Below are 288,358 nucleotides of genomic sequence, written 5' to 3'. Positions count from 1 at the left end.
GTTTCTCAAGTCCTCAGACAGTTCTTTGGTCTTCTTTCTTTTCTCCATGCTCAATGTGGTACACACAAGGACACAGGACAGAGGTTGAGTCAACTTTAATCCATGTCAGCTGGCTGCAAGTGTGATTTAGTTATTGCCAACACCTGTTAGGTGCCACAGGTAAGTTACAGGGGCTGTTAATTACACAAATTAGAGAAGCATCACATGATTTTTCCAACAGTGCCAATACTTTTGTCCACCCTCTTTTTTATGTTTGGTGTGGAATTATATCCAATTTGGCTTTAGGACAATTCTTTTTGTGTTTTTTCATTTAAGACAAATTAAATGAAGATAATAACAAAGAATTTGTGTTTGCACTCATTATCAGGAAGAAACTGAGTATTATCTGACAGAATTGCAGGGGTGTCAATACTTTTGGCCACAACTGTACATCCCATGAGTTGGAATCCGTTGTGTATATACCATACACTCACTGTTAGTTCCCCAATAAGTGGCCTAGTAGTGGGAGCAGCCGCTGTGGCGTCCATCCTTAATCAGTGAATTGCGTAATTGCCCTGACAGTTGGAGGCAGCTGAGTTGCGTCCCGTGACAAACTGGTGACAGCGGCGGGATCTGCTGATCTCTCTGGTGTCATCAGTGAAAAGTGGTAACAGTTGTGGGAGCTCCTCTCTAATAACGTCTATACCGCTCCTGGTGCAATGGTGAATGTCACCTGTCACTTTTATACTGCTCTCTGTGCTCCCCACTGCTGAGTGCCACCGATCACTTCTGCACCGCTCTTGGCGCCAGTTATGAGGGCGTGGTCACATGGGAGGGATGTGGAGCCCTGTGGAGTTATGTTGTTTTACTGTCAAGTTTTTCTTTCCGCAGTTTCCCAGACTCTCCTTGGTTCTTCAGAACACCCAGGGAATGAGGTGAGATGACGGATCATGAGAAGTTTATTAACTTTGACTTTGTCCAATTATTCATTGTTTTTAAGATCAAATCAAAGTGTCGAACTTAAGTGATAATCACCTATCATATTAGTTTCCACTGGGGAGATGCAATGAATCTAACTGCATAGACTAGTATGTGTATGTGTGTGTGTGTGTATATATATATATATACCCACTGCTCAAAAAAATAAAGGGAACACTTAAACAGCAGAATGTAACTCCAAGTAAATCAAACTTCTGTGAAATCAAACTGTCCACTTAGGAAGCAGCACTGATTGTCAATCAATGTCACATGCCAAAACACTGGCCAGAAAGCATTGGTACTGAGATGTGGTCTGTGGTCCCCACCTGCAGAACCACTGCGTTATTGAGGGTGTCTTGATAATTGCCAATAACAGTTGTCTATTCCATTTGCACAACAACATGTGACATTGATTGACAATCAGTGCGGCTTCCTAAGTGGACAGTTTGATTTCACAGAAGTTTGATTGACTTGGAGTTACATTCTGTTGTTTGTGTTCCCTTTATTATTTTGAGCAGTGTATGGATAAGCAGATGAAGTGAAAAGCCCAAATTAACAGAATACCATAGTTAACTGCCATCTATGTAATTGTAAAATCTATAAAGCCATATCATAGTTTTCATTATGGATAAAATGAAGCAAAATCAAGCAGAATATTAACCCCTTCACCTCGAAACCTGTTTTCACCTTGATAACCAGGCCAATTTTTACAATTCTGACCAGTGTCAATTTATGAGGTCATAACTCTGGAACGCTTCAACGGATCCCGGTGATTCTGAGTGTGTTTCATGATAGTGGTAAAATTCGTTCAATATGACCTGCATTTATTTGTGAAAATATCAGAAATTTGATGACAATGTAGGGAAAATTTTGCAAGTTTCAAATTTTGATGCCCTTTAACCATACAGTTATGTCACACACCATAGTTTATAAATAATATTTCTCTCATGTCTACTTTACATCAGGAACATTTTTGTAACATTCTTTTTAGGAAGTTATATGAGATAAAATATAAAAGTTGACTGGCAATTTCTCAATATTCCAAAAAAATTTACAAAAGTGACTTTGAGGGGGCTGTGTGACAGAAAATACCCAACAATGACACCATTATAAAAACTGCACCCTCAAGGTGTTCAAAATCATATTCAAGACGTTTATTAACCCTTCAGGTGCTTCACAGGAATTAATGGAATGTGGAAGGAAAAATTGAACATTTAAGTTTTTTTCACAAAAATTGTACTTTTGACCCCAATTTTTTAAGTTTCACAAGGATACCAGGAAAAATGGACACCACATTTCTTGTGCAATTTCTCCTGAGTATTCCGATACTCCATATGTGGGGGAAAACTACTGTTTTGGTGCATGGCAGGGCTCAGAAGGGAAAGACCACCATTTGACTTTCTGAATGCAAAATTAGCTGGAATCATTAGCAGAGGCCATGATGTGTTTAGTGAGCCCCTGATGTGCCTAAAGTGACCCCATTTTGGAAACTAGACCCATCAGCGAACTTATCTAGATGTGTGGTGAGCACCTTAACCCCCAGGTGCTTCACAGAAGTTTATTATGCTGAGCCATAAAAATTAAAAGATTAAATTTTTGCCACAAAAATGTCTTTTTAGCCCTATTTTTGTATTTTCACAAGGGTAACAGGTGAAAATGCATCATACAATTTGTCCTGATGTGGAGGAAATCTACTGTTTGGGCAAATGGCAGGGTTGGAAGGGAAGGAGTGCCATTTGACTTTTTGAATGCAAAATTTACTGGAATCATTAGCAGAAGCCAGGTCGCGTTTGGAGAGCCCCTGATTTACCTAAAGAATGGAAATCCTCCACCTGAAGTGACCCCATTTTATAAATAGACCCCTCAAGGAACTTATCTAGATGTGTGGTGAGTACCTTGAATGCCAGGTGCTTCATAGAAGTTTATAATGTTGAGCGATGAAAATAAAAAAAAAATAAATCACATTTTCCCCACAAAAATTTTTTAGTCACAAATTTTTTATTTTCACAATGGTAACAGGAAAAAATAGACCCCAAAATTTGTTGCGCAATTTCTCCTGAGTGTACAGATACCCCATATGTGGGAGAAAACTACTGTGTGGGCATACAGCAGGGCTCAGAATGGATGGAGTATCGTTTTGGAAGGCACATTTTGATGGAATGTTCTGTGGGTGTCATGTTGCATTTGGAGAGCTCTTGATGTGTCTAAACTGTGGAAAGTTGAGCTGCAGTCAATACCGCTTGCCCGATGACCAATGGGTTCTATCTATACGTAACCCCAGGCCTACAAGGCAAAGTTCTGGAGGTGTTTCCCGCACCTCCTCGAGAACAAGATGGAGACAATGATGCCATCAAGCAGGCCCTGATAAGGAATATCAGATGATCCCTGAAGAGCACCACAAAAAGTTCCAGACATTCCAATGTGAAATTTTGGTGATATAGTGGACGGGCTCAGAACCAGCTTTGACAAGTGGGCCCGTCTATAGATTACCTGTCACGATCCCACCGCTGACACCAATATGTCACGATCCCACCGCTGATACGGGTATGTCATGGACGGAGGGACGTGACACACTGCCAGCACACGGCGATCACAGGCTCAGTGGGGGCTTATCTTAGTTATCCCACCACTGGCACCATGTGACAAAAATACATCAAGCTAGTCTTGTCCTAACAATTTATCGCATGGGGGTTATTTTGGATGCCCCACCACTGATAACAACCTTCCAAGAACTGCGGAGATTTATGTATATCCCACTTTCTCAGTTCCACTTTGGAACTCGCAGCTCTACGGCGCCCCCTTATCCTCAGGTCAGTCAGGGAACTACACCTAGGATAATTATTCGCCAGACGGGCTGCTTGTTGTGCACAGGCGATTAGACCACTGCAGTAAGGGAATTATCAATGCTCTGGCCTCAGCCACCCAATTAGGATATAAGACCCTTGCTTACTGCCAGCTAGCGCAACCAACCAAACACACCACGCCGCCACCAGCTCCTGGTTTCTCTGCTTAAGTTATAGACTTAATAGAGGGGTTCGAAGCCAACCCAATTCAGTAGCATAATTATCTACAGGCACGTGTTCATTTCTTAGAGCATGAAGACAGACTGATAATTTTATGATTTATTCCCCAAAGGCGGGCAGTGATTACATAGATAAAAAGTTGTTACAAAGTTGAGACATTAGATATGTACATTGCAAATATAAAATAACAGGGATGAAAAGCAGAAATTAAACTTACAGTTGCTCAATTGTCTTTAGGAAAACCATGTGGCCGGGGGATGGGCAGGCCGCCAGCCAGACATCTCCTGACATTTGGTGGGTCCTTTCAGCAGGAAAACTCCAGCTTAACTGCCTGGTTTGTTCACCGGCATGCCTTATGGCCTCTGCTGTGTGACATCACAGAAGGGGTTGGCTGGAGAGGTTCATCCCCCCTTTTCTCTAAGTTGCACTCCAACTAAAAACTTACACTAACTATATCTCGACGAGGAAAGCTCGTATAAACACGCAATGGTATCATTTTTCCCAGTTTATCGAATACAGTAATTAAAAACCAAACATGCAGTAGCTCCGTTATACCATTTGGGAGTAATCCATATCTCCATTTCTGGGGGTGTTAGAACTTCACAAGAGCCACCGTAGAGAAGCCGGGTCCGTGCAGATCACAGAAATGTCCGTTTCATTTTTCTGTCGCGACCGGAGCCCGCGCTAGGCTTATTTTAATATCTTTCATTCATATGCTTGCCCCGCATGGTTCAAACAAAGACAGACATTCTTTCACTTAAGCTGGAGTCACACATAGCGACTTACCAGCGATCCCGACAACGATATCAACGTGTCAGGAACGCTGGTAAGTCGCTATGTGATCGCTGGTGAGCTGTCAAACAGACAGCTTCACCAGCGATTAGCACAGCGACGCCGCGCGCACGGCATCGCTGTGTTCGTTAGCGCTGATGCCATATTCATGTCAAAAATAGAATTAAAATAAAAAATATTGTTATTCTCACCTTCCGACATCCCGCGCAGCATTCCCGCCTCTCTCCACGCTCCGGTCCCAGTAATCCTTTGCGAGAATTACCACGATGACGTCCGTTCTCGCGGGATCACGAAGTCTCGCGGTCATTCTTGCAAAGGATTTCTGGGACCGGAGCGTGGAGAGAGGCGGGAATGCTGCGCGGGACGTCGGAAGGTGAGAATAACTATATTTTCTATTTTTTTTATTATTTTACAGCTGATCGCTGGTCTCCCGCCTGTCACACGCAGCAATGCGTGCTGGCCAGCGGGAGGTCAGCGACGCAAAAAAATGTCCAGAGGTTTCTTGCAGCGATCAGCGATACCGACAGGGGGGGGCGGTCGCTGATCGCTGTCACACACAGCGATCTCGCTGGTGTGATCGCTGTTGTGTCACAAAACTTGTCACTCAGCAGCGATCTTGCTAGCGAGATCGCTATGTGTGACGGGGCCCTTAGCTAATCAACATTCCTTAGCTACACAGGAAATGGCCGGTGTCCTATTACCAATTCAGACACAGAGCTGTAGGCAGAGAGGACACACACACAGCTGCTAAGGAGGGGGGGATGCTGCAGCTATGACAGGCTGATTTTCTCATCAGTAGAGTAGCAATGGGAGATTCTAGAATGTTCCAAAAAATCATATCTACTTAGCATTACATTACTACTTTCGAGGAGTTGAAGGACATGATAGTAAAGGACCAATTTCTGCAATTTTGCCCTTTGGAGGTGTGACAGTTCGTGATAGACCAGGAGCCAAAGGAGACTGCTAAAGTAGCACAGATTGTCGGTACCTATGAGGCCAGTCATATATGTGAGGTGCATAAGTCAGTTGTCACTAGCTGGAAATGGAGGTAAGCAGCACCCAATGCCCCTGTGATGTGCTCCCAGGGCTGCCACTAGGAATTTCAGGGCCCCATACTGGCAAAATTTTCGGGGCCCACTTGAGACTCCGCCCAGGCTCCACCCCAGCCCCGCCTCCACCCCTCAAACTGTCCACAGTCCCACCGCTTTCTCTTGGAAAAACTCCATTTCTCACCAATCACACATCAACAGTTCCCATCACCAGATCACACAGATAACCGGCTGCTTTTGTTTTGGCCAAAAGATTTTTTTAAGCCGCCACCATAACATGGTAGACACTTTTGGCCGAGCTCTACTCTACTGTAACCTATTAAATATTGTTAAAATATGCAATACAATTTAGATATATTTTTATTTTTCAATTTTTAAAATGACCAATAATATCACATACAAGGAACAAATACCGTCACACCATGTCCAGACCACATATTACCACCACATGGTGACCAATAATACCACATACAAGCAACAAATACCACAACGCTATGACCAGACCACATATTACTAGCACAGTGACCGAATAATATCACATACAAGGAACAAATACCACTGCGCCATGACCAGACCACAAATTACCACCACAGTGACCGAATAATATCAAATACAAGGAACAAATACCACCGCACCATGACCAGACCACATATTGCTACCAAAGTGACCAAATAATCACATACAAGGAACAAATACCACCACACCATGACCAGACCACATATAACCACCACAAAGTGACCAAATAATAGCACATACAAGGGACAAATACCGCAACACCATGTCCAGACCACATATTACCACATAGTGAATGAATACTATACTGATCAGTAATAAAAAAACACAATACTATCACCATAAGTGTCATTATACACAGGAGATCGGTACTTAGTATGCAGTGTCTGTGTACAGGTAATATAGTGATCAATGACATTATACACAGGAGGTCTGTATATAATGTACAGGTAATACAGTGATCACTGGTGACATTATACACAGGACCTCTGTATATAGTATGCAGTGTATAGTGTCAGTGTATAGGTAACACACTGACTAACCAGTGATGTCTCTAGGTGAAGTCCTTCATCTTTGCTTTTCATCTTTCATCCAGCACAGACCGCCATCACTTCTTCCAGCCAGAACGCGTCTCTGCAGGAAATAACACAGTTATCTAGAGCTCCACTTCTAGAACACATTACTTATTTTTTTCTCAACTTCTACATCACACCACATGAAGAAAAAAAGGCAACATAGTGTCGCTCTGCACAGTAACAGGACCACCCCCCATTTAAAACAGTATACTCATAAAATAAATACATCACTGCATTAATAATATCCCTTAATTAGCCCTTAAGGTAATAATATCCCCCATCCTGGCCCCCGTGTTTTGCACTCCTGGCTTCAGCCATATGTTCTCTCATCCTACCCTCATGAGTATCCATTCTGCCCCATATGATCTCCCCATCAGTCTCCATTGTATCCATCCTGCCCCATGATCCTACATGATCTGTCTCCAACCCTGCCCCATCTGTCTGCAACCCTGCCCCATCTGTCTCCGATCCTGCCCCCAGTGTCTCCAATCCTGCCCCATGTCTTTCATCCTGCCCCCTGTGTCTCCAATCATGCCCCGTATCTCCATTTTGCCCCGTGTCTCCAATCATGCCCCCATGTCTTTCATCCTGCCCCGTGTCTTCAATCCTGCCCCGTGTCTCCATTCTGCCCCGTGTCTACAATCCTGCCCCGTGTGTCTCCAATCATGCCCCATATCTCCATTCTGCCCCCTGTGTCTCCAATCATGCCCCATATCTCCATTCTGCCCCGTGTCTCCAATCATGACCCATATCGTTCATCCTGCCCCCTGTATCTCCAATCATGCCCCGTATCTCCATTCTGCCCCGTGTCTCCAATAATGCCCGGTATCTCCATTCTGCCCCAGGTCTCCAATCATGCCCCCAGTGTCTCCAATCATGCCCCCATGTCTTTCATCCTGCCCCGTGTCTCCATTCTGCCCCCTGTGTCTCCAGTCATGCCCAGTATCTCCATTCTGCCCCATGTCTCCAATCATGCCCCATATCTCCATTCTGCCCCCTGTGTCTCCAATCATGCCCCATATCTCCATTCTGCCCCGTGTCTCCAATCATGACCCATATCATTCATCCTGCCCCCTGTATCTCCAATCATGCCCCTTATCTCCGTTCTGCCCCTTGTGTCTCCAATCATGCTGCCATGTCTTTCATCCTGCCCGTGTCTCCAATCCTGCCCCTGTGCCTCCAATCCTGCCCCCATGTCTTTCATCCTGCCCCATCTCCAATCCTGCCCCGTGTCTTCATTCTGCCCCGTGTCTCCAGTCCTGCCCCCTGTGCCTCCAATCATGCCCCATGTCTCCATTTTGCCCCCGTGTCTCCAATTATGCCCCCAGTGTCTCCAGTCATGCCCCTGTATCTCCAATCATGCCCCCTGTATCTCCAATCATGCCCCCAGAGTGTCTGCAATCATGCCCCCTGTATCTCCAATCCTGCCCGTGTGTCTCCAATCATGCCCCATCTCCATACTGCCCCCAGTGTCTCCAATCCTGCCCATCTCCGTCCTGTCCCCCATGTCTCCAAAGTCCAATCTGCCCTTGTGCCTCCATCTGCCCTGGCAGGATGGAGACACATGGTCCATGTTCCGGCAAAGATGCCGCTGCTGTGTGAGCTGCTGAAGGACCTGTGGTGATGTCGTCGTCATGTGATCAGGGGGCGGAGCTGATTAATGGTGAAGGCCTGTGGTAATGATGACGTCACTACAGGTTCTTCAGTGCTTCGGCCGCAGCGCACAGCACTTGGGGCCCGATGACTAGAAGCTCAGGAGCGGGGCCCCTGACCTGCGGGCCCCCTTCTGTACTGTTGTTCACCGGGCCCCATACAGCAGTAAGGGCGGTAATGCCCTGATGGTGACCCTATGTGCTCCTCCGGGGGTATCGCCCCATCTGGCTCCCGGCCGACATTTGATTCTTGCTGGTGCTTTACCTGCAACCAACCTGTACATATTAGTACCACCTGCCCAGAGAGGCAGAAGAAGAACTCCATATCCAAGGTCAAGGGACCCAATGCAGCTGTTATTTTTGTGGGTGGGGCAGTTGAGAGAAGGCCTGTGACAACTTGTAGTCAGTTACTGTGGGCGACACAGTCATTGGGGGGCTCAAGAACACTGGTGCAGAATAAACTTTCATCCGCCCTGTATTGGTGTTCCCTGAAGAACTTATCTTTGGGAAGACCCTGGCTATCAATGAAATTTGGGGTTTCCGATTGCCGCTGGTCAGCGCTTTCCTGGACTGGGGTGCTAGTGTGGCGCCACTGAGGGTTCAGTTGCCACAGAGGTACTGCACCTCCTCCTGAGGTGTGGTGCCCCACCATCCAGGTAGGTTGGAGGCTCCTGACCATGCTCCAACACTTGCATCCCACACAACACAGTAGTTCAGCAAAGCCACATTGCGGCTCCCTACTTGGAGTGTAGCAGAGCACCTTTGGTGGCTCCCTGCTTGGAACACGAAACGTGCTGGGAGGCGGGTGGAGTTAGAATACATAAAAGAGCGGAAGGTTTAGAATTTCAGGTCAGTCGGTCAGTCAGTCAGTGAGGAGAGAAGATCCCTGGGAGAGGGATGGAGGAAGGAGGTGCTGCAGCAGATCTCAGTGACCTGGGTCTGCTGGTACAGGAAAGGAAAGAAGGAGAAAGACATTGAACAGAAACCTGATCTTCCATAAGAAGGAAAGACTAGTACGGAACGTAGGAGTAAAAAGGGAACAGAGGACGTGGGTTAGGAGAGAACCCTGCCTAGAAGTTCTAAGCGCAAGGCCGGGGCCCGGTCCCCGAGGTTGTATGGATACTAATGGTCCTGCAGCAGACAACGGAGGAGTAGTGGGCTGTAAATGCACCATTCCCATCTCAGACTTGGGGGCACAACAGCAACTTTGATGGTGAGCCGGGACTCAGGAGCAAGGAGCCCCCGAAGCAGGCTACAGCTGTCTGCCGTACAAGGAAAGTTCTTGGGAACATCTGTCAGGAGGAACTCCAGTGTAACTCAGTACTAGGAGTACTTCACTTAAAGGCGCTATAAGAGGAGACGTTCAGAAAGGCACATGTTGGTGGAGTGTTGGAAGGGAGCATTCCATCTGACCTGGAGGTTGACTGAGTCCCTGACCCGGAGGACACAGCATGGAGGCAGGCACCTGTGTGTACTACAGACTGTGAGTAAAGCTTTGGAACTACAAGCCTTGGTGTCCTCCATTCACTCCTGCGACAACACCCCTGGTGCCGCTGCATCTGGGTGCCAGCTTCTGCACTGCCTGCGCCTCTCCTCTACCCCTACATCTACACTGCCCTGGGACTACAGCTCCACCTGTGGGGAGCTTCATCATCTTGGCTGCAACACCCCACCAGTCCCAGAGGATCTGCATGCAGCGTCGGCTCAACATCTCACTTGCCGAACACCACAGGTGGCGTCACAAACTATTCATTCAGTTTACCACATTCCACCATTTCAATTCCCCCATTGCTTGGGCGCCCAGGGCCACGGAGCGGGTCACTGCTGCTGTGACACACCCCGCTGATACCGGCCCGGTACCGAGTTCCCCACAGCCCTGGGAGGGCGACCCACTAGGAGAGGGTTGAGGGAAGTAGGGGGAATCTTCCAACAAATGTTTTATTGGGGACCAATCTGGGACGGTTGGTCGCTCAATACATCTCTGACAACCCTCCCAGATCTGGTACTTCAGTTAATTCAGATGTTGATAATGTGGATGACAATGTTTTGCATGATGATAATTTGTTTCATTGTACAGGAGAACTTAGCCATATCACGCTGCAGGGTGATGTTGCTGAGGATCCCCTAAAAGGAGCCAGCATTAGTGCTAAGGGCGATGGGGACAGGAATGAGGATCATGAAGAAGGTGGTCACGTGCAGCTTCACGATGGACTGTGACATGGCTGCTGGTACTGTAGCTGCCCGATGATTAGCACTGCTCCTAAGGTATTGGGGGAGGTTGGGAAAGTGTTACCCTCAGCCTGTCAGTATGTTGTGAAAGTGGCATCCCAGCCTGTCAGAAGGGTAGGAAAGCGTTAACCACAGTATTTCAGGATGGACGCAAAGTGGTGTGAAAGTGGCACCCACAGTCTCTCAGGGTGGTGGGAAAGTCTTATCTAGAACCTGCCAGGATGGTGGGAAAGTATTGTTCCCCTGGGAGACAGCCTACATCGCTGCTGTAACTCTAAATCGCAGTGCCCAGAACGCAAGAGCTATTGAGGATTGGAATTCAACTGGCAGTTGTCCCTGGACACAGCTGAGGGAGGTATTCCAGGCCTACACGACCACCTTCACTGGTACCAGGGAAGACGCAGCTAGCCATCCACCACATAGACACCAGGAATCACCCACCACACTGGCAATCTGTTTACTGTGTCTCCCTGGAGTTGACAAAGAACATCAAAAGGGAGATAGACATAATGCTATGGCGGGGGGTGATCCAAAAGTGTGTGGGCCTTGCCTGTAGTCCTGGTCTCACAAAATGAACGGACAACCCGGTTCTGCAAGGACTACAGTAGGCTAAATGTCATCACAACTCCTGATGTGCTCCCACTGTCATGCATCGATGAGCTGCTGGATCACTTAGCCAGTGCCTGTTATTTGACAATCATAGACTTGAGTCAGGGGTTTGTATTATTGACCGTGTCAGGGGTACAGCAGGTGAAGTAAGTATTGAACACCATCAATTTTCAAAGCAAATCTATTTCTAAAGGCTCTGACATGAAATGCTCACCAGACGTTGGTAACAACCCATCCAATCCACACCGGAATCACCATAGATGGCCATAAATTATGTGTAATAATGAGAAGTTACACAGGGAAAAAGTATCGAATACCTGAAGAAAGAAAGGAGCAAAAAGCTCGGAAAAATCCTGACACCGGCTGAAATCTATCAGTAATTGGAAAGCAATCCTGCGACTTAGTGAAAAAAAATATTCGCTGGTTCAACTGACGGCCGATAAAAAGGTGTCTCATTACCAAGAATTAAATTGTCACTTCACCTATCAGCAATAAATACTCACCTGAAGCATTCGTTTTCTTGTACGTGTGCAGTGATTTTCTCTGAACTCATTACCAAGATGTATATAAACTGTAGGAACAGAAAGAGCGCAATAGGCTCTTATCTGATATTGACAGAAGTAGGAGATTCACTCACCCTTTTTCCGGAGAGGTTGAGCATATAAGATCCGTGGTCAGCTTGCTGCACGTCTGAAGGTCCACTCCGTGACCGCCAAAATATCAATCTTTTTATGGAACTAATTCATGGACTTGTGTGCGCTGCTTGAAAAAATACCATTTCCAAATTATATTGAAAGATTAACCATTTATTTCCCAAGGCGTCTCAAAGTAAATATTACTTCTTCCTCAGGGGATGACATCCTCACCGCTGCTGCCCGCTCCACAGGTATCTTGTGCACTGTTTTTGTACTCAAGACACCCTGAGCAAGTGCAGTGCGGTGTTCCTGACACCAACCAGAGTGCACCTCATTCTACTTACTGTGCTTCTGATTAGGTGATCACCTGAACCAAATCTAATTTAACGAAGGAAAGTATAAAATCCCTGCTGTGGTGTTCACAATCCTCCTGCAATAGGACAAGCTGGACGGCAAAACAAGTGCTAGTAATATCCCAAAAGTAATAGGAATTAAAAAATAACTTTTAACCATGCCACAGGAGATGAAAAGAAAAGTCTTGAGTAAGGAAAAGAAGGGCTCAATTCCGGCTTTACTAGCAGAGGGATACAGTGAGCGCCATGTTGTCTCCATCCTTACTGAAGCTTGTGCTGTTCGCACAGATGTGTGGCCCCTGAGTGCCGGTCTTGGCCCACAGAGGAACGCCTGGACTGACGCCTGGCAAGGGCTTATTTACAAGTCAGTATTTTGTATCGCTATTTGTAAGCCAAAGCTCGGAGAGGAACAATCAGAGGAAAGTAGAATGCAAAGATTGACAACTGTTCTGCGGTTTGGGGACACTCCTGGTTTTAGCATAGAAATAATGATGTGTGAATTATGCCCAGCAAGGACTCGGCTGTGTGACCGAGACTCAGGCAGGACGAGATAGCGGTAGAGATGAGCCCATCAAGCAGAATTCAGATTTGCCTGTTTTTTTCCAGAAATGTAATTCATAAAAAGTTATTGTTGCAAATTTACTGTAACTTTATTATGATCTGGGGTCGGGGGTCTCTGCAGACTCCAGCGCATAATAAACATAAGGTGTTAAAAAAAAATCCTTCTACTCCCTCACCGCCCCTCAACATCACCACGCTGGACCTCGCCACATCCTCTGCTCCTCACGCTGAAATCCTCATGCCTTTCACGCTGAGCATCAACTTCATGTTCTGATATGGATGGGAGGATTCTGTGCAAGGTCATGACATCACTGCGCGCTCTGTGACTGTGCGCTCTGACTGCGCGCTCTGAGACTGCACGCGCATCAACAGAACTGTCCCAACCTTATCAGACCATGAAGATGTGGCGAGGACCCTACACGTGACAGTGAGGAGCAAAGAGGTGGGTGGTGAGGTGAGTGTAAGGATTGATAACCCTTCATGGCCACTGGACATCATTTTCCTGAATCTGTGAGGAAGTGAATTACAAAAATTCACACTGCTGAATGCAGATTTTTGGAAAATTCAGGTACATTTCAATTCCACTCAAATGTATTTGTTCATCTGTAGCTACTGGCGTTTGCACGTAAACAATTAAATATTTCTATTCATTGACAACAAGCAGAATTTGCAGTGGCGCACGCTCTTCCCAGCTGTGGCACACCCTCTTTTCGGCAGTGGCGCACGCTCTTCCCGGCTGTGGCACACCCTCTTTTCGGCAGTGGCGCACACTCTTCCCGGCAGTGGCGGACGCTCTTTTCGTCAGTGGCACACGCTCTTCCCGGCAGTGGCAAATGCTCTTTTCGGCAGTGGTGCATGCTCTTCCCGGCTGTGGCACACCCTCTTTTCGGCAGTGGCGCACACTCTTCCCGGCAGTGGCGGACGCTCTTTTCGTCAGTGGCACACGCTCTTCCCGGCAGTGGCAAATGCTCTTTTCGGCAGTGGTGCATGCTCTTCCCGGCTGTGGCACACCCTCTTTTCGGCAGTGGCGGACGCTCTTTTCGGCAGTGGCGCACGCTCTTCCCGGCTCTTTTCAGCAGTGGCGCACGCTCTTCCCGGCAGTGGTGGACGCTCTTTTCAGTAGTGGTGCACGCTCTTCCCGGCAGTGGCGGACGCTCTTTTCGGCAGTGGCACACGCTCTTCCCGGCAGTGGCACACCCTCTTTTCGGCAGTGGCGCACGCTCTTCCCAGCAGTGGCGGACCCTCTTTTTGGCAGTGGTGCACGCTCTTCCCGGCTGTGGCACACCCTCTTTTCGGCAGTGGCGCACGCTCTTCCCAGCTGTGGCACACCCTCTTTTCGGCAGTGGCGCACGCTCTTCCTGGCTGTGGCACACCCTCTTTTCGGCAGTGGCGCACACTCTTCCCGGCAGTGGCGGACGCTCTTTTCGTCAGTGGCACACGCTCTTCCCGGCAGTGGCAAATGCTCTTTTCGGCAGTGGTGCATGCTCTTCCCGGCTGTGGCACACCCTCTTTTCGGCAGTGGCGGACGCTCTTTTCGGCAGTGGCGCACGCTCTTCCCGGCTCTTTTCAGCAGTGGCGCACGCTCTTCCCGGCAGTGGTGGACGCTCTTTTCAGTAGTGGTGCACGCTCTTCCCGGCAGTGGCGGACGCTCTTTTCGGCAGTGGCACACGCTCTTCCCGGCAGTGGCACACCCTCTTTTCGGCAGTGGCGCACGCTCTTCCCAGCAGTGGCGGACCCTCTTTTCAGCAGTGGTGCACGCTCTTCCCGGCTGTGGCACACCCTCTTTTCGGCAGTGGCGCACGCTCTTCCCAGCTGTGGCACACCCTCTTTTCGGCAGTGGCGCACGCTCTTCCCGGCTGTGGCACACCCTATTTTCGGCAGTGGCGCACACTCTTCCCGGCAGTGGCGGACGCTCTTTTCGTCAGTGGCACACGCTCTTCCCGGCAGTGGCAAATGCTCTTTTCGGCAGTGGTGCATGCTCTTCCCGGCTGTGGCACACCCTCTTTTCGGCAGTGGCGGACGCTCTTTTCGGCAGTGGCGCACGCTCTTCCCGGCTCTTTTCAGCAGTGGCGCACGCTCTTCCCGGCAGTGGTGGACGCTCTTTTCAGTAGTGGTGCACGCTCTTCCCGGCAGTGGCGAACGCTCTTTTCGGCAGTGGCGCACGCTCTTCCCGGCAGTGGCACACACTCTTTTCGGCAGTGACGCACTCTCTTACCGGCTGTGGCACACCCTCTTTTTGGCAGTGGCGCACACTCTTCCCGGCTGTGGCACACCCTCTTTTCGGCAGTGGCGCATGCTCTTCCTGGCAGTGGCGAACGCTCTTTTCGGTAGTGGCGCACGCTCTTCCCGGCAGTTGCACACACTCTTTTCGGCAGTGGCGCACGCTCTTATCGACTGTGGCACACCCTCTTTTCAGCAGTGGCGCACGCTCTTTTCGGCAGTGGCACACACTCTTTTCGGCAGTGGCACACACTCTTTTCGGCAGTGGCGCACCCTCTTTTTGGCAGTGGCGCACGCTCTTCCCGGCAGTGGCAAACGCTCTTTTCCGCAGTGGCAAACGCTCTTCCCGGCAGTGGCACACCCTCTTTTCGGCAGTGGCGCACACTCTTCCCGGCTGTGGCACACCCTCTTTTCGGCAGTGGCGCACGCTCTTCCCGGCAGTGGCGAACGCTCTTTTCGGCAGTGGCGCACACTCTTTTCGGCAGTGGCGCACACTCTTTTCGGCAGTGGCGCACGCTCTTATCGGCTGTGGCACACCCTCTTTTCGGCAGTGGCGCACGCTCTTCCCGGCAGTGGCGAACGCTCTTTTCGGCAGTGGTGCACGCTCTTTTCTTCTTGTAGAAGCATTACTTTCATTTAAACTTAATCCACACCCCTACCCCATGAAGCTGCACCCCAGGGAGGTGTGGAATGGGGCACTAGTCCTGCACCTCAGCAAGGTGCACAATTTGTCATTTAATAATATTTGCAGGCATAGAGAGGGGATTTAATTAACCCTTTAATCTCTTTCTTCAGTTCAGTGAAGGAGCTGTGGAGACATCATGTGGAGGTGGAGGTAATGAGCACAAGCAGCTGGAACCGCACTGGAACTGGCTAGGAGTCCCTCAAGGTCAGGACACGGCCCTGATGGTGTGAGGGGACCCTCAGGGTCAGAACGCGGTCCTGATAATGTGTAAAGGGTCTCCTGAGGTCAGGACTTGACCCTTTATGTATATGAAAGGTCCCCCTGGCTTAGGCCACAGCCCTGATGGTGTGTGATGGGTCCCCCAAGGTTAAGACATAGCCCTGATTGATGGTGTGTAAGGGGTCCCTCAAAGTCAGCACATGGCCCTCATAATGTGTAGGGGGGTCCTCTGAAGTAAGAACTCGGCTCTGATGGTGTGAGGGGTCCCTCGAGGTCAATATATGGCCCTGATGATGTGTAAGGGGGTCCTCTGAAGTAAGGATATTGCACTTATGGTGTGTTAGTTGTCCCTCTAGCTCAGGTCACGGCCCTGATGGTGTGTGAGGGGTCCTCTGAGGTCAAGACATAGCCCCGATTGATGGTGTGAAAGGTCTATCAAGGTCAGGACACGGACCTGATGATGTTAAGGGGTGTCTTCTGAAGTAAGGACACGGACCTGATGGTGCGTGAGGGATCCCCCTAGCTCAGTTTATGGAGTGTGCAAGGGGTCTCCCGAGGTCAGGACACAACCCTGATGATGTGTAGGGGAGTCCTCTGAAGTAAGGACAAGGCACTGATGGTGTGTGAGGGGTCCCCGAGGACAGTACAAGGCCCTGATGGTGTGTGAGGGGTCCCCTGAGGTTAGGAGATGGACCTGATTGTGTGTGGTGTGAGAGGTCCCCTGAGGTCACGACATTGTCCTTACACCTTTCTCTGTGATTACAGGTGTATCGTCAGGAGTTCATCACCCAATGGAGGGCGCATGGCCTGGACGTCCTCATATGCCCTATCCTGGGCCCAGCTCTGACCATTGGATACCCTGGAAAGCTGTCAAGTATGTGACATTCTCAGATGTAGGGCAGTGTAAGCCACTTCCAGATCATCAGCTGTCGCCGTACTGTCCACGTCCCAGGGAGACCTCAGCTTACAAGAGCCATACATACGGCCTCTGGAGAAACAAGCGACGGATGGTTTTCTTATGGATGATGAGGGTTATAGCTGGGTGTTGTATTTCCCGCTGATGTGATGTCAGAATTTAACTGCTCGTCAGTTTTGTTTCTCGTCATGTGTATTTGGGAAGGGGTAGATGTGGGGTGAATGGAGTTTTGCTACTTTCTGCTCCTCTCATTCGTAGCAATCTTTGTAGAAGCCAGTGTGGCTTCTTACTGTGTAACAATTTTCCTGTGACGACCCCAGGTGCCGTATCTTACACAATCCTTTACAATCTGGTGGATTTCCCAGCCGGCGTCCTACCTGTTACCACAGTGACACATGAGGATGAGGAGGCTCTGAAGATGTATGAAGGTCATCACAAGGATTTCTGGGATAAGCTCCTTAAAGAGGTGCGTCCTGCTAAACCTCAGTGTCCCACCGGCCAGATGCAGAGGATCTTCACTTGTAGGGGTTACATTGTCAATCCCTTGTTCTGCAGGCTATGACAGACAGCGTGGGGCTCCCCGTGGCCATCCAGTGTGTGGCTCTTCCCTGGCAGGAAGAACAATGTCTTCGTCTAATGAAGGAGGTGGAGAAAGTGACCAAAGTGGAGACACAACCATGAGCGAGAAAAGGAGCGGATGTACATGATATCAATGTGACCTCATAATCAGTGCCAATAAAATTCCTCTAACATTGACCCTGTGTACAAGACTCAAACTGCTATAATACTGCTCCTATGTACAAGAATATAACTACTATAATACTGCCCCTATGTACAAGAATATAACTACTATAATACTGCCCCTATGTACAAGAATATAACTACTATAATACTGCCCCTATGTACAAGAATATAACTACTATAATACTGCCCCTATGTACAAGAATATAACTACTATAATACTGCCCCTATGTACAATAATATAACTACTATAATACTGCCCCTATATACAAGAATATAACTACTATAATACTGCCCCTATGTACAAGAATATAACTACTATAATACTGCCCCTATATACAAGAATATAACTACTATAATACTGCTCCTATGTACAAGAATATAACTACTATAATACTGCTCCTATGTACAAGAATATAACTACTATAATACTGTCCCCTATGTGCAAGAATATAACTACTATAATACTGCTCCTATGTACAAGAATATAACTACTATAATACTGTCCCCTATGTACAAGAATATAACTACTATAATACTGCCCCTATGTACAAGAATATAACTACTATAATACTGCCCCTATGTACAAGAATATAACTACTATAATACTGCTCCTATGTACAAGAATATAACTACTATAATACTGTCCCCTATGTGCAAGAATATAACTACTATAATACTGCTCCTATGTACAAGAATATAACTACTATAATACTGTCCCCTATGTACAAGAATATAACTACTATAATACTGCCCCTATGTACAAGAATATAACTACTATAATACTGCCCCTATGTACAAGAATATAACTACTATAATACTGCCCCTATGTACAAGAATATAACTACTATAATACTGCCCCTATGTACAAGAATATAACTACTATAATACTGCCCCCTATGTACAAGAATATAACTACTATAATACTGCCCCTATGTACAAGAATATAACTACTATAATACTGTCCCTATGTACAAGAATATAACTACTATAATACTGCCCCTATGTACAAGAATATAACTACTATAATACTGCTCCTATGTACAAGAATATAACTACTATAATACTGCCCCTATGTACAAGAATATAACTACTATAATACTGCTCCTATGTACAAGAATATAACTACTATAATACTGTCCCCTATGTACAAGAATATAACTACTATAATACTGCCCCTATGTACAAGAATATAACTACTATAATACTGCCCCTATGTACAAGAATATAACTACTATAATACTGCCCCTATGTACAAGAATATAACTACTATAATACTGCCCCTATGTACAAGAATATAACTACTATAATACTGCCCCCTATGTACAAGAATATAACTACTATAATACTGCCCCTATGTACAAGAATATAACTACTATAATACTGTCCCTATGTACAAGAATATAACTACTATAATACTGCCCCCTATGTACAAGAATATAACTACTATAATACTGCCCCTATGTACAAGAATATAACTACTATAATACTGCCCCTATGTACAAGAATATAACTACTATAATACTGCCCCTATGTACAAGAATATAACTAATATAATACTGCCCCTATGTACAAGATTATAACTACTATAATACTGCCCCTATGTACAAGAATATAACTACTATAATACTGCCCCTATGTACAAGATTATAACTACTATAATACTGCCCCTATGTACAAGAATATAACTACTATAATACTGCCCCTATGTACAAGAATGTAACTACTATAATACTGCCCCTATGTACAAGAATATAACTACTATAATACTGCCCCTATGTACAAGAATATAACTACTATAATACTGCCCCTATGTACAAGAATATAACTACTATAATACTGCCCCTATGTACAAGAATATAACTACTATAATACTGCCCCTATGTACAAGAATATAGCTACTATAATACTGCCCCCTATATACAAGAATATAACTACTATAATACTGCCCCTATGTACAAGAATATAACTACTATAATACTGCCCCTATGTACAAGAATATAACTACTATAATACTGTCCCATATGTACAAGAATATAACTACTATAATACTGCCCCCTATATACAAGAATATAACTACTATAATACTGCCCCTATGTACAAGAATATAACTACTATAATACTGCCCCTATGTACAAGAATATAGCTACTATAATACTGCCCCTATGTACAAGAATATAGCTACTATAATACTGCCCCTATATACAAGAATATAACTACTATAATACTGCCCCTATGTACAAGAATATAACTACTATAATACTGCCCCTATGTACAAGAATATAACTACTATAATACTGCTCCTATGTACAAGAATATAACTAATATAATACTGCCCCCTGTGTACAAGATTATAACTGCTATAATACTGCCCCTATGTACAAGAATCTAACTACTATAATACTGCCCCCTATGTACAAGAATATAACTGCTATAATACTGCCTGCCCATGTACACGACTATAACTGCTATAATACTGCCCCTATGTACAAGAATATAACTACTATAATACTGCCCCTATGTACAAGAATATAACTACTATAATACTGCCCCTATGTACAAGAATATAACTACTATAATACTGCCCCTATGTACAAGAATATAACTACTATAATACTGCTCCTATGTACAAGAATATAACTACTATAATACTGCCCCTATGTACAAGAATATAACTACTATAATACTGCCCCTATGTACAAGAATATAACTACTATAATACTGCCCCTATGTACAAGAATATAACTACTATAATACTGCCCCTATGTACAAGAATATAACTACTATAATACTGCCCCTATGTACAAGATTATAACTACTATAATACTGCCCCTATGTACAAGAATATAACTACTATAATACTGCCCCTATGTACAAGATTATAACTACTATAATACTGCCCCTATGTACAAGAATATAACTACTATAATACTGCCCCTATGTACAAGAATGTAACTACTATAATACTGCCCCTATGTACAAGAATATAACTACTATAATACTGCCCCTATGTACAAGAATATAACTACTATAATACTGCCCCTATGTACAAGAATATCAATACTATAATACTGCCCCTATGTACAAGAATATAACTACTATAATACTGCCCCTATGTACAAGAATATAGCTACTATAATACTGCCCCCTATATACAAGAATATAACTACTATAATACTGCCCCTGTGTACAAGAATATAACTACTATAATACTGCCCCTATGTACAAGAATATAACTACTATAATACTGTCCCATAAGTACAAGAATATAACTACTATAATACTGCCCCCTATATACAAGAATATAACTACTATAATACTGCCCCTATGTAGAAGAATATAACTACTATAATACTGCCCCCTATGTACAAGAATATAACTACTATAATACTGCCCCTATGTGCAAGAATATAACTACTATAATACTGCCCCTATGTACAAGAATATAACTACTATAATACTGCCCCTATGTACAAGAATATAGCTACTATAATACTGCCCCCTATATACAAGAATATAACTACTATAATACTGCCCCTATGTGCAAGAATATAACTACTATAATACTGCCCCTATGTACAAGAATATAACTACTATAATACTGCCCCTATGTACAAGAATATAGCTACTATAATACTGCCCCTATATACAAGAATATAACTACTATAATACTGCCCCTATGTACAAGAATATAACTACTATAATACTGCCCCTATGTACAAGAATATAAATACTATAATACTGCCCCTATGTACAAGAATATAGCTACTATAATACTGCCCCCTATATACAAGAATATAACTACTATAATACTGCCCCTATGTACAAGAATATAACTACTATAATACTGCCCCTATGTACAAGAATATAACTACTATAATACTGTCCCATATGTACAAGAATATAACTACTATAATACTGCCCCCTATATACAAGAATATAACTACTATAATACTGCCCCTATGTACAAGAATATAACTACTATAATACTGCCCCTATGTACAAGAATATAGCTACTATAATACTGCCCCTATGTACAAGAATATAGCTACTATAATACTGCCCCTATATACAAGAATATAACTACTATAATACTGCCCCTATGTACAAGAATATAACTACTATAATACTGCCCCTATGTACAAGAATATAACTACTATAATACTGCTCCTATGTACAAAAATATAACTAATATAATACTGCCCCCTGTGTACAAGATTATAACTGCTATAATACTGCCCCTATGTACAAGAATCTAACTACTATAATACTGCCCCCTATGTACAAGAATATAACTGCTATAATACTGCCTGCCCATGTACACGACTATAACTGCTATAATACTGCCCCTATGTACAAGAATATAACTACTATAATACTGCCCCTATGTACAAGAATATAACTACTATAATACTGCCCCTATGTACAAGAATATAACTACTATAATACTGCCCCTATGTACAAGAATATAACTACTATAATACTGCTCCTATGTACAAGAATATAACTACTATAATACTGCCCCTATGTACAAGAATATAACTACTATAATACTGCCCCTATGTACAAGAATATAACTACTATAATACTGCCCCTATGTACAAGAATATAACTACTATAATACTGCCCCTATGTACAAGAATATAACTACTATAATACTGCCCCTATGTACAAGATTATAACTACTATAATACTGCCCCTATGTACAAGAATATAACTACTATAATACTGCCCCTATGTACAAGATTATAACTACTATAATACTGCCCCTATGTACAAGAATATAACTACTATAATACTGCCCCTATGTACAAGAATGTAACTACTATAATACTGCCCCTATGTACAAGAATATAACTACTATAATACTGCCCCTATGTACAAGAATATAACTACTATAATACTGCCCCTATGTACAAGAATATCAATACTATAATACTGCCCCTATGTACAAGAATATAACTACTATAATACTGCCCCTATGTACAAGAATATAGCTACTATAATACTGCCCCCTATATACAAGAATATAACTACTATAATACTGCCCCTGTGTACAAGAATATAACTACTATAATACTGCCCCTATGTACAAGAATATAACTACTATAATACTGTCCCATAAGTACAAGAATATAACTACTATAATACTGCCCCCTATATACAAGAATATAACTACTATAATACTGCCCCTATGTAGAAGAATATAACTACTATAATACTGCCCCCTATGTACAAGAATATAACTACTATAATACTGCCCCTATGTGCAAGAATATAACTACTATAATACTGCCCCTATGTACAAGAATATAACTACTATAATACTGCCCCTATGTACAAGAATATAGCTACTATAATACTGCCCCCTATATACAAGAATATAACTACTATAATACTGCCCCTATGTGCAAGAATATAACTACTATAATACTGCCCCTATGTACAAGAATATAACTACTATAATACTGCCCCTATGTACAAGAATATAGCTACTATAATACTGCCCCTATATACAAGAATATAACTACTATAATACTGCCCCTATGTACAAGAATATAACTACTATAATACTGCCCCTATGTACAAGAATATAAATACTATAATACTGCCCCTATGTACAAGAATATAACTACTATAATACTGCCCCTATGTACAAGAATATAGCTACTATAATACTGCCCCCTATATACAAGAATATAACTACTATAATACTGCCCCTGTGTACAAGAATATAACTACTATAATACTGCCCCTATGTACAAGAATATAACTACTATAATACTGTCCCATAAGTACAAGAATATAACTACTATAATACTGCCCCCTATATACAAGAATATAACTACTATAATACTGCCCCTATGTAGAAGAATATAACTACTATGATACTGCCCCCTATGTACAAGAATATAACTACTATAATACTGCCCCTATGTGCAAGAATATAACTACTATAATACTGCCCCTATGTACAAGAATATAACTACTATAATACTGCCCCTATGTACAAGAATATAGCTACTATAATACTGCCCCCTATATACAAGAATATAACTACTATAATACTGCCCCTATGTGCAAGAATATAACTACTATAATACTGCCCCTATGTACAAGAATATAACTACTATAATACTGCCCCTATGTACAAGAATATAGCTACTATAATACTGCCCCTATATACAAGAATATAACTACTATAATACTGCCCCTATGTACAAGAATATAACTACTATAATACTGCCCCTATGTACAAGAATATAACTACTATAATACTGCCCCTATGTGCAAGAATATAACTACTATAATACTGCCCCTATGTACAAGAATATAACTACTATAATACTGCCCCTATGTACAAGAATATAGCTACTATAATACTGCCCCTATATACAAGAATATAACTACTATAATACTGCCCCTATGTACAAGAATATAACTACTATAATACTGCCCCTATGTACAAGAATATAACTACTATAATACTGTCCCATATGTACAAGAATATAACTACTATAATACTGCCCCCTATATACAAGAATATAACTACTATAATACTGCCCCTATGTACAAGAATATAACTACTATAATACTGCCCCTATGTACAAGAATATAACTACTATAATACTGTCCCATATGTACAAGAATATAACTACTATAATACTGCCCCCTATATACAAGAATATAACTACTATAATACTGCCCCTATGTACAAGAATATAACTACTATAATACTGCCCCTATGTACAAGATTATAACTACTATAATACTGCCCCTATGTACAAGAATATAACTACTATAATACTGCCCCTATGTACAAGATTATAACTACTATAATACTGCCCCTATGTACAAGAATATAACTACTATAATACTGCCCCTATGTACAAGAATGTAACTACTATAATACTGCCCCTATGTACAAGAATATAACTACTATAATACTGCCCCTATGTACAAGAATATAACTACTATAATACTGCCCCTATGTAGAAGAATATAACTACTATAATACTGCCCCCTATGTACAAGAATATAACTACTATAATACTGCCCCTATGTGCAAGAATATAACTACTATAATACTGCTCCTATGTACAAGAATATAACTACTATAATACTGCCCCTATGTACAAGAATATAGCTACTATAATACTGCCCCTATGTACAAGAATATAACTACTATAATACTGCCCCTATGTACAAGAATATAACTACTATAATACTGCCCCTATGTACAAAAATATAACTACTATAATACTGTCCCATATGTACAAGAATATAACTACTATAATACTGCCCCCTATATACAAGAATATAACTACTATAATACTGCCCCTATGTACAAGACTATAACTACTATAATACTGCTCCTATGTACAAGAATATAACTACTATAATACTGCCCCTATGTACAAGAATATAACTACTATAATACTGCCCCTATGTACAAGAATATAACTACTATAATACTGCCCCTATGTACAAGAATATAACTACTATAATACTGCCCCTATGTACAAGAATATAACTACTATAATACTGCCCCTATGTAAAAGAATATAACTACTATAATACTGCCCCTATGTACAAGAATATAACTACTATAATACTTCCCCTATGTATAAGAATATAACTACAATAATACTGCCTCCTAGCTGTGAGGTTGTGTTTCAGTGGTTCTCCTGATGTCTGGAGCAAGCCTGGGGAGGGGCCACCCTGGGCGGGGAAGCTCCCCTGGCAAGGCCCAGGCTTCCCAGCCTACACTGGGACTAGCCTCCCAGGCTTCTACTAATGGGAATGTTAATCCCAAAGCCACTGTGAGTCCAGTGAATGCAGCGAGTCAAAGCTGCAGCAGTTCGGTGAAGGAGGAGAAAGCTGTGACTAAAGTTTTGGGAGGAAATCCTTCTCCAGTTCCAGCAAAGAAGCAAGAAGGAAAAGTGGTGAGTGATGGAACCCAGCAGAATGTGAAGTCTTGTCGCTCCCCAGTCAGTAAGCAGCTCCTGCCAGGTGCACAGGTGAGATCGGCCCCAGCTGTGCAGATCACCTCTCCTGCTTCCAGACAGAGACGGACGTCTTTGGAAAGGCAGACAATGCAGGAGAACCTACAGCAGCATGGCAGTATGGCACGGTCAGGACGCACACGGTCACAGTCAGGTGGCAGCGATAAACCTGCTGCGGAGCCTGCATCCAGCCAAGGGGCCACAAAACCATCCGTGGTGGACCCGCACAAGACTGTCTTCAAAACCCCTGTACCCGTGGTCAAGACTAAGCCTGTGGAGCCGGCGCGTGCACCCGAGCTGCAGCTAGCGGATGAGATACCGGGACTTGTCCGAAAACTGGGTGAGTTACAGCAGCAAAAAAAAGCGCTGCAAATGGAGGTAGACGTCATCTATAGCCTAAAGACCACTAATCCTGCCAGTAATGACGCCTATGACCTGAGACTGAACACACTGGGTGTACAGCTGGCGAGTGTTGTGCAGGACACTGAGTCTGTGCTGGAGAGCATGGGGCCCCTGGCAGAGACCTACAGGAACCGCGAGCGGTTCACCTCCTACAAGCAGGACTGTGCTGTAGAGGCCAGGACCCCTGATGTTCAGGACGGGACCCCCCAGCAGCGGACACGGCCAGTGTTACAGGCTGCCCGCTTCTGCTTCCAGGAGGGGAAACAACTGCAGCAGCAGGCAGCTCAGTGTGAACAGCAGCATGCACTGCAGACTGCAGCAGAGGCACCACAGGTCCCAGAATGCCCCACACAGGAGCAGGACAGTGTATGTGAGACTGTTTGTGCTGATGAGGCAGCCGAGTGTGAACAGGAGCACACACTGCAGACTCCAGCAGAGGCACCACAGGTCCCAGAATGCCCCACACAGGAGCAGGGCAGTATGTTTGAGACTGTTTGTGCTGATGAGGCAGCCGAGTGTGAACAGGAGCACACACTGCTGACTCCAGCAGAGGCACCACAGGTCCCAGAATGCCCCACACAGGAGCAGGACAGTATATGTGAGACTGTTTGTGCTGATGAGGCTGAGGCAGCCGAGTGTGAACAGGAGCACACACTGCAGACTGCAGCAGAGGCACCACAGGTCCCAGAATGCCCCACACAGGAGCAGGACAGTGTATGTGAGACTGTTTGTGCTGATGAGGCTGAGGCTGAAGCACAGACTGTGGCTGGTGATGCTGTGCCCATGGGGTCGGGGGTTGGAGGGGTTTCACATGCTGTAATGGACGTCGCACTGTCTGATGATAATGATGCTGCTCATGATAATGTGCATGATATGTGTGACTATCCCCCTTTGCCATCTAGTCCACAAGGTGTGACAGCCCCCCCTGCTGCAGGCCCTCTCCCTGTCAATCAGCCTAGTGTGACCCGGCAGGTGCCCCCCAGGAATGCCTGGAGCCGCGGCGCCCCATCCTTCACTTCCAGCGCCAGGTACACCGGCCAGACATTCAAACGCATTAATGTGGTGCGGTTTAAATACATAGGTGCCAAGGAGGATCTGCCACAACGCAGGTATGTGGTGAGAGAGCTGCTCTGCGGCCAGATGGGGTTTGTGGCAATTGAGATACTGGCAGTGTCTAATCTTCAGGACAGGCAGGGCTACGAGGTCAGCTTCAAGCTCATGTCTGACCTGGACAGATTCTGGGCCAATTACCCCAAGTTCAGAGATGCTGAGGGCTAGAATAAGTTTGTGTTGGTTCCTATCTCCAGGCCAGACACTGTCACAGTGAATATCACCTTCTGGAATGAGGCCGTTCCTCCACAGGACATCGAGGTGTGGCTCCGGAGACACTGTGACCTCGTCTCTGGACTCACCAAGGTCAGAGATGAGGATGGTATCTGGACAATGGGGTGGCGGGTCTTGGTAAAATTGCGGGAATGTGATAACATCACTGCCCACTTACCCAACTCCTTCTTCATTGGGAGGGAGAAGGGAAGGTGTTATTATCCCGGGCAACCCAGAAAGTGCTTCAAATGTGGTGGGAAAGGTCATCTGGCTAACGCCTGTACTGTGGTGAAGTGCAGTCTGTGTGGGGCAATCGGCCATGTCGCTGCAGACTGCCGGGACGTCAGGTGCAACCTCTGGTAGGATGGGCCACCCTCACAGGGACTGTCCAGACGCCTGGCACAACATCTGCAGAGTCTTCCCTGATGAGTTAGTGATGGCAGGGGCAGAGGCTCAGGAGGATGAGGATGTGGTGGCAGGGACACATGGGGAGGAGAAGTTAATGTCAGGAGAGATGTTGACCAGCTCAGATGCCCACCAGGAGTCCACTCAGGCAGCACCAGAGAAGCAGGGTGCAGAGGGGAACATGGAGGTCGTCCATCAGGTCCAGCAGCCTCAGATAGCCCCCCCTTCAGCATCGCTGTCTGTATCTGATGACTGGAGCATTAATAATAATAAAAGGAAGAAAAAGAACACATCCTCCCGTAAACCTGAGGCAGAATATGACACTGGTCAGATTGCTAGTAAGAACGTTCAGAATTCTGCAGGAGTTATGGTCGTGTCCAACAAGTATGGAGTTTTATCTGACTCCAATGGTGACGATTATGAGGAAGAGTTGAGAAAAGTTGATGCTGAGTGTGACAGGGACATAGAGGACCATCCCCCGCCAAAGCGGAAGCCCTTATCTGTGGACCCTCAGGTAGAGTCTGACATGGACACCAGTGGTGGACAGAACATCTCTGACTCATGATGATGGCTGTTACTTTGCTCCTTCTATATTGTGTTGTGATGGCGGGGTTCTCATTGACAGTGACCTCGAGTAATGTGAATAGCATTAAGCTGAGGAGAACTAGACACGCGGTGTATGAACATCTCAAATATCTGGACACAGATGTCATCTTCCTGCAGGAGACACGACTGACATCTCTGGGGCTTATGAGAGAGGCTGAGCGGGAATGGCAGTCCGGTCCTTCTTTCTGGTCACTGGCTGTGGAGCCTTACGCCGGGGTCGCTGCCTGTTTAACACCAATGATGTGACTGTGCATAGGATGACGGAGGTGGTCATGGGAAGATGTCTGGTCCTGGAAGTCACTGTCCATGGGAGGCGACTCCGGCTTATTAACATCTATGGGCCACAGACAGTGACTGACAGGATCCAGCTGTTTAATGACGTCAAGCCTTACCTCTTCACTTCTCTTCCAGTGGTGATGGCAGGGGACTTTAATGCCATAATGACATCAGGTGACAGCTCCTCAGGCAGGGCAGTGACCAGGGACGGTAAGGTCCTGCATAACGTCATAATGCAGGCAGGACTGATTGACGTTTTCACACAGGGTGGGCGACAGCCAAAATTCACATATTCATGTTCCAACAGGAGCAGTAGAATAGATTTTGCTTTTGTCGGTCCTACTGAGGCTGTCGGCGCCCTGAGTGAGAAGGTCGTCCCTTACTCTGATCACCTTGCCTTGTGCTTCTCTTTGGGTTCCTCTAACCGTCCGGACATTGGTAGAGGGTTGTGGAAGCTTAATTCCAGTCTCCTGGATGATGCCTATGTTCAGAGTCGTGTTCACTCCCTTATCCAGCTTCATCTAGACAGGGTTGACTTCTATGACAACATGACCGACTGGTGGGAGGACGTCAAGGAGGATATCAGATCCCTCTTAAAGAGACTGTCAGTTAATAAAGGGAGGAATAAGTACAGCCAGTACCTAAAGCTGCGCAAAGAATTGGAGTCACTGTATTCGGCGGGCGGGGATGACAAAGTGAAGATCGACCGGCTGAAATCTGAGATAAAGCAGTATCAGTATAGCAGGTATACCTCCCTGGTTCTTGAACGGGATTACGGGTCCTTAGGGGCCCCTGATCCCTTTGAGAATTGCAGGGAGAGGGTGGCCAAAAAAATGGTCGCGGGTCTCACCGACTCCCAGGGTGTTTTGCAGGATTCACGGGAGGGTATCCTAGAGGTGGTGAGATCTTACTATGCTGACTTGTTTCAGAGGAAAGTTTTGGATAAAGATAAGATGACTCAATTCTTGGAGGCAACTCCAGTGCCTGATACTAATGATCTGGACTTTTCTCCTTTGACGGCAGAATTAACGGTGGAGGAAGTTAAGGAGGCCATTGATAAGTTATATCTGAAGAAGGCACCAGGTCCAGATGGTATAACAGCAGAATTTTATAAGAAATTCAGAGACCTCCTGGCTCCAATTCTCGTGGATGTGTATAGAAATTGTCTAGAAAATCACCTGATGCCTCCATCCATGAGAGTGTCCTCGTTAATTCTGCTGTCTAAAGGTAAAGAGCCGAGCGACATCAAGAACTGGAGGCCGATTGCCCTCTTGAATGTGGACAGGAAGATTCTAGCAAAGATCCTATTTTCTAGATTAGTCTGTTTGTCCCCGGCACTGTTGGCAGGCTGTCAGTTTGGCACAGTAAAAGGGCGGAACATCTCTGGAGCAGTCATCTCGATATGAGAGATGTTTGAGAGATGTAAAGCTCTGTGGTGTGGGAGATATGTTGTTAGTCTGGACCAGGCTAAAGCCTTTGACAGGGTTGATCATGACTATCTGTGGGCCACTTTGTCAAAGTACGGTATTCCGGGACAATTTGTGGATTGGCTGAAGACGTTGTACAGAGAGGCGGTGAGCTTTCCTGATTAATGGTTGGCAGGGTGACACTTTTGGAGTTGGGGCGGGGGTGAGACAGGGCTGCCCAATGAGTCCGCTCCTGTATGTTTTTGCCCTAGACCTGTTTCTGAAGTCACTGCAGGAGTGCGATTTTCAGGGGCTGCCGGTCCCCCACTGCCCGCCTCTGAATGTTGTTGCCTATGCGGACAATGTGACGCTGGTGATCTCCAATCCTCGTGAGGTGCAGATGTTGTCTGCGTCCATCAGAAGCTACTCAGAGGCCTCCGGGTCTCTTGTCAACCTTGAAAAGAGCCAAGCTCTGTGGACATTAGATACTGAGCCCAGCTTTGATCTGCCGCAGTTTTCCAAAGCCTCCACCCATATTAAGATCCTAGGGGTTAAATTTGGGAGGGATGATAATGCCATGCTAAATTGGAAACCGGAAATGCAAAGGTTCAGCGATGGAAGAACTGGAGGCTGACCTACAGAGAAAGGGTCACAATGTTGAAGACCTACCTGGGCCTCGTCTTCTTGTATGTCTCTGTCATTTTCCCTTTGTCAGAATCTTTCTCAGCGAGGCTCTTCAGCCTGTTCTTCCAGCTCTTGTGGGGGAATAGGTTGAACCTAATAAAGAGGGGAATAACGTACCTACGGCGGAGAGAGGGTGGGCTGGATATGTTGAATCCAAGGGTTTTCTTTGACTCCTTGTTTCTAAAGGTGAATATTGGGAACATGGACTCAAACAGTAGCTCCCTGTGGGTAAATAGTTTCAGGTACTGGATATTGCCTTTTGCAGAATCTTGGGTGCGAGGCGGCAGTCTCAAGAGGAGGAGATGGACAGGTGACCACCTCCCCCAGTATCTGGACTACGGTCTGAAGTGTGTTAGGAGGTGGGGACTGGAGAAGTCTTACATTGAGAGCAGTACCAGAAGAGACCTGTATGCTCATGTATGTGGGACTTTCTTCTACTCTCCACTGGCCCTGAGAGATTGTGTCACCACCACCCTGCAGGAAAGCCTTAGGTTCCTAAACGGGAAACGACTTCCTCCTAAACTGTTTGATGTCACTTGGCTTTCACTGCATAGTCGGCTCTTTGTCAGAGGGAACCTGAAACATCTTTGTGTCTCTGATCGGAAGTGTCCCCTTGGTTGTCAGCAGGAGGAGACTATGGAGCACTTTATATGTGATTGCTGGGGAGGGAGGAAGATCTGGGAGGATGTGTCAGATAATCTAAAAATCCCCAGACTGCGGACCCTAAAGTATCCCGACATAATCTATGGTGTCCCCTCCACTGTTAGTAACATCGACAGAGAGACGCTGTACATTATAATCAGTGTCATCAAATATTATCACTGGCACATGAGAACCCGGGTGTCACTGCACAATGAGCTGTTCGATCACACCGCTGCCGCCAATCAGGTTATGTCAGAACTCCGGTGGATAAAATCACTGGAAGTTGGAAGGAGTCCGAGAAACACAACGTTATGGAGAAACGTAAAATTCAGTTAGAAAATATGATCTCTTTCTTTTTCCATCCCCAGATGTGGACACTTTATATATGAATATGACTTGATTATTTAGTGCTTGTGTATATATTACCTAAGTGATTTGTGTTTTGTAATGCTGGATGATTTTTGTTTTATTATAATTGTATTTATGTTTGGTTTTATAATAAAAATTGCCCCCTATGTACAAGAATATAACTACTATAATACTGCCCCTATGTACTAGAATATAACTACTATAATACTGCCCCTATGTACAAGAATATAACTACTATAATACTGCCCCTATGTACAAGAATATAACTACTATAATACTGCTCCTATGTACAAGAATATAACTACTATAATACTGCCCCTATGTACAAGAATATAACTACTATAATACTGCCCCTATATACAAGAATATAACTACTATAATACTGCCCCTATGTACAAGAATATAACTACTATAATACTGCCCCTATGTACAAGAATATAACTACTATAATACTGCCCCTATGTACAAGAATATAACTACTATAATACTGCCCCTATGTACAAGAATATAACTACTATAAAACTGCCCCCTATGTACAAGAATATAACTACTATAATACTGCCCCTATGTACAAGAATATAACTACTATAAAACTGCCCCCTATGTACAAGAATATAACTACTATAATACTGCCCCCTATGTACAAGAATATAACTACTATAATACTGCCCCTATGTACAAGAACATAACTACTATAATACTGCCCCCTTTGTACAAGAATATAACTACTATAATACTGCCCCCTTTGTACAAGAATATAACTACTATAATACTGCTCCCTATGTACAAGAATATATCTACTACAATACAGCTCCTATGTATAAGAATATAACTACTATAATACTGCTCCTATGTACAAGAATATAACTACTATAATACTGCTCCTATGTACAAGAATATAACTGATATAATACTGCCCCTATGTAGAAGAATATAACTACTATAATACTCCTCCTATGGACAAGAATATAACTACTATAATACTGCCCCTATGTACAAGAATATAACTACTATAATACTGCTCCTATGTACAAGAATATAACTACTATAATACTGCCCCCTATGTACAAGAATATATCTACTACAATACTGCTCCTATGTACAAGAATATAACTGATATAATACTGCTCCTTATGTACAAGAATATAACTACTATAATACTTCCCCTATGTATAAAAATATAACTACTATAATACTGCCCCCTATATACAAGAATATAACTACTATAATACTGCCCCCTATATACAAGAATATAACTACTATAATACTGCTCCTATGTACAAGAATATAACTACTATAATACTGCCCCTATGTACAAGAATATAACCACTATAATACTGCTCCTATGTACAAGAATATAACTACTATAATACTGCCCCATGTACAAGAATATAACTACTATAATACTGCCCCCTATGTACAAGAATATAACTACTATAATACTGCTCCTATGTACAAGAATATAACCACTATAATACTGCCCCTATGTACAAGAATATAACTACTATAATACTGCCCCCTATGTACAAGAATATAACTACTATAATACTGCCCCTATGTACAAGAATATAACCACTATAATACTGCCCCTATGTACAAGAATATAACTACTATAATACTGCCCCTATGTACAAGAATATAACTACTATAATACAGCCCCGATGTACAAGAATATAACTGCTATAATACTGCCCCTATGTACAAGAATATAACTACTATAATACTGCCCCTATGTACAAGAATATAACTACTATAATACTGCCCCTATGTACAAGAATATAACTACTATAATACTGCCCCTATGTACAAGAATATAACTACTATAATACTGCCCCTATGTACAAGAATATAACTGCTATAATACTGCCCCTATGTACAAGAATATAACTACTATAATACTGCCCCTATGTACAAGAATATAACTACTATAATACTGCCCCTATGTACAAGAATATAACTACTATAATACTGCCCCTATGTACAAGAATATAACTACTATAATACTGCCCCCTATGTACAAGAATATAACCACTATAATACTGCCCCTATGTACAAGAATATAACTACTATAATACTGCTCCTATGTACAAGAATATAACTACTATAATACTACTATGAACAAGAATATAACTACTATAATACTGCCCCTATGTACAGGAATATAACTACTATAATACTGCCTCCTAGCTGTGAAGTTGTGTGTTTGTAGCTCTCCTGATGTCTGGAGCAAGCCCCGGGGGAGGCCACCCTGGGCGGGGTAACTCCCCAAGCAAGGCCCAGGCTTCCAGGCCTACACTGGGAAGTAACACTCAAGTTGTGTCTAAGGTGGATGCAAGTCCCAAAGTTGTTTCTGAGGGAAAGAAAGCTCAGAATGGAAGTAGCAGCAGCAACAAGTAAAGTAATGGAACAAGGAAAAGCCATGACTGTGGGTAAGAAAGTTCCAGTTAAGCAGTCGGCCAGCCAAGGCAAGCAGAGTGAGGTGCAACTAGGAGAAATCCAAAAGAAATCTACTGGTGAGAAGCTGAATGGAGGAAAGCAGCCTGCAGCTCAGGAGGTGCCATCACCATCTTCAGGTGTGCAGCTGACTCCCAGCAGACAGAGGAGAACCTCACTGGAGAGACAGACGCTCCAGGAGAACCTGCAGCAGAAGCATGTGGTGGCCAGCATGGTGAGCTCTGGGCGCACAAGGTCGCAGTCAGGTGGCAGCAGTAAAAGTGCTGTGGAGCCTGGAACCACGAAACCAGCGGTGGTGAAAGTTAAGGAGACGTCTGGTTTCAAGCATCCAGGGACATTGCTGAAAGCAGGATCCCAGGAGGAGACGCCATGTGCACCTGAGCTTCAGGTCGCAGAGGAGATCCCAGGACTGGTCAAGAGGCTCGGTGAGTTACAGCAGCACAAAGACTTGCTGCAGAAACAAATAGAAATGGGCTATAATGTAAAGGCTGCTAATCCTGGTGGAGATCACACCTTTTGTGATCAGACTCTGAACACACTTGGCATACAGCTGGCAAAAGTGGTGACGGACATGGACTGTGTCCTAGAGAAGATGGGGCCCCTGGCAGAGACTTATAGGAACCAGGAACTGTTTATGGCACACAAGCAGGACTCTGCAGGTTCCAGCTCAGACATTGTCCCAGGTGGGCCCCAGAAGCCGGTGCGGCCAGTGCTGCAGCCTGCAAGTTTCTGCTTCCAAAAGGGTCAAATACTGCAGCCGCAGCAGCCTGAGGCAGACCCCAAGCAGCAGCATATTATGCAGATTCCAGCAGGTGTACCACAAGTCTCAGAATGCCAAGCACAGCAGCCTGCAGCAGATTCCAAGCAGCAGCATGGACTGCACTTTCCAGCAGAGGGACTACAAGTCTCAGAATGCCAAGCACAACAGTTGGGCAGTGGACATGTGCCGGTCATTACTGATGGTGCCCAGCAGGGCTCTGATGCTGGGGATAATCGCACTATATCTGGGGGGTCGGGGGCTTGGGGGAGCACAGTATCTTTGGTGGACGCTGCACAGTCTGATAATGACTTTGATGCTGATGATAACAATGTGCATGATAATGTCTGTGATTTCCCCCCTTTAATTTCGAGCACACAAGGTGTGGCTGTCCCTCCTGCTGCAGACCCCCACCCCATCAGTCAACCCAATGTGACCCCGGTTGTTCCCCCCAGTAATGCCTGGAGGCGTGGTACTCCGTCGTTTACCTCTGGTACCAAATTATACAGGCCAGGCGTTTAAAAGGCGAAATGGGTCGGTACCGGGCCGGTGTCAGGGGAATGTGTCACAGCAGCAGTGACCCGGTCCGTGGCCCTGGGCGCCCAAGTAATGGGGAGATGTAGTTAATGGTGGAATAGTTTGTGACACCACCCGTGGTGTTTGGCAAGTATGGCGTTAGGCCAACGCTGCATACAGATCCGCTGGGACTGATGGTAGGTGCAGCTTAGATGGTAAAGCTCCCCACAGGTGGAGCTGTAGTCCCAGGGCAGTGTAGATGTAACCGGCACGGGGATGTAGCAGTGCTGAAAGCGTAGGGAACAGACAAGACACAGCGGTTGTAGTTTCTGTACCTTTACTGAGTATATGCAGTCCAGAGTCCTGATTACAGATGGCATTGGAGCAGGTTAGCCTGGAAGCAGATCAGGATTCTCTCTCAGCAGAAGGGCTGTGCAGTCTCCTTCCTAGCGCCTTGTGGTGTGAAGCACTCCAGTACTTAGTTACTCTGAAATGCCTCTCTTCAGATGTTCCTAGAACTATACTTGTATGACAGACAGCTGTAGCCTCTCTCGGGATGCTTCTCTTGAGTCCTGGCTCTCTATTCAATTGCTGTTGTGTCCCAAGTCTTTGCTGGGAGCAGGGCATTTACAGCCTCCTACTCCTCTGGAATCTGTGGCAGTACCGTTAGTATCCGTACCACCATGGAGACCAGGCTCCAGTTCGTGCGCTCTCAAGCTGGGGAGCTCGCCTTCTGCAGCTCAACCTCCAGCTTCTCTCCACACGTCTGCACACTTCACTGTTGTGAGTTCATTTTTCCCTTCACATTTGAGGTCTGATGAACTCCCTCCTCTGGTGAAGGAAGGTAGTGAGACTGATTACCAAACACCTGGGCAGCTAGATGATAACTGGGTGGCTGGAATTGAGGACTGGATATAAGGCTGCCGACGCCCTTCTTCCTGGCTGGTGATTTTTCTGCTGGATTCTTGGAGACCAGTCTGATTCCTGCATCTCAAAGCTAAGTTTTTCTGCTCTGCTTTGTACTCTTCAGTTTTGTGTTTGTTTTGCCTTGTTTTTTGGGAGTTCTGCCATCCCCGGCCGGGGGTGAGCTGAATTCCATTTTTGTCTCTGATCTGTTGATCTTTTGCTCTGTCTTCAGAATATACCTGAGTGCTGATATAGTCTTTTGAAGCCTAGCGACTTCAGGGCCTGTTTTTCCTATCAGTCGGTTGGCTCATTTTGATAGGGTTTTTGCGGATGGCAGACAGCAGCTTTCCTATCCTGTCCTATGTAGTTAGCTTGGGCCCCATCATTTGCTCCACCTATCTTTCTATCTGTGTTAGTGTTAGTGTTTTCATCTTGCTTCACCGTCATATGTTGGGAGCTGCCTATTGCTTTGGGGTCTGCTCTGGGACAGTTTAGTTTTTCCCCTTTCTGTCTTTAGGCTATGTAGCTCTCCGGCTGTGATCAAGGGGTCTAGGGCACCGTAGGAACCCCCCACGGCTACTGCTAGTTGTTGTGGATAGGTTCAGGGGTCTGCAATCCGATAGCTGCCAACCTCTCTGGTTTTTCTGGACTTAGCTGGTATTTTGTTTTTTCCTCCTTCGGTGACTCATCATAACACTGAACCCTCCGCAGACTCTCTGACTCCTACTTCCTCCTGGCCCTCAGAGAGCACTCCTCACCTTAATCTTGGTTCAGAGCTCCCCCTGCTGGCCAGGAGTGGAACTGTGTTGCATGCATTAGGTTGCTGGAGAGACCCGTCACTGCTTCCAAGCCTGGCATTACCCTCCCCTGGAGGAAGGCAAAGCCAGTGTGGCGACCGTACTCCTGGGGGCGCCACATTCCCCCCTAGTGCAAGTCAGCACTCCTGGGCTGAACAAGAAACATGAAAAACAACATATATAACATGTAAACAACAATAATTGTACAACATTTGAAAAAGGTAAAAATTTACAAAAACCAAGAGCTCAAAAATGGTCCTATGATGATAAGTCCAGCATCAATGTCCATGGTCCATTCCTGGCAAATGGTAACTTTATAATGAAAGTTTTTGACCACACACAAGTACTGTGGTTCAGTGTCCATAAATAAAACTGGTAACTTCAAAAGGGAAACTCTTACAGGTTACCTGTAGGCATAAAACTTTGAGAAACAGTTACATATTTACATTCAATTTCAATATTCACGTTACTTTAGATGCGGAACCTAACTGGCAGTACACCCTGTGTTGTACGAGTGGATCGGCATAACACTGGTACTGTAGTGGGCCTTACTGTTTGTCTGGTTCTAACTACCGGTGTTGTGTGCACTGCTCTAGATACACTCCTAGTAATTCTACATGGCACAGGGATACGTGATGGTCTAGGAACTCTTGGACTCACCATAGGTACTACAGGTTCACCACTGGCAGGGCGAGGGTTCTCTGACTCCACTGCTGGTGTGGCAACTGCTACTTGATTTTCCTGATCTTCAGGGTTTTCTTGAGTCCCGTCTTCCTGTGCTACCACTTGGTGAAATAACAACACTGGTACCACTATAGCATTGTTCACTTTGGTCCAATTCGCAGGGAATTCTCCAAGCACTGTGCTGACCTTCTCTTCTTTCTCTACTGGCTGGATGTTATCTGGTTCCTCTATTCTTTCTTTTAACAAGTCAGGACACAGCTTCAGGTGATCTCTGGAAATGGCTGCTGAAGTTTTTCCTCCATCTTTGCTAATAAGGCAGACTTTGGTATTATCAAAGTTCGAGGGCAGAATGGTATAAGGTTCAGCCTCCCATTGATCATCCAGCTTATGTAATCTCCTCTTCCTTTTCAAGACTTGTTCTCCTGGCGAAAAGGGAACGGCAGGTGCATTTTGATTGTAAAGCCTTTCCTGCTTCTGTCTTGCCTGGGTCAGACTCTTCTCCACACACTCCTGTACTCTTCTGCACTGTTGCTGCCTCTCCTTGTCCCAGTCAGCATCTGGCGACGTTACTTCAGGTGTCAGGACTCCCATGTCCAAATCCACAGGCAGCCTACCTGGTCTTGCTCTCATCAGGTATGCTGGAGTACAGTTGGTAGAGTTCACTGGAATATGGTTGGAGATCCACCAGATCGGGCAACTTCTCTCGCCACAGATTCCTCTCCTCCAAGGGCAAAGTCTTCAGGAGGTCAATCACTACCTGGTTCATCTTCTCGCACATGCCATTGGTCTGTGGGTGATACGGTGTTGTCCGGATCTTCTTACAACCATACAGGTTACAGAATTCATGAAACACTTCTGCCTCGAAAGCTGGACCTTGATCAGTAAGCACTCTCTCAGGGTACCCATGTGGTCTACAGAAGTGCAGTTGGAACGCTCTGGCCACTGTTCTGGCAGTTTGATCTTTGACAGGCACAACCACCAGGAATCTCGAATAGTGGTCCACAATAGTAAGGGCATAGAGGTAACCTGACCGGCTAGGAACCAGCTTCACATGGTCCAGGGCCACCAACTCAAGCGGCTGTTTGGAGACGTTGGACTGCAGAGGAGCTCTCTGGCTGTCTCTATCATTTCTGCGCAGGTTACCTGTCCACACTCCCAGCACCACCTCTCAATGGCTTTCCTCATGCCAGTCCAGTAGAACCTCTCTCGGAGCAATGTTTCCAACTTCTTCCATCCGAAGTGTCCAGCTCCATTGTGGTATGCTTCCAGGACTAGTGTTGAGCGACTTTTGTTTTTTTAGGGTCGAGTTTCGATTTATGAAACCCGACTTTTCCAAAAGTCGGGTCGAGCAAAATCAGCCGACTATAGGGAAAAGTCGGGGTCGTCCCGAAACACGAAACCCAATGTAAGTCAATGGAGAATTAAAGTCGCCAGTGAGAGGAGGACAGGAAACACACCAACAGTGCCCATTTGAATGCCAAAAGCATAAATTCTTGTTACTGAAGCTTGTCAACCTTAATTAACTTCATAATACTAGTTACGCAGTGAAAAATGGGGGTTATTTGGCTACAGTTGTGGGGGGGAGGGCTGGCTCCAGGTTTTCGTGGGTCCAGGGCCAAAGAGCGCCCCTTTAACACATACCACAACTCATGATGCTCCGATACGGCAGAGAAATAGCAGTATAGTACAATGAAAAATACTTCACTTCTTACATCTCATGACTGATATCCATTTTAAATTCTCCAATACCTCCAAAAACGGACAGTATATTACTCCATACAGTATTATGGACAGCGCTTAGTGCGCTATACAGAGTAATGAGGCCCATATATTTCTCCATACGGAATCATTGATCCCATATAATGTTTCAAACTGTATATGATGAGCTCCACATAATGCTACAGTATATGTTGGTCCCAATGGATGAAGCTCCACTGTCTTATGGGCCCAAATAATGCTCCATATATAATGGGCCCCATTTCTACTGCTCTAGTGTATAATGGGCCCTGTAAATGCTGCTCCAGTGTCTGATGTCCACCTTTGGAATGCGCCAGTGTATGGTGGGCCCCATATATCATTCACCAGAGTATAGTGCTCCCCAAAAATTGCTGTCCCAACATTGAAAACAATTACATAAGTCTCCTTGCTAGGGAATCCCTGCACTACTCTGAACTCCTTGTCGTCTCCATCTTCCATCTCACTGCACTTGGCTGTTTAGGCCCTCCCACCGGCAGAGACACTTTTGCGTACTATGCGGTGCCCTGTGCCAGTGCCATTGCCCATGAGTATGCCCCCCCACCTGCTCAAGGAACCTGCACTTTCATCTGCACCTTCCTCTTTGTCACCGTGTAAGGTGGTATAGTATGCGGGAAGGGGAACCTGAGTTTCCTCTGGGTCATATTCTGGCTGTGTAGAGTGCGAGGGGAATGTAGTGGTCTGGGTCAATGTACCAGCAGCATCATCCAGCAGTGGCTGGGCCTCAGTGCACTTGTGGCGTCCCCAAGAGTACGGTCGCCACTGTGGCATTGCCTTCCTCCTAGGGAGTGTGTTGTCATGCTTGGGAGCAATGAAGGATCTCTCTAGCAGTGAAACCAACACACAACACATTTCCCACTCCAGGCCAGCAGGGAGACCTCTGAACCTGACTGCTGAGGAGCTGCTCTCTGTGGTCGGGAGGAGGTAAGTTAGGGCACTCTGTACAGGGAAGGGGAAGTGTGTGGATGTGAGAAGGGGAGCTGGAGGATGAGCAGAGTTAAGGCTCACTCCTAGCTGGAGCGCATGGTCCAGATTCCGGTCTCCGAGTTTGTAGGGACACTGACGTTCCTGCAGCAGAAACCGGGGGAAGTAGCAGCTATAAATGCTCTGTACCCAACTAAGGCTCGGAGGCCCCAGCATCGACGTGTGCGAGGCAGAAGGAAAAGGCTACAGCTGTCTGCCATACAAGTAAAGTCTGAGGAACATCTGTTAGACAGGAGGCGTTTCAGTGAACCACGGTCCTGTGAGTGCTTCCCCCACAAGCACTAGAAAGGAGACGTTCAGGAAGGTACATGTTGGCAGAGTGTTGGAAGGGAGCTTTCCATTCTGGTCCCGGAGGCTGGCAGAGGTCCTGACCCGGAGGACACAGCACGGAGGCAGGCATCTGTGTAACCTGCAGACTGTGAGTAAAGCTTTGGAACTGCACGCTCTGGTGTCCTACAGTTATTCCAGCACCGCTACATCTGGGTACCAGCACCTACACCGCCTGTGCCTTTCCCCCATCACTACATCTACACTTCCCTGAGACTCCAGCTCCACCTGTGGGGAGCTTCACCATCTTTGCTGCACAACACCATCAGTCCAAGAGGATCTGCATGCAGCGTCGGCCTAACATCTATGTTGCCGAACACCACAGGTGGCGTCAAACTATCTATATAAACTCTTTACCATTATACCACGCCATTTACATGGGCGCCCAGGGCCACCATCCGGGACACCGCTGCTGTGACACATCCCACTGACACCGGCCCGGTACCGAGTACCCCACAGCCCTGGGAGGTCGACCCATATGCCGACTGCTGATCGGGCGGCGTTATTACCACGAACCTCCAAACAGCGTCCCTGAAGGCAAAGGTTTTGGTGTCCGGGGGCAGTATGATTGCAAAGCTGAACCTTAAAGGAATGTCCAAAAGGGCACCACCAGGAGTGGAGCCTGTGGCTTAATTGGACTGCACCCGGGAAACCACTACCATAAAAGCTACAGAAAAGATGGACAGATTGCAAGCTTTGTCGATTCTGTGTGTGGTGTGGTATGTCCGTTTGTAGTTGTGCTAGCGATTTCTCAGCTTTATTCCGTTAACGACCGAGACTCCGGCATGGCCCCGCGGTACGCGTCAAGCTTATTAGAGGGATACGCGAGGCTGTGGCACGTGAGATCAAGCAATAACAGGTCTAGCATTCCAGTACATGTCCGGGGCTGCATGCACGCTACACTGAAAGGACCAGCTTTTGTCGCTTACAGGTGCAGATAACCTGCTGAACTCCGTTAGTGATGGGGATCTGGGATTCAGATTATTCCCCGCGAACCATGATTTCCCAGTAAGTTCAGGTCAACCGCAAATCCGGAGTTAGGCCTAACCGTCATTCCTGAAAAAATTACGTGTCCAAACCACAGGTGCTGTAGCTTGCTTAACAGCTCGGCAGCCGTTCTCAGGCCCAGTATGGATTCAACAACATTGTAGAAAGTTGATAAAGGGTACAGTTTCACCGGATAACACGTATATATGTAGCCTAGTTTACACATTAAAAATATATGTCTATAGATCAGGAGGCAGACTCAGATGTTCTCAGGCCCAGCATGGATTTGACCAGATTGTATAAAGTTGAGAAAGGGTACTTTATCACTGGATAGCAGGTATATATAGCATAGTTTAAACATGTAAAATCTCCGTGTTCTCAGTATGGATTACACAGCAATCTAAAAAGAGGAAAAAAGGAAATGCATTTCAGGCGTACACAACTATATACTTTTGGTGTTATTTTTAAATCTTCATATATATTTCTGTCTCAGTAATACAGTCCAGCCTCTCCGCAATAGGAAATGAGATGCATACAATTACTGACATGAAGGCTATTGATTGCAGAAATCTAGGAATTATTATTCACGGGAAAAACTTCCGGCACAATTCTCATAGGCGACGCTGACCCTCAATTAATTTGTGTGTTGAGACAGTGAAAACATTTTTTGTGAAGAAAGTCTTGCTGTATCGCACTTCCGTTGATTCCATCACTGTTACTCATATGCATATAATTTTTATCACAGGGAGCGATGTAAACATGGTGCTCACTGGCTATCATGATCTGTCACGAAACTTTGGACTGCAAAAGACAGAAGCCACAGGCCGTAGGCGATTCTATTTGATTGGCATGAGAGGGCACATTTTGAAATGTGCGCCGGAATGTCACACGTTTATGAGTAGGAAAACTGTGAAAGCTGATGATAAACCACCACTGCATGTCATTGTGAGTCGGCGTCCATAAGAAATGGAAGCCACTGATCACCTGGAGCTAGAGCCCGGCCAGCAGGACAGGGCATAGCTACATCTTAACCATCATCTTTCAGTTCAATCAATTTGTAGTGGCAGTCCCAGTGAAGGATTTGACAGCCCAGACTACACAGCGGAGGAGCAGGGAGAGGTAAACATTGCAAATGCTGGGGCCCTGCCCAAGCAAGGGGGGCACACTCGTGGGCGTCGGTACTGGCACTGGGCCCCTCATAGTACGGCGGTGTGTCTGACGGCGGGTGTGCACCACCACTGTCAGAGACACTTGATTGCACTATGAGGGACCCTATGCCAGTGCCCACGCCCAAGAGTCGGCCTACCCACCTGTCCAGGGCAACGGCACTCGGACGGTTTTGTGCGCTAGGTGGTGACCCCGGCCATGGGGGGGGGGCGCCCACTTAGGGAGGTTTACAAAGTGGCATATGTAGATGTGGGTCATTCAGCTGCTGCAAAAGGCGAAATAGGTCAAGTTCGTGGAATAGGAGGAGGACCAAAGCAAGCCATTTTTCTGGCAACCTATGTGTCATCAAGGGAAGGTGGGACAAAATCCTTGGAAACCCATGCGTGGTTCATTTTAATGAAGGTTAGATCATCCACATTTTGGGTTGTCAGACGGGTCCTTTTTTCTGTTAGGATTGATCCAGCTGCACTGAAGACTCTTTCCGATAGCACACTTGCAGCTGGGCAAGCGAGCTCCTGTAAGGCATATTGTGCCAATTCAGGCCAGGTGTCCAGTTTAGCGGCCCAATAGTCAAAGCAGAATGACCTGTGCGGGAGAACATCGATATGGGAGGAAAAGTAGTTGTTAACCATAGTTGACAACTGCTGTCTCCTGTCACTTTCCATCGATGCAGTATTACCAGTTGTGTGAGCGGTCCATGAAAAATCAGTCCACAACATTGTCATGAAACCCCTGTCTCCAACGCCACTTCTGCTGTGTGCACCATGAACACCTCTGCCAAGCTGCCCCCGGCCCGTACGGCTCGTGTGAGAACCATCACCGCTGCTGTGTGCTGGGAATGCCTCAACCAACCGGTTAACCAGAGTTGCTTGTTTAGTAGCCAATATTAGGTCAAGGTTCTCCTGTGGCATGATGTTTTGTAATTTGCCTTTATAGCGTGGATCCAGGATGCTGGCCAACCAGTAGTCGTCATCGTTCATCATTTTGGCAATGCATGGGTCCTTTTTAGGATCTGCAAGGCATACTCTGACATGTGGGCCAATGTTCCCGGTGTCAATGATGCACTGCGAGTGCTGGTTGGAGGAGCACTTTCTGGCAAATCCACATCCCTCCAGTCACGCACAAACCCTGTACCAGACCTTGCCACGCCAACATTTTCACTTGCCCCACGAGATGTATCCTCCTCCCCTAAGTAATCATCCCCATCATCATCCTCCTCCTCCTCTTCTTCCTCCACCTCGTCCAGGAGAGGTCCCTGAGCAGACAATGGTTGAATGTCATCAAGGATTCCCTCCACCTCTTCCTCCTCGTCAACATTGGCTGCAGACGCCTGCTCCTTAAGGTGCGTCAAAGTTTGCATGAGCAGACGCATAAGTGGGATGCTCATGCTTAGGATGGCGTCGTCTGCGCTTACCAGCCGTGTGCATTCCTCAAAACACTTAAGGACTTTACAGAGGTCTTTCAGCTTCGACCACTGCACACCTGTCAACTCCATGTCTGCTCTCAAAGTGCCTGGCCGTGTATCCTCCCACAAATGTATTATGGCCTGCCTCTGCTTGCACAGCCGCTCAACCATGTGCAGGGTGGAGTTCCACCTTGTTGCAATGTCGATAATGAGGCGGTGGTTGGGAAGGTGGAGCAATCGCTGCAGCTTCTGCATACGAATGGAGTGTACAGGTGACCGGCGGATGTGCGCGCACAGTCTTCGCACCTTCTGGAGCAGGGCTGTTAACTCCGGATAATTATTGAGGAAGCACTGCACTACCAGGTTCAAGGTGTGAGCCAAGCAAGGTATGTGGCTGAGTTTTGAAAGGGCTATGGCTGCCACAAAATTACGGCCGTTATCACTAACTACCTTGCCTGCCTCAAGATGTACACTGCCCAGCCATGACTCAGTTTGTCGCTGAAAGTACTCGGCCAGCACCTCGGCGGTGTGTCTGTTGCCCAAACACATCATCTGCAACACAGCCTGCTGACACTTTCCACTAGCTGCTCGATAGGGGGCACATCGTGTGCAACAGTGGCAGCTGCAGATGGAGTGCTCGTACGACTGCGATCTGTGGACGAGCTTTCGCTTCTGGAGGAGGAGGAGGAGGGTCGAACGCCTACAGCCAACTGTTTCCTATACCGTGGGCTAGGCAGCACTGTCCCACCACCGCTGTCCCCTGTGGACCCTGCATCCACCACATTAACCCAGTGCGCAGTGATGGACACGTAACGGCCCTGGCCATGCCGACTGGACCATGCATCAGTTGTGAGGTGCACCTTTCCACTCACTGACTACTTGAGTGCATGGACAATGCGGTCTTTCACATGATGGTGGAGGGCTGGGATGGCTTTGCGAGAGAAGTGGCAACTGGGTAGGTCATAGCGTGGTACTGCATAGGCCATGAGTTTGTGGAAAGCTGTGCTCTCCACCAACCGATAGGGCATCATCTCTAACGAGATTAGTTTGGCAATGTGGGCGTTCAAACCCAGTGTACGCAGATGAGAGACTGAGTACTTTATTGACCTACTCCTAGTGTCTGGGAGGGTGAGATGGACTTGAGAGCTGCATATGGTGGAAGTAGCGGGGGACAGGGCGGACTGAGAGAGGGTTGATGATGGTGATGGAGTTGGTGTTCTTTCTGATGGCCTAGATTCAGTCTTTCGTTGATATAACATTGGGATTCCCTGACTGCTGTGGCCTTGCAACGACACCTCAACATTTGCTGCTGTGCTAACCGGTGGGCTCACAGTGGGGGAAACAATGTAGCGTTGCTGACTACCTTCTTTGTGATCAGTTGCACATGTGGTACTTGAGGTTTGGTGTTGTGTCCACGCTTGCAAGTGCATGCTGGTTAAATGTCTAAGCATGCAACTGGTATTCAAATTTCTCAGATTTTTCCCTCGGCTAAAGTTCTTTGCGCACTGCTTACAGAAAACCTTGGCCTGATCATGAGGATTTTGTTCAAAAAAGTGCCACACTGCACTCTTCCTACTTTGGCAGACATTTTGCGGCCTAGCACGCTGTGATATTTTCACCCTCTGGACAAGCTGTCCAGCAACTCTTTTGATTTTTGGAACCTGTCTTTGGAGTGCTCCGGGCCTGCCAGATAACAGTTGTTGCGATGTCGATGTCTGCTGTGGATGCTCCTCCTCCTCATCTGAGCTATTGGAAGCAGCACCCTCTTCCCCCAATGGATGCCAATCTGGGTCAACAACTGGGTCAATCATCACCTCCTCTTCAATGTCATGTGCACCTTCCTCTGTGTCACCGTGTATGGTGGTATAGTGTGCGGGAAGGGGCACCTGAGTCTCATCAGGGTCAGAATCTGGCTCATTACACTGCGAGGACAATGTAGTGCTCTGAGTGAATGTACCAGCAGAATCATCTATCAGTGGCTGTGCATCAGTGCACTCCATGTCAGATTCATCTTGGCCTGGGTAATTCACCATTTCACTTGATAATCCAGGCATGGTATGTGAAAACAGCTCCATGGAGTAATCATTAGTATGGCCTGCGTTATCCTTCAATCTTGGTTGGGGTGAAGGACACAAGGAAAGGTGTGGTTCATGAACATGAGCCTCCAATGACGACTCAGTGCTTTTATTTTTTACAACTTCAGAAGAGGAGGCGATAGAGCTGGAGGCTGAGTCAGCAATGTAAGACAAAACTTTTTCCTGAAGCTCTGGCTTTAAAAGCGGTTTGCCAACTCCTAGAAAACTAAGTCTTCGAGGCCTTGTGGAGCCAGACGATGACGCAGGCTCAACACCTCCTGCATTCGGTCCTATTTTGCTTTTGCCACTACCATCAGATCCACCACCAACACCATCATTACCAGCTGCCAACCCCCGCCCAATTCCACGGCCTCTTCCACCAGCCTTCCTCATTTTTGGTAGAAATGTAGACAAAATCCAACAAACTATATAGTAATGTAAAACAAGGTACAAGGTGTCTATAGGACAGGGGAGATTTTGAATTTCTGCACACACTTGTGGACACTGGACACTTTTGGATTGTGTGAGGCCCACTGAATATCACAGCGCTATGTCACAGGCTCGATGTCGCAGGTGTGAAAAATGTCACTAGAGGATAACGGAGATTTTGAATTTCTGCACACACTTGTGGACACTGGACACTTTTGGATTGTGTGAGGCCCACTGAATATCACAGCGCTATGTCACAGGCTCGATGTCGCAGATGTGAAAAATGTCACTAGAGGATAACGGAGATTTTGAATTTCTGCACACACTAGTGGACACTGGACACTTTTGGATTGTGTGAGGCCCACTGAATATCACAGCGCTATGTCACAGGCTCGATGTCGCAGGTGTGAAAAATGTCACTAGAGGATAACGGAGATTTTGAATTTCTGCACACACTTGTGGACACTGGACACTTTTGGATTGTGTGAGACCCACTGAATATCACAGCGCTGTGTCACAGGCTCGATGTCGCAGGTGTGAAAAATGTGACTAGAGGATAACGGAGATTTTGAATTTCAGCACAAACTTGTGGACACTGGACACTTTTGGATTGTGTGAGGCCCAGTGAATATCACAGCGCTATGTCACAGGCAGAAATTGGCTAGTGTATGACAAACTACAAGGTGTATATAGAATTGGGCAGAATAGGAATCGCCCTAGAGTGTAGGTCTGTAAGAACGGAACAAGTCCTCGACTTATCCTTACAGAGCGACACACAGATAGCTTCACTGTGGCCGTGATAACAGCCGTTACACGGTACTGAGAGAGGAGCGTGCACGTACACGGCTGTCCGGTGTACGTAAAATTGTCAAGCTCAGTGTTTTTTAAGTATACGGACTGACACACGCTGTCTCTCTATAGTTTTGAATGTGATCAAACAGCAAATATATTTAACTGTTTGAAAACTAGACAAAACTAGAAGGTGCAGGTCTGTAAGAACGGAACATGTCCTCGACTTATCCTTACAGAGCAACACACAGCTTCACTGTGGCCGTGATAACAGCCGTTACACGGTACTGAGAGAGGAGCGTGCACGTACACGGCTGTCCTGTGTACGTAAAATTGTCAAGTTCCGTGTTTTTTAAGTATACGGACTGACACACGCTGTCTCTCTATAGTTTTGAATGTGATCAAACAGCAAATATATTTAACTGTTTGAAAGGCTAGACAAAACTAGAAGGTGCAGGTCTGTAAGAACGGAACATGTCCTCGACTTATCCTTACAGAGTGACACACAGATAGCTTCACTGTGGCTGTGATAACAGCAGCTACACGGTACTGTGTGAGGAGTGTGCACCGCTGTATGGTGTGAAAAAATGCACGCTCAGTACCTCACCAGGACAAAAAAAAAAAAATTGTGATTGCTTTTAAAAAAGCAGTTTGCAGAGCAGTGGGTAAAAAGTAATGCAGCCGTCAGGAAGCCTTAGAAGGCAGCCTAACAACCAACACCGCTGATCCAGCAAAATATAGCCTCCACTTGCACTGCACACACAGTGACTGATGTGTTTTGCACCTGCAAAATCGCTAGCAGCAGAAGCAGTTTTTGGTGTCTTCTTCCTTGCCTAACGCTTTCCCTACAAAATCAGCAGCAGCAGCTCTCCCTATTCTGAGATCAGCATGAGTAACATGGCGGTCGGCGTGCATGCCCTTTTATACCCCCTGTGACGCCCACCAAAGCAAGCCAATCACTTGCATGCCCTTCTGAAAGATGGTGGTGACCCCTGCCTATGTCATCACGTTGCCCACAGTGTCCGTGGATCCTGATTGGCTGAAAAAGAGCGCAAAACAAACTTTTGAAGCGCGACTTTGGCGCTTAAGTCGCCGACCTCGTGGCCGACCTCATCCTAGGGTTGGGTTTCATTTCATGAAACCCGACTTTGCCAAAAGTCGGGGACTTTTGAAATTTTTTGACCCGTTTCGCTCAACTCTATCCAGGACCATTGATGCATCTCTCTTTGGGACCACCACCTGCCAGACTAGCTCATGAGTGCGGGCATTGATACTCCTCCAGCACAGCTTCCCTTCATAGATGAACAGCCGACCTTTCTCCTTCCACAACTGTTGGGTTTCTTCAGGAGCATTCAAACCTGGGCGTGAGTCAGCTAGTAGCAGTAGCTCCTTCACCAGGCGGACTGCAGGGTCATTATCTTGCGCTTCAGCCCAGTCATGATGGGGCAATGGATTCAGGGTGACTTCCTTCAAGCCAGACCGCCGGTCTCTCACTCCCTGAGCACGTTGGGCCACAAGTGGCCGATGGAAGGGAGGTAGCTCTATCTCTTCAAGAGCCTCAGGGTCTTCTCCTGCATCTGGCAGATTAGGCATCCTGGATAGCGCATCCGCATTGGCATTCTTGTGCCCTGCTCGGTACTTGATAGTAAACTCGTAGTTAGACAGCCGAGCCATCCACCGCTGCTCCAGGGCACCCAGTTTTGTAGTGTCCAAGTGGGTCAACGGATTGTTGTCCGTGAAGATTGTAAACTTGGCAGAAGCTAGGTAATGCTTGAACCTTTCAGTGACAGCCCAGACTATGGCAAGGAACTCCAGCTTGAAAGAACTGTAATTATCCGGGTTCCTCTCAGTGGGACGCAGCTTCCTGCTGGCGTAGGAGATCACTGTCTCTTTTCCATTCTGTACCTGTGACAGTACTGCTCCTAATCCCACGTTGCTGGCATCCGTGTACAGCACAAAGGGTTTGTCATAATCTGGGTAAGCCAGAACTTCGTCACCGGTGAGGGCCATCTTCAATCTGGTGAAGGACTTCTCCAATTCTTCAGTCCATTCAAACGTGGAATTCTTCTGCTTGCCTTTCTTGGACTGCCCCACCAGAAGGTTTTGTATCGGGGTAGCTATTTCAGTAAAGCCTTTGATGAATCTCCGGTAGTAGCCTACCTGTCCAAGGAATTGGCGTACCTCATGGAGGTTGCTGGGCTTCTTCCAGTCCCGGATGACTGTGACCTTGTCAGGATCTGGTGCCACACCTTCTGCACTGACCATGTGACCAAGGTACTGTACCTTAGGCTTCAGGAGGTGGCATTTGGAACACTTCACCTTCAGGCCAAAATTGGACAAAGCTTCAAATACTTCAGCCAGGTGTTCAAATGCTGTTCATAGGTCTTGGAGAAAACAATGTGAAAAATGAGGATGATTCACCTCATGGAGATCAACATCCAACACTGCGGAGACACCATCACGTGTTTCTCAACGCAGTGATTCTAGAGCACTGCCCCCATCCCTTATGGGAAATATGTAAAACATGCAAAACAGAAGCTGCGGAGACACCATCACATGTTTCTCAACGCAAGCAATGACTAGCCAGGTCTTTCACCGGGAAGGAACAACCACGGGAAGGGCAGTCTCCAATGAAGGAAACCACCTATGCCAAAACATGGTATCCATCCACAGACAGCTGTTTCGGGGTATTTGCCCCTCATCAGTGTGGTAGGAAACTGGCTAGTAGGAGCAATGCAATGTTTTGCATGTTTTACATATTTCCCATAAGGGATGGGGGCAGTGCTCTAGAATCACTGCGTTGAGAAACACGTGATGGTGTCTCCGCAGTGTTGGATGTTGATCTCCATGAGGTCAATCATCCTCATTTTTCAGTGTTCTACTAGGCATTGCTCCTACTAGCCAGTTTCCTACTCCACACTGATGAGGGGCAAATACCTCCCACATACTTGGCTCTCCAGTTCCTCGGGCCTGCTGAACCTACTCCTGGGGGTTGCTCATTTAAAGGACAGTACCTTGCAAGATGACCTGCCTTGTAGCTGCGACGACAGATGGGACGTCCGTCCTGGTCATAGCGATCGTTGTTCCTTCCTCGAAGTGGCGGGGTTCTCCTCCTCCAGAGCCATGGGACATCCTCTGGACTGGAAGCAAGCTGGATCTTTTCTTTGGAGGACTCCTGCAGGGACTGCACGGTTTTGGTAAGTGCAGCCATTCCCTTGGTCAGCTCCTGGACCTGAAGACGCAGCTCCTCCGTGGGGTCTTTATCCAGGGTCTGGGCATCAGCCTCCACAGGGATGGAAGGAAAAGGCGTTGTTTCCTGAAGGTAGGTGATCGCTAGGCGTCTCTGGGGCACTGGACGGCTGACCGTAGGTTCCTGCAGTACCTGTATAGCTTTATCCTTAAAATCAGCAAAGTTCAGATGAGGGGTTTGCATGGTGAGGATGCGTAGCTGCCCCCTGTGGGTACTAGACAGGAGTCCTTCAATAAACTGCTCCTTCAACAGTTTATCTTCTTTTACACTGTCAGGATCAACTTGCTTAACTGCTCGCAGCACCTCCTGCAGGTTGAGGGCATAGTCTCTGATACTGTCTTGTGCCCTCTGTTTACAGCCAAAGAACCGCATCTTAATTTCAGCTGCAGTACGGGTGTCAAAGGTGCTCCTCAGCTTGGCCAGAACCTTTGCAACAGTCTCTTTATCGGTGTCCTGCCAGGCTTTCAGTGCTGCACCTGTTAGCTGTCCAATCAGGATATTCACTTTCTGGTCTTCAGACAGAGGGTAAACTTTAAACAAGCTGCACAGTCTCTCTTTAAATTTACTCAGGGTGTGTGACTCACCCGAGTACTGCGGTAGCCAGGCCGCTCCCGGTATGTAGGGCATAGACAGCGGCATGATGGGGACCACTGCGGCGGGTGCTCCTCCTGGCGGTACCGTGGAATTGGCAACGGCGCCGGCCGCTGCATTGCCGTCTGGCGCGGACATCCTCTCCCCCCCAGTGGACGTTGGCCAGGGCCGGGGGTTGTATGAGCTCACCGGCGGCTGCTTCGCAGGCTCGGAGCTCCGGGCTGTAGGCCTCAGCTCCTTCTCTTCTCGCGCGCTGTCCTCTCTTCCCGCAAGGCACTTCACTTCTTCGTGCTCTGCGACAGGCTCCGCCCACGAAGGCCTGCCCCTTCTTCCTGCGCGCGCCAAGCAGCGCAGCAATTGGCGCCAAATTCACACACAGTTCACAAACACAGTCTATGGCACACAGGACCCGGGGATACCGGGCTCCGTCATCCTGTTCGTGACGCCAAATTGGGTCGCCCTCCCAGGGCTGTGGGGTACTCGGTACCGGGCCGGTGTCAGGGGAATGTGTCACAGCAGCAGTGACCCGGTCCATGGCCCTGGGCGCCTAAGTAATGGGGAGATGTAGTTAATGGAATGGAATAGTTTGTGATGCCACCCGTGGTGTTTGGCAAGTATGGTGTTAGGCCAACGCTGCAAACAGATCTGCTGGGACTGATGGTAGAGTGCAGCAAAGATGTAAAAGCTCCCCACAGGTGGAGCTGTAGTCCCAAGGCAGTGTAGATGTAACCAGCACAGGGATGTAGCAGTGCTGGAAGCGTAGGGAACAGACAAGACACAGAGGTCGCAGTTTCTGTACCTTTACTTAGTATATGCAGTCCAGGGTCCTGATTACAGATGGTGTTGGAGCAGATTAGCCTGGAAGCAGATCAGGATTCTCTCTCAGCAGAAGGGCTGTGCAGTCTCCTTCCTAGCGCCTTGTGGTGTGAAACACTCCAGTAGTTAGTTACTCTGAAATGCCTCTCTTCAGATGTTCCTAGAACTATACTTGTATGACAGACAGCTGTAGCCTCTCTCGGGGACTCCTCTCTTGAGTCCTGGCTCTCTATTCAATTGCTGTTGTGTCCCAAGTCTTTGATGGGAGCAGGGCATTTACAGCCTCCTACTCCTCTGGTATCTGTGGCAGGACCGTTAGTATCCGTACCACCATGGAGACCAGGCTCCAGTTCGTGCGCTCTCAAGCTGGGGAGCTCGCCTACTGCAGCTCAACCTCCAGCTTCTCTCCACACATCTGCACACTTCACCCTCCGCAGACTCTCTGACTCCTACTTCCTCCTGGCCCTCAGAGAGCACTCCTCACCTTAATCTTGGTTCAGAGCTCCCCCTGCTGGCCAGGAGTGGAACTGTGTTGCATGCATTAGGTTAACTGCTGGAGAGACCCGTCACTGCTTCCAAGCCTGGCATTACCCTCCCCTGGAGGAAGGCAAAGCCAGTGTGGCGACCGTACTCCTGGGGGCGCCACATTAACGTTGTGCGGTTCCGGCACAGAGGTGCCAAGGAAGATCTGCCAGACAGGAGGTTTGTCGTCAGGGAGCTCTTGTGCCACCAGATGGGGTTTGCGCCAGTCAGCATCTTGGCAGTGATTAATCTTCCAGACAGGCAGGACTATGATGTCAGGTTTAAGCTCATGTCTGACCTGGACAGATTCTGGTCTAGTTTCCCCAAGTTTAGAGACACGAAGGGCTGGAGTAAGTTCAGCTTTATTCCTATTGTAACGGGGTCTTCTGTGCTGTAATACCTCTTACATTACCACCCCGTGTCTCAGGAGGTCCACTCTGCTTTTCCTCACTTCTGGATGAAGGACGCTGGCTCGAAAGGCTTTGTAACATGGGAACATATAAAAGATCACTGCTTCTCCACATATTTCCAGTGTGACAACATTTTACTCACCGGTCTCAGAATATATATACATACAGAGGGCAGGACAATCAATATGTGGCGGGCCAGTAGATAACAGGCTCCAATTAAGACGCCAGACGTACATTACAATAGCCGCAGGTGGTCGGCGACCTCCGATCATTTACCGTGGGATCTTCAAAGGTGGGGGGAGGTCAGAAGTGGGATATCTCGTTTACCTCTGCCAGGGGTCGCAGCCGGTCAGTTGCTGCATTAGGGGTATGCATCTCACTTTGCACCTATCATACATGCATCTCCTATTCGGGGTGCTGGGGGGTCCGGTAAAGCTGGAGTCACACATAGCGACTCACCAGCGATCCCGACAATGATATCAACGTGTCAGGATCGCTGGTAAGTCGCTATGTGATCGCTGGTGAGCTGTCAAACAGACAGCTTCACCAGCGATCAGCACAGCGACGCTGAGCGCACACCGTCGCTGTGTTCGTTAGTTACCAGCGCGCTGATGCAGGGAGCTGGTAACTAACGTACACATCGAGTATCCAAGGGACGCGCGTCCCTTGGATACCCGATGTGTACGTTAGTTACCAGCTGATCACTGGTCTCCCGCCTGTCACACGCAGCGATGCGTGCTGGCCAGAGGGAGACCAGCGATGGAAGAAATGTCCAGCGGTTTCCAAGAGCGATCAGCGATACCGGCAGGTGGTCCGGTCGCTGATCACTGTCACACACAGTGATCTCGCTGGTGAGCTCGCTATGTGTGACTGGGCCCTAACACGGCTCCCCCTTTTCAGCTACGCGATCGGCATACACAGTCTGATCCTTAACGGATTGGCTTGGGGATGACCGAAGTCTATGGGGTTGGTACAAGTTCCGTTTGTCGACTTAGTCCATCGGCGCTACCATTTTGTTTGCCGGGTCTGTAGTGGATGGTGAAGTCTAGAGGTTGTAGGGCTAAACTCCACCACAGTAATCTGGTGTTGTCTCCAGAGACCCGACTAAGCCACACTAGGGGATTATGGTCCGTTAGGAGGGTAAACTGTCGTCCATACAAATATGGTTGTAACTTCTTGAGTGCCCATGCTACTGCCAGGCATTCCTTCTCGATGGCCGCATAGCTTACTTCGCAGGGCAGTAGTTTCTGACTCGGGTAAGCTACCGGGTGGTCTTGACTGTCTGGACCGACTTGGCTCAGCACTGCCCCAATCCAAACATAGAAGCGTCTGTGTGAACCAGGAAACGTTTAGTTGGATCGGGTGCGGCCAATACCGGTGTATTTGTGCTGGTGTCCTTTAGCTGGCGGAAGGCTTCCTCACACTCGGGGGTCCAGGTAACCTGGTGGGGGAGGTTCTTATGGGTCAGATCAGTGAGGGGCTTGGCTACACTGCTGTAATTGGGGACAAATTTCCTATAATACCTGGCTGTCCCTAGAAACGCCATGACCTGGGTTTTAGTGCATAGGGTGGGCCATGTGGCTATGGCCTCAATCTTGGCTGGTTCTGGTTGCTGTTTCCCACTTCCCAACCAATGTCCTAAATACTGAACCTCTGCTTTGCCCACGTGACACTTGTTGGGGTTCAAGGTGATTCCGGCCTTGTGGATCCTGTCCAATACTGTCTGTAAGTGATTTAGATGCTCATCCCATGTCGCGCTGTAGATGGCGATGTCTTCTAGGTAGGCACAAGCATAGTCCTGGAGACCATCCAGAAGCTGGTCAACCAGCCTCTGGAAGATCGCAGGGGCATTCTTCATCCCGAATGGCATAGCTCGAAACTGGAATAAGCCGAACGGGGTGACAAATGCAGACTTGGAAATAGTGTCAGGACTTAGGGGGATCTGCCAATAGCCTTTGCATAGATCGATGGTGGTCAAATACTTTGCCCCCGCCAGCCGGTCTAACAACTCATCCACATGCGGCATGGACATGGACGCATTCGACACCGTTTTCTCATTTAGCTTGTGATAGTCTACACAAAATCGGGTAGTCCCATCCTTCTTGGGTACTAACACTACGGGGGATGCCCAGGGACTATCTGACTCTTCAATGACCCCTAAATGCAACATCTCTTGTCGCATCCCTTCTCGGACATACTCAGGGACGCGGAAGGGGGGGGTTGTCTCAGGGGGGTCTGATCCTGGGTCTCAACCTTGTGTTGTGCCAGGCAGGTGTACCCCGGTCTCTCTGAAAACATCCTCTGTCGCTACCTCAACAATGCCTCCGCCTGCTGTCTCTCCCGGGGCCCTAGGTTTTCTCCCAAGTGTACCTGGTCCCATGATTTAGACTGAGTCCTCTCCCCTAAGACATCAGGCAAGGGAAGTCCTGCTAAATCCTCTGCTTCGGGTGCACAGATGGCCACTACCTCTTCAGAGCGCTCCCGGTAGGGCTTCATTCAGCATATTCATGTGGAACACGCGAATAACCCTGGGGTCGTCACAATCGGCGACATTGTAGGTGGTGTCGGCTATTTTCTCAACTACCTAGTAGGGCCCCTGCCATGCAGCTTTGAACTTGTTCTGCCTAGTTGGTTCTAACACCAGGACCTTCTGTCCTATCTCAAAGACGCGTTCTCTGGCCCTCCGATCGTACCACACGCGCTGGCGCCTGTCAGCTACTGTAGGCGGTCCCGGAATTCCAGCACATAGAGCACAATAGGTATCCCTTCTATGGTTCCCTCCCCTTCCCAGTGTTCTCACACTAAGTCTAGGGGTCCCCTTACCCGCTGTGACGAGCAGCCCACCGCTGTTCGTCCAAATACGGGTGACTGACGGGGGTCCCGCTGTCACCAAAAGGCGACGGACAGCGGACCCTGTGTCACCACTATGTCACAATCCCACCACTGACACCGGTGTATCAGCCGACGGAGGGACGTGACACAATGCCGGCACACGGCTATCACAGGCGCAGTGGGGCTTATCTTAGTTATCCCACCACTGGCACCATGTGACCAAAAATATCCAGCAAGCTAATCTCGCTCTGACAATTTGCGGCAGGGGGAGTTTAATTTGGATGCCCCACCACTGCTATCAATCTTCCAAGTACTGCAGGGATTTATGTATATCCCACTTTCTCAGTTCCACTTTGGAACTCGCAGCTCTCCGGCGCCCCCCTTACCCTCAGGTCAGTCAGGGAACTGCACCTAGGATAATTAGTCGCCGGACGGGCTGCCTGTTGTGAACCGGCAATTAGGCTTCTGCAGTAAGGGAATTATCAATGCTGTGGCCGCAGCCCCTCATTCAGCAATATAAGACCCTTCTGTACTGCCAGCAAGCCGCAATAGCCGTACACAACGTGCTGCCACCAGTCACGGTTACTTAATTCACAGTGTTAAATTAAGAGGGTCCGTGGCAAACCCCTTGAATTAGTAGCGATTATCTATCAAAGGCGTATAGTTCGATTCTTAGAGCACGGAGACAGGCTAAATATTAAATCATTTATTCCATGAAAAAAATAGGGCAGTGATTACAGATAAACGTTGCTATAAAGTTGAGACATTAATTATGTACAGTTACAAATATAAAATAAAAGATGGATGAACATAGAAAGTACACTCACAGTTGTTCATGGCTCTTTAGGCAAAACCATGCGGCGGAGAAAGAAGGCGGAGCCACACATCTCCACTCATCTGGAGTTCTTGTCAGCACGAGGATTGGAGCTCTTCTGCTGGTTTTGCCAAGGGAATGCCTTATAGACTCTGCGATGTGACATCACGGAGAGGTGCATTCTGGGTTAATCCCACCTCTCTCATCCAAGTTATAATTTGGCTACAAAACTTAGATTAGCTATAACTTTATGGGAGAAGCTGGTATGGACTCATCAGTGGTATCATGTTTCCCAGCGTAATGAGCACATCAAGAAAACATCAAACATCTATGCGATATGACCGTCCATTTGGGAGCAAATCATATCTCAGGTTCTCGACATGTTAGGACTTCGGAAGTGACACTGTAGCGGAGCTGGGACCGCTCGGATCACAGAGATATGGTTATTATATCTCTATGTTATAGGGCTTTCGCAGGGCAGGCTCTTAAAGGTTTACTTCTAACCTTTATTTCAGACAAAGACCTTTTCCCGCACTTTTTTTTCTTTTAGCTGAGAGAAGAGGAGCCAAATGGTTGTAACAGCATTGGGGGTCTCCTATTACTAGTGTGAACACAGGCTGTACAGGAGAGAGGTGACACTGCTCTGTGTGTGAAGGGAGGAGAGGTGAAGCTGCAGAGCTAGCAGCCTGCATTGTCATATAGTGCCGGATCTTTCTGGAAAGTTACAACGGAAAACATCATATTTTTGTAGACAAAACCCCGTACCTCACAGACATTGTATATCACACCCGCCTCCCATATAACAGTTCGAACGGGAGAACCCCGTGGATTCTTGGGGCACCTCTCGATAGGCAAACAGGAGGTGTGGCAAGAATTTCTCCCACTCCCTGTAGGTCCTGGTAAAAGTCCCAATGAGTTGTTTTAATGTTCCGTTAAAATCTTCAAACAACCCATTGGTTTGCGGGTGGTACGGGGCGCTTCTAATGGACTTTACGCCACACAGCTTCCACAGTTGGCTGGTCACCTCTGCTGTAAACTGGGTACCCTGGTACAAGATAACCTCCCGGGGAAATCCAACCCGTGAGAACACCTGGAGCAAGGCGGGCGCCACCGTCTCTGCTAGTATGTTAGGTAACGCAACCGCCTCTGGATTCCGTGTGGCATAATCTACCACTGTCAATATATACTTTTTCCCGGACGGACTAGGTTTGGCTAACGGCCCTATCAGATCGACCGCTACTCAGCTAGATGGTTCCTCCACAATGGGGAGGGGGTGTAATTTGGCCTTGCAGCGATCTCCCCTCTTGCCAATGCGCTGGCAACTGTCACAGGTCTGGCAGTACTGACGAACATCATAGGTTACCCCCGGCCAAAAGAAGTTTTGTGTCAGACGATGCCTGGTGCGACTGACGCCGAGGTGCCCGGCCAAGGGTATATCATGAGAGATTCGCAGTAGCTCCTGCCTATACTTCTTGGGCACTACCAGCTGTCGTTTTATAGTGGGGCTTGTACCTGTGTGGAGCTGCTCTGTAACCCGGTAGAGGAGTCCCTGATGCCATACAAACTGTTCCCCTTGTAGTACTCCTCTCCCCTCCTGTGCCTTCCCACGATATCCCTCTAATGAAGGATCCTCAAGTAACTCCCTTTTAAACTCAGCTGGGGTGGCCCAAGAAATGTGTCTGGCTATGGGAATACGTGCAGGGCTGGGGTGTCTTACCTGGGCCTCCTCGGAGTGCGATTCCACCTCCGCAGCTCGAGCTTGTCTCTGGGTGGTCACAGGATAGGTCTCAGCCAGAGGGGCGACCGAGAATGCAGACAACATGGGCCCCAAGTAATTTCCCAGCAAGACGTCTGCAGGCAAATCCTCCATCAGGCCGACCTCAACAAGGCCATCCCCGATTCCCGAGTTCAGGTGAATCCTGGCAGTGGGCAGTCGATGTATAGCTCCCCCGGTTACACGGACGGCCACTGTCCGGTCCGTCTTCTCTTGGTCCCGGACGAGATGATGCTTCACAAAGGTCAAAGTTGCTCCGGAATCTCTTAGTCCCTGCATACGTTTCCCATTAACCCACACCGCCTGTCGATGCTGTTGTCGATTTTCTGCCTGGGCTGCCTGCACGGGGTCTACTTCATGCAGCACTTGCTCCATCTCTTGCATCCCTGGATTAGTCCTAGCCCCCAATGCCGGGTCAGCTTCACCTTGGTAGTAGTGTACAGCAGCCCAGTTGATGGTAGCCATTCCCGCCTTTGGCCACTGGGTACACTGAGTTGGGACATTGTCTTTGCAGGTGGCCCAGCTGATGGCAGGTGTGGCATCGCACCCCAGGGGGACTCTGGTAAGCCTGACAATCTTCTTTGGTTTAAGGACCTCCAGACCCATGGGAGGGCCCCTAGTGACAGTCTTTGACCTCCTGGCATCATGATGTTCATTGGACAGAGGAGTGGCCTCCTCAAGAGTTATTTGCCGTCTGTCCCGAAGCCATTCTTGTGTCTCGGGGTTTAGTCCAGTAAAGAATTGCTCTAACAAGAAGAGCTGGAGGACGTCCTCCTTAGTGGTTGCTTGGCTCCCTTGTACCCACTGTAGCAGTGACCGCTGTAGTTTACAGGCCCATTCAGCGTGGGTATCTGTTACCTGTTTTATAAGTCCGTGGAACTTTTGGCAGTATGCCTCTGGTGTCAGCGCATACCGGGCCAAGATTACTTCTTTGACCTGCTCATAGTCCATACAGTCCTCATCGGGTACCGTGCGATAGGCGTCCGCTGCCCAGCACTGCACAGTGCCACTCCTCCTGTCCTGTATATATACACTGCACAGCACCACTCCTCCTGTATATACACTGCATAGTACCCCTTCTCCTGTATATACACACTGCACAGTACCACTCCTCCTGTATATATACACTGCACAGTACCACTCCTCCTGTATATATACACTGCAAAGTACCGCTCCTCCTGTATATATACACTGGAAAGTACCGCTCCTCCTATATATATATACACTGCACAGTACCACTCCTGTATATATACTGCACAGTACCACTCCTCCTGTATATATACACTGCACAATACCACTCCTGTATATATACACAGCACAGTACCGCTCCTCCTGTATACACCGCACAGTACCACTCCTCCTGTATATATACAATACACAGTACCACTCCTCCTGTATATATACCCTGCACAGTACTGTGACGAACGGCCCACCGCCGTTCATCCACTTACGGGGCGACTAACGGGGGACCCGCTGCCACCAAAACGCGACAGACAGCGGACCCTGTGTCACCACTATGTCACAGTCCCACCACTGACACGGGTGTATCAGCGGACGGAGGGACGAGACACAATGCCGGCACACGGCTATCACAGGCACAGTTGGGGCTTATCTTAGTTATCCCACCACTGGCACCATGTGACAAAAATATCCAGCAAGCTAATCTCGCTCTACAATTTGCCGCAGGGGGAGTTTAATTTGGATGCCCCACCACTGCTATCAATCTTCCAAGTACTGCGGGGATTTATGTATATCCCACTTTCTCAGTTCCACTTTGGAACTCGCAGCTCTCTGGCGCCCCCCTTACCCTCAGGTCAGTCAGGGAACTGCACCTAGGATAATTAGTCGCCGGACGGGCTGCCTGTTGTGAACCGGCAATTAGGCTTCTGCAGTAAGGGAATTATCAATGCTGTGGCCGCAGCCCCTCATTTAGCAATATAAGACCCTTCTAGACTGCCAGCAAGCCGCAATAGCCTTACACAACGCGCTGCCACCAGTCACGGTTACTTAATTCACAGTGTTAAATTAAGAGGGTCCGTGGCAAACCCCTTAAATTAGTAGCGATTATCTATCAAAGGCGTATAGGTCGATTCTTAGAGCATAGAGACAGAACTAAATAATTTTAGCATTTATTCCCCGAAAAAGTAGGGCAGTGGTTACAGATAAAAGTTGCTATAAAATTGAGACATAAAATATGTACAGTACAGATATAAAATAAAGGGATTAAAAACACAGGTACACTCACGGTTGATCATGACTCTCTAGGCAAACCCATGCGGCTGAGAAAGAAGGCGGAGCCACACATCTCCACTCATCTGGAGTTCTGGTCAGCACGAGGATTGGAGCTCTTCAGAGCTGGTTTTGCCAAGGGAATGCCTTATAGGCTTTGCTTTGTGACATCACGGAGAGATGCATTCTGGGTTGATCCCACCTCTCTCATCCAAGTTATGTTTTGGCTACAAAACTTACATTAGCTATAACTTTATGGGAGAAGCTGGTATGGACTCATCAGTGGTATCAAGTTTCCCAGCGTAATGAGCCCATCAAGAAAACATCAAACATCTATGCGATATGACCGTCCATTTGGGCGCAAATCATATCTCAGGTTCTCGACATGTTAGGACTTCGGAAGTGACACTGTAGTGGAGCTGGGACCGCTCGGATCACAGAGATATGGTTATTATATCTCTATGTTATAGGGCTTTCGCAGGGCAGGCTCTTAAAGGTTTACTTCTAACTCCTGATTTCAAACAAAGAGTTTTTTTTTTCCCGTACTTTTTTTCTCTTTCAGCTGAGGCTGAGAGAAGCCAAATGGTGTGACAGGAAGTGTCCTAGCTAATTAACATTCCTGCTCTGCCAGAGGAAGTGGCAGGGTTGATAAAACCTGGGGGGAAGGAATTCCTACTACTGACAGTTTACAATGTCCTAGGATGGAGGATTTCTAGCACAGTCCAACAGAAAACATTTTGCAGACATTGTATATCACACCTCCCCCTTAAGAGGGCGCTAAGGAGGCATTAACTCTCGGTAATCGGCCATGCGCACCTCAGCGGGTTCGCCCCGGCGGGACAACCCATCGGCATTGCCGTTTTCACTGCCCTTCCTGTGTTTTACAGTAAAGTCATACTGCTGAAGGGCAATCTTCCATTGGTTCCCGACACTGTGTGCAACCAGCTCAGAGGGTTGTGGTCGGTTACCACCGTGAAGGCGCGCCCGTACAGGTAGGGCTGCAAACGTTGCAGTGCTCACACCATGGCCAGACACTCCTTCTCGATGGTCGAGTATGCCACTTCCCTCGGCAAAAGTTTCCGGCTCAGGTACAACACGGGGTGCTCTTGGTCCCCTGAGTCGACCTGGCTAAGCACAGCACCGAGGTCAAAGCAGATCCTCGATGTGCGGCATCGGGTGGGCATCAGAGGTTGTGATGGCGTTGAGCCCCCTGTAGTCCACGCAGAACCGGGTGGTTCGATCCTTTTTAGGCACAAGGACTACAGGTGAAGCCCACGTGCTTTTTGACCGTCGAATCACCCCCAGCCTTAACATCTCATCGATCTCTTGGTGCATGACTTGTTGCACCGTTTCAGAGATCCGATAAGGTGTTCGCCGTAATGGGGCGTGATTCCCGGTGTCCACCCCATGAACCGCTAACTCCGTCCTCCCCGGTTGGTTGGTGAACACGGGCCGGAAGAGTTCCAGGGTGGCCATCAACTGCAACCGCTGGGACACGGTGAGCGAACCACTTATCTCCATGTCCTCAATGGACCCATTGCCTTGGCCTGGGCCAGCATGTCCAGAAGGGGATCTTCCTCCCCATCCTCTGGCAGATTGCAGACCGGTAGGACGCAAGCTTCACGTTCGTAGTGCGCCTTCAGCATGTTGACGTGAAAGGCCTTGCGCCTACCCCGAGCATGGTCAAGCGTGACCACGTAGGTGACCGGGTTGAGCTGTTGGTGGACGACGTACGGGCCTTCCCAGGCTGCCTGAAGCTTATCCGTTGGCATGGGGACCAGCACGCACACCTTTTGACCCACCTGGTAGGTCCGCTCCCGGGCGTTCTGGTCGTACCAGCGCTTCTGGTCAGCCTGAACCTGCGTCATGTTGTCATGCACCAACTGCGTCAAGGTCTGCATCTTGTCACGGAAGCGCATGACATAATCCACGATGGACACTTCTGTGGGGTTTGGCTCATCTTCCCAGGATTCTCTTATCAACCCAAGGGGTCCCTGGACTCGCCTGCCGTACAGGAGCTCGAAGGGGGAGAACCCGGTCGAGGCCTGCGGAACTTCTCTGTAAGCGAACAGCAGGTGTGGGAGGTACCGCTCCCAGTCGCGCCCTTGGGTCTCAACCAGTATGCGGAGCATCTGTTTGAGGGTACCGTTGAAGCGTTCACACAAACCATTAGTCTGTGGGTGATACGGACTCGATACCAGGTGCGTCACCTGCATTTTCTCACAGAGAGCCTCCATTAGGCGAGACATGAATTGGGGCCCTTGATCGGTAAGCATCTCCCTGGGAAATCCTACTCTTGAAAAGATGGTCACCAGTGCATCAGCCACCTTATCTGCCCTGGTTGAAGACAGAGCTACTGCCTCTGGGTACCGAGTAGCGTAGTCTACCACGGTGAGAATGTATCGCTTTCCGGAGCTGCTGGGGACGGACAGCGGTCCTACAATGTCCACCGCGATTCTCTGGAAAGGCTCCTCTATCACCGGCAAAGGAATAAGGGGAGCCTTAAGAGCAGGCCCCGCCTTACCCACTTTTTGACAGGTGGCGCAGGAGCGGCAGTAGTGTGTTACATCTGTCCCTATCTTGGGCCAATAGAAGTGTTGAGACAGCCGTGCCTTTGTTTTGCTGATCCCCAAGTGTCCAGCGAGTGGAATCTCATGGGCAATCCGCAACAACTCAGTTCTGAACTGTAGGGGAACGACTAGCTGTCTTTCCCTCAACCACTCCTTTTTAGGATCTCCGGGTACAACCTTCCTCGTTGCCAGAACACCTTCTCCTTATCAGACTCGGAGGTGGGCGTCTTGGCGAGACCTCTCAATTTCTCCAGGCTGGCATCTGAGTTCAGAGCAGCCTGGAACTCCATGCTGGAGGCTGCCAGAAGTGACGTCAGGGTCCCCTCTTTACTGGGACCCTCTGGAACCGGCTCTGGGTTCACCTCTGGTTCAGTCTCTCCTGTAGCAGCAGAGGGTCCAGAAGACAGTGCGTTACCTGCGATCTGGGCACTCTGACTGCGTGTGACAGCTGCTATGTATGCTGCCTCCCTGGGGATTTCTACAGACCCACCAGCCGGTGCTGCCCTGGGCTCTACCTCCCCATCCACCCCCAACACTTCAGGAGCAGTGCTACTTATGGGCCAGTTACCTTCCTCGGCGGCACTGGTCATCTGCATGGCATTACCTTCCCATTTCCTTGAGCACCGTTGCTTGCTCCTGCCAGGGGTTCCTCAGCCGTCTCACTCCGCAGAGTGACGGGGCTGAGCACCTCGGTACCTGTGGACACATCTACCGTTTCAAAGAAAGGGTTAACTGGTTCAGTCGGCACAGATACATCAACATCATCATCCTTCCTAGGAAAAGAATGGTTATCAGTTTGCTTTGGTACATTCACATCAGCATCAGCATCATACCTGGGGAAAGAATGGTTGTTAGTTGCATCATTACTCATCAAGGCATTACCAGGTAACACATTCAGTTTCCCCTCATCAACATCATCAGGGGTAACGTTACCCTTATTATCAGTTTGGGGAAGGGTGTCAGGGACATAGTATGCAACCATCCGCCCCAAGTCAGTCCCCAATAAAACATCAGTGGGCAAATTTTCAGACACTCCCACCTCCCTCAACCCGCTCCCAGCACCCCAATCAAGAAAAACCCGGGCCACTGGCAAGGGACAACGGGTGCCTCCAATCCCGGTGACAGTCAGGGTTTTCCCCTCAACAAGCTCTTCAGGGGCCGCCAGTCCAGGACGGATGAGGGTTCGTTCAGCCCCGGTGTCCTTGAGGCCTGTAGCAAGACGGGCCCCCACCTGAACAGGTTGAACGTTGTCGTCAGCCCTCCCAACCACACCTCCCACCAAAAGAACAGAGGCGTTGGGCCCGGGGGCCTTGGCTGGGGGGTTCTTCGGCCTATTCGGACAGGCGTAAAAGAAGTGACCAGGCCGCTGGCAGTGGTGACACAGGCGACTGTCAGTAGCCGGCCTGTTGTTGGCAACAGGGACAGGGCCTCCGGAGGGACGGCTAGCTGGGGCACTGGGGTTGGTTTCAGGCTTACCCCCTTTCCAGCTGGTGGCGACTGGCCTCCACGTATCGGGCGTCCGGTTGGCCTCGTAGTTGTCGGCGATCTGCGCCGCTTTGTCCGCGTTCGTTGGTTCGCGGTCCAGGATGAACTGTCGGACCTCAGCTGGGCAGAGATGCAGGAACTGGTCTTTGATCATCAGGTCCCGTAGCTGCTCAAAGGATTCAACGGACAGTCCATGGATCCACTGGTCAAAGTGGGTCCTGAGTCCTTGCACCACTTCACTGTAGCTATCATGTGGGCCACGTTGGAGGTGTCGGAACTTCTTTCGGTATACCTCAGGTGTCAGCCGATATTTGGCGATCAGCGCCTCCTTTATGGCGCGATAGTCATCATCATGCGCTTGCGGAAGAGAAGCAAACGCCTCCAGAGCTTTGCCTTTTAGCCCTGGGGTCAAGTACCTGGCCCATTGGTCTTCGGGCAGTCGGTACTGTCTGCAGGCTTTCTCAAAGGCTCACAGAAACGTGTCCAAGTCCCCGTCCTTTTCCATCACGGGAAAATGCTCTGTCCGGGGTTTAGGAGTCTGGACGCTGCTGGGCTCACTGGTTCGGGCTGTGGGGGCATTCCACCCCCGCTGGAGCATCTCCAGCTCATGGGCCCTCTGAGCTTCTGCATGGCGCTCAGCTCTCTCAGCCTGGGCTTGACGCTCACGTTCGGCTCTCTCAGCCTGGGCTTGACGCTCGGCCTGGGCCTCCTGCCGATATTGCCGGATCAGTGTCAGATGACCCTCACTGTCTTCGGCAGGGATTTCGTCCAAGGCCATTTGCAGATAGGGGTCCACCCCGTTATGGTTGAATGTGGGGCCAGCGCTCATGAGTGGAGCCTCTGCTGCAGCCCCATTGTTTTCGGTGATAGATAATCGCTACTAATTCAAGGGGTTTGCCACGGACCCTCTTAATTTAACACTGTGAATTAAGTAACCGTGACTGGTGGCAGCGCGTTGTGTACGGCTATTACGGCTTGCTGGCAGTCTAGAAGGGTCTTATATTGCTGAGTAAGGGGTTTCAGCCACAGCATTGATAATTCCCTTACTGCAGAAGCCTAATTGCCGGTTCACAACAGGCAGCCCGTCCGGCGACTAATTATCCTAGGTGCAGTTCCCTGACTGACCTGAGGGTAAGGGGGGCGCCGGAGAGCTGCGAGTTCCAAAGTGGAACTGAGAAAGTGGGATATACATAAATCCCCGCAGTACTTGGAAGATTGATAGCAGTGGTGGGGCATCCAAATTAAACTCCCCCTGCGGCAAATTGTAGAGCGAGATTAGCTTGCTGGATATTTTTGGTCACATGGTGCCAGTGTTGGGATAACTAAGATAAGCCCCACTGCGCCTGTGATAGCCGTGTGCCGGCATTGTGTCACGCCCCTCCGTCCGCTGATACACCCGTGTCAGTGGTGGGACTGTGACATAGTGGTGACACAGGGTCCGCTGTCCGTCGCGTTTTGGTGGCAGCGGGACTCCCGTTAGTGTCGCCTGTAAGTGGACGAACGGCGGTGGGCTGTTCGTCACATATTGGTGGCAGCGCGGTGGGATAATCCTAGAGCATTAGTGATTTGGTTTGAGCAATCATTCCTCTCACTAAAAACCTGCACGGTTCCTGCGGGAATCCTGCATCATAGGTTTTGGAGAACAGACTCAGTGGTTACTAGTCCTGAGACATTAGTGTGTACTTGCAAGTATCCCCCTCCCGTTTCTTCGTTTTTCTTTTTCTATCTTTTATTTGGCAACCATGGCGGCAAAAGGAGAACCTTGGTACACCCGGCAGACAAAGGAAGTTCTTGCTGCGTTATGCACGTACCAAGGCCTTGACGCCACGAACAAAAACAGAGCTCAAATGATCGCGGCTCTAGTGCAGCTGGACAACGACCAGAATCCAGCGAGCGCAGAAGTTGGCCCAAGTTGCAATGGGGCTGCAGCAGAGGCTCCACTCCTGAGCGCTGGCCCCACATTCAACCAGAACGGGGTGGACCCCTATCTGCAAATGGCCTTGGACGAACTCCCCGCCGAAGACAGTGATGGGCGGGTGAGGCTGATCCAGCAAGCTCGAGAGAGAGCAGAGCAGCGAGCCGAGAGCCAGGCGGAGAGAGCTGAGCGCCAAGCTGAGGCTGAGAGAGCCGAGCGCCAGGCGCAGAGGGCCCATGAACTGGAGGTACTCCAGCGGGGTGGGAATGCCCTCACAGCCCGAAGCCGTGAGCCCAGCAGCGTCCAGACTCCTAAACCCCGGCCAGAGCATTTTCCCGTGATGGAAAAGGACGGGGACTTGGACACATTTCTGCGAGCCTTTGAGAAAGCCTGCAGACAGTACCAGCTGCCTAGAGACCAATGGGCAAGGTACTTGACCCCAGGGCTAAAAGGCAAAGCCCTGGAGGCATTTGCTTCTCTTCCGCCAGAAGCCGATGATGACTATGACGCCATAAAGCAGGCGCTGATCGCCAAATACCGGCTGACACCTGAGGTATACCGAAAGAAGTTCCGACACCTCCAACGTGGCCCACACGATAGCTACAGTGATGTGGTGCAAGGACTCAGGACCCACTTTGACCAGTGGATCCATGGACTGTCCGTTGAAACCTTTGAGCAGCTACGGGACCTGATGATCAAAGACCAGTTCCTGCATCTCTGCCCAGCTGAGGTCCGACAGTTCATCCTGGACCGCGAACCAACGAACGCGGACAAAGCGGCGCAGATCGCCGACAACCACGAGGCCAACCGGAAGCCCGAGACGCGGAGGCCAGTCGCCACCAGCTGGAAAGGGGGTAAGCCAGCAACCAACCCCAATGCCCCAGCTAGCCGTCCCTCCGGAGGCCCTGTCCCTGTTGCCAACAACAGGCCGGCTACTGACAGTCGCCTGTGTCACCACTGCCAGCGGCCTGGTCACTTCTTTTACACCTGTCCGAACAGGCCGAAGAACCCCCCAGCCAAGGCCCCCGGGCCCAATGCCTCTGTTCTTTTGGTGGGAGGTGTGGTTGGGAGGGCTGACGACAACGTTCAACCTGTTCAGGTGGGGGCCCGTCTTGCTACAGGCCTCAAGGACACCGGGGCTGAACGAACCCTCATCCGTCCTGGACTGGCGGCCCCTGAAGAGTTTGTTGAGGGGAAAACCCTGACTGTCACCGGGATTGGAGGCACCCGTTGTCCCTTGCCAGTGGCACGAGTTTTTCTTGACTGGGGTGCCGGGAGCGGGTTGAGGGAGGTGGGAGTGTCTGAAAATTTGCCCACTGATGTTTTATTGGGGACTGACTTGGGAAGGATGGTTGCATACTATGTCCCTGACACCCTTCCCCAAACTGATAATAAGGGTAACGTTAACCCTGATGATGTTGATGATGGGAAACTGAATGTGTTACGTGCTAATGCCTTGATGAGTAATGATGCAACTAACAACCATTCTTTCCCCAGGTACGATGCTGATGCTGATGTGAATGTACCAAAGCAAACTGATAACCATTCTTCTCCTAGGAAGGATGATGATGATGTTGATGTATCTGTGCCGACTGAACCCGTTAACCCTTTCTTTGAAGCGGTAGATGTGTCCACAGGTACCGAAGTGCTCAGCCCCGTCACTCTGCGGAGTGAGACGGCTGAGGAACCCCTGGCAGGAGTAAGCAACGGTGCTCAAGGAAATGGGGAGGTGCATGGGGACCATGAGGAAGGTAATGCCATGCAGCTGACCAGTGCCACCGAGGAAGGTAACTGGCCCATAAGTAGCACTGCTCCTGAAGTGTTGGGGGTGGATGGGGAGGTAGAGCCCAGGGCAGCACCAGCTGGTGGGTCTGCAGAAATCCCCAGGGAGACAGCATACATAGCAGCTGTCACACGCAGTCAGAGTGCCCAGATCGCAGGTAACGCACTGTCTTCTGGACCCTCTGCTGCTACAGGAGAGACTGAACCAGAGGTGAACCCAGAGCCGGTTCCAGAGGGTCCCAGTAAAGAGGGGACCCTGACGTCACTTCTGGCAGCCTCCAGCATGGAGTTCCAGGCTGCTCTGCACTCAGATGCCAGCCTGGAGAAATTGAGAGGTCTCGCCGAGACGCCCACCTCCAAGTCTGATAAGGAGAGGGTGTTCTGGGAACGAGGAAGGTTGTACCGGGAGACAGTACCCGGAGATCCTAAAAAGGAGTGGTTGAGGGAAAGACAGCTGGTCGTCCCCTATCAGTTCAGAACTGAGTTGTTGCGGATTGCCCATGAGATTCCACTCGCTGGACACTTGGGGATCAGCAAAACAAAGGCACGGCTGTCTCAACACTTCTATTGGCCCAAGATGGGGACAGATGTAACACACTACTGCCGCTCCTGTGCCACCTGTCAAAAAGTGGGTAAGGCGGGGCCTGCTCTTAAGGCTCCCCTTATTCCTTTGCCGGTGATAGAGGAGCCTTTCCAGAGAATCGCGGTGGACATTGTAGGACCGCTGTCCGTCCCCAGCAGCTCCGGAAAGCGATACATTCTCACCGTGGTAGACTACGCTACACGGTACCCAGAGGCAGTAGCTCTGTCTTCAACCAGGGCAGATAAGGTGGCTGACGCACTGGTGACCATCTTTTCGAGAGTAGGATTTCCCAGGGAGATGCTTACCGATCAAGGGCCCCAATTCATGTCTCGCCTAATGGAGGCTCTCTGTGAGAAAATGCAGGTGACGCAGCTGGTATCGAGTCCGTATCACCCACAGACTAACGGTTTGTGTGAACGTTTCAACGGTACCCTCAAACAGATGCTCCGCATACTGGTTGAGACCCAAGGGCGCGACTGGGAGCGGTACCTCCCACACCTGCTGTTCGCTTACAGAGAAGTTCCGCAGGCTTCGACCGGGTTCTCCCCCTTCGAGCTCCTGTATGGCAGGCGAGTCCGGGGACCCCTTGGGTTGATAAGAGAATCCTGGGAAGATGAGCCAAACCCCACAGAAGTGTCCATCGTGGATTATGTCATGCGCTTCCGTGACAAGATGCAGACCTTGACGCAGTTGGTGCATGACAACATGACGCAGGCTCAGGCTGACCAGCAGCACTGGTACGACCAGAACGCCCGGGAGCGGACCTACCAGGTGGGTCAAAAGGTGTGGGCGCTGGTCCCTGTACCAACGGATAAGCTTCAGGCAGCCTGGGAAGGCCCGTACGTCGTCCACCAACAGCTCAACCCGGTCACCTACGTGGTCACGCTTGACCATGCTCGGGGTAGGCGCAAGGCCTTTCACGTCAACATGCTGAAGGCGCACTACGAACGTGAAGCTTGCATCCTACCGGTCTGCAATCTGCCAGAGGATGGGGAGGAAGATTCCCTCCTGGACATGCTGGCCCAGGCCAAGGCCAATGGGTCCATTGAGGACATGGAGATAAGTGGTTCGCTCACCATGTCCCAGCGGTTGCAGTTGATGGCCACCCTGGAACTCTTCCGGCCCGTGTTCACCAACCGTCCTGGGAGGACGGAGTTAGCGGTTCATGAGGTGGACACCGGGAATCATGCCCCTTTACGGCGAACACCTTATCGGATCTCTGAAACGGTGCAACAAGTCATGCGCCAAGAGGTCGATGAGATGTTAAGGCTGGGAGTGATTCGACGGTCAAAAGGTGCGTGGGCTTCACCTGTAGTCCTCGTGCCTAAAAAGGATCGAACCACCCGGTTCTGCGTGGACTACAGGGGGCTCAACGCCATCACAACCTCTGATGCCCACCCGATGCCGCGCATCGAGGATCTGCTCGAGCGGTTGACAAACGCCAACTACATATCCATCATGGATTTGAGTCGGGGATACTGGCAGATTCCCCTGAGCCCTGAGGCGCAGGAGAAATCCGCCTTTATCACCCCCTTTGGACTGTACGAGTCCACGGTCATGCCCTTCGGCATGAAGAATGCCCCTGCCACTTTCCAGCGGATGGTCAACCACCTGCTTCGGGGACTGGAGGAGTACGCAGTGGCGTACTTAGACGATATTGCCGTCTTCAGTTCCACCTGGGAGGAACACCTTCAGCACCTCCAGGAGGTGCTCAAGCGTCTTCACCAGGCAGGCCTGACCATCAAGCCGGGGAAGTGCCAGATAGGCATGCGCGAGGTCCACTACCTGGGGCACCGGGTAGGCGGGGGTTCCATGAGTCCGGAGCCAGAAAAAGTGGACGCAATCGTGTCCTGGCCCACCCCCAGGACCAAGAAACAGGTGAAGTCCTTCTTGGGCACTGCAGGGTACTATAGGCGGTTCGTACAGGACTATAGCGCCCTTGCCAAACCCTTGACTGACCTCACCAAGCAGAGGCTACCCCAAACAGTCAACTGGACAGATGACTGTGAGGCGGCTTTCCAAGCTTTGAAAGCAGCCCTGTGCAACTCTCCAGTGTTGAGAGCAGTCGACAGCAGTCGCCCGTTTCTGGTACAGACCGACGCCAGCGAGTTTGGCCTCGGTGCTGTGCTTAGCCAGGTCGACTCGGGGGACCAAGAGCACCCCGTGTTGTACCTGAGCCGGAAACTTTTGCCGAGGGAAGTGGCATACTCGACCATCGAGAAGGAGTGTCTGGCCATGGTGTGGGCACTGCAGCGTTTGCAGCCCTACCTGTATGGGCGCGCCTTCACGGTGGTAACCGACCACAACCCACTGAGCTGGTTGCACACCGTGTCGGGAACCAATGGAAGATTGCTCCGCTGGAGCCTTGCCCTTCAACAGTACGATTTTACTGTAAAACACAGGAAGGGCAGTGAAAACGGCAATGCCGATGGGTTGTCCCGCCGGGGCGAACCCGCTGAGGTGCGCATGGCCGATTACCGAGAGGTAATGCCTCCTTAGCGCCCTCTTAAGGGGGGAGGTGTGATGTACCATGTCTGCAAGATATGTTTTCTGTTGCAATGTGCTAACAAATCCTCCATCCTAGGACATTGTAAACTCTCAGTAGTAGGAATTCCTTCCCCCCAGGTTTTATCAACCCTGCCACTTCCTCTGGAAGAGCAGGAATGTTAATTAGCTAGACCATCTTCCTCACACCATTTGCCTTCTCTCCTCTTCAGAGCGGGAAAAACTTCTTTGTTTGAAACGAATAAAACTATGAGAGACTATACCATAAGAACCAAATACCCTAGAGATATGAAAATCATATTTTTGTAACCTGAGCGGTCCCAGCTTCGAGACCGCGTATGTTTCGAAGTTCTACCCTGTCCAGAACATGAGATAGGATTTGCGCCCAAATGGACGGTCATATCGCATAGATGTTTGATGTTTTCTTGATGGGCTCATTACGCTGGGAAACATGATACCACTGATGAGTCCATACCAGCTTCTCCCATAAAGTTATAGCTAATCTAAGTTTTGTAGCCAAAACATAACTTGGATAAGAGAGGTGGGATCAACCCAGAATGCACCTCTCTGTGATGTCACATAGGAAAGTCTATAAGGCATTTCCTGGGCAAACCAGCTCAGAACAGCTCAAGTCGTCGTGCTAGAAGGACCCCAATGAGCGGAGAAGTGCAGCTCCGCCTCCACCCACCTTAGCCGCATGGTCTGCCTAAGGAACAATATGGAACTGTGAGTGTAATCTCTTTGTTTTCTCCACTTTTATTTTATACCTGTACTGTACATATTTTATGTCTCAATTTTATAGCAACTTTTATCTGTAATCACTGTCCTCTTTCGGAAAATAAATGAAATTATTTAGATCTGTCTCCATGCTCTAAGAATCGAACTATACGCCTTTGATAGATAATCGCTACTAATTCAAGGGGTTTGCCACGGACCCTCTTAATTTAACACTGTGAATTAAGTAACCGTGACTGGTGGCAGCGCGTTGTGTACGGCTATTACGGCTTGCTGGCAGTCTAGAAGGGTCTTATATTGCTGAGTAAGGGGCTTCAGCCACAGCATTGATAATTCCCTTACTGCAGAAGCCTAATTGCCGGTTCACAACAGGCAGCCCGTCCGGCGACTAATTATCCTAGGTGCAGTTCCCTGACTGACCTGAGGGTAAGGGGGGCGCCGGAGAGCTGCGAGTTCCAAAGTGGAACTGAGAAAGTGGGATATACATAAATCCCCGCAGTACTTGGAAGATTGATAGCAGTGGTGGGGCATCCAAATTAAACTCCCCCTGCGGCAAATTGTAGAGCGAGATTAGCTTGCTGGATATTTTTGGTCACATGGTGCCAGTGTTGGGATAACTAAGATAAGCCCCACTGCGCCTGTGATAGCCGTGTGCCGGCATTGTGTCACGCCCCTCCGTCCGCTGATACACCCGTGTCAGTGGTGGGACTGTGACATAGTGGTGACACAGGGTCCGCTGTCCGTCGCGTTTTGGTGGCAGCGGGACTCCCGTTAGTGTCGCCCGTAAGTGGACGAACGGCGGTGGGCTGTTCGTCACAGGAAGGAATTCCTACTACTGACAGTTTACAATGTCCTAGGATGGAGGATTTCTAGCACAGTCCAACAGGAAACATATTTCGCAGACATTGTATATCACACACAGTACCACTCCTCCTGTATATATACTCTGCACAGTACCACTCATCCTGTATATATACACTGCACAGTACCACTCCTCCTGTATATACACTGCACAGTACTGCTCCTCCTGTATATATGCACTGCACAGTACCGCTCCTCCTGTATATATACACTGCACAGTACCACTCCTCCTGTATATATACACTGCACAGTACCACTCCTCCTGTATATATACACTGCACAGTACCGCTCCTCCTGTATATATACACTGCACAGTACCGCTCCTCCTGTATATATACACTGCACAGTACCGCTCCTCCTGTATATATACACTGCACAGTACCACTCCTCCTGTATATATACACTGCACAGCACCACTCCTCCTGTATATATACACTGCACAGCACCACTCATCCTGTATATATACATTGCACAGCACCACTCCTCCTGTATATATACATTGCACAGCACCACTCCTCCTGTATATATACACTGCACAGTACCACTCCTCCTGTATATATGCACTGCACAGTACCACTCCTCCTGTATATATATGCACTGCACAGTACCACTCCTCCTGTATATATATGCACTGCACAGTACCACTCCTCCTGTATATATATGCACTGCACAGTACCACTCCTCCTGTATATATACACTGCACAGTACCACTCCTCCTGTATTTATACACTGCACAGTACAACTTCCCCTGTATATACACTGCACAGTACCACTTCCCCTGTATATACACTGCACAGTACCACTTCCCCTGTATATACACTGCACAGTACCACTTCCCCTGTATATACACTGCACAGTACCACTTCCCCTGTATATACACTGCACAGTACCACTTCCCCTGTATATACACTGCACAGTACCACTCCTCCTGTATATACACTGCACAGTACCACTCCTCCTGTATATACACACTGCACAGCACCACTCCTCCTGTATATATACTCTGCACAGCACCACTCCTCCTGTATATACACACTGCACAGTACCACTCCTCCTGTATATATATACACTGCACAGTACCACTCCTCCTGTATATATATATACACTGCACAGTACCACTCCTCCTGTATATATATACACTGCACAGTACCACTCCTCCTGTATATATACACTGCACAGTACCGCTCCTCCTGCATATATACACTGCACAGTACCGCTCCTCCTGCATATATACTCTGCACAGTACCACTCCTCCTGTATATATATACACTGCACAGTACCACTCCTCCTGTATGTATTTATACACTGCACAGTACCGCTCCTCCTGTATATATATACACTGCACAGTACCACTCCTCCTGTATATATACACTGCACAGTACTGCTCCTCCTGTATATATACACTGCACAGTACCACTCCTCCTGTATATATACACACTGCACACTACCGCTCCTCCTGTATATATACACTGCACAGCACCACTCCTGTATATATACACTGCACAGTACCGCTCCTCCTGTATATATACACTGCACAGTACCACTCCTCCTGTATATATATACACTGCACAGTACCACTCCTCCTGTATATATACACTGCACAGTACCGCTCCTCCTGCATATATACACTGCACAGTACCGCTCCTCCTGCATATATACACTGCACAGTACCACTCCTCCTGCATATATACTCTGCACAGTACCACTCCTCCTGTATATATATACACTGCACAGTACCACTCCTCCTGTATATATTTATACACTGCACAGTACCGCTCCTCCTGCATATATACACTGCACAGTACCACTCCTCCTGTATATATATACACTGCACAGTACCACTCCTCCTGTATATATACACTGCACAGTACCGCTCCTCCTGTATATATACACTGCACAGTACCGCTCCTCCTGCATATATACACTGCACAGTACCGCTTCTCCTGTATATATACTCTGCACAGTACCACTCCTCCTGTATATATACACACACTGCACAGTACCACTCCTCCTGTATATATACACTGCACAGCACCACTCCTGTATATATACACTGCACAGTACCGCTCCTCCTGTATATATACACAGCACAGTACCGCTCCTCCTGCATACAGTATATACACTGCACAGCTCCACCTCTATATATATATATATATATATACTGCACAGCTCCACCTCTATATATATATATATATATATACTGCACAGCTCCACCTCTATATATATATATATATATATATATATATATATATATATATACTGCACAGCTCCACCTCTATATATATATATATATATACTGCACAGCACCACCTCTATATATATATATATACACTGCACAGTACCGCTCCTCCTGTATATATACTCTGCACAGTACCACTCCTCCTGTATATATACACACACTGCACAGTACCGCTCCTCCTGTATATATACACTGCACAGCACCACTCCTGTATATATACACTGCACAGTACCGCTCCTCCTGTATATATACACTGCACAGTACCACTCCTCCTGTATATATACACTGCACAGTACCACTCCTCCTGTATATATACACTGCACAGTACTGCTCCTCCTGTATATATACACTGCACAGTACCACTCCTCCTGTATATATACACACTGCACAGTACCGCTCCTCCTGTATATATACACTGCACAGTACCGCTCCTCCTGTATATATACACTGCACAGTACCGCTCCTCCTGTATATATACTCTGCACAGTACCACTCCTCCTGTATATATACACACACTGCACAGTACCGCTCCTCCTGTATATATACACTGCACAGCACCACTCCTGTATATATACACTGCACAGTACCGCTCCTCCTGTATATATACACTGCACAGTACCACTCCTCCTGTATATATACACTGCACAGTACCACTCCTCCTGTATATATACACTGCACAGTACTGCTCCTCCTGTATATATACACTGCACAGTACCACTCCTCCTGTATATATACACTGCACAGTACCACTCCTCCTGTATATATACACTGCACAGCACCACTCCTCCTGTATATATACACTGCACAGTACCACTCCTCCTGTATATATACACTGCACAGTACCGCTCCTCCTGTATATATACACTGCACAGTACCGCTCCTCCTGTATATATACACTGCACAGTACCGCTCCTCCTGCATATATACACTGCACAGTACCACTCCTCCTGTATATATATACACTGCACAGTACCGCTCCTCCTGTATATATACACTGCACAGTACCGCTCCTCCTGTATATATACACTGCACAGTACCGCTCCTCCTGCATATATACACTGCACAGTACCACTCCTCCTGTATATATATACACTGCACAGTACCACTCCTCCTGTATATATACACTGCACAGTACCGCTCCTCCTGTATATATACACTGCACAGTACCGCTCCTCCTGCATATATACACTGCACAGTACCGCTCCTCCTGTATATATACACTGCACAGCACCACTCCTGTATATATACACTGCACAGTACCGCTCCTCCTGCATATATACACTGCACAGTACCACTCCTCCTGTATATATATACACTGCACAGTACCACTCCTCCTGTATATATACACTGCACAGTACCGCTCCTCCTGTATATATACACTGCACAGTACCGCTCCTCCTGCATATATACACTGCACAGTACCGCTCCTCCTGTATATATACTCTGCACAGTACCACTCCTCCTGTATGTATACACACACTGCACAGTACCACTCCTCCTGTATATATACACTGCACAGCACCACTCCTGTATATATACACTGCACAGTACCGCTCCTCCTGTATATATACACTGCACAGTACCGCTCCTCCTGCATATATACACTGCACAGTACCGCTCCTCCTGTATATATACTCTGCACAGTACCACTCCTCCTGTATATATACACACACTGCACAGTACTGCTCCTCCTGTATATATACACTGCACAGCACCACTCCTGTATATATACACTGCACAGTACCGCTCCTCCTGTATATATACACTGCACAGTACCACTCCTCCTGTATATATACACACTGCACAGTACCGCTCCTCCTGTATATATACACTGCACAGTACCGCTCCACCTGCATATATACACTGCACAGTACCGCTCCTCCTGCATATATACACTGCACAGTACCGCTCCACCTGCATATATACACTGCACAGTACCACTCCTCCTGTATATATATACACTGCACAGTACCACTCCTCCTGTATATATTTATACACTGCACAGTACCGCTCCTCCTGCATATATACACTGCACAGTACCACTCCTCCTGTATATATATACACTGCACAGTACCACTCCTCCTGTATATATTTATACACTACACAGTACCGCTCCTCCTGCATATATACACTGCACAGTACCACTCCTCCTGTATATATATACACTGCACAGTACCACTCCTCCTGTATATATATACACTGCACAGTACCGCTCCTCCTGCATATATACACTGCACAGTACCGCTCCACCTGCATATATACTCTGCACAGTACCACTCCTCCTGTATATATATACACTGCACAGTACCACTCCTCCTGTATATATTTATATACTGCACAGTACCGCTCCTCCTGCATATATACACTGCACAGTACCACTCCTCCTGTATATATATACACTGCACAGTACCACTCCTCCTGTATATATATACACTGCACAGTACCACTCCTCCTGTATATATACACTGCACAGTACCGCTCCTCCTGCATATATACACTGCACAGTACCACTACTCCTGTATATATACACTGCACAGCACCACTACTCCTGTATATATACACTGCACAGCACCACTCCTGTATATATACACTGCACAGTACCGCTCCTCCTGTATATATACACTGCACAGTACCACTCCTCCTGTATATATACACACTGCACAGTACCGCTCCTCCTGTATATATACACTGCACAGCACCACTCCTGTATATATACACTGCACAGTACCGCTCCTCCTGTATATATACACTGCACAGTACCACTCCTCCTGTATATATATACACTGCACAGTACCACTCCTCCTGTATATATACACTGCACAGTACCGCTCCTCCTGCATATATACACTGCACAATACCGCTCCTCCTGCATATATACACTGCACAGTACCACTCCTCCTGCATATATACTCTGCACAGTACCACTCCTCCTGTATATATATACACTGCACAGTACCACTCCTGTATATATTTATACACTGCACAGTACCGCTCCTCCTGCATATATACACTGCACAGTACCACTCCTCCTGTATATATATACACTGCACAGTACCACTCCTCCTGTATATATACACTGCACAGTACCGCTCCTCCTGTATATATACACTGCACAGTACCGCTCCTCCTGCATATATACACTGCACAGTACCACTCCTCCTGCATATATACACTGCACAGTACCACTCCTCCTGTATATATATACACTGCACAGTACCACTCCTCCTGTATATACACACTGCACAGTACCGCTTCTCCTGTATATATATGTGACGAACAGCCCACCGCCGTTCGTCCACTTACGGGCGACACTAACGGGAGTCCCGCTGCCACCAAAACGCGACGGACAGTGGACCCTGTGTCACCACTATGTCACAGTCCCACCACTGACACGGGTGTATCAGCGGACGGATGGGCGTGACACAATGCCGGCACACGGCTATCACAGGCGCAGTGGGGCTTATCTTAGTTATCCCAACACTGGCACCATGTGACCAAAAATATCCAGCAAGCTAATCTCGCTCTACAATTTGCCGCAGGGGGAGTTTAATTTGGATGCCCCACCACTGCTATCAATCTTCCAAGTACTGCGGGGATTTATGTATATCCCACTTTCTCAGTTCCACTTTGGAACTCGCAGCTCTCCGGCGCCCCCCTTACCCTCAGGTCAGTCAGGGAACTGCACCTAGGATAATTAGTCGCCGGACGGGCTGCCTGTTGTGAACCGGCAATTAGGCTTCTGCAGTAAGGGAATTATCAATGCTGTGGCTGAAGCCCCTTACTCAGCAATATAAGACCCTTCTAGACTGCCAGCAAGCCGTAATAGCCGTACACAACGCGCTGCCACCAGTCACGGTTACTTAATTCACAGTGTTAAATTAAGAGGGTCCGTGGCAAACCCCTTGAATTAGTAGCGATTATCTATCAAAGGCGTATAGTTCGATTCTTAGAGCATGGAGACAGATCTAAATAATTTCATTTATTTTCCGAAAGAGGACAGTGATTACAGATAAAAGTTGCTATAAAATTGAGACATAAAATATGTACAGTACAGGTATAAAATAAAAGTGGAGAAAACAAAGAGATTACACTCACAGTTCCATATTGTTCCTTAGGCAGACCATGCGGCTAAGGTGGGTGGAGGCGGAGCTGCACTTCTCCGCTCATTGGGGTCCTTCTAGCACGACGACTTGAGCTGTTCTGAGCTGGTTTGCCCAGGAAATGCCTTATAGACTTTCCTATGTGACATCACAGAGAGGTACATTCTGGGTTGATCCCACCTCTCTTATCCAAGTTATGTTTTGGCTACAAAACTTAGATTAGCTATAACTTTATGGGAGAAGCTGGTATGGACTCATCAGTGGTATCATGTTTCCCAGCGTAATGAGCCCATCAAGAAAACATCAAACATCTATGCGATATGACCGTCCATTTGGGCGCAAATCCTATCTCATGTTCTGGACAGGGTAGAACTTCGAAACATACGCGGTCTCGAAGCTGGGACCGCTCAGGTTACAAAAATATGATTTTCATATCTCTAGGGTATTTGGTTCTTATGGTATAGTCTCTCATAGTTTTATTCGTTTCAAACAAAGAAGTTTTTCCCGCTCTGAAGAGGAGAGAAGGCAAATGGTGTGAGGAAGATGGTCTAGCTAATTAACATTCCTGCTCTTCCAGAGGAAGTGGCAGGGTTGATAAAACCTGGGGGGAAGGAATTCCTATTACTGACAGTTTACAATGTCCTAGGATGGAGGATTTGTTAGCACATTGCAACAGAAAACATATCTTGCCGACATTGTACATCACACCTCCCCCCTTAAGAGGGCGCTAAGGAGGCATTACCTCTCGGTAATCTGCCATGCGCACCTCAGCGGGTTCGCCCCGGCGGGACAACCCATCGGCATTGCCGTTTTCACTGCCCTTCCTGTGTTTTACAGTAAAATCGTACTGTTGAAGGGCAAGGCTCCAGCGGAGCAATCTTCCATTGGTTCCCGACACGGTGTGCAACCAGCTCAGTGGGTTGTGGTCGGTTACCACCGTGAAGGCGCGCCCATACAGGTAGGGCTGCAAACGCTGCAGTGCCCACACCATGGCCAGACACTCCTTCTCGATGGTCGAGTATGCCACTTCCCTCGGCAAAAGTTTCCGGCTCAGGTACAACACGGGGTGCTCTTGGTCCCCCGAGTCGACCTGGCTAAGCACAGCACCGAGGCCAAACTCGCTGGCGTCGGTCTGTACCAGAAACGGGCGACTGCTGTCGACTGCTCTCAACACTGGAGAGTTGCACAGGGCTGCTTTCAAAGCTTGGAAAGCCGCCTCACAGTCATCTGTCCAGTTGACTGTTTGGGGTAGCCTCTGCTTGATGAGGTCAGTCAAGGGTTTGGCAAGGGCGCTATAGTCCTGTACGAACCGCCTATAGTACCCTGCAGTGCCCAAGAAGGACTTCACCTGTTTCTTGGTCCTGGGGGTGGGCCAGGACACGATTGCGTCCACTTTTTCTGGCTCCGGACTCATGGAACCCCCGCCTACCCGGTGCCCCAGGTAGTGGACCTTGCGCATGCCTATCTGGCACTTCCCCGGCTTGATGGTCAGGCCTGCCTGGTGAAGACGCTTGAGCACCTCCTGGAGGTGCTGAAGGTGTTCCTCCCAGGTGGAACTGAAGACGGCAATATCGTCTAAGTACGCCACTGCGTACTCCTCCAGTCCCCGAAGCAGGTGGTTGACCATCCGCTGGAAAGTGGCAGGGGCATTCTTCATGCCGAAGGGCATGACCGTGGACTCGTACAGTCCAAAGGGGGTGATAAAGGCGGATTTCTCCTGCGCCTCAGGGCTCAGGGGAATCTGCCAGTATCCCCGACTCAAATCCATGATGGATATGTAGTTGGCGTTTGTCAACCGCTCGAGCAGATCCTCGATGCGCGGCATTGGGTGGGCATCAGAGGTTGTGATGGTGTTGAGCCCCCTGTAGTCCACGCAGAACCGGGTGGTTCGATCCTTTTTAGGCACGAGGACTACAGGTGAAGCCCACGCACCCTTTGACCGTCGAATCACTCCCAGCCTTAACATCTCATCGACCTCTTGGCGCATGACTTGTTGCACCGTTTCAGAGATCCGATAAGGTGTTCGCCGTAATGGGGCATGATTCCCGGTGTCCACCTCATGAACCGCTAACTCCGTCCTCCCAGGACGGTTGGTGAACACGGGCCGGAAGAGTTCCAGGGTGGCCATCAACTGCAACCGCTGGGACACGGTGAGCGAACCACTTATCTCCATGTCCTCAATGGACCCATTGGCCTTGGCCTGGGCCAGCATGTCCAGGAGGGAATCTTCCTCCCCATCCTCTGGCAGATTGCAGACCGGTAGGATGCAAGCTTCACGTTCGTAGTGCGCCTTCAGCATGTTGACGTGAAAGGCCTTGCGCCTACCCCGAGCATGGTCAAGCGTGACCACGTAGGTGACCGGGTTGAGCTGTTGGTGGACGACGTACGGGCCTTCCCAGGCTGCCTGAAGCTTATCCGTTGGTACCGGGACCAACACCCACACCTTTTGACCCACCTGGTAGGTCCGCTCCCGGGCGTTCTGGTCGTACCAGTGCTGCTGGTCAGCCTGAGCCTGCGTCATGTTGTCATGCACCAACTGCGTCAAGGTCTGCATCTTGTCACGGAAGCGCATGACATAATCCACGATGGACACTTCTGTGGGGTTTGGCTCATCTTCCCAGGATTCTCTTATCAACCCAAGGGGTCCCCGGACTCGCCTGCCATACAGGAGCTCGAAGGGGGAGAACCCGGTCGAAGCCTGCGGAACTTCTCTGTAAGCGAACAGCAGGTGTGGGAGGTACCGCTCCCAGTCGCGCCCTTGGGTCTCAACCAGTATGCGGAGCATCTGTTTGAGGGTACCGTTGAAACGTTCACACAAACCGTTAGTCTGTGGGTGATACGGACTCGATACCAGCTGCGTCACCTGCATTTTCTCACAGAGAGCCTCCATTAGGCGAGACATGAATTGGGGCCCTTGATCGGTAAGCATCTCCCTGGGAAATCCTACTCTCGAAAAGATGGTCACCAGTGCGTCAGCCACCTTATCTGCCCTGGTTGAAGACAGAGCTACTGCCTCTGGGTACCGGGTAGCGTAGTCTACCACGGTGAGAATGTATCGCTTTCCGGAGCTGCTGGGGACGGACAGCGGTCCTACAATGTCCACCGCGATTCTCTGGAAAGGCTCCTCTATCACCGGCAAAGGAATAAGGGGAGCCTTAAGAGCAGGCCCCGCCTTACCCACTTTTTGACAGGTGGCACAGGAGCGGCAGTAGTGTGTTACATCTGTCCCCATCTTGGGCCAATAGAAGTGTTGAGACAGCCGTGCCTTTGTTTTGCTGATCCCCAAGTGTCCAGCGAGTGGAATCTCATGGGCAATCCGCAACAACTCAGTTCTGAACTGATAGGGGACGACCAGCTGTCTTTCCCTCAACCACTCCTTTTTAGGATCTCCGGGTACTGTCTCCCGGTACAACCTTCCTCGTTCCCAGAACACCCTCTCCTTATCAGACTTGGAGGTGGGCGTCTCGGCGAGACCTCTCAATTTCTCCAGGCTGGCATCTGAGTGCAGAGCAGCCTGGAACTCCATGCTGGAGGCTGCCAGAAGTGACGTCAGGGTCCCCTCTTTACTGGGACCCTCTGGAACCGGCTCTGGGTTCACCTCTGGTTCAGTCTCTCCTGTAGCAGCAGAGGGTCCAGAAGACAGTGCGTTACCTGCGATCTGGGCACTCTGACTGCGTGTGACAGCTGCTATGTATGCTGTCTCCCTGGGGATTTCTGCAGACCCACCAGCTGGTGCTGCCCTGGGCTCTACCTCCCCATCCACCCCCAACACTTCAGGAGCAGTGCTACTTATGGGCCAGTTACCTTCCTCGGTGGCACTGGTCAGCTGCATGGCATTACCTTCCTCATGGTCCCCATGCACCTCCCCATTTCCTTGAGCACCGTTGCTTACTCCTGCCAGGGGTTCCTCAGCCGTCTCACTCCGCAGAGTGACGGGGCTGAGCACTTCGGTACCTGTGGACACATCTACCGCTTCAAAGAAAGGGTTAACGGGTTCAGTCGGCACAGATACATCAACATCATCATCATCCTTCCTAGGAGAAGAATGGTTATCAGTTTGCTTTGGTACATTCACATCAGCATCAGCATCGTACCTGGGGAAAGAATGGTTGTTAGTTGCATCATTACTCATCAAGGCATTAGCAGGTAACACATTCAGTTTCCCATCATCAACATCATCAGGGTTAACGTTACCCTTATTATCAGTTTGGGGAAGGGTGTCAGGGACATAGTATGCAACCATCCTCCCCAAGTCAGTCCCCAATAAAACATCAGTGGGCAAATTTTCAGACACTCCCACCTCCCTCAACCCGCTCCCGGCACCCCAATCAAGAAAAACTCGTGCCACTGGCAAGGGACAACGGGTGCCTCCAATCCCGGTGACAGTCAAGGTTTTCCCCTCAACAAACTCTTCAGGGGCCGCCAGTCCAGGACGGATGAGGGTTCGTTCAGCCCCGGTGTCCTTGAGGCCTGTAGCAAGACGGGCCCCCACCTGAACAGGTTGAACGTTGTCGTCAGCCCTCCCAACCACACCTCCCACCAAAAGAACAGAGGCATTGGGCCCGGGGGCCTTGGCTGGGGGGTTCTTCGGCCTGTTCGGACAGGTGTAAAAGAAGTGACCAGGCCGCTGGCAGTGGTGACACAGGCGACTGTCAGTAGCCGGCCTGTTGTTGGCAACAGGGACAGGGCCTCCGGAGGGACGGCTAGCTGGGGCATTGGGGTTGGTTGCTGGCTTACCCCCTTTCCAGCTGGTGGCGACTGGCCTCCGCGTCTCGGGCTTCCGGTTGGCCTCGTGGTTGTCGGCGATCTGCGCCGCTTTGTCCGCGTTCGTTGGTTCGCGGTCCAGGATGAACTGTCGGACCTCAGCTGGGCAGAGATGCAGGAACTGGTCTTTGATCATCAGGTCCCGTAGCTGCTCAAAGGTTTCAACGGACAGTCCATGGATCCACTGGTCAAAGTGGGTCCTGAGTCCTTGCACCACATCACTGTAGCTATCGTGTGGGCCACGTTGGAGGTGTCGGAACTTCTTTCGGTATACCTCAGGTGTCAGCCGGTATTTGGCGATCAGCGCCTGCTTTATGGCGTCATAGTCATCATCGGCTTCTGGCGGAAGAGAAGCAAATGCCTCCAGGGCTTTGCCTTTTAGCCCTGGGGTCAAGTACCTTGCCCATTGGTCTCTAGGCAGCTGGTACTGTCTGCAGGCTTTCTCAAAGGCTCGCAGAAATGTGTCCAAGTCCCCGTCCTTTTCCATCACGGGAAAATGCTCTGGCCGGGGTTTAGGAGTCTGGACGCTGCTGGGCTCACGGCTTTGGGCTGTGAGGGCATTCCCACCCCGCTGGAGTACCTCCAGTTCATGGGCCCTCTGCGCCTGGCGCTCGGCTCTCTCAGCCTCAGCTTGGCGCTCAGCTCTCTCCGCCTGGCGCTCGGCTCGCTGCTCTGCTCTCTCTCGAGCTTGCTGGATCAGCCTCACCCGCCCATCACTGTCTTCGGCGGGGAGTTCGTCCAAGGCCATTTGCAGATAGGGGTCCACCCCGTTCTGGTTGAATGTGGGGCCAGCGCTCAGGAGTGGAGCCTCTGCTGCAGCCCCATTGCAACTTGGGCCAACTTCTGCGCTCGCTGGATTCTGGTCGTTGTCCAGCTGCACTAGAGCCGCGATCATTTGAGCTCTGTTTTTGTTCGTGGCGTCAAGGCCTTGGTACGTGCATAACGCAGCAAGAACTTCCTTTGTCTGCCGGGTGTACCAAGGTTCTCCTTTTGCCGCCATGGTTGCCAAATAAAAGATAGAAAAAGAAAAACGAAGAAACGGGAGGGGGATACTTGCAAGTACACACTAATGTCTCAGGACTAGTAACCACTGAGTCTGTTCTCCAAAACCTATGATGCAGGATTCCCGCAGGAACCGTGCAGGTTTTTAGTGAGAGGAATGATTGCTCAAACCAAATCACTAATGCTCTAGGATTATCCCACCGCGCTGCCACCAATATGTGACGAACAGCCCACCGCCGTTCGTCCACTTACGGGCGACACTAACGGGAGTCCCGCTGCCACCAAAACGCGACGGACAGCGGACCCTGTGTCACCACTATGTCACAGTCCCACCACTGACACGGGTGTATCAGCGGACGGAGGGGCGTGACACAATGCCGGCACACGGCTATCACAGGCGCAGTGGGGCTTATCTTAGTTATCCCAACACTGGCACCATGTGACCAAAAATATCCAGCAAGCTAATCTCGCTCTACAATTTGCCGCAGGGGGAGTTTAATTTGGATGCCCCACCACTGCTATCAATCTTCCAAGTACTGCGGGGATTTATGTATATCCCACTTTCTCAGTTCCACTTTGGAACTCGCAGCTCTCCGGCGCCCCCCTTACCCTCAGGTCAGTCAGGGAACTGCACCTAGGATAATTAGTCGCCGGACGGGCTGCCTGTTGTGAACCGGCAATTAGGCTTCTGCAGTAAGGGAATTATCAATGCTGTGGCTGAAGCCCCTTACTCAGCAATATAAGACCCTTCTAGACTGCCAGCAAGCCGTAATAGCCGTACACAACGCGCTGCCACCAGTCACGGTTACTTAATTCACAGTGTTAAATTAAGAGGGTCCGTGGCAAACCCCTTGAATTAGTAGCGATTATCTATCAAAGGCGTATAGTTCGATTCTTAGAGCATGGAGACAGATCTAAATAATTTCATTTATTTTCCGAAAGAGGACAGTGATTACAGATAAAAGTTGCTATAAAATTGAGACATAAAATATGTACAGTACAGGTATAAAATAAAAGTGGAGAAAACAAAGAGATTACACTCACAGTTCCATATTGTTCCTTAGGCAGACCATGCGGCTAAGGTGGGTGGAGGCGGAGCTGCACTTCTCCGCTCATTGGGGTCCTTCTAGCACGACGACTTGAGCTGTTCTGAGCTGGTTTGCCCAGGAAATGCCTTATAGACTTTCCTATGTGACATCACAGAGAGGTGCATTCTGGGTTGATCCCACCTCTCTTATCCAAGTTATGTTTTGGCTACAAAACTTAGATTAGCTATAACTTTATGGGAGAAGCTGGTATGGACTCATCAGTGGTATCATGTTTCCCAGCGTAATGAGCCCATCAAGAAAACATCAAACATCTATGCGATATGACCGTCCATTTGGGCGCAAATCCTATCTCATGTTCTGGACAGGGTAGAACTTCGAAACATACGCGGTCTCGAAGCTGGGACCGCTCAGGTTACAAAAATATGATTTTCATATCTCTAGGGTATTTGGTTCTTATGGTATAGTGTCTCATAGTTTTATTCATTTCAAACAAAGAAGTTTTTCCCGCTCTGAAGAGGAGAGAAGGCAAATGGTGTGAGGAAGATGGTCTAGCTAATTAACATTCCTGCTCTTCCAGAGGAAGTGGCAGGGTTGATAAAACCTGGGGGGAAGGAATTCCTATTACTGACAGTTTACAATGTCCTAGGATGGAGGATTTGTTAGCACATTGCAACAGAAAACATATCTTGCCGACATTGTACATCACAATATACACTGCACAGCACCACTCCTGTATATATACACTGCACAGTACCGCTCCTGTATATATACACTGCACAGTACCACTCCTCCTGTATATATACACACTGCACAGTACCGCTCCTCCTGTATATATACACTGCACAGTACCGCTCCACCTGCATATATACCCTGCACAGTACCACTCCTCCTGTATATATACACTGCACAGTACCACTCCTCCTGTATATATCCTCTGCACAGTACCGCTCCTCCTGTATATATACTCTGCACAGTACCACTCCTCCTGTATATATACACTGCACAGTACCACTCCTCCTGTATATATGCACTGCACAGTACCACTCCTCCTGCATATATACACTGCACAGTACCACTCCTCCTGTATATATACACTGCACAGTACCACTCCTCCTGCATATATACACTGCACAGTACCACTCCTCCTGTATATATGCACTGCACAGTACCACTCCTGTATATATACACTGCACAGTACCACTCCTCCTGTATATATACACTGCACAGCACCACTCCTGTATATATACACTGCACAGTACCGCTCCTCCTGTATATATACACTGCACAGTACCACTCCTCCTGTATATATACACTGCACAGTACCGCTCCTCCTGTCCTGTATATACACACTGCACAGCACCGCTCCTCCTGCATATATACACTGCACAGTACCGCTCCTCCTGCATATATACTCTGCACAGTACCACTCCTTCTGTATATATACTCTGCACAGCACCACTCCTCCTGTATATATATACACTGCACAGTACCGCTCCTCCTGCATATATACACTGCACAGTACCGCTCCTCCTGTATATATACTCTGCACAGTATCACTCCTCCTGTATATATACACACACTGCACAGTACCACTCCTCCTGTATATATACACTGCACAGCACCACTCCTGTATATATACACTGCACAGTACCGCTCCTCCTGTATATATACACTGCACAGTACCACTCCTCCTGTATATATATACACTGCACAGTACCGCTCCTCCTGTATATATACACTGCACAGTACCACTCCTCCTGTATATATACACACTGCACAGTACCGCTCCTCCTGTATATATACACTGCACAGTACCGCTCCACCTGCATATATACACTGCACAGTACCGCTCCTCCTGCATATATACACTGCACAGTACCTCTCCACCTGCATATATACACTGCACAGTACCACTCCTCCTGTATATATATACACTGCACAGTACCACTCCTCCTGTATATATTTATACACTGCACAGTACCGCTCCTCCTGCATATATACACTGCACAGTACCACTCCTCCTGTATATATATACACTGCACAGTACCACTCCTCCTGTATATATATACACTGCACAGTACCACTCCTCCTGTATATATATACACTGCACAGTACCACTCCTCCTGTATATATATACACTGCACAGTACCACTCCTCCTGTATATATTTATACACTGCACAGCACCACTCCTCCTGTATATATACACTGCACAGTACCGCTCCTCCTGCATATATACACTGCACAGTACCGCTCCACCTGCATATATACTCTGCACAGTACCACTCCTCCTGTATATATACACACTGCACAGTACCGCTCCTCCTGTATATATACACTGCACAGTACCGCTCCACCTGCATATATACACTGCACAGTACCGCTCCTCCTGCATATATACACTGCACAGTACCTCTCCACCTGCATATATACACTGCACAGTACCACTCCTCCTGTATATATATACTGCACAGTACCACTCCTCCTGTATATATTTATACACTGCACAGTACCGCTCCTCCTGCATATATACACTGCACAGTACCACTCCTCCTGTATATATATACACTGCACAGTACCACTCCTCCTGTATATATACACTGCACAGTACCACTCCTGTATATATACACTGCACAGTACCACTCCTCCTGTATATATACTGCACAGTACCACTCCTCCTGTATATATACACACTGCACAGTACCGCTCCTCCTGTATATATACACTGCACAGTACCACTCCTCCTGTATATATATACACTGCACAGTACCACTCCTCCTGTATATATATACACTGCACAGTACCGCTCCTCCTGCATATATACACTGCACAGTACCGCTCCACCTGCATATATACTCTGCACAGTACCACTCCTCCTGTATATATATACACTGCACAGTACCACTCCTCCTGTATATATTTATACACTGCACAGTACCACTCCTCCTGCATATATACACTGCACAGTACCACTCCTCCTGTATATATATACACTGCACAGTACCACTCCTCCTGTATATATATATACACTGCACAGTACCACTCCTCCTGTATATATACACTGCATAGTACCGCTCCTCCTGCATATATACACTGCACAGTACCACTACTCCTGTATATATACACTGCACAGCACCACTACTCCTGTATATATATACACTGCACAGTACCACTCCTCCTGTATATATTTATACACTGCACAGTACCGCTCCTCCTGCATATATACACTGCACAGTACCACTCCTCCTGTATATATATACACTGCACAGTACCACTCCTCCTGTATATATATATACACTGCACAGTACCACTCCTCCTGTATATATACACTGCATAGTACCGCTCCTCCTGCATATATACACTGCACAGTACCACTACTCCTGTATATATACACTGCACAGCACCACTACTCCTGTATATATACACTGCACAGTACCACTCCTCCTGTATATATACACTGCATAGTACCGCTCCTCCTGCATATATACACTGCACAGTACCACTACTCCTGTATATATACACTGCACAGCACCACTACTCCTGTATATATACACTGCACAGTACCGCTCCTCCTGTATATATACACTGCACAGTACCACTCCTCCTGTATATATACACACTGCACAGTACCGCTCCTCCTGTATATATACACTGCACAGCACCACTCCTGTATATATACACTGCACAGTACCGCTCCTCCTGTATATATACACTGCACAGTACCACTCCTCCTGTATATATTTATATACTGCACAGTACCGCTCCTCCTGTATATATTTATACACTGCACAGTACCGCTCCTCCTGCATATATACACTGCACAGTACCACTCCTCCTGTATATATATACACTGCACAGTACCACTCCTCCTGTATATATATACACTGCACAGTACCACTCCTCCTGTATATATACACTGCATAGTACCGCTCCTCCTGCATATATACACTGCACAGTACCACTCCTCCTGTATATATATACACTGCACAGTACCACTCCTCCTGTATATATACACTGCATAGTACCGCTCCTCCTGTATATATACACTGCACAGTACCACTCCTCCTGTATATATTTATACACTGCACAGTACCGCTCCTCCTGTATATATTTATACACTGCACAGTACCGCTCCTCCTGCATATATACACTGCACAGTACCACTCCTCCTGTATATATATACACTGCACAGTACCACTCCTCCTGTATATATTTATACACTGCACAGTACCACTCCTCCTGCATATATACACTGCACAGTACCACTCCTCCTGTATATATATACACTGCATAGTACCGCTCCTCCTGCATATATACACTGCACAGTACCACTACTCCTGTATATATACACTGCACAGCACCACTACTCCTGTATATATACACTGCACAGTACCACTCCTCCTGTATATATACACTGCATAGTACAGCTCCTCCTGCATATATACACTGCACAGTACCACTACTCCTGTATATATACACTGCACAGCACCACTACTCCTGTATATATACACTGCACAGTACCACTCCTCCTGTATATATACACTGCATAGTACCGCTCCTCCTGCATATATACACTGCACAGTACCACTACTCCTGTATATATACACTGCACAGCACCACTACTCCTGTATATATACACTGCACAGTACCGCTCCTCCTGTATATATACACTGCACAGTACCACTCCTCCTGTATATATACACACTGCACAGTACCGCTCCTCCTGTATATATACACTGCACAGCACCACTCCTGTATATATACACTGCACAGTACCGCTCCTCCTGTATATATACACTGCACAGTACCACTCCTCCTGTATATATATACACTGCACAGTACCACTCCTCCTGTATATATACACTGCACAGTACCGCTCCTCCTGCATATATACACTGCACAGTACCACTCCTCCTGCATATATACACTGCACAGTACCACTCCTCCTGCTTATATACTCTGCACAGTACCACTCCTCCTGTATATATATATACACTGCACAGTACCACTCCTGTATATATTTATACACTGCACAGTACCGCTCCTCCTGCATATATACACTGCACAGTACCACTCCTCCTGTATATATACACTGCACAGTACCACTCCTCCTGTATATATACACTGCACAGTACCGCTCCTCCTGTATATATACACTGCACAGTACCGCTCCTCCTGCATATATACACTGCACAGTACCACTACTCCTGCATATATACACTGCACAGTACCACTCCTCCTGTATATATACACTGCACAGTACCACTCCTCCTGTATATATACACTGCACAGTACCGCTCCTCCTGTATATATACACTGCACAGTACCACTCCTCCTGCATATATACACTGCACAGTACCACTCCTCCTGCATATATACACTGCACAGTACCACTCCTCCTGTATATATATACACTGCACAGTACCGCTCCTCCTGTATATATACACTGCACAGTGCCTCTCCTCCTGTATATATACACTGCACAGTACCGCTCCTCCTGTATATATACACTGCACAGTACCACTCCTCCTGTATATATACACACTGCACAGTACCGCTCCTCCTGTATATATACACTGCACAGTACCGCTCCACCTGCATATATACCCTGCACAGTACCACTCCTCCTGTATATATACACTGCACAGTACCGCTCCTCCTGTATATATACTCTGCACAGTACCACTCCTCCTGTATATATACACTGCACAGTACCACTCCTCCTGTATATATACACTGCACAGTACCACTCCTCCTGCATATATACACTGCACAGTACCACTCCTCCTGTATATATATACACTGCACAGTACCACTCCTCCTGCATATATACACTGCACAGTACCACTCCTCCTGTATATATACACTGCACAGTACCACTCCTCCTGTATATATACACTGCACAGTACCGCTCCTCCTGTATATATGCACTGCACAGTACCGCTCCTCCTGTATATATATACACTGCACAGTACCACTCCTCCTGTATATATACACTGCACAGCACCACTCCTGTATATATACACTGCACAGTACCGCTCCTCCTGTATATATACACTGCACAGCACCACTCCTGTATATATACACTGCACAGTACCGCTCCTCCTGTATATATACACTGCACAGTACCACTCCTCCTGTATATATACACTGCACAGTACCGCTCCTCCTGTCCTGTATATACACACTGCACAGCACCGCTCCTCCTGCATATATACACTGCACAGTACCGCTCCTCCTGTATATATACTCTGCACAGTACCACTCCTTCTGTATATATACTCTGCACAGCACCACTCCTCCTGTATATATATACACTGCACAGCACCACTCCTCCTGTATATATACACTGCACAGTACCGCTCCTCCTGTATATATACACTGCACAGTACCGCTCCACCTGCATATATACACTGCACAGTACCGCTCCTCCTGCATATATACACTGCACAGTACCGCTCCACCTGCATATATACACTGCACAGTACCACTCCTCCTGTATATATACACGGCACAGTACCACTCCTCCTGTATATATATATACACTGCACAGTACCACTCCTCCTGTATATATATACACTGCACAGTACCGCTCCTCCTGCATATATACACTGCACAGTACCGCTCCACCTGCATATATACTCTGCACAGTACCACTCCTCCTGTATATATATACACTGCACAGTACCACTCCTCCTGTATATATTTATACACTGCACAGTACCGCTCCTCCTGCATATATACACTGCACAGTACCACTCCTGTATATATATACACTGCACAGTACCACTCCTCCTGTATATATATACACTGCACAGTACCACTCCTCCTGCATATATACACTGCACAGTACCACTACTCCTGTATATATACACTGCACAGCACCACTACTCCTGTATATATACACTGCACAGCACCACTCCTGTATATATACACTGCACAGTACCGCTCCTCCTGTATATATACACTGCACAGTACCACTCCTCCTGTATATATACACACTGCACAGTACCGCTCCTCCTGTATATATACACTGCACAGCACCACTCCTGTATATATACACTGCACAGTACCGCTCCTCCTGTATATATACACTGCATAGTACCACTCCTCCTGTATATATATACACTGCACAGTACCACGCCTCCTGTATATATACACTGCACAGTACCGCTCCTCCTGCATATATACACTGCACAGTACCGCTCCTCCTGCATATATACACTGCACAGTACCACTCCTCCTGCATATATACTCTGCACAGTACCACTCCTCCTGTATATATATACACTGCACAGTACCACTCCTCCTGTATATATACACTGCACAGTACCACTCCTCCTGTATATATATATACACTGCACAGTACCACTCCTCCTGTATATATACACTGCACAGTACCGCTCCTCCTGTATATATACTCTGCACAGTACCACTCCTCCTGTATATATACACTGCACAGTACCACTCCTCCTGCATATATACACTGCACAGTACCACTCCTCCTGTATATATATACACTGCACAGTACCACTCCTCCTGCATATATACACTGCACAGTACCACTCCTCCTGTATATATATACACTGCACAGTACCACTCCTCCTGTATATATACACTGCACAGTACCACTCCTGTATATATACACTGCACAGTACCACTCCTCCTGTATATATACACTGCACAGCACCACTCCTGTATATATACACTGCACAGTACCGCTCCTCCTGTATATATACACTGCACAGCACCACTCCTGTATATATACACTGCACAGTACCGCTCCTCCTGTATATATACACTGCACAGTACCACTCCTCCTGTATATATACACTGCACAGTACCGCTCCTCCTGTCCTGTATATACACACTGCACAGCACCGCTCCTCCTGCATATATACACTGCACAGTACCGCTCCTCCTGCATATATACACTGCACAGTACCGCTCCTCCTGCATATATACACTGGACAGTACCACTCCTCCTGCATATATACACTGCACAGTACCACTCCTCCTGTATATATATACACTGCACAGTACCACTCCTCCTGTATATATACACACTGCACAGTACCGCTCCTCCTGTATATATACACTGCACAGCACCACTCCTGTATATATACACTGCACAGTACCGCTCCTCCTGTATATATACACTGCACAGTACCACTCCTCCTGTATATATACACACACTGCACAGTACCACTCCTCCTGTATATATACACACACTGCACAGTACCGCTCCTCCTGTATATATTTATACACTGCACAGTACCGCTCCTCCTGCATATATACACTGCACAGTACCACTCCTCCTGTATATATACACTGCACAGTACCACTCCTCCTGTATATATACACTGCACAGCACCACTCCTGTATATATACACTGCACAGTACCGCTCCTCCTGTATATATACACTGCACAGTACCACTCCTCCTGTATATATACACACACTGCACAGTACCGCTCCTCCTGTATATATACACTGCACAGTACCGCTCCACCTGCATATATACCCTGCACAGTACCACTCCTCCTGTATATATACACTGCACAGTACCGCTCCTCCTGTATATATACACTGCACAGTACCGCTCCTCCTGTATATATACTCTGCACAGTACCACTCCTCCTGTATATATACACTGCACAGTACCACTCCTCCTGCATATATACACTGCACAGTACCACTCCTCCTGTATATATATACACTGCACAGTACCACTCCTCCTGCATATATACACTGCACAGTACCACTCCTCCTGTATATATATACACTGCACAGTACCACTCCTCCTGTATATATACACTGCACAGTACCACTCCTGTATATATACACTGCACAGTACCACTCCTCCTGTATATATACACTGCACAGCACCACTCCTGTATATATACACTGCACAGTACCGCTCCTCCTGTATATATACACTGCACAGCACCACTCCTGTATATATACACTGCACAGTACCGCTCCTCCTGTATATATACACTGCACAGTACCACTCCTCCTGTATATATACACTGCACAGTACCGCTCCTCCTGTCCTGTATATACACACTGCACAGCACCGCTCCTCCTGCATATATACACTGCACAGTACCGCTCCTCCTGCATATATACACTGCACAGTACCGCTCCTCCTGCATATATACACTGGACAGTACCACTCCTCCTGCATATATACACTGCACAGTACCACTCCTCCTGTATATATATACACTGCACAGTACCACTCCTCCTGTATATATACACACTGCACAGTACCGCTCCTCCTGTATATATACACTGCACAGCACCACTCCTGTATATATACACTGCACAGTACCGCTCCTCCTGTATATATACACTGCACAGTACCACTCCTCCTGTATATATACACACACTGCACAGTACCGCTCCTCCTGTATATATACCCTGCACAGTACCACTCCTCCTGTATATATACACTGCACAGTACCGCTCCTCCTGTATATATACACTGCACAGTACCGCTCCTCCTGTATATATACTCTGCACAGTACCACTCCTCCTGTATATATACACTGCACAGTACCACTCCTCCTGCATATATACACTGCACAGTACCACTCCTCCTGTATATATATACACTGCACAGTACCACTCCTCCTGCATATATACACTGCACAGTACCACTCCTCCTGTATATATACACTGCACAGTACCACTCCTGTATATATACACTGCACAGTACCACTCCTCCTGTATATATACACTGCACAGCACCACTCCTGTATATATACACTGCACAGTACCGCTCCTCCTGTATATATACACTGCACAGCACCACTCCTGTATATATACACTGCAAAGTACCGCTCCTCCTGTATATATACACTGCACAGTACCACTCCTCCTGTATATATACACTGCACAGTACCGCTCCTCCTGTCCTGTATATACACTGCACAGCACCACTCCTCCTGTATATATACACTGCACAGCACCACTCCTGTATATATACACTGCACAGTACCACTCCTCCTGTATATATACACTGCACAGTACCACTCCTGTATATATACACTGCACAGTACCACTCCTCCTGTATATATACACTGCACAGCACCACTCCTGTATATATACACTGCACAGTACCGCTCCTCCTGTATATATACACTGCACAGCACCACTCCTGTATATATACACTGCAAAGTACCGCTCCTCCTGTATATATACACTGCACAGTACCACTCCTCCTGTATATATACACTGCACAGTACCGCTCCTCCTGTCCTGTATATACACTGCACAGCACCACTCCTCCTGTATATATACACTGCACAGCACCACTCCTGTATATATACACTGCAAAGTACCGCTCCTCCTGCATATATACACTGCACAGCACCGCTCCTCCTGCATATATACACTGCACAGTACCGCTCCTCCTGCATATATACACTGCACAGTACCGCTCCTCCTGTATATATACTCTGCACAGCACCACTCCTCCTGTATATATATACACTGCACAGTACCACTCCTCCTGTATATATACACTGCACAGTACCACTCCTCCTGTATATATACACTGCACAGTACCGCTCCTCCTGTATATATACACTGCACAGTACCGCTCCTCCTGTATATATACTCTGCACAGCACCACTCCTGTATATATACACTGCACAGTACTTCTCCTCCTGTATATATATATACTGCACAGTACCACTCCTCCTGTATATATACTCTGCACAGTACGACTCCTCCTGTATATATACACTGCACAGTACCACTCCTCCTGTATATATACACTGCACAGCACCACTCCTCCTGTATATATACACTGCACAGCACCACTCCTCCTGTATATATACATTGCACAGCACCACTCCTCCTGTATATATACACTGCAGAGTACCACTCCTCCTGTATATATACACTGCACAGTACCGCTCCTCCTGTTTATATACTCTGCACAGCACCACCCCTGTATATATACACTGCACAGTACTTCTCCTCCTGTATATATATACTGCACAGTACCACTCCTCCTGTATATATACTCTGCACAGTACGACTCCTCCTGTATATATACACTGCACAGTACCACTCCTCCTGTATATATACACTGCACAGTACCGCTCCTCCTGTCCTGTATATACACACTGCACAGCACCGCTCCTTCTGCATATATACACTGCACAGTACCGCTCCTCCTGTATATATACTCTGCACAGTACCACTCCTTCTGTATATATACTCTGCACAGCACCACTCCTCCTGTATATATATATATACACTGCACAGTACCACTCCTCCTGTATATATACACTGCACAGTACCACTCCTCCTGTATATATATATATACTGCACAGTACCACTCCTCCTGTATATATACACTGCACAGCACCACTCCTCCTGTATATATACACTGCACAGCACCACTCCTCCTGTATATATACACTGCACAGTACCACTCCCTGTATATATACCCTGCACAGTCCCACTCCTCCTGTATATATACACTGCACAGTACCGCTCCACCTGTATATATACACTGCACAGTACCACTCCTCCTGTATATATACACTGCACAGTACGACTCCTCCTGTATATATACCCTGCACAGTCCCACTCCTCCTGTATATATACACTGCACAGTACCACTCCTCCTGTATATATGCACTGCACAGTACCACTCCTCCTGTATATATACACTGCACAGCACCACTCCTCCTGTGATGTACCATGTCTGCAAGATATGTTTTCTGTTGCAATGTGCTAACAAATCCTCCATCCTAGGACATTGTAAACTCTCAGTAGTAGGAATTCCTTCCCCCCAGGTTTTATCAACCCTGCCACTTCCTCTGGAAGAGCAGGAATGTTAATTAGCTAGACCATCTTCCTCACACCATTTGCCTTCTCTCCTCTTCAGAGCGGGAAAAACTTCTTTGTTTGAAACGAATAAAACTATGAGAGACTATACCATAAGAACCAAATACCCTAGAGATATGAAAATCATATTTGTGTAACCTGAGCGGTCCCAGCTTCGAGACCGCGTATGTTTCGAAGTTCTACCCTGTCCAGAACATGAGATAGGATTTGCGCCCAAATGGACGGTCATATCGCATAGATGTTTGATGTTTTCTTGATGGGCTCATTACGCTGGGAAACATGATACCACTGATGAGTCCATACCAGCTTCTCCCCTAAAGTTATAGCTAATCTAAGTTTTGTAGCCAAAACATAACTTGGATAAGAGAGGTGGGATCAACCCAGAATGCACCTCTCTGTGATGTCACATAGGAAAGTCTATAAGGCATTTCCTGGGCAAACCAGCTCAGAACAGCTCAAGTCGTCGTGCTAGAAGGACCCCAATGAGCGGAGAAGTGCAGCTCCGCCTCCACCCACCTTAGCCGCATGGTCTGCCTAAGGAACAATATGGAACTGTGAGTGTAATCTCTTTGTTTTCTCCACTTTTATTTTATACCTGTACTGTACATATTTTATGTCTCAATTTTATAGCAACTTTTATCTGTAATCACTGTCCTCTTTCGGAAAATAAATGAAATTATTTAGATCTGTCTCCATGCTCTAAGAATCGAACTATACGCCTTTGATAGATAATCGCTACTAATTCAAGGGGTTTGCCACGGACCCTCTTAATTTAACACTGTGAATTAAGTAACCGTGACTGGTGGCAGCGCGTTGTGTACGGCTATTACGGCTTGCTGGCAGTCTAGAAGGGTCTTATATTGCTGAGTAAGGGGCTTCAGCCACAGCATTGATAATTCCCTTACTGCAGAAGCCTAATTGCCGGTTCACAACAGGCAGCCCGTCCGGCGACTAATTATCCTAGGTGCAGTTCCCTGACTGACCTGAGGGTAAGGGGGGCGCCGGAGAGCTGCGAGTTCCAAAGTGGAACTGAGAAAGTGGGATATACATAAATCCCCGCAGTACTTGGAAGATTGATAGCAGTGGTGGGGCATCCAAATTAAACTCCCCCTGCGGCAAATTGTAGAGCGAGATTAGCTTGCTGGATATTTTTGGTCACATGGTGCCAGTGTTGGGATAACTAAGATAAGCCCCACTGCGCCTGTGATAGCCGTGTGCCGGCATTGTGTCACGCCCCTCCGTCCGCTGATACACCCGTGTCAGTGGTGGGACTGTGACATAGTGGTGACACAGGGTCCGCTGTCCGTCGCGTTTTGGTGGCAGCGGGACTCCCGTTAGTGTCGCCCGTAAGTGGACGAACGGCGGTGGGCTGTTCGTCACATATTGGTGGCAGCGCGGTGGGATAATCCTAGAGCATTAGTGATTTGGTTTGAGCAATCATTCCTCTCACTAAAAACCTGCACGGTTCCTGCGGGAATCCTGCATCATAGGTTTTGGAGAACAGACTCAGTGGTTACTAGTCCTGAGACATTAGTGTGTACTTGCAAGTATCCCCCTCCCGTTTCTTCGTTTTTCTTTTTCTATCTTTTATTTGGCAACCATGGCGGCAAAAGGAGAACCTTGGTACACCCGGCAGACAAAGGAAGTTCTTGCTGCGTTATGCACGTACCAAGGCCTTGACGCCACGAACAAAAACAGAGCTCAAATGATCGCGGCTCTAGTGCAGCTGGACAACGACCAGAATCCAGCGAGCGCAGAAGTTGGCCCAAGTTGCAATGGGGCTGCAGCAGAGGCTCCACTCCTGAGCGCTGGCCCCACATTCAACCAGAACGGGGTGGACCCCTATCTGCAAATGGCCTTGGACGAACTCCCCGCCGAAGACAGTGATGGGCGGGTGAGGCTGATCCAGCAAGCTCGAGAGAGAGCAGAGCAGCGAGCCGAGCGCCAGGCGGAGAGAGCTGAGCGCCAAGCTGAGGCTGAGAGAGCTGAGCGCCAGGCGCAGAGGGCCCATGAACTGGAGGTACTCCAGCGGGGTGGGAATGCCCTCACAGCCCGAAGCCGTGAGCCCAGCAGCGTCCAGACTCCTAAACCCCGGCCAGAGCATTTTCCCGTGATGGAAAAGGACGGGGACTTGGACACATTTCTGCGAGCCTTTGAGAAAGCCTGCAGACAGTACCAGCTGCCTAGAGACCAATGGGCAAGGTACTTGACCCCAGGGCTAAAAGGCAAAGCCCTGGAGGCATTTGCTTCTCTTCCGCCAGAAGCCGATGATGACTATGACGCCATAAAGCAGGCGCTGATCGCCAAATACCGGCTGACACCTGAGGTATACCGAAAGAAGTTCCGACACCTCCAACGTGGCCCACACGATAGCTACAGTGATGTGGTGCAAGGACTCAGGACCCACTTTGACCAGTGGATCCATGGACTGTCCGTTGAAACCTTTGAGCAGCTACGGGACCTGATGATCAAAGACCAGTTCCTGCATCTCTGCCCAGCTGAGGTCCGACAGTTCATCCTGGACCGCGAACCAACGAACGCGGACAAAGCGGCGCAGATCGCCGACAACCACGAGGCCAACCGGAAGCCCGAGACGCGGAGGCCAGTCGCCACCAGCTGTAAAGGGGGTAAGCCAGCAACCAACCCCAATGCCCCAGCTAGCCGTCCCTCCGGAGGCCCTGTCCCTGTTGCCAACAACAGGCCGGCTACTGACAGTCGCCTGTGTCACCACTGCCAGCGGCCTGGTCACTTCTTTTACACCTGTCCGAACAGGCCGAAGAACCCCCCAGCCAAGGCCCCCGGGCCCAATGCCTCTGTTCTTTTGGTGGGAGGTGTGGTTGGGAGGGCTGACGACAACGTTCAACCTGTTCAGGTGGGGGCCCGTCTTGCTACAGGCCTCAAGGACACCGGGGCTGAACGAACCCTCATCCGTCCTGGACTGGCGGCCCCTGAAGAGTTTGTTGAGGGGAAAACCCTGACTGTCACCGGGATTGGAGGCACCCATTGTCCCTTGCCAGTGGCACGAGTTTTTCTTGACTGGGGTGCCGGGAGCGGGTTGAGGGAGGTGGGAGTGTCTGAAAATTTGCCCACTGATGTTTTATTGGGGACTGACTTGGGGAGGATGGTTGCATACTATGTCCCTGACACCCTTCCCCAAACTGATAATAAGGGTAACGTTAACCCTGATGATGTTGATGATGGGAAACTGAATGTGTTACCTGCTAATGCCTTGATGAGTAATGATGCAACTAAGGCTAGTTTCACATTAGCGTTTTTTTGCGCAGCGCATCGGGCGCATAAAAAACGCAAAGAAAAACGCAAAACAAACGCGCGTTTTTTTAACGTCATGCGCACGCTGATGTGTAAAAAAAACGCAGCGTTGTTTGCGTTTTACATGCGTTTTTTGCATGCGTTGGCGTTTTTTATGCGCATGCGTTTTTAAGTGTGACGTTTTTTCCATTGTCTAGAGAACATTCTAGACTTGTTTCGCTCAAAAACGCATGCGTAAAAAAACGCAACCGTGCGCAAGACCATGCGCACGCATGCGTTACCATAGACTTCAATGTGTTGTTTTTGCGCATTCCGTGCGCAAGCGTGCGCATGCGTTTTTTTGCCGAGACAGGGCGCACCAAAAAATCCAACATGTTGCGTCTGGCGCACCTGGCGCAAAAGACAAAAAAACGCATGCGCACGAAAACGCAAGTGTGCGCAAAAACATGCGCACGTCATGTTAAACATAGGTGCGCAGTGCGCATGCGCACGGGTGCGCACGATGCGCTGCGCACAAAAGCGCTAATGTGAAACCAGCCTAACAACCATTCTTTCCCCAGGTACGATGCTGATGCTGATGTGAATGTACCAAAGCAAACTGATAACCATTCTTCTCCTAGGAAGGATGATGATGATGTTGATGTATCTGTGCCGACTGAACCCGTTAACCCTTTCTTTGAAGCGGTAGATGTGTCCACAGGTACCGAAGTGCTCAGCCCCGTCACTCTGCGGAGTGAGACGGCTGAGGAACCCCTGGCAGGAGTAAGCAACGGTGCTCAAGGAGATGGGGAGGTGCATGGGGACCATGAGGAAGGTAATGCCATGCAGCTGACCAGTGCCACCGAGGAAGGTAACTGGCCCATAAGTAGCACTGCTCCTGAAGTGTTGGGGGTGGATGGGGAGGTAGAGCCCAGGGCAGCACCAGCTGGTGGGTCTGCAGAAATCCCCAGGGAGACAGCATACATAGCAGCTGTTGTGACGAACAGCCCACGGCCGTTCGTCCACTTACGGGCGACGACTAACGGGGGTCCCGCTGCCACCAAAACGCGACGGACAGCGGACCCTGTGTCACCACTATGTCACGATCCCACCACTGACACCGGTGTATCAGCGGACGGAGGGACGTGACACAATGCCGGCACACGGCTATCACAGGCGCAGTGGGGCTTATCTTAGTTATCCCACCACTGGCACCATGTGACAAAAATATCCAGCAAGCTAATCTCGCTCTACAATTTGCCGCAGGGGGAGTTTAATTTGGATGCCCCACCACTGCTATCAATCTTCCAAGTACTGCGGGGATTTGTGTATATCCCACTTTCTCAGTTCCACCTTGGAACTCGCAGCTCTCCGGCGCCCCCCTTACCCTCAGGTCAGTCAGGGAACTGCACCTAGGATAATTGGTCGCCGGACGGGCTGCCTGTTGTGAACCAGCAATTAGGCTTCTGCAGTAAGGGAATTATCAATGCTGTGGCCGCAGACCCTTATTCAGCAATATAAGACCCTTCTGTACTGCCAGCAAGCCGTAATAGCCGTACACAACGCGCTGCCACCAGTCACGGTTACTTAATTCACAGTGTTAAATTAAGAGGGTCCATGGCAAACCCCTTGAATTAGTAGCGATTATCTATCAAAGGCGTATAGTTCGAGTCTTAGAGCATAGAGACAGATCTAAATAATTATTTCATTTATTTTCCGAAAGAGGACAGTGATTACAGATAAAAGTTGCTATAAAATTGAGACATAAAATATGTACAGTACAGGTATAAAATAAAAGTGGAGAAAACAAAGAGATTACACTCACAGTTCCATATTGTTCCTTAGGCAGACCATGCGGCTAAGGTGGGTGGAGGCGGAGCTGCACTTCTCCGCTCATCTGGATCTTTCTAGCACGACGACTTGAGCTGTTCTGAGCTGGTTTGCCCAGGAAATGCCTTATAGACTTTCCTATGTGACATCACAGAGAGGTGCATTCTGGGTTGATCCCACCTCTCTTATCCAAGTTATGTTTTGGCTACAAAACTTAGATTAGCTATAACTTTATGGGAGAAGCTGGTATGGACTCATCAGTGGTATCATGTTTCCCAGCGTAATGAGCCCATCAAGAAAACATCAAACATCTATGCGATATGACCGTCCATTTGGGCGCAAATCCTATCTCATGTTCTGGACAGGGTAGAACTTCGAAACATACGCGGTCTCGAAGCTGGGACCGCTCAGGTTACAAAAATATGATTTTCATATCTCTAGGGTATTTGGTTCTTATGGTATAGTCTCTCATAGTTTTATTCGTTTCAAACAAAGAAGTTTTTCCCGCTCTGAAGAGGAGAGAAGGCAAATGGTGTGAGGAAGATGGTCTAGCTAATTAACATTCCTGCTCTTCCAGAGGAAGTGGCAGGGTTGATAAAACCTGGGGGGAAGGAATTCCTACTACTGAGAGTTTACAATGTCCTAGGATGGAGGATTTGTTAGCACATTGCAACAGAAAACATATCTTGCAGACATGGTACATCACACCTCCCCCCTTAAGAGGGCGCTAAGGAGGCATTACCTCTCGGTAATCGGCCATGCGCACCTCAGCGGGTTCGCCCCGGCGGGACAACCCATCGGCATTGCCGTTTTCACTGCCCTTCCTGTGTTTTACAGTAAAATCGTACTGTTGAAGGGCAAGGCTCCAGCGGAGCAATCTTCCATTGGTTCCCGACACGGTGTGCAACCAGCTCAGTGGGTTGTGGTCGGTTACCACCGTGAAGGCGCGCCCATACAGGTAGGGCTGCAAACGCTGCAGTGCCCACACCATGGCCAGACACTCCTTCTCGATGGTCGAGTATGCCACTTCCCTCGGCAAAAGTTTCCGGCTCAGGTACAACACGGGGTGCTCTTGGTCCCCCGAGTCGACCTGGCTAAGCACAGCACCGAGGCCAAACTCGCTGGCGTCGGTCTGTACCAGAAACGGGCGACTGCTGTCGACTGCTCTCAACACTGGAGAGTTGCACAGGGCTGCTTTCAAAGCTTGGAAAGCCGCCTCACAGTCATCTGTCCAGTTGACTGTTTGGGGTAGCCTCTGCTTGGTGAGGTCAGTCAAGGGTTTGGCAAGGGCGCTATAGTCCTGTACGAACCGCCTATAGTACCCTGCAGTGCCCAAGAAGGACTTCACCTGTTTCTTGGTCCTGGGGGTGGGCCAGGACACGATTGCATCCACTTTTTCTGGCTCCGGACTCATGGAACCCCCGCCTACCCGGTGCCCCAGGTAGTGGACCTCGCGCATGCCTATCTGGCACTTCCCCGGCTTGATGGTCAGGCCTGCCTGGTGAAGACGCTTGAGCACCTCCTGGAGGTGCTGAAGGTGTTCCTCCCAGGTGGAACTGAAGACGGCAATATCGTCTAAGTACGCCACTGCGTACTCCTCCAGTCCCCGAAGCAGGTGGTTGACCATCCGCTGGAAAGTGGCAGGGGCATTCTTCATGCCGAAGGGCATGACCGTGGACTCGTACAGTCCAAAGGGGGTGAGAAAGGCGGATTTCTCCTGCGCCTCAGGGCTCAGGGGAATCTGCCAGTATCCCCGACTCAAATCCATGATGGATATGTAGTTGGCGTTTGTCAACCGCTCGAGCAGATCCTCGATGCGCGGCATCGGGTGGGCATCAGAGGTTGTGATGGCGTTGAGCCCCCTGTAGTCCACGCAGAACCGGGTGGTTCGATCCTTTTTAGGCACGAGGACTACAGGTGAAGCCCACGCACCTTTTGACCGTCGAATCACTCCCAGCCTTAACATCTCATCGACCTCTTGGCGCATGACTTGTTGCACCGTTTCAGAGATCCGATAAGGTGTTCGCCGTAATGGGGCATGATTCCCGGTGTCCACCTCATGAACCGCTAACTCCGTCCTCCCAGGACGGTTGGTGAACACGGGCCGGAAGAGTTCCAGGGTGGCCATCAACTGCAACCGCTGGGACACGGTGAGCGAACCACTTATCTCCATGTCCTCAATGGACCCATTGGCCTTGGCCTGGGCCAGCATGTCCAGGAGGGAATCTTCCTCCCCATCCTCTGGCAGATTGCAGACCGGTAGGATGCAAGCTTCACGTTCGTAGTGCGCCTTCAGCATGTTGACGTGAAAGGCCTTGCGCCTACCCCGAGCATGGTCAAGCGTGACCACGTAGGTGACCGGGTTGAGCTGTTGGTGGACGACGTACGGGCCTTCCCAGGCTGCCTGAAGCTTATCCGTTGGTACCGGGACCAACACCCACACCTTTTGACCCACCTGGTAGGTCCGCTCCAGGGCGTTCTGGTCGTACCAGCGCTTCTGGTCAGCCTGAGCCTGCGTCATGTTGTCATGCACCAACTGCGTCAAGGTCTGCATCTTGTCACGGAAGCGCATGACATAATCCACGATGGACACTTCTGTGGGGTTTGGCTCATCTTCCCAGGATTCTCTTATCAACCCAAGGGGTCCCCGGACTCGCCTGCCATACAGGAGCTCGAAGGGGGAGAACCCGGTCGAAGCCTGCGGAACTTCTCTGTAAGCGAACAGCAGGTGTGGGAGGTACCGCTCCCAGTCGCGCCCTTGGGTCTCAACCAGTATGCGGAGCATCTGTTTGAGGGTACCGTTGAAACGTTCACACAAACCGTTAGTCTGTGGGTGATACGGACTCGATACCAGCTGCGTCACCTGCATTTTCTCACAGAGAGCCTCCATTAGGCGAGACATGAATTGGGGCCCTTGATCGGTAAGCATCTCCCTGGGAAATCCTACTCTCGAAAAGATGGTCACCAGTGCGTCAGCCACCTTATCTGCCCTGGTTGAAGACAGAGCTACTGCCTCTGGGTACCGGGTAGCGTAGTCTACCACGGTGAGAATGTATCGCTTTCCGGAGCTGCTGGGGACGGACAGCGGTCCTACAATGTCCACCGCGATTCTCTGGAAAGGCTCCTCTATCACCGGCAAAGGAATAAGGGGAGCCTTAAGAGCAGGCCCCGCCTTACCCACTTTTTGACAGGTGGCACAGGAGCGGCAGTAGTGTGTTACATCTGTCCCCATCTTGGGCCAATAGAAGTGTTGAGACAGCCGTGCCTTTGTTTTGCTGATCCCCAAGTGTCCAGCGAGTGGAATCTCATGGGCAATCCGCAACAACTCAGTTCTGAACTGATAGGGGACGACCAGCTGTCTTTCCCTCAACCACTCCTTTTTAGGATCTCCGGGTACTGTCTCCCGGTACAACCTTCCTCGTTCCCAGAACACCCTCTCCTTATCAGACTTGGAGGTGGGCGTCTCGGCGAGACCTCTCAATTTCTCCAGGCTGGCATCTGAGTGCAGAGCAGCCTGGAACTCCATGCTGGAGGCTGCCAGAAGTGACGTCAGGGTCCCCTCTTTACTGGGACCCTCTGGAACCGGCTCTGGGTTCACCTCTGGTTCAGTCTCTCCTGTAGCAGCAGAGGGTCCAGAAGACAGTGCGTTACCTGCGATCTGGGCACTCTGACTGCGTGTGACAGCTGCTATGTATGCTGTCTCCCTGGGGATTTCTGCAGACCCACCAGCTGGTGCTGCCCTGGGCTCTACCTCCCCATCCACCCCCAACACTTAAGGAGCAGTGCTACTTATGGGCCAGTTACCTTCCTCGGTGGCACTGGTCAGCTGCATGGCATTACCTTCCTCATGGTCCCCATGCACCTCCCCATTTCCTTGAGCACCGTTGCTTACTCCTGCCAGGGGTTCCTCAGCCGTCTCACTCCGCAGAGTGACGGGGCTGAGCACTTCGGTACCTGTGGACACATCTACCGCTTCAAAGAAAGGGTTAACCGGTTCAGTCGGCACAGATACATCAACATCATCATCATCCTTCCTAGGAGAAGAATGGTTATCAGTTTGCTTTGGTACATTCACATCAGCATCAGCATCGTACCTGGGGAAAGAATGGTTGTTAGTTGCATCATTACTCATCAAGGCATTAGCAGGTAACACATTCAGTTTCCCATCATCAACATCATCAGGGTTAACGTTACCCTTATTATCAGTTTGGGGAAGGGTGTCAGGGACATAGTATGCAACCATCCTCCCCAAGTCAGTCCCCAATAAAACATCAGTGGGCAAATTTTCAGACACTCCCACCTCCCTCAACCCGCTCCCGGCACCCCAGTCAAGAAAAACTCGTGCCACTGGCAAGGGACAACGGGTGCCTCCAATCCCGGTGACAGTCAGGGTTTTCCCCTCAACAAACTCTTCAGGGGCCGCCAGTCCAGGACGGATGAGGGTTCGTTCAGCCCCGGTGTCCTTGAGGCCTGTAGCAAGACGGGCCCCCACCTGAACAGGTTGAACGTTGTCGTCAGCCCTCCCAACCACACCTCCCACCAAAAGAACAGAGGCATTGGGCCCGGGGGCCTTGGCTGGGGGGTTCTTCGGCCTGTTCGGACAGGTGTAAAAGAAGTGACCAGGCCGCTGGCAGTGGTGACACAGGCGACTGTCAGTAGCCGGCCTGTTGTTGGCAACAGGGACAGGGCCTCCGGAGGGACGGCTAGCTGGGGCATTGGGGTTGGTTGCTGGCTTACCCCCTTTCCAGCTGGTGGCGACTGGCCTCCGCGTCTCGGGCTTCCGGTTGGCCTCGTGGTTGTCGGCGATCTGCGCCGCTTTGTCCGCGTTCGTTGGTTCGCGGTCCAGGATGAACTGTCGGACCTCAGCTGGGCAGAGATGCAGGAACTGGTCTTTGATCATCAGGTCCCGTAGCTGCTCAAAGGTTTCAACGGACAGTCCATGGATCCACTGGTCAAAGTGGGTCCTGAGTCCTTGCACCACATCACTGTAGCTATCGTGTGGGCCACGTTGGAGGTGTCGGAACTTCTTTCGGTATACCTCAGGTGTCAGCCGGTATTTGGCGATCAGCGCCTGCTTTATGGCGTCATAGTCATCATCGGCTTCTGGCGGAAGAGAAGCAAATGCCTCCAGGGCTTTGCCTTTTAGCCCTGGGGTCAAGTACCTTGCCCATTGGTCTCTAGGCAGCTGGTACTGTCTGCAGGCTTTCTCAAAGGCTCGCAGAAATGTGTCCAAGTCCCCATCCTTTTCCATCACGGGAAAATGCTCTGGCCGGGGTTTAGGAGTCTGGACGCTGCTGGGCTCACTGCTTCGGGCTGTGGGGGCATTCCCACCCCGCTGGAGTACCTCCAGTTCATGGGCCCTCTGCGCCTGGCGCTCGGCTCTCTCAGCCTCAGCTTGGCGCTCACGTTCGGCTTGGGCCTCCTGCCGATATTGCTGGATCAGCCTCACCCGCCCATCCCTGTCTTCGGCGGGGAGTGCGTCCAAGGCCATTTGCAGATAGGGGTCCACCCCGTTCTGGTTGAATGTGGGGCCAGCGCTCAGGAGTGGAGCCTCTGCTGCAGCCCCATGGCAACTTGGGCCAACTTCTGCGCTCGCTGGATTCTGGTCGTTGTCCAGCTGCACTAGAGCCGCGATCATTTGATCTTTGGTTCCGCCTGCGGCGTCTATGCCTCGGTACGTGCATAACCCAGCAAGGGTGTCCTTTTTCTGCTTCTGATACCACTCCACTGTCATCGCCGCCATGGTTGCCAAATAAAAGATAGAAAAAGAAAAACGAAGAAACGGGAGGGGGATACTTGCAAGTACACACTAATGTCTCAGGACTAGTAACCACTGAGTCTGTTCTCCAAAACCTATGATGCAGGATTCCCGCAGGAACCGTGCAGGTTTTTAGTGAGAGGAATGATTGCTCAAACCAAATCACTAATGCTCTAGGATTATCCCACCGCGCTGCCACCAATATGTGACGAACAGCCCACGGCCGTTCGTCCACTTACGGGCGACGACTAACGGGGGTCCCGCTGCCACCAAAACGCGACGGACAGCGGACCCTGTGTCACCACTATGTCACGATCCCACCACTGACACCGGTGTATCAGCGGACGGAGGGACGTGACACAATGCCGGCACACGGCTATCACAGGCGCAGTGGGGCTTATCTTAGTTATCCCACCACTGGCACCATGTGACAAAAATATCCAGCAAGCTAATCTCGCTCTACAATTTGCCGCAGGGGGAGTTTAATTTGGATGCCCCACCACTGCTATCAATCTTCCAAGTACTGCGGGGATTTGTGTATATCCCACTTTCTCAGTTCCACCTTGGAACTCGCAGCTCTCCGGCGCCCCCCTTACCCTCAGGTCAGTCAGGGAACTGCACCTAGGATAATTGGTCGCCGGATGGGCTGCCTGTTGTGAACCGGCAATTAGGCTTCTGCAGTAAGGGAATTATCAATGCTGTGGCCGCAGACCCTTATTCAGCAATATAAGACCCTTCTGTACTGCCAGCAAGCCGTAATAGCCGTACACAACGCGCTGCCACCAGTCACGGTTACTTAATTCACAGTGTTAAATTAAGAGGGTCCGTGGCAAACCCCTTGAATTAGTAGCGATTATCTATCAAAGGCGTATAGTTCGAGTCTTAGAGCATAGAGACAGATCTAAATAATTATTTCATTTATTTTCCGAAAGAGGACAGTGATTACAGATAAAAGTTGCTATAAAATTGAGACATAAAATATGTACAGTACAGGTATAAAATAAAAGTGGAGAAAACAAAGAGATTACACTCACAGTTCCATATTGTTCCTTAGGCAGACCATGCGGCTAAGGTGGGTGGAGGCGGAGCTGCACTTCTCCGCTCATCTGGATCTTTCTAGCACGACGACTTGAGCTGTTCTGAGCTGGTTTGCCCAGGAAATGCCTTATAGACTTTCCTATGTGACATCACAGAGAGGTGCATTCTGGGTTGATCCCACCTCTCTTATCCAAGTTATGTTTTGGCTACAAAACTTAGATTAGCTATAACTTTATGGGAGAAGCTGGTATGGACTCATCAGTGGTATCATGTTTCCCAGCGTAATGAGCCCATCAAGAAAACATCAAACATCTATGCGATATGACCGTCCATTTGGGCGCAAATCCTATCTCATGTTCTGGACAGGGTAGAACTTCGAAACATACGCGGTCTCGAAGCTGGGACCGCTCAGGTTACAAAAATATGATTTTCATATCTCTAGGGTATTTGGTTCTTATGGTATAGTCTCTCATAGTTTTATTCGTTTCAAACAAAGAAGTTTTTCCCGCTCTGAAGAGGAGAGAAGGCAAATGGTGTGAGGAAGATGGTCTAGCTAATTAACATTCCTGCTCTTCCAGAGGAAGTGGCAGGGTTGATAAAACCTGGGGGGAAGGAATTCCTACTACTGAGAGTTTACAATGTCCTAGGATGGAGGATTTGTTAGCACATTGCAACAGAAAACATATCTTGCAGACATGGTACATCACAGCTGTCACACGCAGTCAGAGTGCCCAGATCGCAGGTAACGCACTGTCTTCTGGACCCTCTGCTGCTACAGGAGAGACTGAACCAGAGGTGAACCCAGAGCCGGTTCCAGAGGGTCCCAGTAAAGAGGGGACCCTGACGTCACTTCTGGCAGCCTCCAGCATGGAGTTCCAGGCTGCTCTGCACTCAGATGCCAGCCTGGAGAAATTGAGAGGTCTCGCCGAGACGCCCACCTCCAAGTCTGATAAGGAGAGGGTGTTCTGGGAACGAGGAAGGTTGTACCGGGAGACAGTACCCGGAGATCCTAAAAAGGAGTGGTTGAGGGAAAGACAGCTGGTCGTCCCCTATCAGTTCAGAACTGAGTTGTTGCGGATTGCCCATGAGATTCCACTCGCTGGACACTTGGGGATCAGCAAAACAAAGGCACGGCTGTCTCAACACTTCTATTGGCCCAAGATGGGGACAGATATAACACACTACTGCCGCTCCTGTGCCACCTGTCAAAAAGTGGGTAAGGCGGGGCCTGCTCTTAAGGCTCCCCTTATTCCTTTGCCGGTGATAGAGGAGCCTTTCCAGAGAATCGCGGTGGACATTGTAGGACCGCTGTCCGTCCCCAGCAGCTCCGGAAAGCGATACATTCTCACCGTGGTAGACTACGCTACCCAGTACCCAGAGGCAGTAGCTCTGTCTTCAACCAGGGCAGATAAGGTGGCTGATGCACTGGTGACCATCTTTTCAAGAGTAGGATTTCCCAGGGAGATGCTTACCGATCAAGGGCCCCAATTCATGTCTCGCCTAATGGAGGCTCTCTGTGAGAAAATGCAGGTGACGCAGCTGGTATCGAGTCCGTATCACCCACAGACTAATGGTTTGTGTGAACGTTTCAACGGTACCCTCAAACAGATGCTCCGCATACTGGTTGAGACCCAAGGGCGCGACTGGGAGCGGTACCTCCCACACCTGCTGTTCGCTTACAGAGAAGTTCCGCAGGCCTCGACCGGGTTCTCCCCCTTCGAGCTCCTGTATGGCAGGCGAGTCCGGGGACCCCTTGGGTTGATAAGAGAATCCTGGGAAGATGAGCCAAACCCCACAGAAGTGTCCATCGTGGATTATGTCATGCGCTTCCGTGACAAGATGCAGACCTTGACGCAGTTGGTGCATGACAACATGACGCAGGCTCAGGCTGACCAGAAGCACTGGTACGACCAGAACGCCCGGGAGCGGACCTACCAGGTGGGTCAAAAGGTGTGGGCGCTGGTCCCTGTACCAACGGATAAGCTTCAGGCAGCCTGGGAAGGCCCGTACGTCGTCCACCAACAGCTCAACCCGGTCACCTACGTGGTCACGCTTGACCATGCTCGGGGTAGGCGCAAGGCCTTTCACGTCAACATGCTGAAGGCGCACTACGAACGTGAAGCTTGCATCCTACCAGTCTGCAATCTGCCAGAGGATGGGGAGGAAGATTCCCTCCTGGACATGCTGGCCCAGGCCAAGGCCAATGGGTCCATTGAGGACATGGAGATAAGTGGTTCGCTCACCGTGTCCCAGCGGTTGCAGTTGATGGCCACCCTGGAACTCTTCCGGCCCGTGTTCACCAACCGTCCTGGGAGGACGGAGTTAGCGGTTCATGAGGTGGACACCGGGAATCATGCCCCATTACGGCGAACACCTTATCGGATCTCTGAAACGGTGCAACAAGTCATGCGCCAAGAGGTCGATGAGATGTTAAGGCTGGGAGTGATTCGACGGTCAAAAGGTGCGTGGGCTTCACCTGTAGTCCTCGTGCCTAAAAAGGATCGAACCACCCGGTTCTGCGTGGACTACAGGGGGCTCAACGCCATCACAACCTCTGATGCCCACCCGATGCCGCGCATCGAGGATCTGCTCGAGCGGTTGACAAACGCCAACTACATATCCATCATGGATTTGAGTCGGGGATACTGGCAGATTCCCCTGAGCCCTGAGGCGCAGGAGAAATCCGCCTTTATCACCCCCTTTGGACTGTACGAGTCCACGGTCATGCCCTTCGGCATGAAGAATGCCCCTGCCACTTTCCAGCGGATGGTCAACCACCTGCTTCGGGGACTGGAGGAGTACGCAGTGGCGTACTTAGACGATATTGCCGTCTTCAGTTCCACCTGGGAGGAACACCTTCAGCACCTCCAGGAGGTGCTCAAGCGTCTTCACCAGGCAGGCCTGACCATCAAGCCGGGGAAGTGCCAGATAGGCATGCGCGAGGTCCACTACCTGGGGCACCGGGTAGGCGGGGGTTCCATGAGTCCGGAGCCAGAAAAAGTGGACGCAATCGTGTCCTGGCCCACCCCCAGGACCAAGAAACAGGTGAAGTCCTTCTTGGGCACTGCAGGGTACTATAGGCGGTTCGTACAGGACTATAGCGCCCTTGCCAAACCCTTGACTGACCTCACCAAGCAGAGGCTACCCCAAACAGTCAACTGGACAGATGACTGTGAGGCGGCTTTCCAAGCTTTGAAAGCAGCCCTGTGCAACTCTCCAGTGTTGAGAGCAGTCGACAGCAGTCGCCCGTTTCTGGTACAGACCGACGCCAGCGAGTTTGGCCTCGGTGCTGTGCTTAGCCAGGTCGACTCGGGGGACCAAGAGCACCCCGTGTTGTACCTGAGCCAGAAACTTTTGCCGAGGGAAGTGGCATACTCGACCATCGAGAAGGAGTGTCTGGCCATGGTGTGGGCACTGCAGCGTTTGCAGCCCTACCTGTATGGGCGCGCCTTCACGGTGGTAACCGACCACAACCCACTGAGCTGGTTGCACACCGTGTCGGGAACCAATGGAAGATTGCTCCGCTGGAGCCTTGCCCTTCAACAGTACGATTTTACTGTAAAACACAGGAAGGGCAGTGAAAACGGCAATGCCGATGGGTTGTCCCGCCGGGGCGAACCCGCTGAGGTGCGCATGGCCGATTACCGAGAGGTAATGCCTCCTTAGCGCCCTCTTAAGGGGGGAGGTGTGATGTACCATGTCTGCAAGATATGTTTTCTGTTGCAATGTGCTAACAAATCCTCCATCCTAGGACATTGTAAACTCTCAGTAGTAGGAATTCCTTCCCCCCAGGTTTTATCAACCCTGCCACTTCCTCTGGAAGAGCAGGAATGTTAATTAGCTAGACCATCTTCCTCACACCATTTGCCTTCTCTCCTCTTCAGAGCGGGAAAAACTTCTTTGTTTGAAACGAATAAAACTATGAGAGACTATACCATAAGAACCAAATACCCTAGAGATATGAAAATCATATTTGTGTAACCTGAGCGGTCCCAGCTTCGAGACCGCGTATGTTTCGAAGTTCTACCCTGTCCAGAACATGAGATAGGATTTGCGCCCAAATGGACGGTCATATCGCATAGATGTTTGATGTTTTCTTGATGGGCTCATTACGCTGGGAAACATGATACCACTGATGAGTCCATACCAGCTTCTCCCCTAAAGTTATAGCTAATCTAAGTTTTGTAGCCAAAACATAACTTGGATAAGAGAGGTGGGATCAACCCAGAATGCACCTCTCTGTGATGTCACATAGGAAAGTCTATAAGGCATTTCCTGGGCAAACCAGCTCAGAACAGCTCAAGTCGTCGTGCTAGAAGGACCCCGATGAGCGGAGAAGTGCAGCTCCGCCTCCACCCACCTTAGCCGCATGGTCTGCCTAAGGAACAATATGGAACTGTGAGTGTAATCTCTTTGTTTTCTCCACTTTTATTTTATACCTGTACTGTACATATTTTATGTCTCAATTTTATAGCAACTTTTATCTGTAATCACTGTCCTCTTTCGGAAAATAAATGAAATTATTTAGATCAGTCTCCATGCTCTAAGAATCGAACTATACGCCTTTGATAGATAATCGCTACTAATTCAAGGGGTTTGCCACGGACCCTCTTAATTTAACACTGTGAATTAAGTAACCGTGACTGGTGGCAGCGCGTTGTGTACGGCTATTACGGCTTGCTGGCAGTCTAGAAGGGTCTTATATTGCTGAGTAAGGGGCTTCAGCCACAGCATTGATAATTCCCTTACTGCAGAAGCCTAATTGCCGGTTCACAACAGGCAGCCCGTCCGGCGACTAATTATCCTAGGTGCAGTTCCCTGACTGACCTGAGGGTAAGGGGGGCGCCGGAGAGCTGCGAGTTCCAAAGTGGAACTGAGAAAGTGGGATATACATAAATCCCCGCAATACTTGGAAGATTGATAGCAGTGGTGGGGCATCCAAATTAAACTCCCCCTGCGGCAAATTGTAGAGCGAGATTAGCTTGCTGGATATTTTTGGTCACATGGTGCCAGTGTTGGGATAACTAAGATAAGCCCCACTGCGCCTGTGATAGCCGTGTGCCGGCATTGTGTCACGCCCCTCCGTCCGCTGATACACCCGTGTCAGTGGTGGGACTGTGACATAGTGGTGACACAGGGTCCGCTGTCCGTCGCGTTTTGGTGGCAGCGGGACTCCCGTTAGTGTCGCCCGTAAGTGGACGAACGGCGGTGGGCTGTTCGTCACACCTCCTGTATATATACACTGCACAGCACCACTCCTCCTGTATATATACACTGCACAGTACCACTCCCTGTATATATACCCTGCACAGTCCCACTCCTCCTGTATATATACACTGCACAGTACCGCTCCACCTGTATATATACACTGCACAGTACGACTCCTCCTGTATATATACCCTGCACAGTCCCACTCCTCCTGTATATATACACTGCACAGTACGACTCCTCCTGTATATATACCCTGCACAGTCCCACTCCTCCTGTATATATACACTGCACAGTACCACTCCTCCTGTATATATACACTGCACAGTACCACTCCTCCTGTATATATACACTGCACAGCACCACTCCTCCTGTATATATACACTGCACAGTACCGCTCCACCTGTATATATACACTGCACAGTACCACTCCTCCTGTATATATACACTGTAAAGTACGACTCCTCCTGTATATATACCCTGCACAGCCCCACTCCTCCTGTATATATACACTGCACAGTACCGCTCCACCTGTATATATACACTGCACAGTACGACTCCTCCTGTATATATACACTGCACAGTACGACTCCTCCTGTATATATACTGCACAGTACCACTCCTCCTGTATATATACACTGCACAGTACCACTCCTCCTGTATATATACCCTGCACAGTCCCACTCCTCCTGTATATATACACTGCACAGTACCACTCCTCCTGTATATATACACTGCACAGCACCACTCCTCCTGTATATATACCCTGCACAGTCCCACTCCTCCTGTATATATACACTGCACAGTACCACTCCTCCTGTATATATACACTGCACAGTACGACTCCTGTATATATACCCTGCACAGTCCCACTCCTCCTGTATATATACACTGCACAGTACCGCTCCACCTGTATATATACACTGCACAGTACCGCTCCTCCTATCCAGTATATAAGATATTCGGAGGGGCCGTGCTTTTTTCCAAGTGACTGCTGGGAACCCGTCCAGGTTTTCGTGATCGCGTTGCCTCCTGGACGGGGTCTTATTTCTGGTGAGACATTTAGTCGTGGTCCTGCTCCCGTGCGAGCAGCAGCTGCCTTCATGATGCTCCTCAGACTTTTTACCCTTCTGATCCCGGAGTTCCTCCTTGATTTGGCCTTTGTGCTTTTCGTTCTGAGTCTCGTTGGTGGTTACCTGGTCACACAATGGCTGAGGGATCGGTGCACCAAGATGAAGATCGAGCGAGCGCAGTCCCAGAGAGAGAGCGCCCTGGAGCGGATGGAGAAGATGGCGCTGCGCTATAAAGCACAGGTATGAAGGCAGGGTCGATTCTAGAGAAATTGGGGCCCCAGGTGCTCACATATTCCACATCTCACAAACATTTCAGTTGTATTTACATGCGCTGAGCTCCGGCCGTTACACGAGCGTGATCGGCAAGAAGTCATTCCACGCTTGTTACCGAGTTTATTTACACCGGCTGAGGACGAATGATGGGGACAGAAAGTCCTGGACACAGTATAATGTAGGTCCCATATATTACATATAGTATAACGCACGCCCCATGGGCCTTGATAAGAGCACACACAGCATAGTGCAGCTCCTCCCACACAAAGCATAGTGCAGCTCCTCCCACACACAGCATAGTGCAGCTCCTCCCACACACAGCATAGTGCAGCTCCTCCCACACACAGCATAGTGCAGCTCCTCCCACACACAGTATAGTGCAGCTCCTCCCACACACAGCATAGTGCAGCTCCTCCCACACACAGCATAGTGCAGCTCCTCCCACACACAGCATAGTGCAGCTCCTCCCACACACAGCATAGTGCAGCTCCTCCCACACACAGCATAGTGCAGCTCCTCCCACACACAGTATAGTGCAGCTCCTCCCACACACAATATAGTGCAGCTCCTCCCACACACAATATAGTGCAGCTGCACCCACACACAGCATAGTGCAGCTCCTCCCACACACAGCATAGTGCAGCTCCTCCCACACACAGTATAGTGCTGCTCCTCCCACACACAGTATAGTGCAGCTCCTCCCACACACAGCATAGTGCAGCTCCTCCCACACACAGTATAGTGCAGCTCCTCCCACACACATTATAGTGCAACTCCTCCCACACACAATATAGTGCAGCTGCACCCACACACAGTATAGTGCAGCTCCTCCCACACACAGCATAGTTCAGCTCCTCCCACACACAATATAGTGCAGCTGCACCCACACACAGCATAGTGCAGCTCCTCCCACACACAGCATAGTGCAGCTCCTCCCACACACAATATAGTGCAGCTCCTCCCACACACAATATAGTGCAGCTGCACCCACACACAGTATAGTGCTGCTCCTCCCACACACAGTATAGTGCAGCTCCTCCCACACACAGCATAGTGCAGCTCCTCCCACACACAGTATAGTGCAGCTCCTCCCACACACATTATAGTGCAACTCCTCCCACACACAATATAGTGCAGCTGCACCCACACACAGTATAGTGCAGCTCCTCCCACACACAGCATAGTTCAGCTCCTCCCACACACAATATAGTGCAGCTGCACCCACACACAGCATAGTGCAGCTCCTCCCACACACAGCATAGTGCAGCTCCTCCCACACACAATATAGTGCAGCTCCTCCCACACACAATATAGTGCAGCTGCACCCACACACAGCATAGTGCAGCTCCTCCCACACACAGCATAGTGCAGCTCCTCCCACACACAGTATAGTGCAGCTCCTCCCACACACAATATAGTGCAACTCCTCCCACACACAATATAGTGCAGCTGCACCCACACACAGTATAGTGCAGCTCCTCCCACACACAGTATAGTGCAGCTCCTCCCACACACAGTATAGTGCAGCTCCTCCCACACACAGTATAGTGCAGCTTCTCCCAAACACAATATAGTGCAGCTCCTCCCACACACAATATAGTGCAGCTGCACCCACACACAGTATAGTGCAGCTCCTCCCACACACAGCATAGTGCAGCTCCTCCCACACACAGTATAGTGCAGCTCCTCCCACACACAATATAGTGCAGCTCCTCCCACACACAGTATAGAGCAGCTCCTCCCACACACAATATAGTGCAGCTCCTCCCACACACAATATAGTGCAGCTCCTCCCACACAATATAGTGCAGCTCCTCCCACACACAATATAGTGCAGCTCCTCCCACACACAATATAGTGCAGCTCCTCCCACACACAGTATAGAGCAGCTCCTCCCACACACAGTATAGTGCAGCTCCTCCCACACACAGTATAGTGCAGCTCCTCCCACACACAGTATAGTGCAGCTCCTCCCACACACAGTATAGTGCAGCTCCTCCCACACACAATATAGTGCAGCTCCTCCCACACACAGCAAAGTGCAGCTCCTCCCACACACAGTATAGTGCAGCTCCTCCCACACACAGCAAAGTGCAGCTCCTCCCACACACAGCAAAGTGCAGCTCCTCCCACACACAGTATAGTGCAGCTCCTCCCACACACAGTATAGTGCAGCTCCTCCCACACACAGCATAGTGCAGCTCCTCCCACACACAGCATAGTGCAGCTCCTCCCACACACAATATAGTGCAGCTCCTCCCACACACAATATAGTGCAGCTGCACCCACACACAATATAGTGCAGCTCCTCCCACACACAGTATAGTGCAGCTGCACCCACACACAGTATAGTGCAGCTCCACCCACACACAATATAGTGCAGCTCCTCCCACACACAATATAGTGCAGCTCCTCCCACACACAATATAGTGCAGCTCCTCCCACACACAGTATAGTGCAGCTCCTCCCACACACAATATAGTGCAGCTCCTCCCACACACAATATAGTGCAGCTCCTCCCACACACAATATAGTGCAGCTCCTCCCACACACAATATAGTGCAGCTCCTCCCACACACAGTATAGTGCAGCTCCTCCCACACACAATATAGTGCAGCTCCTCCCACACACAATATAGTGCAGCTCCTCCCACACACAGTATAGTGCAGCTCCTCCCACACATAATATAGTGCAGCTCCTCCCACACACAGCATAGTGCAGCTCATCCCACACACAATATAGTGCAGCTGCACCCACACACAGCATAGTGCAGCTCCTCCCACACACAGCATAGTGCAGCTCCTCCCACACACAGTATAGTGCAGCTCCTCCCACACACAGTATAGTGCAGCTCCTCCCACACACAATATAGTGCAGCTGCACCCACACACAATATAGTGCAGCTCCTCCCACACACAGCATAGTGCAGCTCCTCCCACACACAATATAGTGCAGCTCCTCCCACACAATATAGTGCAGCTCCTCCCACACACAATATAGTGCAGCTCCTCCCACACACAATATAGTGCAGCTCCTCCCACACACAACATAGTGCAGCTCCTCCCACACACAGTATAGAGCAGCTCCTCCCACACACAGTATAGTGCAGCTCCTCCCACACACAATATAGTGCAGCTCCTCCCACACACAGTATAGTGCAGCTCCTCCCACACACAATATAGTGCAGCTCCTCCCACACACAGCAAAGTGCAGCTCCTCCCACACACAGTATAGTGCAGCTCCTCCCACACACAGCAAAGTGCAGCTCCTCCCACACACAGTATAGTGCAGCTCCTCCCACACACAGTATAGTGCAGCTCCTCCCACACACAGTATAGTGAAGCTCCTCCCACACACAGCATAGTGCAGCTCCTCCCACACACAATATAGTGCAGCTCCTCCCACACACAATATAGTGCAGCTCCTCCCACACACAGTATAGTGCAGCTGCACCCACACACAATATAGTGCAGCTCCTCCCACACACAGTATAGTGCAGCTGCACCCACACACAATATAGTGCAGCTCCACCCACACACAATATAGTGCAGCTCCTCCCACACACAGTATAGTGCAGCTCCTCCCACACACAATATAGTGCAGCTCCTCCCACACACAGTATAGTGCAGCTCCTCCCACACACAATATAGTGCAGCTCCTCCCACACACAATATAGTGCAGCTCCTCCCACACACAGTATAGTGCAGCTCCTCCCACACATAATATAGTGCAGCTCCTCCCACACACAATCTAATGTAGCTCCTCCCACACACAATATAGTGCAGCTCCTCCCACACACAGTATAGTGCAGCTCCTCCCACACATAATATAGCGCAGCTTCTCCCACACACAGTATAGTGCAGCTCCTCCCACACAGTATAGTGCAGCACCCTCCCACACACAGCATAGTGCAGCTCCTCCCACACACAGTATAGTGCAACTCCTCCCACACACAGTATAGTGCAGCTCCTCCCACACACAGTATAGTGCAACTCCTCCCACACACAGTATAGTGCAGCTCCTCCCACACACAGCATAGTGCAGCTCCTCCCACACACAGTATAGTGCAACTCCTCCCACACACAGTATAGTGCAGCTCCTCCCACACACAGTATAGTGCAGCTCCTCCCACACATAATATAGTGCAGCTCCTCCCACACACAATCTAATGTAGCTCCTCCCACACACAATATAATGCAGCTCCTCCCACATGCAGTATAGTGCAGCTCCTCCCACACAAAATCTAATGTAGCTCCTCCCGCACACAATATAGTGCAGCTCCTCCCACACACAATCTAATGTAGCTCCTCCCGCACACAATATAGTGCATCTCCTCCCACACACAGTATAGTGCAGCTCCTCCCACACACAATATAGTGCAGCTCCTCCCACACACAGTATAGTGCAGCTCCTCCCACACACAATAAAGTGCAGCTCCACCCACACACAATATAGTGCAGCTCCTCCCACACACAGTATAGTGCAGCTACTCCCAACCCACAATATAGTGCAGCTCCTCCCACACACAATATGGTGCAGCTCCTACCACACACAATATGGTGCAGCTCCTCCCACACACAGTATAGTGCAGCTCCTCCCACACACAATCTAATGTAACTCCTCCCACACACAATATAGTGAAGCTCCTCCCACACACAGTTTAGTGCAGCTTCTCCCACACACAAAATAGTGCAGCTCCTCCCACACACAGTATAGTGCAGCTCCTCCCACACACAATAAAGTGCAGCTCCACCCACACACAATATAGTGCAGCTCCTCCCACACACAGTATAGTGCAGCTACTCCCAACCCACAATATAGTGCAGCTCCTCCCACACACAATATGGTGCAGCTCCTCCCACACACAGTATAGTGCAGCTCCCTCCCACACACAGTATAGTGAAGCTCCTCCCACACACAATATAGTGCAGCTAGCTCCCACACACAGTATATTGCAGCTCCCTCCCACACACAGTGTAGTGCAGCTCATCCCACACACAATATAGTGCAGCTCCTCCCACACACAATATGATGCAGCTCCTCCCACACACAATATAGTGCAGCTCCTCCCACACACAGTATAGTGCAGCTCCTCCCACACACAGCATAGTGCAGCTCCTCCCACACACAGTATAGTGCAGCTCCCTTCCAACACACAGTATAATAAAACACACACACCTCACTCACCCCTCCTCCTTTTTCCCCTCACTGCTCCAGGCTCTGCTTTGGTCTCATCGGCTCCATTACTGGCACAGCATGGTGCGCAATGAAGTGACATCATCTCATGCCCACTGAGTCACAAGCTGAGGGAGAGTGATGGGAGTGGGAGCATCATCTGACAATTTATCCTCCGTAACCCGCTTTCAACAGTGTCTATGATGCCGATAAGTTGAATTAGTATGGGGGGTGGCGCTGGGCCCCACAGCGGCCACTGGCTTGGGGTCCCTGGAGGAGTGGGTGCCCTAGGCAGCTGCCTGGTCTGCCTGCCCTTAACGCTTGCCCTGTATGGGGGAGAGGTAGGGGAATGTCCTACAGCCATCCATAAAAGTGTGTGCTCCCCACATCCACCTCCGGGGGCTTCTCTGTCCTCATCTATATACATAGACATTAATATGGAGAAAGTATGTGCCCCCCACATCCACCTCCGGGGGCTTCACTGTCCCCATCTACATCAATAGACATCAATATGGAGAAAGTATATGCCCCCCACATCCACCTCCGGGGGCTTCTCTGTCCTCATCTACATCCATAGACATTAATATGGAGAAAGTATCTGCCCCCCACATCCACCTCCGGGGGCTTCACTGTCCCCATCTACATCCATAGACATCAATATGGAGAAAGTATGTGCCCCCCACATACACCTCCGGGGGCTTCTCTGTCCTCATCTACATCCATAGACATTAATATAGAGAAAGTATGTGCTCCCCACATCCACCTCCGGGGGCTTCACTGTCCTCATCTACATCCATAGACATTAATATGGAGAAAGTATGTGCCCCCACATCCACCTCCGGGGGCTTCTCTGTCCTCATCTACATCCATAGACATTAATATGGAGAAAGTATGTGCTCCCCACATCCACCTCCGACACACAGTATAGTGCAGCTCCTCCCACACACAGCAAAGTGCAGCTCCTCCCACACACAGTATAGTGCAGCTCCTCCCACACACAGTATAGTGCAGCTCCTCCCACACACAGTATAGTGCAGCTCCTCCCACACACAGCATAGTGCAGCTCCTCCCACACACAATATAGTGCAGCTCCTCCCACACACAATATAGTGCAGCTCCTCCGACACACAGTATAGTGCAGCTGCACCCACACACAATATAGTGCAGCTCCACCCACACACAATATAGTGCAGCTCCTCCCACACACAGTATAGTGCAGCTCCTCCCACACACAATATAGTGCAGCTCCTCCCACACACAATATAGTGCAGCTGCTCCCACACACAATATAGTGCAGCTCCTCCCACACACAATATAGTGCAGCTCCTCCCACACACAGTATAGTGCAGATCCTCTCACACATAATATAGTGCAGCTCCTCCCACACACAATCTAATGTAGCTCCTCCCACACACAATATAGTGCAGCTCCTCCCACACACAGTACAGTGCAGCTCCTCCCACACATAATATAGCGCAGCTCCTCCCACACACAGTATAGTGCAGCTCCTCCCACACACAGTATAGTGCAGCTCCCTCCCACACACAGTATAGTGCAGCTCCTCCCACACACAGTATAGTGCAGCTCCCTCCCACACACAGTATAGTGCAGCTCCTCCCACACACAGTATAGTGCAACTCCTCCCACACACAGTATAGTGCAGCTCCTCCCACACACAGTATAGTGCAGCTCCTCCCATACATAATATAGTGCAGCTCCTCCCACACACAACATAGTGCAGCTACTCCCACACACAATATAGTGCAGCTCCTCCCACACACAATCTAATGTAGCTCCTCCCACACACAATATAGTGCAGCTCCTCCCACACACAATATAGTGCAGCTCCTCCCACACACAATATAGTGCAGCTCCTCCCACACACAGTATAGTGCAGCTCCTCCCACACATAATATAGTGCAGCTCCTCCCACACACAGCATAGTGCAGCTCCTCCCACACACAATATAGTGCAGCTGCACCCACACACAGCATAGTGCAGCTCCTCCCACACACAGCATAGTGCAGCTCCTCCCACACACAGTATAGTGCAGCTCCTCCCACACACAATATAGTGCAGCTCCTCCCACACACAATATAGTGCAGCTGCACCCACACACAATATAGTGCAGCTCCTCCCACACACAGCATAGTGCAGCTCCTCCCACACACAGTATAGTGCAGCTCCTCCCACACACAATATAGTGCAACTCCTCCCACACACAATATAGTGCAGCTGCACCCACACACAGTATAGTGCAGCTCCTCCCACACACAGTATAGTGCAGCTCCTCCCACACACAATATAGTGCAGCTCCTCCCACACACAATATAGTGCAGCTGCACCCACACACAGCATAGTGCAGCTCCTCCCACACACAGCATAGTGCAGCTCCTCCCACACACAGTATAGTGCAGCTCCTCCCACACACAATATAGTGCAGCTCCTCCCACACACAATATAGTGCAGCTCCTCCCACACACAGTATAGAGCAGCTCCTCCCACACATAATATAGTGCAGCTCCTCCCACACACAATATAGTGCAGCTCCTCCCACACAATATAGTGCAGCTCCTCCCACACACAATATAGTGCAGCTCCTCCCACACACAGTATAGTGCAGCTCCTCCCACACATAATATAGTGCAGCTCCTCCCACACACAATCTAATGTAGCTCCTCCCACACACAATATAGTGCAGCTCCTCCCACACACAGTATAGTGCAGCTCCTCCCACACATAATATAGCGCAGCTTCTCCCACACACAGTATAGTGCAGCTCCTCCCACACAGTATAGTGCAGCTCCCTCCCACACACAGCATAGTGCAGCTCCTCCCACACACAGTATAGTGCAACTCCTCCCACACACAGTATAGTGCAGCTCCTCCCACACACAGTATAGTGCAGCTCCTCCCACACATAATATAGTGCAGCTCCTCCCACACACAATATAATGCAGCTCGTCCCACACGCAGTATAGTGCAGCTCCTCCCACACAAAATCTAATTTAGCTCCTCCCGCACACAATATAGTGCAGCTCCTCCCACACACAATCTAAAGTAGCTCCTCCCACACACAATATAGTGCAGCTCCTCCCACACACAGTATAGTGCAGCTCCTCCCACACACAGTATAGTGCAGCTCCTCCCACACACAGTATAGTGCAGCTCCTCCCACACACAATAAAGTGCAGCTCCACCCACACACAATATAGTGCAGCTCTTCCCACACACAGTATAGTGCAGCTACTCCCAACCCAAAATATAGTGCAGCTCCTCCCACACACAATATGGTGCAGCTCCTACCACACAAAATATGGTGCAGCTCCTCCCACACACAATATAGTGAAGCTCCTCCCACACACAGTTTAGTGCAGCTTCTCCCACACACAAAATAGTGCAGCTCCTCCCACACACAGTATAGTGCAGCTCCTCCCACACACAATAAAGTGCAGCTCCACCCACACACAATATAGTGCAGCTCCTCCCACACACAGTATAGTGCAGCTATTCCCAACCCACAATATAGTGCAGCTCCTCCCACACACAATATGGTGCAGCTCCTCCCACACACAGTATAGTGCAGCTCCCTCCCACACACAGTATAGTGAAGCTCCTCCCACACACAATATAGTGCAGCTAGCTCCCACACACAGTATATTGCAGCTCCCTCCCACACACAGTGTAGTGCAGCTCATCCCACACACAATATAGTGCAGCTCCTCCCACACACAATATGATGCAGCTCTTCCCACACACAATATAGTGCAGCTCCTCCCACACACAGTATAGTGCAGCTCCTCCAACACACAGCATAGTGCAGCTCCTCCCACACACAGTATAGTGCAGCTCCCTTCCAACACACAGTATAATAAAACACACACACCTCACTCACCCCTCCTCCTTTTTCCCCTCACTGCTCCAGGCTCTGCTTTGGTCTCATCGGCTCCATTACTGGCACAGCATGGTGCACAATGAAGTGACATCATCTCATGCCCACTGAGTCACAAGCTGAGGGAGAGTGATGGGAGTGGGAGCATCATCTGACAATTTATCCTCCGTAACCCGCTTTCAACAGTGTCTATGATGCCGATAAGTTGAATTAGTATGGGGGGTGGCGCTGGGCCCCACAGCGGCCACTGGCTTGGGGTCCCTGGAGGAGTGGGTGCCCTAGGCAGCTGCCTGGTCTGCCTGCCCTTAACGCTTGCCCTGTATGGGGGAGAGGTAGGGGAATGTCCTACAGCCATCATATGGAGAAAAGTGTGTGCTCCCCACATCCACCTCCGGGGGCTTCTCTGTCCTCATCTATATACATAGACATTAATATGGAGAAAGTATATGCCCCCCACATCCACCTCCGGGGGCTTCTCTGTCCTCATCTACATCCATAGACATTAATATGGAGAAAGTATGTGCCCCCCACATCCACCTCCGGGGGCTTCACTGTCCCCATCTACATCCATAGACATCAATATGGAGAAAGTATGTGCCCCCCACATACACCTCCGGGGGCTTCTCTGTCCTCATCTACATCCATAGACATTAATATAGAGAAATTATGTGCTCCCCACATCCACCTCCGGGGGCTTCACTGTCCTCATCTACATCCATAGACATTAATATGGAGAAAGTATGTGCCCCCCACATCCACCTCCGGGGGCTTCTCTGTCCTCATCTACATCCATAGACATTAATATGGAGAAAGTATGTGCTCCCCACATCCACCTCCGACACACAGTATAGTGCAGCTCCTCCCACACACAGCAAAGTGCAGCTCCTCCCACACACAGTATAGTGCAGCTCCTCCCATACACAGTATAGTGCAGCTCCTCCCACACACAGTATAGTGCAGCTCCTCCCACACACAGCATAGTGCAGCTCCTCCCACACACAATATAGTGCAGCTCCTCCCACACACAATATAGTGCAGCTGCACCCACACACAATATAGTGCAGCTCCTCCCACACACAGTATAGTGCAGCTGCACCCACACACAATATAGTGCAGCTCCACCCACACACAATATAGTGCAGCTCCTCCCACACACAGTATAGTGCAGCTCCTCCCACACACAATATAGTGCAGCTCCTCCCACACACAATATAGTGCAGCTCCTCCCACACACAATATAGTGCAGCTCCTCCCACACACAGTATAGTGCAGATCCTCTCACACATAATATAGTGCAGCTCCTCCCACACACAATCTAATGTAGCTCCTCCCACACACAATATAGTGCAGCTCCTCCCACACACAGTACAGTGCAGCTCCTCCCACACATAATATAGCGCAGCTCCTCCCACACACAGTATAGTGCAGCTCCTCCCACACACAGTATAGTGCAGCTCCCTCCCACACACAGTATAGTGCAGCTCCTCCCACACACAGTATAGTGCAGCTCCCTCCCACACACAGTATAGTGCAGCTCCTCCCACACACAGTATAGTGCAACTCCTCCCACACACAGTATAGTGCAGCTCCTCCCACACACAGTATAGTGCAGCTCCTCCCATACATAATATAGTGCAGCTCCTCCCACACACAATATAGTGCAGCTACTCCCACACACAATATAGTGCAGCTCCTCCAACACACAATCTAATGTAGCTCCTCCCACACACAATATAATGCAGCTCCTCCCACACACAGTATAGTGCAGCTCCTCCCACACAAAATCTAATGTAGCTCCTCCCACACACAATATAGTGCAGCTCCTCCCACACACAGTACAGTGCAGCTCCTCCCACACATAATATAGCGCAGCTCCTCCCACACACAGTATAGTGCAGCTCCTCCCACACACAGTATAGTGCAGCTCCCTCCCACACACAGTATAGTGCAGCTCCTCCCACACACAGTATAGTGCAGCTCCCTCCCACACACAGTATAGTGCAGCTCCTCCCACACACAGTATAGTGCAACTCCTCCCACACACAGTATAGTGCAGCTCCTCCCACACACAGTATAGTGCAGCTCCTCCCATACATAATATAGTGCAGCTCCTCCCACACACAATATAGTGCAGCTACTCCCACACACAATATAGTGCAGCTCCTCCCACACACAATCTAATGTAGCTCCTCCCACACACAATATAATGCAGCTCCTCCCACACACAGTATAGTGCAGCTCCTCCCACACAAAATCTAATTTAGCTCCTCCCGCACACAATATAGTGCAGCTCCTCCCACACACAATCTAATGTAGCTCCTCCCACACACAATATAGTGCAGCTCCTCCCACACACAATATAGTGCAGCTCCTCCCACACACAGTATAGTGCAGCTCCTCCCACACACAATAAAGTGCAGCTCCACCCACACACAATATAGTGCAGCTCCTCCCACACACAGTATAGTGCAGCTACTCCCAACCCACAATATAGTGCAGCTCCTCCCACACACAATATTGTGCAGCTCCTACCACACACAATATGGTGCAGCTCCTCCCACACACAGTATAGTGCAGCTCCTCCCACACACAATCTAATGTAACTCCTCCCACACACAATATAGTGAAGCTCCTCCCACACACAGTTTAGTGCAGCTTCTCCCACACACAAAATAGTGCAGCTCCTCCCACACACAGTATAGTGCAGCTCCTCCCACACACAATAAAGTGCAGCTCCACCCACACACAATATAGTGCAGCTCCTCCCACACACAGTATAGTGCAGCTACTCCCAACCCACAATATAGTGCAGCTCCTCCCACACACAATATGGTGCAGCTCCTCCCACACACAATATGGTGCAGCTCCTCCCACACACAGTATAGTGCAGCTCCTCTCACACACAATATAGTGCAGCTCCTCCCACACACAGTATAGTGCAGCTCCCTCCCACACACAGTATAGTGAAGCTCCTCCCACACACAATATAGTGCAGCTCCTCCCACACACAGTATAGTGCAGCTCCCTCCCACACACAGTATAGTGCAGCTCATCCCACACACAATATAGTGCAGCTCCTCCCACACACAATATGATGCAGCTCCTCCCACACACAATATAGTGCAGCTCCTCCCACACACAGTATAGTGCAGCTCCTCCCACACACAGCATAGTGCAGCTCCTCCCACACACAGTATAGTGCAGCTCCCTTCCAACACACAGTATAATAAAACACACACACCTCACTCACCCCTCCTCCTTTTTCCCCTCACTGCTCCAGGCTCTGCTTTGGTCTCATCGGCTCCATTACTGGCACAGCATGGTGCGCAATGAAGTGACATCATCTCATGCCCACTGAGTCACAAGCTGAGGGAGAGTGATGGGAGTGGGAGCATCATCTGACAATTTATCCTCCGTAACCCGCTTTCAACAGTGTCTATGATGCCGATAAGTTGAATTAGTATGGGGGGTGGCGCTGGGCCCCACAGCGGCCACTGGCTTGGGGTCCCTGGAGGAGTGGGTGCCCTAGGCAGCTGCCTGGTCTGCCTGCCCTTAACGCTTGCCCTGTATGGGGGAGAGGTAGGGGAATGTCCTACAGCCATCATATGGAGAAAAGTGTGTGCTCCCCACATCCACCTCCGGGGGCTTCTCTGTCCTCATCTATATACATAGACATTAATATGGAGAAAGTATGTGCCCCCCACATCCACCTCCGGGGGCTTCACTGTCCCCATCTACATCAATAGACATCAATATGGAGAAAGTATGTGCCCCCCACATCCACCTCCGGGGGCTTCTCTGTCCTCATCTACATCCATAGACATTAATATGGAGAAAGTATGTGCCCCCCACATCCACCTCCGGGGGCTTCACTGTCCCCATCTACATCCATAGACATTAATATGGAGAAATTATGTGCTCCCCACATCCACCTCCGGGGGCTTCACTGTCCTCATCTACATCCATAGACATCAATATGGAGAAAGTATGTGCCCCCCACATCCACCTCCGGGGGCTTCTCTGTCCTCATCTACATCCATAGACATTAATATAGAGAAAGTATGTGCCCCCCACATCCACCTCCGGGGGCTTCACTGTCCTCATCTACATCCATAGACATTAATATGGAGAAAGTATGTGCCCCCCACATCCACCTCCGGGGGCTTCTCTGTCCTCATCTACATCCATAGACATTAATATGGAGAAAGTATGTGCCCCCCACATCCACTTCCGGGGGCTTCACTGTCCTCATCTACATCCATAGACAGTAATATGGAGAAAGTATGTGCCCCCACATCCACCTCCGGGGGCTTCTCTGTCCTCCATCTACATCCATAGACATTAATATGGAGAAAGTATGTGCCCCCCACATCCACCTCCTGGGGCTTCTCTGTCCTCATCTACATCCATAGACATTAATATGGAGAAAGTATCTGCCCCCCACATCCACCTCCGGGGGCTTCACTGTCCTCATCTACATCCATAGACATTAATATGAAGAAAGTATGTGCCCCCCACATCCACCTCCTGGGGCTTCTCTGTCCTCATCTACATCCATAGACATTAATATGGAGGAAGTATGTGCCCCCCACATCCACCTCCGGGGGCTTCTCTGTCCTCATCTACATCCATAGACATTAATATGGAGAAAGTATGTGCCCCCCACATCCACCTCCGGGGGCTTCACTGTCCTCATCTACATCCATAGACATTAATATGGAGAAAGTATGTGCCCCCCACATCCACCTCCGGGGGCTTCTCTGTCCTCATCTACATCCATAGACATTAATATGGAGGAAAGTATGTGCCCCCCACATCCACCTCCGGGGGCTTCACTGTCCTCATCTACATCCATAGACATTAATATGGAGAAAGTATGTGCCCCCCAACATCCACCTCCGGGGGCTTCTCTGTCCTCATCTACATCCATAGACATTAATATGGAGGAAAGTATGTGCCCCCCACATCCACCTCCGGGGGCTTCTCTGTCCTCATCTACATCCATAGACATTAATATGGAGGAAAGTATTTACCCCCCACATCCACCTCCGGGGGCTTCTCTGTCCTCATCTACATCCATAGACATTAATATGGAGAAAGTATGTGCCCCCCACATCCACCTCCGGGGGCTTCACTGTCCTCATCTACATCCATAGACATTAATATGGAGAAAGTATGTGCCCCCCACATCCACCTCCGGGGGCTTCACTGTCCCCATCTACATCCATAGACATTAATATGGAGAAATTATGTGCTCCCCACATCCACCTCCGGGGGCTTCACTGTCCTCATCTACATCCATAGACATCAATATGGAGAAAGTATGTGCCCCCCACATCCACCTCCGGGGGCTTCTCTGTCCTCATCTACATCCATAGACATTAATATGGAGAAAGTATGTGCCCCCCACATCCACCTCCGGGGGCTTCACTGTCCCCATCTACATCCATAGACATTAATATGGAGAAAGTATGTGCTCCCCACATCCACCTCCGGGGGCTTCACTGTCCTCATCTACATCCATAGACATCAATATGGAGAAAGTATGTGCCCCCCACATCCACCTCCGGGGGCTTCTCTGTCCTCATCTACATCCATAGACATTAATATAGAGAAAGTATGTGCCCCCCACATCCACCTCCGGGGGCTTCACTGTCCTCATCTACATCCATAGACATTAATATGGAGAAAGTATGTGCCCCCCACATCCACCTCCGGGGGCTTCTCTGTCCTCATCTACATCCATAGACATTAATATGGAGAAAGTATGTGCCCCCCACATCCACTTCCGGGGGCTTCACTGTCCTCATCTACATCCATAGACAGTAATATGGAGAAAGTATGTGCCCCCACATCCACCTCCGGGGGCTTCTCTGTCCTCCATCTACATCCATAGACATTAATATGGAGAAAGTATGTGCCCCCCACATCCACCTCCTGGGGCTTCTCTGTCCTCATCTACATCCATAGACATTAATATGGAGAAAGTATCTGCCCCCCACATCCACCTCCGAGGGCTTCACTGTCCTCATCTACATCCATAGACATTAATATGAAGAAAGTATGTGCCCCCCACATCCACCTCCTGGGGGCTTCTCTGTCCTCATCTACATCCATAGACATTAATATGGAGAAAGTATGTGCCCCCCACATCCACCTCCGGGGGCTTCTCTGTCCTCATCTACATCCATAGACATTAATATGGAGAAAGTATGTGCCCCCCTCATCCACCTCCGGGGGCTTCTCTGTCCTCATCTACATCCATAGACATTAATATGGAGGAAGTATGTGCCCCCCACATCCACCTCCGGGGGCTTCACTGTCCTCATCTACATCCATAGACATTAATATGGAGGAAGTATGTGCCCCCCACATCCACCTCCGGGGGCTTCTCTGTCCTCATCTACATCCATAGACATTAATATGGAGAAAGTATGTGCCCCCCACATCCACCTCCGGGGGCTTCACTGTCCTCATCTACATCCATAGACATTAATATGGAGAAAGTATGTGCCCCCCACATCCACCTCCGGGGGCTTCTCTGTCCTCATCTACATCCATAGACATTAATATGGAGGAAAGTATGTGCCCCCCACATCCTCCTCCTGGGGCTTCTCTGTCCTCATCTACATCCATAGACATTAATATGGAGGAAAGTATGTGCCCCCCACATCCACCTCCGGGGACTTCACTGTCCTCATCTACATCCATAGACATTAATATGGAGAAAGTATGTGCCCCCCACATCCACCTCCGGGGGCTTCTCTGTCCTCATCTACATCCATAGACATTAATATGGAGGAAAGTATGTGCCCCCCACATCCACCTCCGGGGACTTCACTGTCCTCATCTACATCCATAGACATTAATATGGAGGAAAGTATGTGCCCCCCACATCCACCTCCGGGGACTTCACTGTCCTCATCTACATCCATAGACATTAATATGGAGGAAAGTATGTGCCCCCCACATCCACCTCCGGGGACTTCACTGTCCTCATCTACATCCATAGACATTAATATGGAGAAAGTATGTGCCCCCCACATCCACCTCCGGGGACTTCACTGTCCTCATCTACATCCATAGACATTAATATGGAGGAAAGTATGTGCCCCCCACATCCACCTCCGGGGACTTCACTGTCCTCATCTACATCCATAGACATTAATATGGAGGAAAGTATGTGCCCCCCACATCCACCTCCGGGGGCTTCACTGTCCTCATCTACATCCATAGACATTAATATGGAGAAAGTATGTGCCCCCCACATCCACCTCCAGGGGCTTCACTGTCCTCATCTACATCCATAGACATTAATATGGAGAAAGTATGTGCCCCCCACATCCACCTCCGGGGACTTCACTGTCCTCATCTACATCCATATACATTAATATGGAGAAAGTATGTGCCCCCCACATCCACCTCCGGGGGCTTCACTGTCCTCATCTACATCCATAGACATTAATATGGAGAAAGTATGTGCCCCCCACATCCACCTCCAGGGGCTTCACTGTCCTCATCTACATCCATAGACATTAATATGGAGAAAGTATGTGCCCCCCACATCTATCTCTGTCGTTCATAAACATTAGTATTGAGGCGCTCCTCTGTGGAAATAAAGACTCCCGCTCTTCTAGGATTTGCTAAAATATTTTGGAGACGTCTGTGAAGATTTTTGTCCCTTCATCCAGAAAAGCATTTGTGGAGTCAGACCCTGATGTTGGGGGGTTTCATGCTCACAGTCTCCAATATTGATTTTGGACAGGGCTGAGGTCTCTCCCCATGTCTATCTGGACCTTGTGCACTTGGCACAGTCATGGAGGACATATGAGTCTCCCTCAAACTGTTTCCACAAAGCTGATGCTACAGTTTGTTACCCCAGTGGCTCCCAACACAGGACCGCTCTGGTATTGGGGAGCTCCGCACCACCGGCCACTCTGTCACATGGTAGTAATGGCAGAAATGGTGAGGGGCAGAGGGTATACACCAGGGTGAGGGGGTAGGAAGGCTTGGAGGCTACACACAGAGGAGGAGCGGTGGTAAACCTGAAGAGAAGTGCAAAAGAAAATCTTGATTGCATAATCTGTATTAACATAAAACATGTAGACAACATACCAGCCCCCACAGGGCTACAACCATAACGGGCAGTCTGGGAAGGAGATGCCTGTAAGTTCTCCCGGAAAGAAGATGACATGGGGACAGCGAGGTTTCCAGGAAGAAGAGGACACGAGGACACGCAAGCTAAACTTGTGGGATGAAACGCACAAATGATGAATTAGAAATGGGGTCCTCTAACTGAATGCGCTGCCAGTGTTCAGCCTGACGTCCCACGAGTTTCACTCAGCTTAGGTTACATAGTTTTGAAGGCTGAAGGAAGACCTTATGTCCATCTAGTTCAGCCTATTTTTAGTGCAGCTGTTCTGCATTGTTGATCCTGGGGAAGACAAAAAACCCACAGAGTAGAAGCCAATTTTCTCCATAGGGAAAAAAATTCCTTCCCCTAAGCTGGGTCAACCATCTACCTATAATATTCTGTTATTCGTAACCTTCTATACTGTTACTCACAAGAAAAGCCTCCATTCCTTTCTTACATTCATTCAGTGAGTTGGCCATCACCACTTCCTCAGGAAGAGAATTCCGGAGCCTCACTGCTCTTACCGTGAAGAACCCTCTTCTATGCTGGTGCAGAAATTGTCTTTCCTCCAAATGAAGAGAATGCCCCCTTGTTCTTGTCACAGTCCTTGGTACAAACAGTTCATTGGAGAGATCTCTGTATTGCCCTCTGATATACTTGTACATATATATTAAGTCTCCCCTAAGTCTTCTCTTTTCTAGAGTAAATAGACCTAATTTTGATAACCTTTCTGGGTATTGTAGTGAACCAACTCCATTTATCATTTTAGTAGTCCGCCTTTGAACCCTTTCAAGTTCAGTAACGTCTTTCTTGAGCACCGGCGTCCAAAATTGCACACAATCCTCCAAGTGTGGTCTGACGAGTGATTTGTACAGAGGGAGAATTATGTTTTCATCTCGTGTCCCCAGACCTCTTCTAATGCATCCCATGACCCTACTTGCTTTGGTGGCAGCTGCCTGACACTGGGCACTCCAATTTAGCTTCTTATTGACTAAGATGCCTAAGTCTTTTTCCATGTCTGATTTCCCCAGCAGTTTCCCATTTAGTAAGTAATTGTAGCATCTGTTTCTCCTTCCCATGTGCAGAACCTTACACTTATCTGTGTTAAACCTCATTTGCCATTTTTCAGCCCAATTCTCCAATTTACTCAAATCTGTCTGTAGTTGCAAACTGTCCTCCTTTGTGTTAACTACCTTACATAATTTAGTATCATCTGCAAGTACTGATATTTTACTGTGTAAGCCATCCACTAGATCATTAATAAATATATTACATAGTAGGGGGCTCAATACAGCCGTGCCGATGTATGCGGATGCCTTCGCATGTGTCGTTCTGACGGTGCGGCGACCGCACCAAAATACAAAATGTTGCATTCGGCGCAGGTCGCCTCACCATCAAAATGATGCATGCGGAGGCATCCGCATCATCGGCACGGCCTGCGTACCTAATGCTAAAGATAGGGTACGCATGCCGATGGAGGCAGAGCTGACCGGAGGCGGTGCGGCCATGGGCGGAGCTTCACAGAGGAAGTCCGCATCCCTCCACAGCTCCTCCATATGCTAGTGTGAAGCTAACCTTAGTCAGGGGCTGTCCCAGGAGGGGCAAAATGTGAGTGTGTGTAGCAGAGCTCAATCAGTGTTAGTCAATGTCTGAAGGAAGACATCATGGCAGTCGTGATGAAGCCACGTAATACAAGTGACTGCTCCATGAACATGGCACATGCGCTGTGAGACCCTCCAGTAACATAAGGCCGTCGGATGTAGGGTGAACTCGTGGCATCAAAGGGGAAATGTAGTGATTGGCGATGCAGGAGGTAATGGGACAGAAAGGGACACCCGAGTTTAGTGATTAAGACGTGGTGAGCAATCATTTTTTCCTGCAATGTCCGATTGTTCCTGGGGATGTAGACAGGCACCGGTATCCTGCCACCACCACTGTCTGCTCTCTGTGTCACCACCACCTCTGTCCGGTGGCGCCATATTGGATGATCACATACAATGTGTAAACTTGTAATTAAGCTCTTCCACTCTGCATGCTAAATGAGGGGTTAATAAGTGTCGGTGCTTCACTGGCACTGACCGCCAATAACATTCTTCCAGGAGAGTAGGGCGATGGTGGGACTTTATCATTATTCTGGCCACTTCTCTATAATGTGTGCCATGTGATCCCCTTCTACGACCTTCTAGATTGCTGGTGACTCCCTGTGGCTTTTGTGGGAGGTTGGGGGTCTCAGTTTTGTGACGATTTCCCAGCAGCTGAGGGGTTACGCTCTGTCCAGTATTTTGGCACACTTCCCCGTGAGCTTCTATTTTGGGAAGTGGTGATCCAGTGTCCAGTGCTGGAATTGGTATCTGATAGGAGTTCTGATCCGTCCTTACAACTGTTGTAGGAGAGGCTGAATGTATTCTCCTCTGTCACCCTGCAGCCATGAACGACGGCGCCGTGTCTCCCTGACCGTTTGTTGTGCCAATCACTCGCTGCTCGGTCAGCAGTCCCACCGCCACCATGTTCTGGTTGTTGCTGGAATTCGCTGTTAATCATTTGTTGCTCTCCTCGTTCTGCTGCTTTGTGTTGTCCACCATCGTCTTGAGATGTTATACTCAACTACGCAGCAGGGTGAAGATCGAGCGGGCACAGAAACGGCGAGAAGAAGCCCTGCACCTGATGGAAAAGCGCACTGCAGACTACAAGAAAAAGGTAGGTGGGCAAAGGAGGATGCCCAGGTGCCGACGTCGGCTCTGGGTCACAGTCACTGCAGCTGTGCAGCAGTCATTTATTTGGTGTATTTGTCACACCTCCCAACTTTAGAAATTATGTGGTGCTACACCATCAGTGTGCTCGTCACTACTCGTTACTCACTCCATCATCAGTATGCTCATCACTACTCGTCACTCGCTCCATCATCAGTGTGCTCGTCATTACTCGTTACTCACTCCACCATCAGTGTGCTCGTCACTACTCGTTACTCACTCCACCATCAGTGTGCTCGTCACTACTCGTTACTCACTCCATCATCAGTGTGCTCGTCACTACTCGTTACTCCACCATCATCAGTGTGCTTGTCACTACTCGTCATTCGCTCCATCATCAGTGTGCTCGTCACTACTCGTTACTCACTCCATCATCAGTGTGCTCGTCACTACTCGTTACTCCACCATCATCAGTGTGCTCGCCACTACTCGTCATTCGCTCCATCATCAGTGTGCTCGTCACTACTCGTTACTCGCTCCATCATCAGTGTGCTCGTCACTACTCGTCACTCGCTCTCTCATCAGTGTGCTCGTCACTACTCGTCACTCGCTCTCTCATCAGTGTGCTCGTCACTACTCGTCACTCGCTCCATCATCAGTGTGCTCATCACTACTCTTCACTCACTCCATCATCAGTGTGCTCGTCACTGCTTGTTACTCCATCATCAGTGTGCTCGTCACTACTCGTTACTCCACCATCATCAGTGTGCTCGCCACTACTCGTCACTTGCTCCATCATCAGTGTGCTCATCACTACTCGTCACTCGCTCTCTCATCAGTGTGCTCGTCACTACTCGTCACTCGCTCCATCATCAGTGTGCTCATCACTACTCTTCACTCACTCCATCATCAGTGTGCTCGTCAGTACTCGTCACTCACTCCATCATTAGTGTGCTCGTCACTACTTGTTACTCACTCCATCATCAGTGTGCTCGTCAGTACTCGTCACTCGCTCCATCATCAGTGTGCTCGTCACTGCTTGTTACTCACTCCATCATCAGTGTGCTCGTCAGTACTCGTCACTCACTCCATCATTAGTGTGCTCGTCACTACTTGTTACTCACTCCATCATCAGTATGCTCATCACTACTCGTCACTCGCTCCATCATCAGTGTGCTTGTCACTACTCGTTACTCACTCCATCATCAGTGTGCTCGTCACTACTCGTTACTCCACCATCATCAGTGTGCTCGTCACTACTCGTTACTCCACCATCATCAGTGTGCTCGTCACTACTCGTTACTCACTCCATCATCAGTGTGCTCGTCACTACTCGTTACTCCACCATCATCAGTGTGCTCGCCACTACTCGTCATTCGCTCCATCATCAGTGTGCTCGTCACTACTCGTTACTCGCTCCATCATCAGTGTGCTCGTCACTACTCGTCACTCGCTCTCTCATCAGTGTGCTCGTCACTACTCGTCACTCGCTCCATCATCAGTGTGCTCATCACTACTCGTCACTCGCTCCATCATCAGTGTGCTCGTCACTACTCGTTACTCCACCATCATCAGTGTGCTCGTCACTACTCGTCACTCGCTCCATCATCAGTGTGCTCGTCACTACTCGTTACTCCACCATCATCAGTGTGCTCGTCACTACTCGTCACTCGCTCTCTCATCAGTGTGCTCTTCACTACTCGTCACTCGCTCCATCATCAGTGTGCTCATCACTACTCTTCACTCACTCCATCATCAGTGTGTTCGTCACTGCTTGTTACTCGCTCCATCATCAGTGTGCTCGTCACTACTCGTTACTCGCTCCATCATCAGTGTGCTCGTCACTACTCGTTATTCCCTCCATCATCAGTGTGCTCATCACTACTTGTTACTCGCTCCATCATCAGTGTGTTTGTCACTACTCGTTACTCGCTCCATCATCAGTGTGCTCTTCACTACTCGTCATTCGCTCCATCATCAGTGTGCTCGTCACTACTTGTTACTCGCTCCATCATCAGTGTGCTCGTCACTACTCGTCACTCGCTCTCTCATCAGTGTGCTCTTCACTACTCGTCACTCGCTCCATCATCAGTGTGCTCATCACTACTCTTCACTCACTCCATCATCAGTGTGTTCGTCACTGCTTGTTACTCGCTCCATCATCAGTGTGCTCGTCACTACTCGTTACTCGCTCCATCATCAGTGTGCTCGTCACTACTCGTTATTCCCTCCATCATCAGTGTGCTCGTCACTACTTGTTACTCGCTCCATCATCAGTGTGTTTGTCACTACTCGTTACTCGCTCCATCATCAGTGTGCTCTTCACTACTCGTCATTCGCTCCATCATCAGTGTGCTCGTCACTACTTGTTACTCGCTCCATCATCAGTGTGCTCGTCACTACTCGTTACTCGCTCCATCATCAGTGTGTTTGTCACTACTCGTCATTCGCTCCATCATCAGTGTGTTTGTCACTACTCGTCACTCACTCCATCATCATTGTGTTTGTCACTACTCGTCACTCGCTCCATCATCAGTGTGTTTGTCACTACTCGTCACTCGCTCCATCATCAGTATGTTCGTCACTACTCGTCACTCGCTCCATCATCAGTGTGTTTGTCACTACTCGTCATTCGCTCCATCATCAGTGTGTTTGTCACTACTCGTCACTCACTCCATCATCATTGTGTTTGTCACTACTCGTCACTCGCTCCATCATCAGTGTGTTTGTCACTACTCGTCACTCGCTCCATCATCAGTGTGTTTGTCACTACTCGTCACTCGCTCCATCATCAGTATGTTCGTCACTAATCGTCACTCGCTCCATCATCAGTGTGCTCGTCACTACTCGTTATTCCCTCCATCATCAGTGTGCACGTCACTACTCGTTACTCGCTCCATCATCAGTGTGTTTGTCACTACTCGTTATTCCCTCCATCATCAGTGTGCTCGTCACTACTCGTCACTCGCTCCATCATCAGTGTGTTTGTCACTACTCGTTATTCCCTCCATCATCAGTGTGCTCGTCACTACACGTTACTCGCTCCATCATCAGTGTGCTCGTCACTACTCGTTATTCCCTCCATCATCAGTGTGCTCATCACTACTCTTCACTCACTCCATCATCAGTATGCTCGTCACTACTTGTTACTCGCTCCATCATCAGTGTGTTTGTCACTACTCGTTACTCGCTCCATCATCAGTATGCTCGTCACTACTTGTTACTCGCTCCATCATCAGTGTGCTCATCACTACTCTTCACTCACTCCATCATCAGTATGCTCTTCACTACTCGTCATTCGCTCCATAATCAGTGTGTTTGTCACTACTCGTCACTCACTCCATCATCAGTGTGTTTGTCACTACTCGTTATTCGCTCCATCACCAGTGTACTCGTCACTACTCGTTATTCGCTCCATCACCAGTGTACTCGTCACTACTCGTCACTCGCTCCATCATCAGTGTGCTCTTCACTACTCGTCACACGCTACATCATCAGTGTTCACATCACTTGTTACTCGCTCCATCATCAGTGTGCTCATCACTACTCGTCACTCGCTCCATCATCAGTGTGCTCGTCACTACTAGTCACTCGCTCCATCATCAGTGTGCTCGTCACTCGCTCCATCATCAGTGTGCTCGTCACTACTCGCTACTAGCTCCATCATCAGTGTGCTCGTCACTACTCGCTACTAGCTCCATCATCAGTGTGCTCCTCACTACGTGTCATTCGCTCCATCATCAGTGTGCTCGTCACTACTCGTCACTCGCTCCATCATCAGTGTGCTCGTCACTACTCGTTACTCGCTCCATCATCAGTGTGCTCGTCACTACTCGTTATTCGCTCCATCATCAGTGTACTCGTCACTACTCGTCACTCACTCCATCATCAGTGTGCTCGTCACTACTCTTCACTCGCTCCATCATCAGTGTTCACATCACTACTCGTCACTCGCTACGTCATCAGTGTACTCGTCACTACTCTTCACTCGCTCCACTTCAGTGTGCTCGTCAGTACTTGTCACTTGCTCCATCATCAGTGTGCTCGTCACTACTCGTTATTCGCTCCATCATCAGTGTGCTCATCACTACTCGTTACTCACTCCACCATCAGTGTGCTCTTCACTACTCGCCACTCGCTCCATCATCAGTGTTCACATCACTACTCGTCACTCGCTACGTCATCAGTGTACTCGTCACTACTCTTCACTCGCTCCACTTCAGTGTGCTCGTCACTACTCGTCACTCGCTCCATCATCAGTGTACTCGTCACTACTCGTCACTCGCTCCATCATCAGTGTGCTCTTCACTACTCGTTACTCGCTCCATCATCAGTGTGCTCGTCACTACTCGTCACACGCTACATCATCAGTGTTCACGTCACTACTTGTTACTCGCTCCATTATCAGTGTGCTCGTCACTACTCGTCACTCGCTCCACCATCAGTGTGCTCTTCACTACTCGCCACTCGCTCCATCATCAGTGTTCACATCACTACTCGTCACTCGCTACGTCATCAGTGTACTCGTCACTACTCTTCACTCGCTCCATCATCAGTGTGCTCGTCACTACTCGTCACACGCTACATCATCAGTGTTCACGTCACTACTCGTTATTCGCTCCATCATCAGTGTGCTCTTCACTACTCGTTACTCGCTCCATCATCAGTGTGCTCGTCACTACTCGTCACACGCTACATCATCAGTGTTCACGTCACTACTTGTTACTCGCTCCATTATCAGTGTGCTCGTCACTACTCGTCACTCGCTCCACCATCAGTGTGCTCTTCACTACTCGCCACTCGCTCCATCATCAGTGTTCACATCACTACTCGTCACTCGCTACGTCATCAGTGTACTCGTCACTACTCTTCACTCGCTCCACTTCAGTGTGCTCGTCACTACTCGTCACTCGCTCCATCATCAGTGTGCTCGTCACTACTCGTCACACGCTACATCATCAGTGTTCACGTCACTACTTGTTACTCGCTCCATTATCAGTGTGCTCGTCACTACTCGTTATCACTCCACCATCAGTGTGCTCTTCACTACTCGCCACTCGCTACGTCATCAGTGTACTCGTCACTACTCTTCACTCGCTCCACTTCAGTGTGCTCGTCACTACTCGTCACTCGCTCCATCATCAGTGTGCTCATCACTACTCGTTATTCGCTCCATCATCAGTGTACTCGTCACTACTCGTCACTCGCTCCATCATCAGTGTGCTCTTCACTACTCGTTACTCGCTCCATCATCAGTGTGCTCGTCACTACTCGTCACACGCTACATCATCAGTGTTCACGTCACTACTTGTTACTCGCTCCATTATCAGTGTGCTCGTCACTACTCGTTACTCACTCCACCATCAGTGTGCTCTTCACTACTCGCCACTCGCTCCATCATCAGTGTTCACATCACTACTCGTCACTCGCTACGACATCAGTGTACTCGTCACTACTCTTCACTCGCTCCACTTCAGTGTGCTCGTCACTACTCGTCACTCGCTCCATCATCAGTGTGCTCATCACTACTCGTTATTCGCTCCATCATCAGTGTACTCGTCACTACTCGTCACTCGCTCCATCATCAGTGTGCTCATCACTACTCGTTACTCGCTCCATCATCAGTGTGCTCGTCACTACTCGTCACACGCTACATCATCAGTGTTCACGTCACTACTTGTTACTCGCTCCATTATCAGTGTGCTCGTCACTACTCGTCACTCGCTCCATCATCAGTGTGCTCGTCACTACTCGTCACTCGCTCCATCATCAGTGTACTCGTCACTACTCGTCACTCGCTCCATCATCAGTGTGCTCGTCAGTACTTGTCACTTGCTCCATCATCAGTGTGCTCGTCACTACTCGTCACTCGCTCCATCATCAGTGTGCTCGTCAATACTCGTCACTCGCTCCATCATCAGTGTGCTCGTCACTACTCTTCACTCGCTCCATCATCAGTGTGCTCATCACTACTCGTCACTCGCTCCATCATCAGTGTGCACGTCACTACTCGCTACTCGCTCCATCATCAGTGTGCTCTTCACTATTCATCACTCGCTCCATCATCAATGTGCTCTTCACTACTCGTCACTCGCTCCATCATCAGTGTGCTCATCACTACTCGTCACTCGCTCCATCATCAGTGTGCACGTCACTACTCGTTACTCGTCACTACTTGTAACTCACTCCACCATCAGTGTGCTCGTCACTACTCGTTACTCGTCACTACTCGTCACTCGCTCCATCATCAGTGTGCTCGTCACTATTTGTTACTTACTCCATCATCAGTGTGCTCGTCACTACTCGTCACTTGCTCCATCATCAGTGTGCTCGTCACTACTTGTTACTCACTCCACCATCAGTGTGCTCGTCACTACTTGTTACTCACTCCACCATCAGTGTGCTCATCACTACTCGTCAATTGCTCCATCATCAGTGTGCTCGTCACTACTTGTTACTCGCTCCATCATCAGTGTGCTCTTCACTACTCGTCACACTCTACATCATCAGTGTGCTCATCAATACTCGTTACTCGCTCCATCATCAGTGTGCTCGTCACTACTCGTCACTTGCTCCATCATCAGTGTGCTCTTCACTACTCGTCACTCGCTCCATCATCAGTGTGCTCATCACTACTCGTTATTCGCTCCATCATCAGTGTACTCGTCACTACTCGTCACTCGCTCCATCATCAGTGTGCTCTTCACTACTCGTCACACGCTACATCATCAGTGTGCTCATCACTACTCGTTACTCGCTCCATCATCAGTGTGCTCGTCACTACTCGTCACACGCTACATCATCAGTGTTCACGTCACTACTTGTTACTCGCTCCATTATCAGTGTGCTCGTCACTACTCGTCACTCGCTCCATCATCAGTGTACTCGTCACTACTCGTCACTCGCTCCATCATCAGTGTGCTCGTCACTACTCTTCACTCGCTCCACTTCAGTGTGCTCGTCAGTACTCGTCACTTGCTCCATCATCAGTGTACTCGTCACTACTCGTAACTCGCTCCATCATCAGTGTGCTCTTCACTACTCATCACTCGCTCCATCATCAGTGTGCTCATCACTACTCGTCACTCGCTCCATCATCAGTGTGCACGTCACTACTCGCTACTCGCTCCATCATCAGTGTGCTCTTCACTATTCGTCACTCGCTCCATCATCAGTGTGCTCTTCACTACTCGTCACTCGCTCCATCATCAGTGTGCTCATCACTACTCGTCACTCGCTCCATCATCAGTGTGCACGTCACTACTCGTTACTCGTCACTACTCGTCACTCGCTCCATCATCAGTGTGCACGTCACTACTCGTTACTCGTCACTACTCGTCACTCGCTCCATCATCAGTGTGCTCGTCACTATTTGTTACTTACTCCATCATCAGTGTGCTCGTCACTACTCGTCACTTGCTCCATCATCAGTGTGCTCGTCACTACTTGTTACTCACTCCACCATCAGTGTGCACGTCACTACTCGTTACTCACTCCACCATCAGTGTGCTCGTCACTACTTGTTACTCACTCCACCATCAGTGTGCTCATCACTACTCGTCACTCGCTCCATCATTAGTGTGCTCGTCACTACTAGTTACTCGCTCCATCATCAGTGTGCTCTTCACTACTCGTCACACGCTACATCATCAGTGTTCACGTCACTACTTGTTACTCGCTCCATCATCAGTGTGCTCGTCACTACTTGTTACTCACTCCATCATCAGTGTGCTCATCACTACTCGTCACTCGCTCCATCATTAGTGTGCTCGTCACTACTAGTTACTCGCTCCATCATCAGTGTGCTCTTCACTACTCGTCACTCACTCCACCATCAGTGTGCTCGTCACTACTTGTTACTCACTCCACCATCAGTGTGCTCATCACTACTCGTCACTCGCTCCATCATTAGTGTGCTCGTCACTACTAGTTACTCGCTCCATCATCAGTGTGCTCTTCACTACTCGTCACACGCTACATCATCAGTGTTCACGTCACTACTTGTTACTCGCTCCATCATCAGTGTGCTCATCACTACTCGTTATTCGCTCCATCATCAGTGTGCTCGTCACTACTCGTCACTCGCTCCATCATCAGTGTGCTCGTCACTACTCGTCACTCGCTCCATCATCAGTGTGCTCGTCAGTACTCATCACCTGCTCCATCATCAGTGTGCTCGTCACAACTCGTCACTTGCTCCATCATCAGTGTGCTCTTCACTACTCGTCACTTGCTCCATCATCAGTGTGCTCTTCACTACTCGTCACTCGCTTCATCATCAGTGTGCTCGTCACTACTCGCTACTCGCTCCATCATCAGTGTGCTCGTCACTACTCGTCACTCGCTCCATCATCAGTGTGCTCGTCACTACTCGTCACTCGCTCCATCATCAGTGTGCTCTTCACTACTCGTCACTCGCTCCATCATCAGTGTGCTCTTCACTACTCTTCATTCGCTCCATCATCAGTGTGCTCGTCACTACTAGTTACTCGCTCCATCATCAGTGTGCTCGTCACTACTCGTCACACGCTACATCATCAGTGTTCACGTCACTACTCGTAATTCGCTCCATCATCAGTGTGCTCTTCACTACTCGTCACTTTCTCCATCATCAGTGTGCACGTCACTACTCGTCACTCGCTCCATCATCAGTGTGCTCGTCACTACTCGTCACTCGCTCCATCATCAGTGTGCTCTTCACTACTCGTCACTTTCTCCATCATCAGTGTGCACGTCACTACTCGTCACACGCTACATCATCAGTGTTCACGTCACTACTTGTTACTCGTTCCATCATCAGTGTGCTCTTCACTACTCGTCACTTTCTCCATCATCAGTGTGCACGTCACTACTCGTCACTCGCTCCATCATCAGTGTGCTCGTCACTACTCGTCACTCGCTCCATCATCAGTGTGCTCTTCACTACTCGTCACTTTCTCCATCATCAGTGTGCACGTCACTACTCGTCACTCGCTCCATCATCAGTGTTCACGTCACTACTCGTCACTCGCTCCATCATCAGTGTGCTCTTCACTACTCGTCACTTTCTCCATCATCAGTGTGCACGTCACTACTCGTCACTCGCTCCATCATCAGTGTGCTCGTCACTACTCGTCACTCGCTCCATCATCAGTGTGCTCTTCACTACTCGTCACTCGCTCCATCATCAGTGTGCTCTTCACTACTCTTCATTCGCTCCATCATCAGTGTGCTCGTCACTACTAGTTACTCGCTCCATCATCAGTGTGCTCATCACTACTCGTCACACGCTACATCATCAGTGTTCACGTCACTACTTGTTACTCGTTCCATCATCAGTGTGCTCTTCACTACTCTTCATTCGCTCCATCATCAGTGTGCTCGTCACTACTCATCACTCGCTCCATCATCAGTGTGCTCGTCACTACTCGTCACTCGCTCCCTCATCAGTGTGCTCTTCACTATTCGTCACTCGCTCCATCATCAGTGTGCTCTTCACTACTCGTCACTCGCTCCATCATCAGTGTGCTCTTCACTACTCGTCACTCGCTCCATCATCAGTGTGCACGTCACTACTCGTCACTCGCTCCATCATCAGTGTGCTCTTCACTACTCGTCACTCGCTCCATCATCAGTGTGCACGTCACTACTCGTCACTCGCTCCATCATCAGTGTGCTCGTCACTACTAGTTACTCGCTCCATCATCAGTGTGCTCTTCACTACTCGTCACTCGCTCCATCATCAGTATGCTCTTCACTACTCTTCATTCGCTCCATCATCAGTATGCTCGTCACTACTAGTTACTCGCTCCATCATCAGTGTGCTCTTCACTACTCGTCACACGCTACATCATCAGTGTTCACGTCACTACTTGTTACTCGTTCCATCATCAGTGTGCTCATCACTACTCGTTATTCGCTCCATCATCAGTGTGCTCGTCACTACTCGTCACTCGCTCCATCATCAGTGTGCTCGTCAGTACTCATCACCTGCTCCATCATCAGTGTGCTCGTCACAACTCGTCACTTGCTCCATCATCAGTGTGCTCTTCAATACTCATCACTTGCTCCATCATCAGTGTGCTCTTCACTACTCGTCACTCGCTCCATCATCAGTGTGCTCATCACTACTCGTCACTCACTTCATCATCAGTGTGCTCGTCACTACTCGCTACTCGCTCCATCATCAGTGTGCTCTTCACTACTCGTCACTCGCTCCATCATCAGTGTGCTCTTCACTACTCGTCACTCGCTCCATCATCAGTGTGCTCTTCACTACTCGTCACTCGCTCCATCATCAGTGTGCTCTTCACTACTCGTCACTCGCTCCATCATCAGTGTGCTCTTCACTACTCGTCACTCGCTCCATCATCAGTGTGCTCATCACTACTCGTCACTCGCTCCATCATCAGTGTGCTCGTCACTACTTGTTACTCACTCCACCATCAGTGTGCTCGTCACTACTTGTCACTCGCTCCATCATCAGTGTGCTCGTCACTACTAGTTACTCGCTCCATCATCAGTGTGCTCGTCACTACTAGTTACTCGCTCCATCATCAGTGTTCACGTCACAACTTGTTACTCGCTCCATCATCAGTGTTCACGTCACTACTCTTCACTCGCTCCACATCAGTCTGCTCGTCAGTACTCGTCACTTGCTCCATCAGTGTGCTCGTCACAACTCGTCACTCGCTCCATCATCAGTGTGCTCTTTACTACTCGTCACTCGCTCCATCGTCAGTGTGCACGTCACTACTCGTCACTCGCTCCATCATCAGTGTGCACGTCACTACTCGCTACTCACTCCATCATCAGTATGCTCGTCAGTACTCATCACTCTCTCCATCATCAGTGTGCTCTTCACTACTCGTCACTCGCTCCATCATCAGTGTGCACGTCACTACTCGCTACTCACTCCATCATCAGTGTGCTCGTCAGTACTCATCACTCTCTCCATCATCAGTATGCTCTTCACTACTCTTCATTCGCTCCATCATCAGTGTGCTCGTCACTACTCATCACTCGCTCCATCATCAGTATGCTCTTCACTACTCTTCATTCGCTCCATCATCAGTGTGCTCGTCACTACTCATCACTCGCTCCATCATCAGTGTGCTCGTCACTACTCCTCACTCGCTCCATCATCAGTGTGCTCTTCACTACTCGTCACTTGCTCCATCATCAGTGTGCACGTCACTACTCGTCACTCGCTCCATCATCAGTGTGCTCTTCACTACTCTTCACTCGCTCCACATCAGTGTGCTCGTCAGTACTCGTCACTTGCTCCATCAGTGTGCTCGTCACAACTCGTCACTCGCTCCACCATCAGTGTGCTCTTCACTACTCGTCACTCGCTCCATCATCAGTGTGCACGTCACTACTCGTCACTCGCTCCATCATCAGTGTGCTCTTCACTACTCTTCACTCGCTCCACATCAGTGTGCTCGTCACAACTCGTCACTCGCTCCATCATCAGTGTGCTCTTTACTACTCGTAACTCGCTCCATCATCAGTGTGCTCGTCACTATTCGTCACTCGCTCCATCATCAGTGTGCTCGTCACTACTCTTCACTCGCTCCACATCAGTGTGCTCGTCAGTACTCGTCACTTGCTCCATCAGTGTGCTCGTCACAACTCGTCACTCGCTCCATCATCAGTGTGCTCTTCACTACTCGTCACTCGCTCCATCATCAGTGTGCTCTTTACTACTCGTCACTCGCTCCATCATCAGTGTGCTCGTCACTACTCGTCACTCGCTCCATCATCAGTGTGCACGTCACTACTCGCTACTCACTCCATCATCAGTATGCTCGTCAGTACTCGTCACTCTCTCCATCATCAGTGTGCTCTTCACTACTCGTCACTCGCTCCATCATCAGTGTGCACGTCACTACTCGCTACTCACTCCATCATCAGTATGCTCGTCACTACTCGTCACTCTCTCCATCATCAGTGTGCTCATCACTACTCGTAATTCGCTCCATCATCAGTGTGCTCTTCACTACTCGTCACTTTCTCCATCATCAGTGTGCACGTCACTACTCGTCACACGCTACATCATCAGTGTGCTCTTCACTACTCGTCACTCGCTCCATCATCAGTGTGCTCTTCACTACTCGTCACTTTCTCCATCATCAGTGTGCACGTCACTACTCGTCACACGCTACATCATCAGTGTGCACGTCACTACTCGTCACTCGCTCCATCATCAGTATGCACGTCACTACTTGTTACTCGTTCCATCATCAGTGTGCTCATCACTACTCGTCACTCGCTCCATCATCAGTGTGCTCGTCACTACTCGTCACTCGCTCCATCATCAGTGTGCTCTTCACTACTCGTCACTCGCTCCATCATCAGTGTGCTCTTCACTACTTTTCATTCGCTCCATCATCAGTGTGCTCGTCACTACTAGTTACTCGCTCCATCATCAGTGTGCTCTTCACTACTCGTCACACGCTACATCATCAGTGTTCACGTCACTACTTGTTACTCGTTCCATCATCAGTGTGCTCTTCACTACTCTTCATTCGCTCCATCATCAGTGTGCTCGTCACTACTCATCACTCGCTCCATCATCAGTATGCTCTTCACTACTCTTCATTCGCTCCATCATCAGTGTGCTCGTCACTACTCATCACTCGCTCCATCATCAGTGTGCTCGTCACTACTCGTCACTCGCTCCATCATCAGTGTGCTCTTCACTACTCGTCACTTGCTCCATCATCAGTGTGCACGTCACTACTGGTCACTCGCTCCATCATCAGTGTGCTCTTCACTACTCGTCACTCGCTCCATCATCAGTGTGCACGTCACTACTCGTCACTCGCTCCATCATCAGTATGCTCTTCACTACTCTTCATTCGCTCCATCATCAGTGTGCTCGTCACTACTAGTTACTCGCTCCATCATCAGTGTGCTCTTCACTACTCGTCACACGCTACATCATCAGTGTTCACGTCACTACTTGTTACTCGTTCCATCATCAGTGTGCTCATCACTACTCGTCACTCGCTCCATCATCAGTGTGCTCGTCAGTACTCATCACCTGCTCCATCATCAGTGTGCTCTTCACTACTCGTCACTCGCTTCATCATCAGTGTGCTCGTCACTACTCGTCACTCGCTCCATCATCAGTGTGCTCTTCACTACTCGTCACTCGCTCCATCATCAGTGTGCACGTCACTACTCGTCACTCGCTCCATCATCAGTATGCTCTTCACTACTCTTCATTCGCTCCATCATCAGTGTGCTCGTCACTACTAGTTACTCGCTCCATCATCAGTATGCTCTTCACTACTCTTCATTCGCTCCATCATCAGTGTACTCGTCACTACTCGTCACTCGCTCCATCATCAGTATGCTCTTCACTACTCTTCATTCGCTCCATCATCAGTGTACTCGTCACTACTCGTCACTCGCTCCATCATCAGTATGCTCTTCACTACTCTTCATTCGCTCCATCATCAGTGTGCACGTCACTACTCGTCACTCGCTCCATCATCAGTATGCTCTTCACTACTCTTCATTCGCTCCATCATCAGTGTGCTCGTCACTACTAGTTACTCGCTCCATCATCAGTGTGCTCTTCACTACTCGTCACACGCTACATCATCAGTGTGCTCATCACTACTCGTTATTCGCTCCATCATCAGTGTGCTCGTCACTACTCGTCACTCGCTCCATCATCAGTGTGCTCGTCAGTACTCATCACCTGCTCCATCATCAGTGTGCTCGTCACAACTCGTCACTTGCTCCATCATCAGTGTGCTCTTCACTACTCGTCACTTGCTCCATCATCAGTGTGCACGTCACTACTCGTCACTCGCTCCATCATCAGTGTGCTCTTCACTACTCGTCACTCGCTCCATCATCAGTGTGCACGTCACTACTCGTCACTCGCTCCATCATCAGTATGCTCTTCACTACTCTTCATTCGCTCCATCATCAGTGTGCTCGTCACTACTAGTTACTCGCTCCATCATCAGTGTGCTCTTCACTACTCGTCACACGCTACATCATCAGTGTTCACGTCACTACTTGTTACTCGTTCCATCATCAGTGTGCTCATCACTACTCGTTATTCGCTCCATCATCAGTGTGCTCGTCACTACTCGTCACTCGCTCCATCATCAGTGTGCTCGTCAGTACTCATCACCTGCTCCATCATCAGTGTGCTCGTCACAACTCGTCACTTGCTCCATCATCAGTGTGCTCTTCACTACTCGTCACTCGCTCCATCATCAGTGTGCTCATCACTACTCGTCACTCGCTTCATCATCAGTGTGCTCGTCACTACTCGCTACTCGCTCCATCATCAGTGTGCTCATCACTACTCGTCACTCGCTCCATCATCAGTGTGCTCTTCACTACTCGTCACTCGCTCCATCATCAGTGTGCTCTTCACTACTCGTCACTCGCTCCATCATCAGTGTGCTCTTCACTACTCGTCACTCGCTCCATCATCAGTGTGCTCTTCACTACTCGTCACTCGCTCCATCATCAGTGTGCTCTTCACTACTCGTCACTCGCTCCATCATCAGTGTGCTCATCACTACTCGTCACTCGCTCCATCATCAGTGTGCTCGTAACTACTTGTCACTCACTCCATCATCAGTGTGCTCGTCACTACTAGTTACTCGCTCCATCATCAGTGTGCTCGTCACTACTAGTTACTCGCTCCATCATCAGTGTGCTCGTCACTCGCTCCATCATCAGTGTTTGCGTCACTACTTGTTACTCGCTCCATCATCAGTGTGCTCGTCACTACTCTTCACTCGCTCCATCAGTGTGCTCGTCACAACTCGTCACTCGCTCCATCATCAGTGTGCTCTTCACTACTCGTCACTCGCTCCATCATCAGTGTGCTCTTTACTACTCGTCACTCGCTCCATCATCAGTGTGCTCGTCACTACTCGTCACTCGCTCCATCATCAGTGTGCACGTCACTACTCGCTACTCACTCCATCATCAGTGTGCTCGTCAGTACTCATCACTCTCTCCATCATCAGTATGCTCGTCACTACTCGTCACTCGCTCCATCATCAGTATGCTCGTCACTACTCGTCACTCGCTCCATCATCAGTATGCTCGTCAGTACTCATCACTCTCTCCATCATCAGTGTGCTCTTCACTACTCGTCATTCGCTCCATCATCAGTGTGCACGTCACTACTCGCTACTCACTCCATCATCAGTGTGCTCGTCAGTACTCATCACTCTCTCCATCATCAGTATGCTCGTCACTACTCGTCACTCGCTCCATCATCAGTGTGCACGTCACTACTCGTCACTCGCTCCATCATCAGTGTGCTCTTCATTAATCGTCACTCGCTCCATCATCAGTGTGCACGTCACTACTCGTCACTCGCTCCATCATCAGTGTGCTCGTCACTACTCGTCACTCGCTCCATCATCAGTGTGCTCTTCACTACTCGTCACTTGCTCCATCATCAGTGTGCACGTCACTACTCGTCACTCGCTCCATCATCAGTGTGCTCTTCACTACTCGTCACTCGCTCCATCATCAGTGTGCTCTTCACTACTCGTCACTCGCTCCATCATCAGTGTGCACGTCACTACTCGTCACTCGCTCCATCATCAGTATGCTCTTCACTACTCTTCATTCGCTCCATCATCAGTGTGCTCGTCACTACTCATCACTCGCTCCATCATCAGTGTGCTCGTCACTACTCGTCACTCGCTCCATCATCAGTGTGCACGTCACTGCTCGTCACTCGCTCCATCATCAGTGTGCACGTCACTACTCGTCACTCGCCCCATCATCACTATGCTCTTCACTACTCTTCATTCGCTCCATCATCAGTGTGCACGTCACTACTCGTCACTCTCTCCATCATCAGTATGCTCGTCACTACTCGTCACTCTCTCCATCATCAGTGTGCTCGTCACTACTCGTCACTCGCTCCATCATCAGTGTGCACGTCACTACTCGTCACTCGCTCCATCATCAGTGTGCTCTTCACTAATCGTCACTCGCTCCATCATCAGTGTGCACGTCACTACTCGTCACTCGCTCCATCATCAGTGTGCTCTTCACTAATCGTCACTCGCTCCATCATCAGTGTGCACGTCACTACTCGTCACTCGCTCCATCATCAGTATGCTCTTCACTACTCATCACTCGCTCCATCATCAGTGTTCACATCACTACTCGTCACTCGCTCCATCATCAGTGTGCTCGTCACTACTCGTCACTTGCTCCATCATCAGTGTGCTCTTCACTACTCGTCACTTGCTCCATCATCAGTGTGCTCTTCACTACTCGTCACTCGCTCCATCATCAGTGTGCACGTCACTACTCGTCACTCGCTCCATCATCAGTGTGCTCTTCACTACTCGTCACTCGCTCCATCATCAGTGTGCACGTCACTACTCGTCACTCGCTCCATCATCAGTATGCTCTTCACTACTCTTCATTCGCTCCATCATCAGTGTGCTCGTCACTGCTCATCACTCGCTCCATCATCAGTGTGCACGTCACTACTCGTCACTCGCTCCATCATCAGTGTGCTCTTCACTACTCGTCACTCGCTCCATCATCAGTGTGCACGTCACTACTCGTCACTCGCTCCATCATCAGTATGCTCTTCACTACTCTTCATTCGCTCCATCATCAGTGTGCTCGTCACTGCTCATCACTCGCTCCATCATCAGTGTGCTCGTCACTACTCGTCACTCGCTCCATCATCAGTGTGCACGTCACTGCTCGTCACTCGCTCCATCATCAGTGTGCACGTCACTACTCGTCACTCGCTCCATCATCAGTATGCTCTTCACTACTCTTCATTCGCTCCATCATCAGTGTGCACGTCACTACTCGTCACTTGCTCCATCATCAGTGTGCACGTCACTACTCGTCACTCGCTCCATCATCAGTGTGCTCTTCACTACTCGTCACTTGCTCCATCATCAGTGTGCACGTCACTACTCGTCACTCGCTCCATCATCAGTGTGCTCTTCACTACTCGTCACTCGCTCCATCATCAGTGTGCTCTTCACTACTCGTCACTTGCTCCATCATCAGTGTGCACGTCACTACTCGTCACTCGCTCCATCATCAGTGTGCTCTTCACTACTTGTCACTTGCTCCATCATCAGTGTGCACGTCACTACTTGTTACTCGCTCCATCATCAGTGTGCTCTTCACTACTCATCACTCGCTCCATCATCAGTGTTCTCTTGACTACTCGTCACTCGCTCCATCATCAGTGTGCTCTTCACTACTTGTCACTTGCTCCATCATCAGTGTGCTCGTCACTACTTGTTACTCGCTCCATCATCAGTGTGCTCTTCACTACTCATCACTCGCTCCATCATCAGTGTTCTCTTGACTACTCGTCACTCGCTCCATCATCAGTGTGCTCTTGACTACTCGTCACTCGCTCCATCATCAGAATGCTCGTCACTACTTGTTACTCGCTCCATCATCAGTTTTCACATCACTACTCATCACTCGCTCCATCATCAGTGTGCTCGTCACTACTCGTCACTCGCTCCATCATCAGAATGCTCTTCACTACTCGTCACTCGCTCCATCATCAGTTTTCACATCACTACTCGTCACTCGCTCCATCATCAGTGTTCACATCACTACTTGTTACTCACTCCATCATCAGTGTGCTCGTCACTACTCGTCACTCGCTCCATCATCAGTGTGCTTGTCACTACTCGTCACTCGCTCCATCATTAGTGTTCACATCACTACTTGTTACTCGCTCCATCATCAGTGTGCTCTTCACTACTCATCATTCGCTCCATCATCAGTGTGCTCTTCACTACTCATCATTCGCTCCATCATCAGTGTTCACATCACTACTTGTTACTCGCTTCATCATCAATGTGCTCTTCACTACTCGTCACTCGCTCCATCATCAGTGTGCACGTCACTACTCGTCACTCGCTCCATCATCAGTGTGCTCTTCACTACTCGTCACTCACTCCATCATCAGTGTGCTCTTCACTACTCGTCACTCGCTCCATCATCAGTGTGCACGTCACTACTTGCTACTCGCTCCATCATCAGTGTGTATGTCACTACTCGTCACTCGCTCTATCATCAGTGTGCTCTTCACTACTTGTCACTCGCTCCATCATCAGTGTGCTCTTCACTACTCGTCACTCGCTCCATCATGAGTGTGCTCTTCACTACTCGTCACTCGCTCCATCATCAGTGTGCTCTTCTCTACTCGTCACTCGCTCCATCATCAGTGTGCTTTTCACTACTTGTTACTCACTCCACCATCAGTGTGCTCATCACTACTCGTCACTCGCTCCATCATCAGTGTGCTCGTCACTACTTGTTACTCACTCCACCATCAGTGTGCTCGTCACTACTCGTCACTCGCTCCATCATCAGTGTGCTCGTCACTACTAGTTACTCGCTCCATCATCAGTGTGCTCGTCACTTGCTCCATCATTAGTGTGCTCGTCAGTACTAGTTACTCGCTCCATCATCAGTGTGCTCTTCACTACTCGTCACTCGCTACATCATCAGTGTTCACGTCACTACTTGTTACTCGCTCCATCATCAGTGTGCTCGTCACTACTCGTCACTCGCTCCATCATCAGTGTGCTCGTCACTACTCTTCACTCGCTCCACATCAGTGTGCTCGTCACAACTCGTCACTCGCTCCATCATCAGTGTGCTCTTCACTACTCGTCACTCGCTCCATCATCAGTGTGCTCTTCACTACTAGTCACTCGCTCCATCATCAGTGTGCTCGTCAGTACTCATCACTCTCTCCATCATCAGTGTGCTCGTCACTACTCGTCACTCGCTCCATCATCAGTGTGCACGTCACTACTCGCTACTCACTCCATCATCAGTATGCTTGTCAGTACTCATCACTCTCTCCATCATCAGTGTGCTCGTCAGTACTCATCACTCTCTCCATCATCAGTGTGCACGTCACTACTCGCTACTCACTCCATCATCAGTGTGCTCATCAGTACTAATCACTCTCTCCATCATCAGTGTGCTCGTCAGTACTCATCACTCTCTCCATCATCAGTGTGCTCGTCAGTACTCATCACTCTCTTCATCATCAGTGTGCTCTTCACTACTCGCTACTCACTCCATCATCAGTGTGCTCGTCAGTAGTCATCACTCTCCATCATCAGTGTGCTCGTCAGTACTCATCACTCTCTTCATCATCAGTGTGCTCTTCACTACTCGTCACTCTCTCCATCATCAGTGTGCACGTCACTACTCGCTACTCACTCCATCATCAGTGTGCTCGTCAGTACTCATCACTCTCTCCATCATCAGTATGCTCGTCACTACTCGTCACTCGCTCCATCATCAGTGTGCTCGTCACTACTCGTCACTCGCTCCATCATCAGTGTGCTCGTCACTACTCGTCACTCGCTCCATCATCAGTGTGCTCGTCACTACTCGTCACTCGCTCCATCATCAGTGTGCTCTTCACTACTCGTCACTCGCTCCATCATCAGTGTGCTCTTCACTACTCGCTACTCGCTCCATCATCAGTGTGCTCTTCACTACTCGCTACTCACTCCATCATCAGTGTGCTCGTCAGTACTCATCACTCTCTCCATCATCAGTATGCTCGTCACTACTCATCACTCGCTCCATCATCAGTGTGCTCGTCACTACTCGTCACTTGCTCCATCATCAGTGTGCTCTTCACTATTCGTCACTCGCTCCATCATCAGTGTGCACGTCACTACTCGTCACTCGCTCCATCATCAGTATGCTCTTCACTACTCTTCATTCGCTCCATCATCAGTGTGCTCGTCAATACTCGTCACTCGCTCCATCATCAGTGTGCTCTTCACTACTCGTCACTTGCTCCATCATCAGTGTGCACGTCACTACTCGTCACTCGCTCCATCATCAGTGTGCTCTTCACTACTCGTCACTCGCTCCATCATCAGTGTGCACGTCACTACTTGTTACTCGCTCCATCATCAGTGTGCTCTTCACTACTCGTCACTCGCTCCATCATCAGTGTTCACATCACTACTTGTTACTCGCTCCATCATCAGTGTGCTCTTCACTACTCGTCACTCACTCCATCATCAGTGTGCTCTTCACTACTTGCTACTCGCTCCATCATCAGTGTGCTCTTCACTACTCGTCACTCGCTCCATCATCAGTGTGCTCGTCAATACTCTTCACTCACTTCATCATCAGTGTGCTCTTCACTACTTGCTACTCGCTCCATCATCAGTGTGCTCTTCACTACTCGTCACTCACTCCATCATCAGTGTGCACGTCACTACTTGCTACTCGCTCCATCATCAGTGTGCTCTTCACTACTCGTCACTCACTCCATCATCAGTGTGCACGTCACTACTCGTCACTCGCTCCATCATCAGTGTTCACATCACTACTTGTTACTCGCTCCATCATCAGTGTTCACATCACTACTTGTTACTCGCTCCATCATCAGTGTGCTCTTGACTACTCGTCACTCGCTCCATCATCAGTGTGCTCTTGACTACTCGTCACTCGCTCCATCATCAGTTTTCACATCACTACTCGTCACTCGCTCCATCATCAGTGTGCTCTTCACTACTCGTCACTCGCTCCATCATCAGTGTGCACGTCACTACTTGCTACTCGCTCCATCATCAGTGTGCTCTTCACTACTCGTCACTCACTCCATCATCAGTGTGCTCTTCACTACTTGCTACTCGCTCCATCATCAGTGTGCTCTTCACTACTCGTCACTCTCTCCATCATCAGTGTGCTCTTCACTACTTGCTACTCGCTCCATCATCAGTGTGCTCTTCACTACTCGTCACTCACTCCATCATCAGTGTGCACGTCACTACTTGCTACTCGCTCCATCATCAGTGTGCTCTTCACTACTCGTCACTCACTCCATCATCAGTGTGCACGTCACTACTTGTTACTCGCTCCATCATCAGTGTGCTCATCACTACTCGTCACTCGCTCCATCATCAGTGTTCACATCACTACTTGTTACTCGCTCCATCATCAGTGTTCACATCACTACTTGTTACTCGCTCCATCATCAGTGTGCTCTTGACTACTCGTCACTCGCTCCATCATCAGTGTGCTCTTGACTACTCGTCACTCGCTCCATCATCAGTTTTCACATCACTACTCGTCACTCGCTCCATCATCAGTGTGCTCTTCACTACTCGTCACTCGCTCCATCATCAGTGTGCACGTCACTACTTGCTACTCGCTCCATCATCAGTGTGCTCTTCACTACTCGTCACTCACTCCATCATCAGTGTGCTCTTCACTACTTGCTACTCGCTCCATCATCAGTGTGCTCTTCACTACTCGTCACTCGCTCCATCATCAGTTTGCTCTTCACTACTCGTCACTCACTCCATCATCAGTGTGCTCTTCACTACTTGCTACTCGCTCCATCATCAGTGTGCTCTTGACTACTCGTCACTCGCTCCATCATCAGTTTTCACATCACTACTCGTCACTCGCTCCATCATCAGTGTGCTCTTCACTACTCGTCACTCGCTCCATCATCAGTGTGCTCTTCACTACTCGTCACTCGCTCCATCATCAGTGTGCTATTCACTACTTGCTACTCGCTCCATCATCAGTGTGCTCTTCACTACTTGTTACTCGCTCCATCATCAGTGTGCAATTCACTACTTGTTACTCGCTCCATCATCAGTGTGCTCTTCACTACTCGTCACTCGCTCCATCATCAGTGTGCTCTTGACTACTCGTCACTCGCTCCATCATCAGTTTTCACATCACTACTCGTCACTCGCTCCATCATCAGTGTGCTCTTCACTACTCGTCACTCGCTCCATCATCAGTGTGCTCTTCACTACTCGTCACTCACTCCATCATCAGTGTGCACTTCACTACTTTTTACTCGCTCCATCATCAGTGTGCTCTTCACTACTCGTCACTCGCTCCATCATCAGTTTTCACATCACTACTTGCTACTCGCTCCATCATCAGTGTGCTCTTCACTACTCGTCACTCGCTCCATCATCAGTGTTCACATCACTACTTGTTACTCGCTCCATCATCAGTGTTCACATCACTACTTGTTACTCGCTCCATCATCAGTGTGCTCTTCACTACTTGTTACTCGCTCCATCATCAGTGTGCACGTCACTACTCGTCACTCGCTCCATCATCAGTGTGCTCTTGACTACTCGTCACTCGCTCCATCATCAGTTTTCACATCACTACTCGTCACTCGCTCCATCATCAGTGTGCTCTTCACTACTCGTCACTCGCTCCATCATCAGTGTGCTCTTCACTACTCGTCACTCACTCCATCATCAGTGTGCACGTCACTACTTTTTACTCGCTCCATCATCAGTGTGCTATTCACTACTTGTTACTCACTCCATCATCAGTGTGCTCTTCACTACTCGTCACTCGCTCCATCATCAGTGTGCTCTTGACTACTCGTCACTCGCTCCATCATCAGTTTTCACATCACTACTCGTCACTCGCTCCATCATCAGTGTGCTCTTCACTACTCGTCACTCGCTCCATCATCAGTGTGCTCTTCACTACTCGTCACTCACTCCATCATCAGTGTGCACGTCACTACTTTTTACTCGCTCCATCATCAGTGTGCTCTTCACTACTCGTCACTCGCTCCATCATCAGTGTTGACATCACTACTTGTTACTCGCTCCATCATTAGTGTGCACGTCACTACTTGCTACTCGCTCCATCATCAGTGTGCTCTTCACTACTCGTCGCTCACTCCATCATCAGTGTGCACGTCACTACTTTTTACTCGCTCCATCATCAGTATGCTCTTCACTACTCGTCACTCGCTCCATCATCAGTGTTCACATCACTACTTGTTACTCGCTCCATCATCAGTGTGCACGTCACTACTTGTTACTCGCTCCATCATCAGTGTGCTCTTCACTACTCATCATTCGCTCCATCATCATTGTACTCGTCACTACTCTTTGGAACAAATTTTAAGTTGCTTTGTGGCTGCTCGACAGGAGGACTAGTCTTCATTTTTACCTCTCGCTGAGGTCGAGTAAATCAATGAACCGTGACCTCACTGTTCTCCTGTAATTATGGTTTTCATCCCCATTTTGGTGAATTTTCTTGGATTAGTTCTGAATGCCCTCACCTGACATCACCGTACAGAGACTTGGGGATGTCTGGAGGGAGGTTCAAAAGAATATTGGGACTGCCTAGATTTGCAAAAAAAAAAAGCCGATTGAAGACGTTCGGAGAGCCCAGTTTTTAAGATTGGGGATAATGTTTGGTTGTCTCCTAGGAACATTAAACTTAAAGTGCCGTCGGCGAAGTTGGGTCCAAAGTTTATTGGTCCATATGAGATCCTGGAGGTGGCCAATCCTGTGGCATTTAGATTAAAGCTTCCTCCATCGCTTCACATCCCTAATATATTCCATAAATCCCTATTGAAGAATATGTCCCTTCTGCATTTTCTCCCTCATCCTCGCCTCCTCGGCCTTCAGTTGACAGTGGCCTGGAGTATGAGGTTCAGAAGGTTCTGGATTCTCGGAGGGTCAGTAATTCCCTCCAGTACCTCATCCACTGGAGGGTATACAGACCAGAAGAGGGATCCTGGGTCCCTTCTCGAGATGTAAAGGCCGATCGATTAGTTAGGGCCTTGTATCTAAAATTTCCTAGGAAGCCTGGGGGCCCGGAGGCCCCCCTAGAAAAGAGAGTACTATAACGGTTCCCCCATCCATGTGTCTGGGATGCATGCAGTTACTGACAGCTCAGCCGTCCAATCTGGTATAGGGGTGTGCTGAAGGTGTCAGTACTTTGACAGCTTGGCCATCCAATCTGATACAGGGGTGTGCTGTGCTGTCAGTGTGTTGATTGACAGCTCGACTATCCAATCTGAGACTGTGAGGCTTCGGCTGTCTCCATGTGTTCATTATTCCAATTAATTGCGATGCTTCTTAACTGAGCTGTGTCTTCCAGAACTTTGCCAGATGTAAATTCATCTTGTGAGGTTTGTGCTTTCCTGTGTCTTGAGTTCTGCATGCTTGATTTGTGACCTGACCTTGGACTTTGATCTGACCATCCGCCTGTTTAACCCCTTCAGCTCTGATCTGTTATCCCCCCAGTACTCTGACTTCGGAACGTTACCTGACTACGATTTTGTCTCTTCCCTCTGTTTATGACATACCCTCCTCTTTTATGACCTTGGACTCCTTGACCACTCTGACTCACGGCTGGGCCATGAGAAATGACTAGCGCCACAGTCTGTCCATCTGTTCATCACCTCCAGGTGAAGCGCACTTGGTTTATGCAGCAGCACAATGATCCAAAACACACTAGCAAGTCCACCTCTGAATGGCTTACGAAAAACAAAATTAAGACTTTGGTGTGTCACGCTCAGAGTGGGTACGTTCGGCGGATGACACAAAATACACAAACAAGGGGATCGAATAGGGAGAGGAAGGCCATAACAGTAGGGAGCGAGGGATGGGGCTCCTCCTGTCTCCAACCTGTGTATGTCCCTAAGCTCCCCTAATGCCTTATGAGGATCCTTCCCCCCGCCATTGTCACATGCCTAGTTCCTAGCTGTTACCTCACAATACCCTGGCTATTACACTGTCCGGCAATGACTCTAGCCTCACCACTGCAGATGGTATCAACACAAGGGAAGTGACAAACACGAGACAGGCAAGGAAACAGCAGCAACAGATACATTGCTGACACCAGAGAGCACCAACAGCAGAGGATACGGCACCAGGAACCCGAACTCCACAGCAGCAGCAGATACACCGCTGATACCAGACAGTTGCTAACTCCAGGCTGGTCCTCATAGAAACTCTGTTGTCAACAGTCAGCTGATACGTCATGTGATGATTGAAAGGATGGTGGGAGTGGTCACCACCCACAGCTGACCAGCAACAAAGTAGCTGCCAGCAAGGAAACTGACATTAGCCCTTGCTGGCCCAAAAGGATAAAAGCAACATTTAAATTATTGCAGAACTAGAGCGGTCATGAATCCAAAAATGAATCGTGACGTGGAGTGGTCTAGTCAAAGTCTTGACCTTAATCCGATTTGAGAAGCTGTAATGACCTTAAAAAGGCTGTTCATGCTCAGAAACCTCAAATGTGGCTGAATTACAACAATTCTGCAGAGATGAGCGGACAAACTTCCTCCAGAGCGTTGTAAAAGACTCATTGCCTGTTATCACAAATACTTGATTGCAGTTGTCACTGCTAAGGGCGGCCTGTTGTGAGTTCATTCTCTGGTTCACCAGTTGGGAGTTCTCCTTACAGACTCCCTCTGGTGGTAACAGAAGGTAGTGAGGCGGATTTGATCGGTGGTGATCTGCCACCTGAGAATGATGATGATGATGATGATTGGACTTCAGGAGTCTCAGATTGGATTTAAGGCAGCCGACGCCCTATTCAGTTGCTGGTGATACTTCTTGATGGTCAGGTCTTGGTTCTCTGCTCTGTTCCAGTCAGCTCAAGCTAAGTTTCTCTGTTAATGTTCACACTTGACTTTGTTGGTTTATTCAGTTTTTTGTGGTCAGCCAGCCACGGCATGGGCTGTGCTGTATTTCCCCTCTTATTTATCTGTGTTTGCCAATTTGCTTTATGTCCCTTATTTGGCCTTTTTGCTCTGTCTCAGAATATTTCAGAGTGCTGATATAGTGGGAGAAGTGTAGTGACTTCAGGGTTAATTTTCCTATCAGAAGTGTTGGACATTATTTTTGTAGGGTTTTTTTGCAGATTGCAGATAGTGTTGTCATGATCTGAAGTGATCTGACAGTTTTAAATTGCACTGGGTGAACTTTTTTTACTTTGGAAAGTTCCAAGGTGTCTTGACTGTCCCCGGTGGTGGTTAGTGGTATTGCACTTTAGGTTTTTGTGCACGTAATTATGGATCAGGTGTGACACCCTATAAAGGTGTGCTAGGGGTGTGCAATCACTGCCTGTAATATTGTGAGATTGTGTTCATTCTGAGTTTTGAGAGCCTGGTGGAAGGATGGAGCTGGAGAGGAGTCCTGCGCAGCTTAGCCAGGGGGGATGTGTTTCAGCTATGGTGTCTGGACGAAGGGCTGGCATGGCGTGGTGGGGTCGCAGTGATGGTGTCGGCGGGAAGTGTCTGCATGGACTGGTGGAGTGGCGACTATGGAGAGTGGCACTCACCATGTGGGACTTGGCTGCTGAGCTGGACTCAAGCATGCTCGACTTCGTGGCAGAAGCTGGACTCATCTTGGGGACTCTGTTTCTAAGCTGCAGCAACTGGTGGTGGACTCTGCTCTTAGGCAGCACTATGGTGCAGGATCCTGTTATGGTGATGGATCCGGGTGGAGGAGAAGACGCATGCAGGTGGAGGGCTCTGTTGCTAGGAGCGTACGCAACAGAGCAAAGCTAAGTGGTGTTTCCCCTGTATTGTCTCTTTCCCTCATGTGTGTTATTAGTGCAGTGGTGGGATTAGTTTCCGCACCGACCTATTCCCTAGTGAGGGTTTAGGTTCAGGGCGAGCTAGGGCGTTGAGGTACGCGTGCGGCGCCCGGTGCGAAACCGGCATAGGGAACGTTAGGAGTGCAGGGACACTGGCTCAGGGGAGCTTAGGAGGTCTCCACGTCCCCCATTCCCTATTGCAGGGCCCACCATTGTTGATGTTTCCCAGGTCCCCCTTATTATTTAAATTCACCGTACTGGAGGCGGGGTTTCCAGATTTTATGTATAACGTGTAATTCCCAAATTCGCCAGTTGGAGGCGGCGTATCCACCTGCACGTTTTATTATTTAAATGCGCCCCACTGGAGGCGGTGTTTCCAGGGTCACGTGTGTTATGGGTTCGCCTTGCGGTAACCGCTGCGTCCAGACACACGTGACCATGACATTATCACAGGCCTTACCTTTTTTCTGGTGAGCCTTGGCCATGTGGAGACCTGTTAGTAATTGCTGCCGGGCCTCACTGAGGTGAGTGGGGAGCGGCATGGTGTGTTAGAGCCGCTGCAGCAGCAGTTATCAGGGTCTGGGGCCTCTGCTCAGCTAAGCAGAAAATACAAATAAAAAAAAATTGCCGGCTGCGGTCTGGCTAAAGCCCTAGAGTCGCTGCTGGGGAGCGGGACTGGTTCATGCATGCGGGCGCACCCAGGCAGGTGGGAGGAATGGTGCCCCACGGAGCTGCCTGGTATTCCCCGAGGTGAAGGGGTACGCCCCTGTGGTGAGCTGACTGGTGTGATAGTCCGCGGGGTTTTACGCCATATCTTCTATACCATCGAAGAAGCCGCCCTCCTGGTCGTGTGGAGGCGACCAGCGAGTGTATATTTCCTCCATTTCCCATCCCCTTCTCCTCCTGGTGTGTGCAGCAGGTGCGCTGCGGGGGGAGTAGGGACAAATCTCAACCCTCGCCATTAACCAACCCTGGGAGGCGCAGTCCTCATGGTGAAAGGGTTGGAGGGTGGTTTTCGTTGGTGAATAGCGGGGGTGTGAGTGTGGTGACACAGGGGGACGCCTCTGTTGTCGAGTCCAGAATGAGTTCGCCAAATTTATGACAAACGAATGTGTGCAATAAACGTTCAGGTCCGGACCTGTGTGTGAACGAGCGTGTATGGGTGCCACCAAATAACATCTTGTGGAAGTGTGTTGTGGAGCCTGATCAGCTCATAACAAACAAACATACACATACATAAACTCGTTCCCCTGTTCGGCGCTGTGGAGATGAGTGGTGCCTCCAAAACTAACTTTATTGCCAATACCAGCGGTGTGTTTGTCATAAACCTGAAGTGTCAGGTAGTGGTGGGGTGAACTCAGGATCTGGGCGCCCCCGCTGTAGGTGTTTCCCTAATGAGGGGTGGTCTTGAGGGTCCAGAGGCCCCTCATTAAGGAGGGGGTACTGTCATGATCTGAAGTGATCTGACAGTTTTAAATTGCACATGGTGAACTTTTTTTACTTTGGAAAGTTCCAAGGTGTCTAGACTGTCCCCGGTGGTGGTTAGTGGTATCGCACTTTAGGTTTTTGTGCACGTAATTATGGATCAGGTGTGACACCCTATAAAGGTGTGCTAGGGGTGTGCAATCACTGCCTGTGATATTGTGAGATTGTGTTCATTCTGAGTTTGGAGTGCCTAGTGGAAGGATGGAGCTGGAGAGGAGTCCTGCGCTGCTTAGCCAGGGGGGATGTGTTTCAGCTATGGTGTCTGGACGAAGGGCTGGCATGGCGTGGTGGGGTCGCAGTGATGGTGTCGGCGGGAAGTGTCTGCATGGACTGGTGGAGTGGCGACTATGGAGAGTGGCACTCACCATGTGGGACTTGGCTGCTGATCTGGACTCAAGCATGCTCGACTTCGTGGCAGAAGCTGGACTCATCTTGGGGACTCTGTTACTAAGCTGCAGCAACTGGTGGTGGACTCTGCTCTTAGGCTGCACTATGGTGCAGGATCCTGTTATGGTGATGGATCCGGGTGGAGGAGAAGATGCACGCAGGTGGAGGGCTCTGTTGCTAGGAGCGTACGCAACAGAGCAAAGCTAAGTGGTGTTTCCCCTGTATTGTCTCTTTCCCTCATGTGTGTTATTAGTGCAGTGGTGGGATTAGTTTCCGCACCGACCTATTCCCTAGTGAGGGTTTAGGTTCAGGGCGAGCTAGGGCGTTGACGTACGCGTGCGGCGCCCGGTGTGAAACCGGCATAGGGAACGTTAGGAGTGCAGGGACACTGGCTCAGGGGAGCTTAGGAGGTCTCGACGTCCCCCATTCCCTATTGCAGGGCCCACCATTGTTGATGTTTCCCAGGTCCCCCTTATTATTTAAATTCGCCGTACTGGAGGCGGGGTTTCCAGATTTTATGTATAACGTGTAATTCCCAAATTCGCCAGGTGGAGGCGGCGTATCCACCTGCACGTTTTATTATTTAAATGCGCCCCACTGGAGGCGGTGTTTCCAGGGTCACGTGTGTTATGGGTTCGCCTTGTGGTAACCGCTGCGTCCAGACACACGTGACCATGACAAGTGTCTTTCCTTTCCTCTCCTTTCTAGTTAGTTTGGGCCCCACCGTTTGCTCAGCCTATTTTCCTGCCTGTGTTTGTGTTTTCATCTTGTTTCACCGTCAATACATGTGTGGGGGCTGTCTATTCCTTTGGGGTCTGCTCTGGGGCAGTTAGTTTTCCCTTTTCTTGCTTTAGGCTTAGTTAGTCCTTCGGCTATGACGAGGCGTCTTGGTTCATCGTAGGTACGCACCACGGCTGCTGCTAGTTGTGTGGTAGGATCAGGGATCTGCAATCTGCATAGTTACCAACCTCTCTGGTTTTTCTGGGCTTAGCATGTTTAGGTTTTTTCCTCCTCGGTGACCCATTCATAACAGAATCACCAGCCAAACCGCAGATTCTAGGGTACTCAAAAGCAGGAAAGAGTTGTTAAAAAAAAAAAGAGAGAGAAAAAAAATATAAAAAGTGTGTCAGAATTTTTTTTTTGTATATATATTTTCCTCTTTTTCTCTGGGGCCGTAGGAGGATTTTTTCTTTTTTTTTTTCCTAATGGAGATTAAGCAATTGTCTGATCGTGTGGAGCAACTTGCTACTGAAGTGCAGGGAATTTCCACCTACCTCATTTGGTCACATGTTGCTGAAACAAAGATCCCTGCTCCTGATGTATTTTTTGGGGATCGGTCTAAATTTCTGAATTTTAAGAATAATTGTAAATTATTTCTTGCCTTGAAGCCTAACTCATCGGGGAGCTCTGCGCAGCAGGTTAAAATTGTCATCTCCTTGCTGCGCGGCGATCCCCAGGATTGGGCATTTTCTCTGACACCTGAAAATCCTATTCTGACTGATGTGGATGCATTTTTTCAAGCCTTGGGGTTGTTGTATGATGAACCTAATGCTGTTGATCAAGCTGAGAGAACCCTGTTGGCATTAAAACAGGGTCAGGATTCTGCAGAGTTATACTGTCAAAAATTCCGAAAGTGGGCGGTCCTTACTACATGGAATGATAGTGCATTGGCAGCTCTCTTTCGGAAGGGTTTATCAGAGACTGTAAAAGATGTTATGGTGGGATTTCCTGTTCCCTCTGGTCTGGATGATTCTATGTCATTAGCCATTCAAGTTGATCGGCGTTTACGTGAACGTAAAACTCCACGGGAGGCGCTGCCACCTTTTGAACAAACGTCTGAACCTATGCAATGTGATAGAGTTTTGTCTGGGGCGCAACGTCAGGAGTTTAGAAGGCGTAATAAGCTGTGTTTTTTCTGTGGAGACGCCTCTCATACTATTTCTGTCTGCCCTAAACGAGAGAAACATTTTGCACACACATTTGCTGTGGGCAGTATACAACCTAAGTTCCTTTTGGCAATTACTCTGATCTGCTCCTTGTCCACGTTTTCCACGAAGGCTTTTGTGGATTCAGGAGCAGCGTTGAATCTGATGGATTTGGACTTTGCTAAACGTTGTGGTTTTTCCATGACGCCTCTGCAGACGCCTATTCCTTTGAGGGGTATTGATGCTACTCCTTTGGCGGAGAATAAACCTCAGTTTTGGACCCAGGTGACAATGCGAGTTGCCCCAGACCACCAAGAAAATTGTAAATTTTTGGTGCTGCATAATTTGCATGATACTATTGTTTTGGGTTTTCCCTGGTTGCAAACTCATAATCCAGTTTTGGATTGGAAATCTGTGTCTGTGGTGAGTTGGGGTTGTCAGTGTGTTCTTAGGGACGCTCCTGTTTTCTCCACCTCTCCTCAGTCTCATGATGTTCCTGATTATCTGGCTGATTTTTATGATGTATTTAGTGAGAGTAAGTCTGCGTCTTTGCCTCCTCATCGGAGTTATGACTGTGCAATTGAGTTGATTCCTGGGTGTAAATTTCCTAAGGGTCGGCTTTTCAACTTATCTGTACCCGAACATGATGCTATGTGATCCTATATTAAGGAGTCGTTGGAGAAGGGTCATATTAGACCATCCTCGTCACCTTTAGGTGCTGTTTTTTTTTTTTGTGGCCAAGAAAGATGGTTCATTAAGACCGTGTATTGATTATCGTTCCCTTAACAAGATGACGGTTAAATATCAGTACCCGTTACCTCTGATGTCTGATTTATTCTCCAGAGTTAAGAGTGCCTGCTGGTTTACTAAGCTTGACCTCAGGGGGGCGTATAATCTTATTCGCATCAAGCACGGGGATGAATGGAAGACAGCGTTTAATACTCCGGAGGGACATTTTGAGTACCTGGTGATGTCTTTTGGGCTCACTAATGCCCCTTCTGTCTTCCAGTCCTTTATGAATGATATTTTCCGAGACTTTGTGGATAAGTTTTTGATCATCTATCTGGATGATATTTTGATCTTTTCTAGTGATTGGGATTCCCATGTGGAACATGTCCGGACTGTGTTCCGGATTTTGAGGGAGAATTCCCTGTTTGTTAAGGGATCGAAATGCCTCTTTGTTGTACAGAGGATTTCATTTTTGAGATTTATCCTATCTCCATCGACTATTGAAATGGACCCGGCCAAGGTACAGGCCATTTATGATTGGGTTCAGCCTACTTCTTTGAAGGCCCTCCAGAAGTTTTTGGGTTTTGCTAATTTCTATCGTAAATTTTTAGGTAATTTTTCTGGTATTGCCAAACCACTGACTGATCTGACCAAGAAGGGCGCTGATGTGCTGAATTGGTCTCCTGAAGCTATCTCAGCATTTCAGGAGCTTAAGCGGAGATTTACTTCAGCTCCAGTTTTTTGGCAACCTGATGTCTCACTTCCATTTCAGGTAGAGGTAGATGCTTCTGAGATTGGTGCAGGAGCTGTTTTGTCCCAGAAAGACCCTGTGACTTCTAAGATGAATCCCTGTGCCTTTTCTCTAAAGTTCTCTCCATCTGAACGCAATTATGACGTGAGGAATTGGGAATTGTTGGCCATGAAGTGGGCATTTAAGGAATGGAGACATTGGTTGGAGGGAGCTAGACATCAAGTTGTGGTCCTCACCGATCACAAGAATTTGATTTATTTGGAGTCGGCCAAACTCTTGAATCCTAGACAGGCTAGATGGGCCTTGTTTTTCACGCGTTTTAATTTTGTGGGCTTTTTTCTTCCGGGCACTAAGAATGTTAAGGCATATGCCCTTTCTAGGAGTTTCTTTGCCGATTCTCTTAGTGTGACCGAGCCTACTACTATCCTAGGTGAAGGGGTAGTTCTTTCTGCCATTTTGCCCGATTTGAGACGTGCTCTGGAGAAATTTCAGGAGGATAAACCTGAGCGTCGCCCTATGGGAAAATTATATGTTCCTGACCAGTGGAGAAAGAGAGTGATGTCTGAAATTCATTGCTCCGCATTGGCTGGTCAGCCAGGTATTTTTGGTACCAGAGATTTGGTGAGTCGGTCCTTTTTGTGGCCTGCCTTATCTCGTGAGGTCAGGAATTTTGTACAGTCCTGTGGGACTTATTCCTGGTCTAAACCCTGTTCTCGTTCTAGTGGGTTACTGATGCCCTTGCCGGTGCCCAAGAGGCCATGGACCCATATCTCAATGGATTTTATTTCTGATCTTCCTGTCTCTCAGAGAATGACTGTTATCTGGGTGATTTGTGATAGATTTTCGAAGATGGTTCATCTTGTACCACTCCCAAAGTTGCCATCTTCCGCTGAGTTGGTGCCCTTGTTTTTGCAACAGGTGGTTCGGTTACATGGGATTCCTGAGAACATTGTGTCCGACAGAGGAGTCTAGTTTGTTTCCAGATTCTGGAAAGCCTTTTGTTCCAATCTGGGAATTCAGTTATCCTTCTCCTCCGCGTTTCATCCCCAGACCAATGGGCAGACTGAGAGAACAAACCAGACCCTGGAGTCTTATTTGACCCTATTGCGCTTTTTGTCTCCCCCCTTTTCTCTTTGTGCAATCTTTGGTGTACAGAGGATTTCATTTTTGAGATGTTTTATATCTGCTGATCAGGATGATTGGGTCTCATTTTTACCCTTGGCCGAATTCGCGCTGAACAATAGAGCTAGTTCTGCCACTTTGATGTCACCCTTTTTCTGTAATTTTGGGTTTCATCCTCGATTCTCTTCAGGGCAATTGGAATCTTCGTCCTGCCCAGGTGTGGACACTGTTGTTAAGAGAATGCAGCAGATATGGGTCCAAGTGGTGGATAAGTTGTCACTCTCTCAGGAAAAGGCCCAGCGATTTTCCAACCGGCATGGACCATTGGTCCCCGGTTTAAAGTGGGTGATATGGTTTGGTTGTCGTCTAAGAATATTCCTATGAAGGTTGCATCTCCTAAGTTTAAGCCAAAATTTATTGGGCCTTATAGGATTTTGGAAATTCTTAATCCTGTTTCATTTCGATTGGCTCTTCCAGTTACGTTCAAGATCCATAATGTATTTCACAAATCTCTGTTGAAGAGGTTTGTTGAGCCAGTGGTTCCTGTGGCGGCACCTCCTGACCCTGTGTTGGTTGAGGGCAATGTGGAATATGAGGTAGAGAAAATATTGGATTCTCGTTTGGTTAGACGGAGACTCCAGTATTTGGTCAAATGGAAGGGATATGGTCAGGAGGATAATTATTGGGTCTCTGCCTCTGATATTCATACCAATAGATTGGTTCGTGCTTTTCACCGGGCCCATCCTGATCGGCCTGGTGGCGTGGATGAGGGTTCGGTGACCCCTCCTCAAGGGGGGGTACTGTTGTGAGTTCATTCTCTGGTTCACCAGTTGGGAGTTCTCCTTCCAGACTCCCTCTGGTGGTAACATAAGGTAGTGAGGCGGATTTGATCAGTGGTGATCTGCCACCTGAGAATGATGATGAGAATGATGATGATGATTGGACTTCAGGAGTCTCAGATTGGATTTAAGGCAACCGACGCCCTATTCAGTTGCTGGTGATACTTCTTGATGGTCAGGTCTTGGTTCTCAGCTCTGTTCCAGTCAGCTCAAGCTAAGTTTCTCTGTTAATGTTCACACTTTGTTGGTTTATTCAGTTTTTTGTGGTCAGCCAGCCCCGGCATGGGCTGTGCTGTATTTCCCCTCTTATTTATCTGTGTTTGCCAATTTGCTTTTTCTCCCTTATTTGGCCTCTTTTTTCTCTGTCTCAGAATATTTCAGAGTGCTGATATAGTGGGAGAAGTCTAGTGACTTCAGGGTTATTTTTCCTATCAGAAGTGTTGGACATTATTTTTGTAGGGTTTTTTGCAGATTGCAGATAGTCTTGTCTTTCCTTTCCTCTCCTTTCTAGTTAGTTTGGGCCCCACCGTTTGCTCAGCCTATTTTCCTACCTGTGTTTGTGTTTTCATCTTGTTTCTGTTGTGATCCAGGACGGGGTTTCGCTTTGGCCCATCCTGGTCTGATTGGGGGTTAATTATTCCGCCTCTCCCTGGCAGAGGGCGGCTATTTAATGCTCACTGGACCTAGTTCCGGTGTCAGTTATACTCCTGCCCTCGGCTGAGTTAGTTGACCTTGTGCATACGTGTGCCTTGTGCCTGATATCTTGCTTGCTTGTTTGGTTTTGATTCGGCTCTGTCCCTGTTACGAGTTCTGCCTGTCCCTCTTGTACTGTGCTACCTCTCGTGTATGACTCTCTGCTTGTGACCCGACTTCTCTCTGCTCGTCCCCTTGGTACCGCGTCGCCCTCTTGTGTATGACCTTTGGCTTTGTCTGACCTCCCGTCTGTTTACCCCTTCTGTACCTCGCTGTCCGTACTGTGAACGACCTCCGTTTTGCCTGACTCTGAGTTTGCTGTCTTCTGTGAAAGCAGGACGCTAAGCCCCGCCCCCTTGCAGTCACAAGACCGTAGGTTCCGTGCCGGCTTGCTAAACTTCATTCCTAAGGTCCTGTGCACCTATACTTTCTGGCTATTCTGGTCCCCAGGGGTCCCTACAGTGCAGGTTAGTCCCTGCTCAGGGGAGGCTGTATGCCAGCGCTGTCAGGATCCTGATATTATAACTGACCGATACCATTTTTTTTCTCTGCTTCCATTCACCTGTGTGTGTGATGGATCCTATGCACGCTCTTTCTGAGCAGGTTAAACACCTAACCCAGATGTCTCAGAAACTCCTTGGAGAACGAGTCCTGGCTCAGTCTCAGCAGTTGATCGCTGACACTGTGCAGGGGGCTTTTTCATCGGGGGCTCGGGATATTACATTAGTTTCCCCTGAGTCTCCAGTGAAGTTACCAGATACCTTTTCTGGAAATAAAAAAGAGTTCAGAGTTTTCAAGGAGGGCTATAAGCTTTTTTTTCCCTTAAGACCACACTCTTCTGGGGATGAAAGTCAGAGAGTGGGGGTCATTATGTCTCTGTTAAGGGGAGCCCCCCAAGCTTGTGCTTTCTCCCTTCCGACCATGGCCCCTGAGCGTATGACGGTAGATGCATTTTTTAAGGCCCTGGGGCACATTTATGATGAGCCTGATCGCATGTGTATGGCTGAGGACATGGTGATGAGTGTGTGCCAGGGAAAGCACTCAGCAGAGTGGTTTTGTACAGAATTCAGATGCTGGGCAGCGGAGGTCTGTTGGAATGATGCCGCCCTTCGGGGTTTGTTCCGTAGAGGCCTGTCTGAATATCTGAAAGATGCCTTGGCTCTTCACCCTCCGCCTGATTCCCTGGAGGAGGCTATGACACAGGGCGTCCGAATGGATCGCCGGCTACGGGTGAGGGGAGTGATGCAAAGTGAAAGACCGTTATTCTCCCAAGGAAGGGGACCCAGTCCTATTTTGGAGATCGCGGAGATGGGAACCATCAACCTCAAGGAAAATGAAAGGAGACCACGGTGCATGGGAAAAGACTGTTTTCACTGTGGCGATTCTGGACATTGGAGAAAGGTGTGCCCCTCCCGTCCACTAACCAAGCGACTGAGCCCGGGTGATTGTCGTGGAGGTCACCCAGGCTCTCAGGTACTTTTTTCTGCCTTCTCTAAAATGTTGTTGCAAGTGGAACTTTGTTGTGGGAGCGTCTCCACATCCACTTCTGCCTTCGTGGATTGCGGATCAACATTTAACTTTATTGACTCTGATTTGGTATCCAGGTGTAAGTTAGGGACAGTTAGGCTGGAGACTCCTATTCACCTTGTGGCCATTGACAAAACACCACTGGTAACAAAATGACATTATGTTTCGTACTGAAGAGTTTCTCCTTAAAGTGAGTTCCTTGCACCAGGAACGTATTTCATGTTTTGTGATGGACAACCTGCCAGCGGGACTGGTGTTGGGGTTCCCCTGGTTACAATTGCATAATCCTGTAATTAATTGGGAATGTCGGGACATTGTTAAATGGGGTCCTTATTGTTCTGAGAAATGTCTTGATACTGTGTCTGTGGCGTCCGTGGGTCTGGAAGGTATTCCGGAGTGCCTGATAGACTATACGGACGTTTTCTCCGAAAAAGAGGCTGAGGTTTTACCACCACACCGCCCATTTGATTGTGCCATTGACCTGGTTCCAGGTGCTAAATTGCCCAAGGCCCACGTGTATAACCTTTCGGGTCCTGAACGGGCTGCGATGAAGGAGTATATTTCCGAGAGCCTCCGTAAGGGACACATTCGTCCTGTTTCTCCTGTGGCGGCGGGTTCTTTTTTGTAAAGAAAAAAGACGGTGGTTTACGCCCATGCCTCGATTTTCGTGAGTTGAATAAGATAACTGTGAGGAATATGTATCCCCTTCCACTTATTCCTGATTTATACAACCAATTGTCCGGAGCTAAGTGGTTTTTGAAATTAGATCTATGGGGAGCGTATAACCTTATCCGAGTCCGAGACGGAGATGAATGGAAAACCGCCTTTCTCACTACTGAAGGGTTGTTTGAAAATCTGGTCATGCCTTTCGGCTTGACGAATGCTCCAGTGGTCTTCCAAACTTCATAAATCACGTGTTCTCTGATTTTATTGGATGTTTTTTGGTGGTATATTTGGATGACATATTGATCTATTCTCCTGATAAACAGACTCACATTGGTTATGTTCGGGCAGTTCTCCAAAGGCTCCAGGAGAACTGTCTCTTTGCTAAACTGGAAAAATGTTTGTTTTTTGTTCAGGAACTGTCATTTCTGGGGTTCATTGTGTCTGCTGAGGGGTATCGTATGGATCCTAATAAGGTGCAGGCCATTGTCGAGTGGGTTCAACCTTGTGATTTGAAGGCTCTGCAGCGTTTCCTAGGATTTGCCAATTGCTATCGCAAATTCATAAAGGGGTTCTCACAGGTGGTTAAACCCCTCACTGACATGACTCAAAAGGGGGCCGATATCAAGAATTGGTCAACCGCAGCGGTAGCGGCATTTCAGTTTTTGAAAACATGTTTTATGTCGGCCCCGGTTCTTGTTCAACCGGACCCGTCTGAACCATTTATTGTTGAGGTAGATGCCTCAGAAGTGGGGGTGGGGGCGGTATTGTCCCAAGGACCCGCCACTTTGACCAATTTAAGACCTTGCGCCTTATTCTCAAAGAAATTCTCTCCTGCGGAGAGAAACTATGATGTGGGAAATCGAGAACTTCTGGCCGTTAAGTTGGCCTTTGAAGAATGGAGGCATTTTTTGGAGGGTGCTGTCCATCCTATAACCGTAATTATGGATCACAAAAACCTAGCTTATATTGAGTCAGCTAAGAGGTTGACTCCTAGACAGGCTAGATGGTCACATTTTTTTCCCGATTCAACTTCTCGATCACTTTTCGGCCAGGATCTAAAAATGTCAGAGCAGATGCCTTGTCACGCAGTCTAGATCCGGTGTCCCCCCCAGAACCTCCATCCTTTAGCCTGGGGTGGTGGTGGCAGGTATTTCGAATATGTTGGAACAAGAGATTCGGGAAGCCCAGTTTCTTGCACCGCCGGCTAAGCCGTTGGACAAACTTTTTATGCCAGCTCAGCTTCGCCTTAAGGTCCTCCGGGAGTTCCATGACTCAGTTCTGGGTGGACATCCAGGGATCTCGGCTACCTGGAAGGACATTGCTGGAGTATTCTGGTGGTCTGCTTTAGCCTCTGATGTTGGGGAATACTGTATTTGTCTGCTTGTGATGTTTGTGCCCGTGCAAAAACACCCCATAACCGTCCGGCCGGGGAATTGGTACCACTGCCAATTCCTGAGAGACCATGGACGCATTTGTCCATGGATTTCATCACCAACCTTCCCCCCTCCAAGGGTAATACCGTCGTCTGGGTTGTGGTGGAGAGGTTTAGTAAGCAGGCACATTTTGTACCTTTGGCAGCTCTACCTAATGCGGAAACATTGTCCAGATTGTTTGTGCATGTGGTGCGGTTGCATGGGGTACCCTTGAATGTGGTGTCTGATAGAGGAGTGCAATTTGTTTCCAGATTTTGGAGGGCTTTTTGTAAGAGGTTGGGTATTCGTCTGTCCTTTTCATCCACTTATCATCCAGAGACTAATGGGCAGACCGAGCGGACCATTCAGTCTCTGGAGCAAATTCTGCGTTGCTTGACTCCAGACCAACAAGATGATTGGTGTTCTGTGTTACCGGTGGCTGAGTTTGCATTTAACAACCGTGTTAACCAGGTTACGGGTACATCTACTTTTTTTTGCAATTATGGGTTTCATCCTCATTTTGGAGAATTTTCCCGTTTGAATTCTGGGTGTCCTGGGGCGGATGAGATGATCCAGCGGTTGGGGAAGGTATGGTGAGAGGTCCAGAGTAATATTACGAAGGCCCAGGACAAGTTTAATTTTTTTGCGGTCAAAAAACGATCCGCGGGACCGGTATTGCAGATTGGGGATAAGGTATGGTTGTCCACCAAGAATATAAGACTCAAGGTCCCCTCTGCGAAGCTTGGACCCAAGATTATCGGTCCTTATGAAATTACAGAGGCAGTTAACCCCGTGGCTTTTTGGTTGCATCTCCCGCCATCTCTGCGGATCCCAAATGTTTTTCATAAGGCCCTTTGAAACCTGTGAGGTCCACTGGGGAGGGATCATCAGCTTCCCCAACACCGGTTTTGGTAGACGGGCAGTCGGAGTATGAGGTGGAACGAATTGTCGACTCCAGGTTGGTCCGTTGTGCCCTTCAATATCTGGTACATTGGAAAGGTTACGGTCCTGAAGAACGCTCTTGGGTTCCTGCTCGATCGGTTCATGCAGATCGGTTGGTCCGGGCCTTTCACGCCAAGTACCCTGAGAGACCTGGGGGTCCAGTGGCCCCCCATTGAGAGGAGGGTACTGTCATGATCCAGGATCGGGTTTTGCTTTGGCCCGTCCTGTTCTGATTGGGGGTTAATTATTCCGCCTCTCCCTGGCAGAGGGCGGCTATTTAATGCTCACTGGACCTAGGTCCGGTGTCAGTTATACTCCTGCCCTCGGCTGAGTTAGTTGACCTTGTGCGTACGTGTGCCTTGTGCCTGATATCTTGCTTGCTTGTTTGGTTTTGATTCGGCTCTGTCCCTGTTACAAGTTCTGCCTGTCCCTCTTGTACTGCGCTACCTCTCGTGTATGACTCTCTGCTTGTGACCCGACTTCTCTCTGCTCATCCCCTTGGTACCGCGTCGCCCTCTTGTGTATGACCTTTGGCTTTATCTGACCTCCCATCTGTTTACCCCTTCTGTACCTCGCTGTCCGTACTGTGAACGACCTCCGTTTTGCCTGACTCTGAGTTTGCTGTCTTCTGTGAAAGCAGGATGCTAAGCCCCGCCCCCTTGCAGTCACATGACCGTAGGTCCCGTGCCGGCTTGTTAAACGTCATTCCTAAGGTCCTGTGCACCTATACTTTCTGGCTATTCTGGTCCCCAGGGGTCCCTAAAGTGCGGGTGAGTCCCTGCTCAGCGGAGGCTGTACGCCGGCGCTGTCAGGATCCTGATAGTTTCACCATCAATACATGTGTGGGGCTGTCTCTTCCTTTGGGGTCTGCTCTGGGGCAGTTAGTTTTCACTTTTCTTGCTTTAGGCTTAGTTAGTCCTCCGGCCGTGACGAGGCGTCTAGGACCATCGTAGGCACGCTCCACGGCTACTTCTAGTTGTGCGGTAAGATCAGGGATCTGCAACCTGCATAGTTACCAACCTCTCTGGTTTTTCTTTGCTTAGCATGTTTAGGTTTTTTCCTCCTCGGTGACCCATTCATAACAGCCCAACCAGTTATTAGGTATAGGGTGCAATCACTTTATTACACAGGGCCCTGTAGTTTTGGATCTCTTCTTTCCTTAATAATAAAGACCTGCATTTATAAACTGCATATTGTGATTACTTGTGTTATATTTATCTAATATTTGCATTTGTTTGGTGATCGGAAACATTTACGTGTGAAAAACATGAAAAAGAATTGGAAATTGGGAAGGGGGTGAGCTCTTTTTCACACAACTGTATTCAATCGCCTTAAGGGCACACTAGATTATACACTATATACACTATACACAATGGTTATACATATACATTGGTCAGATATGCAAATACAGGTGGTAGTACAAAAGTTTAAGCAGATGATACAAAAGTCAGTTACTGGATTGATGATTGGTCGTTGGATGCTTGCAACCACATTTGAGGTGTGGGGGCCAGCCATTTTTGGTTCCTTCCAACACACTGCACGGCATGACCTCCCTTGACAGAACACGAAGTCCCACATCGTAGAGTGTCAGTCACTCCCTTCCCCACCCATCCACCTCGGGATGGTCCTAGTCTCCCCTCCTATTTGTTCTGGCAGCCAAAACTCCAAAATGTATGATGAATCATAACTTCTCTACGTAAGATCATAGGGCGGCGGTTTTGTTGCTATCGGATGCGGCCAGGCCCCAATGTGGCGTCCCCAGGAGTATGGTCGCCACAGTGGCATTACCTTCCTCCTAGGGAGTGTGATGTCATTCTTGGAAGCAATGAAGGGTCTCTCTAGCAGTTAATCTCTACATACAACACAGTTCCCACTCCAGGCCAGCAGAGGGAGCTCTGAACCAAAACTGGGGGAAGAGCTGCTCTCTGGGGGCCAGGAAGGGGAAGATTAGTCAGTTCGTGTGAGGAGGGCGAAGTGTGTGGACGTGAAGAGAGGAGCTGGGAGATTGAGCAGAGAGTTCAGGCTCATCCCCAGCTATAGCGCATGATCTGGAGCCTGGTCTCCAAGGTTGTATGGATACTGACGTTCCTGCAGCAGACACTGGAGGAATAGGAAGCTGTAAATGCTCTGTTCCCAGATAAGACTCAGAGGCACAACAGCAATGTGTGAGCCTGAGGAGATAGAAGGCTACAGCTGTCTGCCATACAAGGGAGTTCTAGATGAGAACAAGCAAGTGGAACTTCAGTGTAACACAGTACTGCAAGTACCCAAGATAAGCGCTAGAGAGGAGACTACCCAACCCATCTGATAGAGAAATTCCTAAGTTGCTTCCAGGCTAATCAGCTCCTGTGCCATCTGTAATCTGGACAATGGACTGCACTTACAAAGTAAAGATAAAGAAACTACACTCTGCTGTGTCCTTGCCTTCTTCCTGCAACTTCTTCAGCACTGCTACATCTCTGTGACAGACACTACACTCTCTTCCTCAACACCTATCCTCTTCATCTACTCTGCCCTGGGACTACAGCCCTAACTGTGGAGGGCTATAACATCACTGCTGCACGCCAGCATCTGTCCCAGAGGATCTGTCTGCAGCGTCGGCTTAACACCTCCATTGCCGAACACCACAGGTGGCGTCATGAATCACTCAAACGTTATTCCATCACTCAACCCCTTTTTCATGGGCGCCTAGGGCCATGGACCGGGTCACCGCTGCTGTGACACCTCCCTCTGAGAGACCGGCCCGGTACCGAGTACCCCACAGCCCTGGGAGGGCGACCCACCGTTACACTTTGAGGCCTATGCACCTCCCTACCCCTGGGTGCTTGAATGAGTCGAGACCTCAGAGGGCATTTGTCCCATTGTCGAGATCTTGAAAATGTAACCGGTATACAACTAGGACGTATGATAACTACATAACTTCCTATGAAATTACAACAACCATGTGGCTTGGGGAATTCTTGCATCAGTTAAGTAGCCTTAGGCCGGGGTCACACTTGCGAGTACGATGCGAGTCTCTCACATCAATAGCCGGCACTGCTGCCGGCACTCAGGACCATAGTGTGCGGTTCCATAGAAATACATGCAGCCGCACACTCGGGTCCCAAGTGCCGGCGGCAGTGCCGGGTAATGATGCAAGAGAATTGCACGAGTTTCTCGCATCAAGTGTGACCCGGCCTTATGGAGCGCCCGCCAGGGCAGTGGGGTATACTTGGTACTGGGCCACTTTCTTAGGCTATGTGCACACGCAGCGGATTCACCTGCGGGTTTTTCCGTGCGGATCCGCAGGTAAAGTGACCTGCGGTTTGCCTGCGGTTTCACACCTCTACTATGTTAAAGGTGTGAAACCGCTGCGGAATCCGCACAAACAATTGACATGCTGCGGTTTATAAACCGCAGCAAAACCGCGCGGAAAAAAACGCAGTGTGAGCACAGCAGATTTGAAATGCCATAGGCTAACATGGTACTGTACCATGTCTGTGGAACTGCTGCATTTCCGCAGGGCCAAAAACGCTGCAGAAACGCAGCAGAATCCGCAATGTGTGCACATAGCCTTAAAGGGACAGTGTCACAGCCGTGGTGACCCGGTCCGTGGCCCTGGGCGTCCAATAAAAGGGGTGTATTTACAAGGGAATGAAAAAATAGAGTTTTTGTAATGAGTTTGTGATGCCACCCGTGGTATCTGATCAATGGTGACCAGCGCTGCAGTGCAGATCCGCTGGGACTGATAGTGATGCAGCTGAGTTGGTAAAGCTCTCCACATGTAGAGCTGAATCCCAGGGCAGGTGAAAGATGTTGAAGAATAGATGGTGATGTAGTGTGGAGCAAGGGATGTAGCAGTGCTGAGTTGGTGATGCAAGAAGAAGGCAGAAGACACAGTTGAATGCAGTTTCAGAGCTTTACTCACAGTTCTGGCATGCACAGATGCCCGCGTAGTGCCATGTTCTCCAGGTGAGGGATCCAGCCAACTTCCAGGCAGATAGAGAACACCTTTTCCAGAACTCCCTGTCAGTATGTGCCTTCCCTAGCCGTCTCCACAGTGCTGCTTTCCACTTTTCTTCCCTTCCAGCACCTCACAGTCAGTGTCCCAGGCCAGCTGCCGCGGATCCTATCGGATATTGTGACCCACTACGTTTCCTTGATCCTATCTGGCTGCCTTTCCGGAGAAGATAACTTTGGTAGTTGGCTGTGGCTCCTAAAGTTGCCACAGCTATCGGCTTGCTAGTTAAGTCCTGTTGTCCACTCCACTAGACTAGGGGCCGTGACCCTTCTGCGACCAGGATTTTCCCCCACCTAATGTCTGTCAGCGTGGAACGAGCCCCACCCGTGCCTCTGGGAAATCTCTTTCCCCTTCAGGGAGCTTCCTTCAGTCTGTTCCAGCAGCGCCTCAGACCAGGGGTCTGCTGCACAATCATATCTCTTCCCACCTTCCCCTACGGGAAGGCTGCCTATGCACGTCTTTCCCCTTCTTCCCCTAAAGACTGTGTCCTAACTTCCCTTCTAACACCCGCTCTGAACCCAAGCTCCACCCACCTTCTAACACCCTTTACTAGCCAGCAGGGATGAGAGCACCTGCTGCCCTAGTGTATGGTGGATGTAGTGGTGTGCCAGAGCCAGGTCAGGAGTCGCCATCTTACCTGAAAGGTGGGATACGACACCTCTGGCTGAGGGGCAGTACCTCAGTGGCGACTGGACCCTCAGGGGTGCCACACTTACACTCTCAATAGAGATAAATCCTGCCAGGAATAGCTTGGTCCCAGCTACCCACTGGAGGCGTGAATTTAGCTGGGCCACCTTCTGAGAATGGTTTTATGCCTCAACTTCACACTTTGTAAGAGAAATATAATCCTGAATCGGATAAAAATTATATCCCCATATTCTTCACAATGACTATTCTCAGCTGCTGATTGCTTCTCCTCGTTTATTCACAAGATGCCAAATTTTCCAAGAAGTTCCAGTCGGTGGATGGTCACAAGCACATTACTGGGTGCAGAATATTGCTCCAGAGAGATGATCTGTGGCTCTAGTGAAATGGCCTCAACAACCATCAGCTGCGGCAATCTGCAGTCAGTGTGCACATGGGAGGGAAGGAGCAGGAGGCCGATGGAGAGTGGCGCATATGTCACAGATTGTTTTGTGTCTTGTTTTTCACAGCATGGAGATGTAAACACAAGTCAGATCCTTTCCATTCCACTAGCAGAGCTCGTGGAGCATCTGAAGAAAGGATCGCTGAGCCCAGAGACTGTGCTCCATGTCTACATGGAAAAGGTATGGACAAACCCTGCACTCCATATGGGAAACCCCAGATTTTATAGAGACAGCTGCTCCTAGTGAGTGACTGCAGACAGGATCTTATTATGTATCTCTGTACACAGGGAGCTCCCCCTAGTGGTGACTGTAGACAGGATCTTATCATGTATCTCTGTATACAGGGAGCTCCCCCTAGTGGTGACCGCAGACAGGATCTTATCATGTATCTCTGCATACAGGGAGCTCCCCCTAGTGGTGACTGTAGACAGGATCTTATCATGTATCTCTGTATACAGGGAGCTCCCCCTAGTGGTGACTGAAGACAGGATCTTATAATGTATCTCTGCATACAGGGAGCTCCCCCTAGTGGTGACTGCAGACAGGATCTTATCATGTATCTCTGTATACAGGGAGCTCCCCCTAGTGGTGACTGCAGACAGGATCTTATCATGTATCTCTGTATACAGGGAGCTCCCCCTAGTGGTGGCTGCAAACAGGATCCTATCAAGTATGTCTGTATACAGGGAGCTCCCCCTAGTGGTGGCTGCAGATAGGATCTTATCATGTATCTCTGTATACAGGGAGCTCCCCCTAGTGGTGGCTGCAAACAGGATCTTATCAGGTATGTCTGTATACAGGGAGCTCCCCCTAGTGGTGGCTGCAAACAGGATCTTATCAGGTATGTCTGTATACAGGGAGCTCCCCTAGTGGTTGCTGCAGACAGGATCTTATCAGGTATGTCTGTGTACAGGGAGCTCCCCCTAGTGGTGGCTGCAGACAGGATCTTATCATGTATCTCTGTATACAGGGAGTTCCTCCTAGTGGTGACTGCAGACAGGATCTTATCATGTATCTCTGTATAGAGGGAGCTCCCCCTAGTGGTGACTGCAGTCAGGATCTTATCATGTATCTCTGTATACAGGGAGCTCCCCCTAGTGGTGGCTGCAGACAAGATCTTATCATATATTGCTGTATACAGGGAGCTCCCCCTAGTGGTGGCTGCAAACAGGATCTTATCATGTATCTCTCTATACAGGGAGCTCCCCCTAGTGGTGGCTGCAAACAGGCTCTTATCAGGTATGTCTGTAAACAGGGAGCTCCCCCTAGTGGTGGCTGCAGACAGGATATAATCATGTATCTCTGTATACAGGGAGTTCCCCCTAGTGGTGGCTGCAGAGAAGATCTTATCATATATCGCTGTATACAGGGAGCTCCCCCTAGTGGTGGCTGCAGACAAGATCTTATCATATATCGCTGTATACAGGGAGATCTCCCTAGTGGTGGCTGCAGTCAGGATCTTATCATGTATCTCTATATACAGGGAGCTCCCCCTAGTGGTGGCTGCAGACAGGATCTTATCATGCATCTCTGTATACAGGGAGCTCCCCCTAGTGGTGACTGCAGACAGGATCTTATCGTGTATCTCTGTACACAGGGAGCTCCCCCTAGTGGTGGCTGCAAACAGGATCCTATCAAGTATGTCTGTATACAGGGAGCTCCCCCTAATGGTGGCTGCAGACAGGATCTTATCATGTATGTCTCTATACAGGGAGCTCCCCCTAGTGGTGGCTGCAAACAGGATCTTATCAGGTATGTCTGTATACAGGGAGCTCCCCCTAGTGGTGGCTGCAAACAGGATCTTATCAGGTATGTCTGTATACAGGGAGCTCCCCTAGTGGTTGCTGCAGACAGGATCTTATCAGGTATGTCTGTATACAGGGAGCTCCCCTAGTGGTGGCTGCAGACAGGATCTTATCATGTATCTCTGTATACAGGGAGTTCCCCCTAGTGGTGACTGCAGACAGGATCTTATCATGTATCTCTGCATAGAGGGAGCTCCCACTAGTGGTGACTGCAGTCAGGATCTTATCATGTATCTCTTTATACAGGGAGCTCCCCCTAGTGGTGGCTGCAGACAAGATCTTATCATATATCGCTGTATACAGGGAGCTCCCCCTAGTGGTGGCTGCAAACAGGATCTTATCATGTATCTCTCTATACAGGGAGCTCCCCCTAGTGGTGGCTGCAAACAGGCTCTTATCAGGTATGTCTGTAAACAGGGAGCTCCCCCTAGTGGTGGCTGCAGACAGGATCTTATCATGTATCTCTGTATACAGGGAGTTCCCCCTAGTTGTGGCTGCAGAGAAGATCTTATCATATATCGCTGTATAAAGGGAGCTCCCCCTAGTGGTGGCTGCAGACAAGATCTTATCTTATATCGCTGTATACAGGGAGCTCTCCCTAGTGGTGGCTGCAGACAGGATGTTATCAGGTATGTCTATATACAGGGAGCTCCCCCTAGTGGTGGCTGCAAACAGGATCTTATCATGTATCTCTCTATACAGGGAGCTCCCCCTAGTGGTGGCTGCAAACAGGCTCTTATCAGGTATGTCTGTAAACAGGGAGCTCCCCCTAGTGGTGGCTGCAGACAGGATCTTATCATGTATCTCTGTATACAGGGAGTTCCCCCTAGTGGTGGCTGCAGAGAAGATCTTATCATATATCGCTGTATAAAGGGAGCTCCCCCTAGTGGTGGCTGCAGACAAGATCTTATCTTATATCGCTGTATACAGGGAGCTCTCGCTAGTGGTGGCTGCAGACAGGATCTTATCAGGTATGTCTATATACAGGGAGCTCCCCCTAGTGGTGGCTGCAGACAGGATCTTATCATGTATCTCTGTATACAGGGAGTTCCCCCTAGTGGTGGCTGCAGACAAGATCTTATCATATATCGCTGTATACAGGGAGCTCTCCCTAGTGGTGGCTGCAGACAGGATCTTATCATGTATCTCTATATACAGGGAGCTCCCCCTAGTGGTGGCTGCAGACAGGATCTTATCATGTATCTCTGTATACAGGGAGCTCCCCATAGTGGTGGCTGCAGACAGGATCTTATCATGTATCTCCCTATACAGGGAGCTCCCCTTAGTGGTGCTGCAGACAGGATCTTATCATGTATCTCTATATACAGGGAGCTCCCCTAGTGGTGGCGGCAGACAGGATCTTATGTGTCTCTGTATACAGCGAGCTCCCCCTAGTGGTGGCTGCAGACAGGATCTTATCATGTATCTCTGTATACAGGGAGCTCCCCCTAGTGGTGGCTGCAGACAGGATCTTATGTGTTTCTGTATACAGGGAGCTCCCCCTAGTGGTGGCTGCAGACAGGATCTTATCATGTATGTCTGTATACAGGGAGCTCCCCCTAGTGGTGACTGCAGACAGGATCTTATCATGTATCTCTGTATACAGGGAGCTCCCCCTAGTGGTGGCTGCAGACAGGATCTTATCATGTATCTCTGTATACAGGGAGCTCCCCCTAGTGGTGACTGCAGACAAGATCTTATCATGTATCTCTGTTTACAGGGAGCTCCCCCTAGTGGTAGCTGCAGACAGGATCTTATGTATCTCTGTATACAGGGAGCTCCCCCTAGTGGTGACTGCAGACAGGATCTTATCATGTATCTCTGTATACAGGGAGCTCACCCTATTGGTCGTTGCAGACAGGATCTTATCATGTATCTCTGTATACAGGGAGCTCCCCCTAGTGGTGACTGCAGACAGGATCTTATCATGTATCTCTGTATACAGGGAGCTCCCCCTAGTGGTGGCTGCAGACAGGATCTTATCATGTATCTCTGTATACAGGGAGCTCCCCCTAATGGTGACTGCAGACAAGATCTTATCATGTATCTCTGTTTACAGGGAGCTCCCCCTATTGGTGGTTGCAGACAGGATCTTATAATGTATCTCTGTATACAGGGAGCTCCCCCTAGTGGTGGCTGCAGACAGGATCTTATCATGTATCTCTGTATACAGGGAGCTCCCCCTAGTGGTGACTGCAGACAGGATCTTGTCATGTATCTCTCTATACAGGGAGCTCCCTCTAGTGGTGGCTGCAGACAGGATCTTATCAGGTATGTCTGTATACAGGGAGCTCCCCCTAGTGGCAGCTGCAGACAGGATCTTATCATGTATCTCTCTATACAGGGAGCTCCCCCTAGTGGTGGCTGCAGACAGGATCTTATCATGTATCTCTATATACAGGGAGCTCCCCCTAGTGGTGGCTGCAGACAGGATCTTATGAATTTCTGTATACAGGGAGCTCCCCCTAGTGGTGGCTGCAGACAGGATCTTATGTGTCTCTGTATACAGGGAGCTCCCCCTAATGGTGACTGCAGACAGGATCTTTTCATGTATCTCTGTATACAGGGAGCTCACCCTAGTGGTGGCTGCAGACAGGATCTTATCATGTATCTCTGTATACAGGGAGCTCCCCCTAGTGGTGGCTGCAGACAGGATCTTATCGTGTATCTCTGTATACAGGGGGCTCCCCCTATTGGTGACTGCATACAGGATCTTATCATGTATCTCTGTATACAGGGAGCTCCCCCTAGTGGTGACTGCAGACCGGATCTTATCATGCATCTCTGTATAGAGGGAGCTCCCCCTAGTGGTGACTGCAGACAGGATCTTATCATGTATCTCTGTATACAGGGAGCTCCCCCTAATGGTGGCTGCAGACAGGATCTCACCATATATCTCTGTATACAGGGAGCTCCCCCTAGTGGTGACTGCAGACAGGATCTTATAATGTATCTCTGCATACAGGGAGCTCCCCCTAGTGGTGGCTGCACTTTGGATGTTTTTGTAGATGTCCAGTGGATTTGTATTCTGCATTAAATGATTGGAGTCCTGCACCTAGAAAAAATAAATGAGGAAAATATAAATATTTGATTTGTATCTCAGTTGGTGTTGTCAGAATTAGCCTTTTAGTTTAGATTTTGTCACATGGAAATTTGGGGGGTGCTGATTTTTCAGAATTAATATTTTTTCCATTTATTTCTTTAACTCATGAAGGCTTTGGAGGTAACCAAGGAAGTTAATTGCTTGATCGACTTTCTGCCAGATTGTGAAATGCAGGTGCAGGAGCTAAAGAAGCAGCAAGAAAAGGGTCTTCTCTTTGGGGTACCCATCTCCATCAAGGACAATGCTGGATATAAGGTTTGTGATGCATGTAATACCCACATTGTGAAATATTGTGTCATATATCATATGGTGCCCACACAGACTGAAATGGTTCCTATATAATCAATGTCTTAAGAGTGAAGGCAACACCAATGGGGACGAGACTAGTGGGAGTCAGCCTCAGTGATGGAGACCAGTGGGGGCATTCCCTAAGTGATGGTGACCAGTGGGGGGCAGCCCTAAGTTATTGTGATGGGTGGGGGGGCGCTCCTAAGTTATGGTGACCAGTGGGGGGCGTTCCTAAGTGATGGCGACCAGTGGGGGACATCCCTAACTTATAGTGACCAGAGGGGGGCGTCCCTAACTTAAGGTGACCAATGGGGGGCGTCCCTAAGTGATGGTGACCAGTGGGTGGTGGCTCTAAGTGATGTTGACCAGTGGGGTGCGGCCCTAAGTGACGTTGATCAGTGGGAGGCGTCCCTAAGTGACAGTGACCAGTGGGTGGTGGCCCTAAGTGATGGTGACCAGTGGGGGCATCCCTAAGTGATGGTGGCCAGAGTGTTTTGGTGTCAGTCAGGACAGGACCAGTGATGGGAGCAGTGGTGACTCTGGGGCTCCACCACTCTACAGGTTTCTGGGGCTGAAGTTCTTCCAATTGTAGGGTCATTTCTGGGATGGCAGATATGACTTCTCTCTCAGATCTAGATTGGGGTCTCTTTCCTGTGTTCTCTGATCTGTTCTCTTAAACTTAGAATTATCCTTTTTGCAGGGACACAACTCGCACTGCGGCCTTGTCCATTATCTCGGGGTGGAAGATGCTGAAGACAGCATCATTGTCCAAGTTCTGAAGAAGCAGGGCGCCATCCCCTTTGTGAAGACCAACATCCCGCAGTCCTTGATAAAGTAAGATACAAACACTACAGCATCGCTCGGCCCCTCCAGAGAATGCCAAGTAACATACTCCAGTCACCTCCAAAGCAGCAGTGTCTCCGCTGCTCAATATAATGGCCAGTAACGTGCAGAAGAGGAATGGAAATCTCATCATTGTCTGATGGCCCACGTGGCCTTCATCTCTTCTACTCTGTAAACTTGTGCACAGCCAGAAATGTAGCAGGATTACATCTAACAGGCGATAATGATCATCTTTTCATCTTTTTCATATGGAGGCTGAACACAGTCATGAACGGAAACCAACAGCCTTAGAGGAGGCCTACAACTGAGTAAGGAATGGCACAAACTCTTCTCCAGCGGTGAGGTTGTGGAAGACGTTCACAGGTTATACACCATGGCGACACTGAGCACAAGACACAGGTAGTTATACTGCAAAGCACGGTTTCTCCCAGAAAAAGCTTTCAGAGCAGACTGGAGCTTCATGATGTGCTGTGTGAGTTCTGTAGAAGAAGCACCAAGAAATGGCCAATGTTCAGGAGTGAAGATGACACCCAGCATGCTTATTTCCTTTCAATATTAGAAGTTGTCCAGCAGTTCCATCAGCTCAGTCCTGGTGGCCTTCAGTGGGACCAGTTACACCATCTACTATGAAGAAAAGTCTGACCAGAGGCTGTTTACATGGAAGAAATAAGGTCAAAAACCTTCTACATGGAAAAAAAAGAGACTTAACTGTGCATGAAGATATAGGAACCAGGGTGCAGATAAATGTCCGCAGACCTCTGGCCTAAAGAGTCAAAAGTGGAATATTGCAGAAGCAATAATGAGGGTCTGCAGGGGTGGTGACGCAAGGTGGAGGGTCCAGCAGGTCTGGGGCTTCATCTCAGCAGATGTAGTTGTGGATTTGATCAGGATGTGTCTTATCAGCTGAAAATCTATTCTGCAGCCGGACACTGACCCCTAACATCCAACCAATGTGGCTTGGGAGTGATGATCCAGCCCCGGAGCACTGATCTCCCATCATCCCATCTGTCCGGAATCACATGAACGATCCTCTCAAGCCTTGTACACAGAAGATCTGCGACCAGGTCTCCAGGAAGCTTGGCACAATCTCCTGCTGAGATCCTCGGTAACCTGTGTACAAGTGACGAGAAGAAGTGATGGAGGCGACGGGCAGTCACCAGGTACCCATGATGAAGGCGGTCACCACATACCGATGATGGAGGCGATGGGCGGTCACCACATACCGATGATGGAGGCAATGGGCGGTTACCACATACCGATGATGGAGGCGATGGGCGGTCACCACATACTGATGATGGAGGCGATGGGCGGTTACCACATACTGATGATGGAAGCGATGGGTAGTCACCAGATACTGATGAAGGCGAGGGCCGGGCACCAGATACCGATGGGGGTGAGGGCCGGTCATCAGATACCGATGGGGGCGAGGGCCAATCATCAGATGCTGATGGGATTTCCATTCCTATTAGGTTAATTCCCTTTACATTCTGTTAGTTGATATCAATAAACTATTAACCCTTCGATTCCTGGAAACTTCTGACTTTGCAGCCTTTATTCCACACCTGTCTATATCTTTTGCCCTGTACTGTATTTTGGCTATAGCGTCATGTCTCTTTTTACAGCTTTGACTGTAGTAACTCGATCTTTGGACAGACATTGAACCCTCACAACCATAAAAAGACCTGTGGGGGCTCCAGCGGTGGAGAGGGTGCCCTGATTGCTGGGGGTGGTGCTATTCTTGGTGTGGGCACAGATGTGCTGGGAAGTATCCGGATGCCATCCAGCTTTTGTGGGATCTGTGGACTGAAACCATGTGGAGACAGACTCAGGTAAGTTGTGGCGGTAATGGAATGCCATCACTTATTCATGAGGCATCATTATTCTATTAGAATTCCTTCTTTCTTCTTCCTTTATCTTTTCCGTCTCCTTCATTCTCCTTATTACTCATTCTTTGCATTTTCTTGCTCTCCTTCCTCCTCATTGTTTCTTTTTCTATTTCCTACATCTCCTTCTCCATAGTCCTCCATTTCTCCACCTCTTTTCCATTCATCCTCCTCTTCCTACCTCATTTATTCTTTTCCTACACCTCTTTATGTTCTTCCTGCCTTCTCTCTACCCTGTTCTTTATTTTCCATTCTTCTCTTCTACCACTCCTTCATTGTCCCTATAATGATCCAGCCATGTGCTTCGTCCTCTTCCTTCTTCCCCTCCTCCTTTTCTTTGTTTTCTTTTTTTCCTCTTCCATTTCCTCCATGTTGTTTTTTTTTGCTTCTCTGCCTCCTTGGTCTTCTTTTTCCTTTCCTCCTTTGTTCTGTTCTTACTGAATGAAACAGACTTTATTGCAGCTTATACAGACAGCTAAACCGCTATACCGGGGTCCAATAAGGAGAATGTGATTGAGTCTGTGCTTCTATTGAAACTGATGGTATATTGACGTGGTGAAACTATAAACAAACAAAATACATACAATCAGTACAGGGTACAACATAAATACATTTATACATGACATACAGTACATTGTGAATGAACATTTACACACTATTAGCTGACCAGGGAGCAGGACTGACTAAACCAGGCTAACATTAGGACAGAACTTAACTATAAAGAACATAAACACCTACCAGCAATGCAATCACAAGGGGAAAGCAATGGGAGAGATCTCCTTCTCAGATAAAGGCTGAAGGAAAATGGAGGAAAGTGGAGGGAAAGCTACATAACGCATTGCAAAAGAAGGAGATTCAGACATAGAAAACAGAAAATAATACTGTGAATATGACTCTGGCCACTAGAGGGAGCCAAAACACTGCAAATATTAACAAACAGATAACCAGATTACAAATTAGATGTTGGAGACAGAACATCGTTATTCCTGCAATGACATGTTCATGTTCTATTTCCTCTTCTTTCTTCATCCTTCTCTGTCCTCCTCTTCCTCCTATCCTTCTTCCTTATCAGTCTTTCTCTTCCTCATTTACTATCTTCTCTTTACTTCTCTGTTGTCTTTCTTCTCTTCTTACTAATTCTACTTCCTTTTCTCCTGTTCCTATTTCCTCTTTAGGCCTCTTCTTTCTCTTCTTACTCCTCGCTATTCTTGTAAAAATCTGTACCTGTACTCCTTCTTCTCCATCCTTCATGTTTTTCTTTCTTCCTCCTTCTCTGTTCTCATTCCTCTCCATCCTTCTTTTGTCCTTTTCCTTCTACCTCCTTCTTCTCTGTTCTCACTCCTCTCCATCCTTCTTTTGAACTTTCCTTCTATCTCCTTCTCTGTTCTCATTCCTCTCCATCCTTCTTTTGTTCTTTTTCTTTCTTCCTCTTTCTCTGTTCTCATCCCTCTCCATCCTTCCTTTGTCCTTTTCCTTCTTCCTCTTTCCTCTCCATCCTTCCTTTGTCCTTTTCCTTTTTCCTCTCCATCCTTTCTTTGCCCTTCTCCTTCTTCCTCCTTCTCTGTTCTCCTTCCGCTCCATCGTTCCTTTGTCCTTTTCCTTCTTCCTCCTTCTTCTCTGTTCTCATTCCTCTCATCCTCCGTCTCTTTCCTTCTTCCTCTTTCCTTTCGATTGTTCCATTGTCCTTTTCCTTCATTCTCTTTCCTCTCCATCCTTCCTTTGTCCTTTTCTTTCTTCCTCCTTCTTCTCTGTTCTCATTCCTCTCCATCCTTCTTTTGTCCTTTTCTTTCTTCCTCTGTTCTCATCCCTCTCCATCCTTCCTTTGTCTTTTTCCTTCTTCCTCTTTCCTCTTTCCTCTCCATCCTTCCTTTGTCCTTTTCCTTTTTCCTCTCCATCCTTTCTTTGCCCTTCTCCTTCTTCCTCCTTCTCTGTTCTCCTTCCTCTCCATCGTTCCTTTGTCCTTTTCCTTCTTCCTCCTTCTTCTCTGTTCTCATTCCTCTCATTCTCTGTCTCTTTCCTTCTTCCTCTTTCCTTTCGATTGTTCCATTGTCCTTTTCCTTCATTCTCTTTCCTCTCCATCCTTCCTTTGTCCTTTTCCTTCTTCCTCCTTCTTCTCTGTTCTCATTCCTCTCCATCCTTCCTTTGTCTTTTTCCTTGTTCCTCTTTCCTCTCCATCGTTCCTTTGTCCTTTTCCTTTTTCCTCTCCATACTTTCTTTGTCCTTTTCCGTCTTCCTCCTTCTCTGTTCTTCTTCCTCTCAATACTTCCTTTGTCCTTTTTCTTCTTCCTCCTTCTCTGTTCTCATTCCTCTCCCTCCTCCTCCTTTTTCCTTCTTCCTCTTTCCTCTCCATCTTTCCTTTGCTTTTTTCCTTCATCCACTTTCCTCTCTATCCTTCCTTTGTCATCTTCCTTCTTTCTCTTCTCCTTGTCGTTATTCTTGTGATGACTCAGCCATGTTCTTCCTCTCTTCCAGTGATCTTGGAATCCTCTCTCCGGTCAGTGGGAAGTCAGGTTAGTCATTTTTCCAGTCATATTGCAGTATTTGTGGCCGCCAGGTCTCCTTCATTTTTATGAACATGAGCTTGTTGCTGTGTGACTGAGATGGTTCTGTCCCTGTAGCTGTGAATATGCCAGGTCCAATGGCTCGCGACGTGGACAGCTTGGCCTTGTTTATGAAAGCTGTTCTGTGTGATGACTTGTTCCGCCTCGACCCCACGGTGCCGCCAGTCCCCTTCAATGACGAGGTATGAGACTCTGCGTACCTTCCCTGATGCCAGAGAAGGCCACATATACACACATATATTACAGTTGTATCTACACCACGCTCCTCATTATTCCACAAGTGCTGTTATTTCCTCTGATTAGCCTGGATGCAGATGAGTCATGTGATGTCCAATCATCGGCCGTTTCAGGATAAATCATTTATTGGACAAATCTCCCAATGAGAACAGGATTGTTTTCAAAACTAAAATCTCAAAATGCAGCAAATTCTTCTGCAGAATGAGCATCTGGACGTTTCTAGGTTGTGAAGATCTGAGATGGGTGATCTGTGGGATCTGCAGCATTAGATGTCACATTACTGACATCAGAAGCTTCTCCATCAGAAACCTCCTCAGACAGCGTCCATAGAACATCGAAGCTTCTGGGATTTCACCTCCACAGTTCGGCCTCCATTCATCTTGGGAGTTTTAGGAGAGTTTCTGCCCGGACTAGGGGCGGCCGAATCGTCGGTTTATGCACAACTGCGGCCTCTTGAGGATCGGACACCTTGAGGTTCGGCCTCCAGATGCTCCAGCAGCTTTACATACCTGTTTGCTGCTTTGTAATGGGAAGTTAGTAGCTGCTCTCTTAAAGGGAAGCGGTCACTAGAAAAAAAATGCTAATAACCTGCAGATATGGGTTTAATCCGCAGGTTAGTAGAGTTATTAATCTGCTCAGAGCCTACACGTAGCTGAATGCTGAGGGGAGAAAATGCACTTTATTCCCCCTTTTAGTGTTCCGACTTCAGTCACAGGGCGACACCGGCGCTGGTTCAATCACCACTCTGAGTATAGAGAGCATCTGCTGTAACTGCATCACTGTTCCTGACCTACACTTACTCAGCATTAGGGAGGTCTGTCAGTCAGGGCAGGGGACGGGTTACTGAACCAAAGCTGGCACCACCCCGTGACAGAAACTGGAACGTTGAGAGGGGAATAAAGTTCATTTTCTCCCTCTTGGCTACCTGCTGGCACAGGGCAGGTTGATAACACCATTGACCTGCAGATTAACACCATATCTGCAGGTTAATAGCTTTTTATTTCTTGGTGACAGAAACCTTCCTCATTATGCCACTATCTGCAGCAACCTTCCACATTATGCCTTTATCTCCATGAGCCCATATGTGTGTTTTCATATCCTTTTTCATTCCCATATTGCTTGAAACCTGCAGCTGCTTAATAATGAGGAACGTCCTTCTTCTTAAGGAGTTTCCCTTTAATTAACGCAGGTGCCTGAGATTGATGTCAGTGATCCGGAGACAAAAAACATCTATAACATTTTGGGAAAATTAAAATATTACATCTTACATGACACTTGCCTCCAATTTGCAGAATAATTTGGAGCATGGTACACACAGTAGAGTCATTTCCTGTTCCTGACCACAAGGGGCATTTTTTTATGGCTGCCTCCTGCTATATCAGAGGGATGAGGTCTGCACTGTTGCCGGTGTCTCTTTCAATCTCTGTTATCAGCTGCTCTTTGTCCACAGATTTATCACAGCAGACGGTGTCTGACCATTGGCTTCTACGATACCGATGGATATTTCCTCCCACACCCAAGCATGAGACGAGCTGTGCAGGAGACCAAATCCCTGCTGGAGGAGGCTGGGCACAAGGTGCGGCTCAGAGGTGGTGGTCTCTGAGCAGTGGGGGCAGAATCCCAGATTAGGGGAACGCTGCTAAATTAATTTTTGTGGTATTCCCTGATGAAGGAGTCTATTGTACTCTGAAACGCGTTGAATAAAACCACAATATACGTCTGGACTTGAAGGGATTCAGCAGCGCAGAACAGTAGCCACACTTTCTCCCATCTTTGATATCTAACGGCCGGTCTTGTTGGACCGGTGGACCTGTCGCAGTGAATCTTCTTTATGCTTTATTACAGCTACGTCTGGTGAGTGCAATCATAATATATTGGCCACCTGTGTCTCAGATAAGATCCTATTTTGCACTATTTTGTCCAACAGCTTTTCATAGGATTCTGTTATGATTGAGTCACCGTAGGAGGCAAAAACAAAAATGCTAGCTAAGTCCAGAAAACCAGAGAAGTTGGCAGCTATCGGATTGCAGACCCCTGAACCTATCAACACAACTAGCAGTAGCCGTGGGGGGTTCCTACGATGCCCTAGACCCCTCGATCACAGCCGGAGAATTAAATAGGCCTAAAGAAAGAAAGGGGAAATCTAAACTGCCCCAGAGCAGACCCCAAAGCAATAGGCAACCCCCAACATATAATGACGGTGAAGCAAGATGAAAACACTAACACAGACAGAAAGATAGACTGAGCAAAGACGGGGCCCAAACTACCTAGATAGGAAAGGACAGGAAGGCTGCTGTCTGCAATCCGTGAAAAACCCTATGAAAATAAGAGCCAACAGACTGACAGTGAAAAAGGCCCTGAAGACGCTAGGCTTCAAAAAAGCTATGTCAGTACTCAGGAATATTCTGAAGACAGAGCAACCGGCAAAAGGAGATTCAGCTCATCCCAGCAGGGAATGGCAGAATCCAGAAAAGCAAGGAAAACAAACACAAAACATAAATGCAAACAGGCAAAGCAGAAACTTGGCTTTAGGGAAGCAGGAATCAGACTGGTGTCCTAGAAGTCCACAGAGAAATCACCCGCAGGGCAGAAGGGCGTCGGCAGCCTTATATCCAGTCAGTGACTCCACTCAGCCAGTCATCCTCATTAGACTCAGGTGCCTGATAATCAGGCTCATTACCTTCCTTTACCAGAATAGGGAGTTCACCAGACCTCAGTGACGAAGGGGAAAATGAACTCACAACAGGATTCCATGTCATTCGGACAGACCTTGTTCTTTTACCAGTAGCTTCTCATATGCGGCAATCCCGGCCGTATCTTTGTGGACAATCCGTGTCCCTCCTGTTCCTTCCTGTCAGCAGCTTTTATCAGCACCCATGTCCAGCTCCTTTGGGAAGGGGTGCCAGAAGTGCTTTCACTGCGGCTCCCGCCATGGTCTTACACCTCGGATCCTGCTTAGGGATGATCTGGTGCCCGTCAACACCGTCCTCAGCCTGGGGCCCCGTCAGCTTTATCCCCACAGCCTCAATCCAGTCACTCCTCCCACGTCCTTGGGCAAGCCCCCGAGCTTCTGACAGAACCAGAAGGTATCCTGACTCAAAACTACTCAGCTCTGTGCTGCCCATCCCATCAGGTTAACCCCAGTGCTGCCTGTGTCCTTCTCTATTCTAGACTATATTAGTAATGTGCACCCCCTCTATCCTAGCCCCACTACAGTTCCTATATCCATGACTCCGGACCACACCACCCCTAGGCACAACACTACAGTAATAATGGCGGCCACACAGCACCCATACTGCGAGGCTGAGTACTCATGACTACGGGCCACACCACCCCCAGGCACAACACTATAGTAATAATGGCCACCACACAGCACCCATACTGCGAGGCTGAGTACCGATGTCTCCGGGCCACACCGCCCCCAGGCACAACACTACAGTAATAATGGCCACCACACAGCACCCATACTGCGAGGCTGAGTACCCATGACTATGGGCCACAACGCACACAGGCACAACACTACAGTAATAATGGCCACCACACAGCACCCATACTGCGAGGCTGAGTACCCATGACTCCGGGCCACACCGCCCCCAGGCACAACACTACAGTAATAATGGCCACCACACAGCACCCATACTGCGAGGCTGAGTACCCATGACTATGGGCCACACCACCCCCAGGCACAACACTACAGTAATAATGGCCACCACACAGCACCCATACTGCGAGGCTGAGTACCGATGACTCCGGGCCACACCGCCCCCAGGCACAACACTACAGTAATAATGGCCACCACACAGCACCCATACTGCGAGGCTGAGTACCCATGACTCCGGGCGACACTGCCCCCAGGCACAACACTACAGTAATAATGGACACCACACAGGACCCATACTGCGAGGCTGAGTACCCATGACTATGGGCCACACCGCACCCAGGCACCACACTACAGTAATAATGGCCACCACACAGCACCCATACTGCGAGGCTGAGTACTCATGACTCCGGGCCACACCGCCCCCAGGCACAACACTATAGTAATAATGGCCATTGGCCACCACACAGCACCCATACTGCGAGGCTGAGTACTCATGACTCCGGGCCACACTGCCCCCAGGCACAACACTACAGTAATAATGGCCGCCACACAGCACTCATACTGCGAGGCTGAGTACCCATGACACCGGACCACACCGCCCCCAGGCACACTACAGTAATAATGGCCACCACACAGCACCCATACTGCAAGGCTGAGTACCCATGACTCCGGGCTACACCGCCCCCAGGCACACTACAGTAATAATGGCCACCACACAGCACCCATACTGCGAGGCTGAGTACCCATGACTCCGGGCCACACCACCCCCAGGCGCAACACTATAGTAATAATGGCCACCACACAGCACCCACACTGCGAGGCTGAGTACCTATGACTCCAGACCACACCACCCCCAGGCACAACACTACAGTAATAATGGCCACCACACAGCACCCACACTGCGAGGCTGAGTACCTATGACTCCAGACCACACCATCCACAGGCACAACACTACAGTAATAATGGCCGCCACACAGCACCCATACTGCGAGGCTGAGTACCGATGACTCCGGGCCACACCTCCCCCAGGCACACTACAGTAATAATGGCCACCACACAGCAATCATACTGCGAGGCTGAGTACTCATGACACCGGGCCACACCACCCCCAGGCACAACACTACAGTAATAATGGCGGCCACACAGCACCCATACTGCAAGGCTGAGTACCGATGACTGCGGTCCCCACCACCTCCAGGCACAACACTACAGTAATAATGGCGGCCACACAGCACCCATACTGCGAGGCTGAGTACCCATGACTCCGGGCCACACCGCCCCCAGGCACAACACTATAGTAATAATGGCCACCACACAGGACCCACACTGCGAGGCTGAGTACCTATGACTCCAGACCACACCACCCCCAGGCACAACACTACAGTAATAATGGCGGCCACACAGCACCCATACTGCGAGGCTGAGTACCCATGACTCCGGGCCACACCACCCCCAGGCACAACACTACAGTAATAATGGCCACCACACAGCACCCATACTGTGAGGCTGAGTACCCATGACTCCGGACCACACCACCCCCAGGCACAACACTACAGTAATAATGGCGGCCACACAGCACCCATACTGTGAGGCTGAGTACGCATGACACAGGGCCACACCATCCACAGGCACAACACTACAGTAATAATGGCCGCCACACAGCACCCATACTACGAGGCTGAGTACCGATGACTGCGGGCCACACCTCCCCCAGGCACACTAGAGTAATAATGGCCACCACACAGCAATCATACTGCGAGGCTGAGTACTCATGACACCGGGCCACACCGCCCCCAGGCACAACACTATTGTAATAATGGCAGCCACACAGCACCCATACTGCATGGCTGAGTACCCATGACTGCGGTCCCCACCACCTCCAGGCACAACACTACAGTAATAATGGCGGCCACACAGCACCCATACTGTGAGGCTGAGTACGCATGACACAGGGCCACACCATCCACAGGCACAACACTACAGTAATAATGGCGGCCACACAGCACCCATACTGCGAGGCTGAGTACCGATGACTCCTGGCCACACCACCCCCAGGCACAACACTACAGTAATAATGGCCGCCACATAACACTCATATTGCGAGGCTGAGTACCCATGACTCCGGGCCACACCACCTCCAGGCACAATACTACAGTAATAGTGGCCGCCACACAGCACCCATACAGCGAGGCTCAGTACAAATGACTATGGGTCACACCACACCCGGCACAACACGACAGTAATAATGGCAGCCACACAGCACCCATACTGCGAAGCTGAGTACCAATGACTCCGGGCCACACCATCCACAGGCACAACACTACAGCAATAATGGCTACCACACAGCACCCATACTGCGAGGCTGAGTACCCATAACTATGGGCCACACCACCCCCAGGCACAACACTACAGTAATAATGGCCACCACACAGCACCCATACTGCGAGGCTGAGTACCCATGACTATGGGCCACACAACCCCCAGGCACAACACTACAGTAATAATGGCCAAAACACAGCACCCATACTGCGAGGCTGAGTATTCATGACTCCGGGCCACACCACCCCCAGGCACAACACTGCAGTAATAATGGCCACCACACAGCACCCATACTGCGAGGCTGAGTATTCATGACTCCGGGCCACACCACCCCCAGGCACAACACTGCAGTAATAATGGCCACCACACAGCACCCATACTGCGAGGCTGAGTACCCATGACTCTGGACCACACCACCCCCAGGCACAACACTACAGTAATAATGGCCACCACACAGCACCCATACTGCGAGGCTTAGTACCCATGACTCCGGGCCACACAGCCCCCAGGCACAGCACTACAGTAATAATGGCCACCACACAGTACCCATACTGCGAGGCTCAGTACCCATGACTCCGGACCACACCATCCCCAGGCACAACACTACAGTAATAATGACTGCCACACAGCACTCATACTGCGAGGCTGAATACTCATGACTATGGGCCACACCGCCCCCAGGCATAACACTACAGTAATAATGGCCACCACACAGCACCCATACTGCGAGGCTTAGTACCCATGACTATGGGTCACACCACCCCCAGGCACAACACTACAGTAATAATGGCCACCACACAGCACCCATACTGCGAGGCTGAGTACCCATGACTCTGGACCACACCACCCCCAGGCACAACACTACAGTAATAATGGCCACCACACAGCACCCATACTGCGAGGCTTAGTACCCATGACTCCGGGCCACACAGCCCCCAGGCACAGCACTACAGTAATAATGGCCACCACACAGTACCCATACTGCGAGGCTCAGTACCCATGACTCCGGACCACACCATCCCCAGGCACAACACTACAGTAATAATGACTGCCACACAGCACCCATACTGCGAGGCTGAATACTCATGACTATGGGCCACACCGCCCCCAGGCATAACACTACAGTAATAATGGCCACCACACAGCACCCATACTGTGAGGCTTAGTACCCATGACTATGGGCCACACTGCCCCCAGGCACAACACTACAGTAATAATGGCCACCACACAGCACCCATACTGCGAGGCTTAGTACCCATGACTCCGGGCCACACAGCCCCCAGGCACAGCACTACAGTAATAATGGCCACCACACAACACCCATAGTGCGAGGCTGAGTACCCTTGACTCCGGACCACACCACCCCAAGGCACAACACTACAGTAATAAAGGCCACCACACAGCACCCATACTGCGAGGCTGAGTACTCATGACTCCGGGCCACACTGCCCCACAGGCACGACACTACAGTAATAATAGCCACCACACAGCACCCATACTGCGAGGCTGAGTACACATGACTCCGGGCCACACCGCCCCCAGGTACAACACTACAGTAATAATGGCGGCCACACAGCACCCATACTGCGAGGCTGAGTACTCATGACACCGGGCCACACCGCCCCCAGGCACAACACTACAGTAATAATGGCGGCCACACAGCACCCATACTGCGAGGCTGAGTACTCATGACTCCGGGCCACACTGCCCCCAGGCACGACACTACAGTAATAATAGCCACCACACAGCACCCATACTGCGAGGCTGAGTACCCATGACTATGGGCCACACCGCCCCCAGGCACAACACTACAGTAATAATGGCCACCACACAGCACCCATACTGCGAGGCTGAGTACACATGACTCCGGGCCACACCGCCCCCAGGTACAACACTACAGTAATAATGGCGGCCACACAGCACCCATACTGCGAGGCTGAGTACTCATGACACCGGGCCACACCGCCCCCAGGCACAACACTACAGTAATAATGGCCACCACACAACACCCATACAGCGAGGCTGAGTACTCATGATTCCGGGCCACACCACCCCCAGGCACAACTCTACAGTAATAATGGCCACCACACAGCACCCATACTGTGAGGCTGAGTACCCATGACTATGGGCCACAGCGCCCCCAGGCACAACACTACAGTAATAATGGCCACCACACAGCACCCATACTGTGAGGCTGAGAACCCATGACTATGGGCCACACCGCCCCCAGGCACAACACTACAGTAATAATGGCCACCACACAGCACCCATACTGCGAGGCTTAGTACTCATGACTACGGGCCTCACCGCCCCCAGGCACAACACTACAGTAATAATGGCCACCACACAGCAGACATACTGCGAGGCTGAGTACTCATAACTATCGGCCACACCGCCCCCAGTCACAACACTACAGTAATAATGGCCACCACACAGCACCCATACTGTGAGGCTGAGTACTCATGACTACGGGCCACACCGCCCCCAGGCACAACACTACAGTAATAATGGCCACCACACAGCACCCATACTGTGAGGCTGAGTACTCATGACTCCGGGCCACACCACCCCCAGTCACAACAATACAGTAATAATGGCCACCACACAGCACCCATACTGCGAGGCTGAGTACCCATGACTCCGGGCCACACCGCCCCCAGGAAAAACACTACAGTAATAAAGACCATCACACAGCACCCATACTGCGAGGCTGAGTACCCATGACTCCAGGTCATACCGCCCCATGAACAACACTACAGTAATAATGGCGGCCACACAGCACCCATACTGCGAGGCTGAGTACTCAAGACACCGGGCCACACCGCCCCCAGGCACAACACTACAGTAATAATGGCCACCACACAGCACCCATAAAGCGAGGCTGAGTACTCATGACTCCGGGCCACACCACCTCCAGGCACAACTCTACAGTAATAATGGCCACCACACAGCACCCATACTGTGAGGCTGAGTACCCATGACTATGGGCCACAGCGCCCCCAAGCACAACACTACAGTAATAATGGCCACCACACAGCACCCATACTGCGAGGCTGAGCACTCATGACTATGGGCCACACCACCCCCAGGCACAACACTACAGTAATAATGGCCACCACACAGCACCCATACTGCGAGGCTGAGCACTCATGACTATGGGCCACACCGCCCCCAGGCACAACACTACAGTAATAATGGCCACCACACAGCACCCATACTGCGAGGCTTAGTACTCATGACTATGGGCCACACCGCCCCAGGAACAACACTACAGTAATAATGGCCACCACACAGCAGACATACTGCGAGGCTGAGTACTCAAGACTATGGGCCACACCGCCCCCAGGCACAACACTACAGTAATAATGGCAGCCACACAGCACCCATACTGCGAGGCTGAGTACCCATGACTATGGGCCACACCACCCCCAGGCACAACACTACAGTAATAATGGCCAAAACGCAGCACCCATACTGCGAGGCTGAGTACTCATGACTACAGGCCACACGGCCCCCAGGCACAACACTACAGTAATAATGGCCACCACACAGCACCCACACTGCGAGGCTGAGTACTCATGACTACGGGCCACACCGCCCCCAGGCACAACACTACAGTAATAATGGCCACCACACAGCAGACATACTGCGAGGCTGAGTACTCATAACTGTGGGCCACACCGCCCCCAGTCACAACACTACAGTAATAATGGCCGCCACACAGCACCCATACTGTGAGGCTGAGTACTCATGACTACGGGCCACACCGCCCCCAGGCACAACACTACAGTAATAATGGCCACCACACAGCACCCATACTGTGAGGCTGAGTACTCATGACTCTGGGCCACACCACCCCCAATCACAACAATACAGTAATAATGGCCACCACACAGCACCCATACTGCGAGGCTGAGTACCCATGACTCCGGGCCACACCGCCCCCATGAACAACACTACAGTAATAATGGCGGCCACACAGCACCCATACTGCGAGGCTGAGTACCCATGACTATGGGCCACACCGCCCCCAGGCACAACACTACAGTAATAATGGCCACCACACAGCACCCATACTGTGTGGCTGAGCACTCATGACTCCGGGCCACACCACCCCCAGGCACAACACTACAGTAATAATGGCCACCACACAGCACACATACTGTGAGGCTGAGTACCCATGACTATGGGCCACACCGCCCCCAGGCACAACACTACAGTAATAATGGCCACCGCACAGCACCCATACTGTGAGGCTGAGTACTCATGACTATGGGGCACACCGCCCCAGGCACAACACTACAGTAATAATGGCCACCACACAGCAGACATACTGCGAGACTGAGTACTCAAGACTATGGGCCACACATCCCCAGGCACAACACTACAGTAATAATGGCGGCCACACAGCACCCATACTGCGAGGCTGAGTACCCATGACTATGGGCCACACCTCCCCCAGGCACAACACTACAGTAATAATGGCCACCACACAGCACCCATACTGCGTGGCTGAGTACTCATGACTACAGGCCACACGGCCCCCAGGCACAACACTACAGTAATAATGGCGGCCACACAGCACCCATAGTGCGAGGCTGAGAACACATGACTATGGGCCACACCACCCCGAGGCACAACACTATAGTAATAATGGCGGCCACACAGCACCCATACTGCGAGGCTGAGAACCCATGACTATGGGCCACACCACCCCCAGGCACAACATTACAGTAATAATGGCCACCTCACAGCACCCATACTGCGAGGCTCAGTACCCATGACTTCGGGTCACACCGCCCCCAGGAACAACACTACAGTAATAATGGCGGCCACACAGGACTCATACTGCGAGGCTCAGTACCCATGACTCCGGGTCACACTGCCCCCAGGAACAACACTACAGTAATAATGGCAGCCACACAGGACCCATACTGCGAGGCTGAGTACTCATGACTATGGGCCACACCACCCCCAGGCACAGCACTACAGTAATAATGGCGGCCACACAGCACCCATACTGTGAGGCTGAGTACTCATGACTCCAGGCCACACCACCCCCAGGCACAACACTGCAGTAATAATGGCCACCACACAACACCCATACTGCGAGGTTGAGTACTCATGACTATGGGCCACACCACCCCTAGGCACAACACTACAGTAATAATGGCGGCCACACAGCACCCATACTGCGAGGCTGAGTATTCATGACTCCGGGCCACACCACCCCCAGGCACAACACTACAGTAATAATGGCCACCTCACAGCACCCATACTGCGAGGCTGAGTACCCATGACTCCGGGCCACACCACCCCTAGGCACAACACTACAGTAATAATGGCGGCCACACAGCACCCATACTGCGAGGCTGAGTACCCATGACTCCGGGTCACACCGCCCCCAGGCACAACACTACAGTAATAATGGCCACCACACAGCACCCATACTGCGAGGCTCAGTACCCATGACTCTGGGTCACACCGCCCCCAGGCACAACACTACAGTAATAATGGCGGCCACACAGCACCCATACTGCGAGGCTGAGTACTCATGACTCTGGGCCACACCACCCCCAGGCACAACACTACAGTAATAATGGCCACCACACAGCACCTATACTGCGAGGCTCAGTACCCATGACTCTGGGTCACTCCGCCCCCAGGCACAACACTACAGTAATAATGGCCACCACACAGCACCTATACTGCGAGGCTCAGTACCCATGACTCTGGGTCACTCCGCCCCCAGGCACACTACAGTAATAATGTCCACCACATAACACCCATACTGCGAGGTTGAGTACTCATGACTATGGGCCACACCACCCCTAGGCACAACACTACAGTAATAATGGCAGCCACACAGCACCCATACTGCGAGGCTGAGTACTCATGACTCCGGGCCACACCACCCCCAGGCACAACACTGCAGTAATAATGGCCACCACACAGCACCCATACTTCGAGGCTGAGTACCCATGACTCCAGGCCACACGGCCCCCAGGCACAACACTACAGTAATAATGGCGGCCACACAGCACCCATGGTGCGAGGCTGAGAACACATGACTATGGGCCACACCACCCCGAGGCACAACACTGCAGTAATAATGGCGGCCACACAGCACCCGTACTGCGAGGCTGAGTACCCATGACTATGGGCCACACCACCCCCAGGCACAACACTACAGTAATAATGGCCACCTCACAGCACCCATACTGCGAGGCTCAGTACCCATGACTTCGGGTCACACCGCCCCTAGGAACGACACTACAGTAATAATGGCGGCCACACAGGACCCATACTGCGAGGCTCAGTACCCATGTCTCCGGGTCACACCGCCCCCAGGAGCAACACTACAGTAATAATGGCAGCCACACAGCACCCATACTGCGAGGCTGAGTTCTCATGACTATGGGCCACACCACCCCTAGGCACAGCACTACAGTAATAATGGCGGCCACACAGCACCCATACTGCGAGGCTGAGTACTCATGACTCCAGGCCACACCACCCCCAGGCACAACACTTTAGTAATAATGGCCACCACACAACACCCATACTGCGAGGTTGAGTACTCATGACTATGGGCCACACCACCCCCAGGCACAACACTACAGTAATAATGGCGGCCACACAGCACCCATACTGCGAGGCTGAGTATTCATGACTCCGGGCCACACCACCCCCAGGCACAACACTACAGTTATAATGGCCACCTCACATCACCCATACTGCGAGGCTGAGTACCCATGACTCCGGGCCACACCACCCCTAGGCAAAACACTACAGTAATAATGGCGGCCACACAGCACCCATACTGCGAGGCTGAGTACTCATGACTCTGGGCCACACCACCCCCAGGCACAACACTACAGTAATAATGGCCACCACACAGCACCCATACTGCGAGGCTCAGTACCCATGACTCCGGGTCACTCCGCCCCCAGGCACAACACTACAGTAATAATGGCCACCACACAGCACCCATACTGTGAGGCTGAGTACTCATGACTCCGGGCCACACCACCCCCAATCACAACAATACAGTAATAATGGCCACCACACAGCACCCATACTGCGAGGCTGAGTACCCATGACTCCGGGCCACACCGCCCCCATGAACAACACTACAGTAATAATGGCGGCCACACAGCACCCATACTGCGAGGCTGAGTACTCATGACTCCGGGCCACACCGCCCCCAGGCACAACACTACAGTAATAATGGCCACCACACAGCACCCATACTGCGAGGCTGAGTACTCATGACTCCGGGCCACACCACCCCCAGGCACAACACTGCAGTAATAATGGCCACCACACAGCACCCATACTGCGAGGCTGAGTACCCATGACTCCAGGCCACACCACCCCCAGGCACAACACTACAGTAATAATGGCAGCCACACAGCACCCATACTGCGAGGCTGAGTACTCATGACTCCGGGCCACACCATCCCCAGGCACAACACTACAGTAATAATGGCCACCACACAGCACCCATACTGCGAGGCTAAGTACTCATGACTCCGGGCCACGCCACTCCCAGGCACAACACTACAGTAATAATGGCCACCGCACAGCACCCATACTGCGAGGCTGAGTACCCATGACTCCAGGCCACACCACCCCTAGGCACAGCACTACAGTAATAATGGCGGCCACACAGCACCCATACTGCGAGGCTGAGTACTCATGACTCCAGGCCACACCACCCCCAGGCACAACACTTTAGTAATAATGGCCACCACACAACACCCATACTGCGAGGTTGAGTACTCATGACTATGGGCCACACCACCCCCAGGCACAACACTACAGTAATAATGGCGGCCACACAGCACCCATACTGCGAGGCTGAGTATTCATGACTCCGGGCCACACCACCCCCAGGCACAACACTACAGTTATAATGGCCACCTCACATCACCCATACTGCGAGGCTGAGTACCCATGACTCCGGGCCACACCACCCCTAGGCAAAACACTACAGTAATAATGGCGGCCACACAGCACCCATACTGCGAGGCTGAGTACTCATGACTCTGGGCCACACCACCCCCAGGCACAACACTACAGTAATAATGGCCACCACACAGCACCCATACTGCGAGGCTCAGTACCCATGACTCCGGGTCACTCCGCCCCCAGGCACAACACTACAGTAATAATGGCCACCACACAGCACCCATACTGTGAGGCTGAGTACTCATGACTCCGGGCCACACCACCCCCAATCACAACAATACAGTAATAATGGCCACCACACAGCACCCATACTGCGAGGCTGAGTACCCATGACTCCGGGCCACACCGCCCCCATGAACAACACTACAGTAATAATGGCGGCCACACAGCACCCATACTGCGAGGCTGAGTACTCATGACTCCGGGCCACACCGCCCCCAGGCACAACACTACAGTAATAATGGCCACCACACAGCACCCATACTGCGAGGCTGAGTACTCATGACTCCGGGCCACACCACCCCCAGGCACAACACTGCAGTAATAATGGCCACCACACAGCACCCATACTGCGAGGCTGAGTACCCATGACTCCAGGCCACACCACCCCCAGGCACAACACTACAGTAATAATGGCAGCCACACAGCACCCATACTGCGAGGCTGAGTACTCATGACTCCGGGCCACACCATCCCCAGGCACAACACTACAGTAATAATGGCCACCACACAGCACCCATACTGCGAGGCTAAGTACTCATGACTCCGGGCCACGCCACTCCCAGGCACAACACTACAGTAATAATGGCCACCGCACAGCACCCATACTGCGAGGCTGAGTACTCATGACACCGGGCCACACCACCCCCAGGCACAACACTACAGTAATAATGGCCACCACACAGCACCCATTCTGTGAGGCTGAGAACCCATGACTCCGGGCCACACCACCCCCAGGCACAACACTGCAGTAATAATGGCCACCACACAGCACCCATACTGCGAGGCTGAGTACCCATGACTCCGGGCCACACCACCCCCAGGCACAACACTACAGTAATAATGGCAGCCACACAGCACCCATACTGCGAGGCTGAGTACTCATGACTCCGGGCCACACCGCCCCCAGGAACAACACTACAGTAATAATGGCGGCCACACAGGACCCATACTGCGAGGCTCAGTACCCATGTCTCCGGGTCACACCGCACCCACGAGCAACACTACAGTAATAACGGCAGCCACACAGCACCCATACAGTGAGGCTGGGTACCCATGACACCGGGCCACACCACCCCCAGGCACAACACTACAGTAATAATGGCCACCACACAGCACCCATTCTGTGAGGCTGAGAACCCATGACTCCAGGCCACACCGCCCCCAGGCACAACACTACAGTAATAATGGCCCCCACACTGCACCCATACTGCTAGGCTCAGTACCCATGACTCCGGGCCACACCACCCCCAGACACAACACTACAGTAATAATGGTGGCCACACCGCACCCAGGAACAACACTACAGTCATAATCGTGTCCACACAGCACCCATACTGCGAGGCTGAGTACTCATGACTCCATGCCACACCACCCCCAGTCACAACACAACAGTAATAATGGCGGCCACACAGCACCCATACTGCGAGGCTCAGTACCCATGACTCCGGGCCACACCACTGTATTGCCAACTGTTTAGCAATAAGGTTCGGATATGGCTTTAAAGAAGGCTACTACTTGGATATAACACAATTTTATTATACAATGATTATAAAACACCAAATTAATGGAATGGCAGATATAATATTACCCTGTCTTGTTTACATAGAGAAATAAGTATCCATTCTATACATTACCAAGTAGTATTGTAACATCACTTCTCCACTGGAGGGACCACAGTGTCAAATGAGAAGGAAATGCTCTGGTCTTGTCATCACATAGACTGTGCACCCACGATAGCTTCTGGAAATGTCCCCTGCTGGAAAATGTCCCCACCTCACTGACACAGGTCCACCTTTTTATACACAATATTCCCACATTCCCTCTGTGCAGTATGCTGAGTCATCAGAATCTGGAACTGCACAAGACTTCAAGGTCTGTTTGCACCAACCAGAGATTTGTTTGCTATTAGTATGCCTCTTAACAATAGCACAATGCATCAGGGTTGTTTTGCTACTGATTATAACCTAGACTCTGTTTGCCTCTAGTCAACTTGTCAAAGTTGTCTGTCATTGTTCAAAGTTCAACATATGTTGCTTGTTACAAAGTTAACTCTTCATGATCATAGCATAATGCTCTAAGATGGGCAGCATGACTTCCATAATCACCTATTCTGAAAACTGGATACCTATATAACTCATGCACAACATAGAAAAAGATTTTCCAGCGTCTCCAGGAGATAAAATAACAATTGCTTTATTGAAAATATAAAATCTTCTTACCATCAAGTAAAAACAACATAAAGAGGCATATGAAGGTGAGCACTTTCCTACTCATTTCACCCTGAAAGGGCTTAATCATGGAATGCGTAAAGGAGGTCTCCAAACAGATATTTAAGTGCAAAACATGTCAAGGAAACACGTGATTCAATTAGGTGAAAAACACACCCATTACATTTAACATAGACAAAACCAAATTTGAAAAAAGTGTACAATGCATGGAAACCAACACATACGAAGGGTATAATAATAAACAGATCAAGGAAAAAAAAAAAAAATAAAAAATGTTTTATAAAGAAATTTTTTTTAACTTGATATATCACATATAAAGCAGTTAAAAAACCATATAGGTATTTAAAGGAAGCCATAATGTACTCTGATAGCGTTATAACAAGGATCTTATAATTTGCGAACAATTTGTACGTAGCATGTTATCAAATGGTGGGAATTGATTGCATTACAACAAACGGAAAGAAAGAGAAAAATACTGCAGCAAAAAAAAACCAACAAAAAAACCAACAAAAAAAAACACAAACACCATTGTTTCATTCATTTACAATTTTCTTTCAAAGATATATATGTACAAATATATACCCTGTGTTAAGTACCCCTCGTATATCCAACTGTGAAAATGTCTAAGTTATTTACTGGAGAGGAAAAAAAAAAGACCACACATTTGAATGGCATGAACAAGAGAAAGAGATACCTAAGAATACTGCATGATTAGATCTCTCCTCTTGTTCATACCATGCGGTATTCTAGTGCCCAATTTATAAATCCAGAAAGACTCTCGATTGAGAATCTTTCTACGATGGTCCCCTCCCCTGACTGGTTTGTAGACCTTTTCAATGCCAGTGAATGTGAGAGAATCGAGGCGCCTATTATGAATAGTAATAAAGTGCCTCGAGACTGCAGAAACATTCACTGCAGAAGGATTTAAAGTATCAGACATGTGTCTGCGTATTCGCTGTTTGAGAGGACAAGTTGTACAATCTACATATTGAATTGAACAAGAAGTACATTCAATGAGATATACAACATTAGCACAATGCATCAGGGTTGTTTTGCTACTGATTATAACCTAGACTCTGTTTGCCTCTAGTCAACTTGTCAAAGTTGTCTGTCATTGTTCAAAGTTCAACATATGTTGCTTGTTACAAAGTTAACTCTTCATGCTCATAGCATAATGCTCTAAGATAGGCAGCATGACTTCCATAATCACCTATTCTGAAAACTGGATACCTATGTAACTCAGACACACACTTATACATGTCAGATATGTATCACAATCGGTCCTTGATTATGGATGTCATGCACAATCATTCCTACATGAGACCATAAAACATTTTGGTCTCTCTTGTCTTCGAGCATCATACTATTATTGAGCACAAGACTTCCTTGTTCAAGCAGCATATTAATTATCTATACAGTTGTTATTCCTATTGTCCTAGAATATACCACACAACTCTTATATTAGAATACCACACATAATTAGTTGGAAAGCTTCTTTCCATCAACCACCCCCAAGTGAAGGTATTCTGTATCTATCAATGTTTGTCAACAAGGGTCACTTGCCTGCAAATCAGGATAATGCTTTATCAATATACCTGCACCATTCACTACTCTTGAAATTCAAGTACGTACACAAAGGTTAATCCTTTCCAGTAATCCAGATTAAACATACTGTTTCAACAAGCATTGTCTTTCAGTATACTCAGCACACAGGCTGCATTTCAATAGCCATTGCAGGTCTGACCTCATGAACTCTGGTACTGGATATGGGGCCTTCTAATCCTAACATTACAGGTTAATTTCAATATGGACTAATCAATATATTACAATATGTAGGCTATAAGATATCCATATTTTTATTAGCACCACAACCACCCCCAGGCACAACACTACATACTGCGAGGCTGAGTACTCATGACTTCGGGCCACACCACCCCAAGGCACAACACTACAGTAATAATGGCCGTCACACAGCACCCATACTGCGAGGCTCAGTACCCATGACTCCGGGCCACACCGCCCCCAGGCAAAACACTACAGTAATAATGGCCACCACACAGCACCCATACTGCGAGGCTGAGTACCCATGACTCTGGGCCATGCCGCCCCCAGGCACAGCACTACAGTAATAATGGCCACCACACAGCACCCATACTGCGAGGCTGAGTACCCATGACTCTGGGCCATGCCGCCCCCAGGCACAGCACTACAGTAATAATGGCCACCACACAGCACCCATACTGTGAGGCTGAGTACCCATGACTCCGGGCCACACCGCCCCCAGGCACAACACTACAGTAATAGTGTCGATGACCGCAGAATTTTGAGACTGATGCCATATTTTACATCGGGATTTTATCTATACTTACAGACCCAGCATGGTCTGGCTGTTAGGGGTTTTATGGCCCCTGTGGATTTGGGGCTTTTTGGCAAAGTTATATTAACAAGAAGCTTCGTATTGTTTTCCCTAGTTAACCTGGTGCTTAAAGTATACGTTTCACTAATATCGGATGTATAGAAATTCCAATATTCTATATTTTCTTTCGGAGACATACTATCTGAGCTGGCGCATAGTAATTGTGGTGACCCGGCATCACCTGAATCCAACATTCATTTCTTGTGGACGATAGGGCTCCCCTGTCTTATTTATGGGTGAGCTTTGTGACTATGACTGTTGCGACCCAGAGACAAACCCGCGCACATTACCTCTGCCCCCCCCCCATAATAAATCAACTCAGAAACCAAGTGATGGGTGAAGGTCGGTCACAGCTTTATTAAATGCTTTGTTAAACAACCATTTTGAAGGCACATAACTTCTCTTAACACGCGCTTGCCGCTAAATGCCCTGCTCCATATACGCAGGCAAGTCAGCCAGCAAGCCGTAATTCCGTGCCATTCCTTCTTTTACCGCCACGGAGGATCCTGTTTCTAAACAGGACTCCGACCCCCACCCATCAATAACAAAGCCTGCTCCACACCATCCTGCAATCCGGATAGGAATATATCGAGCCCGATATCGTTTAAATGAACCCCATCAGGCCTTAACAGGGCGCTGTTATCCCCTTCCAACTGTCGGTGCCGTACTACCACACCAAACCTATCACGCACAAATTTAGAGATACGAGCATTAATCGATCTCCTTGAGCGTTCAACCGCCATCCCATCACGAGCCCCTTGCCACACCGCCCTCGGGACAATCTCGGACCACACCAAAACTAGTTCTTGGAAGAAACTATGGAACCGTTCCATATCAGCCCGCATCATCGTCAACAACTCCGCCACTTTGTAGGAGCACAGGTCATTTCCCCCCGCGTGCAGGACCAAAATAACAGGACCCCGAGCTCCTCTTGCCACCGAAATGACCTCAGGCAAGACCTGCAGCCATTGCAGGCCCCTAACGCCTCTCCACATGAACTCCACATCCCAAAATCCTAGGTGCCGTCCACCTGGGCGACACTCAGCATGTTGCGCAGTCCACAATATATAAGAATGTCCCAGCAACCAAACGGTCGGTCTGATGGAACCTGCAAAAAAAGAAAATGTTAATACAATAAATCCGGACGAATATATATCGAGCAAAGCATGCCGAACGCCACCTCCCTATCTTTTGAACTTCCGAATCCGGAAGACCCTCCTTAGCCGCTTCCGTAGCAGCACCAATGCAAAAGGAATGAGTACCATATTCACCAACTGGAACTCCTAAACCCTTCAAACATTTATTAAACACAGACTGAAATTGATACCTGGTTAACGGTGAAAAATAGAAATGCGTGAAGAAAAATTCACCCCCTCGTCTCATCGCCACATATGCCCGAAGCAAAGCGACCGGACACATTGAGGCTTCGGCAGCATGCAACAAAACCCAAGAACCCCGACCCAACGGATCAGTCTTAGATTTACGGATTCGTATGTGAACCGACCCTTCCAAAAAAACCACGTCCTCGAAACGCAAACCACACGCCCCGTCGAGCTTTGAACGCGGAACCAATTCCCCAACTCTTAGGGCCCCGAAAAATGCTAATCCAAATGCAGCGGATAAAAGAGCTGTTTCAAAAGTGGATCTGCACACCTCCTGAGCCGTAGTTATGATCCAGCTAAGCAGGGCCAGCGACACCGGGCGCCGACACTCATTACTAGGTTGGACCCTTCGCAAACCCTTCATAGCCTGACGAATAATGAAAGATTTCATAACATCAGGCCATCCTAAGAGCTGAAAGTGAAAAGCAACCCCCGACAATCGCTGCTGCGCCGATGCTCCCGATAAACCCTTGTTAGTCAACTGACACAAGTACTCAACCGTAACTTGCAATCTGGAATTCTCGCAAGCCTGAACCGGCCAATGGCCCACCAACTGGCACCATTCCGACCACGCCTTACCATACGCACTCCAAGTCGATTGAGACACCGAGGAGCGGACAAGGGACATCAACTGTTCCCGACCACATCCCACAGGACCGACGGGCAATTGAAATCCTCTGGACTGACATTGGGGCCATGCACCGTGGAGACCTGAAAAGCAGAGAAATCAGAAAGATTAGAGGACAAACCATCCTGCCCATGCACCAATTGAACCCGAAGCCAAATGTTATGTCAAACATAGTAGGGAAAGTCTACGCAGGAGGCCAAAACCGGCAAAGACCAGGACGACATGTGATTGATAAAGCGAGCCACACCCGGGTTGTCAGACCGCAACTGAATTTCCTGATTGCACAGTAACTCACCCCACAACTCAAACAAAACCACGATTGGAAAAATCTCACATAGTGTCTTGTCCTGACAAAGGCCCGTCTCAGACCACAACTCCGGCCAGCCCTCCCGGCAGCGCCGTTTGCCAAATCCAGCCACGAAAACCCGCCACTCCATCGCCTTCCGTAAACAAATCCAATTCCTGAGCCGTCCGGCACGGCAACATGAAACAAGTGTGACCATTAAACGATTGCAAGAAAGAAAGCCACACTTTCAAATCCGCCTTCATGGCCCTTGTGACCCGCACCCTGTGGTGCGGGCTGGAGGCACCTTTCGTAGCCAGCGACAGCCGTCGCGAGAAAACCCTGCCCACCGGCATGACCCCGCACGCAAAAACCAACAAACCTAGCAATGATTGCATCTGCAACAGGGTGACTTTCCTAACGGACAGAAAACCCGAAATCAAGGAAACCAATTTTTGAATTTTTTCCACAGGCAAGCGAAAAACCATCGCTACCGTGTCAATTTCAATTCCAAGAAACGACAAAGTGCGAACTAGGCCAATCGTCTTCTCCGGAGACAGAGGAACGCCAAATTCCTTTGCCATAGCCGTGAACGCAGCGAGCATCCTGTGACACACATCCGAGTCATTCGGGCCTACAAAAAGGAAATCATCCAAATAGTGAGTAACTGACCTGACTCCTGCTTCCCATCTAACCACCCATTCCAGAAAGGAACTAAAAAGCTCAAAGTAATAGCACGAAATAGAACACCCCATGAGAAGACACATGTCAAAATAAAACTCTCCTGCAACCTGACAACCCAACAAATGAAAACAATCCGGATACACCGGCAACAGGCGAAAAGCCGAATCGATATCCGATTTCACCAACCATGCTCCTTCCCCCGCGCTCCTGATCAAGGCCACAGCCCTATCGAAAGACGCATATGATACTGATGCATCATCAGGGGAGATTCCATCATTCACCGAAAAACCCTTCGGGTGCGACAAATGGTGAATTAACCGAAAAGAGCCCGGTTCCTTCTTTGGTACCACTCCCAGAGGAGATACTCTAAAATCTTGAAAAGGCGGCTTCAAAAACGGACCCGCCATCCTACCCAGATCTACCTCCTTCTGCACCTTTGATAACAAAACATCAGGATGTTCCCGACCCCACTTCAAATTTTCAGAAAAACCGGGGGACCTATGCAATCGAAACGGAATGAAAAAACCCTCCGAAAACCCAAAACGCAACTGACCTGCTGCCTCTTTATTGGGATACCGGTCTAACCACGGTCCCATCGCGACTACGTTCACTGGTGTCCTTCCTCTCCGTTTGCTGTGGCTTGACTGGCAACTTTCCCGCAGGGCGGGAACATCTAGCCGCCGGGTGGGAACCTCCGCATGAGGAACATTCATGCCGGAATTTGCAGAGACCATAGAATCGACAGTGTCCCTCATTAAACAGCCAACAGGTACCGGGTCTCCGTACGACCACTGAACTGGAACCCGACGAACCCTGTCCAGCGGCCGCTGTTGGAAAGGGGCGTTGTTTCTGCGTCATCATAAGACGCAGCCATACCTCAGTCGCCTTAACCCCCCAACCAATCTCCGGGTGAATAGCTAACCGTCTCCTAAATTCCTCATCATACCTCCACCACGCAGACCCACCGTGAGCCTTGTACGAGTTGTAGATCATATCCTGATAAATGAACAACTCTGAACATCTACCCGGGTGCTTCTGACCCATAACACAACCCAATACGGCAAATACTTGCAGCCAATTATTCATAGTCCTCGCCACTTTCGGGTACACTCTATCCGCAAACCTTTCCACAGGTCTCCTGTCCTTGTCCACGGTATGCTGATCCACCGCAATCAGCGACCAAATATCCACATATTCATTACTCCAAATCTTCTTTTTAGTATCATCGTCTAAGTGCGAACCCAGCGCACTGACCCCGCAGAACATGGCATCCTTGTACACCCCGGCAAGCGATGAATCAACCTTATTACCCTCCTTACCCGCATTAGCTGCGGGGGGCAATTGCCCGACCAACGCTCTCAAAACAGATATCACCATTGCATTATCCACACTTGAAGAACCCAGCAGTGAACACTCACCCGGATTCGCCATTGGAGGAGGGACTCCCATAGATGGAGGAACTCCGGCTCCCAAATAACCCGCCTGGATGCTGCTGTGATGACTTGTAGCCTCAGGAAGTGCGCTCAACGCAGCCAGGCTGGAAGTCCTTGACGGAACCCTCGACTCCCGGCGCCCGGGAGGAGGATTGAGAGCATGTTAGGGACTCACAGATGTGCTCGACGCCCCAGACGCTGAAGACGGAGAGACACGCCTCGAGGACCGGGTGTGGCGGCAGCCCCTAGAGGACACACTGCGGCCTGAACGCCGTGACTTTCTGCGCCTCCTTGAAGCATGCCGCCCCTGGTGACGCGGCCACGGGGAAGAGGAGTAGGAGAAAGAGGAGGAGGATCTCCGGCGCCTACGCCTGTCCCGCCTCCCCTCCGGGGGGTACGTGCCAAACGCCCCCGCCGAGAAAGCCTCCCTGTTACCCCCGGCAACGGCAGGTGCCGAAGCCGTGCTCTGGCCCAGTTCCCCCTGTAAGCTTCCCACCTGTGGGGCAGGGCCGGGCCCAGTACCGCCCACTGGAACCATCCCCGTGGGGGGCAAAAGTGGCAGGACACCCCTTGGGGCCTGAAGCCTGACCTCCTATGGGCGAATTCCCTCCCCCCCTTTGTACCGGGGACTGACCACTACCCGGTTCCTCCGCAGAAGCGGCGGACGTAGCGCTATGCCTCCCTCCCATCCTACGCCCCCGTGCTCCAGCAAAATTTTTCCCCCACTGCCACGCCCCTAACCCACTACCCACTAACGCCGCTACTGTGGGCACCGGAACCCGACTCCCGGCCGGTGACAGGCAGTGCAGTGGCTCCCCACTAACCCGGCACGCACCGCTACCACGTGTAGCCACCGCTGCCTGCTCCGTGACGCAGGGCCGGAAGTCGGGGGCGGGGACTTCCGCCTTGCTGCGCGCCGCCGAGACCCAGCGGCCGGCAAGGCGTCTTTCAGCCGCAACGGAGGGCGGGAGAGCCGTGCGGACCGCCTACCTCCCTGCAGCCCCACCACCTCCGGCTGCTCAGCATGAACCACCGCGGCGGTGATCAGTCCTTCATGAGGGGAATCGGTGACTGGACCCGGGACTCCTACAGCAGCAGGAGCCTGAGAAGCTCCCAGGTGAGCCCCTATACCTGCCAACGCACTGTGAAGCCATGACTCCCCCTCCTGCTGCACTCGCAAGTGCAGAGCCTCAATACGAGGATCTGTCATGGTACCGGACAGTGCTTCCAAACAAGCACTTCCAGGATGTGCTCAAGGAGGAAAGAGGGAGGGCGGCCTCGGATGCACTGCTATATATCCCACAGGAAGGGGCTGTGCTACCCCTTCTTACTCCCATTGGTCCCATAATTTTTAACCCCAACCCCACCAGAACGTAGGTGGGCAGATCCAGTCACTATGAGGGAAGGGGAAGAGAGGCACAACAGTCAGTGGCACTCTCCTTAATCAGTACAGTGCCAGCCAATCTAAAGGGTGTGAGATCTTCCTTTAATCCTCCAAAACCTAACAAGCCTTTTCCTGTCTCCGTCTTCGCACCATTCACATCCTCGTTCAGTCATTTGGGGACTCCAGGCATTTCAGTTAAGATGGTTCCCGTCTCTTTGTACATTGCATTTTACAGTACGGCAGCTCGGAGTGCTAGCTCCTGTGTCCTTATGGCAAATGGGAGAGGAAAGAAAAAGGGAGGGGGATATGAGTGGCTTCAAAGATTTTTTAAATATTTTCTATGACAAGACGTTGTAAAACACAATAATTTTGCTATCAGAGTTCTTGAATTTTACCTCACTAGAAAGTACTTCATCTTTGATTATACATGGTACCGCCAGCTCAGGGCTACTGCGATCGGGAGCCCCTGTGTTCCCACGTAAGCACATCTGCTCCTGGGCTGGTGGGACGAAGCAATGATCTTTGGTGATGGTGAGCCCCATGGAGTGAGGAGACATGTGGCCCCGCTTTATAGATGATATTTTTGTCATCTGGAAAGATACACCTGATGAATTCAAAACTTTGGTTGATGGTGATAACAACAATCCTGTAGGCCTGAACTGTGCCTGCGAATGCGGTACCACATGTCTGCCCTTTCCAGATCCGGGACTTCAGGAGGCTTCTACACACAGAAAACCCAACTCTCTGCTCAGATTAGAGAGCAACCACCTAGTCCCCCTCAAAAGACGTATCCCCACTATTCCAATAATAAGGCTATGTGCAGACGTAGTTTTAGGTGCTGCGGATTTGGAAAAATCCGCAGGTAAATACGAAGGTCAAAAAGTCCTGCGGTTTACCTGCGGATTAGCCTGCGGTTTCACACCTCTACAATGGAGAAGGTGTGAAACCACAGCGGAATCCGCACAAAGAATTGACATGCTGCTGATTTGAACGTGCGGAAAAATCCGTAGCATGTGCACAGCGTTTTCCAGTTTACCATTGAAAACAAGGGTACTATACAACGCAGCTAAATCTGCTGCGGACCCGCAGAGCCTGAAACGCTGCGGATCCGCAGCAGAATCGCACCGTCTGCACATAGCCTAAGAACGTCAAGGGACAGCCAGATGACCTGCAACTAAGATCCAGAGAGGGGAGGCCTACAATGGGAGCAGAATCCGCGAGTGGGGCAGCTGTTAACTGTGTAAGATGCTGTGAGATTTATTACCACCTTCAGTAATGAAGTGGAAGAGATGAAAATATTTGTGAAAGATTTTGTTCTATCCTTGAAATGGATAAGGACATAATCCCAATTTTAGGAGGTTAGCCACACATGACAATGGGTATTCGTGACTCATGTGAGCTTCCGTACTTAGTTATTTAAAACTCTTATTGACCACCCAACCCCATTGATTTATACACTAACCAAATAAACACTCCAGAGGTATTTGGATAAATTGGCCACAGCAATTATACATATAACATAACATTTTAAACACAACATCCCAGAAGGGGTGGTCCTCGAAGCCCCAAACCATAAAACTCAGATTTAATATTCCCAACTTAGTCCCCAGGTCGAGTCTTGCCTCTAGCCGCTAAGCTCCAGCTCAGAGACACATATCAACCCACCTGGCCAGTTTCCATTACCATTAAGCACGGGTCCACTTTAATCCCTTCCACGGGATAATTCCATTACCCGTCCACTTGAATCCACACAGGGGGGAGTCCAGGACCTCTTGAGATCCCCCCCCTGAACAGCTATTTACCAGCACCACCAACTTTGAGGACCTCTCCCCCACGCCACCAACATAAATGTTCTGATCCCTCAAACATTTATGTCCCTCCACACTTCCGAGCCTCTTTTTAATGCCTTCTGGTACCAAACGCCACATATCCAACTGACCATGTTTAGGCGGATCTCGTTCCTCTTCCAAAATTCCCCCTTTACCAAATTCCAAATCCGTGTGGCGCACCACAACCTCCCTCATTCCTTGCCATAAAAGATGGGACACTGCTTTATTCACCTTGATCCCAGCTTTGTTCATTCCTTGAACAGACCTCACTCTATGCCACACCTTTCTGAAAGCGATATCGTACCCTGCCAACAAAACCTAGGAGACATAGCCATAGCTGCAACATATCAAACTTCATATCCTTAATCACGTCCCTGTAGGGCCTTTTCCAAAACCAATCTTTCCCAGATATATCGCCAGTACATCTGAAGCTTGGGCCCAAGCAAACAAATCTTTGAAATTCGGAGCGTAACTGTTTCAAACCATCCCCCCACCTACTGATCCACCGTGGGACCGCTATATTCCTTGGCACCCCAGCTGCCACCTATCTAGGCAGACCGCTGCCCTTAATGCTGCCCAGAAGACAAATGAATGTCCCATAATCCACCAATGCAGTTATCCATACTTAACCATAAATCAACGCTGGACCAACGTACTGTTGAAACCTCACAGACTCCCAATGACCAATCCTCGTCACTTCCTAGCCTAAACCTCTCCTGACTGTCTCTATGGCTGCTCCCATCCGAAGATAATGCCCATTGTAATCCTCTGAAAGGATACCTTCCTAGTCCAAACACCTCTTTTTATTGCCACAAATTGAAAATGTGACAAAAAATAACCGTCCTTATGTACCAATAACAGGGTACCCAACGCACCCATTATCCACCGAAAGAACTCTTCATATAAATCCACTGAACATATAAGGCCTGTTTCACACATCCGTTTGTGTCCATCAGTCAAAATCCGCCGTTTTGCAAAAAAAACGGATCTGCCATTTTTCTTGGCGGATCCGTTTTTTTTTCCCATTGTGTTGCATTACCGGCGGATCTTGACGGATGGCCATCCGTTTGTCCGTTTGATCCGGTTTTTTTCGGATCCGACAAAATTTTGACGTCCGCCGACATGCCCGAATGGACCATGCAACGTTTTTTCGGGCGGCAGGATCCGCATTTCTCACTGCGCATGCCCGAAAGACTTCACTCAGCCGCAAATTTAACCCTAAACTCTGTTCTGGCAGCTGAAAAATTCTCTCTCTCTCCCCAGGCAGCGGTTCCTTTAAAATTCTTCCTTTGACGGATCCGTTAACATAACGGTACGGTGGCAAACGTTGTGGTCAGTACAGGAACGGATCCGTTATCCGCCATTTTAGTGGATTTTGACTGACCTAAAAAACTGATGTGTGAAACAGGCCTAAGGAGAACTAACTACATCAACAACCTTACCTTGCAACCTTTGCCTTCGACATCCGTTTTGGAGGTACAGATAAATATTGTCGGCCTGTTCTCAAACCCGTTCGCATCACATTTCCGCAGCACTCCTTCCTGAAATCTTAAAGGACCGACTAACTCCCTCAATTGAAAAGAAAAAAAACAAAATAAGGTTGCCGGGCAAGCCCACTAAAAAGGAGGTAACTCCCGTGAAGAGGAACAGACATTCACTAGTTGATTGCTGAAATCAGCAAATACTTGATAAGACACCGGCCAACTACGGACCCATACCCTTAGATCAGAAGGATTTTTGCTAAATCCTGAATATCCTTGAACTTAAAAATTCAAAAGCTATATTCGACATTAATTTATTCAATTTAGGGACAGACCAACTCTTCTCCCGACTATACCCAACCAATAACACCGAATTGCTCTCCTCCTACAGCCCTTTGTCCAATGCCGACTTCCAATCCTCCCAATTACCACATGCCTAAACGTATTGTGTCCACATTCATTAAAGACCTAGACAATAAATCCCATACTGCCCGATGGGAAGTTCCAGAACTCCACCGGACACATCCGTCTTTTTAAACTCGCTCCCACTGTGGACCAGAAAAGCTTCAAGAATAGGGTAACTCAGCCACGCCCAACCCCCGCTGATAAACACAAGTTAAAATTAGGCCCATCCAAACCAAATGCTGTAACACCCCAGCCAACGGACGCTCAGGAGGAGATAAGGAATTTAGGGGCTTATCCTCCCAAACCTTTTAAATCAAAACAAAACCGAATCTTCCCACCCTGAAAACAACTCCATTACCCTACAATGATAATTCCACATTGATTGGGAATACCTGACACCAAACCCAATTATACGCAAGACCATTATTAATCCCAACCTTTGGCCCTGACTCTACCAACCACGCCAGACCATTATTAAACCAAACCTTTGGCCCTGACTCTACCAACCACACAAACTGAATGTCTAAACCGAAACCATGCTGACCCGTCAAGCCAACAAAAGACCTAAATCCATCAGTGAAATCCAGATGGACCTGCTATTATACAACTCACTTTTGAGGCAAACAAATTCGTAGACACTGTCGCCATAAATAGCCGACGGCAGAACGCTTTGCCCAACGGCATAATCTTACGGCAAAATTAGCTTGTCCAGTAGAGATTGAACCTCATGCAACATCACCATTTACAAATCCCTAAAACGCCTCATTTCTGCCTTCATGTCAACCATCATTTTCACCAGCAACCTGCCATCCAACGCAATTGTATCAATTTGATACCCAAGAAAACTCAATACTGTCACAGGACCCACCGTATTGTGGGCCACTAAAGGGGCCGCAAACTTCTTGGCCATGCTTTCCATTGTACGTAATAGCATGAACAATCAAGACCTGTGTCGAACCAGTGACCAAAAAATTCATCCAATTAATGAATACAGGAATTGAAAACGAACACCTCTGTAAGCAACCATTCCAAAAACAAACCAAACGTCACAAGATTATGAGCACGAAAGAGGACACCCCATGAGTAGAAAATGATCAACAAAGAGACTCCAATCCCCATAAACGACCCAACAAATGCATACTCTCCATTTTTTCCCCGCTCCCTTTCAACACGACTGTACCCGACCGTACCCAGTCCATAGCAGCAACAACAGGAATGTACAACACCAAACCCAACTGAGGGTTGATACCATCATTTACTGATGACATTTACGTAAAAGAATTGTGATGAATTTCTTTGAATGTACCAGGCCCCTTCGTTTACCACCACACCAATCGGTGAAAAACTCAAATTATTGAAGGGAAGCCTATTTAAACAGTCCAGCCTTTTTACCCAAAGCCACATCTTTATATAATTGTTTAGAAAGCAAAGCCAGCTTCCAGTTAACGTCAACAAGAGGAATCCCGAAAACTGTCCCTAAAACCCCCTCTTACCCATGGGCTGTCATCTTATTAAGACACCTATTTAGGAAGCCTCTCTTGCCGACGCGATGACCTCGACCCTTTTTTCAATTCCATCATTACCACCTTTGCTTTCTTCCCTTGAAACACTTTACCGTGACCTACTTAAATAATGCGACCCTTTCTCCATTGCCACCGATTATCCTGACGGCTACAAAGTCCCGGTGCCCCCAGGCAACGATTGTTTCCTATGCCCCAGCCTAACCGGGGCCCTTAACCTCAACCATAATGCTAAGTCGTTGTGATCCCAATAGATGCCCGGCCGCATGGCTTTTCACCATCGAAACTACTCAATATATTTAGCCTAAAAACCTCACCAATCACTTTCATGTGACCACAAATCCCGAGCAGTTCACCCTATCCTCACCTCACCTTGTCTAAATTAAAACGATCCACTGGAAGCAATGAAAATACTTCAACATTCAGTATTGTCCTTTCCAAATCGTGTCCCCTACTTCATATTTCAAGTGCACCCCCAAAGTCCCCTCACACACAAACCTCACCCTTGGCAGAATCATCTAACAGAATTGAATCCTCTTTTTCTTTCTCCTCTCCTACCTTCACTAATGGGCTGCACTTAATGCCGAACTGGATGTATGTATTCCACCCACTAATATCGCCTGAAAAACACCTATCCTTAGCACTACCCCACCATGCTGCGTAAGGTGCCACCCCGCCTTGAGGGGTCCCGGATCCCCATAACCTGACTAAATCCCATAGGGGTCCCGGATCCCCATAACCTGACTAAATCCCATATGGATCCCGGATCCCCATAACCGGACGAAATTCCGTAGCCCATGCAAAATAAACGTCATGACTCCGCTAGCCCAGAAAACAGCAAAAAGGCAAAAATTTTTACCCGTCCAGGCCTCCAGACAAATGCACTATCAGGATGCAGTGGACCCATATAATGGTCCCAGCACTAGCCCCCACCTTATTCAAATACATTAACCCCGTAATACCATCCCATTCCCTAACTCCAGCTCACCGTATTCCCCCTCAACCCTGTCATGTCGGTCTCCCTTTTATGTCCTGTGGCCCTGGGTCGCCCTCCCAGGGCTGCGGGGGTACTCGGTACCGGGCCGGTATCAGGGGGACGTGTCACAGCAGCGGTGACCCGGACCGTGGCCCTGGGCGCCCAAGCAATGGCGGGAGATGTGAATGGTGGAATGTAGTTAGATGAATAGTTCATGACGCCATCTGTGGTGTTCGGCAAGGGAAGTGTTAAGCCGACGCTGCAGACAGATCCTCTGGGACAGATGGTGTGGTGCAGCAGTGGTGGTATAGCCCTCAACAGGCAGGGCTGTTGTCCCAGGGCAGTGTAGATGTGGGGACACTTAGATGGTATAGTGTTCGGCGCAGGGAATGTAGCAGTGTCAGGCGGACGGACGCAGGAAGGAATGGAGGACACCAGGGCATGTAGATCCAAAGCTTTACTCACAGTCTATAGTGCCCGCTTCTGTGCCATATCCTCCGGGTCAGGAGGGAACTCAGTCAACCTCCAGGCAAGATGGAATGCTCCCTTCCACACTCCGCCAACTTATGTGCCTTTTCTGAACGTCTCCTCTATAGCGCCTTTAAGTGTGAAGATCTCCTAGTACTGTGTTACACTGGAGTTCCTCCTGACAGATGTTCCCAAGAACTCTACTTGCACGGCAGACAGCTGTAGCCTGCTTCGGGGACTCTCTACTCCTAAGTCCCGGCTCTCTATCCGTGTTGCTGTGGTGCCCTCAAGTCTTAGATGGGAGTAGTGCATTTACAGCCCACTACTCCACCGGTGTCTGCTCTAGGACCATTAGTGTTCATACAACCTCGGGGACCGGGCCCCGGCCTTGTGCTTAGAACTTCTAGGCAGGGTTCTTCCTCTAACCCACGTCCTCTATGTTCCCTTTTACTCCTACATTCCGTACTTGTCCTTTCCCTTCTATGGAAGCTCAGGCTTTGGTTCAATGTCCGGTTCAATGTCCTTCTCCTCCTTTCCTTTCTTTTCCCGTGCCAGCTGGCTCAGGTCACTGAGGCAGCTGCAGCACTCCTTCTTCCATCCCTTCTTCCAGGGATCCCCACTCCTCCTGAGTGGCCTCTGAACCTCCTGTCAGACTGAACCCCGAACTGAACTCCACTCTTTTATATGAATACTCAACTCCACTCACCTCCCAGCACGTCTAGTGTTCCAAGCAGGGAACCATCAAAGGTGCTCTGCCTCTCTCTAAGGAAGGAGCCGCAATGTGGTTATGCTGAACTACTCTATTGTGTGGGGTGTGAGTGTTGGAGCGTGGTCAGGAGCCTCCAACTTACCTGGATGGTGGGGCACCACACCTTAGGAGAAGGTGCAGTACCTCTGTGGCGACTGAGCCTCAGGGGCACCACAGCCCAGTACGGCCTTACTTTACATGTAAGATTCAAAATAGACTGAGCGGATACGGGGGTGCTGTGAAGAGGATGGGGTGCTGGTGAGGAGGATGGGGAGGTGCTAGTGAGGAGGATGGGGTGCTGGTGAGGAGAATGGGGTGCTGGTGAGGAAGATAGGGGTGCTGGTGAGGATGATGGGGAGGTGCTAGTGAGGAGAATGGGGTGCAGGTGAGGAAGATAGGGGTGCTGGTGATGATGGGGATGTGCTGGTGAGGAGGATGGGGGTGCTGGTGAGGAGAATGGAGTGATAGTGAGGATAATAGGGTGAAGGAGAGAAGGGTGGGGTGCTGGTGGGGATGGGGGAGTGCTGGTGAGGAGCATGGGGGTGGTGCTGGTGAAGATGATGCTAGTGAGGACGATAAGGGGGTGATGGTGAGGAGGATGGAGTTACTGGTGATGAAGATAGTGGTGCTGGTGAGGATGATGAGGCGCTGGTGAGGAGGATGGAGTGCTAGTGAGGAGGATGGGGGCATGCTGGTGAGGATGATGGGGTGCTGGTGAGGAGAATGGTGTGCTGGTGATGAAGATAGGGGTGCTGGTGTGGAGGATGGGGAGGTGCTGGTGAGGAGGATGGGGTGAAAGAGAGGAGGATGGGGGTGCTGATGAGGAGGATGGGGTGCTGGTGGGGATGGGGGAGTGCTGGTGAGGAGGATGGGGTGCTGCTGGTTAAGATGATGAAGTGCTAGTGAGGACGATAAGGGGGTGATGGTGAGGAGGATGGAGTTGCTGGTGAGGATGATGAGGTGCTGGTGAGGAGGATGGAGTGCTAGTGAGAAGGATGGGGGCGTGTTGGTGAGGATGATGGGTGCTGGTGAGGAGAATGGGGTGCTGGTGATGAAGATAGGGATGCTGGTGAGGATGATGGTGAGGAGAATGGAAGAGATTCTGGTGAGGAAGATGTAGGAGTGCTGGTGATGAAGATAGGGGTGCTGGTGAAGAGAATAGGGGTGCTAGTGATGAGGATGGAAGGGATGCTGTGAGGAGGATGTGGGAGTGCTGGTGAGGAGAATGGAGTGGTGCTAGTGAGGACGATAAGGGGGTGCTGGTGAGGAGGATGTGGGGTGCTGGTGAGGAGGATGGAGTTACTGGTGATGAAGATAGTGGTGCTGGTGAGGATGATGAGGTCCTGGTGAGGAGGATGGGGTACTAGTGAGGACGATGGGGTGGTGCTGGTGAGGAGGATGGGGTGGTGGTAGTGAGGATGATAAGGGGGTGCTGGTGAGGAGAATGGGGTGCTGGTAATGAAGATAGGGGTGCTGGTGAGGAGGATGGGGTAGTGCTGGTGAGGATGATGGGATGCTGCTGAGAATGATAAGGGGGCGCTGGTGAGGAGGATGGGGTGCTAGTGAGGATGATGGGGTGGTGCTGGTGTGGAGGATGGGGTTACTGGTGATGAAGCTGTGGGAGTGCTGGTGAGGAGGATGGGGATGCTGGTGAGGAGAATAGGATGCTAGTGAGGATGATGGAGTGGTGCTGGTGTGGAGGATGGGGTTACTGGTGATGAAGCTGTGGGAGTGCTGGTGATGAGGATGTTTGAGTGCTGGTGAAGAGGATGGGGGTGCTGATGAGGAGGATTGGGGTGCTGGTGAGGAGGATGGGGGTGCTTATGAGGAGGATAAGGGTGCTTGTGAGGAGGATGGGAGTGCTGGTGAGGAGGATGAGGTGGTGCTGGTGAGGTGGATGAGGTGCTAGTAACATAGTAACATAGTTTTGAAGGCTGAAGGAAGACCTTATGTCCATCTAGTTCGGTCTATTTTTATTGCAGCTGTTCTGCATTGTTGATCCTGGGGAAGGCAAAAAACCCACAGAGTAGAAGCCAAATTTCTCCATAGGGAAAAAAATTCCTTCCCCTAAGCTGGGTCACCCATCTACCTATAATATTCTGTTATTCGGAACCTTCTATACTGTTACTCACAAGAAAAGCATCCATTCCTTTCTTATATTCATTCAGTGCGTTGGCCATCACCACTTCCTCAGGAAGAGAATTCCAGAGCCTGACTGCTCTTACCATGAAGAACCCTCTTCTATGCTGGTGCAGAAATTGTCTTTCCTCCAAACGAAGAGAATGCCCCCTTGTTCTTGTCACAGCCCTTGGTACAAACAGTTCATTGGAGAGATCTCTGTATTGCCCTCTGATATACTTGTACATATATATTAAGTCTCCCCTAAGTCTTCTCTTTTCTAGAGTAAATAGACCTAATTTTGATAACCTTTCTGGGTATTGTAGTGAACCAACTCCATTTATCATTTTAGTAGTCCGCCTTTGAACCCTTTCAAGTTCAGTAACGTCTTTCTTGAGCACCGGCGTCCAAAATTGCACACAATCCTCCAAGTGTGGTCTGATGAGTGATTTGTACAGAGGGAGAATTGTTGTGAGTTCATTCTCCCCTTCACCTTTGATGTCTGATGAACTTCCTCTGCTGGTGAAGAGAGGTAGTGAAATTGATTGGGATGGGAAGAACCTGTCATCTGAACTGGCAGAGTGTGATTGGACATCTGGAATTTCTGTGTGGATATAAGACAGCCGACGCCCTGCAGGGCTGCTGGTGATCCTTTCTGCTCTGAGCTCTTGCATCCAGCTTAGTTCCTGTCTACTAAAAGCTAAGTTTTTGCTCTGCTATTGTTCCATGAGATTTTGTCTGGTTTCCTTAGTGTTTGTATTCAGCCAGTCCTGGTTGGGACCGGCTGAATTCCATTTTTGTCTCTGATCAGTTGATCTCTTTGCTCTGTTTTCAGAATATACCTGAGTGCTGATATAGTGATTTTGAAGTCTAGCGACTTCAGGGCCTTTTTCCCTATCAGACGGTTGGGACATTTTTGGTAGGGTTTTTTGCGGATTGCAGCCAGCATCCTTTCTGTCCTGTCCTATCTAGTTAGTTGGGCCCCATCATTTGCTCAGCCTGTCTTTCTGTCTGTGTTTGTGTTTTCATCTGTTTTTCACCGACAATACATGTTGGGGACTGTCTATTGCTTTGGGGTCTGCTCTGGGGCAGTTTAGATTTCCCCTTTCCTTCTTTAGGCTTATGTAGTTCTCCGGCTGTGACGAGGGGTCTAGGGCACCGTAGGAACCCCCCACGGCTACTGTTAGTTGTGGTGTATAGGATCAGGGGTCTGCAAACCGATAGCTACCAACCTCTCCGGTTTTCTGGACTTAGCTTGTATTATTGTTTTCTCCTCCTCCGGTGACTCATTCATAACAGAATCACCAGCCACACCGCAGATTCTAGGGTGCTCAATAGCAGGAAAGAATTGGAAAAAAAAAAAAGTGTCAGAATTTCTTTTTTTTGTGTAGATTTTTTCCTCTATTACTCTGAGGCCGTAGGGGGATTTTTTTCTCAATGGAGATTAAGCAATTGTCTGATCGTGTGGAGCAGCTTACTGCTGAAGTGCGGGGAATTTTCGCCTATCTTGCTCATTCACATGCTGCTGAACCAAAGATCCCTACTCCTGATGTGTTTTTTGGGGATCGGTCTAAATTTCTGAATTTTAAGAATAATTGTAAATTATTTTTTGCCTTGAAGCCTAATTCATCGGGGAGCTCCGCGCAGCAGGTTAAAATTGTCATCTCTTTGCTGCGCGGCGATCCCCAGGATTGGGCGTTTTCTTTGAAACCTGATGATCCTATTCTGACTGATGTGAATGCATTTTTTCAGGCCTTGGGGTTGTTGTATGATGAACCTAATGCTATTGATCAGGCTGAAAAGGTCCTGTTGGCATTGAGCCAGGGTCAGGATTCTGCAGAGTTGTACTGTCAAAAATTCCAAAAGTACCTGGAATGATGGTGCCTTGGCAGCTCTCTTTCGGAAGGGTTTGTCAGAAACCGTAAAAGATACTATGGTGGGATTTCCTGTTCCCTCTGGTCTTGACGATTCTATGTCATTAGCCATTCAGGTTGATCGGCGTTTGCGGTAACGCAAAACTGCACAAGAAGTGTTGCCATCTGTTGAACAAATGTCTGAACCTATGCAATGTGATAGAGTTTTGTCTAGGGCGCAACGTCAGGAGTTCAGAAGGCGTAATAAGCTGTGTTTTTTCTGTGGAGATGCCTCTCATATTATTTCTGTCTGCCCTAAACTAGAGAAACATTTTGCACACAGATTTGCTGTGGGTGGTGTTCAACCTAAGTTTCTTCTGGCAATTACTCTGATCTGCTCTCTGTCCACATTTTACGCTAAGGCTTTTGTGGATTCGGGAGCAGCTCTGAACCTGATGGACTTGGATTTTGCTAAACGTTGTGGGTTTCCTATGACACCTCTGCGGACGCCTATCTCTTTGAGGGGTATTGATGCTACTCCTTTGGCGAAGAATAAACCTCAGTTTTGGACCCAGGTGGTAATGCGGGTCGCCCCAGACCATCAAGAAAATTGCAGATTTTTGGTGTTGCATAATTTGCATGATACCATCGTTCTGGGGTTTCCCTGGTTGCAAATCCATAATTCAGTTTTGGATTGGAAATCTGTGTCTGTGGTGAGTTGGGGTTGTCGGTGTGCCCTTAGTGACGCTCCTATTTTCTCCACCTCTCTCCAGTCGCATGATGTTCCTAACTATTTGGCTGATTTTTATGATGTATTTAGTGAGAATGAGTCTGCGTCTTTCCCTCCTCATAGGAGTTATGACTGTGCAATTGAGCTGAGCCCTGGGTGTAAATTTCCCAAGAGTCGACTTTTCAATTTATCTGTACCCGAGCACGAGGCTATGCGATCGTATATTAAGGAGTCATTGGAGAAGGGTCATATTAGACCATCCTCTTCACCCTAAGGGGCTGTTTTTTTTTTTGTGGCCAAGAAAGATGGTTCATTAAGGCCTTGTATTGACTATCGTTCCCTCAACAAAATTACTGTTAAATATCAGTATCCGTTACCCCTGATTTCTGATCTATTCTCCAGAGTTAAAGGTGCTTGCTGGTTTACCAAGCTTGACCTCAGGGGGGCGCATAATCTTATTCGCATTAAGCAGGGGGATGAATGGAAGACGGCGTTTAATACTCCGGAGGGACATTTTGAGTACCTGGTGATGCCTTTTGGGCTCACTAATGCCCCTTCTGTCTTCCAGTGCTTCATGAATGATATTTTACGAGACTTTGTGGATAAATTTTTGATCATCTATCTGGATGATATTTTGATATTTTCCAGGGATTGGGATTCTCATGTGGAATATGTTTGGACTGTGTTCCGGATTTTGAGGGAGAATTCCCTGTATGTCAAGGGATCGAAATGCCTTTTTGGAGTATAGAGGATTTCATTTTTGGAATTTATTTTGTCTCCGTCAACTATTGAAATGGACCCGGCCAAGGTACAGGCCATTTATGATTGGGTTCAGCCCACTTCTTTGAAGGCCCTCCAGAAGTTTTTGGGTTTTGCTAATTTTTATCGTAAATTTATAGCTAATTTTACTGGTATTGCCAAACCATTGACTGATTTGACTAAGAAGGGGGCTGATGAGCTGAATTGGTCTCCGGAGGCTGTTTCTTCTTTTCAGGAGCTGAAGCGAAGGTTCACTTCTGCCCCGGTTTTGCGGCAACCTGATGTCTCACTACCGTTTCAGGTAGAGGTGGACGCTTCTGAGATTGGTGCAGGAGCTGTTTTGTCCCAAAAAGATCCGGTAACATCTAAAATGAATCCCCGTGCTTTCTTTTCCCGAAAGTTCTCCCCATCCGAACGTAACTACAGTGGGGCAAAAAAGTATTTAGTCAGTCAGCAATAGTGCAAGTTCCACCACTTAAAAAGATGAGAGGCGTCTGTAATTTACATCATAGGTAGACTTCAACTATGGGAGACAAACTGAGAAAAAAAAATCCAGAAAATCACATTGTCTGTTTTTTTTTTCATTTTATTTGCATATTATGGTGGAAAATAAGTATTTGGTCAGAAACAAGCAATCAAGATTTCTGGCTCTCACAGACCTGTAACTTCTTCTTTAAGAGTCTCCTCTTTCCTCCACTCATTACCTGTAGTAATGGCACCTGTTTAAACTTGTTATCAGTATAAAAAGACACCTGTGCACACCCTCAAACAGTCTGACTCCAAACTCCACTATGGTGAAGACCAAAGAGCTGTCAAAGGACACCAGAAACAAAATTGTAGCCCTGCACCAGGCAGGGAAGACTGAATCTGCAATAGCCAACCAGCTTGGAGTGAAGAAATCAACTGTGGGAGCAATAATTAGAAAATGGAAGACATACAAGACCACTGATAATCTCCCTCGATCTGGTGCTCCACGCAAAATCCCACCCCGTGGGGTCAGAATGATCACAAGAACGGTGAGCAAAAATCCCAGAACCACGCGGGGGGACCTAGTGAATGAACTGCAGAGAGCTGGGACCAATGTAACAAGGCCTACCATAAGTAACACACTACGCCACCATGGACTCAGATCCTGCAGTGCCAGACGTGTCCCACTGCTTAAGCCTGTACATGTCCGGGCCCGTCTGAAGTTTGCTAGAGAGCATTTGGATGATCCAGAGGAGTTTTGGGAGAATGTCCTATGGTCTGATGAAACCAAACTGGAACTGTTTGGTAGAAACACAACTTGTCGTGTTTGGAGGAAAAAGAATACTGAGTTGCATCCATCAAACACCATACCTACTGTAAAGCATGGTGGTGGAAACATCATGCTTTGGGGCTGTTTCTCTGCAAAGGGGCCAGGACGACTGATCCGGGTACATGAAAGAATGAATGGGGCCATGTATCCTGAGATTTTGAGTGCAAACCTCCTTCCATCAGCAAGGGCATTGAATATGAAACGTGGCTGGGTCTTTCAACATGACAATGATCCAAAGCACACCGCCAGGGCAACGAAGGAGTGGCTTCGTAAGAAGCATTTCAAGGTCCTGGAGTGGCCTAGCCAGTCTCCAGATCTCAACCCTATAGAAAACCTTTGGAGGGAGTTGAAAGTCCCTGTTGCCAAGCGAAAAGCCAAAAACATCACTGCTCTAGAGGAGATCTGCATGGAGGAATGGGCCAACATACCAACAACAGTGTGTGGCAACCTTGTGAAGACTTACAGAAAACGTTTGACCTCTGTCATTGCCAACAAAGGATATATCACAAAGTATTGAGATGAAATTTTGTTTCTGACCAAATACTTATTTTCCACCATAATATGCAAATAAAATGAAAAAAAAACAGACAATGTGATTTTCTGGATTTTTTTTTCTCAGTTTGTCTCCCATAGTTGAGGTCTACCTATGATGTAAATTACAGACGCCTCTCATCTTTTTAAGTGGTGGAACTTGCACTATTGCTGACTGACTAAATACTTTTTTGCCCCACTGTATGATGTGGGGAATCCGGAACTGTTAGCCATGAAATGGGCATTTGAGGAGTGGAGACATTGGTTGGAGGGAGCTAAACATCAAGTCGTGGTCCTTACTGACCACAAGAATTTGATTTACCTGGAGTCGGCCAAACGCTTGAATCCTAGACAGGCTAGGTGGGCCTTGTTTTTCACACGTTTTGATTTTGTGGTCTCTTTTCTTCCGGGCACTAAGAATGTCAAGGCAGATGCCCTCTCTAGGAGTTTCTTTGCTGATTCTCCTATTGTGACCAAGCCTGCTACCATCTTAGGTGAGGGGGTAGTTCTTTCTGTCATCTAGCCTGATTTGAGATGTGTTCTGGAAGAGTTTCAGGAGGACAAACCTGAGCGTTGTCCCATTGGAAAATTGTATGTTCCTGACCAGTGGAGGAAGAGTGATGTCTGAGGTTCATTGCTCCGCATTGGCTGGTCATCCAGGTATTTTTGGTACTAGAGATTTGGTGAGTCGGTCTTTTTTGTGGCCCGCCTTGTCTCGTGATGTCAGGAATTTTGTGCAGTCCTGTGGGACTTGCTCCCGGTCTAAACCTTGTTCTCGCTTTAGTGGGTTGTTGATGCCTTTGCCGGTGCCCAGGAGGCCATGGACCCATATTACAATGGATTTTATCTCTGATATGCCTGTCTCTCAGAGAATGACTGTTATTTGGGTGATTTGTGATAGATTTTCTAAGATGGTCCATCTTGTACCACTCCCTAAGTTGCCATCTTCCTCAGAGTTGGTGCCCTTGTTTTTGCAACAGGTGGTTCGCTTGCACGGGATTCCTGAGAACATTGTATCTGACAGAGGAGTTCAGTTTGTGTCTAGATTTTGGAGGACTTTCTGTTCCAAGCTGGGAATTCAGTTGTCCTTCTCCTCTGCGTTTCACCCTCAGACCAATGGGCAGACGGAGAGAACAAACCAGACTTTGGAGTCGTATTTGAGATGTTTTATTTCCGCTGATCAGGATGATTGGGTTTCATTTTTGCCCTTGGCCGAATTTGCTTTAAATAATAGAGCTAGTTCTGCCACTTTGATGTCACCTTTTTCTGTAACTTTGGGTTTCATCCTCAATTCTCTTCAGGGCAGGTGGAGTCTTCTGCCTGCCCAGGTGTTGACACTGTGGTGGAGAGAATGCACCAGATTTGGGACCAAGTGGTGGATAAGTTGTCTCTCTCCCAGGAAAAGGCCCAGCAGTTTTCCAACCGGCATAGGACCATTGGTCCCCGGTTTAAGGTGGGTGATATGGTTTGGTTGTCATCAAAGAATATCTCTATGAAGGTGGCTTCTCCAAAGTTTAAACCTAGATTTATTGGACCTTACAAGATTTTGGAGATTCTTAATCCGGTCTCTTTTCGATTGGCTCTTCCTGTTACATTCAAGATCCATAACGTGTTTCATATGTCTCTGTTAAAGAGGTTTGTTGAGCCAGTAGTTCCTGTGGAGGCACCTCCTGACCCTGTATTGGTTGAATGTAATGTGGAATATGAGGTTGAGAAGATACTGGATTCTCGTCTGGCTAGACGGAGACTCCAGTATTTGGTTAAATGGAAGGGTTATGGCCAGGAGGATAATTCTTGGGTCCCTGCATCCGATATTCATGCCGAAAGATTGATTCGTGCTTTTCATCGGGCCCATCCTGATCGCCCTGGTGGCGTGGATGAGGGTTCGGTGACCCCTCCTCAAGGGGGAGGTACTGTTGTGAGTTCATTCTCCCCTTCACCTTTGATGTCTGATGAACTCCCTCTACTGGTGAAGAGAGGTAGTGAAATTGATTGGGATGGGAAGAACCTGTCATCTGAACTGGCAGAGTGTGATTGGACATCTGGAATTTCTGAGTGGATATAAGGCAGCCGACGCCCTGCAGGGCTGCTGGTGATCCTTTCTGCTCTGAGCTCTTGCATCCAGCTTAGTTCCTGTCTACTAAAAGCTAAGTTTTTGCTCTGCTATTATTCCATGAGATTTTGTCTGGTTTCCTTAGTGTTTGTATTCAGCCAGTCCTGGTTGGGACTGGCTGAATTCCATTTTTGTCTCTGATCAGTTGATCTCTTTGCTCTGTTTTCAGAATATACCTGAGTGCTGATATAGTGATTTGGCCTTTTTCCCTATCAGACGGTTGGGACATTTTTGGTAGGGTTTTTTGCGGATTGCAGCCAGCATCTTTTCTGTCCTGTCCTATCTAGTTAGTTGGGCCCCATCGTTTGCTCAGCCTGTCTTTCTGTCTGTGTTTGTGTTTTCATCTGTTTTTCACCGACAATACATGTTGGGGGCTGTCTATTGCTTTGGGGTCTGCTCTGGGGCAGTTTAGATTTCCCCTTTCCTTCTTTAGGCTTATGTAGTTCTCCGGCTGTGACGAGGGGTCTAGGGCACCATAGGAACCCCCCACGGCTACTGTTAGTTGTGGTGTATAGGATCAGAGGTCTGCAATCCGATAGCTACCAACCTATCTGGTTTTCTGGACTTAGCTTGTATTTTTGCTTTCTCCTCCTCCGGTGACTCATTCATAACAGAGAATTATGTTTTCATCTCGTGTCCCCAGACCTCTTCTAATGCGTCCCATGACCCTATTTGCTTTGGTGGCAGCTGCCTGACACTGGGCACTCCAATTTAGCTTCTTATTGACTAAGTGAGGACGATGGGGTGGTGCTGGTGAGAAGGATTGGGGTGCTGGTGAGGAGGATGGGGTACTGGTGAGGAGGATGGAGGTGCTGTTTAGGAGGATGGGGTGGTGCTGGTGAGGAGGATGGGGTTGCTGGTGAGGAGGATGGGGTTGCTGGTGAGGAGGATGGGGTGGTGCTGGTGAGGAGGATGGGGTGGTGCTGGTGAGGGGGATGAGGTGCTAGTGAGGATGATGGGGTGGTGCTGGTGAGGAGGATTGGGGTGCTGGTGAGGAGGATGGGGGTACTGGTGAGGAGGATGAAGGTGCTGGTGAAGAGCATGGGGTGGTGCCGGTGAGGAGGATTGGGGTGCTCTTGAGGAGGATGGGGTTACTGGTGAGGAGGATGGAGGTGCTGGTGAGGAGGATGGGGTAGTGCTGGTGAGGGGGATGAGTGTTATGAGCTAATTTTCTGCTCCACCAGTTGAGAGTACCCCTTCCGTTCTCCCTCTGGTGGTGACAGGAGGTGGTGAGGTTGGTTTGAGTGGTAGTGATCTGCCACCTGGTGAGGAAGATAGTGATTGGATCTCTGGAGTATCAGACTGGATATAAGACAGCCGACGCCCTATCCTGTTGCTGGTGATTCAGTCTGCTTCTCAGGTCTAGGACTCAGCTCTGTTCCAGTCTTCTCAAGATAAGTTTGTTTTTTTGCTAATGTTCACACTTGCTCTTGTTGGTCTTTTCAGTTTTTTGTGTGGTCAGCCAGCCCAGCTGGGCTGTGCTGAATTTCCACTCTTATTTGCCAAATTGCCTTTTTTGTCCCTTATTAGATTGGTCTCTTTTTGCTCTGTCTCAGTATATTTCAGAGTGCTGATATAGTGGGAGAAGTCTAGTGATTTCAGGGTTAATTTTGCTATCAGTTGTGTTGGACATTTTGTAGGGTTTTTTGGCAGACTGCAGACAGTGTCTTTCTTTTCCTGTCCTTTCTAGTTATTCTGGCCCCATCATTTGCTCAGCCTATTTTCCTGCCTTTGTTTGTGCTTTCATCTTTTTTTACCGTCAATACATGTGGGGGGGCTGTCTCTCCTTTGGGGTCTGCTCTGGGGCAGTTAGTTTTCCCCTTTTCCTGCTTTAGGCTTATTTAGTTTCTCTAGTTGTGATGAGGCGTCTAGGACCACCATAGGAACGCTCCACGACTGCTGCTAGTTGCGTGTTATGATCAGGGGTCTGCAGTCTGCATAGATACCAACCTCTTTGGTTTTCTGAGACTTAGCTTTGTTGTTTTTTATTTCCTCCTCGGCTACCCGTTCATAACAGATGAGGTGCTGGTGAGGAGGATTGGGGTGCTGGTGAGGAGGATGGGGTTACTGGTGAGGAGGATGGAGGTGCTGGTGAGGAGGATGGGGTAGTGCTGGTGAGGGGGATGAGGTGCTAGTGAGGATGATGGGGTGGTGCTGGTGAGGAGGATGGGAGTATTACTGACCTCTGTGATTCACTCCTCTCTGCAGTTGGTCCCGTTTACGCCCCCGAGGACAGAGTACGCCCTGAATGAGTTATGTATACGAGGATTTTTTGCAGATGGAGGAACGACTCTTGCAGAAAAATTGTGAGTTGAAAATGACAGTGATGGACCCTGGACACAATGGGGGTCTAAGTGGAACCTGGATAGACCCCCATTATTATTTCCAGCATTTACAATGTTATATGTGGGGGATATGGGAGGTGGACGGAGAGCGTTACCGGGGATTGGGAGTCGTGTCCTTTGGGGTATTGGATAGAGGGGGGTAATGTCGAGGTTTCCAGATCACAGACCACAGATTTCCTCCGTCATTCAGTATTCGGGCCCCGTCCTCCGAGTCTTGGGATCTGCTCTCTGGTTTATTCAACGTTATATATAATCTGATTATTGTGTTTTGCAGCCGCTCCGACATTGTGGACCCGAACCTGAAGCAGCAGCTGCTCCTGTACAAGATCCCCAACATCGCAAAGAAGATGGTGTCGTTCTTCATGAGACCCATGGTGAGGAAATGAGATTAGCTTCTCCTGTCACCTCCAGAGCTGCGGTCACTATTCTTCTGTTACATGATGACTTATCCTCCAACTCTTTTATTTTACAAAATTATCAAAATTACACTCAGAAACAAACCACAATACATAAACTAAAGAAAACCAACATAGACAGACATAAAATGTGCAAAACATGCGCAAAACAATTGAAAGTCCAAATCCTTTCCTTGTCCTCCACTGAGCTCGGCAGCTTAGGGTCCCCCAGCAGGAATCCACTGAAAAGAGAATACAAAGAAACATAAACCCCTCTCACCACTCTCACTCCATTCACCCCCATTCACACCTCAACGATTTTACTGGTTTACTAGTTTACTATTTACAATTTTACTATTTACAAAAACCAAACGAAAATAACCCTTTCCTGGCCCTCCGCCTTGAAAAAAACAAGAACTCTGCCACTTTGGCCGACAAACCTTACCTCCTATTACACAGCAAAGATTTTTTTTTTTTTTTTTCCCTCTCCCACACATGGCAACAAGTTCGCAGCCTTTTTTCCCACCACCTTGCACCGCAGGTCCTACAAGTTTGTAGCCTTGTCACTGCAAAATCTGGTCCACGAAAGTTTATGGCCTTTTGATTCCACACGAAAACTATTTCCAGGGTCCGCAGAGTCTACTTCTCCTGCCCTGCTCCTTTGCTCCTCTGCTCCTTCATGTTGCTCTTGGCATCCGGACATCCATCCACCACCCCCCATGCACCCCCCTCCCAACCTGACTACACCCCATCCACACATTCTAACTAAAAAAAAAACAAAAAAAACGTGTGTTATATGTTTTTCCTTTTACCAAAGCACAACCAAAAGACATTTTCCAAAACTCTCAATACCATCCCATCTACTTACGCATTAATATACAAACTAAACACAGCATTTACATACCCAAGGCCCAAGTTTGGCACCTGTAAGCCCAATATCCATTATATGTCCTGTTTTTAAAACAAAAAGCTAAGGTGGCATGCACCAGCCCACCACCAGGAAAACGGGGTTCTAGAGGCTCCATCCCTCACTAACACATTCATCCTATCCCTCAAGAACTAAGACTGTCCCTACTTCTGTCCCTAAAAAAAGAAACCTGTCCCTATCTGTCCCTACCTGCCCCTACTCTACCTAACTTATCATAACTAACTCTCTATCTGTCCCTCAGTGCCTGTCCCTCCCTGTCCCTATCTGCCCCTACTTCTGTCCCTAACACACCCAGTGAAACTTATGCTATCCCTACCCTCATTCACACGGAGCTAGCTCTCCCTTGAGTGCGTTTTTTAAAAGGAGAGGCCTCTCCAAAGCCAAGAGGCCTTCCTCACACCCAACCTTTCGAACTCCAAAGAACGGACCTTCACCAGGTCACCCAAGATGTTTCCTACCACCTCATCCCTTGGGAGGGTTTTTTTCCGCGTCGTAACTAGGCACCGTGCATTCCAAGTGTGGAACCTAACCGCTGCACTGACTAGGAATAAAGTGCACGGGTCCCGGCCACCCAGGGATCTGAACGCTCCATAGGCCCATTCAGCGTAGGAGAGGGACGCCAGCCGCGGCCAACGTATGGAGGCACCCACCCTGTTGTAAACCTCTGCATTAAAGGGACAATGAAGCAGGAAGTGCTCCATGCTTTCCAGCACGTCGCCACACTCCTCACGAGGGCAACCCCGGTCATCGGAGTTCCTGCACTTCAAGTTGTCCCTTACATACAGCCTCCCGTGGAAGCAATGCCAGGTCAAGTCCCAAAACTTCATGGGGATCCGCTTAGAATTTAAAAGCCCCAGCCCGACCTCCAGATCCCGGCCTGGGCAATCCTTAAGGGCCAGGGGCTTCTGGAAATGGGTCAACAGGACCCTCCTGTCAAGGCACTGCCTCGACATGGTCCTGATTTCCCACATTCCCAGACCCCACCGGCGGATCACCTTCAGAACCGGGGTAGCATAAGCCGGGAGATGCCCATGAGGTGTGCGTAGGTCCTTCACCCGCCCTCCTGTCTCCCATTCCTGGAAGAAAGGCAAAAGCCAACCCTTGCAGGAGACTACCCACGGAGGAGCCCTCTCTAGCCAGAGGTTGGAGATGTTAGTCTTAAGAAAGGTGTTTACTAGAAACACCACCGGGTTGACCATACCCAACCCGCCTAGTCTCCTCGTACGGTATGTAACCTCCCTCTTGATTAGGTTAAGCCTATTCCCCCATAACAATTGGAAGAACAGGCTATAGACCCGCGTCCAGAGAGGTTCCGGCAAGATGCACACACTGCCCAGGTATATCAATAAAGGTAGCAGATAGCCTTTAGCCAGGGCAACCCTTTCCCTCAGGGTTAAAGACCAACCCTTCCATTGGTCCACCTTTTGGGCGGCGATCTTAAGTCTGCCCTCCCAATTTTGCTGGGGGTAGTCCCCGGGGCCAAATTCGATGCCTAGAATTTTGGCGGTGGCCTGGGGCCCTGGAAGGGTGTCCGGGAGATCAAAACTAGGATCTCCCCCTCCCAGCCAGAGACTTTCACACTTATCCCGGTTGATCATGGACCCGGATGCCCCCGAGTAGCGCACTACCTCCGACATGACCCAGTCCGCCTCCCCTCTCGAGGATACGAACAGGGAAACATCATCGGCGTACGCCACCACCCTCAGAGAGGAGCCAGAGCCTGCCCGGTCCATCCCGACTCCCGCCAACGGTCCACGATCTACCCTCCTTAAGAAGGGATCGATCGCGAACACGTATAAAAGCGGGCTCAGCGGACAGCCCTGACGGACCCCAGAACCCACCTCAAAAGGACGACCTGACCAACCGTTCACCAGCGGAAAAGTCTCAGCCCCTTGGTACAAGATCTCTAACCATTTTACAAACCTCCCAGGCAGACCATACCTCAAAAGGACGGACCAGAGGTACTCGTGGTTGACCCGGTCAAAGGCTTTCGCTTGATCTAATGACAGCAAGTACCCCTTCCAGTGACCTGCCCTACCCTGCTCCACTGCCTCTCGGACACCGAGCACAGCACTAAAAGTACTGCGGCCTGGAACAGAGCAATGCTGGGCCCCTGAAAGGAGCCGGGGTGCAAACTTCACCAGCCGATTAAACAGCACCTTGGCCAGAACCTTCCGGTCCGTATCGAGAAGCGCTATGGGACGCCAGTTCTCGATTCGGGACGGATCCTTACCCTTTGACAGAATAATGAGGGCTGACTTCCTCATTGAGCCGGGAAGAGTGCCCGAGGAGAGACACTCATTAAAGACCCCTGTCAAGAGGGGGACCAAGGAGTCCCTAAAAGTCTTATAGAACTCAGATGTTAAGCCATCCGGACCTGGCGATTTCTTGAGCCGAAGCCCATCAATGGCCAGTCTCACTTCCTCTTCCCTGATTTCTTCTGCCAAAACACCAAGAGAGGGGTCACCCCCTGGCTCAGGGATGGCTTCAGCCAGGAAAGCCGACATCCTGTCCCGATCCAGATCCTTCTTTTCCAAGAGGTGTGAGTAGAAGGATCTGACTACCTCCAGGATCCCTGATTTGGATCTGTTCAGGGACCCCGTACTGTCGATCAGTCCTGTCACCGTCTTACAATTCACTGACATCTTACAGTTTCTGTAAGGGTCGGGCGAGCGGTACTTCCCGAAGTCCCTCTCAAAAACCAAGGATGTGTGCCTATCATACTGACACCTCTTGAGCAAAGATTTCACTCTGGAGATTTCCTCTCGGTCACCTCCAGTCGAGACAAGCTGCTCGAGTTTCCTCCCCAGAGCCTGGTACAAGCGGTGCCTGTTCAGACTCCTGAGGCTCGAGAGCTGACGGAAGAACCCCGCCACCCGCTTTTTGAAGATCTCCCACCACTCTGACTTACTACTACAGAGATCCAACAGCGGTACCTGGCTCTGAAGAAAATCCTCGAAGGATTGTCTCACCTCCGCTTCTTCCAGCAGGGACGAATTGAGCTTCCACAGCCCTCTTCCCATCCGAGGAGTCTCTGCAACATTCAGAGAAAAGAAAATTAGACAGTGATCGGAGAACTCCACCTCAACGGCGGACACAGCAGAAAAGATGGCGTCCTCCTTCAAAAAAAACCTGTCTATTCTAGACCTACAGCTACCCCTATGGTAGGTGAAACCTCCGTGACCTGGGGTGTGCCGGATGTGGGCATCCACCAGGCGAGCTTCACTGGCTATGCTATTCAACGCGACGCTATCATAAGCCAGGCGATCTCCGGGACCCCCCCGGTCACGGGACCTCGTAATGGTGTTGAAGTCCCCACCGAAGACCACCTGTCGGCTCGTAAAAAGAAAGGGCTTGATCCTCAGGAAGAGACATTTGCGGTCCCACTTGGACTGCGGGCCGTAGATGTTGATGAGCCGGAGCTCTTGTCCCCTCATGAAGACATCTAGGATCAGGCACCTCCCCATTTCCAACTCAGTAACCCGTCGGCATTCAACTGCTGCAGTCTTAAAAAGGACTGCCACCCCGCTATACGGCTCGGCCGCAAGAGACCAGTATGAGGGCCCGCACCTCCACTCCCTCCGTGCTTTATAGATGGCCCCCATGTCTGTTAGTCTGGTCTCTTGCAAGAATAAAATTTCTGCCTCAATCCGGGAGAAAAAATCAAAGGCCGTGAAGCGAGCCGCATCTGACTTAATGCTGGCGACATTAGTAGACGCCAGTGTCAACGGGGCGAGTTCAGCCATCATGGGTGATCGAGTTGGATGGCCAATTTCTTCCCTACCCCGCTATTACCTCCTCCTGGGGAGGGGTCAGACACCTTCCTTTTCAGGGAAGCTCCCGACGTGTCCATCCCACCCCCCCCGGTGTCCTCGCCCCCGGGTTCCAGGTCTGTCCCCCCCTCAGGAGGAGCAATGCCCCCTGAGGGACGGACTCCGCCATCCCCTGAAGGACCCTCCGGTGTTGCCCCCGGCCCAGTACCCTCGTCTTGCGGTTCATCATCTGAACCCCCGAGGGCGCTGAACCGGTTGGAGAGTCTGATCAGAGGGGGGTCAGCAGGCCCTTCCGTATGCACCCTTGTGGTCGGGGGCGGGGGGGACTTTGAAGGCTTGTCAGCCTTCCTCCCCACCGCTTTGCGCTTGGCACGCCTGGTTTTGCCACCTGGTGCTGTAGGCTGCTCTTGGACATCCTCATCAACACTTTCATACTGTGAGGACCCGTCCGAGCCAGCCGCTTTCTCCTCTCTCTCCATCCTCCTGATCTCCTCACTCACCGCACTCTCCCCCAGGGCCTCAGAGGCTTTGGCCACGGGCCTGGAGGGAGGAGCAGGCATCACCCCGGTTGCCCGAGGCTCCACCTGTCCCTTACCTCCCTGGCGCTTTTCCTGCCTCCGCTGGTACGCGGGGCCCCTTGCAGCATTGCCCTTCCTCACTGGCCCCTCAGCCCTTCCCCCTTCGCCACCACCTGCCACAGCAGAAGCAGCGCCACCGGGGGTTGCCCCCCCGCGGTCTCCCCCCACCGGGCCTGTGGCGGCATTAGAGAAAGAGCGAGGGCAGTGGCTGAGAGGGTGACCCAGGTCACCACACAGGTGGCACCGAATGTCTTTGCACAAGGCAGCCAGGTGACCTACCCCACCACACAACGCGCACTTCTGCACCTTGCAGTTGGCGCTGAAGTGAGTGGGGTCGCCGCACTTGTGGCAGACCTTCGGTTGCCCCTGGTAGAAGACCAGGATCCTGTCCCTTCCCAGGAACGCCGAGGAAGGGATGTGGGTGACCGTGCCGCCGGAAACCTTCAATTTGACCATGAAGGTCCAGCCCCCCGACCAGATGCCAAACTCGTCCCTGTTCTTTTTTGGGACCTCGGTGACCTCCCCGTAACGGGAAAGCCACGTCATGATGTCCACGCCTGCGAGTGACTCGTTACATGTAACCACGGTCACTCGCTTGACGGAATTTTGGCGAGACACCGCTTGAGCCACGAAGTCTCGCCATCCGGGCTCTTCTCGCACCAGCTCGTAGTTTGACCAGAAGAGCTCAAGCCCCTCTGGCCGCACGAAGCTGACGTCGAAGAAGCGGGACGCCGAAGGGTGTATCAGGGCAAAGATGTAATTCGCCCCGAAGCCCATCTTAAGGAGGAGCTCCACCACCTTGCTCCTAGGTGGACAAGCTTCACTGCCCCCCCACCTAAGACGGACCACATTCCTTCTTGGCGGCCCCTGCCCGGCTGTGGGGAGAGACCAAACAGTCCCTCCCTCCCTTTGATTTTGGAAGGCTGCTAGGCCATGTCTCTCTATCCAGAAAGACAGGTCCACTGTCCTCCCCTCTACCATGATCGATCTTTCTCCCCTTTGGAGGGCCTCCAGGAAACGGCGGTGCAAACCGCCGTCCCCGGAGCCCGGAGGCGAGGAGACCCCCCCGGAACCACCCCGACCCCCAGCCGCGACCCCCGCATAATTACGTTGGGGCCTCGCGGCTGGGGGGGCAGACGGGCCAGCCCTCCCACCACTACCACCACTTGTGCCAGCACCCTCATTCACTCTCCCGTTCACTCTTTTATTATTTCCACTCGCTCCGGCACTCACTCCAGCATTTACTGCCACATTCACACTCGCACTCACTCCCTCATCCATATCGCTCACATCACCATTTATGTCCTCAAACAGCTCTTCAAAAATATCTCCTATCTCACTCCCACTCTCACTTCCAGATAGACCACTATTTACATTAGCAGACTTGGTGTTGCAGTACCCCTGCCTGCCTGCTGGGGGCCCTGACTGGCCAGTGCTCTGCTCCTTGGAGCTGCTGGCACTGCTCCAACTCTTGTCCAGGAGTGCCGCTGCCCCTTTAAATACCTCCGAGCAGAGCGCACTCAGTACGCCCTGCCCGAGCCTGGGAGCAGCAGCAGCTCCTGGGTTCTCTGGCTCCACTTTTTTTTCTTTTTGCGGTGTCTTTGCACTGAGGACAGGGACGGCCACTGCCACCGCACCCTGCCCTCTGCTGTTCGCCCCCGCCGGCTTCCCAAGGAGCGCCAGAGCCCCCGCACCACCAGATGGAGGTAAGCGGGCTGGGGACCCAGACAACTCCCTACCGACTTTTGGGGGCACTATGCTGCTTGAGGGGGTAGGCGGGACAGGAGGCAGTGGGCCCGCCAAGGCCACGCCCCCCCGCCGGCCGCAGCCACCCCGGGCAGAGCAGTGACCCCTTGCGAGGCCACGCCCCCCACAGGTGACGCGGGCACAGCGGGCGGGACAGCGGCCGAGGAGGACACGCCCCCCCGCATGCCGCAGCCTTTGCAGGCTGGGCAACACTCGGGGAGGCCACGCCCCCCTCACGGACCGTCACTGCGCCCCTGAACCCACCACTTGATGTTGGCAGGGCTGGCCACTCCCCCTCGTCGCCCAGCGGCGGCAGTGCCCCCAGCACGGACCCCTTTTTGGGTCTACGCGCCGGGGACCCCGCTCTTGCCACGGGCGCCGTCAGAGGAGCTACCAGCCCCTTGCATTTTTTTAGCTGCTGCTTCACAGCAGCCTCCACGCCCTTTCTAGGTCTCTGGACCCCCATAAGTGGACCAGACTTAACGGAACCGTGCGTGGGGGATCCAGAGACCCCAGCACTCACCGCCGGAGGTGCGGTCCTGGCTGTACCCGTGCTGAGCGCCAGGCCAGCCCCCCCTGCCACCGGGGACTGAGCCCGGACACCACTACTGCCAATACCGCCAGCGGCTGTTACACCACTGGCACCAGCACCGACCTCCATGTCGCTGCCTGAACCCTCACCGCCACCACCAGATGTGACGGTAAGGTCCAGGCACACATCACTCTCCCCGCGCCCCCGCTGCGGACCCACCACAGGGCCCGAGCCAGGGTGGGCAGCGGGTTCCATACAGCGGGACAGAGGGGCCCCGGAAAGAGGGACAAACATAAGTTTGTCAGCCACGGTGTTTTTTGGCTTGCGCTTGTTTTTTTCTTTTTCCTCTTTCCGGTTGCCCCGTCCTCAGGGCAGACCTCATCCCCAAAGAGCAGTGTGCCAAACCGCTCTGGGGACTCGATCTGCCTCACCTGTTGTAGGACGAGGCAGCCCCCCTCACTACTACTGTCCCCACTCCCACCAGCCTCCCCCTCGCCCCCACTTTCCTCCGAGTAACTGGAGTCCGGTGGGAGAGCCACTTGCTCAGGGGCCACCCCGCTGCATGTTACCTGGGTGTCGCTGCTCACCAGGCCTTCAGGTGGGGCAGGCGTAGATGTTCCGCCATCCTCCTCTTCGTGCTCCACCTGGCAGGGGCCTCCCGACCCCCCAGGAGACCCTCCGGTCATGGCTCTAAACCGGTCATCATTTTTCAGTTTCTCTGCAAAGGGGCCGCTCCCACTCAGGATAGCCGCTCGTATCTCCTCCAAGGCCCTGATAGCCCCCTTCAGCCTCTCCACCGTGGCGGAGACCTCAGCTCGTCTCGAGGCGGGGAGCCGGTTCTTAGCCACCGCTCGTGCTCCCCTTAACTCCTCCCGGAGTTTTCTCAGCTGTTTGGCGGCCTCCTCATATTCGCAGAGGTGCGCATGGATGCGGGAGGCGTAGATGGTAGATGGCTCTCCCTCAGCTCTGGAGCCCCAGATGTTGGGGGGCTCTGCCACTGCACCTCTGCTCTGGGCCGCCACTCCTCCGGGAGGAGGAGCCGCCACGGTACCAGCTTCGGGGGGCCCGGTGTCCCGGGGCTCCTGGGTCCTGCGACCCCCTCTCTCTTGGCTCCGTCTCTTCCCCATCTCCCTGGGACTGGCTGGCTGCACCCTGGCCTCTGGATGGTGCTGAGGCCCCCCACCCCCAGCTGGCTTGCCGGAGGGTGGGAGCCAGGGGCACAGCCCCGGCGCTCAGTCCCAGGGAAAGTCCTCTTTCCTGGGAAGGGGGCAGATGGAAAGTCCTTGCAGGAAAAAACCTCCCTTCCCAGGAGCTTAGCAAGGCCCTAGCCTGCAGATGCTCAGCACAGATGCTCCTCCTCTTCCTGGGCGTGCTCTATCCTCCAGTCACCTCCAGAGCTGCAGTCACTATTCTGCTATTACATTATGTCTAGTCCTCCAGTCACCTCCAGAGCTGCAGTCACTATTCTGCGGTTACATATTATCCTCCAGTCACCTCCAGAGCTGCAGTCACTATTCTGCTATTACATTATGTCTAGTCCTCCAGTCATCTCCAGAGCTGCACTCACTATTCTGCGGTTACATATTATCCTCCAGTCACCTCCAGAGCTGCAGTCACTATTCTGCGGTTACATCGTGTCTCATCCTCCAGTCACCTCTAGAGCTGCAGTCACTATTCTGGTGTTACATCGTGTCTTACCCTCCAGTCACCTCCAAAGCTGCAGTCACTATTCTGCGGTTACATCATGTCTTATCCTACAGTCACCTCCAGAGCAGCACTCACTGTTCTGCAGTTACATCGTGTCTCATCCTCCAGTCACCTCCAGAGCTGCAGTCACTATTCTGCTGTTACATCATGTCTTACCCTCCAGTCACCTCGAGAGCTGCAGTCACTGTTCTGCGGTTACATTGTGTCTCATCCTCCAGAGCTGCACTCCATTTTATAAGGCTCATGTATCGCTGTTGTGGGTGGAGGGTCTCCACGCTCCCTGGAATATGAGGTGTACTCTGCCCCGGACGAGGCGCTGCCCCCGCTCACTGATTGCCCGGCGCCTTCTTCCGTCATCGGAGACTTAACCTGATTCATGTTTCCTCTTAGTTCCCACGAATCGCAAACCACGTGGAAGCGCACAGCGGCTGCAGGTAAGATGGCGCGCGGCTTCTCCCCTAGATGCTTTGTGCTGATCCCGCTGACGCTAACATATTGGCGCCTTGTGCAGGCCGCAATTGACTCCAAACTGCTGCAATTAACTCTTTAGTAGCTCGGTTGTGCCGTGATGCACCCTGGCCACAGGGCTACCGGAAGTCCGAGCTCACACGACGTAATGTTGATGCCGATTTTCTTTTTTTTTTCAGTTCGGTGAAAGATCTCTGGAATCATTACACGGCAATAAAGGTGAATTCATCCATGAACGTGTGATGTGGGGGATGGGTGACATCTATAAGCGGGGCCACAAGGGGTCAATACAGTCATAAATCATCAAAATGGAGGTTTTGTACCTTTAGAAAAAGACGTGACAAACTCACATCCCCGATACACAACTACCATCCAGAGAAGAGGCCGACCGTGACCTCATTACGTCCCTCATACACAACTACCAACGAGAGAAGAGGCCGACCATGCCCTCATTACATCCCTCATATGCAATTACCATCCAGAGAAGAGGCCGACCGTGACCCCATTACATTTCTCATATACAACTACCATCGAGAGAAGAGGCCGACTGTGACATCATTACATCCCTCATACACAACTACCATCCAGAGAAGAGGTCGACAATGCCCTCATTACATCCCTCATACACAACTACTATCCAGAGAAGGGGCCGGCTGTGACCTCATTACATACCTCATACACAACTACCATTGAGAGAAGAGGCCGACCGTGACCTCATTACATCCCTCATACACAACTACCATCCAGAGAAGGGGCCGACTGTGACCTCATTACATCCCTCATACACAACTACCATCCAGAGAAGAGGCCGACCGCGACCTCATTACATCCCTCATACACAACTACCATCCAGAGAAGAGGCCGACCGTGACCTCATTACATCCCTCATACACAACTACCATCCAGAGAAGAGGCCGACTGTGACATCATTACATCCCTCTTACATAACTACCATCCAGAGAAGAGGCCGACCATGACCTCATTACATCCCTCATACACAACTACCATCCAGAGAAGAGGTCGACAATGCCCTCATTACATCCCTCATACACAACTACTATCCAGAGAAGGGGCCGACTGTGACCTCATTACATCCCTCATACACAACTACCATTGAGAGAAGAGGCCGACCATGACCTGATTACATCCCTCATACACAACTACCAACGAGAGAAGAGGCCGACCGTGACCTCATTACATCCCTCATGCACAACTACCATCCTGAGAAGAGGCCGACCGTGACCTGATTACATCCCTCATACACAACTACCATCGAGAGAAGAGGCCGACCGTGACCTCATTACATCCTTCATACACAACTACCATCGAGAGAAGAGGCCGACCGTGACCTCATTACATCCCTCATACACAACTACCATCGAGAGAAGAGGCCGACTATGACCTCATTACATCCTTCATACACAACTACCATCGAGAGAAGAGGCCGACCGTGACCTCATTACATCCCTCATGCATAACTAGTATCCAGAGAAGAGGCCGACCATGCCCTCATTACATCTCTCATACGCAATTACCATCCAGAGAAGGGGCCGACCGTCACCTCATTACATCCCTCATACACAACTACCATCCAGAGAAGAGGCCGATCGTGACCTCACTACATCCCACATACACAACTACCATCCAGAGAAGGGGCCGATTGTGACCTCACTACATCCCTCATACACAACTACCATCCAGAGAAGGGGCCGACCGTGACCTCATTACATCCCTCATACACAAATACCATCTAGAGAAGAGGATGACCGTGATATCTTTACATCCCTCATACATAACTACAATCCAGAGAAGAGGCCGACCGTGACCTCACTACATCCCTCATACACAACTACCATCCAGAGAAGGGGCTGATCGTGACCTCATTACTTCCCTCATACACAACTACCATCGAGAGAAAAGGCCGACCTTGACCTGATTACATCCCTCATGCACAACTACCATCGAGAGAAGAGGCCGACCGTGACCTCATTACATCCCTCATAAGCAATTACCAACCAAAGAAGGGGCCGACCGTGACCTCATTACATCCCTCATACACAACTATCATCCAGAGAAGGGGCCGACCATGTCCTCATTACATCCCTCATACGCAATTACCATCCAGAGAAGGGGCCGACCGTGACCTCATTACATCCCTCATACACAACTACCATCCAGAGAAGGGGCCGTGTTGTGAGTTCATTTTTCCCTTCACCATTGAGGTCTGATGAACTTCCTCCTCTGGTGAAGGAAGGTAGTGAGGCTGATTATCAAACACCTGGGCAGCTAGATGATGACTGGGTGGCTGGAATTGAGGACTGGATATAAGGCTGCTGACGCCCTTCTTCCTGGCTGGTGATTTTCCTGCTGGATTCTTGGAGACCAGTCTGATTCCTGCATCTCAAAGCTAAGTTTTTCTGCTCTGCTTTGTACTCTTCAGTTTTGTTTTTGTTTTGCCTTGTTTTTTGGGAGTTCTGCCATCCCCGGCCAGGGGTGAGCTGAATTCCATTTTTGTCTCTGATCTGTTGATCTTTTACTCTGTCTTCAGAATATACCTGAGTGCTGATATAGTCTTTTGAAGCCTAGCGACTTCAGGGCCTGTTTTTCCTATCAGTCGGTTGGCTCATTTTGATAGGGTTTTTGCGGATGGCAGACAGCAGCTTTCCTATCCTGTCCTATGTAGTTAGCTTGGGCCCCATCATTTGCTCAACCTATCTTTCTGTGTTAGTGTTTTCATCTTGCTTCACCGTCATTATATGTTGGGAGCTGCCTATTGCTTTGGGGTCTGCTCTGGGGCAGTTTAGTTTTTCCCCTTTCTGTCTTTAGGCTATGTAGTTCTCCGGCTGTGATCGAGGGGTCTAGGGCACCGTAGGAACCCCCCACGGCTACTGCTAGTTGTTGTGGATAGGTCAAGGGGTCTGCAATCCGATAGCTGCCAACTTCTCTGGTTTTTCTGGACTTAGCTGGTATTTTGTTTTTTCCTCCTTCCGTGACTCATCATAACAGAATCACCAGCCATACCGCAGATCCTAGGGTACTCATTAGCAGGAGAGAATTGTAAAAAAAAAAAAAAAGTGTCAGAATTTTTTTTTTTTTTGTGCAGATTTTTTCATCTATATCTCTGAGGCCGTAGGGGGAATTTTTCTCTCAATGGAGATGAAGCAATTGTCTGATCGTGTGGAGCAGCTCGCTGCTGAAGTGCGGGGAATTTCCGCCTATCTTGCTCATTCACATGCTGCTGAACCAAAGATTCCCACTCCTGATGTGTTTTTTGGGGATCGGTCTAAATTCTTGAATTTCAAGAATAATTGTAAATTATTTTTTGCCTTGAAGCCTAACTCGTCGGGGAACTCCGCGCAGCAGGTTAAAATTGTCATCTCTTTGCTGCGCGGTGATCCCCAGGATTGGGCGTTTTCTTTGAAACCTGATGATCCTATTCTGAATAATGTGAACGCATTTTTTCAAGCCTTGGGGTTGTTGTATGATGAACCTAATGCTATTGATCAGGCTGAAAAGACCCTGTTGGCATTAAGCCAGGGTCGGGATTCGGCAGAGTTGTACTGTCAAAAATTCCGAAAGTGGGCGGTCCTTACTACCTGGAATGATGGTGCCTTGGCAGCCCTCTTTCAGAAGGGTTTGTCAGAAACTGTAAAAGATACTATGGTGGGATTTCCTGTTCCCTCTGGTCTTGACGATTCTATGTCATTAGCCATTCAGGTGGATCGGCGTTTACGTGAACGCAAAACTTCACGAGAGATGTTGCCACCTGTTGAACAAATGTCTGAACCTATGCAATGTGATAGAATTTTGTCTAGGGCGCAACGTCACGAGTTCAGAAGGCGTAATAAGCTGTGTTTTTTTTGTGGAGATGCCTCGCATATTATTTCTGTCTGCCCTAAACGAGAGAAACGTTGTGCACACACGTTTTCTGTGGGTGGTGTTCAACCTAAGTTTCTTCTGGCAATTACTCTGATCTGCTCCCTGTCCACATTTTCCGCCAAGGCTTTTGTGGATTCAGGAGCAGCTCTTAACCTGATGGACTTGGATTTTGCTAAACGTTGTGGATTTCCTATGACACCTCTGCGGACGCCTATCCCTTTGAGGGGTATTGATGCTACTCCTTTGGCGAAGAATAAACCTCAGTTTTGGACCCAGGTGGTAATGCGGGTCGCCCCAGACCATCAAGAAAATTGCAGATTTTTGGTGTTGCATAATTTGCATGATACCATCGTTCTGGGGTTTCCCTGGTTGCAAATCCATAATCCAGTTCTGGATTGGAAATCTTTGTCTGTGGTGAGTTGGGGTTGTCGGAGTGCCCTTAGTGATGCTCCTGTTTTCTCCACCTCTCCCCAGTCGCATGATGTTCCTGACTATTTGGCGGACTTTTATGATGTATTTAGTGAGAATGATTCTGCGTCTTTGCCTCCTCATAGGAGTTATGACTGTGCAATTGAGCTGAACCCGGGGTGTAAATTCCTCAATGGTCGGCTTTTCAATTTATCTGTACCCGAGCACGAGGCTATGCGATCCTATATTAAGGAGTCGTTGGAGAAGGGTCATATTAGACCATCCTCTTCACCCTTAGGTGCTGGTTTTTTTTTCGTGGCTAAAAAGGATGGTTCATTAAGGCCTTGTATTGACTATCGTGCCCTCAACAAAATTACTGTTAAATATCAGTATCCGTTACCCCTGATTTCTGATCTATTCTCCAGAGTTAAAGGTGCTTGCTGGTTTACCAAGCTTGACCTCAGGGGGGCGTATACTCTTATTCGCATTAAGAATGGGGATGAATGAAAGACGGTGTTTAATACTTCGGAGGGACATTTTGAGTACCTGGTGATGCCTTTTGGGCTCACTAATGCCCCTTCTGTCTTCCAGTGCTTCATGAACGATATTTTCCGAGACTTTGTGGATAAATTTTTGATTATCTATCTGGATGATATTTTGATCTTTTCCAAGAATTGGGACTCTCATGTGGAACATGTTCGGACTGTGTTCCGGATTTTGAGGGAGAATTCCCTGTATGTCAAGGGATCGAAATGCCTTTTTGGGGTACAGAGGATTTCATTTTTGGGATTTATTTTGTCTCCATCAACTACTGAAATGGACCCGGCCAAGGTACAGGCCATTTATGATTGGGTTCAGCCCACTTCTTTGAAGGCCCTCCAGAAGTTTTTGGGTTTTGCTAATTTTTATCGGAAATTTATAGCTAATTTTTCTGGTATTGCCAAGCCATTGACGGATTTGACTAGGAAGGGTGCTGATGTGCTGAATTGGTCTCCGGAGGCTGTTTCTTCCTTTCAGGAGCTGAAGCGAAGATTAACTTCTGCTCCGGTTTTGCGGCAACCTGATGTCTCACTCCCGTTTCAGGTGGAGGTGGACGCTTCTGAGATTGGTGCAGGAGCGGTGTTGTCCCAAAAAGATCCTGTGACAGCTAAAATGAATCTTTGTGCTTTCTTTTCCCGAAAGTTCTCCCCATCCGAATGTAACTATGATGTGGGGAATCGGGAACTGTTGGCCATGAAATGGGCATTTGAGGAGTGGAGACATTGGTTGGAGGGAGCCAAACACCAAGTCGTGGTCCTTACTGACCACAAGAATTTTATTTACCTGGAGTCGGCCAAGCGCTTGAATCCTAGACAGGCTAGGTGGGCCTTGTTTTTCACACGTTTTGATTTTGTGGTCTCTTTTCTTCCGGGCACTAAGAATGTCAAGGCAGACGCCCTCTCTAGGAGTTTCCTTGCTGATTCTCCTGTGGTGACCAAGCCTGCTACCATCTTAGGCGAGGGGGTAGTTCTTTCTGCCATCTCGCCCGATTTGAGAAGTGCTCTGGAAGAGTTTCAGGAGGACAAACCTGAGCATTGTCCCAGTGGAAAGTTGTATATTCCTGACCAGTGGAGGAAGAGAGTGATGTCTGAAGTTCATTGCTCTGCATTGGCTGGTCATCCAGGTATTTTTGGTACTAGAGATCTGGTGAGTCGGTCTTTCTGGTGGCCCGCCTTGTCTCATGATGTCAGGAATTTTGTGCAGTCCTGTGGGACTTGCTCCCGGTCTAAACCTTGTTCTCGCTCTAGTGGCTTGTTGATGCCTTTGCCAGTGCCCAGGAGGCCATGGACCCATATTTCAATGGATTTTATCTCTGATATGCCTGTCTCTCAGAGAATGACTGTTATTTGGGTGATTTGTGATAGATTCTCTAAGATGGTCCATCTTGTACCACTCCCTAAGTTGCCATCTTCCTCTGAGTTGGTGCCCTTGTTTTTGCAACAGGTGGTTCGCTTGCACGGGATTCCTGAGAACATTGTATCTGACAGATAGTGTCTAGATTTTGGAGAACTTTCTGTTCCAAGCTGGGAATTCAGTTGTCCTTCTCCTCTGCGTTTCACCCTCAGACCAATGGGCAGACGGAGAGAACAAACCAGACCTTGGAGTCATATTTGAGATGTTTTATTTCTGCTGATCAGGATGATTGGGTTTCATTTTTGCCCTTGGCCGAATTTGCTTTAAATAATAGAGCTAGTTCTGCCACTTTGATGTCACCTTTTTTTTGTAACTTTGGTTTTCACCCTCGATTTTCTTCAGGGCAGGTGGAGCCTTCTGCCTGACCAGGTGTTGACACTGTGGTGGAAAGAATGCACCAGATCTGGGACCAAGTAGTGGATAAGTTGTCTCTCTCCCAGGAAAAGGCCCAGCGGTTTTCCAACCGGCGTAGGACCATTGGTCCCCAGTTTAAGGTGGGTGATATGGTTTGGTTGTCATCAAAAAATATCGCTATGAAGGTGGCTTCTCCTAAGTTTAAGCCTAGATTTATTGGACCTTACAAGATTTTGGAGATTATTAATCTGGTCTCTTTTCAGTTGGCTCTTCTGGTCACATTTAAAATTCATAATGTGTTTCATAAGTCCTTGTTGAAGAGGTTTGTTGAACCAGTAGTTCCTGTGGTGGCACCTCCTGACCCTATATTGGTTGAAGGTAACATGGCATATGAGGTAGAGAAGATACTGGATTCCCGTCTGGCTAGACGGAGACTCCAGTATTTGGTTAAGTGGAAGGGTTATGATCAGGAGGATAATTCCTGGGTATCTGCCTCTGATATTCATGCCGAAAGATTGGTGCATGCCTTTCATCGGGCTCACCCGGATCGCCCTGGTGGCATGGATGAGGGTTCAGTGACCCCTCCTCAAGGGGGAGGTACTGTTGTGAGTTCATTTTTCCCTTCACCATTGAGGTCTGATGAACTTCCTCCTCTGGTGAAGGAAGGTAGTGAGGCTGATTATCAAACACCTGGGCAGCTAGGTGATGACTGGGTGGCTGGAATTGAGGACTGGATATAAGGCTGCCGACGCCCTTCTTCCTGGCTGGTGATTTTCCTGCTGGATTCTTGGAGACCAGTCTGATTCCTGCATCTCAAAGCTAAGTTTTTCTGCTCTGCTTTGTACTCTTCAGTTTTGTTTTTGTTTTGCCTTGTTTTTTGGGAGTTCTGCCATCCCCGGCCGGGGGTGAGCTGAATTCCATTTTTGTCTCTGATCTGTTGATCTTTTGCTCTGTCTTCAGAATATACCTGAGTGCTGATATAGTCTTTTGAAGCCTAGCGACTTCAGGGCCTGTTTTTCCTATCAGTCGGTTGGCTCATTTTGATAGGGTTTTTGTGGATGGCAGACAGCAGCTTTCCTATCCTGTCCTATGTAGTTAGCTTGGGCCCCATCATTTGCTCAACCTATCTTTCTATCTGTGTTAGTGTTTTCATCTTGCTTCACCGTCATTATATGTTGGGGGCTGCCTATTGCTTTGGGGTCTGCTCTGGGGCAGTTTAGTTTTTCCCCTTTCTGTCTTTAGGCTATGTAGTTCTCCGGCTGTGATCGAGGGGTCTAGGGCACCGTAGGAACCCCCCACGGCTACTGCTAGTTGTTGTGGATAGGTCCAGGGGTCTGCAATCCGATAGCTGCCAACCTCTCTGGTTTTTCTGGACTTAGCTGGTATTTTGTTTTTTCCTCCTTCGGTGACTCATCATAACAGGGCCGACTGTGACCTCATTACAGCCCTCATACACAACTACCATCCAGAGAAGAGGCCGACCATGACCTGATTACATCCCTCATACACAACTACCATCGAGAGAAGAGGCCGACTGTGACCTCATTGCATCTCTCATACACAACTACCATCCAGAGAAGAGGCCGACCGTGACCTGATTACATCCCTCATACACAACTACCATCGAGAGAAGAGGCCGACCGTGACTTCATTACATCCCTCATACACAACTACCATTGAGAGAAGAGGCCGACTGTGACCTCATTACATCCCTCATACATAACTACCATCCAGAGAAGAGGCCGACCATGCCCTCATTACATCTCTCATACGCAATTACCATCCAGAGAAGGGGCCGACCATCACCTCATTACATCCCTCATACACAACTACCATCCAGAGAAGAGGCCGACCATGCCCTCATTACATCCCTCATATGCAATTACCATCCAGAGAAGGGGCCGACCATGAACTCATTACATCCCTCATACACAACTACTATCCAGAGAAGGGGCCGACCATGCCCTCATTACATCCCTCATAGGCAATTACCATCCAGAGAAGGGGCCTCCGTGACCTCATTACATCCCTCATACACAACTACCATCCAGAAAGGGGCCGACTGTGACCTCATTACAGCCCTCATACACAACTACCATCCAGAGAAGAGGCCGACCATGACCTGATTACATCCCTCATACATAACTACCATCGAGAGAAGAGGCCGACCGTGACCTGATTACATCCCTCATACACAACTACCATCCTGAGAAGAGGCCGACCGTGACCTGATTACATCCCTCATACACAACTACCATCGAGAGAAGAGGCCGACCGTGACCTCATTACATCCTTCATACACAACTACCATCGAGAGAAGAGGCCGACCGTGACCTCATTACATCCCTCATACACAACTACCATCGAGAGAAGAGGCCGATCGTGACCTCACTACATCCCTTATACACAACTACCATCCAGAGAAGGGGCTGATCGTGACCTCACTACATCCCTCATACACAACTACCATCCAGAGAAGGGGCCGACCGTGACCTCACTACATCCCTCATACACAAATACCATCCAGAGAAGAAGGCGACCGTGACATCTTTTCAACCCTCATACACAACTACAATCCAGAGAAGAGGCCGACCGTGACCTCACTACATCCGTCATACACAACTACCATCCAGAGAAGAGGCCGACTGTGACCTCATTACGTCCCTCATACACAAATACCATCCAGAGAAGAGGCCAACCGTGACCTCATTACATCCCTCATACACAACTACCATCCAGAGAAGAGGCCGACTGTGACCTCATTACATCCCTCATACACAACTACCATCCACAGAAGAGGCTGACTGTGACCTCATTACATCCCTCATACACAACTACCATCCAGAGAATATATATATATTTCTCCTATATGTGTCTATGTGCAAATTTCTTCAGTTGTATAATAAGAATCTGTTCAACAGGACATTGCTCTGGGTGTCGATGTCTTCCCACTGTCCTCAGTCAGATTTCTTCCTGATATTAATAGCATGAATTTCTCATTCTAGGAATATCGGTGTGATTACGTGAAGGAATGGAGGAAGCTTGGCCTGGACGCTCTGCTCTGCCCCATGCTCGGACCCGCCTTTAATATTGGGCATCCTGGAAAACTCTTTGGTAAAACTGTGTGTTCTTCTGGTTATGGCTTGTGGTGCCATGTGGGTCTATGTCCAGGATCAGATAGTCACTTGTGCATTTCCTTGATGTTTTGTTTTTCCATTTTCAGTGTTGTGATTTATGCCCTTTGTCCCTTCTTCTCTCTATAACTGGGTAACATGTGGAAAGAGCCACCATGACTGGTGCACAATGGTTGTTCATGATGTTTTTAGTTGGGATTACTGATCTTTTGCAGCTGGCTTCGGGTTCACCATGCTCTTCAACATCCTGAACTTTCCTGCCGGGGTCCTCCCTGTGACCACCGTGACGGCCGAGGACGAGGAGGAGCTAAAGCATTATCAGGGCTATTATAACGACCCCTGGGACAAAGAGGTTATTAAGGTTTGTGCCTCAATAACATGTCTTGCAGCGATCAGAGAAAAACAACCTTGGTGGATATCAGGATGATGGATCCGCTACAATCACTGCATTGTGTGTTTCAGGGCATGGAAGGCGGCGAGGGGCTTCCTGTGGGGGTGCAGTGTGTGGCCTTACCCTGGCAGGAAGAACAGTGCCTGCGCCTCATGAAGGAAGTGGAGACAGTGACCCGAGCTCGCAGTGACAAGTAATAGACGACTGCATAAGCAATATGATCATTTAGAGAGGATGGAAAATTATACAGGGTGGAGTATTTATAGAGGGAGGGGCATCCAGTATACAGGGTGGAGCATCTATGGAGGGAGGGGCATCCATTATACAGGGCAAAGCATTTACAGAGGGAGGGGCATCCATTATACAGGGTGAAGCATTTATAGAGGGAGGGGCATCCATTATACAGGGCGGAGCATTTATAGAGGGAGGGGCATCCATTATACAGGGCGTAGCATTTATAGAGGGAGGGGCATCCATTATACAGGGTGGAGCATCTATAGAGGGAGGGACATCCATTATACTGGGCGGAACATCTATAGAGGGGGGCATCCATTATACTGGGCGGAGCATCTATAGAGGGAGAGGCATCCATTATAGAGGGAGAAACATATATAGGGGGAGAGGCATCCATTATAGAGGGCGGAGCATCTATGGAGGGAGGGGCATCCATTCTACAGGGCAAAGCATTTACAGAGGGAGGGGCATCCATTATACAGGGCGGAGCATTTACAGAGGGAGGGGCATCCATTATACAGGGTGGAGCATTTATAGAGGGAGGGGCATCCCTTTTACAGGGTGGAGAATCTATAGAGGGAGGGACATCCATTATACTGGGTGGAGCATCTATAGAGAGGGGGCATCCATTATACTGGGTGGAGAATCTATAGAGGGAGAGGCATCCATTATAGAGGGTGGAACATATATAGGGGAGAGAAATCCATTATAGAGGGTGGAGCATTTATAGAGGGAGGGGCATCCATTATACAGGGCGTAGCATTTATAGAGGGAGGGGCATCCATTATACAGGGCGTAGCATTTATAGAGGGAGGGGCATCCATTATACAGGGCGTAACATTTATAGAGGGAGGGGCATCCATTATACAGGGCGTAGCATTTATAGAGGGAGGGGCATCCATTATACAGGGCGTAACATTTATAGAGGGAGGGGCATCCATTATACAGAGCATATCATTTATAGAGGGTGGGGCATCCATTATACAGGGTGGAGCATTTATAGAGTGAGGGACATCCATTATAGAGGGTGGAGCATCTATACAGGGAGGGACATCTATTATACAGGGTGGAATATCTATAGAGGGTTTGGCATCCATTATACTGGGCGGAGCATCTATAGAGGGAGAGGCATCCATTATACTGGGCGGAGCATCTATAGAGGGGCATCCATTATACAGGGTGGAGCATTTATAGAGGGAGGGGCATCCATTATAGAGGGCGGAGCATATATAGGGGGAGAGGTATTCATTATACAGGGCAGAGCATCTGTAGAGGGAAAGGCATCCATTATACAGGGCGGATAATCTAGAGAGGAAGGAGCATCCATTACACAGGGTGAGCATCTATAGAGAAAGGTGCATGTACTTTACACAGGGTGGAGCATCTGTAGAGGGAGGGACATCCATTATAGAGGGAGGGGCATTCATTATGCAGGATGGAGCTTTTATAGATGGAGGGCATCCATTATACAGGGCAGAGCATCTATGGAGGGAGGGTCATCCATTATACAGGGTGGAGCATCCATTATATAGGGAGGGCCATCCAATAAGTGTGGGTTATAAGTAGATTCCCATAATGAATGCAGATGCACAGATTCTGTCAGACCGGAGTCATAGATGGGGCTTCCCCTGGGGTGAATCCCCCTCTTTTCTAGTGGCAAGTCCCTTACCCCCTCCTCCAGAACTGCACCTGCATTCATAGGTCACGTGTTGATGCCCCCTGAAGTGACCAGTGTCTTCCACTGGGTGAATACATTGAGCGATCTCAGGCGTCACTGAATGATGGACATCAGCCCCTGACTACTGGAGAAAGCCTTTTATGGCACAGTCTACATTGTGGGAAAGTCGCCGCAGTTCTCATCTGTGCTGTTCCCTTACTAATTCTCACTCATGGGCACTTCTGACACATGTTGTGAGAACAGAACTAAGAACGGGGAGCTCCTTACAGGGGTCATCCAACATGGCTGCCAGGAAAAAGCTTTAGAAATAAAAAGATGTCTTCCATGAAGAGTCTTCTGTGTGGTATTTTTAGTAGTAACCTATGAGATCCCCTTCTGATCCTTACGCCATGGTCCTGATGATTGTCATTGAGTATGACGTTCTAAGCTGTAATGCTGCAAAGAAGCCTGATGTATAGCGAGGCACTGTGTGCTGGCACAGGGGTCTGTGCTGGTGGTTGGTGGCACAGGGGTCTGTGCTGGTGGTTGCTGGCACAGGGGTCTGTGCTGGTGGTTGGTGGCACAGGGGTCTGTGCTGGTGGTTGCTGGCACAGGGGTCTGTGCTGGTGGTTGGTGGCACAGGGGTCTGTGCTGGTGGTTGCTGGCACAGGGGTCTGTGCTGGTGGTTGCTGGCACAGGGGTCTGTGCTGGTGGTTGCTGGCACAGGGGTCTGTGCTGGTGGTTGCTGGCACAGGGGTCTGTGCTGGTGGTTGGTGGCACAGGGGTCTGTGCTGGTGGTTGCTGGCACAGGGGTCTGTGCTGGTGGTTGCTGGCACAGGGGTCTGTGCTGGTGGTTGGTGGCACAGGGGTCTGTGCTGGTGGTTGCTGGCACAGGGGTCTGTGCTGGTGGTTGGTGGCACAGGGGTCTGTGCTGGTGGTTGCTGGCACAGGGGTCTGTGCTGGTGGTTGGTGGCACAGGGGTCTGTGCTGGTGGTTGCTGGCACAGGGGTCTGTGCTGGTGGTTGCTGGCACAGGGGTCTGTGCTGGTGGTTGCTGGCACAGGGGTCTGTGCTGGTGGTTGCTGGCACAGGGGTCTGTGCTGGTGGTTGCTGGCACAGGGGTCTGTGCTGGTGGTTGCTGGCACAGGGGTCTGTGCTGGTGGTTGCTGGCACAGGGGTCTGTGCTGGTGGTTGGTGGCACAGGGGTCTGTGCTGGTGGTTGGTGGCACAGGGGTCTGTGCTGGTGGTTGGTGGCACAGGGGTCTGTGCTGGTGGTTGCTGGCACAGGGGTCTGTGCTGGTGGTTGGTGGCACAGGGGTCTGTGCTGGTGGTTGCTGGCACAGGGGTCTGTGCTGGTGGTTGGTGGCACAGGGGTCTGTGCTGGTGGTTGCTGGCACAGGGGTCTGTGCTGGTGGTTGCTGGCACAGGGGTCTGTGCTGGTGGTTGCTGGCACAGGGGTCTGTGCTGGTGGTTGCTGGCACAGGGGTCTGTGCTGGTGGTTGCTGGCACAGGGGTCTGTGCTGGTGGTTGCTGGCACAGGGGTCTGTGCTGGTGGTTGGTGGCACAGGGGTCTGTGCTGGTGGTTGGTGGCACAGGGGTCTGTGCTGGTGGTTGGTGGCACAGGGGTCTGTGCTGGTGGTTGCTGGCACAGGGGTCTGTGCTGGTGGTTGCTGGCACAGGGGTCTGTGCTGGTGGTTGCTGGCACAGGGGTCTGTGCTGGTGGTTGCTGGCACAGGGGTCTGTGCTGGTGGTTGCTGGCACAGGGGTCTGTGCTGGTGGTTGCTGGCACAGGGGTCTGTGCTGGTGGTTGCTGGCACAGGGGTCTGTGCTGGTGGTTGGTGGCACAGGGGTCTGTGCTGGTGGTTGCTGGCACAGGGGTCTGTGCTGGTGGTTGCTGGCACAGGGGTCTGTGCTGGTGGTTGCTGGCACAGGGGTCTGTGCTGGTGGTTGCTGGCACAGGGGTCTAAGCTGGTGGTTGCTGGCACAGGGGTCTGTGCTGGTGGTTGCTGGCACAGGGGTCTGTGCTGGTGGGTGCCGGCACAGAGCTGGAATGTTACTGGTGGGTTCTGGCGCAGCGCTGCGTGGGTGCATGCTGCTGACAAAGAGTCGGGTGTGTACAGGGTACTGGTGGCTACTGGTGTACAGCTGGGTGAGTGCTGGTGGGTACCCGCACAGAGCTGGCAGCAGGGCAGCCATTAGAACATCTTGGGCCCTGTACCGTTCCACCAGCCATCTGTGACAGCACCAATATTACTTACGATAAAGAAATAAAAAAATAATCCACTCCTGCTGGATCTTTAAAGGATTATTCTGGCAAGAAGTTTTATCCAATCTGCAGGATAGGTAGTAACTTCTTGATTGGTGCAAGGAGACCCCAAATGATCACCGGAATGGTAGATCTCTGAATGTGCTGGAGATGCTCATGCCCGACTTTCAACATCATTCATTGTCTGTGTCACTGCTGGAGCTGGCGGAGCGCTGGACTTGGCTTTCTCAGACTGGGTAATGAAAAGTGCAGAGGTCGAGCGTGCATATGTAAGAGCGCATTCTGTAATGACATCAGGAGGGCATTAGGACCCTGCTGCTTTTGCATGTCTGAGCTGGTAGCAGAAGCCCAGGAAATTCTGTGGGCAGAGAAGCTGTGGAGAGGTGAAGGGACTGGGAGAAGAGGAATTGCTCTGTGAGATGCAGCATAGGGCAGCTGATGTGAAGTGAGGAGTCTGGACTCTGTAAAGACTTTTTGCCGCCAGCATGTTTGTGAGGGTGTTAACCCCCTCCTTTTGTGAACCTGTGGATCTGCTGTGGAACAAGTACAGCTCATTTTTTAGAGCTGTGTGACTCTGGAGCTCTGTGGAATCCGCACTGAGCTGGAAAAACGACAGAAGACATCTTTCCTGTACAGATTCAGGTGGTCTGCTCCCAGAGGAATTGTGAGTGACTGTTAGAGAACAGACGGTATCCTGTACCATCCATATTGAGAGGGATGCTTCCAAGCCCCGTGAAAGTGCTATTCCGGACCGTACCCTGAGGCTGCAGAACTGCAAGTCCCCGGCGTGTGGGCTCGGCATCGGCAGACAAGACCCTGATCCTTGTTTTGTGCTGTAGTTGTTTTGGCGCCGTAGATTTTTGAGTCTTGCTGCAGCCAATGTAAATCATAGGCCTGTGTGGGGATCTACCACAGGTTAGCTGTACCGTAGCAATAGATACCCAGGTATCCCTAGACTAAGTATATAAGAACGACTGTTATATTTCCATATATATTCATAGTCGGTTTTTGATAAGTTTATAGTCAGTGTGCCATCCCAGAGGCTCCCATAAGACATATTCATCAGATTTACACCTGCTACTCAGATAGTTTATTAAAGACCTTGTTTAACTTAGTGGTTAGGTAAATTACTCCTTAATAGAGTTGAGCAAAACAGGTCGAAAAATTTCAAAAGTCGCCAACTTTTGGTAAAGTCAGGTTTCATGAAACGAAACCCGACCCTAGGGTGAGGTCGGCCACGAGCTCGGCGACTTTAGCGCCAAAGTCACGTTTCAAAAGTTTGTTTTCCACCCTTTTTCAGCCAATCAGGATCCACGGACACTGTGGGCAACGTGATGACATAGGCAGGGGTCACCACCATCTTTGAGAAGGGCATGCAAGTGATTGGCTTGCTTTGGGGGGCATCACAGGGGGTATAAAATGGCGTGCACGCCGACCGCCATGTTACTCATGCTGATCTCAGAATAGGGAGAGCTGCTGCTGCTGATTCTGTAGGGAGAGCGTTAGGCAGGGAAGAAGACACCAAAAACTGCTTCTGCTGCTAGCGATTTTGCCTGTACAACACACCAGTCACTGTGTGTGCAGTGCAAGTGGAGGCTATATTTTGCTGGATCAGCTGTGTTGTTGTTAGGCTGCCTTCTAAGGCTTCATGATAGCTGCATTGCTGTTTTCCCACTGCTCTGCAAACTGCTTTTTTAAAAGCAATCCAAATTTTTTTTTGTCCTGGTGAGGTACTGAGCGTGCATTTTTCACACCATACAGCAGTGTACGCTCCTCACACAGTACCGTGTAAAGGCTGTTATCACGGCCACAGTGAAGCTATCTGTCTGTGACTCTGTAAGGATAAGTCGAGGACATGTTTCGTTCTTACAGACCTCCACCTTCTAGTTTTGTCTGGTTTTCAAACAGTTAAGTATATTTGCTGTTTGATCACATTCAAAGCTATAGAGAGACAGCGTGTGTCAGTCCGTATACTTAAAAAACACGGAGCTTGACAATTTTACGGACACCGGACAGCGGTGTACGTGCACGCTCCTCTCTCAGTACCGCGTAACGGCTATTATCACGGCCACAGTGAAGCTGTGTGTGACTCTGTAAGGATAAGTCGAGGACTTGTTCTTTTCTTACAGACCTACACTCTAGGGAAATTCCTATTCTGCCCAATTCTATATACACCTTGTAGTTTGTCATACACTAGCCAATTTCTGCCTGTGACATAGCGGTGTGATATTCACTGGGCCTCACACAATCCAACAGTGTCCACAAGTGGGTTCAGAAATTCTACATCTCCCCTGTCCTATAGTGACATTTTTCACACCTACGACATTGAGCCTGTGACATAGCGGTGTGATATTCACTGGGCCTCACACAATCCAACAGTGTCCACAAGTGTGTTCAGAAATTCTACATCTCCCCTATCCTATATACACCTTGTACCTTGTTTTACATTACTATATAGTTTGTGGGATTTTGTGTACATTTTTACCAAAAATGAGGAAGGCTGGTGGAAGAGGCCGTGGAATTGGGCGGGGGTTACCAGCTGGTAATGATGGTGTTGGTGGTGGATCTGATGGTAGTGGCAAAAGCAAAATAGGACCGAATGCAGGAGGTGTTGAGCCTGCGTCATCGTCTGGCTCCACAAGGCCTCGAAGGCTTAGTTTTCTAGGAGTTGGCAAACCGCTTTTAAAGCCAGAGCTTCAGGAAAAAGTTTTGGCTAACATTGCTGACTCAGCCTCCAGCTCTATCGCCTCCTCTTCTGAAGTTGTAAAAAATAAAAGCACTGAGTCGTCATTGGAGGCTCATGTTCATGAACCACACCTTTCCTTGTGTCCTTCACCCCAACCAAGATTGAAGGATGACGCAGGCCATACAACTGATTACTCCATGGAGCTGTTTTCACATACCATGCCTGGTTTATCAAGTGAAATGGTGAATTACCCAGGCCAAGATGAATCTGACATGGAGTGCACTGATGCACAGCCACTGATAGATGATTCTGCTGGTACATTCAGTCAGAGCACTACATTGTCCTCGCAGTGTACAGAGCCAGATTCTGACCCTGATGAGACTCAGGTGCCCCTTCCCGCATACTATACCACCATACACGGTGACATAGAGGAAGGTGCACATGACATTGAAGAGGAGGTGATGGATGACCCAGTTGTTGACCCAGATTGGCATCCATTGGGGGAAGAGGGTGCTGCTTCCAATAGCTCAGATGAGGAGGAGGAGGAGCATCCACAGCAGACATCGACATCGCAACAGCTGTTATCTGGCAGGCCCGGAGCACTCCAAAGACAGGTTCCAAAAATCAAAAGAGTTGCTGAACAGCTTGTCCAGATGGTCAAAATAGCACAGCGTGCTAGGCCGCAAAATGTCTTCCAACGTAGGAAGAGTGCAGTGTGGCACTTTTTTGAACAAAATCCTCATGATCAGGCCAAGGTTATCTGTAAGAAGTGCGCAAAGACCTTTAGCCGAGGGAAAAATCTGAAAAATTTAAATACCAGTTGCATGCTTAGACATTTAACCAGCATGCACTTGCAAGCGTGGACACAACACCAAACCTCAAGTACCACATGTGCACCTGATCGCAAAGAAGGTAGTCAGCAACGCTACATTGTTTCCCCCACTGTAAGCCCACCGGTTAGCACAGCAGCAAATGTTGAGGTGTCGTTACAAGGCTAAAGCAGTCAGGGAATCCCACTGTTATATCAACGAAAGACTGAATATAGGCCATCAGAAAGAACACCAACTCCATCACCATCATCAACCCTCTCTGTCCGCCCAGTCCACCGCAAGTTCCACCATATGCAGCTCTCAAGTCCAGCTCACCCTCCCAGAGACTATGAGTAGGTCAAGAAAGTACTCAGTCTCTCATCCGCATACACTGGGTTTGAACGCCCACATTGCCAAACTAATCTCGTTAGAGATGATGCCCTATCGGTTGGTGGAAAGTGCAGCTTTCCGCAAACTCATGGCCTATGCAGTACCACACTATGACCTATCCAGTCGCCACTTCTTCTCTTGCAAAGCCATCCCAGCCCTCCACCATCATGTGAAAGACTGCATTGTCCATGCACTCAAGCAGTCAGTGAGTGGAAAGGTGCACCTCACAACAGATGCATAGTCCAGTCAGCATGGACAGGGCCGTTACGTGTCCATCACTGCGCACTGGGTTAATGTGGTGGATGCAGGGTCCACAGGGGACAGCGGTGGTGGGACAGTGCTGCCTAGCCCATGGTATAGGAAACAGTTGGCTGTAGGCGTTCGACCCTCCTCCTTCTCCTCAAGAAGCGAAAGCTCGTCCACAGAGCGCAGTCGTACGAGCACTCCATCTGCAACTGCCACTGTTGCACACGATGTGTCCCCCTATCGAGCAGCTAGTGGAAAGCGTCAGCAGGCTGTGTTGCAGATGATATGTTTGGGCGACAGACACACCGCGGAGGTGCTGGCCGAGTACTTTCAGCGACAAACTGAGTCATGGCTGGGCAATATACATCTTGAGGCAGGCAAGGTAGTTAGTGATAACGGGCGTAATTTTGTGGCAGCCATAGCCCTTTCAAAACTCAGCCACATACCTTGCTTGGCTCACACCTTGAACCTGGTGATGCAGTGCTTCCTCAACAATTATCCGGAGTTAACAGCCCTGCTCCAGAAGGTGCGAAGACTGTGCGCGCACATCCGCCGGTCGCCTGTACACTTCATTCGTATGCAGAAGCTGCAGCGATTGCTCCACCTTCCCAACCACCGCCTCATTATCGACATTGCAACAAGGTGGAACTCCACCCTGCACATGGTTGAGCGGCTGTGCGAGCAGGGGCAGGCCATAATGCATGTGTGGGAGGATACACGGCCAGGCACTTTGAGAGCAGACATGGAGTTGACAGGTGTGCAGTGGTCGAAGCTGAAAGACCTCTGTAAAGTCCTTCAGTGTTTTGAGGAATGCACACGGCTGGTAAGCGCAGACGACGCCATCCTAAGCATGAGCATCCCACTTATGTGTCTGCTCTTGCAAACTTTGACGCACCTTAAGGAGCAGGCATCTGCAGCCAATGTTGACGAGGAGGAAGAGGAGGAGGGAATCCTTGATGACATTCAGGCATTGTCTGCTCAGGGACCTCTCCTGGATGAGGTGGAGGAAGAAGAGGAGGAGGAGGAGGATGATGGGGATGATTACTTAGGGGAGGAGGATGCATCTCGTGGGGCAAATGAAAATGTTGGCGTGGCAAGGTCTGGTACAAGGTTTGTGCATGACAGGAGGGATGTGGATTTGCCAGAAAGTGCTTCTCCAGGAACATTGGCCCACATGTCAGATTATGCCTTGCAGATCCTAAAAAGGGACCCCCGCATTGCCAAAATGATGAATGATGACGACTACTGGTTGGCCAGCATCCTGGATACACGCTATAAAGGCAAATTACAAAACATCATGCCACAGGAGAACCTTGACCTAATATTGGCTAATAAACAAGCAACTGTTAGGGTTTCTAGGTAGAAAACCCGAGAGTGGACCCTCTGGGTCGTGGCTCCAGAGCCCCCGAGGGCGAGCGGATCAGGTGATGACCACCCCCTATACAGGGAGTGTTAGGTGCAGGCCCAAGGGAGATGGAACCACGACAGCCGGAACCAAAGGGACGACCCGGGGTAAATACAGGAGAGCAGATCAGAGTGTGGAAAGGTATACGATGGTTAGAGTAGATCCAAAGTAACAGGAGGCAGGCTGTGGAAGCCCGAAGGGTCAGGACGGAACCGGGACCAGAAGCTGAAAGGAAGATGAGGGAAATGGTGTTAGAAAAGGCTGGGCCTGGGAAATGAGACAAGGAACGAGACAGGGGAAGGAGCGTAAAATACAGGAGAGGGACCGGCACGAGGAAACACAGGAGGAGGAAGCAGAGGAACCAAGGAGGATGGTAGGCAGAGACAGGGAGACACGGGAGCAGGCTACAGACAGGGACAAAGGCAGAGATACAGGAGAGCGCAGCACAGAGGGAGCGCGGGGACCTGATGGCCAAGGGTGATGCTGCGCAAGGATAGCGGGCGCCACGGGCTAAGACAAACAGGCGTCTTACCTGTCCAGACGCCCAGCTGAAATACCCGGTGGGCGCCGCCATGATGGGGCGGAGCCACTGGGTCACGTGCCCCCAGGATGCACAGAGGCCGAGGAAGGGCGAGCACGCATGCGCGGACCTCCAACGCGCCGAACCCCTGCAAAGCCAGACAGGAGACGGCGCGAGAGCGGAGAGGGGGGACGCCGGCAGGAGGAGGACCCCAGGTGAGCGCTGGCGGGTGCAACAGAACCCCCTCTCTTACTCCCCTCCCTCTCAAGGCGGGACAAGAATTTTCTCATAATATGAGGGGCATTGATGTTTTCTCGGGGTTCCCATGACCTCTCCTCAGGACCGAACCCTTTCCAATCAATAAGAAAAAAGGTCCTACCCCTGACGGTCTTCTTTGCCAAGATGTCTTTGACATCAAAGATGTCTTCTGCGGTGCTAGGTTGAGGGGCGCGGGAGGAGGCTGGGTGAAAGCGATTAAATACTGTGGGTTTGAGGAGTGAGACGTGGAAGGTATTGGGAATTCGCAGAGAGGCAGGTAGCTTTAGTTTATAGGCCACGTCGTTGATGCGACTCAAAATCTCAAAAGGCCCAATATAACGTGGACCCAATTTATAAGAGGGGATCTTAAGGCGAACGAAACGCGAGGATAGCCAGACCTTATCGCCCGCCTGATAAGGGGGAGCGTCAAGGCGTTTCTTGTCGGCGTACCTCTTCATCCGATCGCTAGCTCTCTCAAGGGCCCCTTTTGTCTCCTCCCAAATTTTAGAGAATTCTGAGGACAAGGAGTCTGCCGCCGGCATGCCTGAGGCGGGGGAAACGGGAAGGGGAATGCCCGGTTGCTGTCCGAAAACCACAAAAAAGGGGGACTTAGAAGAGGATTCGTTGGGGTGATTGTTGTGGGTGAATTCAGCCCAAGGAAGCAGCGAGACCCAGTTGCTCTGGTGTGCATTAGAAAAATGCCGAAAATAAGAGGTTAACACCTGGTTGATTCGCTCCACTTGGCTGTTGGACTGCGGGTGGTAGGCAGAAGAGAAATCCAGGGCTACCTTCATTGAGCCGCAGAGGGCTCTCCAGAAACGGGAGGTGAATTGAACACCACGGTCAGACACGATGTGCTGGGGAAAACCATGAAGTCGGAAAATATGTTGCAAGAAGATCTTCGCCAACTCGGGTGCCGAAGGCAGGCCAGGCAGAGGGATAAAATGGGCCATCTTGGAAAAACGGTCCACTACCACCAAAATGACAGTGCAGCCGGAGGATGGAGGTAGATCCGTGATAAAATCCATGGCGATATGGCTCCAAGGGACCGAAGATATAGGCAACGGATGTAAGAGACCAGAGGATAACTGTCCTGGAACTTTATTTTGGGCGCAGGAGGGACACGAAGCGGTGAACTCCAAGACGTCCTGGCGGAGCGATGGCCACCAATAGTGGCGGGAGATGAGGGACAGAGTCCTTTTGGCTCCAGCATGCCCGGCGACTTTAGAGGAGTGCCCCCAACGCAGAATCCTTACTTTTTGTCATGGTCCAATACCAAGGTCTTGCCTGGTGGTGGATTAACCAAACTTAGAGGAGCTAAAGTGACGACCTTCGCTGGATCGATGATGTGAGCAGGACCCTCCTCTTCATCCGTAGGGAGAAATGACCTCGATAGCGCATCTGCTTTGGTATTTTTATTACCCGGCCGAAAGTGGAGCTCGAAATCAAAGCGTTCAAAGAATAAGGACCATCTGGCTTGCCGGGGGTTGAGCCTTTGAGCAGACTGGACGTAGGCCAGATTCTTGTGGTCGGTAAATATGGTGAAGGGATGGACTGCTCCTTCGAGAAGGTAACGCCATTCCTCTAAAGCCAGTTTTATCGCAAGTAGTTCCTTGTCCCCAATGGAATAATTGCGCTCGGGCGGGGAAAAGGCTTTAGAGAAAAATCCACATGTGACAGTCCGACCAGTGGAGGTTTTTTGCAGGAGAACTGCGCCAGCTCCAACAGATGATGCGTCGACCTCAAGAATAAAGGGTCTATCGGCATCCGGACGGTGGAGAACAGGCGCTGTAGAGAATTCCTTCTTCAAAGCTTGAAAGGCGTCCTCTGCCTCAGGAGGCCAGAGGTGGGGTTTTGCCCCTTTGCGTACGAGGGCAGAGATAGGCTTGGTTAAGGTGGAGAAGTGCGGAATAAATTGCCTATAATAATTAGCAAAGCCGAGGAAGTGTTGGATGGCTTTGAGTCCAAGGGGATGAGGCCAGTTCAGGACAGCGGAAACTTTCTCAGGATCCATCTTCAGACCAGACCTCGAAATGATGTATCCTAGAAATGGCAGGGACGGTTGCTCGAAGACGCATTTCTCCAACTTGGCAAACAGGTGGTTCTCCCTAAGACGTAGCAACACTTGCCGAACGTCCCGCCGATGGGTAGAGAGATCCAGGGAGAAGACAAGGATGTCGTCAAGGTAAACCACGACACAGGAATAGAGGAGGTCTCAAAAAATATCGTTGACGAGTTCCTGGAATACTGCAGGTGCATTGCAGAGGCCAAAAGGCATCACAAGGTACTTGTAGTGACCGTCACGCGTATTGAACGCGGTCTTCCACTCATCCCCAGCGTGAATTCGGACCAAGTTATAGGCTCCTCGGAGATCAAGTTTAGTAAATATCTGGGCTCCACTAAGGCGATCAAAGAGTTCGGGGATGAGGGGCAACGGGTACTTGTTCTTTATCGTGATGCTGTTTAAACCTCTGTAGTCGATGCACGGGCGGAGCGACCCGTCCTTCTTCTTGACAAAGAAGAAGCCTGCGCCTGCAGGAGAGGAAGACTTCCGTATGAAACTCCTGGCCAAGTTCTCCTGAATGTACTCAGACATGGCTTGCGTCTCTGCCGGCAAGAGCGGATAAATCCTACCCCTCGGAGGGATAGCTCCAGGGATGAGGTCGATGGGGCAATCGTAGGGTCGGTGCGGCGGGAGGTTCTCGGCCTCCTTCTTGCTAAAGACGTCCGAAAAAGAGCTATAAGCGATGGGCAACCCGGGGACCAGGGGAAGGGAACGGGAACCACCCACGGGATGCACCGGCAGCAGACACCCCACCCCACAGGACTCTCCCCAGCGCAGGATATGGCCCTTATGCCAGTCTAAGGTAGGCTCGTGGGCCCGTAAAAAGGGAAGACCAAGAAGAATAGGGTGTGAGATGCCTGCCATGACATAAAAGGCGATCTTCTCTTTGTGCAAGGCCCCTACCTGGAATTCTACCTCCTGGGTGATTAGGGTAACTGCCTCTTGAAGAGGTTTACCGTCCACGGAAGCGAGAATCTGTGGAGTTTCTAGGGTCTTAACCGGAACCGAGAATTTAAGAACCTCCTTAAGCCTAATAAAATTTCCTGCTGCGCCGGAATCTACATAGGCCACCAAAGAAAAACGTTTACCACCAACGTGCAACAAAACGGACAGAGTGAGGGGTGGAGAGGTATCACATACACCTAGGGAGGCCTCTCTTACCTGACCTAGGCGGAGGAATTTTCCGGACGCTCCGGGCAGGCACGGACCAGATGGGAGTCGCTGCCACAATAGAAACAGAGACCATTGGTACGCCTCTCCTCTCGGCGTTGTCCCGATAGTTTAAGCCGGTCTACCTGCATGGGTTCTGGCATAGAAGCTGAAGCGGATATCCCGGACCGAGGGCATGGTGGTCCACGGACGGCTGGGGAAGAACGCAGGAGCCTCCTCTCACGAGCACGTTCCTGGAATCGTAGATCGATACGTGTGGCCAGTGAAATCAGTTCCTCTAAGGCGGTGGGTGTATCACGACCAGCCAGCTCGTCCTTAATACGACCCGCGAGACCTCGCCAGAAGGCCCCTACCAATGCCTCGTTGTTCCACCCCAAATCCGAGGATAGGGTCTGAAACCGGATGGCATATTGACCCACGGTTTGGGACCCTTGGTGGAGGTTGAATAAGGATTCCGTGGTAGAGGCCAGACGGCCCGGTTTGTCGAATTCTCGACGAAACGTCTCAAAAAAGGTACTTAACTGGGAGACCACAGGGTCATCCTGCTCCCAGAGGGGGTTAACCCATGCCAAAGCGTCTCCCTCGAGGTGGGAGACAATAAAAGCCACCTTGGCCCGCTCAGTGGGATACTGCTGGGGCAGGAGTTCGAAGTGGAGACGGCACTGGTTCAGGAAACCCCGACACAGCTTGGGGTCCCCGTTGTAACGAGGTGGCCTAGCTAGGCGGGGCGGTGGGTGAGGAGCCAAAGCTGAAACGGGAGACGCGGCGGCCGCCTGCAGGGAGTGTAAGCGGTCGTCTATAGAGGCCATGTAACTAAGAATATGGGCCTGGGAATCTCTCTGCTGTGCCAGCTCTTGTTGCAGTCCAGCCAATTGGGAAGCGTTCCCGGGATCGGAGGCCTGGAGCGCAGAGAGACGGGAATCCATGGACTTCATGAATGCCATGATACGGGTTTGGTTCTCCCGTAAAAAGAGCAGCTCCTTTTGAACCGCAGCAGCTTCGGCGGGGTCCATGGCCTGTTTGTTCTGTTAGGGTTTCTAGGTAGAAAACCCGAGAGTGGACCCTCTGGGTCGTGGCTCCAGAGCCCCCGAGGGCGAGCGGACCAGGTGATGACCACCCCCTATACAGGGAGTGTTAGGGGCAGCCCCAAGGGAGATGGAACCACGACAGCCGGAACCAAAGGGATGACCCGGGGTAAATACAGGAGAGCAGATCAGAGTGTGGAAAGGTATACTAGGATTAGAGTAGATCCAAAGTAACAGGAGGCAGGCTGCGGAAGCCAGAAGGGTCAGGACGGAACCGGGACCAGAAGCTGAAAGGAAGATGAGGGAAAGGGGGTTAGGAAAGGCTGGGCCTGGGAAATGAGACAAGGAACGAGACAGGGGAAGGAGCGTAAAATACAGGAGAGGGACCGGCACGAGGAAACACAGGAGGAGGAAGCAGAGGAACCAAGGAGGACGGTAGGCAGAGACAGGGAGACACGGGAGCAGGCTACAGACGGGGACAAAGGCAGAGATACAGGAGAGCTCAGCACAGAGGGAGCGCGGGGACCTGATGGCCAAGGGTGACGCTGCGCAAGGATAGCGGGCGCCACGGGCTAAGACAAACAGGCATCTTACCTGTCCAGACGCCCAGCTAAAATACCCGGTGGGTGCCGCCATGATGGGGCGGAGCCACCGGGTCACGTGCCCCCAGGATGCACAGAGGCCGAGGAAGGGCGAGCGCGCATGCGCGGACCTCCGATGCGCCGAACCCCTGCAAAGCCAGACAGGGGACGGCGCGAGAGCGGAGAGGGGGGACGCCGGCAGGAGGAGGACCCCAGGTGAGCGCCGGCGGGTGCAACAGCAACTCTGGTAAACCGGTTGGTTGAGGCATTCCCAGCACACAGCAGCGGTGATGGTTCTCACACGAGCTGTACGGGCCGGGGGCAGCTTGGCAGAGGCATTTGGGTGCACACAGCAGAAGTGGCGTTGGAGACAGGGGTTTCATGACAATGTTATGGACTGATTTTTCAAGTACCGCTCACACAACTGGTAATACTGCATCGATGGAAAGTGACAGGAGACAGCAGTTGTCAACTATGGTTACAAACTGCTTTTCCTCCCATATCGATGTTCTCCCGCACAGGTCATTCTGCTTTGACTATTGGGCCGCTAAACTGGACACCTGGCCTGAATTGGCACAATATGCCTTACAGGAGCTCGCTTGCCCAGCTGCAAGTGTGCTATCGGAAAGAGTCTTCAGTGCAGCTGGATCAATCCTGACAGAAAAAAGGACCCGTCTGTCAACCCAAAATGTGGATGATCTAACCTTCATTAAAATGAACCATGCATGGGTTTCCAAGGATTTTGTCCCACCTTCCCTTGATGACACATAGGTTGCCAGAATAATGGCTTGCTTTGATCCTCCTCCTATTCCGCAAACTTGACCTATTTCGCCTTTTGCAGCAGTTGAATGTCCCACATCAACATATGCCACTTTGTAAACCGTCCTAACTGGGCTGCCCCCTCCATTGGCGGGGTCACTACCTAGCGCACGAAACCGTGCAAGTGCCGTTGCCATGGACAGGTGGGTAGGCCGACTCTTGGGCGTGGGCACTGGCACAGGGTCCCTCATAGTGCAATCAAGTGTCTCTGACAGTGGTGGTGCACACCCGCCATCAGACACACCGCCGTACTATGAGGGGCCCAGTGCCAGTACCGATGCCCACGAGTGTGCCCCCCTTGCTTGGGCAGGGCCCCAGCATTTGCAATGTTTACCTCTCCCTGCTCCTCCGCTGTGTAGTCTGGGCTGTCAGATCCTTCACTGGGAGTGCCACTACAAATTGATTGAACTGAAAGATGATGGTTAAGATGTAGCTATGCCCTGTCCTGCTGGCCGGGCTCTAGCTCCAGATGATCAATGGCTTCCATTTCTTATGGACGTCGACTCACAATGACATGCAGTGGTGGTTTATCATCAGCTTTCACAGTTTTCCTACTCACAAACGTGTGACATTCCGGCGCACATTTTAAAATGTGTCCTCTCATGCCAATCAAATAGAATCGCCTACGGCCTGTGGCTTCTGTCTTTTGCACTCCAAAGTTACGTGACAGATCATGATAGCCAGTGAGCACCATGTTTACATCGCTCCCTGTGATAAAAATTGGATTGAGATGAGTAACAGTGATGGAATCAACGGAAGTGCGATACAGCAAGACTTTATTCACAAAAAAATGTTTTCTCTGTCTCAACACACAAATTAATTGAGGGTCAGCATCGCCTATGAGAATTGTGACGGAAGTTTTTCCCGTGAATAGTAATTCCTAGATTTCTGCAATCACTAGCCTTTATGTCAGTAATTGTATGCATCTCATTTCCTATTGCGGAGAGGCTGGACTGTACTACTGAGACAGAAATATATATGAAAATGTGGATGATCTAACCTTCATTAAAATGAACCATGCATGGGTTTCCAAGGATTTTGTCCCACCTTCCCTTGATGACACATAGGTTGCCAGAAAAATGGCTTGCTTTGATCCTCCTCCTATTCCGCAAACTTGACCTATTTCGCCTTTTGCAGCAGTTGAATGTCCCACATCAACATATGCCACTTTGTAAACCGTCCTAACTGGGCTGCCCCCTCCATTGGCGGGGTCACTACCTAGCGCACGAAACCGTGCAAGTGCCGTTGCCATGGACAGGTGGGTAGGCCGACTCTTGGGCGTGGGCACTGGCACAGGGTCCCTCATAGTGCAATCAAGTGTCTCTGACAGTGGTGGTGCACAAATAGAATCGCCTACGGCCTGTGGCTTCTGTCTTTTGCACTCCAAAGTTACGTGACAGATCATGATAGCCAGTGAGCACCATGTTTACATCGCTCCCTGTGATAAAAATTGGATTGAGATGAGTAACAGTGATGGAATCAACGGAAGTGCGATACAGCAAGACTTTATTCACAAAAAAATGTTTTCTCTGTCTCAACACACAAATTAATTGAGGGTCAGCATCGCCTATGAGAATTGTGATGGAAGTTTTTCCCGTGAATAGTAATTCCTAGATTTCTGCAATCACTAGCCTTTATGTCAGTAATTGTATGCATCTCATTTCCTATTGCGGAGAGGCTGGACTGTACTACTGAGACAGAAATATATATGAAGATTTAAAAATAACACCAAAAGTATATAGTTGTGTACGCCTCAAATGCATTTCCTTTTTTCCACTTTTTAGATTGCTGTGTAATCCATACTGAGAACACGGAGATTTTACATGTTTAAACTATGCTATATATACCTGCTATCCAGTGATAAAGTACCCTTTCTCAACTTTGTACAATCTGGTCAAATCCATACTGGGCCTGAGAACATCTGAGTCTGCCTCCTGATCTATAGACATATATTTTTAATGTGTAAACTAGGCTACATATATACGTGTTATCCAGTGAAACTGTACCCTTTATCAACTTTCTACAATGTTGTTGAATCCACACTGGGCCTGAGAACGGCTGCCGAGCTGTTAAGCAAGCTACAGCACCTGTGGTTTGGACACGTAATTTTTTCAGGAATGACGGTTAGGCCTAACTCCGGAATTGCGGTTGACCTGAACTTACTGGGAAATCATCGTTCGCGGGGAATAATCTGAATCCCAGATCCCCATCACTAACGGAGTTCAGCAGGTTATCTGCACCTGTAAGCGACAAAAGCTGGTCCTTTCAGTGTAGCGTGCATGCAGCCCCGGACATGTACTGGTATGCTAGACCTGTTATTGCTCGATCTCACGTGCTACAGCCTCACTTATCCCTCTAGTAAGCTTGACGCGTACCGCGGGGCCATGCCGGAGTCTCGGTCGTTAACGGAATAAAGCTGAGAAATCGCTAGCACAACTACAAACGAACATACCACACCACACACAGAATCGACAAAGATTTCAAAGTGTGCATCTTTTCTTTAGGTGGCATGGTTGTGGTTTCCCGAGTGGAGTCCAATTAAGCCACAGGCTCCACTCCTGGTGGTGCCCTTTTGGACACTCCTTTAAGGTTCAGCTTTGCAATCATTCTGCCCCCGGAAACCAAAAACTTTGCCTTCATGGATGCTGTTCGTGGGAATAACACCGCCCGATCAGCAGTCGGCATATGGGTCGCCCTCCCAGGGCTGTGGGGTACTCGGTACCGGGCCGGTGTCAGTGGGATGTGTCACAGCAGCGGTGACCCGGACGGTGGCCCTGGACGCTCATGTAAATGGCGTGGTATAATGGTAAAGAGTTTATATAGATAGTTTGACGCCACCTGTGGTGTTCGGCAACATAGATGTTAGGCCGACGCTGCATGCAGATCCTCTGGGACTGATGGTGTTGTGCAGCAAAGATGGTGAAGCTCCCCACAGGTGGAGCTGGAGTCCAAGGGAAGTGTAGATGTAGTGATGGGGGAAAGGCACAGGCGGTGTAGGTGCTGGTACCCAGATGTAGCGGTGCTGGAATAACTGTAGGACACCAGAGCGTGCAGTTCCAAAGCTTTACTCACAGTCTGCAGGTTACACAGATGCCTGCCTCCGTGCTGTGTCCTCCGGGTCAGGACCTCAGCCAACGTCCGGGACCAAAATGGAAAGCTCCCTTCCAACACTCCGCCAACATGTACCTTCCTGAACGTCTCCTTTCTAGCGCTTGTGGGGGGAAGCACTCACAGGACCGTGGTTCACTGAAGCGCCTCCTGTCTTACAGATGTTCCTCAGACTTTACTTGTATGGCAGACAGCTGTAGCATTTTCCTTCTGGCTCCCACACGTCGATGCTGGGGCCTCCGAGCCTTAGTTGGGTACAGAGCATTTATAGCTGCTACTTCCCTCGGTTTCTGCTGCAGGAACGTCAGTGTCCCTACAAACTCGGAGACCGGAATCGGGACCATGCGCTCCAGCTAGGAGTGAGCCTTAACTCTGCTCATCCTCCAGCTCCCCTTCTCATGTCCACACACTTCCCTTCCCTGCACAGAGTGCCCTAACTTACCTTCTCCTGACCACAGAGAGCAGCTCCTCAGCAGTCAGGTTCAGAGGTCTCCCTGCTAGCCTGGAGTGGGAAATGTGTTGTGTGTTGGTTTCACTGCTAGAGAGATCCTTCGTTGCTCCCAAGCATGACATCACACTCCCTAGGAGGATGGCAATGCCACAGTGGCGACCGTACTCTTGGGGACGCCACAAGTGCACTGAGGCCCAGCCACTGCTGGATGATCCTGCTGGTACATTGACCCAGACCACTACATTCCCCTCGCACTCTACTCTGCCAGAATCTGACCCAGAGGAAACTCAGGTTCCCCTTCCCACATACTATACCACCTTACACGGTGACAAAGAGGAAGGTGCAGATGAAAGTGCAGGTTCCTTGAGCAGGTGGGGGGGCATACTCATGGGCGATGGCACTGGCACAGGGCACCGCATAGAACGCAAAAGTGTCTCTGCCGGTGGGAGGGCCTAAAAAGCCAAGTGCAGTGAGATGGAAGATGGAGACGACAAGGAGTTCAGAGTAGTGCAGGGATTCCCTAGCAAGGAGACTTATGTAATTGTTTTCAATGTTGGGACAGCAATTTTTGGGGAGCACTATACTCTGGTGAATGATATATGGGGCCCACCATACACTGGAGCATTTCAAAGGTGGACATCAGACACTGGAGCAGCATTTACAGGGCCCATTATACACTAGAGCAGTAGAAATGGGGCCCATTATATATGGAGCATTATTTGGGCCCATAAGACAGTGGAGCTTCATCCATTGGGACCAACATATACTACAGCATTATGTGGAGCTCATCATATACGGTTTGAAACATTATATGGGATCAATGATTCCATATGGAGAAATATATGGGCCTCATTACTCTGTATAGCGCACTATGCGGTGGCCATAATACTGTATGGAGTTATATACTGTCCGTTTTTGGAGGTATTGGAGAATTTAAAATGGGTATCAGTCATGAGCTGTAAGAAGTGAAGTATTTTTCATTGTACTATACTGCTATTTCTCTGCCGTATCAGAGCATCATGAGTTGTGGTATGTGTTAAAGGGGCGCTCTTTGGCCCTGGGCCCACGAAAACCTGGAGCCAGCCCTACCCCCCCCCACAACTGTAGCCAAATAACCCCCATTTTTCAGTGCGTAACTTGTATTATGAAGTTAATTAAGGTTGACAAGCTTAAGTAATAAGAATTGATGCTTTTGGCATTCAAATGGGCACTGTAGGTGTGTTTCCTGTCTTCCTCTCACTGCCGACTTTAATTCCCCATTGACTTACATTGGGTTTCGTGTTTCGGTCGGACCCCCGACTTTTCCCTATAGTCGGCCGATTTTTCTCGACCCGACTTTTGGAACAGTCGGGTTTCATGAAACGAAACTCGACCCTAAGAAACCAAAAGTCGCTCAACTCTACTCCTGAAACCTTAGTGTAATACACACACATTGGAAACTTTGGGATTGATTTCATCCCTGGCTGATAGAATGTTAATAATAGGGGAATCTCAGGCTGTTTCGCAATCGTGAATTTCACTTCAACTCCTATTCTAGTAAAGAAAGTGTTATTTCTGTCTCTGTCTCATTTTGTGACTCACTGGATCTTTTTCGGACCTCTGGTAGTCGGTACATTTTTGGCATAGTCAGCAGGATCCAGTGATTGTCATGGACAGAGGCGAGGAAAGAAATGACCCCGCTACACCAGCAGCCTCCCTGCTCGTCGCGGACTGCCTTGCAGCCGAGGCGACTTTAGGACAGTATGTGACAGTAGGAGCTTTACTCCAGCACATGCCGAAATACGACGGGAGCAACATGACATTGTAGGATTGGGCTGAGAGGTTCCGGAGTCTTCTGTGTATGTGTAATCTGGCCCCGCGTTACTAGCAGGGATGGCATTAAATGCACTAGAGGGTGACGCTAGGTGGATGGTGATGGTACATCCAGAATCAGAGAGGAATACATTAGGGAAAATCTTGGAACTGTTAGAGGGGAATTCGGGAGGTCGGGTCCATGTGGCCCAGCTCTGATCCCTGTTCTTCAATCGCCTTCAAAGGGAATGTGAGTCCCTGATGCAGTACTCTAATACCTTACAGGAGATCTTGAATGAGGTGCAGCAGCTAGACCCAGAGGCCATGGGGGTGTTCTAAGAGGTAGATCGCTTGCTCCGGGATCAATTCATCATGGGGCTAGCTAATGGACTCCTTCGAGATAAACTGATGGAGATGGCCCGGGCTGCACCGAAATGATCCTTCTGACAGATCTATCCAGCCACGGTGGAAAGGAAGGAGGAGTCTACCCTGGTGGTTGAGGGGGCAGTGGACAGTGCACAGCTGGAGGGAGGCTGGGTGTCAGTATCAGGAGTGGAAGGACTTGTAAATGTTTTACAAGCTCTACGTGCTGAGTTGAAGGAGCTAAAGCTGGAGGTGTCGAAACTCAGAGCTGGGCCGGTGTCTACTGCTGCAGAAGGACCATTTGCCGCGTACTATGGAATGGTGGTTCCGCAGTCTGTCAGGTCGCCCTCTTTGAATGATTCAAGTCCTCGTCCATGAGGATCAGTCACCTGCTGGAGGTGTGGGCACCTTGGACACATATCCCGTTACTGCCGGACCTTCGCAGCTCCGGATGCTCCTTCACCGGCGTTAAAACCCCCAGCAGCTGCCCATGTGGTGCCCCTGGGGGTTCAGTTGCCAGAGAGGTACTGCACCTCCTCCTGAGGTGTGGTACCCCACCATCCAGGTAAGGTGGAGACACCTGACCACACTCCAACACCTGCATCCCACACAACATAGTAGTGTAGCAAAGCACATTTGGTGGCTCCCTGCTTGGAACACAAAGAGTGCTGGGAGGTGGGTGGAGTTTAGTCTGCACCAAAAGAGCGGGAGATTATTAGGACTAGGGCAGTCTGAGAGAGAAGCTCCCCAGAGTGGGATGGATGAAGGAAGTGGTGCAGCAGACCTCAGTGACCTAGGTCTGCTGGCACAGGAAAGAGATTCAGAAAGCCTAATTCTCCATAAGAAAGTTTTGTATGGAACGTAAGGAGGAGAAGAGAACTAAGGACCAGGGTTAGAGCAGAGCCCTTCCTCAAGTTCTAAGTGCAAGGCCGGGGTCCGGTCCCCGAGGTTGTACGGATACTGATGGTCCTGCAGCAGAAACCGGAGGAATAGAAGTTGTCACTTTATTCCCACACAAGACTTGGGGGCAAAACAGCAACATATTAGTGAGTCGGGACTTAGTAGCAAGGAGTCCCCGAAGCAGGCTACAGCTGTCTGCCGTACAAGTAGAGTTTTAGGAACATCTGAAAGAGGAACTCCAGTGTAACTCAGTACTGTGAGTACTTCAAATAGGCGCTAGAAGGGAGACGTTCAGGAAAGGCACATGTTGGCGGAGTGTTGGAACGGAGTACTTTATCTTGCCTGGAGGTTGGCTGAGCTCCTGGCCTAGAGGACACGGCACGGATGCGGGCACCAGTACGCACAACAGACTGTGAGTAAAGCTTTGGAACCACATGCCCTGGTGTCCTCCACTTATTCCTGCACCAACACACTCAGCACTGCTACATCTCTGTGCCTAACATTGCACCATCCACGTCCCTTCACTACATCTTCTTCTACACTGCCCTGGGACTACAGCCCTACCTGTGGAGGACTACAATATCATTGCTGCACCACACCATCTGTCCCAGAGGATCTGTCTGCAGCGTCAGCTTAACATCTTCATTGCCGAACACCACAGGTGGCGTCACGAATCATTCACTCATAAACTTTAATCAACATCCCCCTTTTACAATGGACGCCCAGGGCCAAGGACCGGGTCACAGCTGCCGTGACATCTCCCATTGAAACCAATGGGCCCGGCTCCGAGTACCCCGCCGCCCTGGGTGAGGGCGATCCATTTCTGGCATCACGAACAGGATGACGAAGCCCGGTACCACTGGGTTCTGTGTGTTGAAGATTTATTGGACTTAAACGTTGCTGAGAATGTGCAGAATAACCAAAATTATAGACTGTAAAATGGACTCTCAAAATGGCCACCGGCGCGGTGAAGAAGGGCGTGACAACATGGTTGGTCCTAAGAAAAGAGGCGCGAACTGTCCTGGGCCTCGCCTGCCTAAACTTCTATGCTACAGCGACATGGCCCACCCCCAGAGGGGTTCGTATACTGGCCTGGTATGGAGGAGTAGGAAGATGATGCCGCCCCCAGAAGGAGAAGCGAAGCCCTGTGGCGGGAAAGGAGCCCGGGAAGGAGAGAGAACGCCAGGACACTATGATGGAAGAAGGACGGAGGCCAGGAGAAAGCGGAGGAGAAAAACAACTATCCCCCAGGCAGCACCTGCGGAACATACAGCCGCTGCGATACCCTTTGCAGCGCCCGCCACCACCTCCAGGCCGATACTGCTACTGGATGCGGCCTGCAAGGAGGAGGTACAGGAGAGTCATGAAGCAGTCTGTGGGGCAGGGGCTGTGTCCCCGCCCGGACCTGGCGCGGCCGCGCAGGTTCCCATTGGAGGCCTCAGCAGGCACCAATCCTATGCCAGCTCGGATTCAGCTGCCACCCGCTCACCAAGCAGCTCCGGAGGTTGCAGCTGCCACCGTTCATGACCCTGTACCCACACCGGAGTCAGAACATCATCGCGAGGCACCAGGTATGATCACCGCCCCTGCCATGATCCTGGTGCTGGGAACTGTACCTGTGGACCGAAATGGTCCAGTGCTTGCTCAGGTCTTAAGCGGAAGCACCCAAGTTTCACCAGCTGTCAGACCAAAAAGCAGAGCAGCGGAGATACCACCTGAAACTGAGGAACAGCACCCCCAGGTACAAGCTGTTACACCTGCTGTACCCCAGGCAGCGGTTCCATCAGCTGCCATCCCATCTACACAGGCAGCTCCAGCCACCACCCTAACTCCGTGGGAAGAAGAATACCTGCAATTTATAAACCATCAACAGGAAGAGGAAAACCTGAAGTTCTCCCCTGGAAGCAGCCAAAGAAACCCGCTTCCACCACCCCAGGAGGAGATCCACATTAAAGAACATGTTCACAATAACTGTTACCCAGAAGGGTATTCGCACCGTTGTGCCTTATCATTTATTATGTTTTTTTTGTTTGATTCAAGTTTTTGCCTAGTTTTTATCGGCATCAGTATTATGAAAAATTTGAACTGCCGTGATCATGAACTTGGAATGCATTACAAACTGTATTTGTAAATAGTTGCGCCTTTTAAGGTGCCCTCTCTTGGTTTTACATAGGTCTTCTATAACTAAGAACTACCTCAACTTGGAGCATGGCTCCCACCCAAAGGACACTGCAAGAAATCCTGACGGGGAGCGGTGTCCAGCACTTGATGTCTTAATGTGAAGTATTTTACGAAAATGTTGATAGCCATAGAACAGATTTTATATAGAATTTAGTTGGTAGCAATATCTAGGTATCTGATTAGGAGTGAACAGTGGATATTTTCTCATGGTGATGCTTTAATAAAGATGTGAAATTTAAATAAAGAATGTTATGCAGGTGACGAACCAGGCATCAGCGGTTGTCACTTATGGTCATGAAGGAGTGAAATGTGACGGAGAAGAAAATTGTGTTAAAGATAATGCTTGAACTGGTAGTAAATTTATTAGTAATTATTACTACCATAGCACTTTAAATTAGGTAACATAACTTTAAAATAGGTAATATAATAAGTATAGAAAGTTAATTAATTTGTTTGCAATGTTCAAGAGTCAGTGCCTCCCACATTGGGAAGTTTAGTATAAGAACTGTTTATTAAGCATTCAAAAATTTTTGTATGTTCCTTATATTTTGTCTATCTTTGTTTCACTTGCAGCCTGCGGATGTGCTGTGTTTAACAGGGGGGTATGTGGCGCCCCTGAGGGTTCAGTCGCCACAGAGGTACTGCACCTCCTCCTGAGGTGTGGTACCCCACCATCCAGGTAAGGTGGAGACACCTGACCACACTCCAACACCTGCATCCCACACAACATAGTAGTGTAGCAAAGCACATTTGGTGGCTCCCTGCTTGGAACACAAAGAGTGCTGGGAGGTGGGTGGAGTTTAGTCTGCACCAAAAGAGCGGGAGATTATTAGGACTAGGGCAGTCTGAGAGAGAAGCTCCCCAGAGTGGGATGGATGAAGGAAGTGGTGCAGCAGACCTCAGTGACCTAGGTCTGCTGGCACAGGAAAGAGATTCAGAAAGCCTAATTCTCCATAAGAAAGTTTTGTATGGAACGTAAGGAGGAGAAGAGAACTAAGGACCAGGGTTAGAGCAGAGCCCTTCCTCAAGTTCTAAGTGCAAGGCCGGGGTCCGGTCCCCGAGGTTGTACGGATACTGATGGTCCTGCAGCAGAAACCGGAGGAATAGAAGTTGTCACTTTATTCCCACACAAGACTTGGGGGCAAAACAGCAACATATTAGTGAGTCGGGACTTAGTAGCAAGGAGTCCCCGAAGCAGGCTACAGCTGTCTGCCGTACAAGTAGAGTTTTAGGAACATCTGAAAGAGGAACTCCAGTGTAACTCAGTACTGTGAGTACTTCAAATAGGCGCTAGAAGGGAGACGTTCAGGAAAGGCACATGTTGGCGGAGTGTTGGAACGGAGTACTTTATCTTGCCTGGAGGTTGGCTGAGCTCCTGGCCTAGAGGACACGGCACGGATGCGGGCACCTGTACGCACAACAGACTGTGAGTAAAGCTTTGGAACCACATGCCCTGGTGTCCTCCACTTATTCCTGCACCAACACACTCAGCACTGCTACATCTCTGTGCCTAACATTGCACCATCCACGTCCCTTCACTACATCTTCTTCTACACTGCCCTGGGACTACAGCCCTACCTGTGGAGGACTACAATATCATTGCTGCACCACACCATCTGTCCCAGAGGATCTGTCTGCAGCGTCAGCTTAACATCTTCATTGCCGAACACCACAGGTGGCGTCACGAATCATTCACTCATAAACTTTAATCAACATCCCCCTTTTACAATGGACGCCCAGGGCCAAGGACCGGGTCACAGCTGCCGTGACATCTCCCATTGAAACCAAAGGGCCCGGCTCCGAGTACCCCGCCACCCTGGGTGAGGGCGATCCATTTCTGGCATCACGAACAGGATGACGAAGCCCGGTACCACTGGGTTCTGTGTGCTGAAGATTTATTGGACTTAAACGTTGCTGAGAATGTGCAGAATAACCAAAATTATAGACTGTAAAATGGACTCTCAAAATGGCCGCCGGCGCGGTGAAGAAGGGCGTGACAACATGGTTGGTCCTAAGAAAAGAGGCGCGAACTGTCCTGGGCCTCGCCTGCCTAAACTTCTATGCTACAGTGACATGGCCCACCCCCAGAGGGGTTCGTATACTGGCCTGGTATGGAGGAGTAGGAAGATGATGCCGCCCCCAGAAGGAGAAGCGAAGCCCTGTGGCGGGAAAGGAGCCCGGGAAGGAGAGAGAACGCCAGGACACTATGATGGAAGAAGGACGGAGGCCAGGAGAAAGCGGAGGAGAAAAACAACTATCCCCCAGGCAGCACCTGCGGAACATACAGCCGCTGCGATACCCTTTGCAGCGCCCGCCACCACCTCCAGGCCGATACTGCTACTGGATGCGGCCTGCAAGGAGGAGGTGCAGGAGAGTCATGAAGCAGTCTGTGGGGCAGGGGCTGTGTCCCCGCCCGGACCTGGCGCGGCCGCGCAGGTTCCCATTGGAGGCCTCAGCAGGCACCAATCCTATGCCAGCTCGGATTCAGCTGCCACCCGCTCACCAAGCAGCTCCGGAGGTTGCAGCTGCCACCGTTCATGACCCTGTACCCACACCGGAGTCAGAACATCATCGCGAGGCACCAGGTATGATCACCGCCCCTGCCATGATCCTGGTGCTGGGAACTGTACCTGTGGACCGAAATGGTCCAGTGCTTGCTCAGGTCTTAAGCGGAAGCACCCAAGTTTCACCAGCTGTCAGACCAAAAAGCAGAGCAGCGGAGATACCACCTGAAACTGAGGAACAGCACCCCCAGGTACAAGCTGTTACACCTGCTGTACCCCAGGCAGCGGTTCCATCAGCTGCCATCCCATCTACACAGGCAGCTCCAGCCACCACCCTAACTCCGTGGGAAGAAGAATACCTGCAATTTATAAACCATCAACAGGAAGAGGAAAACCTGAAGTTCTCCCCTGGAAGCAGCCAAAGAAACCCGCTTCCACCACCCCAGGAGGAGATCCACATTAAAGAACATGTTCACAATAACTGTTACCCAGAAGGGTATTCGCACCGGTGTGCCTTATCATTTATTATGTTTTTTTTGTTTGATTCAAGTTTTTGCCTAGTTTTTATCGGCATCAGTATTATGAAAATTTGAACTGCCGTGATCATGAACTTGGAATGCATTACAAACTGTATTTGTAAATAGTTGCGCCTTTTAAGGTGCCCTCTCTTGGTTTTACATAGGTCTTCTATAACTAAGAACTACCTCAACTTGGAGCATGGCTCCCACCCAAAGGACACTGCAAGAAATCCTGACGGGGAGCGGTGTCCAGCACTTGATGTCTTAATGTGAAGTATTTTACGAAAATGTTGATAGCCATAGAACAGATTTTATATAGAATTTAGTTGGTAGCAATATCTAGGTATCTGATTAGGAGTGAACAGTGGATATTTTCTCATGGTGATGCTTTAATAAAGATGTGAAATTTAAATAAAGAATGTTATGCAGGTGACGAACCAGGCATCAGCGGTTGTCACTTATGGTCATGAAGGAGTGAAATGTGACGGAGAAGAAAATTGTGTTAAAGATAATGCTTGAACTGGTAGTAAATTTATTAGTAATTATTACTACCATAGCACTTTAAATTAGGTAACATAACTTTAAAATAGGTAATATAATAAGTATAGAAAGTTAGTTAATTTGTTTGCAATGTTCAAGAGTCAGTGCCTCCCACATTGGGAAGTTTAGTATAAGAACTGTTTATTAAGCATTCAAAAATTTTTGTATGTTCCTTATATTTTGTCTATCTTTGTTTCACTTGCAGCCTGCGGATGTGCTGTGTTTAACAGGGGGGTATGTGGCGCCCCTGAGGGTTCAGTCGCCACAGAGGTACTGCACCTCCTCCTGAGGTGTGGTACCCCACCATCCAGGTAAGGTGGAGACACCTGAACACACTCCAACACCTGCATCCCACGCAACATAGTAGTGTAGCAAAGCACCTTTGGTGGCTCCCTGCTTGGAACACGAAGAGTGCTGGGAGGTGGGTAGAGTTTAGTCTGCACCAAAAGAGCAGGAGATTATTAGGACTAGGGCAGTCTGAGAGAGAAGCTCCCCGGAGTGGGATGGATGAAGGAAGTGCTGCAGCAGACCTCAGTGACCTGGGTCTGCTGGCACAGGAAAGAGAGATTCAGAAAGCCTAATTCTCCATATGAAAGATAGTTTTGCACGGAACATAAGGAGGAGAAGAGAACTAAAGACTAGGGTTAGAGCAGAGCCCTGCATCAAGTTCTAAGCGCAAGGCCGGGGTCCGGTCCCCGAGGTTGTATGGATATTGATGGTCCTGCAGCAGACACCGGAGGAATAGAAGTTGTCACCACTTTAGTCCCACACAAGACTTGGGGGCACAACAGCAACGTGAGTGAGCTGGTACTTAGTAGCAAGCAGGCTACAGCTGTCTGCCGTACAAGTAGAGTTCTAGTAACATCTGACAGGAGGAACTCCAGTGTAACTCAGTACTGTGAGTACTTCAAATAGGCGCTAGAATGGAGACATTCAGGAAAGGCACATGTTGGCGGAGTGTTGGCATGGAGTACTTCATCTTGCCTCGAGGTTGGCTGAGCTCCTGGCCTGGAGGACATGGCACGGATGCGGGCACCTGTATGCTCAACAGACTGTGACTAAAGCTTTGGAACCACATGCCCTGGTGTCCTCCACTTATTCCTGCACCAACACACTCAGCACTGCTACATCTCTGTGCCTAACACTGCACCATCTACGCCCCTTCACTACATCTTCTTCTACACTGCCCTGGGACTACAGCCCTACCTGTGGAGGGCTACAACATCATTGCTGCACCACACCATCTGTCCCAGAGGATCTGTCTGCAGCGTCGGCTTAACATCTTCATTGCCGAACACCACAGGTGGCGTCACGAATCATTCACTTATAAACTTTAATCAACATCCCCCTTTTACAATGGACGCCCAGGGCCATGGACCGGGTCACAGCTGCCGTGACATCTCCCATTAAAACCAATGGGCCGGGCACCGAGTACCCCGCCCACTCTCCAGAAAGACCTCGACTGGATGAACAAGATTTGTTTGCATGCAGTCCCGTGTTGGAAGCAGAGTTTGAAGATCGGAAGATGAGGTGCTTGGTTGACATGGGATCCGAATGGACCATGATGTCTTTAGAAGTGTATGAGAGATATTTCAGTGAATTGGTGGTTCTTGAAGCTGGCCGAGTGATACAAATTACCGCCGCTAACAATGGCCAACTGACGGTTAAGGGGATTGTGTGGATGCAGTTGAAAATGTTTGGTTAAGAAATGGGTCAGAAAGGTATAGTGCTGGTGGACCATCCCCCTAGAAGAGGGATGGAGTTGACGCTCGTAATGAATGTACTGCGAGATTTGAATCACCAGATGTATGCCAGTGATGGACCTTGATACTGGACGCTTGCTACAAGCCACCGACCCACACAGAGAATGTTACACCATCTAGTGCTGAGCTGCGACCTGTTAAATGGTGCCAGGGGATCGGGTGGGCCTCGTTCGAGTGCCATCGCAGACCACGATCTTGATGGCACCCAGACAAGAGGAACTCTTAATGCTGCCGGTTGGGGCTGTGCAGAGATTGAATGGGCTTGAAGTACTACTCGAGCCAGCTCCAGAGAAGTCTTACAGACCGTTATTGTCAAATTCCCCCCGCGCTTTATCAAGAGGTGATGGGCATGGTGGCCAGCATGCTTGACAATCGAGTGATCCGAGAGAGCCCGAGCCCCTGTTTGGCTCCTGTAGTCTTGGTCCGAAAGGATGGGCTCTTTGAATTTTGTGGACTATCGGAAATTGGATGCCCACACGGTGCGGAATGCATATCCCTTACCCCGTATTGAAGAATCCCTGTCGGCATTGGGTCGGGTCAAATATTTCTCGATGTTGGATTTAGCAAGTGGCAACTGGCAGGTACCAATAGCCGAAAAAGATCGGGCCAAGACGGCTGCGACGTGATTCACTGTAGTAATATAAAAAGTCCCAAAAATGGAGAGAGAGACTACAATAATAGGTAGAAATAATATACTACTTACTGGATAAGTAAAGGGAGGTCAAACGATCCGAGGTCAGGTCCATGAAATGGCACAGTACAACAAGGGGTAGTCAGAGACTAAATCTTATTCTCTAGCCGGGGTCAGGAAAACGGGAAAGGCAAATATAGTTTACAGGGAGCAGGCAAAAGACAAGTCAGGTCACAAGCAAAGAGTCAAGTCCAGGAAGAGAATCAAGTCAGGCTGGGTCAGGTGCAGAGCAAAGTGGGATCAGACTTACACAGGCAGCAGCAAGTGTACGATTAACACTGGCTGCAGGAGCTAGCATGCTTAAGTAAAGCAAAGTAAAGGGTTTGTAACTAATAAGTCATGTCAGACTAATTTAATTTCCTTCTATGATGGTATTACTGATTGGGTGGATCAAGGAAATGCTGTAGATATAGTATATCTTGACTTCAGCAAAGCATTTGACAAAGTCTCTCATACAATCCTTATTGAAAAAATGACTAAGTATGGAATGGACAAGGCAACTGTTAGGTGGATTCATAACTGGCTTAGTGATCGGACCCAAAGAGTGGTCGTAAATGGCTGCACATCCAGTTGGAAGAATGTCTCAAGTGGGGTACCACAGGGCTCTGTCCTGGGCCCTGTATTGTTCAACATCTTTATCAACGATTTAGATGAAGGAATTGAGGGTAAACTGATTAAATTTGCTGATGACACAAAGCTAGGAGGGATAGCTAATACTAGAGAAGAGAGAGAGAGGATTCAAAAAGATTTAAATAAACTGGAGAAGTGGGCAGCAACTAACAGAATGGTTTTTAACAGGGAGAAATGCAAAGTACTACATCTGGGCAATAAAAATGAAAAAAGCATATATAGAATGGGAGGAATAGGGCTAGTGACAGCACATGTGAAAAAGACTTGGGTATACTAATAGATCACAGACTGAATATGAGTCAACAGTGTGATGCAGCAGCAAAAAGGCAAATGCAATTCTAGGATGTATTAACAGAAGCATACAGTCTAGATCACGTGAAGTAATTATTTCCCTCTACTCCTCTTTGGTCAGACCTCATCTGGAATATTGTGTCCAATTTTGGGCACCACATTTGAAAAAAGACATCAACAAACTGGAGCAAGTTCAGAAAAGAGCGACCAGAATGGTGACCGGTCTGCAAACCCTGTCTTATGAGGAAAGGTTGCAGGATTTGGGAATGTTTAGTTTGCAAAAGAGAAGACTGAGAGGAGACTTAATAGCTGTCTACAAATATCTAAAGGGCTGTCACATTGTAGAAGGATCAACTTTATTCTCATTTGCACAAGGAAAGACTAGAAGCAATGGGATGAAGCTGAATGGGAGGAGACACAGATTAGATATTAGAAAAAACTTTTTGACAGTTAGAGTGATCAATGAGTGGAACAGGCTGCCACGAGAAGTGGTGAGTTCTCCTCCAATGGAAGTCTTCAAACAGAGGCTGGACAGACATCTAACTGGGATGATTTAGCGAATCCTGCTTTGAGCAGGGGGTTGGACCAGATGGCCCAGGAGGTCCCTTCCAACTCTACGATTCTATGATTCTATGATTCTATGATTCTATGAAAGGACTTATCAAGAGAAGTGAACACAGATGATTGCAGCCCAGACCCTATACAACCAAAACAGACTGACAGCCTCCACACAATAGTAACAAGGACAGTGTGGAGATCGTGACAACGGCGTTTGTCTTACCGATGGAGCTCTATGAATTCAACCGGATGCCCTTCGGGCTCACTAATGCCCCGGGAACCTTCCAACGCCTGCTGGAACATTGCTTAGGTGATCTGAATTTTAAATCTGTCCTGATATATCTAGATGACATCGTGGTGTCTGTTACCTCATTTGAAGACCATCTTGAGAAGTTACGTCAAGTTCTCCGGCAGCTCAGT

At 49.4% G+C, this 288,358-nt stretch overlaps 2 protein-coding genes across 4 annotated transcripts in view; both read left to right on the top strand.

Annotated features, from left to right (window-relative positions):
• Positions 1-17,744, top strand: part of LOC141076467 (fatty-acid amide hydrolase 1-like) — a 213,455-nt gene extending 195,711 nt beyond the window's left edge. For both annotated transcript variants that reach the window (XM_073563939.1, XM_073563938.1), the window contains 5 exons: positions 871-914; positions 15,964-16,003; positions 16,838-16,946; positions 17,309-17,454; positions 17,544-17,744. In XM_073563939.1, the coding sequence (XP_073420040.1) occupies positions 871-914; positions 15,964-16,003; positions 16,838-16,946; positions 17,309-17,454; positions 17,544-17,669 (465 nt within the window). In that variant the 3' untranslated portion in view covers positions 17,670-17,744. The remainder of the gene's footprint in view (positions 1-870; positions 915-15,963; positions 16,004-16,837; positions 16,947-17,308; positions 17,455-17,543) is intronic.
• Positions 17,745-116,744: 99,000 nt separating this feature from the next.
• LOC141076476 (vitamin D3 hydroxylase-associated protein-like) lies at positions 116,745-257,760 on the top strand. 2 transcript variants are annotated; one of them, XM_073563956.1, is made up of 15 exons: positions 116,745-116,972; positions 180,893-181,006; positions 185,846-185,989; positions 186,723-186,856; positions 188,488-188,694; positions 191,221-191,258; positions 191,367-191,491; positions 192,997-193,122; positions 235,137-235,234; positions 235,548-235,647; positions 245,323-245,366; positions 245,580-245,619; positions 255,000-255,108; positions 255,344-255,489; positions 255,591-257,760. In XM_073563956.1, the coding sequence occupies exons 1-15, from the start codon at positions 116,763-116,765 to the stop codon at positions 255,714-255,716; spliced, it is 1,761 nt and encodes a 586-aa protein (XP_073420057.1). In that variant the 5' UTR covers positions 116,745-116,762; the 3' UTR covers positions 255,717-257,760. The 2 variants fall into 2 exon arrangements, with proteins under 2 accessions (XP_073420057.1, XP_073420058.1); XM_073563957.1 differs by lacking the exon at positions 116,745-116,972 and adding an exon at positions 136,577-136,903.
• The last annotated feature ends 30,598 nt before the right edge of the window (positions 257,761-288,358 follow it).

The sequence above is a fragment of the Dendrobates tinctorius genome, unplaced genomic scaffold (genome assembly GCF_039654945.1).
Source record: "Dendrobates tinctorius isolate UK_male_01 unplaced genomic scaffold, ASM3965494v1 ptg000410l, whole genome shotgun sequence".
NCBI classification, from domain to species: domain Eukaryota; kingdom Metazoa; phylum Chordata; class Amphibia; order Anura; family Dendrobatidae; genus Dendrobates; species Dendrobates tinctorius.
This window is presented reverse-complemented; position numbering and strand designations above follow the sequence as displayed.

Excerpts from the sequence above, each read along its gene's own strand:
- LOC141076476 (XM_073563956.1), top strand. The coding sequence starts at position 116,763 with ATGATGCTCCTCAGACTTTTTACCCTTCTGATCCCGGAGTTCCTCCTT. Across the intron at positions 235,235-235,547 it reads ACGACTCTTGCAGAAAAATT|CCGCTCCGACATTGTGGACC; the intron begins GTGAGTTGAAAA and ends TGTGTTTTGCAG. Across the intron at positions 245,620-254,999 it reads ATCATTACACGGCAATAAAG|GAATATCGGTGTGATTACGT; the intron begins GTGAATTCATCC and ends TTCTCATTCTAG.